This window comes from Prionailurus bengalensis, chromosome B4 (assembly GCF_016509475.1).
Source record: "Prionailurus bengalensis isolate Pbe53 chromosome B4, Fcat_Pben_1.1_paternal_pri, whole genome shotgun sequence".
Lineage (NCBI taxonomy): Eukaryota > Metazoa > Chordata > Mammalia > Carnivora > Felidae > Prionailurus > Prionailurus bengalensis.
Window position 1 is genome coordinate 11,882,882 of NC_057358.1, and position 253,575 is coordinate 12,136,456.

General features: G+C 41.9%; 2 protein-coding genes and 2 long non-coding RNA genes across 12 annotated transcripts; 1 reads left to right on the forward strand and 3 right to left on the reverse strand.

The window, feature by feature from the left end:
- Positions 1–5,870: 5,870 nt before the first annotated feature.
- CCDC3 (coiled-coil domain containing 3) lies at positions 5,871–128,666 on the reverse strand. The gene is made up of 3 exons (XM_043562406.1): positions 128,062–128,666; positions 125,027–125,201; positions 5,871–8,448 (listed from the first exon to the last, which is right to left on the reverse strand). Exons 1-3 carry the CDS (start codon positions 128,433–128,435, stop codon positions 8,173–8,175), a joined length of 825 nt encoding a protein of 274 aa, XP_043418341.1. The 5' UTR covers positions 128,436–128,666; the 3' UTR covers positions 5,871–8,172.
- A 1,819-nt stretch (positions 128,667–130,485) lies between these two features.
- LOC122472643 lies at positions 130,486–155,158 on the reverse strand. Of its 2 annotated transcripts, none has more exons than XR_006294486.1 (3): positions 154,973–155,158; positions 152,583–152,714; positions 130,486–130,744 (listed from the first exon to the last, which is right to left on the reverse strand). It is a non-coding gene; the product is annotated as an uncharacterized LOC122472643 (long non-coding RNA). The 2 variants fall into 2 exon arrangements; XR_006294487.1 differs by lacking the exon at positions 154,973–155,158 and adding an exon at positions 153,322–153,657.
- A 6,352-nt stretch (positions 155,159–161,510) lies between these two features.
- On the reverse strand, positions 161,511–207,374 carry LOC122472644. Its single transcript, XR_006294488.1, has 6 exons — positions 207,192–207,374; positions 204,561–204,725; positions 197,023–197,139; positions 168,904–169,177; positions 168,191–168,373; positions 161,511–161,618 (listed from the first exon to the last, which is right to left on the reverse strand). It is a non-coding gene; the product is annotated as an uncharacterized LOC122472644 (long non-coding RNA).
- Positions 207,375–208,537: 1,163 nt separating this feature from the next.
- Positions 208,538–247,803, forward strand: OPTN (optineurin). Of its 8 annotated transcripts, none has more exons than XM_043562397.1 (14): positions 208,538–208,751; positions 216,593–216,769; positions 217,398–217,600; positions 222,122–222,304; positions 224,516–224,589; positions 226,987–227,121; positions 234,089–234,191; positions 235,722–235,837; positions 237,447–237,596; positions 237,970–238,063; positions 240,918–241,076; positions 242,696–242,826; positions 243,726–243,808; positions 247,621–247,803. In XM_043562397.1, the coding sequence occupies exons 2-14, from the start codon at positions 216,604–216,606 to the stop codon at positions 247,746–247,748; spliced, it is 1,725 nt and encodes a 574-aa protein (XP_043418332.1). In that variant the 5' UTR covers positions 208,538–208,751; positions 216,593–216,603; the 3' UTR covers positions 247,749–247,803. The 8 variants fall into 8 exon arrangements, with proteins under 8 accessions (XP_043418332.1, XP_043418336.1, XP_043418339.1 ...); XM_043562401.1 differs by having other exon boundaries at positions 208,545–208,751; positions 243,729–243,808; XM_043562404.1 differs by lacking the exon at positions 247,621–247,803 and adding an exon at positions 244,530–244,588 and having other exon boundaries at positions 208,545–208,751.
- The last annotated feature ends 5,772 nt before the right edge of the window (positions 247,804–253,575 follow it).

Genomic DNA, 253,575 nt, shown 5'->3' on the forward strand with positions numbered 1-253,575 from the left:
TGTTAAAGAGACTGTCTTTTTTCCACTGGATAGTCTTTCCTGCTTTGTCAAAGATTAGTTGGCCATATTTTTGTGGGTCCAAGTCTGGGTTCTCTATTCTATTCCATTGTTCTATGTGTCTGGTTTTGTGCCAATACCATACTGTCTTGGTGATTACAGCTTTGTAGTAGAGGATGAAGTCTGGGATTGTGATGCCTCCCGCTTTGGTCTTCTTCAAAATTACTTTGACTACTTGGGGTCTTTTGTGGCTCCATACAAATTTTAGGATTGCTTGTTCTAGCTTCGAGAAGAATGCTGGTGCAATTTTGATTGGGATTGCATTGAATGTGTAGATTGCTTTCGGTAGTATTGACATTTTAACAATATTTATTCTTCCAATCCATGAGCATGGAATGTTTTTCCATTTCTTTGTATCTTCTTCAATTTCCTTTATAAGCTTTCTATAGTTTTCAGCATACAGATCTTTTGCATCTTTGGTTAGGTTTATTCCTAGGTATTTTATGATTCTTGGTGCAATTGTGAATGGGATCAGTTTCTTTATTTCTCTTCCTGTTGCTTCATTATTGGCGTATAAGAATGCAACTGACTTCTGTACATTAGTTTTGTATCCTGCGACTTTGCTGAATTTATGTATCAGTTCTAGCAGACTTTTGGTGGAGACTGCCGGGTTTTCCACGTAGAGTATCATGTCGTCTGCAAAAAATGAAAGCTTGACTTCATCCTTGCCAATTTTGATCCTTTGGTTTCCTTTTGTTGTCTGATTGCTGATGCCAGGATTTCCAACACTATATTAAACAACAACGGTGAGAGTGGACTCCATGTTGTGTTCCTGATCTCAGGGGGAAAGCTCTCAGTTTTTCCCCATTGAGGATGATATTAGCTATGGGCTTTTCATAAATGGCTTTTATGATGTTTAAGTATGTTCCTTCTATCCTGACTTTCTCGAGGGTTTTTATTAAGAAAGGATGCTGTATTTTGTCAAATGTTTTTTCTGCATCGATTGACAGGATCATATGGTTCTTTTTTCTAATGTAATTTATTGTCAAATTGGTTTCCATACAACACCCAGTGTTCATCCCAACAGGTGCCTTCTTCAATGCCCATCACCCACTTTCCCCTCTCCCCCACCCCCCATCAACCCTCAGTTTGTTCTCAGTATTTGTCTCTTATGATTTGCCTCCCTCCCTCTCTGTAGCTTTGTTTCCCCCCCCCCATTCCCCTCCCCCCTGGTCTTCTGTTGAGTTTCTCAGTATCCACATATGAGTGAAAACATATGGTATCTTTTCTTTTATTAATGTGATGTATCACATTGATTTGCGAATGTTGAACTAGCCCAGCAGCCCAGGAATGAATCCCACTTGATCATGGTGAATAATTCTTTTTATATTCTGTTGAATTTGATTTGCTAGTATCTTGTTGAGAATTTTTGCATCCATATTCATCAGGGATATTGGTCTGTAGTTCCGTTTTTTGCTGGGTCTCTGTCTGGTTTGGGAATCAAAGTCATGCTGGCTTGATAGAATGAGTCTGGAAGTTTTCCTTCCCTTTCTATTTTTTGGAACAGCTTGAGAGGGTACGTATTACCTCTGCTTTAACTGTCTGGTAGAATTCCCCAGGGAAGCCACCTGGTCTAGGACTCTTATTTGTTGGGAAATTTTTGATAACTGATTCAAGTTCTTCACTAGTTATGGGTCTGTTCAAATTTTCTATTTCTTCCTGTTTGAGTTTTGGAAGCATGTGGGAGTTTAGGAATTTTTCCATTTCTTCCAGGTTGTCCATTTTGTTGGCATATAATTTTTCATAGTATTCCCTGATAATTGCTTGTATTTCTGAGGGATTGGTTGTAATAATTCCATTTTCATTTGTGATTTTATCTACTTGGGTCTGTTTTTTTTTTTGAGAAGTTTGTTTTGCTTCTTAAATTCCCCATATGAGTGAAAGCATATGGTATTTGTCTTTCTGTGACATATTTCATTTAGCATAATATTCTTTAGCTCCATCCACAACATTGCAAATGTATTTCATCTTTTATGGTTTGGTAATATTCCTCTGTATGTGTGTGTGTATCCACACACACCATATATATATACACAAGTATATATACTATATATATATATATATATATCCCCCACATATATACAAATACCCCACCCCCCAACACACTACATCTTCTTTATCCATTAGTTGATGGACATTTGTGTTCTTTCCATAATTTGGCTATTGTAGATAATGTTGCTCTAAATACTAGGGTGTATCCCTACAAATTAGTATTTTTGTATCATTTGAATAAATACCTAGTGGTGCAGTTGCTAGATCACAGGGTAGTCCTATTTTTAACTTTTTGAGGAAACTCCAGGCTGTTTTTCCAGAGTTGCTGCACCAGTTTGCATTCCCATGATTGGTACTCTTTTTTCTCTTTGTTGAAATTTTTACTGTGTTCATCCATTCTTCTAAATACAGGAAGTAGCTTAATGACCCTTACTTTGAAGTCTTTATCAGGTAGATTGCTGATCTCTGTCTCATTTAGTTCTTTTCTGAGGTTCTATCTTGTTATTTCATTTGGGATATTTTCTTATTTCCTCATTTTGCCTGAATCTCTGTTTCTATTTATTAGGTAGTTCAGCTAGTCTCCCCCTTGAAGGAGTCACCTAGTGTAGATGTCCTGTGGGACCCAGAAGCACAATATCCCCTGGCTACTAGAGCCAGGCAATGTAGGGGTGTTTCCTGTGTGTGCTGCATGTACTCTCCTGTTGTGGGGCTGCAACTACTTCAGAATCACTGGTGGGGTGGGGTAATCCCAGGCCCAGGTGGCTGTCATGCCTGATTGCATCTGTTGTGGCACATTTTTGGGTGGGGATGGCCCCCAACTGTAGCTACTTTTGGAACTTTGGTGGAGGGAGCTGTCAACCTGTTGACTCTGAGGCCCAGCCGAGGTGCTTGGGTGTGTGGGGTTCTCAGCAGGGCATGCTTCCTGGCATTAACAGTCTAGGGAAAGGACTCCTAAATGGTGACCACCAGCACTGAGATCAGGATGGCAGAATTAGCAAAGATGATTGCTGTCAATATCTCAGTCCCTGGTGTTAGGTCCTGCTCCCTCTTGTGTCTCTGGCAGCCATTTGAAGGTTAGTGACTCTCCTCTACCTATGGTCTACATACTCTTTGATCTAGTGTTTCTGCCCTGGTTTCTGGGTTGAATGTGTGCACAGGCCCTTTAAAAGTGGCTTTTCCTTTCCCTACAGTTCTGTAGTTTTCCTGGACGTATTCCCCATTCATTTTCAAAGCCATGTGTTTTGGGGTCTCATCCCTCCTGTATGAGACCTAAGGGCTAAGGTGCATAAGGTGGAGCTTGAATTTTTTGTTCCTCAAGGAAAAGTTCTGTACCTTTGAGATTCTTCCCAACCATGGAACTCCAAGCCTGGGGTGTGTCCCCTCCCCCCGACCTTGGTGAGACCATCTGTCTGCCTCTTCTACCTCAGTGCTGTCCCTTGCTGTGGAGGTTCTGTTCATCCAGTTTCTCAGACCCCTTCAGAGGACATTCTTCCATATGTAGTTGTGGACTTATTGTGTCAGTGGAAGGATATCAGAACAGGATCTTTTTCTATACTACCATCTTGAACCTCCTCCTCTGGGAAGCAATTTTTAAAGTAGCAAAATAGACCCCATTCAGGAAAAGACTAGTAGGTATTCTTTTCCTGCTCCCTCTGTGCTGATTTTGATGTGACAGCTGGAGTTGAGTGTACCTGTGCCCAATAGTAACTGCCTTTGTTTGCTATAGCCTTGTAGGGCTTGTGGACACAAATCCCGTTGGCTTTCAGAGCTATGTGTTTTGAGGGCTTGTCCCTCAGATGGGATTCTTAGAAGTTGGGGTTGTAGATGTGGCATCCAAAGTCTTCTCTCAAAGAAAAGCTGGTATTCGGAGATTCTCTCCCGATTGTATGGCACTGTGCAGTGTGTAGGCACCACTTATGGTAAGAGTGTGCCTAAACCTTTTCTACTCACTTTGATATGGATGCATTTAGTTCCTCCAGTGTGTAAGACTTGCTCAGCTAATTTAACGGTTTCTTTCAGATGGAATTGTTCCATGTGTCACTGTTCATTCAGTGTGTCTGTGGGAGGAGGGGAGTTCAGGAGCCTTCCATGTTGCCATCTTTAAAGTTGCCTCTATATTTTCTAAACTGTTTCTGAGGGTTTTTATCCCCTTAGGCTGGGGAGAATTGAGCATCGCTTGATAATAGGAGGAGTCCCCAATGAGGGAAGTATTTACAATAAAAAGAAAACATTGGAGGGGGGAGCTGGGTTTTGAGAGGAGAAATATGAATTCAAGATAACAGAAATGGGCTTGACACTGGATGTGGTCAATAGGGATGTGCCTTCCTTTGGGGTGAAAGGGAGGAGAGAAGGATGGCAGAACTACACGGTGTGAGTGATATTCAAAGAAATTGGGGAAACACATTGCTGATGTGCTGTGTTTTCTTGGCAAATTTGGAGGAACAGCTTCTGATTGTGAGAAAAAGGGAGGTGGCTCAGAAAGGAACATGAAAAAGAACTGGCGATGGTGTATGGTGAATGGAAAGGAGGGTAGAATTTAATATAGAATCCCACCAAATGTGCTCTTATTTCTGACATGCATTGGTCGGGCCTTTGTGGTGAATATTAGAAACAAAAATTATTCTTGTGGTGTCTATTGAGTGCTTGCAGTGTGTCAGGAGCCAAGCTAAGCATTTAAATGAAAATTTTTATTCAATCTTCTGAACAGCCTTTGAGGTAGTAGTGTTTATACTTGCTAACCTATAAAATCAGGATAATAGTGAAATCAAGATGGAGTTGAATCCTTGATTGGCTACCTATACTGACAGTGGTCACTGTGCAATTCACTTAATCTCTTGAAAGTCCAGATTCTTAAGAATGAGCAACAGGATCACTATTTTATAAAATTATTAGAGCTAGTAAATGAGATAATATAGGTAAAAAAGCTGAATACTCTGAGTACCTGATTTTTTACACCATTTTAGAACATGGACTGTTGCTGAATGAACAATTTGATTCAAAGTCATTGTGATCTGAGTTTGTGTTCTCTCTCCCCTAAGGGAGATGGGACCTTGCACCACAGAAGGGACATTCCCTGTTGTTTCTCTTACCAGGAAAAGGGTGACATAGCCTGGTGTATAAAAAAAAAAAAAAAAAAAGCAGTATCAGTAGAAACAGTGGTCTGGAGTCCAACAAGGGCATTCACAAACTTTGGAGACCTAAGGATCCACCCCACACTAGCTGTGGTTCACATGTTGCAGCTGTAACTCCTGGGTCTATAGTTGAAATATTCTAGATTGTGTCTGCCTCTCATTTATTTTGTGACTTTGGGGTTTGAGGAGGCCTATTGACTTTTCCAAAGTAGAACTAAACAGTGGTCTGCATCTCAGAGAGAAAGCTACAACAGGTTGGTTAAGCCTATACATTTTGGAGCAATTCTTGGATCCTTAGTGCATAAAAAATTTCTACTAGTACAATAAACAGTTGCAAGGGCCACAGTAGGATGACAAGGCAGCAGATAACTGGGGAGTTCCCTTTGGCAAGAGATTCAAATGTATTTTTGCAAACATTGATTAATGAAGCTACTTGTCCCCTAGGAGGAGCAGACCTGGATACCACTGCTTTTCTGCAGGTGTGTTGAGAGAAGGGAACCCTGGGGAAGGGGGGGGGGGGGGCAGGCCATATTCCCAGGAGAGCATCAAAGGCGATTTGAGCTCAGTCTCCTATGTGCCCCAGGTGTTACTCATAGATGCTTCCCCAAAAGGATCTAAAGTACTTCTCCAGGCCAAAGCTGGAAATACCAAAATCTCCCTGACCCACAAGAAACACACATCGCCTTACCGTTGTGGCTGAAATACTGCTCATATTTATTAAAAAGGTAGAACATAATGCATCTGTAGGGATCCAGTTCCACAGTTCTCAAAACACTAGCTGTAAATCACCCTTAGGCTTGTCATTCCCTTGGGTGGAAGCAAAAGTGCTTTAATGAAATGGCCCCAGGAAGAATTAACCATTGTATCATGCTATGAAGAATACAGCTATAAAGGAGCAGCAGAAGCTTGAAAATGAAGCAAAAGCTGCCATTCCATCCAGTCCAGGGTGTAGACTTCTCCCCTTGAGCATCAGCTTGCCCCTCAAGTGGCACAAGTCCATCCTCCCAACCAGCTGCCAGAGCAAGAACTTGGTTTTCCTACAAGCAGTGGAAGGGAGATCTGACAGTATAATTGCATTTCTAATGGAAAGGACAACATCATCAAGCACTGAAGTGTCTGGGGTGGTCTAGGGGGAGATTTCCTGATGAGTAACCTGCAGGTTCCATCTGGAACAGCACAGAAAGGAGACTTGTAGATTTGGAGGTCCATCAGAAGACAATCACAAGACGGCCACTCAGCTACCTTCTGAGTAACACAACTGGGACTAGATCAAATGCTACTAAAGTAAGGGCTCAGATGTTAGACCTAGTGGATACCCTTTTTACTTGCACTGTCTTTGAAGCTGTCTTTCCAAAGAGGGTGAAGAGTTCTGACTATGTACAAAACTGGATGCACTGACATGTGGACTCATGTGAAAACATTGCTCCCAGGATTGGACAGTCCAGGGAGGTGGAAAGTGCTTGGAATGCCTGGAACCATGTCCGGTATTTTCACTGTAAGCATCTCTGCCACAAGCATTTTCACTGCATAACACATTGGCCAGAAGGCAATGTGGCCATAAAAGATAAACTAACAAAAAATAAAAGAGGAGCCTTAAAAAGGACATAAGAAATAATTTTTTCATGTTACATTGAGAGGTATTAGTTTTCCAAATACTAGGATGCACATTTGTAACTAAGCTTTGTATCGTACGATGAAGGCCTTCTAGATAGATGTTGTAATGCTTTTCTAGCCGAGTTATTTCAACTCATGAATTACCATTTTGCATGATAGTATGGTATGCAATCTGACCTTACAGTCTTATTTCACACTTCTATTTAGCTTTGTTGCTGTATTTTCTATCAAGTCCATATATGTAGTTATCATGCACCATTTTAAGGCCACCATGTGTACTGGTCACTGTATAGCCCATTAGGAGGCCTAAGATTCATGCAATATAAAAATGGGAACTCTGTCAGTGGAGAAATTAAACCTAACTATCAACTAGTTATTTCACCTCTGACAGCAACGTTACCTTACAGCTAATGTGTTACGTGGCAAAAATGTTTGCCGTGAAAATGCTTGCAGCAAGACTCTGTAGAACTGCCTGGATGGGAAACTTGACTCCATTAGGTAAGGAGGTGTCTTTGCAGAATGGAAGTTAATAGTGTACTGGGTCAACTCACCTCAAAATCAGAGCAGCTAGATGGAGTTAATGAGCAAGCCATTTTAGTGGTCAGACTCTTCCAGCTCAGGAACATGGTTTGCTAAAACATGGCCAGTCCATAAAGGCAATTCCCCTTTAGATTGACCCATAGGTGTTCTCTTTAGCTCTGGGTAACTGGTGTTAGAAATCAGGTATAATTCATATTACTCGATTACCTGATCCTCACCCTCACCCCCTGCCGCAACTCAGTATGCTACCTGTTAAGACCTCATATGAAGTCTTACAATGCTTCAGCTGTGAGGAAATGCTGGCAGGGGTAGGGACACCATGCACAGGTTTATTTACAGGTATCCTTGGGTGCTTTGCAAGACTGCCATCCTCCTTCCAAAAATGTAGCAAATAAGACATCAGAAGGTTCCATGATTTGCTATAGATCCCTCCTCAGAACTAATGGTGGTCCTGGAGCTCTGAGCTGAGATCATACTGCTTCTCCTCTGAAATAAGGCTGAACCCCTGGGTTCTTGTGCAGCTAGAGATTCTAAAATGTTCTTTCCACAGTAAGTACACTTTCCAGGGTGGACAAGCCCTAGGCAAGCACGTGACACTCTAGGATCTTCCTGGCTCTGGACTGGCAAGCACCAGGCCTGGGAGCAAGACAGGGAGGGAAGGGAGCCCAGCAGCCAAGGAAATAAGCAAGACGTGCCCCTTTAAGCAACGACGCTCGACCAAATTCATATTTAGAATTCATCTACAAGAGTGCACAGACAAACCTGCTATCCCTTCACATTCCCTGGTAAGAGGCAGCATGCTCCAGCAGGGCCAGGCAAGGCCACCGCTCAGTCTCTGCTACCCCCGCAGGTAGGTGGCAGCGGGTGGCTCCTGCCCCAGGGCATTAATGTGTGGGACGGCACCTGCTGCAGCCGCTAACTTCTCACTGAGCTTCTGGTTCACTAGCTCCAGGTGGCGCCCATTCTTCCGGGCCTGCCTCAGCGACCTCTTGACCTTCTTCACCCGATCCCGAAGCTGCTTGTTCCGCTTCTCAAGGGTGGCCACCTTCTGCTGCAGTTTCTTGACATGGTCCTCCTCCTCAAACAGGGCCTTCTGCACTGATGAACACATGAGCTGGGAAAGCAAAGGCCATGGGAGAGGCAGGTGAGTTTCATTATAACCTCCCCAGGGCAATTTTCCTGGGTGCTGCCAAGTACCCAACAACACAGACCCTGACCTAGCCAACAGCCCCAACCCCAGGATGAGGACTACCTTCAAGGCCCCTTCTCCATCTCACCCTGTGAACCTCATGGCAAATATAAAGCCCCTCTTTTGCTTTCTGTTTTTGGGTACCTTCAACAATTTAATTTTTAAGCACAAGGGCGGTTTTGTCTTTTTAAATGCTTACCAACGTGTATACTATTGATTTCCTGAGGGTGCTTGTGATCTTTCGCTTTTTGTGCTGATTCAGCAACTTTGTCTATTCAATTCTAACCTGGATTTAAAACATTTTCCAGTCAAGTCAATGTTTGAGGATCGTCCATAGAGGGCTTTCAGGGCATTTCTACTGAATGGGTGTTGTGTACAGTAAGCATCAGATACCCCCACTCTGGAAATTGTTCTGGTCATGGCAGAGACCATGAGAAAGAAAGAAACAGAGCACGAGCGAGGGAAGGGTAGAGAGAGAGGGAGACCCAGAATCTGAAGCAGGCTCCAGGCTCCAAGCTGTCAGCACAGAGCCCGACAAGGGGCTCAAACTCACTAACCATGAGATCATGACCTGAGCAGAAGTCAGAAGCTTAACCAACTGAGCCACCTAGGTGTAAAACTGAGTTTTTGTTTCTTACCTAAGCCACCCTGGTTCTTTTTTTTTTTTTTAAACAGAAAAGATATTCTAAGTTTTGTTACTCCAATCAAAAAAGAGCTGTAGTAAATCAACAAGTTAAAGATCAAAACCCCAGACACAAAAATACAAAAAGTGGGGCACCTGGTTGGCTCAGTCGGTAGAGCATGTGACTCTTGATCTTGGGATTGTGGGTTCAAGCCCCATGTAGATGTAGAGAGTACTTTAAAAAATAAAATTTTTAAAATACACAAAGAATATAAATAAGATTCATGCAAATTAGAGCTATAATGAATTGCTCTTTTTCAGACTGGTAAAATCAAAAAGTCAGTGTTTGCAGGAATAGGCACTTCTGTACTATGAGTATAAAACTCTAGAAAAAGTGATTTGGCTATATGTACCAAAATGAAAACTGCATGTAGCCTGTGACCTAGTCATTTTGGAACTTCATCTCATAGAAATACTCCCCCATAAGAGACTCTTAAATAGAACACACCGAGGGTTGATGGGGGTGGGGAGGAGAGGGAAAAATGGGTGATGGGCATTGAGCAGTGGGGCGCTTGTTGGGATGAGCACTGGGTGTTGTACGTAAGTGATGGGGGACTCCACCCCCAAAACCAAGAGCACACTGTATGTTAGCTAACCTGACAATAAATTTTATTTAAAAAAATACTCCCCCCCCCCCCCCGGGGGCACCTGGGTGGCTTGTTTGGGCAACTGACTTCGGCTCAGGTCATCATCTTGCAATTTGTGGGTTGGAGCCCTGTGTCGGGCTCTGTGCTGACAGCTCAGAGCCTGGAGCCTACTTCGGATTCTGTGTCTGTCTCTCAATAATAAATAAACATTAAAAAATGAAAAAAAAATACTCCCCCCTGTACAAATATATATGCAAAAACAAATAATACTGTCTGAAGACATCTCTCATTTTTGTCCCCTCATCCCACAACAAAAATTGACCATCCATCCGTAAGCAATAGTGCCTTTGAGAGAGCTATGGGATCCAGCATAATATGCCAAAGGACCCAGGAGAAGCATTGGCGACCCCATGTATCAGGTAACAGGCAGAAAGACCTCTTTCTTACCTAGGGACCCTGCCGTGATCCATGAGACAGTTCCAGCCTCTCTCACTCAGAGGACCTCAATATATTTCTCTAAGAATACCTAAGTAGGGCTGATAGGTATATGAAAAGGTGCTAGACAGTACGAATCATTAGAGAAACGAAAATACAAACCACAGACATCACCGCCTACCTATTAGAATGGTTATGAAAAAAAACAGGAGACAGGGCACCAGTTCAAGACAGTGACGTAAGAGGATCCTGAACTCCTCTCCTCCCATGGACACACCGAAGATACAGCCACCTAAAGAACACTTTCCTCTGAAAGACATCCACGAACTAGTTGAGTGACTCCGGCATATTATAGAAACAAGCAAAGATCCCACATGGAAATATGTACAAGAGGCTGACACACTTGTCATCAACCCCAACCCTAGTGCCACCCCCACAATTGGGAGGGAACTCACAGCTCTGAGCTTCTCCTTGAGGAGCAAAGTGTTTGAACCCCCTATCTGGCACTCAAACTTTTAAGATGTGTACCTGAGAGATGAGCCCCTGCAACAGGTAGCTTTGAAAGTCACCAGGGCTTGTGTCCATGATACTCACAGGCTATACAAAACTAAAACCATTCTTAAAGGCCTAATGGCTACCACCCTCCAGGGCCTAGTACAGAGGCAGCAGATTGAAAAGCACCCAATCCGAGTTGCGGCAAGATGGCGGCTTAGGAGGACGCTGGGCTCACCGCACGTCCTGCTGATCACTTAGATTCCATCTACACCTGCCTAAATAACCCAGAAAACCGCCAGAGGATTAGCAGAACAGAGTCGCCGGAGCCAAACGCAGACGAGAGGCCCACGGAAGAGGGTAGGAAGGGCGGCGAGGCGGTGCGCGCTCCACGGACTGGCGGGAGGGAGCCGGGGCGGAGGGGCGGCTCGCCGGCCAAGCAGAGCCCCCGAGTCGGGCTTGCAAAAGCGGAGGGGCCGGGCGGACTGTGTTCCGACAGCAAGCGCGACTTAGCGTCTGGGAGGTCAGAAATTAACAGCTCTGCTCGGAAAGCGGGAAGGCTGGAGGACAAAGGGAGGGAGAGCTGCTGAGCCCCCTGACAACAGAGCTCAGTTTGGTGGGGAACAAAGGCGCTCGCCAGCGCCATTTCCCCCGCCCATCCCCCAGCCAAAATCCCAAAGGGAACCGGTTCCTGCCAGGGAACTTGCTCGCTCCGCGCAAACACCCAACTCTGCGCTTCTGCGGAGCCAAACCTCCGGCAGCGGATCTGACTCCCTCCCGCTGCCACAGGGCCCCTCCTGAAGTGGATCACCTAAGGAGAAGCGATCTAAGCCTGCCCCTCCTGCCCCCGAGCACCTTGCCTACCCACCCCAGCTAATACGCCAGATCCCCAGCATCACAAGCCTGGCAGGGTGCAAGTAGCCCAGACGAGCCACAACACCCCACAGTGAATCCCGCCCCTAGGAGAGGGGAAGAGAAGGCACACACCAGTCTGACTGTGGCCCCAGCGGTGGGCTGGGGGCAGACATCAGGTCTGACTGCGGCCCCGCCCACCAACTCCAGGTATACACCACAGCACAGGGGAAGTGCCCTGCAGGTCCTCACCACGCCAGGGACTATCCAAAATGACCAAGCGGAAGAACTCCCCTCAGAAGAATCTCCAGGAAATAACAACAGCTAATGAGCTGATCAAAAAGGATTTAAATAATATAACAGAAAGTGAATTTAGAATAATAGTCATAAAATTAATCGCTGGGCTTGAAAACAGTATACAGGACAGCAGAGAATCTCTTGCTACAGAGATCAAGGGACTAAGGAACAGTCACGAGGAGCTGAAAAACGCTTTAAACGAAATGCATAACAAAATGGAAACCACCACAGCTCGGCTTGAAGAGGCAGAGGAGAGAATAGGTGAACTAGAAGATAAAGTTATGGAAAAAGAGGAAGCTGAGAAAAAGAGAGATAAAAAAATCCAGGAGTATGAGGGGAAAATTAGAGAACTAAGTGATACACTAAAAAGAAATAATATACGCATAATTGGTATCCCAGAGGAGGAAGAGAGAGGGAAAGGTGCTGAAGGGGTACTTGAAGAAATCATAGCTGAGAACTTCCCTGAACTGGGGAAGGAAAAAGGCATTGAAATCCAAGAGGCACAGAGAACTCCCTTCAGACGTCACTTGAATCGATCTTCTGCACGACATATCATAGTGAAACTGGCAAAATACAAGGATAAAGAGAAAATTCTGAAAGCAGCAAGGGGTAAACGTGCCCTCACATATAAAGGGAGACCTATAAGACTCGTGACTGATCTCTCTTTTGAAACTTGGCAGGCCAGAAAGAATTGGCACGAGATTTTCAGGGTGCTAGACAGAAAAAATATGCAGCCAAGAATCCTTTATCCAGCAAGTCTGTCATTTAGAATAGAAGGAGAGATAAAGGTCTTCCCAAACAAACAAAAACTGAAGGAATTTGTCACCACTAAACCAGCCCTACAAGAGATCCTAAGGGGGACCCTGTGAGACAAAGTCCCAGAGACATCACTATAAGCATAAAACATACAGACATCACAATGACTCTAAACCCGTATCTTTCTATAATAACACTGAATGTAAATGGATTAAATGCGCCAACCAAAAGACATAGGGTATCAGAATGGATAAAAAAACAAGACCCATCTATTTGCTGTCTACAAGAGACTCATTTTAGACCTGAGGACACCTTTCGATTGAGAGTGAGGGGATGGAGAACTATTTATCATGCGACTGGAAGCCAAAAGAAAGCTGGAGTAGCCATACTTATATCAGACAAACTAGACTTTAAATTAAAGGCTGTAACAAGAGATGAAGAAGGACATTATATAATAGTTACAGGGTCTATCCATCAGGAAGAGCTAACAATTATCAATGTCTATGCACCGAATACAGGAGCCCCCAAATATATAAAACAATTACTCATAAACATAAGCAACCTTATTGATAAGAATGTGGTAATTGCAGGGGACTTTAATACACCACTTACAACAATGGATAGATCATCTAGACACACGGTCAATAAAGAAACAAGGGCCCTGAATGAGACATTGGATGAGATGGACTTGACAGATATATTTAGAACTCTGCATCCCAAAGCAACAGAATATACTTTCTTCTCGAGTGCACATGGAACATTCTCCAAGATAGATCATATACTGGGTCACAAAACAGCCCTTCATAAGTTTACAAGAATTGAAATTATACCATGCTTACTTTCAGACCACAATGCCATGAAGCTTGAAATCAACCACAGGAAAAAGTCTGGAAAACCTCCAAAAGCATGGAGGTTAAAGAACACCCTACTAACGAATGAGTGGGTCAACCAGGCAATTAGAGAAGAAATTAAAAAATATATGGAAACAAACGAAAATGAAAATACAACAATCCAAACGCTTTGGGACGCAGCAAAGGCAGTCCTGAGAGGAAAATACATTGCAATCCAGGCCTATCTCAAGAAACAAGAAAAATCCCAAATACAAAATCTAACAGCACACCTAAAGGAACTAGAAGCAGAACAGCAAAGGCAGCCTAAGCCCAGCAGAAGAAGAGAAATAATAAAGATCAGAGCAGAAATAAACAATATAGAAACTAAAAAAACTGTAGAGCAGATCAACGAAACCAAGAGTTGGTTTTTTGAAAAAATAAACAAAATTGACAAACCTCTAGCCAGGCTTCTCAAAAAGAAAAGGGAGATGACCCAAATAGATAAAATCATGAATGAAAATGGAATGATTACAACCAATCCCTCAGAGATACAAACAATTATCAGGGAATACTATGAAAACTTATATGCCAACAAATTGGACAACCTGGAAGAAATGGACGAATTCCTGAACACCCACACGCTTCCAAAACTCAATCAGGAGGAAATAGAAAGCTTGAGCAGACCCATAACCAGCGAAGAAATTGAATCGGTTATCAAAAATCTCCCAACAAATAAGAGTCCAGGACCAGATGGCTTCCCAGGGGAGTTCTACCAGACGTTTAAAGCAGAGATAATACCTATCCTTCTCAAGCTATTCCAAGAAATAGAAAGGGAAGGAAAACTTCCAGACTCATTCTATGAAGCCAGTATTACTTTGATTCCTAAACCAGACAGAGACCCAGTAAAAAAAGAGAACTACAGGCCAATATCCCTGATGAATATGGATGCAAAAATTCTCAGTAAGATACTAGCAAATCGAATTCAACGGCATATAAAAAGAATTATTCACCATGATCAAGTGGGATTCATTCCTGGGATGCAGGGCTGGTTCAACATTCGCAAATCAATCAACGTGATACATCACATTAATAAAAGAAAAGAGAAGAACCATATGATCCTGTCAATCGATGCAGAAAAGGCCTTCGACAAAATCCAGCACCCTTTCTTAATAAAAACCCTTGAGAAAGTCGGGATAGAAGGAACATACTTAAAGATCATAAAAGCCATTTATGAAAAGCCCACAGCTAACATCATCCTCAACGGGGAAAAACTGAAAGCTTTTTCCCTGAGATCAGGAACACGACAAGGATGCCCACTCTCACCGCTGCTGTTTAACATAGTGCTGGAAGTTCTAGCATCAGCAATCAGACAACAAAAGGAAATCAAAGGCATCCAAATTGGCAAAGATGAAGTCAAGCTTTCGCTTTTTGCAGATGACATGATATTATACATGGAAAATCCGATAGACTCCACCAAAAGTCTGCTAGAACTGATACAGGAATTCAGCAAAGTTGCAGGATACAAAATCAATGTACAGAAATCAGTTGCATTCTTATACACTAACAATGAAGCAACAGAAAGACAAATAAAGAAACGGATCCCATTCACAATTGCACCAAGAAGCATAAAATACCTAGGAATAAATCTAACCAAAGATGTAAAGGATCTGTATGCTGAAAACTATAGAAAGCTTCTGAAGGAAATTGAAGAAGATTTAAAGAAATGGAAAGACATTCCCTGCTCATGGATTGGAAAAATAAATATTGTCAAAATGTCAATACTACCCAAAGCTATCTACACATTCAATGCAATCCCAATCAAAATTGCACCAGCATTCTTCTTGAAACTAGAACAAGCAATCCTAAAATTCATATGGAACCACAAAAGGCCCCGAATAGCCAAAGGAATTTTGAAGAAGAAGACCAAAGCAGGAGGCATCACAATCCCAGACTTTAGCCTCTACTACAAAGCTGTCATCATCAAGACAGCATGGTATTGGCACCAAAACAGACACATAGACCAATGGAATAGAATAGAAACCCCAGAACTAGACCCACAAACGTATGGCCAACTCATCTTTGACAAAGCAGGAAAGAACATCCAATGGAAAAAAGACAGCCTCTTTAACAAATGGTGCTGGGAGAACTGGACAGCAACATGCAGAAGGTTGAAACTAGACCACTTTCTCACACCATTCACAAAAATAAACTCAAAATGGATAAAGGACCTAAATGTGAGACAGGAAACCATCAAAACCTTAGAGGAGAAAGCAGGAAAAGACCTCTCTGACCTCAGCCGTAGCAATCTCTTACTCGACACATCGAGTGAGAGATTGCCTCACTCGAAGGCAAGGGAATTAAAAGCAAAAGTGAATTACTGGGACCTTATGAAGATAAAAAGCTTCTGCACAGCAAAGGAAACAACCAACAAAACTAAAAGGCAACCAACGGAATGGGAAAAGATATTCGCAAATGACATATCGGACAAAGGGCTAGTATCCAAAATCTATAAAGAGCTCACCAAACTCCACACCCGAAAAACAAATAACCCAGTGAAGAAATGGGCAGAAAACATGAATAGACACTTCTCTAAAGAAGACATCCGGATGGCCAACAGGCACATGAAAAGATGTTCAGCGTCGCTCCTTATCAGGGAAATACAAATCAAAACCACACTCAGGTATCACCTCACGCCAGTCAGAGTGGCCAAAATGAACAAATCAGGAGACTATAGATGCTGGAGAGGATGTGGAGAAACGGGAACCCTCTTGCACTGTTGGTGGGAATGCAAATTGGTGCAGCCGCTCTGGAAAGCAGTGTGGAGGTTCCTCAGAAAATTAAAAATAGACCTACCCTATGACCCAGCAATAGCACTGCTAGGAATTTACCCAAGGGATACAGGAGCACTGATGCATAGGGCCATTTGTACCCCAATGTTCATAGCAGCACTCTCAACAATAGCCAAATTATGGAAAGAGCCTAAATGTCCATCAACTGATGAATGGATAAAGAAATTGTGGTTTATATACACAATGGAATATTACGTGGCAATGAGAAAAAATGAAATATGGCCTTTTGTAGCAACGTGGATGGAACTGGAGAGTGTGATGCTAAGTGAAATAAGCCATACAGAGAAAGACAGATACCATATGGTCTCACTCTTATGTGGATCCTGAGAAACTTAACAGGAACCCATGGGGGAGGGGAAGGAAAAAAAAAAAAGAGGTTAGAATGGGAGAGAGCCAAAGCATAAGAGACTGTTAAAAACTGAGAACAAACTGAGGGTTGATGGGGGGTGGGAGGGAGGAGAGGGTGGGTGATGGGTATTGAGGAGGGCACCTTTTGGGATGAGCACTGGGTGTTGTATGGAAACCAATTTGTCAATAAATTTCAGAAAAAAAAAAAAAATAAAATAAATGTAAAAGAAAAAAAAAAAAAAAAAAGAAAAGCACCCAATCCTTCTGTGTAAGAGGCATATTTGTTTATCTCAAAGTTTTGACCTAATAAGCAGGCTTCTAATTTCACACACAACAAAATGCCTACTGATAAGACTCTCCCAAGAGAGTGGAGGCCAGTGGGAGTCATCTTCACGTTCTCCCTCCATCACCAGCGTCCCCAAGAAAGGAGTTGGTGTACACATCTGGCACCCTGGCTTTTGTGTCTGACACACAGGACATATCCCTTGAGAGCATGGCATATGTTCAGGGGTTCATCATGACCACAACAACCAAAGAAACACTTCTTAACTGTCTATCACCACAGAGCTCAGCACAGAGTGAGCAGACAAAAATGCCCATCTCTCCCCTGAAAGAAATGTATCTATAAACTTTAAAAGTTGATACCGGAAGGTCTGACTTCCAATTTGGCATGAATCCAGATGCTGACTGAGATCTGCCCCTTTGAGACACTAAAAGGTCTTGGCATAGCCTCCACCACTGGGAGCTACTAAGAATAAATTAAGCTGCTTGGACAATCACAAATGCTGACAGACAATCAAGAGCTAAGCCAGAGGAGAATAATATGGTTTATCTCCAACATGAGGCCATTCCTTCAAGACTGGGAGACTTGGTTATTTTATCTAATACATAGAAACCAGTACAGAGATCAAATGAAGAAATGGAGTAATATGTTCCAAACAAAAGAACAAGATAAAACCCCAGAAAAAGACCTTAATGAGGGTGATTTACCTGACAATAAATTCAAAGAACAGTGATAAAAGATGTCCACAGAGTTCCCGAGAATAATGCATGAACCAGGTGAGAATTTTAACAAAAAGAAAATATAAGAAAGTACTTAATGGAAGTGACAGAGCTGAAGAATACAACACCTGAACAGAAAAATACTACAGAGGAGTTAAACAGTAGACTTGAAGAAACAGGAAAAGGATCCATGCACTCAAAGGTCAGTGGAACTTATCCAATTAGAACAGCAAAAAGAGAAGAGATTGAAAAAGAGTGAAAATAGCTTAAGGGACTTACGGGACAACATCAAGCAGACCAACATTCACATTATGGGGTCCAAAAGAGGAAGAGAGAGAGGCAGAGAACGTACTTAAAGAATAATGGCTGAAAGCTTCCCTAACCTTTGGGAAGGCAACAGGTGTGCAACTGCAGGAAGCGCAGAATATTAAATAAGATGAACCCAAAGAGATTAGCACTGAGATACATTAAAATTAAAGCATCAAATTTAAAGACAAGGAGGAAATCTTAAAAACAGCAAAAATAACAAAAAAAAATTATTATGTATAATGGACTCCCCCAAACATAGGACTATCAGCAGATTTTTCAGCAGAAGTTTTGCAAGCCCATAGAAACTTGCATGGTATATTTGCTGTGCTTTACAAATACTGCATTTTCTACCAGGTGAAGATATGTGGCAATTTGTTGTATACGTCTATTGGTGCCATTTTCCCAACATTTGTTCACTTTGTGTCTCTGTGTCACATTTTGGCAATTCTTGAAATATTTTAAACTTTTTCATTATTATATGCCATGGTGATCAATGATCTCTGATGTTACTCTTGTTCTGGGGTGCCATCAACCACATAAGAAGGTGAACTTTGTGTGTTCTGACTGCTCCACCAACTAGCCATTCCCATTCTCTTTCCCTCACTTTGGGCCTCCCTATTCCAAGACACAACAATAGAGAAATTAGGCCAATTTATAACCCTACAGTGGCCTCTAAGTGTTCAAGAGATATGTGAACATATCCCTCAGTTTATATAAAAAGCTAGACATAATTAAGCTTAGTGAGGAAGGAGTGGCAAAATCTGAGACAAGCCTCAAGCCAAACCTCTTACACCAGTTAACTGAGTTGTGAATGCAAAGTAAAATTTCTTGAAGGAAATTAAAGGTGCTAATCCAGTGGATACACAAATGATAAGAAAGCTAAACAGCCTTATGACTGATGAAGAGAAAGTTTTAGTGGTCTGGAGAGAGGATCAAACCAGCTATAAGATCACAGAAAGGTCCTAACTCTCTTTAATTCTTTGAAGACTGAGAGAGGTGAGGAAGCTACAGAAGAAAAGTGTGAAGCTAGCAGAGGTTGGTTCTTGAGGTTTAAGGAAGACACTATCTCCATAACATCAAAGCACAAGGTGAAGCAGCAAGTTCGGATGTAGAAGCTGCAGCAAGTTATCCAGAATATCTACCTAAAATAATTAATGAAGGCGGCCACATAAAAGATTTTCAATGTAGATGAAACAGCACTCTATTGGAAGAAGGTGCCATCTAGGACTTTCATAGCTAAGTAGAAGAAGTTAATACCTGGCTTCAAAACTTCAAAGGACTGATTGTTTTGCTAAAGACTAATGAAGCTGGTGACCTTAAGTTGAAGCCAATGCTTATTTACCATTCTGAAAATCTTAGGGCCCTCAGGCATTATGCTACACCTACTGTGTTTTATAAATAGAACTAAAAAGCAGGGTGAACACACATTTATTTACATGGTTTACTGAATATTTTAAGCCCAGTGTTGAGACCTGCTCTCAAAGAACAGACAATGTCTTCAAAAATACTATTGCTCATTGACAATGCAACTGGTCACCCCATAGCTCTGATGGAGATGTACAATGAGATTAATGTTTTCATGCCTGCTAACACAAGAGCCATTCTGCAGCCCATGGATCAAGGAATCATTTTTTTTGAAAGTTTTACTTATTTGAGAGAGAGAGAGCGCGTGCAAAGAAGGGGCAGAGAGGGACAGAATCCCAAGCAGGGATTCTGCTGTTGACAGCACAGAGCCCAATGAGGGGTTCCATCTCATGAACCGCAAAATCATGACATGAGCTGAAATCGAGAGTCAGATGCTTAGCCAACTGAACCACCCAGGTGCCTCTCAAGAAGGCACTTTATACTTCAATCTAATTGCTAAAAATACACTTTATAAAGATTTAGCTGCCACAGATAGTGATTCCTCCAATGAATCTGGGTAAAATCAATGGAAAACCTTCTGGAAAGGATTCATTATTCTGATCTTTTTTTTAACATTTATTCATTTTTGAGAGACAGAGTATGAGTCAGGGAGGGGTGTAGGGAGAGGGAGACAGAATCTGAAGCAGGCTCCAGGCTCTGGGATGCCAGCACAGAGCCCAAAACAGGGCTTGAACTCACAGACTGCAAGATCATGACCTGAGCTGAAGTTGGATGCTTAACCAACTGAGCCATCCAAGTGCCCCAGGATTCACTATTCTAGATCCCATTAAGCACATTCATGATTCATGGGAAGAGGTTAAAACATCAACATAAACAGAAGTTTGGAAAAAGTCGATTCCTACCCTCATGGATGATTTTAAGGGTTCAAAACTTCAGTGGAGGAAGCAACTGCAGATGAGGTGGAAATAGAAAGAAAACCAGAATTAGAAGTGGACCCTGAAGATGGGACTGAATTGCTGCAATCTCATAATAAAACTTGGATAAGGAGTTGCTTCTTATGGGTGAGCAAGGAAAGTGGCTTTTTGAGATGGAATCTAATCCTGGTGAAGATGCTGTGAAGATTGCTGAAATGACAATAAAGGATTTAGAATTCGACATAAATTTAGTTGAGAAAGCAGCAGAGCAGGATTTGAGAGGATTGACTCCAATTTTGAAAAGGAAGTTCTACTACTGGGAAAATACTATCAAGCAACATCATATGCTACAGAGAAATCCTTCATGAAAAGAAGTCAATCATTATGGCAAACTTCATTGTTGTCTTAAGGGAATTTTGCCAGTTACCTCTACCTTTTGTAGCCACTCTCCTGATCAGTCAGCAGCCATCAATGATTACTACTCACTGAAAGCTAAGATGATGCTTAGTCATTTTTAGCAAAGTGTTTTACAATTAATGTATACTCATTGTTTTTAAGATATAATACTACTGTGCACTTAACAGACCACAGTACAATGTAAACATAACTTTTATATGCACTAGAAAACCAAATGCTTCATTTTACTTGCTTTATTGAAATATTCACCTTATTTTGGTGGTCTGGAACAGAGTCCACAATATCCCAGAGGTACGCCTATAGATACAAAGAGAAGAAAAAAAACCCTGCCAACCAAGAGTACCCTACCTAGCAAAACTGTCCTTTAGAATTGAAACAGAGAGTCTTCCAGACAAGTAAAAGAAGAGTTCATCACTACTAGACCCACCTTTCAAGCAATATTAAAGACTGTTCTTCAAGGTGAAAGGGTAACAATATATGAAAATCATATCATCAAATCAAATAAGAGAGTAAGAGAAAGGAATGGAGGAATTATAAAACAACCAGCAAACAATGAACAAAATGGCAATTCATACATATAATGGTCCACATGTTCCAATCAAAAGACAAAGAGTGGTTTAATGGATAAAATACATGACCCATCTATATGGTGCCTACAAAAGAGTCACTTGTGCTTTAAGAACACACAGACTGAGGGTGAAAAGATGGAAAGATATCTATGCAAATGGAAATTAAAGCAAATCTGGGGTAACCACACTGTTATTAGAAAGAATAGAGTTTAGGGTAAAGGCTGTAATAAACACAGATAAAGGAATCAATTCATCAAAAGGATATAACATTTGCAAATATTTACTTACCCTATACAGGAGCACCTAAATATACTGAGGAAATATTAACATACCTAAAGTCCAAAATACACAGTAATACAATAATGGGGGACTTTACAATCCCCCCCCCCATCAAAAATGAATAGATTATGCAGAGGAAACAATAAGGAAAATTCTACTTAAAGTACATGTGAAACCAGATAGACCTAACAGATATATATAGACCATTTCATGCAGAAACAGAACATACATTCTTCTGAAATGCTCATGGAACATTCTCCCTGATCAATCCTATATTTGGCATCACATCATACATCTTAATAAATTAAAAGACTGAAACCCAAATATCAAGCTGCTTTTCAAACCAAAATAGCATTAATTATAAGAAAATTGGAAAATTCACAAATATGTGAGATTAAACATACTCCTGACCCATAGGTCAAACAAGTAATCAAAACCAAAACACAACACCAGGGGCCCCTGGGTGGCTCAGTTGGTTAAGAGTCAGACTTCAGCTCAGGTCATGATCTCATGGTTCCTGAGTTTCGGCCCCACCTCAGGCTCTGTGTTGACAGCTCTGAGCCTGCTTTGGATTCTGTGTCTCCCTCGCTCTCTGCCCCCCCCTCTGCTCGTGCTGTCTCTCAAAAATTAATAAACATTGAAAACAACAACATACCAAAACTTACAGAAATACAGTAAAATCTGAGAAACAAGAAATCTCAGATAAACAACCTAACTTTACATCTCCAGAAACTAGGAAAGGAAAAAAATACAAAGTCTAAAGATCAGACCAGAAATAAATGAAATAGAGAATAAAAAGGCAACAAAAAAGATTAGTGAAACTAAGAAGTGATTTTCTGAAAAGATAAGCAGAATATGCTAGAAATCAAAGCGATATTACAACCGTTACCACAGAAATACAAAGGTTTTTAAGAGACTACTGCGAGCAATTATATACTAAAATTGGACACTGGGAAGAAATGGATAAATTACTAGAAACATACAACCTACCAAGATGAATTTATGAAGGAATAGAAAAAAACAAATTACTAGTAAGTACATTAAATCTGTGATCCATACTCAAAACACCTGCCAAAAAAAGTCCAGAACTAAATAGTTCAATAGTGAATTCTACCATCAAAAAAAATTTTTTTTAATGTTCATTTATTTTGGAGAGAGACAGAGGGGCAGGGAGGGGCAGAGAGAGAAGGAGGCACAGAATCTGAAGCACACTCCAGGCTCTGAGCTGTCAGCACAGAGTCTGATGCAGGGCTCAACCCATGAACCGTGAGATCATGACCTGAGCTGAAGTTGGACACTTAACCAACTAAGCCACCCCGGCGACCCTCTACCAAACTTTTAAGGAAATATCAATACCACTCCGTGTGCAAAACTTCCAAACTCATTTTATAAGGCCAGTAATTACCTTGACACCAAAATCTGACAAGAACACTACAGAAAACAAATTATTAGCAAATGAAATTCAATAATACATTCATAAGATCATACACCACAATTAAATAGGATTTATTCCAAGGATGCAAGTGTGGCTCAACATCTGTAATTCCATCAATGTGATGTATCGCGTTAATAAAATGAAGGGTAAAAACCATACGATCATCTCAATCAATCCAGAACAATCAGTTGACAAAATTTAACATCACTTCATGATAAAAACTCTCAGAGTGTTATAAAGGAAACGTACCTCAACACAATAAAGGCCATATATGAAAAGCCCACAGCTAAAATCATACTCAGCGGTGAAATGCTAAAAGCTTTTCCCCTAAAATCAAGAACAAAATAGGGATTCCCAGTCTCACCACTTTTAAGTCCTAGCTACAGCAATTAAGCCAAAAAAAAAAAAAAGGCATTCAAATTGGAATAGAAGTAAAGCTGTCACTAGTTGCAGTTGACAGGATATTACATATAGAAAACCCTAAAATTCCACAAAAAAAACTATTAGGATACACAAGTTCAGCAAAATTGCAGGAGACAAAAATATATAAAAATCAGCTGTGTATACACTGTTATTAGTGTATACACTTATAACTACCAGAAATAGAAATTTCAAAACCCATTTACAACTGCATCAAAAGGTATATGAAACCTAGGAATAAATTTAACGAAAGAGGTTAAAGACCTATACACTGAAAACTTTAAGATTCAATTCAATCCCTATCTAAATTCCAATGGAATTTTCCACAGGAAAAGAATAACCATTAAGTTTTTATGTAACCACAAAAGACCCTGAATAACCAAAGCAATTTTGAGCAACAAAGATGAGACAACACACTTCCTAATTTCAAACTATATCACAAAGCTATCGTAATCAAATAGTATGATACTGGCACAAAAACAGATATATAGATCAACAGAATAGAGTCCAGAACCAAACCTGTGCACACATAATCAATTAGTTTACAACAAGGGAGGCAAGAATATATGAGGGAGAAAACACAGTTTCTTCAATAAAGGGTGCTGGGAAAACTAGACCCTTATCTTACACTGTACACAAAAATTAATTCAAAATGAATTAAAGACTTAAATGCAAGACCTGAAAATATTAAATTCCTAAAAGAACACATAAAGGATAAGCTCCTAGACATCAGTCTTGGAAATGAATTTTTGGATTTTATGCCAAAACAAAAAAGCAACAAAACCAAAAGTAAACAAGTGAGGCTCCATCAAACTAAAAGCTTCAGCACAGCAAAGGAACCTTGAACAAAATGAAAAAAACAACCAGGGGTAAACTGGGAAGATGGTGGAGGATCCTGACCTCAACCTGTCCCACAGACACAATGAGACAACAACTACATGTATTGCAACTCTCCCTGAAACAACCCAAAGACTGGTAGAGCAGGTCCTTCCACAGCTAGGGGTAGAGATAAGGCCCCACTGAAAGGGGTAATAAGGGAGAGAAATGTAGTCAGGCACCAAACCCTCTGACACAACCAATCACAAAAGTGAGGGATATCACAAATATAGAAAAGAGAGGGGATCAGACCCCACACAGGGCACCACCCCCTGCCCTAGGGACTCACACTAGGAAAACAAGTCCCCGTAACGCCTGGCATTGAAAATCTGTGGTTCTTAATTCCAGAAGACCCTAAGAGTGATAGGAAATGAAGTTTCCACCCTTAAAGACCCAGCATTCCAAATAACTCTGTCCAAACATAGTTTGAAAAGCACCTCGGACACATGTGAAAGAGATCTGTTGACTAATTTTAAGACAAGTGCCAGAAAGGCAGCAATCTGCAAGAGACTTCTCTAAGAACAAAAGTGCTGACAGGTAACATCTTTCTTGCCCTCTCCCAGACTAGACAATACTTAGAGTATTAGCAATGGATGTCACATCTACCTTACTAGCAGAGCATACCCCACCCTGGCAGGCAGTCCTCAAAAGTGACTCCCACCACACCACACCCAGCAAGCAGGCCCAGGATGGGACTGACACCTCTCAGAAGTGACTTCTACCCTGGGGTAGGAGGTAGCTAACCCCACACACCAGTACACCCACTGCTCCTGCAGCCAAGGCTTTCATTGGCTGTCCAGGGAGAAAGCGCTACTCATCAGCACACCCAGAGTAGTCCTAGTAGTAAGTGCAGACACCCAGGCTGAGTGCCAACCCTGCCTACCTGCCAGCCCAACCTCTAAATTGGTCACATATGGAGCAAGATCTATACACCAGTGTGCCCATGGCATGTAAAGTGCGTCATTGCAGCCAGCTGAGCTGAGGGCCACGTCCACTAACAGCATTCCCACATCAGTCATGGTTCAGCCACAAGAAGGCATACACAGCCCACACAGAGGACAACCCTGGAGCACCTGGTTCTAGTGACCAGAGGGGATTAAACTACAGGGAACTACAGGATCCCATCTACGTAAAGCCACTACTTTCAAAACTTGGAGATAGAGTTGGTCTACCTAATACATAGAAACAAGCAGAGCGAGTTAGACAAAATGAGGAGACAGAGGCATGTATCTCGAATGAAAAAAAAAAAAAGACAAAAGCACAGTAAAAGAGATAAATGAAACAGATAAGCCATATAGTTGGTAAAGAGTTCAAAGTGATGGTCATAAAGGTAGTGGACTTGAAGGAAAAATAAACTCAGTGAAAACTTCAACAAAGAGACAAAAATATATAAAGGTAGTTGAAGAATACACTAACTGAAATGAAAAATACACTAGAGGGAATCAACAGAAGATTACAGGATGCAGAAAAATGGATTAACTAGCTGGAAGACAGAGTAATGGAAAGTAACCACGCTGAGCAGCCAAAAGACAAAAGTATATTAAAGAAGAGGTGAAGATGGCAGCAGAGTAAGAGGACCCCTAAGGTCACCTTGTCCCACAAATAGAACTAGGTAATTATCAAATCATCCTAAATACCCCAGAAATCAACCTGAAGATGGTCAGAACAAACTCCCCAAGTAAAGGTTGAAGAGACTACATTGAAGAAGGTATAAAGTGTGGAGACATGGTTTGGGAGAGAAACATCATGCTCAGTGAGGTCATGGAGAAGGATGAAAGACAGACGGGTGTCTGGGAATACCCAGAAAGACAGGGGAATGCACAGGGGGAATGAATCCCTGTAGTAATTAGCTTAAAAAGTAAGAGAGGACAAATTTCATGACTTTTGGCAATCAGTGGGGCCTAAAGCCTGAAGTTAAAGGTCAGTGGGCTTGGCTTGGAGAGAGCCCAGGGGGCAATGGGACTGCTCTTGGAAAGAAGGCAGGGCAGAAAGCCCCTGACATACAGCATGGAAATAGTGATCCAAAGAGTGCCTGGGGCACACAGTGGGGAGGTTATTTGTTCATCTCAGAGCATGTCCCAGAGAGACAGTGTTCATGGAGAGACCCCTTCAGGCACAGAGGAACTGGCAGGTGCCATTTCCCTCCCCCACCCTTTTGCACAACCACAGGATCACCTGCAGGGACCAGTGCAGAGCAGACACTGGCTACCTAACTTGCTTACAACAAGCCCTCTGTCCTCGCCTTGGTGGAAGTGCCCTTCCCATTCATGATTGATTTAGTCCCATCGTGGCAATCCCCATTCCCCAGAAGACCAGTCCAAAGCCTTACCCACACTGCCTCACCTGACCCAGGAGTTTTGCAGAGCCTCTGTTCTGACAGTGGTGATGATAGGTCTCATTTCACAAGCACAACAGAACACACCTAGTTCACATTCAGGTCAGGGGCCAAACACTCCCCACAACAGGCAAAGAGACCCTCTGCAGAGGACTGGCCTGAAAGATAAAAGGGCCAGGGCTAAACAGTAGAGTGGAGACAGCACACATTGGAGACACTCCCTGAAGTTCCACACCCTGGGGAACAGAGAACATTACATGGTAGGGCCTATAGGACTTCTTCTTCATAAAGCAATTACCCTCAGGAACAGGAAACAGCTGACTTTCCTAACAAAGAAGCAGGCACAGAGACTTAGACAAAATGAGAAGACAGAGGAAGCTGTCCCAAATGAAAGAACAGGACAAGGCCATGGCCAGAGACCTAAGTGAAACAGATATAAGTTACATGCCTGATAGAGAACTTAAATTAATGATCATGAAGATACTGACTGGGCTTAAGAAAAGAGTGGAAGGCATCACTGAAATCCTTAACACAGAGATAAGGATTAACATAGAGAAAAAGAGCTTAATTAACAAAATGAGGAACATGCTTGATGGAATGAACAGCAGGCTGGAAGAAGCAGAAAAATAAGTGAATGACTTATAAGACAGAGTAAGGGAAAGCAACCAAGGTGAATAAAAGAGAGAAAAAAAGAATTATACAAAATGAGAACACCTAGGGAACTCAGTGACTGACTCAATCAAATGTATTATCATTTGTATTATAGGAGTCCCTGAAGAAGAAGAGAGAGAAAATGAGCCAAAGACTTTATTTCAAGAAACAACATCTGAACACTTACTTAATCTGGGCAAGGAAATAGATATCTAGATCCAGGATACAAACAGAACCCCAACAAACTCAACAAAAGCAGATCTATACCAAAATGTATAGTAATTAATATGGCAAAATATAGTGGTAAAAAAATATTAAAAGCATGAAAAGAAGACAGTAACATATAAGGGAAGCCCCACAAGGCTAGCAAGGGATTTTGCAGCAGAAACTTTAAAAGCAAAAGGAAGTGGCATGATAAATTCAAAGTGCTGAAGGGGAAAAATCTATAGGCAAGAATGCTCTTTCCAGCAAGACTATCACTCAGAATAGAAGGAGAGATAGAGTTTCCCAAACAAAAACTAAAGGAGTTCATGAATATTAAATCAGCCCTGCAAAAAATACTAAAGGGGACTCTGAGTGGAAAGGAAAAACAAAAGCAGAAAAAATGAGTATTTTTGTAAAAAATCACTCAAGGAACTCACAAAATAAAGGGATGTAAAATATGATACTATATGCCAAAAATGTGGAAAGGAGTAAAGAATAGGTTCAAATTTTAAAAACCTTAATATAGACTGCTATATACAAAAGATGTTATATAAAAACCTAATGGCAGCCACAAATTAAAAACCACTAATAAATATGCAAAGAATAAAGAAAAAGAAATCCAAATATATCACTAAAGAAAACAAGCAAACCATGAAAGGGAGAAAGAAAGGATCAGAGAAAATCCTCAGAAACAACCACAAAACAAGTAATAAAATGGCTGTACATATATATCTATCAATAATTACTTTGAATGTAAAAGGACTAAATGCTACAATCAAAAGACATAGGTTGACAGAATACATAAAAAAATAAAAGACCCATCTTGGGGCACCTGGGTGGCTCAGTTGTTAAGCGTCCAACACTTTATTTCTACTCAGGTCATGATCTCACAGTCATGAAATTAAGCCCCACATGGGGCTCCACACTGAGCTGGAGGTTAAGATTCTCTCTCTCTCTCCCTCTGCCCTTCTCCCATTCATGCTCGCTCTCTCAAAAAAAAAAAATTGAAAACTAAAATATTAATTTAAAAATTTAAAAATAAATAAAAGACCCATCTATATGCTGACTATAAGAGACTCATTTTAGACCTAAAGATACCTGCAGATTGAAAGTGAGGGGATGGAGAAAATCTATCACACAAATGGATATCAAAGCCAGAGCAGCAATACTATATCAGACAAAATGGACTTTGAAACAAAGACTGTAACAAGAAACAAAGGACACTACATAATAATAAAGGGTACACTCCAACAAGAAGATATAACAATTGTAAGTGATCACGCACCCAGCATGAAAGCACCCAAATACATGAAACAGTTAATAAAAAACATAAAGGAATTAATAAAATACAGTAACATTAGGGGAACTTAACAGCACACCTAAATCAATAGATCATCTAAACAGAAAATCAGTAAGGACACAAAGGCTTTGAATGACACACTGGACCAGATGGGCTTAACAGATATATTTAGAATATTCCATCCTAAAACAGCAGAATATATATTCTATTCAAGTGCACATGGAACATTCTCCAGAACAGATCAAATATTAGCCCACAAAACAACCCTCAACAAATTCAAGAAGACTGAAGTCATACCATGCATCTTTTCTGACCACAATGTTATGAAACTACAAGCCAACCACATGAAAAACTCTGGAAAGACCACAAATAAATGATACTAAACAATGAATAAGCCAGCTGGTAAATAATAGAAGAAATAAAAAAGTACATGGAAACAAATGAAAATGAAAACAAAATGGTTCAAACCTTTGAGATGCAGCCAAAGTAGCACAGAGAGAAATTTTTGGCAATACAAGCCTACCTCAAGAAGCAAGAAAAATCTCAACCTAACCTTACACCTAAAGAAGCTAGAGAAAGAACAACAAAGCCTAAAGTGAACAGAAGGAAGGAAGTAATAAAGATTAGAGCAGAAATAAATTAGATAGAAACTTAAAACACACACACACGCACACGCACACACACACACACACACACACACACACAATAAAACAGATCAATGAAACCAGGAGACATTTCTTTGAAAAAAAATCAATAAAATTCATAAATCTTCAGCCAGATTTAGCAGGAAAAAAGGAGAAAGGATTCAAAATTACAAAAGAGAGAGGGGAAATAACACCACAGAAATACAAACAGTTATAAGAGAATATTATGAAAAACCATATGCCAACAAATTGGACAACCTAGAAGAAATGGATAAATTCCTAGAAACATATAATCTATCCAAAACTAAAACAGGAAGAAATAGAAAGTTTGAACAGACTGATAACCAGCAAAGAAATTCAATCATTAATCAAAAAATGTCCAACGAAAGTCTAGAGCCAGATGTCTTCACAAGCAAATTCCACCAAACATTTAAAGAAGAGTTAATATCTAGTCTCCTCAAACTATTCTAAAAAATATAAATGGAAGTAAAACTTCCAAATTCCTTCTATGAGGCCAGCATTACCCCAATATCAAAACCAAATAGAGACCCCACCAAAAAAGAGAACTACAGGCCAACATGTCTGTTGAACATAGATCCAAAAATCTTCAACAAAATACTAGCAAACTGAATACAATACATTAATAAAATCATTCACCATGATCAAGTGGGATTCATCCCTGGGTTGCAAGGTTGGTTCAATATTCACAAATCAATCAACATGACACACTACATCAATAAGAAAAAGGATAAGATCATTTCAATAGATGCAGAAAAAGTACTTGACAAAGTACATCTATTCATGATAAAGCCCTCAACAAAGTAGGTTTAGAGGGAACATACCTCAACATAATAATGGCCATATAGCAAAATTCCCCAACTAATACCATCCTAAATGGGGAAGAAGTGAGAGCACTTCCCCTAAGGTCAGGAACAAGACAAGGATGTTGATTCTCATCACTTTTTTCCATAGTACTAGAAGTCCCAGCTACAGCAATCAAACAACATAAAGAAACAAAAAGTTATCCAAATGAGCAAGGATGAAGTCACACTTTCATTATTTGCAGATAACATGATGCTACATATAGAAAACCCAAAGACTCCACCAAAAAACTACTAGAACTGATAAATGAATTCAGTGAAGTTGCAGAATACAAAATGAATGTACAGAAATCTGTTGCATTTCTATACATCAATAATGAAACAGCAGAAAGAGCAATTAAGGAATCAATGTCAATTACAACTGCACCAAAACCAATAAGATACCTAGGAATAAACCTAACCAAAGAGGTTACAGACCTGTACTCTGAAAAATATAAAATACTGACGAAAGAAACTGAAGACACAAAGAAATGGAAAGATATTCCATGCTCATGGATTGGAAGAACAAATATTGTTAAGATGTCTATACTACCCAAAGCAATCTACACATTTAATGCAATCATATCAAAATACCACCAGCATTTTTAACAGAGCTAGAACAAACAATTCGAAAATGTGTGTGGAACCACAAAAGACCCTGAACAGCCAAAGCAACCTTGAAAAATAAAAGCAAAGCTAGAGACACGACAATTCCAGACTTCCGGTTCCAGTACAAAGCTGTAGTAAATAAAAACAGTGTGGTATGGCACAAAAATAGACACATAGATCAAGGGAACACAGTAGAAAACCAAAAATAAACCCACAATTACATGATCAATTGATCTTTGACAAAGTAGGAAAGAATATCCAAAGGAGAAAAAAACCTCTTCAAAAATGATGTCAGGAAAACTAGACAACAACATGCAAAAGAATGAGACTGGACCCCTTTCTTATACCATACTCAAAAATAAATTCAAAATGGATGAAAGACCTAAATGTGAGACCTGAAACCATAAAAATCTTAGAAAAGAGCGCAGGCAATAACTTCTCTGATATTGGCCATTGCAATTTTTTTCTAGATAGGTCTCCTGAGGCAAGGGAAACAAAAGCAAAAAAAACCTATTGGGACTACATCAAAATAAGAAGCTTCTAAGCAGCAAAGGAAACAACAATATCAAAAGGCAACCTGTAGAATTGGAGAAGATATTTGCAAATGACATATCCAATAAAGGGTTAATATCCAAGCAATATAAAGAACTGATACAATTTAACATCTCAAAAGCAAATAATTCAATTAAAAATGGGCAAGAGACATGAACAGACATTTCTCCAAAGAAGACATCCAGATAGCCAACAGATGCATGAAAAAATGTTCATCATCACTTATTAGGGAAATGCAAATCAAAACTACAATGAGATATCATCTCACAACTGTCAGAATGGCTAAAATTAACACAAGAAACAGCAGGTGTTGGTGAGAATGTGGGAAAAGGTACCCTCTTGCACTGTCGGTGAGAATGCAGACTGGTGCAACCACTGTGGAAAACAGTATGGAAGTTCCTCAACCTGTTAAAAATAGAACTACCTTATGATCCAATAATCACACTCCTGGGTATTTACCCAAAGAATACAAGAATGCTGGGGCACCTGGGGGGCTCAGTCAGTTGAGCATCCAACTTCTGCTCAGGTCATGATCTCACAGTTTATGAGTTTGAGCCCTGCACTGGGCTCACTGCTGTCAGTGCAGAGCCTGCTTCAGATCTTCTGTCCACCTTCCTCTCTACCCCTCCACTTGTGCTCTCCCTCTCTCAAAAACATTTAAAAAAAGAATATAAGAACACTAATTCAAAGGGATAGTGTTTACAGCAGTATTATTTACAATAGCCAAGATTCGGAAGCAGCCCATGTGTCCATCGATTAATTAATGAATAAAGTAGATGTGATATATATACATATACAATTGAATATTACTGAGCCATAAAAAGTAATGAAATATTGCCATCTGTAACAACATGCATGGAGCAAGAGAGTATTATGCTAATAATACTTATGCTAATAAGTCAGTCAGAAAAAGACAAATACCATATGATTTTACTCATGTGGAATTTAAGAAAAGAAAGCAAAAGGAAGAAAAAGAGTCAAACTAAGAAACAGACTCTTAACTACTGAGAACAAACTGATGATTACCAGAGGGATGGTGGGGATGGGTGGGGAATGTGTTAAACACATGATGTGCATCAAGAAGTGCACTTCTTGTAATAAGCACCAGAAGCTGAATCACCATATTGTATACAGAAACTAACATTACACTGTATGTTAACTAGAATTAAAAGGTTAAAAAACTATTAAAAATGAGGATACATTAAAGAGACCTCTTGTGACATCAGCAAGCATAATAACATTCCCATTCTAGGGAATTCTTCTCCCATGAGAAGAGTTAGACAAAGTAGCAGAAAACCTATTTGAATAAATAATAGCTACAAAGTTTCCTAATCTGGGGTAGGAAACAGACATCCAGGTCCAGGAAACACAGACTACCCCTAACAAGATGAACTCAGTGAGGTCCACACCAAGACAAATAATAATTAAAAGGACAAGGATTAAATATAAAGAGAGAAACTTAAATGCAAGAAGAAAAAAAATAGCAACATACAAGGGAAACTCCTTGAAGTTACCGTGTGATTTATCAGCAGAAACTTTACAGGCCAGAAAGGAGTGGCACAGTATATTCAATAAAAGCCAAAAACCTACAGTAAAGAATACTCTACTTGACAAGTTTATTTAAGTTGGAGGGAAAAGCACCATAACTAGAAAAAAGGTATGAAATGCAAAAATTACACAGGTAAAAGCAAACACATAGTAAAAATAATAGATTAATCACTTATAGAGGCAGTATGGAGGTTATCACACAAACCTATTGATGAAATGAAATCTATAATAATTAGTCAAGGATACATAAAGTAAAAAAATGTCAAGTGTGATGTATACATAAAATATGAAGCGGGCAGTAAAAATTGAGTGCTTTTAAAATGGGTTCAAACTTTAGTGACCAGCAATTTAAGTTTGCTATCCACATAAGATGTTATATATGAACTCCATGGTAACCACAAACAAAAACCTGTAGTAGACACACACAAAAATAATAATAAAGAGAAAGGAATCCAAGCATAACTCTAAAGAAAACCATCAAACCACAAGGCAAGAGAGAAGAGAGAGAAACAACCATAAACAACCAGAAAACAACAAACAAAATGACAAGTATATACCTATCAATAATTACTTCAAATGCTGGGGCCCCTGGGTGGTTCAGTTGGTTAAGCATCTGACTTTAGCTCAGGTCATGATGTGAGGGTTCGTGAATTTGAGCACCACATTGGGCTCTATGCTGTCAGCTCAGAGCCAGGAGCCTGCTTTGGATTCTGTGTCTCCCTCTCTCTCTGCCCCTCACCTGCTCCACTGTCTCTCAAAAATAAACATTAAAAAGAATTATTATTTTAAATGTAAATGGACTAAATGCTCCAATCAAGACATATGTGACCAAATGGATAAAAAAAAAAAACCAAGAAAAACAAAAAATCTATACGCTGCCTACCTGAAACTAACTTCACACCTAAAGACACATACAGATTGAAAGTAAAAGGATGAAAAAAAATACTTCATGTAAATGGAAGCAAAAAAAGAGAGACAGGGATAGCAATATTTATATCAGGGGGGGGGAGATTTTAAAACCAAAGCTAACAAAAGACAGAAAAGGTCATTACATAATGATAAAGAAATCTGTCCAACAAGAGGATATATCCCTTAGATATAAATATCTAAGGGCCCAACATAGGAGCACCTAAATATATAAAGCAAATAATAATAAACATGAAGGGAGAAATTGACAGTAATACAGTAATAGAACACTTGAATACCCCACTTACATCAATGGATAGATCATCCAGACAGAATATCAGTAAGAAATCAGTGGCTTTAAATGACACATTCAGATTTAACAGATCTATCCAGAATGTTCCACCTCCAAATGCCTGAAACACATTATTTCAAATGCACATGGAAGATTCTCCACGATAGAGCACATGTTAGGGCCACAAAACAAGTCTCAATAAATTTAAGAAGACAGAAATTGTATCAAACATCTTTTCTGACCACAACGGGACGAAACTCGAAATCATTTATGTATGAAAAAAAACTGGAAAAAAGCATGCACACATGGAGGCTAAACAACATGTTACTAAACAATCAGTGAGTCAATAAAAAAATTAAAGATGAAATCAAGACACACCTTGAAACAAAGTGAAAACCAATGGCCCCAAATCTTTGGGATATAGCAAAAGCGGTTCTAGGAAGGAAGTTTATAATGATACAAACCTATCTCAAAAAGCAAGAAAAATCTCAAAAAAAATCTAACCTTACACATATATGAGGAAAAAAATTAACAGAGCCAAAGTTAGTGGAGGGAAGAAAATAATAAAGATTAGAAGTAAATGAAAGAGACTAGAAATAAAATAGAAAATACCAGTGCGACTAAGAGCTGGTTCTGTGCAAAGACAAACTTGATAAACCTTTAGCCAGACTAATCAAGAAAAAAAAGAGTGGACTCAAAATCAGAAATGAAAAAGAAAGTATAAAAATTGTATGCAAACAAATTGGACAACTTAGAAAAAATGGATAAAATTCCAAGAAACATAAAATCTTCCAAGACTGAATCAGGAAGAAATAGAAAATCTGAACAGACTAATTAGTAGTAACAAAATTCAATGGGTAATCAAAAAATTCAACAAATTCCAGGCCAGCTGGCTTCACGTGTGAATTCTAGCAACATTTAAAGGATAGTTAATACCTATCCCTTGCAAACTGTTTCAGAAAGTAGAAGAGACAAAAAAGCTTCCAAATACATTCCATGAGGCCAGCGTTAGCCTGATACCCAAACAAGAGAGACACTACAAAAAAAAAAAAAAAAATACACACCAATATCCTGATGAACGTAGATGTAAAAATCCTCAATGAAATATCAGCAAACCACATTCAACAATACATTAAAATGATCATTCACTATAATCAAGTGATATTTATTTCAGGGATGTAAAGATGGTTCAATAAATCCAAATCCACCAATGTGATAGATCGCATTAACAAAATGCAGAATAAAAAGCCATATGATCATTTCAATACATGCAGAAAAAGTGTTTGACAAAATTCACAGCTCTTCATAATAAAAACTCTCAAGAAAATAGGTATAGAAAAAATATACCTCGATACAGTAAAGGCTATATATGACACACACATAACTAACATCAAACTCAATGGTGAAAGCTGAAAGTTTTCACCCTAAGATCAAGAACAAGACAAGGATGTCCACTCTCAACACACCAGTGGAACTTTAATTCAACATAGTACTGGAAATCCTAACCACAGCAGTCAGACAAGAAAAACAAAAGGTATCCAATTAGTAAAGAAGAAGTAAAATATCGCTATTTGCAGATGACATGATACTATATAGAGAGAATCTTAAAATTCCCCTAAAACCTGTATCTTATAAATCAGTAAAGTTGCAGGATACAAAATCAAAACACAGAAATTTGTGGTGTTCTGGTACACTAATAATGAAATAGCAGAAAGGGAAATAAGGAAAACAATCCCATTTATAACTGCATCAAAGAAAATAAAATACTTAGAAATAAATTTAACCAATGAGGTGAAGGACCTTCATTCTGAAAACTATGACAGTGATAAAAGAAATAAGTGACACAAATAAATAGATATGCCATACTCATGGACTGGAAGAATGTTGTGAAAAGGCCCATACTACCCAAAGCAGTTTACAAGTTCAGTGCAATACCTATCAAAATATAAATACTGTTTCTCACAGAACTATAACAAAAAAATACTAAAATTCATATGGAACCACAGAAGACGCCAAATAGGCAAAGCAATCTTGAGAACAAACCAGGAGGTTTCACAATACCAAATTTCCAGATATACTACAAAGCTCTAATAATCAAAACAGTATGGCACTGGCACAAAAACAGACACACAGATCAACAGAACAGAACTGAAAGCCCAGAAATACACCCACACATATATAGTCAATTAATATTTAACAAAAGAGATAATAATATACAATGGAGAAAAAAAGTCTCTTTATTGAATGGTGCTGGGAAAACTGGACAGCTATGTGCATAAGAAAAACTCTAAAAAGGGGCACCTGGGTGGCTCAGCCAGTTGAGCGTCTGACTTCAGCTCAGGTCATGATCTCACAGCTTGTGAGTTCGAGCCCCTCATTGGGCTCTGTGCTGACAGCTCAGAGCCTGGAGCCTGCTTCGAATTCTGTGTCTCCCTCTCTCTCTGCCCCTAACCCACTCACATTCTGTCTCTGTCTCTCTCAAAAATAAACATTAAAAAAATTTAAAAAAAATAAAAACTCTAAATGAATTAAAGACCTAAAAATATGAGACCTGAAACTTTAAAACTCGTTTAAAAAAATGCATAGGCAGTAGTCTTTTTAGACATCAACCTTAGCAATATTTTCCTGGATCTGTCTCCTCAGGCAAGGGAAACAAAAGCAGAAATAAACACTTAAGACTTTAACAAACTAAAAAGCTTTTGCACAGTGAAGGAAATCATGAATAAGATAAAAAGGCACCAAATGGATGAAAATATTTGCAAATGATATATCTGACAAGGGGTTAATATCCAAAATGTATAAGGAAATTACAACTCAACACCAAAAAGGAAAATAATCCAATTTAAAAATGGGTAGAGGATTTGAATAAATACAGAGAACCAGTGGTTGCCAAAGGGGAGGGAGTGGGGGGAGGCAGGCAAAACAGATGAAAAGGATTAAGAGGTACAAACTTCCAATTATAAAATAAATAAGTCACAGGGGTGAAAAGTACAGCATAGGAAATATAGTCCTATGTAATATAGTAATACACCTATCACGGTGTATCATGTATAGTCCTATGTAATATTGTAATACACCTATTACGGTGAGCATTTCATAATATATATAATTGTTCAATCACTATGTTGTACATGTGAAATATTACATGTCTACCATACTTCAGTTGAAACTTTTAAAAATTAAAAAAGGGGCACCTGGGTGGCTCTGTCAGTTAAGCATCCAACTTCGGCTCAGGTCATGATCTCACGGTTCTTGAGTTTGAGCCCCGCATCAAGCTTTGCGCTGACAGCCCAGAGCCTGGAGCCTGCTTTGGATTTGGTGTCTCCTTCTCTCTCAGCCCCTCTCCCACTCAGGCTCTGCCTCTCTCTCTCTCTCTCTCTCTCTCTCTCTGTCTCTCTCTCTCAAAAATAAACATTAAAAATTTTTTTAATTTAAAGAAATTTAAAAAAAAAGCAAAGTCAACCTCTAGGAGAAAATATTTCCAAATTGTATATCCAATAACAGGTTAATAACCAAAATATATAAAGAATCCTACAACTCAATAGCAAGAACACAAACAATCTGATTTTTAAATGGACAGAAGATCTGAACATTTTTCCAGAGGTATATAGTCAGCCAACAGGTACACAAAAAGGTGCTTGACATCACTGATCATCAGGGAAATGCAATTCAGTATCACATTGAGATATCCCCTCACACCTGTTAAAATCGTTATTATCAAAAAGAGATAACAAGTGTTGGTGAGGATGCAGAGAAAAGGGAACCCTTGTATACTTTTGGTGGGAATACAAATTGGTACAGCCACCATGGAAAACTGTATAGAGGTTACTTAAAAAATTAAAAATTCCCCTTCTGGGCATATACATACATAAGAAATAAAAACAGAATCTTGAAGAGATATTTGCACTCACACATTCACTGCATCATTCGTCAAAATAGCCAAATTATGAAATCAACCTAAGTGTCTATCAAAGGATGAATAAAGATGTGGTGTATATATACATTATATGCATATATAAATAATGTATATGCATATTATATGTGTGTATATATATATATATATATATATATAATGGGTTATTATTCCAGCTGTGAGAAAGAAGGAAAGCCAGCAATTTGTGACAATATGAATGGACCTTGAAGGCATTATCCTAAGTGAAATAAGTCAGAGAAAGACAAGTACTGTATGATATAATTTATATGTGGAATCTAAAAAAGCTAAACAGAAACAGACTAGAATAGTAGTTACCAGGGGCTGGGAGGTTGGAAAAATGGGGATGTTGTCAAAACTTACAAACTTCCAGTTATCAGATGATAAGTTATAGGAATCTAAGGTAAAGATGGTCATTTTAGTTAACAATACTGTACTATAAACTTGAAAGTTTCTAAGAGGGTAGATCTTAAATGATTTTACCACAAAAGAGAAGGGGTAATTATGTGGCATGACGGAAGTGTTACCTAAAGCTCAAGTGGTAATCATTTTGAATATGTAAATGTGTCCAACCAACACATGGCTCACCTCAAACTTACATAATGCTAGATGTCAATGATATCTCAGTAAAGCTGCGGGAAACAAGAAGATTGAAAGCAATCTAAAAATGTCCATCAAGAGAGGTCGGTTCAATAAATTATAGTAAATCCATACGATGGAAACATCTGCCATCTAAAAGAAAAAGGCAGCTGCCATGATGGGCACTATAACAGTATCAAAGTTATGTCCTTACTATAAAATCAAGGTGCTGAACAGTGTGGATCTTGTGATACAAGAGTATGAAAATATGGCATCCCCATCTATCTATACTCAAGTACACATATACTGTGTCTGGAAGAATACGCAAGAAACTGTTCAGGATGGCTGTGTCCAAGAGGACAGGGGTGCAGAGGAGATTTTCACCGTATATCCTTTTGTACTCTCAGAATTTTGTAAATTTGTTAGCATTACCTTCATTGTAAAAAATACCTCACCTCCCAAATCGTTCTCCCACCCATTTACATGTCACTATCAAGAGTTATGCCACCAGGGGAGCCTGGGTGGCTCAGTTAGTTAAGCATCAGACTCTTGGTTTCGGCTCAGGTCATGATCTCACAACTCATGAGTTGGAGCCCCGCGTCAGGCTCTGTGCTGACAGCGCGGAGCCTGCTTGGGATGCTCTCTCTCCCTCTCTCTGTCCCTCTCTGTCCCTCTCAAAAATAAATAAATAAACTTAAAAAGAAAAAAGAGTTATGCAACCAAAGTAAGGCTTGAGCTGCAATTTACCTCTGTTTAGAAACATCCATCAATCCCCACGTATACACCATGATGGTGAAACAGCCAGCCTCTGAGGCCAGGCTGCTCAAGTTTTGCCTCTTCCGCTGATGACTGGTACGACTTTGGGCAAGTTTCTTACACTCAGGGTGGTGGGATCTGTGCTACATCAGCCAACCCCACTGTGGGACTGAGGGAGCAATTCCTCCAGCTTCCCGGAGGGCTGCTGGTTCACAGCCTTCCACTGAGGCTCTCCAGAAACTGACCCTACCTTGAAAGCTACCACAGCTGAGGTCACACCTCCTTCCTGGGCACCCACATCCCATGACTGGTTGACACAGGGTATGAAGGCCAGGACCCACATCCCAACTTGGAAAACGTCTGAGGGAACCCAGCCGGCTTCCCTGGGTCTGAAGGACCCGGTCGGTTAAGCGTCCAACTTCGGCTCACGTCATGATCTTGCACTTTGTGGGTCCAAGCCCTGCGTCAGGCTCTGCACTGACAGCTCAGAGCCTGGAGCCTGCTTCAAGTTCTGTGTCTCCCTCTCTGTCTGCCTCTCCCCTACTTGTACTCTGTCTCTCTCTCTCTCAAAAATAATAAATAAACATTAAAAAAAAATAACAACAACAAAAGTCTTCTCTAAAAACACCTTCCCACCTACTACTCTCAGCTCAGAGTCTGTTTGCCACAGAGCCCAGCCTGCAATGCTTAGCATCCTCATGTGTGCAGTGGGAAGGTCGCGGTACCCAGTGCGGAGGGTTGTTTACAAGTAAAACTCCTTAAATCCTTGAAAGTGCTTAGAATCATACCCATGCTACAGTTTCAATGTTTGTATCCTCTCCAAAATTCATATTGAAATCCTAATGCCCAATGTGGTAGCACTAGCAGGTGGGGTCTTTGGGGGCAGGGCCCTCATGAATGGGATTGAGGTGGTTATAAAAGTGGCCTGAGAGCTCCCTCACCCCTTCTGCCTGAGGATATGACGAGCGTATGACTCCAAAGAGGCTCCTCACCCGGCTGTGCTGGCACCCTGATCTCCGACTTCAGCCTCCAGAACTGAGGGAGATACCCTGCTGTTGTTTATACGCCACCCAGTCTGTGGGATTTTGTCATGGCATTCTCAATAGACTAAGACCCCCTGGTCGACTAGATGCTAGCCGTTATTAAGAGAGAGTTCCATCTCTTAAAATCCTTAACCTCTGTGATTGGACCCAGCCTACATCTCCAATCTTTTTCATCCTTCTGTTCAGACACTTTATGCCCAAAGCAACCTGGCTCCTGGCTGTCTTGTTGGTTTGTTTCCTCATCTCTGAGCCTCTGCCATGTTCTTCCTTCCTCGTGGAGGCCTGGTCTCGACCCTATAATGTTCTGCAGGTCTGCCTCCATGCTCCCTTCCGCAGGCCTCCAATTGTACGTAACGTCTGCATAGCGCTCTAGAGGTACTCACACGGCACACAGCAAGTACCACACAGCCCTGGCAGCACGCTCACTGCGCAGCTCGTATCATAGACGCCTGAAGGCCTAATTCACCTTTGCCTGTGTAGCCTTCTTGCGCTGGCCATTTTAGCCATATACTGAAAGATCTGAATCAAGTTAGGCATTCCAAAAATACCTGTCATTTAGTCAAGAGCTTTGGCCCCCTGGGTGCCACTTCAACAGCCTGGAGACCACACATGCAACAGTGCCCTCTTCTGGCCAAAATGAGTCCCTCAAATAGAAAAGAAAGTGGGCATAGGTGACACCTGAGACCTCCTTATTTATGTTGCATATGACAAGATATTATCTGTATAACCTACTGAGGGTTTCCTGTGGGTTTCCTTATGCTAGCCTAAGCACTTTATATCCACTCTCTCATTAGGTCATGCTCTTTCTAGAAGGCATAGCAGATTCTGCAACCAAGAACAGGATCAAAGAGTCCAAGCAAATTCTATTAAACCAGAAGTACTGGGGTTTTAACATGTTTGTTCAAATTTTGGAAGGACAGAATCCAATATTGTGTTGGAACATAACATCAAAGAGAAAGTTAAGTTCTATTTTATGACATTCTTCAAAAGCTGCATTTTAAAATAAATAAAAGCAAACATACTAGGATACAATAAGATCCGTACTCTTGGTGGGACTTTAGTGATCACTTCTAAGGCGTCAACATTCTCCAAGGAGCCAGGTGCTACCTACTCCAGGGAGGCAGAGCAAGAGGAAGACCACTTGGACGATGGCCTAAAGAAACCAAGGTAGAAGAGTCACCCGGAAGTGTGTCTGTGTTGGCAGAGTGAGGGACAGGGGTAGTTAAGATGGGATGGACAGGGTGATGGCAGTTCCTTAGTGAATATGTCATTCTTGATCCCCCCAACCTCTCCCTGATCTGGATAGGATCTGAGTTGGAGAAAGACACAGAAGGAACTTGGCCAACGTCACCAATCCAAGTTGTGACCCAGGACCCCTTCCCAGGCAGAAAGTCTTTCTGTGTCAAGTGGGGTATGCCTGCAAGTAGAGAGACTCTCAACCCTACAGACAGAGGCTAACCCTATAAAATAAGGAAGCCCTTGTCAACAGTATCCCAAGGAAGTTGCGTGAATCCTGCCCATCACCTATTAAGGAAGCAAGAATTTCTACACAAGAGCTATGCTTTCAAATATACATGTTCTTTTAAGAAACTGTCCTTTCTCTGGAATGCTTTCCAAATGAAATTAATCTCTTTAGAAATCTGCTATATAGGGGCGTCTGGGTGGCTCAGTCGGTTGAGCATCCGACTTTGGCTCAGGTCATGATCTCGCGGTCTGTGAGTTTAAGCCCCGCGTCAGGCTCTGTGCTGACCGCTCAGAGCCTGGAGCCTGTTTCAGATTCTGTGTCTCCCTCTCTCTCTGACCCTCCCCCGTTCATGCTCTGTCTCTGTCTCAAAAATAAATGTTGAAAAAAAATATATATACATATCTATGTATATCTACATAGATATGTATATCTATACACATGTAGATATGTATATTTACTATATATCTAGGTATATAGATTGATATCTAGGTATATATAGATATGTCTATATAGGTATATCTATATATACCTAGATATCAATCTATATACCTAGATATCTATCTATATATCTATATATCTAGATATATAGAGAGAGATAAATAAAGATAAGGCACATCATTGCTCATTTAGCTTTCTGGTAGTTTTCAGTAAGCTAAGGAGGGGAAGGAACAAGTCAAGCTGAAATAGGTATTGCCACATTTTCTTTGAAGAACCAAAGAGAAACAAATGATCCTATAAGGTGACCCCAAAACAACAGACTCCTAATCATTGGTGATGATTGGCTGAGGAGGAAAAAGCCCTTGCCCAGCAGATGTCTGAACACCCCAGCATTTAGCCTATGTGCAGGGTTGTCCTTCTCTGGAAAGTTCTACATGACCAATGAATGGGGTGCCTGCTTCAGGGTGGATGGGCAGATTGTTGTAGGGGAGCCTACTCTTTTATTCTAAGCAAGACAAAAAGTGGGCTAGGATCTCCATTACCTTTTTTAAATAACACCTTTTTGAACTATAAAAGCAACACTTGTTTATTATAGAAAAACTTTTTAAAATTATGAGACCAAAAAGAGACCATTAAAATCATCTGTCTTTCTATTGTATAGAGATAGACACTGTTGAAATTTTAATATAGTTCTAACTAGGATCGTTTCTACAAGTATAAATATTTAAACAAAGTTGGGATCATGCCACGTTAGACTTAGATCAAGCCATTAGGATCATGCCATCAGTTCTAATTGTTTTTCCCTTTGGCATTTATCATAACTACTTTCTGGACATGCATGTATGCACTCCCATTGAGCATTTCAATGGGACTTTGGGGAGGGTGAGTCAGGTGGTTGTGCCTCACTATCATGAACTGTCAGACTGATTACTAATTGTTAATCCTCCTCTATCCTTAGGTCCACAGGCCAGCAGGGAAGCAGGCCAAGATGGGCCCCTTTGCATCCGTGAGGTTGAGTGATCATAGCGTGTGGTCTTCTGGGTGGTCATGTCTCCAATGACAGGAAAAACCAGAGAGCTTCTCACCTGTGCCTAAAACCATCCTATGTGTTCTCTGCTTTCCCTAGCAATCTCGGGTGCTTTGGGGAAGTTTCACAAGAATATGAAAGATTAAGAATCAATAGTCTTACCACACAGAATCACTATATAGGATCCATATACCATCAACTCACTTCTAAATAATTTCTAAAATTATTTCTTAACAGTCTCAGCTTCTGTATGTGCACTCATTTCAGCAAGAAGCATTTATTATACCATGCCTGGCATTATATGGTTTAAAGTTTTCCTGAATTATTCTGCAATATGCCAATAAACTCTGTACCTGGCTAAACCAGAGTATATTAAAAATTACTATTTCAATGGCAGCAGACATACCAAATACTCACTGAGAGGATTCTTGCCTTCCACAGCTGCTTTCAATTTAAATAACCACCTATAAAGACAAGACAAAGTGTACTTTCTGAAATGTTAAAAATGAGGAAAGGCAAGTCCAAAAGAAACAACACAGACCGACAGCTTGCCTTTTTAACACTTTGTTCCTCTTCTTGCGATTAAAAAAAGGGAAGAAAAAAAATGTGAGGATTAAAATCTAGAGCAGGGGGTCAGCAAACTATGGCTGGTGGACCAAATCGGGCTCACTGCCTACTTTTGTGAATAAAGTTTTATTGGAACAGAGCCACATTCATTTGTTTACATATTGTCTGCGGCTACTTCTGTTGCCACGGTGGCAGAGCTGAATGGTTGTGACACAGACTGTAGGGTCCAAAAAACCTAAACTATTTATTATCTGGCCCGTTGCAGGACAAATTCCCAAGCCTTACTCTTGAGAGTGTCCTGAGGCAAATGGAGATGCAAAGGCAACATCTGACAACTGGATGGGTTGTTGGCTGGGGAAATGGACGACAACTGAAGATTGAAAGGGGAGCAAAGGGACAGGAAAAACACCCGGTACCTGAGTGCCCCCAGATCCACCCTGCTGATACCTCAGCCTTGTCACACTACTTTCAAAGCACTGATTTGTGATCACTACTCTGGGCTGTCAGGTCATAGCCCAGGCTCTCTACTATCCCCGTCAAGGATCCTTTTCACTCCATCTACTGACTGTTGCCAATTTCAAACCTCCAGACGGAAATTAACAAAACAGCTCTTTCCGAAATGACTAGCCAACTGTTTCCCACATGCTTCCCGGGCAACACTGGAGAGAGAAGCTCTCTAGAGCCTACAAATGTTCACTGCTCAGGTACATCCACTGTCAGTATGGTGATGAGGGGATCTGTCGGTCATGCAATTTGTCCGTCAGTTCCGGAAGTTTATGTTGCACCACATTTTCTGACCCAGTCAAGGGCAGAGGTAGGGATTCCTTCATCCTCTGTGTGAGTCAGGACCTCTTTGGGGGGTCGATGGTAAGCCTCCAAGTTCTCCTTGCCCCTTGTCTTTGTGCCACCGTCGTTTTAAACCCGAGAGACAGAGAGGTGTGAGCAAGCAGGCAGGAGTGCCAAGGTGCATGCAGAATGGCTTCCTGAATGATTCAGCACTAACAGGCTGGATGATCCCCAGAGCTACCGAAAAAACTCCCAAGCCACGGAAATGACAACAGGGCAGTTCTTCTGAGGACTCTCTGGAGAAACAGCCTGAGATTCCTATGACTGTATTTGACTTGGCATCTGGTTCTTTGCTCCACCCAAAGTCAAAAGAGGAGTCTCCCTGTGCCAGGAACCCAATAGATGGGAAAGCAAATGCCCCAGAGAGGCTGTGGCTAGAAGGTGACGGGGTGAGGATAGGCAAGCAGGGTCTGGGGAGGGAGCTGGGGCAGGAGTGCTCCTTCCCCTGGGCAGCAGGCCTGGAGGCCGCCCCTCCATCTGCCTCTCTCCTCCCCTCCCCTCCCCTCCCACCAAGCCGGAGGCAGCTAGTATCCTGGGTAGGAAGGTGGGGATATTAACGTCTCCACCACAGACTTGCTTTGAAGATGAAATCAGGTAATACATGTCACACACTTGACAAAGCACCTAGCATAAAGTAAACAATAAATGGAACTTTTACTATTAGTTTTCACCTGAGCTTAAGCTTTTCCTGGTCAGAGTACTGCTCCCTAGCCACACTGGGCTCTCTCCCATAACTGTGCCTTTGCACATGTACCTCCTTCTGTTTAGAAAATCTCCACTGACCCACTCCTCACACTTTTATGCAACTGATAAAATTCTTCTGCTTCTCCAAGTGTCAGTTCAACAGTGACCTCCTCAGTGAAGCCTTCCCTGATTCCTCCAGGCAGAGCCGTGTCACCATTCCAATTCCCTGGTCAAGTTTATCACACTGTGGCCTGTTGGCAAGTCCAGCTTTTTCCTAAGACTGTGAGCCCCTGGAGTACAATAGTTCCACCTTTTTATCTTTGCAACGAGCACAGCACCACACAGCAAGCACTTCATAAAGGGTGGGAAGGAAGGATGCAGATGGAAACCCAAGCAAGCCCAAGGACTTAAAAGTGAGTAACTGACAGAGAAGCAGAAGCTACCTCTTGAAAGTGGGTGCTGAGTTCACTGTGATCCTTATGAAGTCCTCACTCTTAAAAGAAGAAGGTCAGTTTTGACTGCCTGTTCTGGGAAGATCAGGAACAGGCTTTGAGGTTCGTTGAAATTCATGCATTTTCCTTTTCTGATACTCTCCCCGTCCACCCACTGGCTGGGTTGTTTCCTATATCCCTGTACCAAATCCCACAAAAGTTGCAGAACAGTGAGGAGAGGAGAAAAGACAGTGAAAACTAAGGCGGAGATGCTGGGTTATGGGACACCCAGGTAAATGCAGGAGATGGGATCCCATTGCAGAGGCTGGCTCCAGAGAGCAGCGATGGCTGGGTGGGGACCGGAGGGGCCAGGGTCTCAGATAGCCAGGGCTTAAGTCCTCAACTGATTATAACCAGGAAAGTCTGTGGTGCCTTGGATTAGTGACAGCCATCATGAAAAAGGAAGTGTACTGGTTAAGTTCAGTTCTAGAGAAATAAAGTTCTATCTTGAGATGAATTCACTACAAAGTGTTGCAAAGAGCTGTTCATCTCATGAGACACTTGCATGGGGACAAAGGGATTTTTTTGGGCCACATAAAGTTCAGATATGCCGCATATTATGTCTCTCTCTTTGATGTAATACTCATTAACATATCTTCCCTGCACACTGATCCCACATTAAATAAACATCTATAACTGTTTTACTGCAAATCTCAGTTGACTAGAGCAGAGCCCGCTAACAGGCAGCGAGAATGGATGACTACAAGCGTGTGATACTGTGATCCTCTTGGCCAGGGAAGCGCTCAGAGCTGCTGGCCAGGCCACTGCAGCCTGCAGCATTTTCCCCAGAGAACTTCTGTCCAATGTCCACTGTGAAAATCCTTTGGTGTGGTTGAAAATGGCATAGGAGTTTAGTTACTTTTAAAATTAATTAATTTTAAAGAGGATCTTTTAATTAGTACTCATACATGAAATGAATGAATTTCCTATTAAATCCCTACTGTTCTCTCTATATAAAAATATTACTCAGGGGCACCTGGATGGCTCAGCTGGTTAAGTGCCGGACTTCAGCTCAGGTCATGATTTCATGGTTCGTGGTCGGGCTCTGTGCTGACAGCTCAGACCCTGGAACCTGCTTCAGATTCTGTGTCTCTCTCTCTCTCTCTCTCTCTCTGCCCCACCTCTGCTCACATGTGTGCTCTCTCTCAAAAATACACATACATGAATGAAGGAATGAATGAATGAATGAATAAAATTACTCAATTGTATTCAAGTGGTCCTCACTGATGGATAACAAACTTGTCCCATTCTGTGACAGGTCAGTCTAGGTTCTAAGCTTCTTGTGGGTGAATCTGCCTCTCCCTAAAGAGTTTTGCAAATATCATTCTCCACTGTCTATGATATAAAGACTGGAGAGCACTACACCATGGAATACAAATTCCAACCCCCAATGCTCGTCTAGACCTACCAAGGGGAGAAGAGAGTGAAACCACAGATCCCTGAGTAAGGCTGCTATCAGCTCTTGGCAAATGCTAAGCACTTTCCAAGGTGCAGTGGAGAAAAGACTCCCAGGTGAAGCAGGTCCACTGGAGACTTGCTGATGCCGGAATTCCCTTGGGAGGGATGGATGTCCTTGAAGGTCACTGGAATCTCAGGTTTTTGTAAAGATCTGACCACTTGGCTTCTGATGTGTATGTGCTCTGTGGCATCTCGGCCTCTGGGAGAGGAAAAATGAAAGGGCTTCATAATTCAACCTCCTCCCCAAACCCAGCAGATGACAGGTGTGCTACCATGGCGGGTGAGGGGCCAAGCTCATTCCTGCCTCAGCCCTGAGTGTGCTGACCCCTACAGAGTGAGGTGCACTGAACCACTTAATCTCCATGCCTTAGATCACTGCTGTTGCCCAAGGGAACAGTAGGTTATTAACCAAGTTCAAGCTTCCACCTTGCCCTGTAGGCCTCTGAACTCCATCCAGGGTGATCTAAAGATAGTCCCCTCTTGGGGCACCTGGGTGGCCCAGTCAGTTGAACGTCTGGTTCTTGATCTCCACTCAGGTCATGATCTCACATTCTGTGAGATCAAGCCCCATGTCAGGCTCTCTGCTGATGGTGTGGAGCCTGCTTAGGGTTCTGTCTCTCCTTCTCTCTGCCCCTCCCCAGCTTGTTCTCCCCCTCTCTCTCTCAAAATAAATTTTAAAAATTAAATAAATAAAGACAGTCCCCTCTGATCTCAGCCGGTGCCCGTGACAATGCTCCAAGTGAGGAGGCTGGACCATGGCCCCAGCAGCCTACTGAGGAGGGGACCCCCAGAGCCAGTCTGCTCTGCCCACGCTCTCTCCCCAGAGGCACCTTCAGCCTGACTCCCCTCCGATCTGACGCTCATTTCACTGGGGTCTCTTAAGGTCTTGCGTTCTGAGTACTTGGGGTTCAGTCTCCAAGCTCTTCCCTCTGAGAAGGGCAGCTAAGGACCAGGCTCTACTTTCCCTCCCAATGGCTAGTGTGTTTTCCTGGCATCATCCCTGGCTGAAAACGCCAAAGAGCTCCTGCCACCTGCCCTACTGGGAAATAGGATGGGAATTTATGAGCTGTGAGTGTGGTCCTGTTTACTTCTCAGCAACTGAAGACTTGTCCACGTAGCCACCTCCAGGGCCTGACTCAACCTAAAGTCTGTTCGCTTGGGAGAGTTTATCAAACCCAGAAACAGACTTTTCGGCTACTGAATCAAGACAGGTGGTCATGGTGCTGTCTCTTCGTGGAGACAGAGAAAGAGCTGGGGTAGGATTTGCTGGGACCTTCCTTCCAACCTGGCTCTGCCAGTCGCTGGCTATATAGACATTTTCCTTCTTTTGTCAAGTAGGGGTACTGAAAAGATTGGTGAGAATATGCCCAGATATATTTCGCCAGCCTTAAAGCCAGTAAATGCTGACTGTTATCCCTACATTTTGCCAACCTCAGTCAATCAACTCATGTCCCAGAATCAATTCACAGTTAATATTAGGTAAAAATATTATTGGAAAACCTTTAAAGAACAGATGACAAATGAATACTAAAGCAAACTGATGTGTATCTGCCAACTTTCAAGGGCTGTCCTTTCTGGCATGGTGTCTGGCTCAAGTGCTTGTGAGCTTGGAAGTTTCAATAACATGGTTCAGGCTACATTTCCATGTGTCTGTCATGAGATCATAGAATTCTACCCAGGGCAGTTACAGCCAGACTCTGTGACAAATGAAAAATAGATATTAGCTGTAAGGAGAAATTTTAAATATGCCTTCTTTATGGCTCCATTATATAAGCAATGCAAGATATTCCTAGCCACCTCTTTAACAATTTTCTGTTCCATCTTTCTGGAGTGCTGTTCCATGACTCTGCATGGCAAGCTTGTCTGCAGCTTTCTGGTTCCTGTGTCACCTCCTCGAATGAGTTTCCTTACCACCCTGTGTGTGACCTCCCTTAATGCCTATCTCAGTACCCTGCCTGTGCCCCGAACAGCATTATCAAGTCTACTTATTCTTTGTTTCTTTTTTAATGTTTATTTTATTTTTGAGAGAGAGACAGAGCATGAACGGGAAAGGGTCAGAGGGAGAGGGAGACACAGAATCTGAAACAGGGTCCAGGCTCTGAGCTGTCAGCACAGAGCCCAACGCAGGGCTTGGAATCACGAACTATAAGATCCTGACCTGAGCCAGTCAGACACCTGACTGACTGAGCCACTCAGGTGCCCCTTAATAAGGTTTTTTTAAATTTACTTATCCATATATCCTTTTACTGGTGATACACACTGTGTCTAAATGTTGTACTATTTTAAATAATGTTAAAGAGAAAAATATACCACATTTTTCTTTAACAGGATCGTTTCTTTAGGGGTAATGCTTGGAAGTGAAATTATTAGATTACCAGATTAGAAGCAAATAAGTATTTCTAAGAATTTTGCTTTAGCTTGCCAAATTGTTTTCTTAAAGTACTGTGCTTGTTTAAGGTTTAATATTTCATGTGTCTTTCTTGAATTTACCTAGAACTTATTTGGGTAAATGTGATGTGACTACATAAATTTTTTGGCCACATTTTTTAGATCTACAAGGATTCTAGAAAAACCTTAAAATGGACCTATGCAGCTCTATACATATTTTAAATAGATGAAAAACTACAGACTAATATTTGATGATTACATAACTTTAAAAATTAGCTCCTAGTATAGGCTTTTCTGATCTATCTCCCTGCCCATTATTTTCCCTTAAATACACTCTTGATTCTATCCCTGTCTTGTTCCTCTTCAAGGAATACAGACAGGAAATTTTCTGTTTCATACTGGGTTTAACCTATAAAAGTTGCATTATCTTCTCTGCTCATTCCCTCTCTAGAAAACCACGCACAGATGTTCCTACACGTTATGTTCCTAATGGCATAAACACGGAGGGTCACCGCAGAATTCTTTATAAGACTGAAAAATTGGGAACCACTTCCATGCCCATCGGGAAGGGAACAGCTAAATAAACTACAGCCCATCCACCCTATGAAATATTATAGGAAATTCAAACTTGAAAGAGGACAGAGCTCCAACATGTATTATCAAGTGAAAAAATAAAAAATAAAACCCACCAACTTTTAGAGCCATTCATGTTGTAGGATACAAAAGCGTTTTATTTTTAAGGTCCACATATCTGCATGTAAAGCCCTGCTCAAAGATCTGGAAGGATCTTTACCGTTAGCATGGTTGGTGCCAGGAGGGGCTTGGGTCTGAGCACACGTGTCAAGGAAGCTGTGCTTTTATTTGTAACACATTTTTACACAGATAATGTATGCACGCATGTTTCACAGGGACAATTAGAAATGATGAAGTATGTATAGGTCATACTCTCTGAACGGATTATCTGCTCTTGGGTTGCATTTTTGTCACATATGCCTTGGTGGCCTAGCACCATGCAGTTCCTTCTGTGGCTGCTCAGCACAGTGAGCTCCCCGAGCACCCAGGGCACGAAGACACTGCAGTGGAGGTGGGCATTCGGCCCCAGGGAGATGTGTTATGATGAAGTCCTCACCCTGCAGGAATCACTCTGCAAAGGTCATTTTAGGTGAGAAAACCTGTGCTCGGGAAAGAGGAGGACTGGCCCAGGGACTGGCAGTGACTCAGAGCCCAGCACACGTGGCATCTAGGCTTCCCAACCACGAGTCACCAAGAGGCAGTTGCTAAGCATGCGAACTGTCTCAGTCCATCACTGACCAGTCAGAGCTGGTTAATGGCTCTGGGACTGAGTCACCGGGGATGGGGGTAGTTATTTACCCAAGGCACTAAGATTCCCTAGACTCAGGACCTCACCTTCACTATATTCTGATGCTAGAGTAAGAATAACAGTAACTGCCCTTTACTGAGCAGTGACTATGTGCCAGGCACTGTACTGGGTGTCTTGGATTCATTCCCTTATTAAATTCTGACATTCAACCCATATAGCAGGTTGTACTATTTCCCCCATTTTAGAGATTATAAAAATGATGCCCAGAGAGCTGAAGTAACTTACCTTGCCTAGGGCCCTGTGGTAATGTGATGGAGCTTGAACTGGACATCAGACCATCTATCTAAGTATTTATAGCAGCGCTAGCAACAATAGCCAAATTATAGAAAGAGCCCAAATATCCATCGACTGATAAATGGATTAAGAAGATGTGGTTTATATATACAATGGACTATTACTCAGCCATATAAAGAATGAAATCTAGGCATTTGCAATGTTGCGGGTGGAACCAGAGGGTATTATGCTAAGTGAAGTAAGTCAGAGAAAGACAAATACCATATGATTTCACTCATGTGGAATTTAAGAAACACAAAAGATGAACACAGGGGAAGAGAAGGAAAAATAAGATAAAAACAGAGGGAGGCAAACCATGAGAGACTCTTAAATCCAGAGAACAAACTGAGGGTCGCTGGAGGGGAGGTGAGTAGGGGGTTGGGCTAGATGGGGGATGGGTGTTAGGAGGGCACTTGGTGGGATGAATGTGGGGTGTCTTATGTGAGTGATGAATCACTGGGTCCTACTCCTGAAACCAATACTACAGTGTCCATTAACTAACTTGAATTTAAATAAATTTTTTTAAAAATAGGAAAACATTAAAAAACAACAACCAGACCATCTATCTTAAAAGTCAAGCTCCGAAGCTCTACTGATAGACTACTGAGGTTTTCAAAGGAGGTGATTTACTTTGCAAACCTGAAGCCCCAAGTGGAGTTTCCAGGGGGCTCAGCTTTCCGCTCTAGGGCTTTCCCTGACCCTCAACCCTCGGCAGCACAAACAAGGGCACTCTCCTTGCAGAAACACCACCTTCCAGCTGCTCCCATGAGAACACAGACACACTACGTATGATATTTATCCGGGATACGGGGATTCTAATTACTGAAAAATAAAACTCGAAACCACCATCCCAGAGGACTGTCTTCTCCTCCCTCTTCCATAATCCCACTTGTGAGCAGTCTGGATATTCAATTTTAAATGAATTAGAAAGGCAACTTAAGCGAGGAAGGACGTCAGCCCCGGCTTTAAAAAACTCCGTTAATGAACGTTGAATTCCGCTCCAGTCCCTGAGAAGGTGACCTTTTCACTCACAAACTTTAAGTGTCCTCTGTGGCCAGAGCGGCTTCTGTGCCATGATCCTGTCCCTAAGGCTGCTGGTGCACGTCTCCTGCGAGGTCAGCCCAAGCTCCCAGAGCAGGCAGCAGCCCCCCCTTCACCCCAACAGCGGTCCTCCCGATGAACTGGAAGCCAGGGAGTCCTACCCGGAGACAGACTTCACTGTCCAGTGGAAAACCCAGACCTTTATTTTTTTAATGCTTTTTTTTTTACTATGATGGTAACAGACAGAGAACATAAAACGAACCATTTTAAACATGTGGCATTAAGTACATTCACTCTGTTGTGCAGCCATCACCGCTGTCTTACCTCTGGACTCCCCAAGTGTTTCCACCCTGCCCTAACTTCTACCAGTGGGTCCGCTTCCGCCCTCACAGATGAATGGCCTTCGATTTTTACGGAGGTGCTTTGTCTGGGAATAAAGGCAGCATTGTGAACAGTCTACACGGCACAGGCTCCTGAGGGGCCCCGGCTTCCTGGGCCTCCTTCCAAACGGTCTAGACCTCCTTGCTGGGAGAGCTCAGGGTCTGCTGCCTGTGTGTGCCTCCTCCCAGCCTAGCCCTTTAACAGCCCCGCCCCCTCCCCCCCCCCCCCCCCCCCAGCCGTTCTGTGTCAGGAGCTCCAGGTTACTCTCTAGCGCCTCCTAGCAGCTGCATGGTCCTGGGCAGCTGACCCAACCTCCTGGACCCCATTCACCCCTCCACAAAATGAGGCCACCGTATCGAAAAGGTGGGGTGGCTGGCAAGGCCAGGCACCTGAGCAGATGTGTTGGACACTGAATTCGTGCCCTATCTGTCCAATGGCCCTGACCTGTTGCCCCCACTCCCATCCATCACTTTGCTCCCTGCTCTCCTCTTCCTCCTTCTCAGCTCTTTTTCCCACAACTGCCCTGCTCACTCCCCTTTCTGGGGGAGCCCAGGAGGTGGTAGAAAGTTAAGAGTCTCTCTGTTATCTGAACCCTAATGCGCCTGCCTTTCCAACCTCTTCCCTTCCGGTGGAGTCTGGCCAAAAATGCCCCCTTAGATGTCACATCTCATCCAGCAGAATGTGTAAAAAGAGACAATTCCCCAAAAGCCAATTTACAGCCTAGGAGGGGACCCTTCGAGTCTCTGGAAGACATACTCATGCTCTGATACTTACAAAATCTTCACTCTTCAGACTTACGTCGTCCTTTCTTTGCCTCCTCTCTTTGTGAGACAAGAAAGACAATTCCTTGACAGGTTTGAAGAATAAATCATTTCTTTTTAAAAGTCAGTCGGGGGAAGGAGACTATCTGGAGCCTCTCAAAGCCTCAGAACACAGGAAAGAAAATGAGCAGACAAAACCAGATTGGAAAGGCCTACTATAGACGTCCCATAGGCCCACTGTCTGTAACTTTAATCTTCTAGAAGGGAAAGTAATCTCTGGATGATGTTCCCCTGCTTGGGGAACACATGCTGGTCACTTACATTATGTCATTTCTCTGCTCAGAAACCTTCAAAGGCAATGAGAGCTGCCAAAAGATGGTCCACACTTAGCTTCCCAATTTAAAATTCCTCTTTCACAAGTACTAAGTTACCAGGCACACTGAACTATTCTTTTTTTAAAAAATATTTTAATGTTTGTTTATTTTTGAGAGAGAGACACCGAGCATGAGCTGGGGAGGGCAGAGAGAGAGAGAGGGAGACACAGAATCCAAAGCAGGCTCCAGGCTCTGAGCTGTTAGCACAGAGCCCGACGGGGGGGCTCAAACTCACAAACCGCAAGATCGTGACCTGAGCCAAAGTCAGACACTCAACCAACTGAGCCACTCAGGCGCCCCAACACACTGAACTATTCTTATTGTTCCCTAAACATGCCCCCAAAGATCGCTTCTGAGTCTGTCCCTGATGCTTCCTCCACCTGGGAGGTCTCTCCACCCCCATCCGCTTAGCCACACACTCCCCAAGGCCAGTCTCTGACATCACCTCTGCACAGTCTTTCCTGGATCCCTCCACTGCAAGTAATCCACCCACTTTGAACTTTGGGGCGCTTGGAACCTCTCTTGTTGCATTTATCTTGCAGAGGCAGCAATTAAAACCAATTATGTTATATTTTGTTATCAGATAGATGGGTCTAGCTTTGGGATACACATCACAGTCAAGCACACCTTGTCTTCATCTCTATACTCAATCGACAATCGGATCTTTAAAGGCAACATATGTGTCTGCGCAATCCCCTCCCGCCCCCTGCCATCTCCAACACTCACCACCTCACTCCATGCCCGGAACTTATTGGGTGCTCAATAAATGTGAGTTTATCGAGTTTGCTACTCTGAGCATACAGCTTCTGGACACAACCTTCTCTACCATGTGCATCATGGCCAACATTGATAAGGACATGTGAACTCAGCAGTGCACACATCCCCAAGGAATGGCTGCACTTTGCAGTGAAACCAAGAGGGATTAGAATTTCCTCCCTTTGGTGAACTGATTGAAACACCAGTTCTGGTGAGATTCATTTGCGACCTCAATTTTGTACCTTGGAGGAGACTGGTTTCAGATGCTATAGAATTGTCATGGCCTCAATTTCTGCTTTAATATCTGGCATCATTAGCTTAGGCTATACAACCTTCCAGATGAAGCTCTGAGTTTTTACAGCCCTTCCTAATCTCCCAGAAAGCTGCAAAGAAGTCAAAGAGCTAGACATTCTTTATTTCCAATTCTGTCTTTAAGCCACTTTGCCATACACAACCCATTGCACCAGGAGCCCGCAGAGACTTCTGAACAGAAGCAAGCATGTTATATTCTTCTGTTATGTTTTAGGAAATCCTATGCCTGTGGGTTGAAGAAGAAATCCTAGAATGCCTTCTGAAGTGGAAATCCGTTGCCAAAACAAAATTTATAACTCAGTTGCCATGGCAGCCAATCTGTCACATTTCACTCAGCCTAAGAATAGCTAAACTCTGATGATTCTGAGAATAGGCTAAGTGACACAGCCAGGTATGCTCACCATAAAGGGCCCAGGTTAACATCCATTTTCCTGCACCTAACCCATTTCCTGACTTCTTCCTCTGAATGTCACTGTTAAGACACAGGCTTTCAAACTGGATTATCCAGGCTCCAAATCCTACTCTTCTCTCACATTCTCTGTGTGTGTGCATGTGTGTGAGACTCTCCAAAATATGCAGGCAAGTCAGGTCTCAAGAGCATGGGGGACCATCGACAAGAATGGAAGAGAATAAAGTAAGAGTGGCTACACATTTCAAGGAAGACTTGCAGTTCTGGAAAGTGAGAACTGGATATGACAGTGGTAACACTGTCACAGGTGTAGAGGATGGAATTAGCCTAAGTTCTAGAAGCTTCTGTGTGCTGATGGAGAGGGAGCCACCCATATCATTCAGGGGCAAAAGCAGGTTTGGGAGGCAGAGATGGTTTGAATAAGCCACATGATCCCAGGAGAGCCCAATCAGAGAGCAACAACCTTGGGTGAGACCACTGGGTCTCCATCAGGAAGCTGGAGGTGGGGAAGCGGATCTCAGAAGGCATATAAGAAGCAAACCCCACACAGATGGTTCAAGGTGCCAAGATCTACAGCCAACAGGAGAACTGTTAATGTCCCCAGACTGGGGTGTACTCTCTGACTCTCTGGCTTATATTCAACAGGTAAGTCATCCTCATCAAAAGATCAAGATTTCCTTTTCCCACTTCAAAATCCTTTGTAACCCACTGTTAAGAATAATTTCAACATCCAGACCACTGAATCATATGTTTCAAGGTGTCAAAGGCAATCTCTTACCCAATGAAGGCAAATTCTTAGTATCTCCTCTGACAAGTGATCAGTTAGCGCCCTATGGCAACACAATCCAGCCATGCCTGGTATCCAAGCCACTATTTTTTTTTCTAGCACAACAACCTAACCCAAAGGTAATTATACCCATGTACCTTTTAACCAAATGTGCCATAAGTGGTTTTAACTCTTGTTTCTGGAGTCACACAGAAAAATGTTTGAATACACATCCTACCTTCTCTATGTGCTATCTATCCTTCTTGCAGCAAATACTTGGTGCCCTGGAAGAGACAAGCCACAAGCACTCAGGGAATCAGAAAAGACTGTTTATGTCACACCAGTGCTGGCCCAGTGGAGTCACCTCCAAAGGCTGAGCGTCTGGCTCAGGATTTACTAATCTTTTATACACATGAGCTTCCAGGTTGGGCGGGACTAGTATAGTCAAGCTTCTGGTTCCTGGCTACTGGCTGATGCCAGAGGCAAGAATATTTGCAGAAGCCAACAACATGCAATGGGAGTATCCGGCCTTGGACTCCTGGCTGGCCCTTTTTATCTGCATTTACCAGCTTTCCTTCTCATCCTGGGGTAAACATCCTTGGCTACCTGGACCATTTCTCACAGTGCATTATTCCAGACCCCTCATGGTCTGGTTCTACATCTCAAGAAATTCTTATCCCATCCTAATATGGTGCCCAGAGCTGAGTACTGTGCATAAGGATAGTCTGATCAAGGCTGTCAAAGCTCAAACCGTGTTTATGAGCCAAAGAAGAGCAGGGAGGGAAAAGCTGGCATCTCCTAGAAGGCCCAGGACTAAATGCTACTTAAAAGGACAGAGTAGATCAAATTGGACACAGATACAAAACCCAACTGTATGCTGTCTACAAGAAATGAACTCTAAATACAGACATGAATAGGTTCGAAGTAAAAAGATAGAAAACGTATACATACATACATACATACATACATACATACATATCGTGGAAACACTCTGCGTAAGAAAGCTGGTATGGCTATAACTGTTATCAGGAAAGTAGACTCCCACACGTGGAAATACTACTCAAGAAAATAGGTGCTATTTCATCAAGAGTCCACTGAATGTGAAGACATTATAATCAGAGATATTTATACTCCTAAAAATTAAAAAAAAAAAGAATACATGAAGTAAAGTCAGGGAACCCTGACTTACCAGTGAGGGCATTAGAAAGATTAGTGAAACATAGTCACTTCCCCAGAGAAACTGACATCTTGTAAAGACACAAAAACAAAAACAAGTACTTAAAGTTTTTTTAGAGTAGATATTAACAGCAAAAAAAAAAAAAGATACCCTAACATCCTATCTTCTTCTTATCAGCTGATGTGATTTTTGCCACTCCTGTTTTCCATTTCCACCCAGAAAAGGAATCCTTTTTTAAAAAAATCTTTTTGTTATGGAAATTTCCAGGCAAACATAAAAGTCAAAGGATTGGTGTAGTGAACTCCCATGTACCTATCATCACCCACCTTCAACACTTCCTAGTATTTGCATCTTCTATTTCATCTACCCACTGGCCCTTCCCCTACTATTGTCTGAAAAAGTGTTTTAAAGAAAATCTCAGATATCCCATTATCTAACCTGTCAATACTTTTGTAGGCTTCTCTAGCTGATAAAGGTATTTTTTAAAGAGCATAACAGCCATAATTTAACAGAACTCATAACAATTCCTTAATATTAGCGAATACCCCGTACAAATGCCTCACAGATGTCCTTGTTTTTTCTTTTGGTTTGTTCAAATTATGATCCAAATAAAGCTCCTATATTGCATTTGGTTGTTCCTGAGTCTCTTTTATGCTATAATAATCCTCTTTCCTGTTCTTAGTTTAAGGCCATTGATTTAAGAGAAACTGGGTCGTTTATGCCAAAAAATGACAAAAAGAGCTCTTTTTGATTCAAAGATCTCATCCAGAGATGATTAGTACCACCACATAAATAAAGAGCAATAATAGCAAAGTTTTAAGAGTGAATTCTTTAATTCACATTCTTTGTTCCAAAACACTCCAAAGAGATTGCTTCTCATTGTCCAAGGAATTCGCTGAAACTACTTAACTCAATTTGAACCGCATTAGAATCCCTTAGACCCCGCTAGAATCATCAAGGGCAGAGCCATTTTTTCAATTCAATTTCAAGTGAAATTCCATCTGCATTTCAAAAGCACTAATGTTAGGTTCTATACATCACAGACTGTGAGCGAATTCCAGAAAATTAGCAAAAATGGAGAAAGGTCTTCAGAGAGGCCCCTAGGCCTGAAGGAGATGAACACTGCCAAGTCATAAGTAAGTTTCTTCTAACCTCAAGGCCTGCTGGGGCATATGGGAGCCATCAAGGAATGCAGGTGTGCACACCCAGGGCTTCAGCGTGTTCAAACACAGCCCAGCAAATGGCATCTCGATGCTATTCAAATACAGCTTAATAAAGACATACTCAAAGCTTGGAGGAGATGTCTAAGAAAACCAGGGCCCAAGGCATAGGATGTAAGCCAGCCGGTACCACAGGAACTATTTCCAACACTTGCCACAGCAAACCCAAACTTTACTCTCTCTCAGAGAGCTGGGAAAGCCAAAATCTTGCGAAGAAAACATTCAAAAGACCCTGGCCCCAGAAGAGAAGAATGTAAGAAAGAAAACAAAAGGAAAGAAAGACAAAACATGAATTGACTCCCTTTTCTCAGCTGTTCCCTGCTAAGTCTCTCTCCAGTTTTTTCAGGAATTGTAATGCTTAATATCCTCAGTGAGTTAAAGAAGTGAACTAAGAGCAGTGTAGCATTAGGGACCCATCCTTCTGACCCTTGGCAGGACTGCACTCAGGACTGCACCAAACAAAGTTGTCTCTTAAATAAAGGATGTTGCATAACTTTAGTAAGCTCCCCTAGAACTCCTCTTAGGTGTGAATAATTTATACCAGCGGTCTTTTTTTTTTTTTTTTTTTACATTTATTTATTTTTGAGAGAGAGAGCGCGCGCATGCGAGCTGGGGAGGGGAAGAGAGAGTGAGACACAGAACCTAAAGCAGGTTCCAGGCTCTAAGCTGTCAGCACAGAGCCCGATGCAGGGCTCAAACTCAAGAACCTCGAGATCATGACCTAAGCCGAAGTCAGACACTTAACTGACTGATCCACCCAGGTGGCCCCAACAGCCAAATCTTAACCCTGACCCACGTCACCTGATCTGTCATTTTGTCTGCACTGGCACGCAAAGTGATTCTGCAGACAGGAGCCCCTGCTGGAGTTGAGTGTGAGGTATGTAAGTAGTCTGTTCCCTGACCCCCATTCCATTCCCAACTGTGAAGTGTCAGCCTCCCTGCAGAGCTGCTTCTGACGTGGCAAGGGGCTCTTGTTCCACTAAGGACATTCCTAGTCCTCCAGCACCCAAGAGAAGGGATAGGCATGTCCCCATCTCTGGATCATCACTGTTAAAGGAACCGCTTTGATACCCACCCCAGAGGGAGCAAGATGTTTACAGGTACCAGGTTGACCTCAACTGGAAGTACGATGGGTAATTTTTTTATTATTTACCTTAGAGAGAACACACATGAGAGAGAGAGGCAGAGAGAGAATTACAATCAGACCCCCGCACTATCATCACAGAGCCTGACACTGGGCTCAATCTCAGGAACCATGAGAGAGATGATGGGCAATTTTATGTGTCAACTTGGTTGGGCTGAGGGACCCTAGGAAAGTTAGTGGAACATTTGTGGGTGTGACTTTCAGGGAGTTTCTGAAAGAGATTAGCATTTAAATTGGTAGACTGAGTAAAGATCACCCTCCCCAATGTGGGTGGGCATCATCCTATCTTTTGAGGCCTAAACAGAACAAAAGGGTAGAGGAAGGGCAAATTCTTGCTTTTTGCTTGAGCGGGGATGTCCATCTTCTCTGGTCCCCTGACACCAGCCCTCCTCATTCCGGGCTGTTGGTCTCAGACTGGGGCTCATTCCACTGGCTCCCCAGGTTCTTGGGTCTTCAGGTTTGGACTGGAACTCTACCACTGGCTCTCCTGGGCCCCCAGCTTGCAAAAAGCAGATCCTGTGAACCAATTCCTTCCAAGAGGTTTTCCCAGATTCCTATTTTATCTTCTTGGTTCAGTTTCTCTGAAGATCCCTGATTAACACATGGAGGATCCAGGCCAACTGGGATCATCAGACTAAAAGAGAATTCTGAAGTTCTACAGGGGGAATGTTGCCGAAACAGGACCCCTGTCCCATTCTGAGTTTTATTTCTGCACCATGTCCTGTTAGACGACCTATTCAAGCTGCCTCTGCCTTTTCTTAAGGTCATGAACATTGAGGTAGCAAGGCCACAAGGGGCTCTGAGGAGGCTGTTTTATGAAGCAGAGCTTGGGAGCACTAAGTGGGACAGTTGCTCTACTCCAGTGGCTCTATGGTTTCCCTGTGAGGATACCGACATCCACAGATGCTGGTAGAGTCCATGGGGCACAAAGCCCATTCTACCTCTTTCTGCCACAGCTTTTCTCCACTACTATCAGCCACTGACCCTCACAGTGATGCTCTTAGCCTTCATGGAGCCCCAGTACTGGTTCACCCTTTCTCCACTGGTGAATAAGACTGACATGCCTCTGACCTCATTCAGACAATCCAAGACCATGATCCTGAGCTGGTAAGCTCTACCTCTTGAGGTAGTTTCTTTATACTTAAAATGGAAGTAATGATGCCTATCTGACAGAATTTGGGGGAGTATCCAACATGGAAATATATATGGAAGGTCTCTGAAAACTGTACAATGCTATACAAAAGCAGGCTAAGAAATCAAAGAGGGAGAGGTAAGGTAATCTGTAGAATCTCCTATTCTTCAGGACACAATAGGAGAAATGTTAGAGTGAAGAACAATGTTCTGTTCTGTACCTGGCCCGTGAAATGTCTTTTTGTAATGAAGACATGGAAATTTGAATTGAAGACTGTTAGAAAGTGGTTTGCAAACACAAAATGAGAAATGATGGTTAAAAGATCCATTTTCAAATAAAACCACTGCACACATATGAATGTGTGTATGTATGTATGTATGTATGTATGTATGTATGTATGTAATGATAAGAGATGCTAACTTGGGAGCAGGTTATGATGATGATTTTTGTAGTGTTCCATAACTGAACAGTTAGAAGAACAGAATTCCAGATGTCATCAAGCTCCTTCCTGCTCCTGGAAAAACCTCAGCCAAATCCTTTTCATCAAATACGTCTCTAATCTTTTTTAAAAAGCTGTCCAGGAAAGAAGATTGTCAAGTGTTCTAGGAAATGGTTCAACATTTTTCAGTTTCTTTTCTTTTCAGTGACAACAGGTCACCTACTTGCCATGTGCCCTCAAAAAACACATGTCACAAAAGCAATGTGCAAACATTTCACAGAGTGAAAAGTATAATCATCTATTATTCTGAGGGAAAGCATTAATTTCCGGTGATGAATATTGGGAACAGTGGGAAATGTTCTCACGATCGCAATGACAAGTCCCCCTCAATTTGTGAATGTTCTCCCCTGTTATTAAGAGGTTAACATGACATAAAGGGGATGGGATGCCATTCTGATACTGCACAACTGTCTTCCTGTGCAATTGACAACTGCCATATCAGATAGGGGCTGTAATGATCGGGGTTAACAGCTGAAACCATGTTCTAGAGCAATTTCTCAGTCAGGGATGAGTTCAACCCATAAGGGACATTAGGTAGTATTTGGAGATAATTTGGGGTGTCATGACTTGAGAGATAATGCTACTGCCATTAGTGGCCAGGGATGTTGCCAAACATCCCCAGTACACAGCACAGCCCCCACGACAAAGAATTATCCATCCCCCAATGTCACCAGTGCTAAGGGTGAAAACCCACATCCTAGACAGAGGGCTACAGCACAGAGCAAAGGAGATGCTTGTAAGGATGGAGTTTCAATGACATGGGGCTGTCCCAGGCTCTGGTCCCACTATGAATTAACGCAGTGAGGGGCACAAATCACTCTAAAGCTCAGATAATGACACTGTGTTCCCAAAACTTTATGAATGAGGTCCATCCAGAAATGCAACAATTATGAACTATAGGAGTTTCTAAGTAGCTATTCACCATGTATGGCAGATAGAATGGAATGGGAAAATCCAGAAATCCTCCAATGTCCACATTTCAAGACTATGGGTCCTACATGTGTGCTTCCTCTACACTGGGTTCTGAATCTGGGGTTCCCACCACCCAAAGGTGCTGTGTGGATTTGGGCGGGAAACTATTACAATATTTTTTTCACTAATTCTTACTGAAATGTAGCATTTCCCTCTATCATGCATGTGGTCAACAGACCACAGTAGTATTATCATTACCTGACATTTTGTGAGCAATAAAAATCACAGGAATCTTCACCTCAAGGTTGTATCTTAATATATTATTTACAATCATCATTACTTTGAAATTATAATTGTTATTAGACCTGCTGCTAGTTCTTATTTTATAATGTGTCAATAGAGCATGTATATTTTTATAGCACAAATTCATTTTTCATAATCTGATAACATATGTACATTTAATTGGTTACCTTTGTAATCCTGGGCATCTTATTTGATGCATTTAAAAATATTAGTCTGAAAAGGGATCCATTAGTGCCACCAGACTTTCAAAGAGCTCAGTGGTACAGTAAAGGTTAAAAATCTATCAGCTAGGGTTAGAGTAGAGCTCAGAGTAAGCCCATTCACCGCTCGTTGCTGTGGCTAAGGGAAAGCTGACAGTCTCATGTAAAGTGTGTTCATTGGCCTGGCTCAGATGGATGGTCTACCTTGTCCCCTTGCATGACAGCCACTATGGGAATCATGACTGAGGTCCATGCAACTTCATACAGGGCCCTATATGGAACCTTGAAGGCAAACAATCAGCCATGTCTCAGTTATTACCCTGAATGTGAGCCCCTTCAATCTCTCACCCTTTGCCCTACTTCTATTCTAACTTTTTTGTGTTCTTATACCCTTGTGAACCAGGCTGCCTAAACTCTCCTCCCTCCCCAATTCCTGGAATCCTGCAGTTTAGAAAATAAATCCCTAAACATCTTCACCTCACACCAAGGACACTCCTTCCATCTGTCTGCTTAGCTGAAGTCTGGCTCCTTCCCAAGAACACAGCTTCCCAATCCCTCAGGCTCAGGGTTGGGAGGAGGATTAGTTTCTTCCTCCCTCAACAATGGCATTTCCCAACTGTTACTCCTCCACCCACACGTAATAACCCTTGAACTTTTGGACTCAGGCCATCTGACTGTATCACAATCACCACATCTACTGGCCTTCTAATCACCTGCCATATTTGTGACTGCTTTTAGCTTCAATCCCCTAGCCCTGTCAGCATTCTAGAGGACATCAGCAATCCCATGGAAAAGGCACTCAGCCTTCTTGTCTACAGTGATCCTTGCCCACACTTGGCTTTAGTCACTTTCTCCTACTGTGTGATCATTTGGAACCTTCCACCTTTAACACCCTGCATCCTATTCTGACCATAAGCTCCTAGAGGCAGTAAAGCACACTGTGGAAAGCTTGAGTTTTGATGCCAAACTGCTTGGGTTCAAATCGCAGCTCTGCCACATTCACTAATTGAAAGACCTTGGACAGATTACTTGATCTTTCCACATGGGTAATGTAGTTCTAACTCATGAGGTTGCTGAGATTGAAAAGAGTTAATGTGTGCAAAGCACCCATAATAGTGCCTAGCACATATACGGAACTACTGAAACACTGGCTTCCATTATCATCCTTCCAGATTTCTCATGCCCTCACTTCCTTGGTTGTTCCTCAACCTCCTGAGGCTTCTAGTCTCCTGACTCTCCAATTTCTTCAATAGTATCCATTTACTCCTATCTTGACCTCCTTCCCTACCCAGTCACACGGTCTCCAATGGTTGCTTAATAAATATTTAATGAATGAGTTAATCATTGAACTAGGACTTCAACATATTTTTGTGTTGAGAGAGAGCGTGCCAGCAAGGGAGCGGGGACACAGAGATGGAGAGAGAGAATCCCAAGCAGGGTCTGCACTGTCAGCACAGAGCCCAATGCGGGGCTTGAACCCATGAACCACAAGATTATGGACTCTTGACTTCAACTACATTCTTAACCACATCTTCAATTCCCCTTTGTCCTTTCTAATAAACACCCTGACAATACACCAGCCCCAGATATAACAAAAAAATCTATCTTCCCTCCTTCTACCACTGTGACTGAATCCACAACTTCAGCTCTACCTAGTCATTCCTTTGTGTGTATCCAGCCAAATCTCATTCTTGGTCCTAACAACGTCTAACCTGTAACACATTTCTCAAATCCCTCCTCTCTACAGACTCTTTCTTCCCTCTTAGAAGATGACTTTGTTTCCTACTTTATAGAGAAATAAAGGCATACACACACACACAGAAATAAAGGCCCCTCAACTTTCTTCCCCAATCATTACATGTATCTACACCCTCTAATCTTCTACTAGAATTTCTAATTCTAGTAGAAAAGATGTCCTCTTTTTGAGTAAGATCAGTTTGTACTCCAGTGCTCAACCTCTGTCCAACCCACTGGACCTGTAGCTTTTTCTTTTAATTTTTTTATATTAAGTTTTTCGTTTTAATTCCCATATAGTTAACCTATAGTGTTATGTTAGTTTCAGGTATACTGAAATATAGTGATTCAACAATTCTATACATTACTCAGTAAGCATCATGATAAGTGTGCTCTTAATCCCCATCACCTATTTCACCCAACCCTCCACCCACCTCCCCTCTGGTAACCATCAGTTTGTTCTCTCTAGTTAAGGGTCTGTTTCTCAGTTTGTTTATATCTCCTTTCTCCCCTGCCCTTTGCTCATTTGTTTTGTCTCTTAAATGCCACGAGTGAAATCATATGGTATTGGTCTTTCTTAGACATATTTCACTTAGCATTATACTTTCTAGCTCCATCCATGTTGCAATTGGCAACATTTCATTCTTTTTATGACTAATATTCCGTTGTATATAGATACCATCTCTTCTTTATCCATTCATCTATTGACACAGGGGCTAGTTCCATAATTTGGCTATTATAAATAATGCTGCAATAAATGTAAAGGTGCATGTATCCCTTTGGATTAACATTTTTTTATTTGGGGGGTAAATACTCAGTAATTTACCAAATCATAGGGTAGTTCCATTTTTAACTTTTTGAGGAACCTTCACACTGTTTTCCACAGTGGCTCCACCAGTTTGCATTTCCACCAACAGTACAGGAGAGTTCCTTTTTCTTCACATCCTCACCAATACCTGTCATTTCTTGTGTTGTTTATTTTAGCCATTCTGACAGGTATAAGATGATATCTCATCGTAAGTTTGATTTGCATTTCTCTGGTAAGTGATGATGAGGATCTTTTCATGTGTCTGTTGGCCATCTGGATGTCTTCTTTGGAGGAATGTCTGTTCTTGTCTTCTGTCCATTTTTAGTAGGATTATTTTGTTTTGGGGTGTTGAGTTTTAGAAGTTCTGTATATATTTTGGACACTAACCCTTTATTAGAGATGCCATTTGCAATTATCTTTTCCCATTCAGTAGGTTGTCTTTTAGTTTTGTTGACTGTTCCCTCTGCTATGCAAAAACTTTTTATTTTGATGTAGTCCCAATAATTTATTTTTGCTTTTGTTTCTCTTTGGACCTGTAGCTTTTAAGCTGCCTGAGAAGGAAGTTTTATATTTTATAATGAAGATTATTGGTAGGCAATAAATGATAAGAGTGGATCAATTCTGTCCGGATATCAGCTGACCTCTAAGAATAAATCAGACACTCTGTGAAGGTTAGTCTCTCTCACATGAAGGCCATGCAAAATAGTATTGCGTGACTTAAAAGAGACTCTGACCAAATTCTAATAATTACTTAAAAGGGTAATGAAAATCAAGGGCTTAGTCAATTGCATTAAGATTGACCAAAAAATAACTCTTCTTACAGAGAATGATTTAATAAAAATATTCACTAATCGGCTAATCCTACGAATTTCCAGAACATAAAGATTGTTCAGTACCAGCATAGTTCATCAAAGGAGGCTGGGGGCCCTTAAAAGGAGGATAGAGCTGGCCAGGGTGGATTAAATGCCTGTCCTAGGGCCTTCACCATCTCTAATTTTTCTTCTTCATGAACACAGCAGACCTAAATGTCTGAAAACGCACTGATTTTTCTGAAAAGGACAGGACCCTGCTGGCAGATGTTTTACACAGAAAAGAAAACAGCTCAAAATATATCAGACTATTTCAGTTACAGAAGCAACAACACAAAAAGAAAACTAAGGCATCTGGAAAAAGAGTCATTGAAATAGTTTTTTTCCCTAAGCCACAGCCTGGTTCACGGTTCCTCCTGGGAGCGAGGCTGTACCACCACGTCACGTGATATGGACAGAGCTGCCGCCTTTCCGATGTGTGGCCGGCACACGGGAGACCGCAATGACAGGGTCTGCAGGACCTTCACTCTACATGACCCTTGGAGGGCTTCCTGTCTGTAGAAATCACCTGGGGGTCAGGGTCAACGTTCTCTAGCCCAAAGGAGAAGGCAGAGCAGAAATAGCCCAAGTCTTCAGTCAGATACATCCGAGTTCGAATCCTAATAGTTGCCTAACTTCTACTCACTTAACCTCTCAGATCCTTATCTGAACATATAAGCTCATTTCCTTCCTACACTGGTGGTGAGGATTAAGCTAATAATGTAAGTCAAATGTACACAGAAGGTAGACAATTGACCCTTCTGCCTTGTCTTCTGCCCCTAATTCTAAACAGGGCAGCACTGAACATGAAAGCCTGCAGCCTAACCCTTGGTGTTCCTAGTTCTGAAGAAAGAACTGATCAAAGACAGGGAGCAGCCTGGGGGAGTGGAGGGGAGGGGTCTGGACGTCACTGCAGCCCCTCCCGCACACAGATAAGGGAGTTCAGAAGCCACAGGAAGGAGTCAAATTCACAGAAAACCAAACAAAAAAGAAACTAAGGGCCAGCCCTCTTATTCCTGGCTTTTCCTCCTGCTTCTATCCCCAGATAGAAAACATATAGAATAAATAGAAATATCTTCTACTTCTGTCAAAAACTGCTCCCTTCCCCAGAGTTTCCAAAGGGAAAGCCCAGCCTTGCCTCCTGCCCAGATTCTGGTGTGCCTGATATAGCCTTAAAGCAACCGCCACCTTCCTTCTCTGAGGCCAACTCAGAAGGATACATCAGGTGGCAAAGGGGCTCCTGACGAGGGGTTTAGCTTGTCAAGGGCCTCGCATATCAAGCGTTTGTAAGTATGATCTGGATTTGAGTTTCTAGTAATCCAGAGGATAGGACACTCTTCCTCAAGTCTATGCCAGAGATGGCCAGAGATTCTACACTCATGATCTTCTGCTTAGTTCTCTACAGCAAACATTTCTTGAGCCTCTAACCCTATGCCTGGCTGCTGGGTGCCCAAAATAGCTTAAGCAATCCCAGCTGAGTTTACTTTCCCCCTCCACAGTATGGCACACCACCTCAGCTATAAGCTCTCATATCGCCTCTGGTGTCATGAAACAAGAACAAGGTTCTTGGTGGGCAAGAACCCAGATCTTCTAGTTATTCTGTGTGTGTGTGTGTGTGTGTGTGTGTGTGTGTGTGTGTGTGTACAACAGGAGGAGGCAAACAGAAGGTTATCAGGGCTTGACTAGGTAGAATGCATTATCATGAGTTCATAAAGAACGTGCCTCTTGCATGAAGACATGAGTGGCTTGTAAATTTCCTTTAATACAATAATAATGGCTGAGATTTGTGGAGGCCTTACCAAGGGCCAGCGGCAGTACTAAGCTCAGTTTCCTGACAATCCTGGGGGATGCTTTCTATAACAGGCATCATCCCCAATTTATAGTTGAGGAGGTTGGGGCCTACAGGACTGACCAGAGATATCCCAGCCATCAGCAAGAGAGCCAGGCTTTGAACCCATGCAGTCCACCTCCAGAGCCCAGCTCTTAGCCACCACACTATCCTGAATGGGGAGAGCACGGCTTCACAGGCATGGACGTCAGGGATAAGCATCTGATGTGGTGGAAGGAAGGAAGGTAGCACACATGCATGGCACAGGTAAAGGTCTACCCTCACCTTGCACCTCTCTTCTTTTTTCTTCTTTCTCTGTACTTGCAGGACTTTTCCTGTGATAGCTGATCTCTCCAACTCTAATGTGAAGGTCGCTGTCAGACAGGATTTGCCCTTCCTTGACTCAAGGTCCAATGCCTTTGATCTCTAGCCACACTGAATAAAGATCTGGGGACCAACTGAAGACCAACCAGTCTGGTCACAACTCACAACTGCTCATAAGCCAATTCGCTTTTATCTTGTGACATTACGAGGATCCCCGGCTATGAGTGAATTGCAACAACACAGAAGATTTTCAGGTTCCTGGGAGGGAAGACTTTGGATTAGCTAAATGGCAAAAGAGGCAGACACCACTGCCAGTGGCCTCTCAATTTGGTTCTCCCTTTTTCTCAGCCATCAGAGCTCCTACAAGGACTGTATATAACTGGGCACACAGCTGCCCAGAATAAAGCCCATGTATGTCTGCCTGCCTTGAGCCAAATGTGGTCAAATGAGTAAGTTCTGGCATGTGATGTTAGATAGGTGAACACAATTCCTGGGAAGTGCTTCATAAAGGAAAAAACCATGTCCTTCTTGTCCCCTTTTCTCCTTCACTCTGGCTGGAATGCAGACATGACGACTGGAGCTGGCATGGACACCTGGAACCATGAGGCTGTGCACAGTGCCACAACTAGATGGAAGGCCTTGACCCCTTGGAGTTCCATTCCAGCACAGACTGTCCAGTGACTACTGCATGGGAGAAGAACAAACTTCTACTTCAGCCTCCTCGGTTTTCTGGTCCTTGAGCTGAACCTACTCCTATAGAATATATACCAATGTACCTAACACAACATGGCTGGCTTGCTTACTGAGAGAGAAGTTACAACTGGCTCATTATTCTAAATCAGTGGAAGTAACAGCCTGGCCTGTCTCTTCGAGGTCATATTAGGTTCTTGAATACAAGACTATTCTGTTAATACCACTATGTCTGGGTTTTCTGACAAGAGTAACCATGGACTCCTCTGAAACCTGATCACAATGGGTGCAGACTGTCAAGAAATGAGATGCTCACATCAGGTTGAGGGTATGCATGTTTGGTGACTGTAGAGGCCCAGAGACATATGCATCAAAATGGTGGCAAGAATGGACTGGGGATCGCACTGTACCTGTCTCTCTGAGCATGCTTCAGGTGCACACACACCTGACTTCTCACCTAGAGCACCAACATTTCCTGTCCCTTTGGCTTTCCCTTCTTGCATCTGCTATTCTCTTTAAGACATAGATCCAGCCCTGGAAGTGGATCCTTTTCTCATCCATCCTTCCAGAAGCTCTCATTATGCACTGAACCCAAGGGCTCCCTCTGACAGGCTGAAGCTCAATAAATACTTAGCAAATGAATAAATAAACTAAGCATGATCAACAGGGTTTCAGACCTGATAAATTCAAGCTAACAGAAAACTCTCTCCAAAGCACCTCCCAGAAGCCTGAAAGCGTGTATATATTTGAGAGAGGTGTTTGCACCAAAATGGTCATAATGACCAAAAAAGGAGGAAAGTGCCAAACAGAAAATGACTTCCTGTGGCCACACTGAGAACAAAGCCAAAATGATTGGGCCAAATCAGATAGGACCAAAAAACAGGCCTGTGTGGTTCTCTCCAAACCTTCTATGTAGCCAAACAACGAAGGGCCACAAACAGCTAGTGGGCATCAGTTAGTACATGAGCTCCACGAGGGAAAAAGTCTGTTCAGCTCACTGCTTGCCCTCAGTTCCTAGAGCAGTCCCTGGCACAAAGTAGATCATAAGTAAATATTAGTTGGATGAATAATTTAACAAATGAGTCAGGACAATCCTGAAACCCCACAATAATTATTTACCAATGTGAACATTTACCTTAACCTACAAAGAAATCGTGTTTCACTGAGGTGTAACAAGGATGCTCAGCTAGATTTAGAGAACTAGTTAGTCAACAGTATTGGTCTCCAGCTTGATATATTCAGTTGGCATCCTCTAAACTCAACACTAAACTGGCCCATGACACCTCTTCCCCTTCCTATCCAAGTTCCTTCCTCCCTTCCTAACAACACCTTCTTCTTCCCTCTCCATCTTGAAACTCTTTCTTTAGCAATAATGAACTAATTTGAATTCTCCAAACACAGGAGATTGTTTTAGGACTTGGTGCCATGGCACATTTGGTGTCCTCTGTCTGAAATACCAGCCTCCTTTGAGAGCCCTAACAGACCCATTCTCCCTGAAGTTCCAGGTCAGGTATGACTTCTTCAAAGTTGCTCCTGACCATGTGCCCTTAAGCCCAACCTCTGAAGAAGCAGCAGCCAAGTTCTCAGCCATGCTATGTCTGTAATGTGTGCACAACCACTGCTATATTTCTAACATGCTGTTGCAATTTATCTGATTATGTGTTTTATTTCCCCATGGGATTTTGAGCTCCCTGAGGGTAACAGGAGATCTTATTCAATAAGCATTTACAGGAGATAGGAATGAAATAATCCAATCAGTCCTCCTGGACCCCTCTGCCCACCCTTAGCGCATCTCAGCATATCCACACACATTATTTATGTAGGGGAATGCTGAGGGAATTAGAAAAAATGACTAAAATATACACATGCAAATAGAATACTGATATGGCCCGAAGCAAAAGGAAAATAGGAAGTAAATGATTAATCATGTTTTCATAGGGATACCATGGAGATGTTATTCCTCTGCTACTCAGGGACCAACTAAATTTAAATGTGGGCAAGGAAAATTCTTCCTGAGTCCCCTTCTTAATTTGCTGAGGGACAGTGAGCCAAGAGGAGGGCTCACCCAGGTTTCAACCCTGTGTATCTGTGATTGAGGAAGAGGCCCAGGGAGTTCATGGGCACTCAGCACTAGGGAACACTCAGACAGCTTGACCCCAAGAGAAAGGACCTTCTGTGTGGGAAGAAGAGAATTAACAAGTCATTGAAAGGCTCTAAAGCAGGGGTAAGCAAACTATTTTGGTAAAGGGCCAGTTAATAACTTCACTTTTATAGGCCACATGGCCTGACAATTACTGATCTTGGCCATTGTAACATAGAAGCAGCCTTACACAATATGTAAAGGGTTGACCAAAGCAGTGAACCAATAAAACTTTATTTCAACACACTAAATTTTGAATTTATACAATTTTCATGCATCGCATGATTTTTTTTTACATTAAAAAACATAAAAGGGCCCCTGGGGTGGCTCAGTCACTTAAGCACCCAATACTTGATTTTTGCTCCGGTCATGATCTCATAGTTGGGGAGATCGAGCCCCATGTCAGGCTCTGCTCTGAGCTTGGAGCCTGCTTGAGATGCTCTCTCTCTCTCTCTGCCTCTATCTCTCTCAAATAAATAAACATTGTTTAATGTAAAAACCATACTTAGCTGAGGGCCATACACAAATAGGCAGTGGGCTGGATATAACCAGCTGGCCAGGTATGGCCTATGCACTGAAGTTCGCCCACCTCTGGTGTAGCGTGGAGAAGTCATGCTATGTAATAACATCTGAAAATCCTCAGTCTGAAAACAAATATTGTAGTAGTTTACCCAGAATGCTCATTATCTTACCTATTCTAAATTATCAGTATTTCTAGAATTTGGATATTTTAAATTCTGACAAACATAATGTTCATGAAAGGCTTCAGACAATCCCATTTTTTTTTTATTTTGAGTGGTCTTACACCTCCTTCAAGGGTACAGATTATTGAATAGGATATATATTTGCCCGATTATAATTCAACACTCCAAAATGATTGTTATCCATGAAAACTTACAGGACCCATACAGTCACGATGCATTCGTCACCTGTGAGACTGCCATGATAGCCCTGCCAACATCCATTACCATCTGCCTCTCAATTTTTAGCCTGTGGACTAGCCCACCTAGACATCACCAGCTGTCTGTCACTGACAGCCCAGTACTTCACACAATCACCACACGCCGCCCATGATAGCAGACTGTTTTTCATTTTGGGGGCATAAATTATCACTTATTTTTTAAATGTTTAGGAAAACTCTATTATTGTTGAGATGTGTCCGCCGTTAGACTTTTTGATATAACAGAGTTAGGAGTCACTAAAATTGTTTACTTCCATTTCTATAGAGTCACTCTAAGATTTAACTACTAAGCTCTCCTAATTCAAATAAAATCTAATTAACTTTTTGAGGACACATTTGTTAGGCAACCTGTAGTCTTTTGCTTAAGAAAATGCTACACCTGTTCTCAAGTAGGATTCCACTCCTCATGCTACTCTATCACCTCAAATTCTGATCCCTGTCTTAAAGTACCATCTTTCTGAAGCAAAGCCCAGTTATTTCTAGGCCTGTACATAGTTGTCACAGAGCAGGGTGCTGCAAGTGAAGGGGTGGGGAGGAAAGTTCAAAGTGAGGCCTGTGGATCATCTGGTTTGTAACCAAGTCCCAGATTCAGTAACTTCATCCTTGTCTCAATGACTTGTGGCCACTATGTTGCTGTTTTGCCAAACCACCATCCCCATGGTCAAAAAGAGGAAAACACTCTGAACCCATCATTCCATGCCTTTCAAGATCTACTGTGCTGTCCCTGAGGGAGCAAAACAAATGAGACCTCAGACCAATTTTCCTCCCTCTAGAATTTCTATGGAGCAGGAATATGGTTAAGATGGACCATAATGGGCCCTCCACCCATTACAGCTGGGGAGTTGGCATAGAGACCCATTGGTAGACCCAAAAGCCACCCCTCATCCCCTTCTTCTTGCCCATGGAACCCTGATTTTGTTCACTGACTCAGAGAAAATGGCCTTTCCAGCTCCAGGAGATGAATCCTGATGAGCCTAAATAAAATCAAGCAGCTATGTGAGTAAGCAATTTCTAGAGCTGCAACGTTGCACCATGAAGGTACAACCTTAAAGGCCAAGCCAGCAGCTGCAGATACCAGGACCCTGAAAAACCTAAGCCTCTGATGATGCTAAATACCAATCCTGGACCCATGTTGCCTCGGGCTTCTCATTATAGGAGACTGATAAACACCCTACCTGTTTAAGCTGCTGTGGGTACAGTCTTGAAGTCAAATGTATCCCAACAGATTCAACCCATAGGGTAAAAAGCTGCCCAGAGGATGTGACAGAAAGGCAGTAGTGCTTTTCATGGAGACTGAACTGTAGGTGACAGAAGCTCAATCCAAAACTTGAGCAGGGAAAAAGGAATATATTGGCCTATATAACTGACTAGCCCAGGCCTTGCTTTACATTCTGGCAGGGCTGGACTCAAGTATGTGGACAATGGCTTCAGAAGCCCCCTCTTTTCCTCTGCTCTAGTTTCCCCAGCATCAACCTCACACTCAGTAGGTCCATCCCATATCGTGTTGAAGATGGCCATCAGCATCAGACACACATTCCTCCTGCCTGGCAACCCCAGTGGGAATAGAGAGCCTCTGTCCCTGTAGTTCTAGCAAATCTCACTGACGTGGCTTAGATTTCTGCCCATTTCTTAACCACTTACCACGGCCAGGGAATATGGCTTCTAAATGGCCAGATCTAGATCACAGAGATTCTATGAAGCCAATGGCAAGTAAGATGTATGAACCCAATGGCAAAAGACAGTCAATGAAAGTTAGGGTACCACTGCCCAAAACAAGGCAGGCAAAAACAGCTGATGTCCACAAGCGGTGGGGAGGAGGTGATGAAGAATTCCATCTTAGATTCTAACCTATGGACTACTACAACTGCCCTAAATTCATCCTAAACTAGAGCAAGCCACCACTCCCTCCTCACCCACCCTCATTATTTTACAAGCTACAAAGACTAGAGGTATGCTTTATTATTCCTCAGCAAATACTAATTACCCAAGTGTTCTACATATACAGGGGCAAGGGTGAGCCAAGGATAAGTGCAGGGAGAATCATCTTTATGGACACAATGGACACAATTTCTCCTCCACTCAAACAACAAAATGTCGGAGCTGAAAAACACCTGGTGTATCATGTAGTGCAAATCCCTCGGTTTACAGTAAACAACCAAGAGTAAACATACAAACACCAGAGCCCCAGAGAAGGTAAGTGCTGTGCCAGGAACTCAAGGCTGGTCAGGGAAAAAGCCAGGGCTGGGTCCTCTTCCAGAACACCTGTGTCACAGGTCACCCAGAATATGAGACTTAAGGAAAGTTACAATTTTCCCTCCTAAGAGTTTTCTCAGCATAACTGTATGGTCCTTAAAGGGAAAGGCAATAAAAAGAACAGACCTAAGACTTTTGAAAAACTGTTGTGTTTTTATCCTTCAGCTCTACAGACCTTTGGTATCATTGTATGGTTTCTTCATGTTCCCATTGTGTGTGTTTGGGAAGAGGTGGGAAGAAAAGCCAGAGCGGAGGAAGGCTGGGCAAGACAGATCATGGGGAACTAGAACCCTGTGTCTGGGTCCTGGTGCCTCAGAGGATGGAAATTCCCCATCCCTCAGTTCAAGGCTTGTCTGTTTATTGACCTAGGGAAGGCAGCTGCCAGGCATGGGAGATTTATAATAGGTCATTCCAACCATGACCTATGTGGAATAAACAAATGGAAGCCCACAACACTCCATGTGCGTCCAGTGCTTTTGTTCGAGGCTCGAGAACTTTCCCACCACAATGACAAGGTACACAGAATCAAAATAGGAGGTGGGGCGGGGCAACCCAACGGTGGAAGAAACGTGGGAAATGACCAGGAGACCTGAGGATCTCTTCTGAGAAGAGATCAAGGCTGCACAACCCTGTCCTAGAGCCAAGGGTCTGGAAAAGTCAACACTGATCCAATTTGCTGCCCCAATTCTACCAGCCATATCACAAGCTTGGGATTTCTGCCCTGACCCCCAGAATGAATGAGCCCTACTGACCTCACCAAGCAGGATGGTAAATAGAAAAGTATTCGGTAGGATAAAAAGTGCTCGGCCCAAACAAAAGGGGTTTTTTAGTAACAATTAGACTTTCTCATCCTTTACAGTTTAGGTTGGTATTCTTAGAATATGGTAACTCAGTGGGAGGAAAGCAGGTAGGAGGGGGAACAGAAGTGCTTAACAGCAGGTGAAATACACCCTCCACTTAGCAATATGGGGATCTTTTAAGGTGTTGGCAAAAAGCACCACCATCCAGAAACCACTCTATGTGGTGCTGTGAATGAGCATGGGCTTGGAATCCCACTGATGCAAGCCCCAGCCCAGACTCTGCCCTCACTAGTTCAGTGGCTTCAGCAAGTGGCTGAACCCCACCACACCTCTGTTTCTACATCTATGACATGAGGGTAAGAGCAGTATACACATCCCAGGGCTTCTGTGAAAACCTAGCGTCACCAGAGCCTGACAAGTGATTGCTACCCACAAAATGTGCTGTTCCTAAGAACACATCAGGAAAGAAAAGAGCAGGTGGGGCAACTCCTTGCTTAAGACCCATATTTCCTTTAAAACCAAGTAACAAGATGGCGGGGATGTGGAGAAAGAGGATCTCTTTTGCACTGCTGATGGGAATGCAAACTGGTGCAGCCACTCTGGAAAACAGTATGGAGGTTCCTCAAAAAATTAAAAATAGAACTACCCTACGACCCAGCAATTGCACTACTAGGTGTCTATCCAAGGGATACAGGGATGCTGTTTCGAAGGGGCACATGTACCCCAATGTTCATAGCAGCATGATCGACAATAGCCAAAGTATGGAAAGAGCCCAAATGTCCATGGATAGATGAATGGATAAAGAAGATGTGGTGTATATGTATACACACACACACACACACACACACACACACACACACACACAATGGAGTATTACTCGGCAATCAAAAAGAATGAAATCTTGCCATTTGCAGCTACGTGGATGGAACTAGGGGGTATTATGCTAAGCAAAATTAGTGAGAGAAAGACAAATATCATATGAGTTCACTCACATGAGGACTTTAAGATACAAGAAACATGACCATAAGGGAAGGGAAGCCAAAATAATATAAAAACAGGGAGGGGAACAAAACATAAGAGACTTAAATATGGAGAACAAGCAGAGGGTTACTGGAGGGGTTGTGGAAGGGGGCATGGGCTAAATGGGTAAGGGGCATTAAGGAATCTACTCCTGAAATCATTGTTGCAGTATATGCTAACAAACTTGGATGTAAATTAAAAAAAAAGAAAGAAAAACATAACAAGAATAAAGCCAAGTAGCATGAAAATTAGAGAAAGGGGAAAAAGCTTTCATCTGTCTTAAATTATCCTAGCTACAGTCTATGTACCAAAACTATTAATAGAAATGGTCATTGTGAGCTGCTTGCAGAGATGTTGGCATGCATGATTTTGGTTGTTTTTCCTGTTGCTTCTTCCCCAAGGCTCTGGGACCACAGTATACATGTACCTCAGCTCTCCATCCATGTTTGCTCTTAAGCCTACAGCAACTCAGTACAGCTGGTCATGTCCATTAGGTTGATTTCCTAAGGAGGGCTTTGCGTTAAGTTAACGGAATTTAAGCTCCAAGCACAACAGATGGATAAAGGCTCCCAACCCCCAAGTCCTCAGCTGAAATCAGTACAGGTCCCATTTCAATCCTCTCCGGTGATCCAAGTTGGTTCTAACTACCCTCTTATACGGCTTCCAAATAGCTAACTGAAGTCTCAACTTCAAAGAAGAGATTCCAGAAATGTAGAGAAACATCTGACCCATTTTTAAGGGGTGTAAGTTGGAGGAAATGTAATTCTTTGATAAAGGATAATTACTTGGACTCATAGATGCTAAGTGCCAAACCAGATAGACTGGCAAACATCAAATTTCTTGCAAGTGATTATAAATAATGGGACATTACTTTCTGAGAAGATTCAAAGTAAAATTTTATAAAAGCCCAAAAAGCATGAAAACAGAAACTGATTTCCCACCACAGTAAGAGCTCCAAAATTTCTCCCTGCTTTCTTTGGCTTCCCTGCAGAAGGATTTGATATGACAACTTCTACTGTCAGATGGACACCTTTCAAGTCATTTGCTTTGCATTTAAAAAAAAACACCTAACAGTCAAAAACCCCCCAAATCTCTTCAAGGCTATCAGAATAAAACTTGATGCATTAACATGTGAAATGGGGTTTTACATTTAGAACTGCTTCTTCCTTTCTTCTTTTTAATTTTTTAAAAATGTTTATTTTTCAGAGAGAGGGAGAGAGAGACAGAGTGACAGCAGGGGAGGGGCAGAGAGAGAGGAAGACTCAGAAACCAAAGCAGGCTCCAGGCTCTGAGCTGTCAGCACAGAACTCGACACAGGCCTTGAATCCACAAACTGTGAGATCATGACCTGAGCCGAGGCCAGATGCCTAACCGACTGAGCCACACAGGCGCCCCCCTTTCTTCTTTTAAAGAAATGAAAAGTAGGTTTATACTTATCCCATTATGTTTTAAATGCCATATCATGAAAGAAAGAAACGAAAGGAAGGAAGGAAGGAAGGAAGGAAGGAAGGAAGGAAGGAAGGAAGGAAGGAAGGAAGGGAAAGAAAGAAAGAAAGAAAGAAAGAAAGAAAGAAAGAAAGAAAGAAAGAAAGAAAGAAAGAAAGAAAGAAAGGCGCCTGAGTGGCTCAGTCGGGTAAGTGTCAGACTTTGACTCAGGTAATGATCTCATGGTCTGAGTTCGAGCCCTGTATAGGGCTCTGTGCTGACAGCTCAGAGCCTGGAGCCTGCTTTGGATTCTGTGTCTCCATCTCTCTCTGCCCCTGCCCAGCATATGCTCTGTCTGTCTGTCTCTCTCTCTCTCAAAAATAAATAAATATTTTTAAAATTAAAAAAAAAAAAATAAGATGCCAGAACAAAAGCCTAAGTCCCAAATGGCATCAAAGGCCATCAGATTGAACAGGGACCCTCTTTAAGTCACACAGCGTGAAAATGAACTCTAAAATCAGGATACACAAAGGAGATTTCTTGAGTAATGTATCAAACATGGAAGATTATTTTTAGTTATGGCTAAAAGCTTCAAGAGCCAATTTTTTTTTCTTTTCCTTTTTCTTGTCTAGGACTGTCAATTTTATATGGTTTCTTACAAGTGTATGTGTACGTCTCATAAAAAGATATTTACATTTACGTACACAGACACACAACACACGGGTTTCTAGCTCCATTCCTCCCTCATGAAAAGCAATAAAGTCTAAAGTTTTTATTTGGTTAAGAAACCTCTGACTGTTTTAAAATACTTCTGCTGTTAAATACCACTTTCAACCAGTGAAAGAAAATAGCTGTGGGAAAGAGGAGACTCCTGGGGCTGGAATTCATTAACACTTTGGGCAATAGCATTTTTCCTTTATTTAGAAGGCTGGACTAGCTCCTCCCAATGGAAAGAGGATGACCAAATATAGGCCAGCTACTTGCTTGGCCTCCTCTTTGCCTCCAAGTATCAACTGGATTTCCTCCCCTATTTCCCTTGAGCATCCCCCCTCCTTTTATCTTTAATAAAACACCAACACTCACAATGCTATTTTTATTGGTGAGTCACTCAAGCTCATCCAAAGCATAAATTTGTCACAATAAGCAAATGCATACTGAGTACTTCCCACATCCCAAGTAGTGTTTGAAGAGTTCTGTGTGTGTTCACTCATTAAGCCATAGGTTATGCCACATATTCTTCACAATAATCCTATAGGGTTTATGATGTTGGTTGGTTCAATCCTTTCCCCATCCTAATTAACCCTGCTGTTAAAGCTTCACCCTTTTTTTGACGGCCATTACTTCTGGAGGGGATGTCCTGGGAAGTGGGTCCTTATTGTTGTAAGCCAATTAAGGAGACCCCACTAGGCACAGGTATGTGACACACTTGTGGCTAGTGACATGAGAGAAAGCTTGCTGGTTGTGGGGGAGGGGGACCATTCAGGCGAATAATTTTTGTTTTCAATAAAAGCTACACAGGAAGAGAGAAGGTCTCCCTCTTTTGGATCTTGTTAGGTCTGGAGTTGATGCATAGAATGACTGTAGCTTTTTTGCAATGATAAGAGAAGCTAGGCTGAGGACAAAGGCACCACAGAGAGAACGCCAGCCAAGACAGTCACCCAGGGGGACACAGAGCCCTGATGACACTGGGTCTGCAGCTGCCATAGCTTTTGCTCTCTCGTCTCTGTGATAATATATTAGTTTTACTGTTTCATATCAGTTGAGCCCAGATTTCCCTTTTACATGCAACCAAAAGCATCCTTAGTGATGTAAGTTAACAGAAGAAAAAAGGAAAGCTTTGAGGGCAAAAGACTTACCAAAAATTACACTGGTCGTAGATGTGCTAAAAACACACCAGGCCTTCAGGACTGAGGTTTATCTATAAAAGTATTCTAAAAGGTGTTAAGAGAAGGACTTCCAAATACCAATATTTTGCAAACTGCATGTATGCATACTTTCACAATCACACACACTTCACATGTACACTAATCTTGAAATTATGGTTAGCAAGCTCATCACCTAGGGCTCAATATGTATTTCTGATTCCTACTCCTAAAGATTAGATTGGGATTTCGAGTGGTGTGTGTGTGTGTGTGTGTGTGTGTGTGTGTGTGTGTGATTATAGCTGTAAACCACTGAAGGTCTCATAAGGCACAGAGAGGCAAATATACTGTCAAAACCATCAGAGTTTAATAAAAAATGACTAACAGTTCATCTTAACAAGGATTAGCCATGATAGTCAAAATGTATACACAAGGCAGTAATCTTCCGTTAATCATTAATGCTTCTCTTCTCCTGCGATCATGAGTCATTAACTTCTGGAAGCTCATCTTTAAAGAGAAGGCTCCATTACTATATATGAACTATAAAATAACATGTGGAAAAAGGAGATCCCACTCAAGTGGCTAGCAAAAGGGATTCAGAATACAATTCACTTTGGATGATCAATCCTGGAGTTCTATGAAAATGAATATCAAATGCACATCATTAAGAGTCTCCAGCGTAGAAAGTCAATCTCCCATCCAGGCATCCTACTTATATGTCCTCTTTGCAAGCCTTTTCCCAGATGTTCCCAAAGTGATGTCTCAATATACCTGTCACGGTCTGTAGACAAGAGGCATCTGGAAGTGATATAAATAGTCTGCATTGAATTCAAAGCCCACAGCAACCATTCTTGGGCACTGAGTTACTTCCAAATGGTACTATCCATGGGAGTAATCTCCTCTCCCCTGATGTCTAGTTTCTCTGTAGAGGGTCCTTCGTTAGAGGTACATTCCCAGTCTCTACTGGGACCCTCACTCACATCACCCCATACACAGAGAGTGAATTCTCACTGGTGTATTCAGGACCAGGAAGTGAGTATGCCTTATTCCATCTTACCCTCACCCCTTATCCTCTTGAAAGCTGCCAGTCCAGCATTCTCATCAAAGCTGAAAATGTTAGATCATCAGGACCCACAGACATGGCTGTGGTTTTCTAGGGCTGCCTGTGCCCAGCTGGGTGGGCCAGTCCATAAACTCCTAAGTTTGGGAAACAGCCCACTCATCTACAGATAGGAACCAGATTTTCCAATACAATCTTGATCAGTTTAAAAAACAAAACAAAACAAAAAATCCTCCACACATTCAAATCAGAACAAAGGTGAGGAAGCCAAGGACTACTTAGTGAGCTCAAACCCCAACATTTTCCAGAAATGGAGAGGCTTCACCATACCATACTTTGTACAGTGCTTGATGGCAGTCAAAGCAATTTCCTATATTTTATCTTTGCATCATCTCAACAAACCTGGAAGGCAGGTTTTATGATCCCAGTTGGACCCCAGGGTGGAAATGGAGACCCAGAAATTTTAAGTGATCTGTCCAGGGTACACAGTTCCACACAAGGTTCCAAATCTCAACCTCCTGTGCTTTTGGTTTTTTCTAGAATACCTTTCTCTCCCAGCTTCTTCCAGGACCCTAAGAGTCTTAAGAGCTGAGTGATTTATCCAAGATGGGGCAGGACGTGGACGCAGGCCTGTCTTCACCTCCCTTTGAAACAGTAGTTCTGCCTTTCAAAAGCTGATCCAAGATACAACACAATGCACTGATCTTGGTGCCATTTAGTAAATAGCCTAATTTACCAGAAGCCCCAACTTGAATTTTTGTAAGCTCTGGAGTCTTCTCCCAAGCAAAGAAGATAATTAAATTAATTCTTTTGTCATTTTAAATGACCTATTTTTCTTTCTTAAACAGTGTGTCTCTACACAAATTAGAGAATCTTAAAAAGTTCTTTAAAAGTCACTCCACAAATTGACTAATAAAGTAAACAATTATAAAGCACTTTGCAAAGGCAGGCACGTCATTAAATCCTTTGACTTCTCAACTTCGCAGTGTTCATCATTTAAATGGGGAATCTATCCACTTACAGGTGTGGCGTCAAGGCTAATTTCTCTAATACAGAAATAGACAAAGTTAGTGTATTTTGAATGGAAGAAAAGTCCTTGACTGCTATGACATGGCATCAGACCTCAAGCCATCTACTACCCTCAGATGCCTGCCTCCCTGCCATCCCTGGAGGAGGCCTTGTAGACTATTTACATGATGGAATAAAACTACCTTGCTGAAGTAAGTGGGAAAGGGGCCACTGTGATCAGCTGCACCAATACCAGGGTAGAAAGCACAATGGCTAGTGTCCTTCCTAAAATGAACTAGGACATTTTCTTGTCTAAACAGATCCTACACAGTGAACACAACTTACTCTTTGAGGACCTCAGACCACTCCCTCAGAGCACAACTTCTCGTCATAGACCACTATAGGTGGAGCTATGGAAAAGTAGGAAACCATTCCCTGGAGTCCCCAAGGACTTCCTTCTCGCCAGATCCAGTGTCCTTTCCATGCCTTGAATTTCAGCTCTTGGCTAATGTCCTCTTCCTCCTGGCTGTCTCCATGTGTGCATCCCACCACACTGTGGACTTCTGTTCTCCCACCCATGGTTCCCATGGCTCTCCATCTGTCTGCTGGGCTGAGTCTTATCCCTATTCCCAGCCCCAACTGCAGCTAAGCCCTCAAGGCTGGACTCCTCAACCTTGGTTCTCTCCTGTGTCCTCCAGGATGGACTCACTCTTCCTCATGGCCTCACACATCCCCTCCCAGACTCCTCAACTCTCACCCCCACTGCCTGCAGGACAACAACCCTCAATGTCAAACCATCATCTCTCACACCATCCACAATCCAGACTAAGCTCACTGTTCCCATCCCAAGGCCCCCAAGGCAGCCCCTCTCCCCAACTTCACTTGTGATATTCTGGTTTTGTCATTTTACTCACAGCCATGCAGGCTTGAACTCCAAGAAAGCACAGCATATTCAGGCTTCACTTGCACCTTTTCCCCAATTTCCAAAGCCCAAACTTCAAATGCCCCCCAGCCTCTCCCTTAGGTCCAAACCACTTAGTTGGGCTTCTGCCTTACTCTCCAGATTGGCATTCTGGGTGCCCTATTGGACCGGACTCGCTACCCTAAGCCACACCCCATTCTTTGCTGGAGCCCTGTCTTAGTTCTTGCCAACTCCCCTCCCACCAGGAGGGGTGGGGAAACCTGTTCCATAGCCACTTAGAGAACCCAAGTGCCTTTAAAAATGAGGAACCCCAGAAATCAGCTTAGAGTGAACAGCACAGCAGGGGGAATTATGGTGGTACAGAAGAACCCCAACTTTGGATCTGGACTGACTTGGGTCTGAATCCCACTGCTGCAACTCCGTGTGTGACTGGGCAGGCTTCTCCTACAACCCTGGTTATTCATCTGTGAAATGGGGTCAACATCAACCTTGCTTTCAGAATTGTTGTGAGGAATAAAAAACATAAGAACCATTTATAGAGCCCTCACTATGTGCTCTGCTAGAGACCTAGAGAAGACAAATCAAAGCCCACAGCTTATTTTATTTCTTGAAGACCTGAGGTCTCTTGTGCTAATAGTCTGCTGGATCATGGTTGGGGGGATAGATTAGCTGAGCCCTGCCCTTAGGGATGTAAGAAACAGTATCAGTAGCATAGTGCAAGCCCTTACCCCAGCAGGAGTACTGGTTTGGCAGATCAACCCACAGGTTAAGTTAAAAGGCTGAACAAGGGGGCTCAACAGAAAGTCCAATGAAGGTGGGAGGCCTGAGCAATGGAAAAGGACAGGACAGCAAGCAATACATCCTGGCCTCATCCCCAACTCCTGAAGGAGATCCTTTGGGGAAGGAGTCCTTGCCTGTCTGGACCAACATAGTCTATTCAGGGAAAGGTAGGGGGAGACCAGCATACTCTTGCAATATGAAAGTCTCCTCCAAAAAGTCAAAGGAAGTGATTATCTGGTGGGCTCTCAGGGCTACTTAAAGCCTGTTGCTATCTCCATGTCAATGAGAAGGTATCCTCTCACACGTGGCCCAGGTTTCCCAATGTGTACTGGGCTTTGGGCTTCCAGATTAACCCAACCCAGGTCTCAAATGCCCAAGGTCTCTTGTGAATGACACTTCAGCTCTTCTCCAAGTAGCATTATGTACTACAAAAAGAAAAAGGGAGTGCCAAAAAAAACATTAAAGGACCTGAATTTTATTTTTCCTACCTGTTACTAACCTATAGGATCTTGAGTAGGTCACTTACCTCCTAGGTTCTCACCTATAATGCCATTTGTGGTTGTGAAGGTCAAATGAGAAGTGAAAATACCCAAGAACTAGGCAAACATCAAGAATTGTCCAAGATGGTAAAATGACATGGCCAGGAGCCCCTCAAATGATAAGGGATAAGGAGCAATGGCTAGAGCATCCCAAATCTGAAATAACCTAGGCCACTACAATGAAATGTTTTGGATAGGAAAAACCTATCAGGTACAGTGAAAAAAAATCTCACCCCATGCGGAAATCAGGGCCAGATTCTCAAACTTCCTGTCTGGAGTTTCCATTTATTAGACGGGCTGCTTTCTGTACTTGGCCAAGCCGGTTGGGGTGTTCCATGCAAGGCATCATCATCAACAGAACATAAGAACAGGGCAGTTCAGCACAGGCCAGAGGTTTCCACTGCCACCCAAATGACTATCCTGCTGGCAGGGACTGGCCACATTCCTTTCCTCCTATTTTTCAGTGAAATTGTTTTTACAGTTGTTATCTCTACCGGCAGAGGGAATGGAGCTGACTGATAGTGGATGGATATATTTAACTGACAGCAATCATAAGGAAAATGGAATACATACATGTGGCCATTGTATCCACTGAAACTTGGCTTTCTAATATCCTTCAGAAGCAGAAGGGCGTGGGCTGGGGTGGGAAGAAAAGAATGATGACCTGGCCCGAAGATAATGGCAAGTGGAGGGCATGGGGCAAAGATGGAGTAAGCTCTGGCTGTAAGTCAACAGCGGGGCTCAGAGCTGAGCTCATAGTCAAGAAGCCCAAAACTGAGCTATACCCTGCAGGCCAACAGACAACCCCCCCTCCCAGATTTTGAGGAGAAAAGGTGAGCCAGAAGGTCAACAAGAGGACTAGTTTTCCCTAGTGATAGGATCTCTCCCTTGAATCCCAAAAAGGCAACTGCATGTTGTTTTGTGAGTTCTTCCCACAGCCCAGAGAAGCCCCAGGTATACCCAAACCAATGGTCTGTTCATTTCCTCCTTGCCCTGGAGACCCATCCCTCAAGGTCTGATAAGGATACACTCTTGCCAGCTCCCGCAATGGCAGAACCAACGTTATGGAGAGCAAGATCTGATTTCTTTCAGGCACACAGGAGGAAAACTGGGCTAACTCAGTACATCAGGACAGAGATGGGGGGTGGGGGTGAGAGAAGGGGATGGGATACAAGATATAAGACAGCCAGTCCCAACAATCCCAACCCCTTCCTGGAAACTTCTTGAAACCCAAAATGAAAGTAGAGTATGGAAGGAGAAAATGGAGGTAGACGGGAGAAAATAGAAGATGATCACAGAAATAAAAATAGAGCCATTATTTATTGACCCCTTACTCTAAGTGCATCAAGTATATAAGCATGAGCTAACACATTTAACCCTGCTAACAACCCCCCATGAAGTAAGTTGTATTATCCCATCATTTACATGAGTAGACTGATCCCAGAGCTCATACAGTCATTCACATTCATGGTTCACCTTCACAGGTCTTGAAAAAAACATGCCCCCAAGGCCTCCAAGACATGATTTAATGGTCACTTTGAGTAGCCCAATAGAAAAAGGCATCATGTCTGGGAAATGCCATTCTGTATGGCAAAATTGGAGCATGGCATGCAGCTGTTGAAAGCTTCTGTAAGACTGTAGGAGACAGAGTAGATGCAGCCCTGAGCAGCCCTGGGGCATCCTTCAGTGCTGACCCACTGGCAGAGGAACCCACCATTCTGAGCAGTTGGGTCCTTGGGGCCCACTACATGGGCAGGCTTCCATCATCTCATATCACTGCCCAACTGGGAGGCTTGCTGTGGCCCTTTGGTGTCTCAATATCTTGGATTCCTCGATGAGTCTTAGTACAGTACAAACCACCACCATATTCTTGAATCCTATCCAGGGATGAAGGTTGATGACCAGATTTGCATCTTCTTAGGATTTCATTGGAGCTATAGCACAGTCTCCTCAGTAACAAGCCTGCTAACAGTCCTCCCTCAGCTTAATAATTGATAGGAGGTGTTTGAAAAATGGTAACTATGTATCAGAGACTTGGGTTTTGTATGCACTGCCTCATGAAATCATAACCCCGTCAAGTCAGGTATTGTTATGCCTACCTTGTATGCCCTGTGATAAATGAAGAATCTGAGGTTCCTGTGGTTAAGAGATTCAAAAAGCTAGCAAGGCCAGGAGTCAGGCCCATGCTAAGTGACTCATTATGTGGGCTTCTCTAGTCAGTCCCATTCTTAGGTTTAAACTATTGTAGTGCTGTGGGCTTCAATCCCACTGTTCACATCTTCCTCCCAAGCCCCTGACTCAGCAGAGAGCAGGGGCCATCTCCCTCTCAATAAATGTCCTCCACTCAGGTTCTCCTTTTCCCTGGCCCATCTCAGAGGGCTTAGTGAGAAAAGTGCTCACTGGCCCTCCCACCCACCCCCTACACACACATGCACACACCAGGCCTCTGAAAACCCTCCAATAGAAACACTAAGGTTTGTTGTGGGCATAGCCACTGGCCCAAGTTCTCAACACACAAAAACCTTCACATATTCTTCTCAGCTCCTACTCTACCTGCTGAGTGGACAAGAATTCGGCCTTATAAAGGAACACAGCCTTATAAAGGACACAATGGGTTTCAGCAGCCTTTGAAGAAAAAGACTTAAAGAGAAAGAAAATCCACCAAACCAACCCACCCCTGGTTGCCTTTCAATTAGAGGAAGGATGGGCCTATCAATACTGAACACCCCACCTGCGGTCTTGGGACTCAAAAGTCTTCCTTTGTGTAGAGGGCCAAACCTGCAGCAGAAGGCTCTGATCAAGCAGGGGCCCACCACCAGGCATCAGGTGGGCAAGTCCTGCTAACAGTAGTCCTTCTGTTGCCCACATCCTCTGCCACTCAAAGAGTTGCCCCTAGCAGTTGAGCAAAAAAAATGGATACATGGTACATTTTAACCAGCAACTTTCACAGAACAATCTCAAGGCATTGCACTCCTATCATTCTTTAACTGTGTTAATAAGGGTGACAGTTAACACAGTCCCAGTTTGCATATGCAAGATTTAACTTTGCCAGGTTTCAATGAGGTAGGCTAGAAATTCAGGACATGGTGCAATTGTGCAACCCTGGTCCCTAAGACATACCCTTCCACACTGCCTCCCACTGCCTTAAAGACAAATTAGAATCTGTTCAGGGTTAACATTGCCATGATTTACATCTAAGCTCTCAAGTCTCCCCAAATGAGGTCCAGACACTGGAGCAATGCCATCTTAACCAACTCACACCCTTGCTCTCTCTGCTCAAAGCCTCTGCCTTGGCTTGGTGAGAAGAAATCTATGCATGTCTCTGGTAACCCAGGTCTCTGCCCTGTTTATGTCAGATGGCTTGGTAGAAAGATGGGCAAGGGCAGCAGCATATGTGAGGGAAGGGCAGCCTGTGGTCAGCAGAAGATTATGGAAAGTCTTGAATGAAAGCAAGTGACAATTTAGGAACCGGTGAGTGAGCATTCATGCACTCATTCACTGAGCAATTGCTTTAACCTCCAGGAGACATAGATGGGGAAGACATGGTCCCTCCCCCCAGACTACCTAGTATAATGCAAAAGCAAGAAGAAGTAAATGATTAGGAGTGGTAGGGATGGGAGCAAGAGTGACCATGAATTTTAAGACAAAATTCCACCACATGAAGTTGAATTGTCAAGGCAAGAATCCAGGGCCACAGGGAAACAGGATATAGAATTTGTTTCTCTCACCTGGTCCATGAGCCTACTTTTATTCATAGTCTTATGATATAAATAGATAAAAGATAGATAGACCTCTAAATATTCCCTGTCCAATATGCAAAATAATTTAATTCTTTATGAAAATCCAGTAAGACTAGGGTGGGGACAAAGGAATAAATTGACAGAGTATATGGGAAAGTTAGGATGGTGAAACTACTCCATTTGATATTACAATGGTGGATGCATGTCGTTATACATTTGTCCAAATCTATTGAATCTGCAACATCAAAATTGAACCCTAATGTAACCTATGGACTTTAGGTAATGATGATCAGTCAATAAATATTCATCAATTGCAACAAATATATGACTCCGTGGGGACTGTTGACATTGGGGATATTGGGTATATTGATACTGCTTATTTGGAAGCAGAAGTTATATGGGAAATTTCTGTGCCTTCTAGTTGATTTCTCAGTGAATCTGAAACTGCTCTAAAAAAAAAAAAAAAGTATTTTGGGACACCTGGGTAACTCAGTCAGTTAAGCATCCAACTCTTGATTTTGGCTCAGGTCATGATCTCACAGGTTGTGAGTTTGAGCCCCATGTTGGGCTCCATACTGGCAGTACAAAGCCTGCCTGGGATTCTCTCCACCACCCCCACCTTTGCCTCTCCAGGGCTCTTACTCTCAAAAATAAATAAAACTCTTTTTTTAAGTATTTAAAAAAAAATCCAGTAAGACCACTGGATCATAATATTGACAGGTAGCTTAGTCTATTCAGCCTACTTTAAAAATTACTAAACAATGTATATCTATCAATAATTACTTTGGATGTAAATGGACTAAACACTCCAATCAAAAGACAATGGGTGACAGAGTGGATTAAAAAAAAAAAAAAGACCCATCCATATGTTTCCTACAGGAGATTCAATTTAGACCTAAAAACACCTACAGATTGAAAATGAGGGGATGGAGAAACATCTATCATGCAAATGTATCAAAAGAAAGCTGGGTACTTCTATCAAACAAAATGGATATTAAAACAAAGACCATTAACAAGAGACAAAGAAAAACACTATACAATAATAAAGGGGACAATCCAACAAAAAGATAGAACAATTGTCAATACTTAAGTACCCAACTTAAGAGCACCCAAATACATAAAACAGTTATTAACAAACATTTAAAAACTAATCAATAACAATAATAGTAGGGGACTTTAACACTCCACTTACATCAATGGACAGAGCATCTAAACAGAAAACAAATAAACAATGGCTTCAAATGACACACTGGAATAGATAGATTTAACAGATTTATTCAGAACATTCCATCCTAAAACAGAATACACATTCCTTTCAAGTGAACACAGAATATTCTCCAGAATAGATCACATAATAGCCCACAAAACCAGCCTGAACACATTCAAGAAGATCGAAGTCATACCATGCATCTTTTCCGACCACAATATTATGAAACTAGAAGTCAACCGCATGAAACAATCTGGAAAGACCACAAATACATAGAGGTTAAACATACCACTAAACAATGAATGGGTCAACCAGGAAATAAAAGAAGAAATTTAAAAATACATGGAAACAAAGGAAAATGAAAACACCAAGGTCCAAAACCTCTGGAGAAGCAGCAAAAGCAGTTCTAAGAGGGAAGTTTATAGCAATACAGGCCTTACTCAAGCAGGAACCATCACAAATAAACACCCTAACCCTACACCTAAAGGAACTAGAAAAACAGCAAGCCTAAAGCCAGCAAAGAAAGGAAATAATGAAGATTAGGGCAGAAACAAAGAATATAGAAACTAAGAAAAAAAAATTTTTGAACGGATCAATGAAATGAGGAGCTTGTTCTTTGAAAAAAATAAAACTGATAAACATCTAGTCATAGTTATCAAGAAAAAAAAGAGAAAAGACCCAAATAAATAAAAATCACAAATGAAAGAAGAGATGTAACAACCAAAAACACAGAAATCGAGTTATAAGACAGTATTATGAAAAACCTTATGCCAACAAATTAGAGGACGTAAAAGAAATGGATGCATGCCTAAAAACAGAAATTACCAAAACTGAAACAGGAATTGAAAATTTGAACAGACCATTAACCAGCAAAGAAATCAAATCAGTAATCTAAAAACTGCCAACAAATGCAAGTCCGGGATCAGATGGCTTCAGAGGAGAATCCTACCAAACTTTTAAAGAATATTGTGCTCTTCTTCTCAAACTGTTCTTCTCAAACTATTCCAAAAAATAGAAAAGGAAGGCAAACTTCCAGATTCCTTCTATGAGGCCAATATTACCCTGATACCAAAACCAGATAAAGATACCCCTATAAAGGAGAACTACAGGCCAATATCCCGGATGAACATAGATGCAAAAATTCTCAACAAAATATTAGGAAACTGAATTCAATACTACATTAAAAAATCATTCACCTCAATCAAGTGGTATTTATTCCTAGGTTACAAGGGTGTTTCAATATTCACAAATCTATCAACATGATACATCACAATAAATAAAAGCTCAAAATCAGATGATCATTTCAATAGATGCAGAGAAAGCATTTGACAAAGTACAACATCCATTCATGACAAAAAACCCCCAACAGAATGGGTTTAGAGAGAATATACCTCAACATAGTAAAGCCCTTATATGAAAAACCTAAAGCTAACATCATCCTCAATGGGAATAAAGTGAGAGCTTTTTCCCCTAAGGTCAGAAACAAGACAGGGATGTCCACTCTCACCACTTTTATTTCAACATAGTACTGGGAATCCTACCACAGCAATCAGACAACCAAAAGAATGAAAAGCATCCAAATTGATAAGGAAAAAGTAAAACTTTCATGATTTGCAGATGACATGATTCTATATATAGAAAACTCTTTAAAGACTCCACCAAAAAACTACTAGAACTGATGAATGGATTCAGTAAGGTTGCAGAATACAAAATCAACATACATAAGTCTGTTGCATTTTTATACACCAATAATGAAGCAGCAAAAAGAGAAATCAAGGAAACAATCCCATTTACAATTGCACCAAAAATAAAGATATCTAAGAATTCAACTAACCAAAGAGGTAGAAAGACCTGTACTCTGACAACTATAAAACACTGATGGAAGAAACTGAAGATGAGACAAAGAAATGGAAAGACATTCCATGCTCATGTACTTGACGAATATTGTTAAAATGTCCATCCTACCCAAAGCAATTTATATATTTAATGCAATCCCTATCAAAATACATCATTTTTCACAGAACTAGAATAATCCTAAAATGTGTATGGAACCACAAAAGACCCAGAATAGCCAAAGCAGTCTTGACAAAGAAAGGCAAAGCTGGAGGCATCACAATTCCAGACTTCAAGTTATTTTACAAAGCTATAGTAATCAAAGCAGTATGGTAGTAGCACAAAAATAGACACATAGGTCAAGGAACAGAATAGAAAACCCAGAATCAGGGGTGCCTGGATGGCTCTGTCAGTTAAGCATCTGACTCTTGACTTCAGCTCAGGTCATGACCTCACAGTTCAGGAGACTCAGCCCCACATCACATATCAGTGCAGAGCCTGCTTGGGATTCTCTCTCTGCCCCTCCCCCATTCTTTCAAAATAAATAAATGTTTTTTAAAAATAAAAAGAAAACCCAGAAATAAACCCACAACTATATAGTTGATTAATCTTTGACAAAGTAGGAAAGAATATCCAGTGGGAAAAAGACAGTCTCTTCAAAAAATGGTAATGGGAAAATTAGAGGGCCACATGCAAAATAATGAATCTGGGCCATTATCTTTCATCATATTCAAAAATAAATTCAAACTGGATGAAAGATGTAAATGTAAGACCTAACACCATAAAAATCCTAGGAGAGAACACAGGCAGTAACCTCTTTGACATCAGCCATAGTCAACTTCTTTCTTATCTTGTCTCCAGAGCAATGGAACCAAAAGCAAAAATAAACTATCCGGACTTCATCAAAATAAAAAGCTTCTGCATAGCAAAGGACAAAAAAAAAAAAAAAAAAAAAAAAAAGTCAACAAAACTAAAGGCAACCTACAAAATGGGAGAAGATATTTGTAAATGACATATCTGATAAAGGGTTAGTATTCAAAATATAGGGAAAAAAAACTTTAAAAACTCAACATCCAAAAACACCAAATAATTCATTTTAAAAATACAGAAGACACTAACATTGTATTTCTCCAAAGAAGACATACAAATGGCCAAGAGATACATGAAAAGATGCTCATCATCACTCATTAGGGAAATACAAATCAAAACTACAGTGAGATACCACACCTCACAACTGTTACAAGAGCTAAAATCGACACAAGAATTAACAAGTGTTGGCAAGGACATAGAGAAAAAGGAGCCCTCTTGCACAGTTGGCAGGAATATAAACTGTAGCAGCCACTCTGGACAACAGTACAGTTTCCTCAAAAAGTTAGAAACAGAACTACCCTATGATCAGAATGCAAGCTGGTACAGCCACTCTGGAAAACAGTATGGAGGTTCCTCAAAAAACTAAAAATAGAACTACCCTACGACCCAGAAATTGCACTACTAGGCATTTATCCACGGGATACAGGTGTGCTGTTTCGAAGGGGCACACGCACCCCTTTGTTTATAGCAGCACTATCAACAATAGCCAAAGTATGGAAAGAGATCAAATGTCCATCAATGGATGAATGAATAAAGAAGATGTGGTATATATATAAAATGGAGTATTACTCGGCAACCAAAAAGAATGAAATCTTGCCATTTGCAACCGTGTGGATGGAACCGGAGGGTATTATGCTAAGTGACGTTAGTCAGAGAAAGACAAATATTATAGGACTTCACTCATATGAGGACTTCAAGAGACAAGACAGATGAACATAAGGGAAGGGAAACAAAAATAATATAAAAACAGGGAGGGGGACAAAACAGAAGAGACTCCTAAATATGGAAAACAATATGAGGGTTACTGGAGGGGTTGTGGGAGGGGGATGGGCTAAATGGTTAAGGGGCACTAAGGAATCTACTCCTGAAATCATTGTTGCATTATATGCTATTTTTGATGTAAATTTTAAAAAATAAAAAAGAAAACGAAGAAAAAAAAATACAGAAACAATATTTCAAAGGGACACATGCACCCCTACGTCTATAGCAGAAGTATTGACAATAGCCAAGATAGGGAAGTAGCCCAAGTGCCCATCAATGGATAAATGGATAAAGAAGATGCGGTGTATATATAAATACATACAACAACGTATTATTCAGCCATTAAAAAGAAGAATGAAATCTTGCCATTTGCAACAACGTGGATGGAGCTGGAGTACACTGATAAGTGTAATAAGTCAGAGAAAGCTAAATGCCATATGATTTCACTCACATGTGGAATTTAAGACACAAAATGAATGAGTAAATTAAAAAAATAAAAGAGCTACAAGAGGGTATATCAAGAAATAGAGTCTTAACTGTAGAGAACTGCTGGTTACCAGAGGGGAAAGGGTAGGAGATAAACAGGTGATGGGGATTAAGGAGTGCACTTGTGATGAGCTCCAGGTGATGTGTGGAATTGTTCGGTCACTATATTATACATCTGAAACTAACATAACACTATGTTAGCTGGAATTAAAAACTTTTTAAAAAACTACTAAACAGGGTGGCTTATAAACAATAGAAATGTACTTCTCAGTTGTAGCGGCTAAGAATTCTAAGTTTAAGATGCCAGCAGATTTGCTGTCTGCATAGGACCGCTTATTGGTTCACTGATGGCCCTCTTCTCAGGGCAGAAGGGACAAGTGAGTTTGTTAAAGTCTCTCTTATAAGGGCACTAATCCCACCATGTGGTCTTCATGATCACCTCCCAATCATCACATTGGAGATTAGGATTTCAACATATGAATGTGGGCAAACACATTCAGTCGATGACAATAGGAGTCCTGAGCATCCAGCCAGCCTGCTTGCCCTGAGTACTCTCTCTGTACAGAACCCTCTCCGTGGCAGGCATCAAACACCTGCTCTCCCCAGAGAGAAAATCCCACATGCCAAAACAGGAGACATTTCACAGCATGCCAGGCTTTGGAGTCTCCTTGTCTAACCTCTGGGGTCTAAGATTGAGAGAGAAGAGATGTCCACTTGGAATCCACCATTTCTCGATTTGCAAGCTCTATACGTATACACACACAACATTCAAAGGTGGCGATTAAATGGGCCAAAAAGCAAGCCATTTGGGGATTTACCAAATTAGCTCCCATTCACCAGCTAAATGCTTCTTACTCTGTGCCAAGCTTGTTGAATAGCTCCTTTAATCTCAAAAAAAAAAAAAACCCACAAAAAAACAAAAAAAAAGATGAAAAATAAAAATTAAAAAAAATCTCAAAACAACCCTGTGAAACGTGATCCCAGTTTTGCAGATAAAGCAGCTGAGGCTCAGAGAAGCTGAGTGACCTTCCTATGGTCACAGGATCAGTTTGGAGCAGCACTAGGCTTCAACCACTGGGTCTGCCCTAGTCCAACACTCAAGATGGCGTCCATCACTTTTGGCGCATACAAAAAAGCATAAGTAGCACCTTCTACATTCCTGGCATCCCTATGTGCCTGGTGATATCAACACTGACAAAGTTTCTCAAAGAAAGAAAGTAAACCCACTGCCCCACAGAGTAGCTGATCACAATACTGACAATACGAACTAAACTCATCTCCTCAGCTCTCTCCAGAAAGCACAAAATTCTAGCCACAAGGGGTGCCTCAGTGGCTCAGTGGGTTGAAGGTCTGACTTCAGGTCAGGTCATGATCTCACAGTTCATGAGTTCAAGCCCCACATCGGGCTCTGTACTGACAGCTCAGAGCCTGGAGCCTACTTTGGATTCTGTGTGTGTGTGTGTGTGTGTGTGTGTGTGTGTGTGTGTCTGCCCCTCCTCTGCTCATGCTCGGTCTCTCTCTCTCTCTCAAAAATAAACATTAAAAAAAAATTCTAGCCACGAAATAAACCTATTTCCAACATGGGCTAGAGGGTAAACAAAGGACCTTCACTACAGGATTTTAATTCACTAGTGTCTCCTATAACACAAAATCCAAGCCCTCACAGGGTCTTTCCAATAAGGCTATTTTATAAGCAGTTTACACACACTAGGAAAGATTTAGTGCTGACTCCTTCAATCATATTAATATTTCATCATTAGTAGATACATATTGACTTCCTACTATCCACAAAAATGATCAGATTTAAAAACTAGGGTTCCTGTTCATTAGTAATTTATGACCTAATTATATACAGATAGATACTTAAAAAGACACGCCTAAATAAACATGGACTTAATCTTCCTTAGGGAAGACAGGGCAGAGGAACCAACTCAGACATAGGCTGTGCATGGCTGGAGTATGGACGGATCAGCCATGTGGCTTGAGTGACCCAGTATAGCATCAAGAAAAGCTAATTTCTGCCTCTTGTTCGAAAGGCCTGCTCCATTTTTTTTTTTTTTTTTTTAGAATTACGGGATCAAAAGCTTTCAAATGTACAAGTTTACAGAAAACATATGATGTCACTACTACCGTTTATCACTTTAACTTGACTTATTCTATGGGATCAGCTTCAACTTTCTAGCAAAGCCTTGGGGTTACAGGACATGGGTCAGCCAAGTACTGGTGGGGCCTGGACAATGGGACAGTAAGAAAGAGACCAGGCAAGAAGCCGTGGGCATCAGGCGGGCAGCCAACCTGGGTCTGCAGGGAGAACCCAGAGAGGAAAACCAGACAGACAGAGAGACCAGCCCTTGTCTCCACACACAACTACAACAAATTGCCTGGAACACTGAGAAGACCACTCTCCTCTCCATCCAGAGAACAAGGAACTGGAAAAGGATCCTCTTCTCAGAGGAAATAAACAGAAATAAAACAGAGAGCACCTATACAGTTACCATCTGATACTGTGCAAGAGTTTCCTTCCTTTACTTTTTTGTGCATGTGTGTGGCTGTGTGTACACGTGGGATTTCACCTCCTCTTTGGCTACGACTGTTTTCGCTTTACTCCAAAGCTGTGACAAAGGCTTGCAGACTTTTAGAACCCTATGCTAGCTTCTAATTCATTAGTAGTTGTATCATTCAAATGACGGTTATTCTATATAAAGTCAAAACAGCATCACTAGGCCACACGCCAAGAGATGTCGCTGTGGGTGGGTCTTTGTTTTCCTAGGAAATTCTTTTGTGATGTTGTATCAAGGGGTTGGACTAGGTGGCTTCTCAGCTCCTTCTAGCCCCAGATGTTCTTCATCCTGTGTCTGTGCAGAAATAATGGGCTGACCCTGAGTGCACTCCAGAGACCATGACCCCCACAACATGCTGGCAGCATCTGGATTTACCTAGGCCCTGTGGTGGGGGAGGTGCTGAGGGGGAAAGCATGGCTCTGCCATGCTTAAACTAAAAGACGAGAACCAGCCAGGGGCAATGAAGCTTGACAGTGTCTCTGAGCGTCTGTCCAGTGACAGCCAGCGCAATATGGGGGAGACAAGGGACACCTCCTATGGCCCAAGATTCACGGGCAGCATTTGTTCTAACCATGGAGATCAACCCTCAGTAATGTCCCCTCCTGTCTGCAAAACTACAGTGTGTGCACAGACAGGCAAGGGCCCAAGCTGCTGATCAGTTGCCAGGAAGGATAATGCAGAAGCAAAGGGCCTACAGCGAGGATTGGGGGGGGGGGGGATTAAGGCAAAGACACGTTTCAGCTTCGCAAGAAAAGCCTGCATGAGCTAAGATGCCCACAGGGAGAGCTCAGATGGTGGCAGATTTTCCGCTTCCAAGACAGAAGGGGAAAAGAATGATCACCATTTCTTATTTAAAACCACATCCTGATGGCCAGAGATCTTACAAAACCCTTGTGCCTCTTTGCAAAAGCCCCTGCGAGGACAGTCAACACATTCAGCCTCCATGTCCACATGGGGACAATGAAACATTAAGAAAGAATTTAATCAACAAAGCAACTGCAGGAGACTTGGGGAACACAAGTCAGAACTTTTATTTCCCAGCCTACCAAACTCTAGAAATGCTTCACTTCCTTCAAGTCCTGTCCTGGAGCACATTTCCATAGTCAACCTCCAGGACTGGGGTGCCTCATGCAGCCAGGTGGAGTCTGGCTGGAAGATTCTGTTCATAAAGGGCACATAAGACCCTTTATGAAGGACCAGACTCCTTACGATCGCCTCTCTTCCCATCTCAGTATATAGAGACCAAGGTACTATGGAAAGGCTTTGGGATTGAAGTGTGAACTCCATTATGCAAGAAATTAAAAATTAAGGAAGGAAGGAGGCCACTCAGTGAAACTTCCTAACAAACTAGGATGAGAACTTTGTCCTGCTGTCTTCTGACTTTCTGGAATAGGGGCTCATCTGTGAGGCAGTTCATAGGACTCGAGTACTAATTATCTACACAGTTCTGGGTTTAGTTACTCCCAAGTTCTGCACCATAATGACCTACTGTTACCCATTTTACTGATGGAGAAACAGAGTCATGCTGAGATTGTATGTTTATCAAGGAGCTCAACATGAGAAGTGACTGAGCACAGGTCAAAATCTGCAGCTATAGTCCTATGCTACAACATGGATGAAGCTTGAAGAGATCATGCCAAGTGAAATAAGCCAGTTCAGGAAGGACAAATATCGTATGACTCCAATTACATAAAGTATCTACAGTCGCCAAAATCTGGGGCGCCTGGGTGGCTCAGTTGGTTGAGCGTTTGACTTCATCTCAGGTGTGATCTTGCAGTCCGTGAGTTAGATCCCTGCATCGGGCTCTGTGCTGACAGCTCAGAGTCTGGAACCTGCTTCGATTTCTGTGTCTCCCTCTCTCTCTGCCCCTTCCCTGCTCACAGTCTCCCTCCCTCTCTCTCTCTCTCTGCCAAAAAAAAATTGTAATGTTTATTTAACTAGCCAAAACCCTAGAAACAAAAAGTAGAATGGCACTTGCCAAGGGCTGGGGGGTGGGGGTAATGGGGAACTGCTATTCAATGGATCTAGAGTTTCAGTCATGCAAAATGATAAAGGATTGGAGATCTGCTGTAGCACAAGATGCATATACTCAACACTGCACTATATGCCTATATGTGTTAACAGGGTAAATTTCACGTTATGTATTTTTACCACTATAAAAAAACCTATAGCTATGAGTGGCTTAACAGTTGTGTCTCTGATCCACTTTGGTGTTACTGCAAGGAAGCTTGAGGACGCTTAATTTATAAGGGGAAAGGTCGATAACCATAGGCACAGGAGGAAATGACAAACATAGACAAAAGACATTTCACCCAAGAGGCCATACAGATGGTAAACATGGAGATGGAAAGATGGTCAACATCATTAGTCACTAGGGAAATACAAATCAACACACAGTGAGGGGGACCTGGGTGGCTCAGTCAGCTGAGCATTGGACTCTTAATTTGGGCTTGGGTCCTGATCCCAAGGTCATGGGATCAAGCCCTGCATCCAGCTCCTCGCTGATTGTGGAGCCTGCTAGCGATTCTCACTGTCTCTCCCTCTGTCTCTCCACCCGGCTCATGCTTGCTCTCTCTCCAAAATAAAAAAAAAAATTTTTTTTTTTTTTTAGAGACCACAGTGAAAAGACAGCCCACAGATTGAGAGAAAATGTTTGCAAATCGTGAATCTGATGATGGTCTACATAGTGGAAGTGTTTGACATTAAGTTTTTATTGTAAAATATACGATAAAGATTCTGATTGCCAAGGCATCTGTGTCAAAGACGTCCATCTGGAATAAACACACTGCCTGCTGGATAACACAGATACTAGCTAGACAACTAGGTAAGAAATCAGGCTACCCAATTATGAAATTTCCCTTTTATGAAGCCCTAGGTAACCTAGATACTCAGACCATGTGAGTAACCCCATTTTCCCATTCCTATGCTCCAATTCCTACTCTTTTCCATTCCACAATGAAGAATAAAACTCCAAAATGCTAGCCACTTGCCCTTGGACCCTAATAAAGGTGGGGCCCCAGGTATGTGCACCCCCCTCTATTTTTCTACCTGTAACCCTGCTTTCTGGCCTTCAGTGCATGTGTATTCTCCAGAACCTATAATGAGTCTTCGGTGTTTTTCCCGCAGCAAAGTTCCCTGAGGTCTATCTTGCAATCCTAGTAAGAGCCACAGGGGTCATTCCAGCCACACCATGGGCTCCAGCAGGGTCACATGTCTGTGGGCCTCACCACAAGCAGTACAGACCTGGCAAGCACCTCAGACATCTCTAGCCAACAGCATTACTATTGATAGGCTGTAATCTGATCCAACAGTCTACTATTCAAAATATATAAGGAACTATTACAACCCAGTGATAAAAAGACAAGACAAGCCATTAAAACTGGGCAAAAGACCTGAACAGACGTTTCTTCAAAGAAGATATATACTATTGACCAGCAAGCATATGAAAAGATGCTCAACATCAGTTATTAGGGAAATACATACAGAACAAAGAGATACTACTTCACTGCCACTAGGATGGCTAGAATCAGTAAGGCAAATAACAAGTGTTGAAAATGTGGAGAAATAGGATCCTTCATACACTGGAATGGATGTAAAATAGAGCAGCTGTTTTGGGAAACCGTCTGGAAGTTCCTCAAAAGGCTAAACAAAGAGATACCATATGACCTACTATTTCTACTCCTAGGCATAAACCCAAGAGAAATGAAAATATACGTCCACACAAAAGTTTGTACATGAATATTCACAGCAGCATTATTCATAACAGGCCAAAGTGGAAACTCAAATGTCTGTCCACTGATGAACAAACTATGGTATAACCACACAATGGAATATTATTCAGCCTTATAAAGGAATAAAGTACTGATTCATATTACAACACAGATCAATCCTAAAAACATTATGTGAAGTTACAGCAGCAAGATACAAGAGGCCGCCATAATACTTCATTTATATGAAGAGACCAACATAGGCAAAACCATACACACTGCAGACCAGTGGTTGCCAGAGGCTAGGAGGAGGGCAGAATTGGGAATGGCTGGTAGTGGGAACCAGGTTTCTTTTCGAAAAAATGAAAAGGCTTTGGAAATGGATGGTTGTAAACATCTGTGAATATACTAAAAACCAATGATGAATTGTACACTTTAAAAGGCGAATTTTATAGCATGTGAATAAATACACACTCAGCTCATTAAATAAAAAGTAGAAACCACAAAAAGATAGCACTACACACTTATCAGAATGGCTAAAACCAAGAACAGTGGTAATACCAAATGCTAGTAGTAATGCCAAAAACTATCACTCACCTATTGTTGGTGACAAAGTAAACGATTTTGCCACTTTGAAAAATAGTTTTCAAGTTTCTTTTAAAATGAAAAATGAGGGGCGCCTGGGTGACTCAGTCAGTTGAGCATCCGACTTCGGCTCAGGTCATGATCTCACGGTCCGTGAGTTCGAGCCCCGCGTCAGGCTCTGTGCTGACTGCTCAGAGCCTGGAGCCTGTTTCGGATTCTGTGCCTCCCTCTCTCTCTGACCCTCCCCCGTTCATGCTCTGGCTCTCTCTGTCTCAAAATAAATAAACGTTAAAAAAAATTAAAATAAATAAATAAAATGAAAAATGAACTTCCCATATGATCCAGCAATGATACTCTTGGGCATTTACTGCAGAGAAATGAAAACTTAGGTCCCCACAAAAACCTTACTTGATTATTCAGAGTAGATTTATAATAGCTAATAACCAGAAGCTACTTAAATATCCTTCAGTGAGTGCATGGTTGAACAATAATGGTATATCCATAACAGAGTATTACTCAGCAATAAAAAGAAATACAACTCAGATTACCTCAGAGAAATGATGCTGAATGAAGAAAGACAATCTCAAAAAGTTACGTAGGGTGTGGCACTCCTTACAGAACACCCAACGTAACAGAATTCTAGAGGGGGAGAAAACAGATTAGTAGTTGCCAGTGTTCAGGAATGGTCAAGAAAGAAGGTATCACTATAAAGAAGTAACACAAGGGAGCCTTGGGGTGACAGGATAGTCCTATACCTTAAATGTGGTAGTAAGGACAGGAAGCTATCCATGTGACAAAATTTCATAGAGTTGTATACGTATATGTGCAGTCTATAACTGGTAACATCCATATCAGCTCTGTGGACTTGACCAGTCATTACTTGATTTTGCTAATGCATCATAATTAACCAAGATGTTCCCGGGGCGGCGGGCGGTGGACAGGTAAGGGATACCAGATACCGCTCTCCATTTCTTTGCAACTGCCTGTGAGTCTGTATTTATTCTAAAATAACACGTTTTTTTAAAAAAAGTAACCCTATAGTGATGGCATTCACCAGTGTTTAAGAGCAATGGTTGTGTTTCGATGAAACACTTAGTTTGATGGTATCTTTTGCCAAGTGTGTAGTGCTATCCAAAGAATGGACAGCCTGCACAATACAACCACAAGGCATCACCTCTACGTGTCATAGGGAATCCTCCTCTTAGTGTGAACTCACCCTACTCAAAACCAAATGAAACGAACGGATAAAGAGGATACACATACACATACATACAATGGAATATTACTCTGCAATCAAAAAGAATGAAATCTTGCCATCTGCAACAATGTGGTTAGAACTAGAGTGTATTATGCTAAGTGAAATAAGTTAGAAAGAAAAATATAATAAACTCCACATGTGAGTGAGATCCTAAGAAACACAACAGATGAACACAGGGGAAGGGAAGGAAAAATAAGATAAAAACAGAGAGGGAGGAAAACCCTAAGAGACTCTTAAATACAGAGAACTGAGGGTTTATGAAGGGGGGCTGGGGGGGATGGGCTAAGTGGGTGATGGGCATTAAGAAGGGCACTTGTTGGGATGAGCACTGGGTGTTATATGTAAGTGATGCATCACTAAATTCTACTCCTGAAACCATTATTACACTATATGTTAACTAACTTGGATTTAAATTTTAAAAAATGAGTGAAGAATTTCTAGCATGGACCCATTCACTTGTGTATTCTCATTTTCCCCTCAGTTCCCTGCCTTGCAGCTCTACTGTGTTCTAATGCATGCTCAGTCTAAACTCTGGGCCTTCCTTCATTCGTGCTCTTCCTCCTTCCTCTACACCTATCCAAATCCCTCCCATCTCAAAAGACCCAGCAGCAGTATCCAGCCTTCCACATGGGTTAACTTGATCTAAGTAGACACTGGAGTTCTGACTCCAAGTTGTCTTCTGTACGCTCCATAATACACGACACAGTGCAAAGAACAGAGGGGGTACTCAAAAATTCTTGTGGATGGAATCAAAGCCTGTCTGCTTCAAGACTTTCTCTTCTTAGTCTTGTGTGCTATGTGATGAAGAAGAATGTATATAGGGGCATGAAAGCCGTGATACAACGTTTCACACATACCTGGTACTTTCAATGTTTACACAAGTCATCTCACTTATCACAGTGCCATGAATGAAGCATAGTAGGTATAATCAGACCCATTTTGTAGATAAGGGAATGGAGCTCAGAGTAGTTAAATGATATTCAAATCACAGTTGGTACTGAGGCAGAGTTAGAACCCAAGACTCATTCTAAAGCCCTATTAAGATGCAAACGGTCACCTTAAAACTTTTTTCACATTTAATTCACATACAGTGTTATACTAGTTTCAAGTGTACAATATAATGACAACAATTTTATAAATTTCTCAGTATTCATCATGTTAAGTGTACTTTTAATCCCCCATTCCCCCCCCTCCACCCATCTCCCCTCTGGCACCCACCAGAGTTTGTTGTCTGTATTTAAGAGTCTAGCTATCATTATTATTATTATTATTTGTTTTGTTCCTTAAATTCCACATATATGTGACATCACATGGTATTTATCTTAAAGTTCTTTTAAGGAGGCAAATCATTAGTTAATAGATGCAGATCTTAAAGGAAGTATAACATTTTGCTGCACAAAATAGAGTATTTAGCCAACTCTTGGGATTGGCCAAGGCCTTGTAGGAACAGGACACAGAGTAACTATCTTAAAGTAGGGACAGAGGAATGGACTGATGAAGGACAAATTGGAAGAACAAAAGAAATGCTCTACTTCCCAAGTACATCCAGAATCCAGCCATTTCTCTCCAGCCCCACTGCTATTCCCTAATCAAGCTTTTATCACTCAGATCAGATTGTTCCATTGAACGGCTCTCCCAAGTATAAAGGGCTATACACTTCCTATCTGTGTTTAGAAAATTCTAAGTAGTCTGGCCCCTGCTGACCCCTCCAAATCCACCTTGTTCCACTCGCTCACCAACAACTGTGCTCCCTTCACATTTTCATATCCCTCATGCATGCTAGGCATGTCAATGGCACTGGCCTTTTTTCCTACCTGAAATGCTTGTCTGCCTGATCTTTGTATGGCTAGCCCTGTGGGATTCAGATTTCAGTTTATCTTCTCAACCTGAAGTAGCTACCTGTTCCTCCCCATCATACCATCCTCTTACGTCTTTGCCAAACACCCAGGATTATCTGACATTTTTCATATTGACTGATGTATTGATTGATATATTGACTACCCCTCCCTTGCTCTGATGCAATGTAAGCCTCAAAAGGGCAGGGAGCTCTTTTTTTCTTGTTCTCTTTTGAACTCTCAGTGCCTGACGCAAAGTGGGTGTTTAATAAACATACATCAGATAAAGGTATGAATGAATGAAAAAGACCCACCACTCTACATACTTCACAGTTTGGGCTCATTCTAACCAAAGAAATGGCCTAGTAATGACATTCTGAGAGTAGGTTAATTATTTTCACCTAAAAAGTAAGTGAATCCTACATACCTCAAAAGCACTTTGAAAACCATCTATTACAGGGTGTCTTACAACATCCAGATCAAGCCCTCTCTCTTCTCTGAACTCTTCCTAGACCCCAAGGCCTTACTGGTCCCTTCTTTGTCTGACTTTCTAAAGCCTTTGTTGTCCTCATCCCTGATGTGATATTTAATAAGCCCCTCATTTATAATAGTATATAGGCCTACCATGGGAGGAAACCATGCTGGGTCCTGGGACTACAATGAGTAGTAATAGTCTATATGGAATTTACACTCTGGGTGGGGGACATAGATATTAAACAAATATTTGCACAAATAACTACCTGATTGTATTTGTTAAAATGCCACCCAGAAAATGAAGTTTGTCTAGTAGCATAACTGGAAGACCAAACCAGAGCAGCTGGATGAAGGAAGGAAAGTAAGTAGAAAGCAGGTCAGGGAAGTAATAGTTATTCTGTAAGCAGGTATGGGAGGCAGGAGACCACTGAGCAGAAAGGATGGAGAACATCAAGAGAATGGACCTGAAGTCAGGAGACCATGGTCTCACTTCCAGCTCTGTCACGGTCTTCCCACATTCCACTAGACTTATCTGGACTCAGTTGATTCAGTGGGGATATTAAGAACACAAATAACGTTTAGTGTTTATAGAACCCTTTGAAAAAAAAAACCTTCATTTTCTAGAGATGATATAATTTAATCCCAAAGAACAAAATATTAAGCATATAGTAATTATGTGCTAGGCATGAAGATCCATAAAGGTAAATGGATTTGCCCAGGATTAACATTACTTAGTTGGTAGTGTCTCAGAATCCCCAGCCCTGGATTCTTTCCAAAGGCATCTATGGCCTTCCACAAGGTGGTCCAACCCTAACCATGCATTTTCCCACTATTCTCAAATGCTGGGTGCCCAACTGCTGAAATCATCCCAAGATCAATGCATCCGCCAAGTCTTGTGAAATTCTGGGCCTCCATGTGAAGTCACATAACCCCTTTCACAGTTAGACTGTGACATGCCCCCCATCCTTGAACACTCAGCCCAAATACCACCTCCTCTTCCATTCTCCAGTCATCGAATTTATCTACAGCAGTGGTTCTGAAAGTATTAGGATTCCTGGGGGATCCCAAGATCCTTTCAGCGCATCCAAGGGAGCAAACCTTCTTCAGAGTAATACCGAGAGGTCTCTGTCAATGGACTGACATTTGCAATGTTGGTACAGAAACAAAACGAAGCAAGACTAGCATTGGCACCTGGTGCAAATCAAGGCACTAGCATCAAATTCTAACAGTCATTGTATCTCCAGTGCTCTGAGTAGGCAGAAAAGCAAGCTTAAATTAGCATCTTTGGTAAAGCAGTAAAAATCATTAATTAAATCCTGACCCTTGAATACACATTTTTAATACTCTGAAGAAATCAGAAGCACACATAAAGTGCTACTGCTACTCATCAAAGTACAAAGATGATCCTGAGGAAAGGCAGTCAGGTGATTGCGTTCTGAGCTGACCTAGTGGCTTTCTTCCCAAAACACTATTTTCACTTAAAAAAAAATTCAAACTATACTTACTCAGATTTGAGTATCTAATAGTCATTTCCTTTAAAATGGATAAAGTAAGCCTGTCGCTGCAAAGAAAAAAAAACTCATAGTATTTGTTTCCAGTGATAAAATTCAAATTTCAAGCAAAAATTGGAATTTTGGCCAACTTAACACTGTGTGCCTGACATTTTCCCAGGGCTAAAAGACTTTCTTCATGAGATCTATGGTGGTATTAGGATGTTTAAATACAATTAAAAGTCAATCTGCAAGATCTGTGTCACTCTGTGAACTGATTTTCCATATAGTCAATTCATCACATTACAAAATCACACATGGGTTTAAAAAAATTCATTTAAAGTGCAAGACAGAAAAAAAAATAAAAATAAAAAAATAAAAAAAATAAAGTGCAAGACAGGGGACGTATGGGTGGCTCAGTTGGTTAAGTGTCCAACTCTTGGTGTCAGCTCAAGTCACGATCTCGTGGTTCATGAGGTCAAGCCCTGCATCGGGCTCTGTGCTGACATCACAAAGCCTGCTTGGGATTCTGTCTCCCTCTCTCTCTGTCCCTCCCCTGCTCACTCTCTCTCTCAAAAATAAACATTTAAATAAATAAAGTACAAGACAGACTAAAGACAGACTTTCCTGTAGGTAGGAATGCAAACATTTCATTGGTAAGGTTTCAGATTCTGCATTGCAACTAACTTTATTTTTTTTTTTCTGAAATTTATTGACAAATTGGTTTCCATACAACACCCAGTGCTCATCCCTGCAACTAACTTTAAAGAGACTCACTTTTCGAGTTCTGATGTGGTATTGTCTTGATTTTATGATTTTCTTGATTCATTGCAGACTCAAAACTCAGTTTAAAAACTAAAGATCCTCTTTCCCATTTCTATTTGCTTTTGATCATGAGAAAATCAAATAAATGCTGTTCTCTCCCTCCCTGCAGTATGTCTACCCAAGCTTGACCAGATGTCCCTAATGGGCCCAAATAGAAACATCGACTTCTGGTGCCATTCAGGATAAAAGTAAGCTGAACGCAGCCTATGACTCCTAGTGATGACAATGAAAGTCTCTGCACAGAAGACAAAAAGCAACTACCTGATGACTCTAAAAACTAAGCAAGTAGAGACAATGAAACCTGAACCAAAGGAGGCCGAATCATGCAACGGGGCAGCACCAACTCCAGGACAAATTCCTTACTGCCATCCGGAAGACCCAGGAAAGGGGACACAGCATACCACAGAGGATGGAGTGAGTCTCTGGATTTCTTCTTTCTTTTTTCTCACCCACCTTGTCCTAAGGCCAACCAAGTCTCAGGTCTGCCTGGTCATTGTGATATAGGCAAGTAGAAATAGGTAACCTGAGCTGACCTATCAAAGAAATTTGATGAATAGTTTAAAGCCTTCCAACAAAAGAAAACTCCAGGACCAGATTATTCACTGAAAAATTCCTATTTTGAAGCCCTAACCCACACTCCCTCAGAATATGACTGTTTTTGGAGACGAGGCCTTTAAAGAAGTCATTAAGTTAAAACAAGGGCATTAGGGTGTGCCCGAATCCCACCTGACTAGTGTCTTATAAGTAGAGATCACAGATGCATGGAAAGACACTAGCGATGCTCACACACACACAGAGTAACATGTGAATAGGCAGCAAGAGTACAGCTATCTGCAAGCCAAGAAGGGATGCCTCAGAGAACCCCAACCCTGATGGCACCCTGATCTTGACTTCCAGCCTCCAGGGCTGCCAGAGAAAAAATTTGTTGTTTAAACCACCCCTTGTACAGCATTTTGTTATGGGACCCATAGTAAACTAATCAATATTTAACAACAACAACAAAAATCGCCAACTCTACACAATCTCATCCAAAACATCTTACCTAAAATCTCATTCAAGAAGAGGAGGGAACAAAACTCATTTTGTGAAGTTAGGATTACCCTGATACCCTTCCGTGGTTACAAGACAACTATAAATATTCCTCATAAAAAAGGTGTAGGGGAGCCTGGGTGGCTCAATCAGTTGAGCATCCGACTTCTACTCAGGTCATGATCTCATGGCTTGTGAGTTCAAGCCCTGTGTCAGGCTCTGTGCTAACAGCTCAGAGCCTGGAGTCTGCTTGGTATTCTGTGTCTCCCTCTCTGCCCCTGCCCCGCTTGCACGGGGTATCTCTCTGCCTCTCTCTCTCTCTCTCTCTCTTTCTCTCAAAAATAACAAAAAAAATTTTTTTAAGGTGTAAAAGCTCAACAAAATATTAGAAGAATCCACCAATATGTAAATAGATCTTATCCTGAAAATGTAAGTGTAGTTCAGAATTTGACTGTCAATGCAGTTCACTTTATTAACTAAAGAAAAATCTCATGATCATGTAAGGTGCAGAAAGCATACTAAACTTCCAACTCCTGGTTAAAATTCTTAGCTAACTAGAAATAGAAGCGAATGTCCTTAATCTGATAAAACCTGTCTACAAAACAAAAACAAAAAACAAAAATCAAAACCCACAGAACTGTACCTAACATACTTAAAATAGGCAGTCCACTCACCATTGCTACACAGCTCATATGTTAAACCCTAGACAGTAAGAACAAAAAGCATACAGACTAGAAAGGAAGAAATAAAACTCTTCATTGACAACATCATCTTTTACACAGAAAATGGAATCTACAAAAAGCTTTTAGAACTAGTGAGATTACCAAGATTGTGGGTTAGAAGGTTAATATGAAAAAAAATCAATTGTATTTCTATAGACAAGCAACAAGACAATTAGAAATAAAAACATTAAAAAGAGTACCATTGTTTATAACACCAAATAAATAGAATCATGAGGTATAAATCCAACAAAATATGTATAGGATCTGTATGCTACTATTTTAAATATTAAAGAAGTACCAAATAGGAATCCTCGAGCTAAAGAATACAGTAACTGAACTGAAAATTTCAATAGAGTGGTTCAATAGTAGAACATAAGGAGTGGAAGAAAGGATTAGTAAACTTGAATACAGGTGAGCAGAAATCATCTAATCAAAAGATCAACAATAAAAAATTAAGAAAAGCAAAGATAGCTTAAGAGACTATCAAGAAGACCAACTGATATATATTATGGGAGTCCCAAAAGGACAAGAGAGAGAGAAAGGGAGAATTCACTGAAAGAAATAATGGCTGAGAATTTCCCAAACCTGGGCAAAGAAACAGACACCTAGATCCAATAAGATAGGGGTGCCTGGGTCGTTCAGTGGGGTAAGCATTCAGTTTCAGCTCAGGTCATGATATCACAGTTGGTGGGTTCGAGCCCCTCATCAAGCTCTCTGCTCTCAGCACAGAATCTGCTTCAGATCCTCTGTCTCCTTCTCTCTCTATCCCTCCCCCGCTCACTCTCTCAAAAATAAATATTGAGAAACAAAGAAATTTAACAACACCAGTAAGATAAACCTAAAGAGACCCACACAAAGACACATTACTATCATACTGTCAAAAGTGAAAGGGAGAATTTTCAAAGTTGCAACAACAACAAAAGTGACTTGATATACCTCCTCCCCAAAAAGACTACCAGAGGACTTTTTAGCAGAAAACTTGCAGGCAAAAAAAAAAAAAAAAAAAAAAAAAAGAGCAGGATGATATATTCAAAGTACTGAAACAAACAAATGGCCAAGAGTATTAACTTTCAAAAATGAAAGTGAGATAAAGACTTCCTGAGACCAACAAGAGCTTCAAGAGTTCACCACCTGCCTTACAAAAAAAAAATTCTTCAAGCTGAAATAAAAGATACTTAACAGAAACCTAGGAGTACAAACAAGTATGAAACCCATGAAGGTAAATATATAGACAAAACCAGAACACTGCAGTAACTTAACAGTGATAAGCAAATTACATTGATTTCTATAAAAGCTAAAAAATAGAAGTATTAGAAACAACTAAAACTCAATTATATTAATGAATATATTTGTCAAAGTAAATGGTGATGTCAAGAACACAATGTGGGATTAAGATCAAGATGGCAGAATAGGTGGAGCCTGGGTGGCTCAGCTGGTTAAGCACCCAACTTTGGTTCAAGTTATGAACTCACAATTTGTGGGTTAGAGCCCCACAACGGGCTCCACGCTAACAGTGAGAAGTCTGCTTGGGATTCTCTCTCCCCACCGCTCACTCTCTCTATGCCCCTCCCTCCCTCTCTCCCAAAATAAATAAACTTTAAAAAAAAAAAAAGATGGCAGAATAGGAAGATCCTGAGTTCACCTCATTCCACAAACACACCAAGTCTACAACTACATGTAGAACAAGTCTAAGAATAACCTAAAGACTAGCAGAACAGCTCTTCCACAGCCAAAGATATAGAGAAAAGGCCACATCAAGAAGCGTAGAAGAGGCAGACAGTCTGATCAGGACCCACACCCCTAGCATGGCAACCCACAAGCAGAAGGACCAGTACAGGCATTGAAGTCCTCCATGAGAGGTGAGGGGTTCAAACCCCACTTGGGCCTGCACCAAGATGAGCTACCATAGTGTCTGGCTTTAGAAAAATCAGTAGAACTTAACTCCAGGAGAACAGAAAGGCTTTAGAAAACCAAGACTCCACTCTTAAAGGGCCCATGCACGAACTCACTTGCTCCAAGACCCACCACAGAGGCAACAGCTGGAAAAGCACCTGGGCCATATATGAAGGACAGGAACTGACCAATTTTAGGGCATGTGCCAGAGAGGCTCGGATCTGTAGGAATTTTATCCGGGAACATTAAGTGCTGGCATGTGCCATTCTTCTTGCCCTCCTTCGGCCTAGCTAGCCTGACATGGATGGACACCACTTCTGACACTTTCCATCTACCTTGCTAGTACTGCTTGTGTCACCCCTGCATTGCACCACAAACATGCCCTGTCCAACCCACCCACCCCACCCTCTAATGTGGCTCCTGCCACTCCATATCTGGCAGGTGGCCTTAGCAGAACCAGCTCCCACCCACCACACCCAGCCCACATCCTTGGCCAAAATCAGTACCCCCCCCCAATCAGCTCCTGCGGTGGCAGATATGCCCCCCCAATTCAGCTCCTACCCTGCCATACCTAGTAGGTAGTCTCAACTAGAACCAGCACCCCCACAAAGTGGCTCCTGTCTCCCCAGATGTGGGTAATGGCCTCAGAACCAGGGCTCCACCAAAGCGGCCCCTGCCTAGGGCTAGGGGATGAAGCCCTACTCAACAGTGCACACAGCAACCACAGGTGAAACTCTGAGCCAGCTTCACTCATCAGCCCCACCCACCAGCATGCCCACATGTCTCAGCCTAGCCACAACAGGATGGTGCATGTACCCACAAAGGGGACACCCCGGGACACCTGGTTCTGATGACCAGTAGAACTGCACTTCTGGGCTCCACAGGACTCTTTCTACATAAGGCCAACCCTTCGAGACCAGGAGATGTAGCTGATCTACACAGAAACACACACAGAGCCAGGCAAAATGAGGCAGCAGAGGAGAATGTTCCAAATGCAAGAAGACAACAAAACCTAAGAAAGAACCAAATGAAATGAAGATAAACAACGTACCTGATAGGGTAGCCAAAGTAATCATCACAAAGATGCTCACCAAGCTTGGAAGAAGAATGGATGAACGCAGTGAGAACTTCAACAAAGAGAAAATATAAAAAACAATCAGAGCTGAAGAATACAATAACTGAAATGAAAAACCTACTGGAAGGATTTAACTGCATATTAAAGGATACAGAAGAACTGAGCAGTGATCTGGAAGACAGGGTGGTGGAAATCATCCAAGAGGAACAGCAACAAGAAAAACAAATTTTAAAAAATGAAGATATTTTAAGGGACCTCTGAGATAACATCAAGCAGATTAACATTCCCTTTGTACAGTTCCCAGAAAGAAAAGAGAAATGGGCAGAAAACTTATTTGAAGAAATAACAGCTGAAAGCTTCTCTAACCTGGTGAAGGAAACAAACATCCAGGGCCAAGAATTATAGACAGCCACAAACGAGATGAATCCAGATATATTCACACCAAGACACATAATAATTATAAGGTCAAGAGTGAAAGATAAAAAGAGAACATTAAAGGCATCAAGAAAAAAGCAACTGGTCATGTACAAGAGAACACCCGTAAGACCATGAAATTTTTTCAGCAGAAACTTTATAGGCGAGAAGGGAGTAGAGCAAGGTATAATCTATGTGCTCAAAGAAGAAAACACTACAACCATGACTACTCTACCTGGCAAGGTTATCATTCAGAATCAGAGAGACAAAGAGTTTCCCAGACAGGCCAAAGATAAAGGAGTTCATCACCACTAAAGTGGCCTTACAGAAATGTTACAGGTACTTTAAGCAGAAAAGGCCATAAACAAACATAAGAAAACTGTGGGAGAAAAAACTCCCATTGATAAATGCAAACAAGAGTAAAGAGAGGGGCGCCTGGGTGTCTCAGTCAGTTCAATGTCCGACTCAGGCTAAAGTCATGATCTCATAGTTCATGAGTTTGAGCCCCGCATCAGGCTCTGTGCTGACAGCTCAGAGCCTGGAACCTGCTTCGAATTCTGTGTCTCCTTCTCTCTCCGTCCCTCCCCCGCTCACTTGCTCGCTCGCTCTCTCTCTCTCTCTCTCTCTCTCAAAAATAAACATTAAAAAAATGTTTTTAAATTAAAAAAAGGGTAAAGATATTATATTCACTACTTATAAAGTTAGCATAAAGGTTAAAAAAACAGCAAAATCAGGTAGATCTACAACAATTATTTAAGGGATACACAAAATAAAAACATGTAATATAGGACACAAATTACCTAAAACGTGGGGGGTTTTTAACATAGTGCTCTTAGAATGTGTTAGACCTTAAGGAACCAACAACCTAAAATAGACTGTTCTAGGGGCGCTTGGATGGCTCAGTTAAGCATCGAACTCTTTTTTTAAAATATCATTTATTGTCAGGTTAGCTAACATACAGCATATACAGTGTGCTCTTGGCTTTGGGAGTAGATTCCCATGATTCATCGCTTACATACAACACCCAGGGCTCATCCCAACAATTGCCCTCCTCAATGCCCATCACCCATTTTCCCCTCTCCCCCACCTGCCTCATTAACCCTCAGTTTTTGTATTTAGAATCTCTTATGGTTTGCCTCCCTCTCTGTTTGTAACTATGTTTTCCCTTCCCTTCACCCATAGTCTTCTGTGAAGTTTCTCAAATTCCACATATGAGTGAATACATATAAAATCTTTCTTTCTCTGACTGACTTAGCCTCACACCCTCCAGTTACATCCACGTTATTGTAAATGGAAGATTCCATTCTTTCTTATTGCCAAGTACTATTCCATTGTATATATAAACCTTCTTGATCCATTTGTCAGCTGATGGACAGTTAGGCTCTTTCCATAATTTGGCTATTGTTGAAAGCAGTGCTATAAACACTGGGGTACATGTGCCCCTATGAATCAGCACTCCTGTATCCTTTAGATAAATTCCTAGTAATGCTATTGCTGGGTTGTAGGGTAGTTCTATTTTTAATTTTTTGAGGAACCTCCACACTGTTTTCCAGAGCAGCTGCACCAGTTTGCATTCCCACCAACAAGCATCTAACTCTGGACTTCAGTCCGGGTCATGGTCTCAGTCTGTGGGTTTGAGCCCTGAATCAGGCTTCACCTGGTCTGTCACTCTCTCTCCCCCTCCCCCACTCTCTCTTGCATAAGTGCTTTCTCCCTCTCTCAAAAAATTTAAAAATTAAAAAAAAATAGACTGTTATATACATAGGATGTTATATATAAATCTCATGGTAACCACAAACCAAAAAACCTTCAAATAGATACACAAATAATAAAGAGAAAGCAATCCAAGCATAACAGTACAGTCATCAAAGCACAAAGGAAAAAAAAAAAGAGCAAGAGAAGAAAGCAACAGAGTAACTACAAAACACCATATAGAAAGACAAACTCAAACTGGGTTAAAGACCTAAACGTGAAACCTGAAACCAGGGGCGCCTGGGTGGCGCAGTCGGTTGGGCGTCCGACTTCGGCCAGGTCACGATCTCGCGGTCCGGGAGTTCGAGCCCCGCATCGGGCTCTGGACTGATGGTTCAGAGCCTGGAGCCTGTTTCCGATTCTGTGTCTCCCTCTCTCTCTGACCCTCCCCCGTTCATGCTCTGTCTCTCTCTGTCCCAAAAATAAATGAAAAAAGTTGGAAAAAAAAATTAAAAAAAAAGAAACCTGAAACCATAAAATTCCTAGAAGAAAATATAGGCAATCATTCCTCTGACATTGGCAAGAGAAACATCTTTCTAGATAGGTCTCCTCTGGCAAGAGAAACAAAAGCAAAATTAAACCACTGGGACTACATCAACACAAAAAACTTTTGCACAGCAAAGGAAACAACAAAATGGAAACCTACTGAATGAAATAGATGTCTGCTAATGATATATCCAAATAAGGGTTAGTATCCAAAATATATAAAGAACTTCCACAACTCAACACAAAAAAAGCAAATAATCCAACTTAAAAATGGGCAAAGAGGGGTACCTGGGTGGCTCAGTTGGTTAAGCGTCCGACTTCAGCCAGGTCACGATCTCGCGGTCTGTGAGTTCGAGCCCCGTGTCAGGCTCTGGGCTGATGGCTCGGAGCCTGGAACCTGTTTCCGATTCTGTGTCTCCCTCTCTCTCTCTGCCCCTCCCCCGTTCATGCTCTGTCTCTCTCTGTCCCAAAAATAAATAAAAACGTTGAAAAAAAATTTAAAAAAAAATGGGCAAAGACGGGGCACACCTAAGTGATTCAATTAAGCATCTGACTCTTGATCTCAGCTCAGGTCATGATCTCACAGAGATGGAGCCTGCATTGGGCTCTGCACTGATGGCATGGAGCCTGCTTAGAATCCTGTCACCCTCTCTAACTTTTTTTTTCTTTTTTTTCTTTCTTACTTTTTTTTTTTTCCTTCCCCTCCCTCCATGGTCTTCTGTTAAGTTTCTCAGGATCCACCTAAGAGTGAAAACATATCGTATCTATCTTTCTCTGTATGACTTATTTCACTTAGCATAACACTCTCCAGAGAGGGAGAGAGCCAAACCATAAGAGACTCTTAAAAACTGAGAATAAACTGACGGTCGATGGGGGGTGGGAGGGAGGGGAGGGTGGGTGATGGGCCTTGAGGAGGGCACCTGTTGGGATGAGCGCTGGGTGTTGTATGGAAACCAACTTGACAATAAATTTCATATTAAAAAAAAAAAAGAATCCTGTCTCTCCCTCTCTCTGCACCCCCCTCAAGTAAATAAATCAACTTAAATTTTTTTAATTAAAATTTTTTTAAATGGGCAAAGAACCTGAATAGACTTTTTTCCAAAGAAGATACACAAATGGTCACTAGACACATGAAAAGATGTTCAATATCATTCAGCATTAGGGTAATGCAAAGTAAAACCACAAAAGGCATCACTTTACACCTGTCAGAATAGCTAAAATCAACAAGACAAGAAATAACATGTATTGGCAAGGATGTGGAAGAAAAGGACCCCTGGTGCACTGTTAGAAGGACTGCAAATTGATGCGGCCATTGTGGAACATAGTAAAGAGGTGAGGTTTCTCCAAAAAGTAAAAATAGAATTACCATATGATCCAGTACTTCCACTACTGAGTATTTACCCAAAGAAAACAAAAACACTAATTTGAAAAGATATATAGGTTTACTGCAGCATTATTTATAATAGTCAAGATACAGAAGCAATGCAAGTGTCCATCCATAGACAAATGGATAAAGAAGATGTGGGGTAGGGGCACCTGGGTGGCTCAGTTGGTTAAGTGTCCAACTTCGGCTCAGGTCATGATCTCCTGGTTTGTGGGTTTAAGCCCCACATCAGGCTCTGTGCTGACAGTATGGAGTCTCCTTGGCATTCTCTCTCTCCCTCTCTCTCTGACCCTCTCCTGCTCCAACTCTGTCTCTCTCAAAAATAAATAAAAACATTTAAAAAAAAAAAAAAAAGAAGATGATGTGGCGGTATATATATTCAAAGGAGTATTCCTCAGTCATAAAAAGGATATCTTGCCATTTACAACAACGTCGATGGATCTAGAGAGTGTAATGCTAAATGAAATTAATCAGTCCAAGAAAAACAAATACCATACAATTTCACGCATATATGGAATTTAAGAAACAAAACCACCAAACAAAAACAGAGAAAAAAAAAAGTCTCTTAAATACAGATACCAAACCAGTTGCTGTCAAAGAAAGTAGGGTGAGGGACTGCGTGTATTAAAGACAATTAAGGGTACACTTATCGTGATGAGTACTGAGGAATGTATAGAATTGCTGAATCATATTGCGCACCTAAAACAAATATCACACTACAGGTTGATTATACTTGAAAAAATAAAATTCTACAAAAAAAAAACCCACTAATCAACAAAATGGAAGTGCATAGCTACTAAGAATTACTTTAAATGTAAGTCATCTAAATGCTCCTATAAAAAGACATAAGGTGACAGAATGGTTCAAAAAGTAAGACTCATCTATATGCTGCCTATAAGAGATGCACTTCATAGCTAAAGACATCTACAGACTGAAAGTGGAGGAATGGAAAAAAGATATTCCATGCAAATGGAAATTAAAAAAAAAAGTCAAGGTAGCAATACTTAGTAGACAAAACAGACTTTGAAACAAAGACTGTCACAAGAGGCAAAGATGGGCATTACATAATGATAAAGAAATCAATCCAATAAAAGGACATAACAATTATAAATACCTATACACCTAACATAGGAGCACATAAATACATCAAATATTAATAGACATAAAAGAAATTGACAGTAATACACTGAGAGTCTTCAACACCCCATGCACAGTATTGATACATCAACCAGACAGAAAACCAATAGGGAAACAGTGGCTTTGAAGGACATGTTTGACCAGATGGACTCAACAGACATATATAGAACATTTCATCCAACAAAAGAATATACAATCTCTTCAAGTGCACATGGAACATTCTCCAGTATAGATCACAAGTTAGGCCACAAAATAAGTCTCAATAAATTTAAGAGGACTAAATTCCTATCAAGCATCTTTTCTGACATCAAAAGTATGAAACTAGAAATTGTAAGAAAAAATTGGAAAAAAACAAATACATGAAGGCATAACAATATGCTACTAACCCGCCCATGGGTCAGGAAAGAAATCAAAAAGGAAATCAAAAAACACCTAGAGACAGATGAAATTACAGACACAATGTTCCAAAATCTAGGAAACATAGCAAAAGCATTTCCAAGGGAGATGTTTATATCAATACAGGCCTATGTCAAAAGAAAAGAAAATAAAAATCTCGAACAATCTAACTTTATACCTAAAGCAACTAGAAAAAGAAGAACAAAGCCCTAAGTTGGTAGATGGAAGGAAATAAAGATCAGAGGAGTAATAAATGATATGGAGACTAAAATTACAATAGAAAAGATCAATCAAACTAAGAACTGGTTCTTTGAAAACATAAACAAAACTAATAAATCTTTAACCAAATCAAGGAAAAAAGAAGACTTACATTCAGAAATGAAACAAAAGTTGCAACAATACAAACATACAAAGGGTAAGAAAACTACCAACGATAATATACCAACAAATTGGAAAACCTAAAACAAACAGAAGTTCCTAAAAACATACAAACTTCCAAGACTGAATCAGGAAGAAACAGAAAATCCGAACAGACTCAGTTATGAAACTAACTCAGTAATAAAAAAATTCCCAAACAAAAGTCCGGGGCCAGACACTTTCACAGGTGAATTTTACCAAACATTTAAAGTTAGGGGCACCTGGGTGGCTCATTCAGTTACATGTCCGACTTCGGCTCAAGTCATGATTTCACGGTTGGTGAGTTAGAACCCTGCATCGGGCTTTGTGTTGACAGCTCGGAGCCCGGAGCCTGGAGCCTGCTTCAGAATCTATCTCCCTCTCTCTCTGTTCCACCCCCACTCATTCTATCTCTCAAAGTAATAAATAAAACATTTAGAATAATCTTAAAAAAAAAGAGTTAATACCTATCCTTCTCAAACTATTCAAAAAAACTGAAGGAAGTTTTCCAAATGCATTCTATAAGACCACCATTGCTCTGATATCAAACCAAAGACACTACAAACAACAACAACAACAACAACAACAAATAAATTAAAAAACAATAGGCCAATATCCCTGATGAACACAGATGCAAAAATCCTCAACAAATTATTAGTAAACTCAATTCAAAAATTAATTAGAAGGACCATTCACCACAATCAAGTGGGATTTATTCCAGGGATGATCCAATACCCACAAAACTGAACATGATACACCACGTTAACAAAAAGAATAAAAACAAGATTATCTCAATAGATGCAGAGAAAGCATTTGACAAAATTCAACATCCATTTATGATAAAGAATTTCAACAAACTGAGTAAAGGAACATACCTCAACATAATAAAGGCCATGTATGAAAAACCACAGCTAACATCATATTCAACAACGTAAAATTGAAAGCTTTTCCCCTATAATCAGGAACAAGACAAGGATACCCACTCTTGTCACTTTTATTCAACATAGTACTGGAAGTCCTAGTCAGAGAAATTAGACAAGAAACAAAAGGCATCCAAATTGGTAAGGAAGAAGTACAACTTTCCCTATTTGCAAATGATAGGACATTAAATATAGGAAACCCTAATATGCAAAATTAATATACAGGCATCTGTTGTATTTCTACACACTAATAATGAACAATAAGAAAAATTAAGAAAACAACCCCACTTATAGTCACACCAAAAACAGTAAAATGCCTAGGAATAAATTTAACCAAGAAGTTGAAACGTCTATACTGTGAAAATTATAAGGCACTGACGAAATAAGTTGAACACAAATTAATGGAAAGACATACCATGCTCATGGATTGGAAAAGTAAGTATTGTTAAAATGTCCATAGTATCCAAAGAAATTTACACATTTAATCTAATTCATATCAAAACACCAACAGCACTTTTTCACAGAAACAGAACAATCCCAAAATTTGTATGGAACCACAAAAGACCATGAATAGCCAAAGCCATCTTGATAAAGAATGACAAAGCTGGAGGTATCATCTTCCCACATCTCATACTAATCTATAGTAATCAAAACAGTATGGTACAAGCACAATAATAGACACACAGATCAAAAGAACAGAATAGACAGCCCAGAAATAAACACACACATATGTGGTTAATTAATCTACAAAAGAGAAGGCAAGAATACACTACAGAGAAAAGATGGTTTCTTCAATAAGTAGTGTTGGAAAAACTGAACAGTAACATGAAACAGGACTCCTTTCTTATACCATATACAAAAATAAACTCTAAATGGATTAAAAACTCTAAATGTAAGCCCTGAAACTATATAAGTCCTAAAAGAAAACATAAGCAGTAAACTCCTAGACATCAATCTGAACAGTATATTTTTCCATCAGTCTCCTCAGACAAAAGCAACAAAAGCAGAAATTTAAAAAATGAGACTAATAAAACTAAAGCCTTTTGCACAGTGAACCAAATCAAAAGGCAACCTACTGGATGAGAGAAAATATTTTCAAATGATCTATCCAATAGGGGGTTAATATCCAAAACATAAAGAACTCCCATAACAACAAAAAACAATCCAATTTAAAAATGGGCAAAGTACCTGACTAGACACTTTTCCAGAGACATACAGATGGCCAACACATATGGAAAGATGTTCAACATCACTCTCATCAGGGAAACGCAAACCAAAAGCACCATGAGGTTGCACCTCAAGCTTGTTAAGACAATTATCCAAAAACTAGAAGATACCATGTGTTGGCAAGGTGTGGAGAAGAAGTAGGTCCCTCATACGCTGTTGATATGAATGTAAACTGGTGCAGCCACTAAGGAAAACAATGTAGAACTTCCAGGAAATTAAAAATAGAACTACCATGAGGTCCAGTAATCCCATCTCTGGGTATAAACCCAAACTGGATGAACTCAGTACCTCAAAGAGCTATCTGCACTCACAAAATTCAGTGCAACAGTTTTCACAAGAGCCAAGATACAGAAACAACCTACATGTCCATTGACAGATAAAGGGATAAAGAAACTGGTGTATATATACAACAAAGGATTATTTAGACCTGCCATTTGCAACAATGGACGAAGGATGGACCTTAAGAGCATTATGCGGGGCGCCTGGGTGGCGCAGTCGGTTAAGCGTCCGACTTCAGCCAGGTCACGATCTCGCGGTCCGGTAGTTCGAGCCCCGCGTCGGGCTCTGGGCTGATGGCTCAGAGCCTGGAGCCTGTTTCCAATTCTGTGTCTCCCTCTCTCTCTGCCCCTCCCCCGTTCATACTCTGTCTCTCTCTGTCCCAAAAATAAATAAACGTTGAAAAAAAAATTAAAAAAAAGAAAGAGCATTATGCTAAGCGAAATAAGTTAGAGTAGGACAAATACCATGATCTCATTTACATGTGGAATCTAAAACAAACAAACAAAAAGCATACAACGAGATACCACCACACACCGATTAGAATGTCTATATTTTCTGACCATACGAAGTACTGAGAAGAACAGTTGGAGCTCTCATATATTGCTAATGCAAATAAACATCACAGCCACTCTCAAAAACAATTTTGTAGTTTCTTACCAAGTTAAACATACACCTACCTTCTAGCCCAGTGAACCTATCCTAGGTATTTACCCAAAACGTACTGAAATTTACGTTCATACAAAAACTTGTACATGGATCTTTATGGATGCTCCGATAGCCTAAAATCGTAAACTTAAAGTCTCTTCTCAACTGAGGACTAGATCACTAAAACCGTGGTACCTCCCTACAATGGAATACTCAGCAATTAAAAAAAATGAATAAATACAAAACAAACAAATTTCAAGTGCATTATGCTAAGTAAAAGCAACCAAACTAAAAAAAAAAAAAAAAAAGCAACGTACTGTATGATTCCACTCATACAGCATTCTGGAAAATGCACAACTAGTGTTGGAGGACAATTCAGTGGTTCCCACAAGTTCAGGTTAGGGAAGGGTCTGACCAAAAAAGGGCAGAAGTGAGGCTCTTTGCAGTGATGGCACTTTTTGGCACTGTGGCTGTAGTTGTCATTATACAACCATGGGCACTTATCAAAATTTGTAACAGCATATAAAGAGAGCAAATTTTACTGTGTATGGATTTTAGATAGTTTAGAAAATCAAAAAGAGACAGAGATCTCTCTGGACATTAGATACCTCTGGATGAAAAACAGTTTTCATTTAACAAATGTTTAAGACCCATAAAAAATGGACCAAATATACAACAGTAAATAAAATAGATCTCCCTACCCTTGGATAGTTTAGTCTACTTGAGCAGGCAATGTCTCCAGAGTGGGAAAACAAAGACCAAGTGGTGTGAACAGAATGGCCACCATCTTTAAATACAACAAGACACCTCCCCTCAACTACTTTGCCCTGTCATCTGCAGCCTTATATGTATTAAGCCATCCACAGGCCAACTTCATCAAAGAGTTGTCCACCCTCACTCATCCCCCATAACCCTACTCCCTCTTTTAGGGAAGTTTAGGTTCTCATTTAGATCACCAAAGAGAGGTTGCTCTTCAGTCATCAATTTACTTGACTTCTCAACAGATTTTGGCTCTGTCAATCACTCATAGTTATGCAAATACCCTGTATCCTAGACTCTCCTAGTTTTCCCTTTCCCTCTCTGACTGCTCCTTCTCAACCAGGTTTAGCATCCCACAAGGCTTAGTCCTACCCTAGGGCCCATGCTCTGCTCTTCCTATGTACTCTCCCTTGAGAGTTTCATTCATATTCAGTCTCAACGGACACCCAATTATTGTTAAGTCCCAAAGGTCTATCCTCCACTCAGAGCTCTTCTCAAAGCTCCAAACCACCTATTCCTGATCTCACTTGGCTCAAAATGACTCAGATGGTTCAAATACACTGCAACTCAGTATGTCCAACATCTGCCATATGAATTCCTCCACCAAACCTTTCCTGCCTACATTTCTCAGTGTTGGTCCTGGCATGCGGTTTACCTGCCAGAAACACAGGAGTTATCTTTGACCCTCGCCCACCTCCTTTCCCACCAAACCATCAGCAATACCTACTAATTTCATCTCCCAAATCACTCTCCAATTTGCCTCCTTTATTCCATCCCTACTGCCTCTACCCTAGTCCAGCAACTACCTGGTAGCTTTATAACCACTACCTGTTCTCACCACATCATTTGGATTTCCTCCAATCCAGTTGGTTTTTTCCAAATGTAAATTTGATCCCATCACCCCTCCTTTCAGAACACAAAAGGCTTCCCATTCACAGAACAAAACCCAAATCTTCACTAGGTCTAGCACTGCCTCAAGCTCTTGCCTCATCCTTCTTACTCCCTTTGCTCCAGACACTAGAGCTTTCTTTCATGCCCTCAAATGCACGATGTACTATGCTACCACAGGGCCTCTCTCCACAGACTGTCCTCCTTTGGATTACACTCCTCTCTCCCTGATCCCAACATTAACTAGGAGGTCACTTCATCCATCACATTTTAGCTCCAGTATCAATTCAGGAGAGAAGACTTTCTTAACCCTTAAGTCGAGGTCAGATTCTCTCTTTTTATTTATTTTTTGGATCATTTGCTTCCGTTAAAAATTATGAAGTCACTAATGGGGTCTTTTGATTGTGTCAATCACCAACAATAGGACTATAAGCTTTAGGAGATCAGGGACTTTGTATTTTGCTCAACGTTGAAAGTCTAGCACCTAACACAGCAGCTGCTTTATACTAGGTACACAGTATTTGCTAAAAATTGAACTCAGCAATCCTACAAAATGAGGTATGTATAATATCATACATGTCTGCATTCTGTAATAGCAATGTCCTATTAACCACCTATTAACCCAACCACCTATTAACAGAGAGCTTGATTAAATATATTATGACACTAAAGAAACTGATCCCATTCACAACTGCACCAAGAACCATAAAATACCTAGGAATAAACCTAACCAAAGATGTAAAAGATCTGTATGCTGAAAACTATAGAAAGCTTATGAAGGAAATTGAAGATACAAAGAAATGGAAAAACATTCCATGCTCATGGATTGGAAGAATAAATATTGTTAAAATGTCAATACTACCCAAAGCAATCTACACATTCAACGCAATCCCAATCTAAATTGCACCAGCATTCTTCTCGAAGCTAGAACAAGCAATCCTAAAAGTTGTATGGAACCACAAAAGACCCCAAATAGCCAAAGTAATATTGAAGAAGAAGACCAAGGTGGGAGGCATCACAATTCCAGATTTTAGCCTCTACTACAAAAACACACACATAGATCAATGGAATAGAGAACCCAGACTTGGACCCACAAAAATATGGCCAACTCATCTTTGACAAAGCAGGAAAGAATATCCAATGGAAAAAAGACAAGTCTCTTTAACAAATGGTGCTGGGAGAACTGGATGGCAACATGAATAATGAAACTAGACCACTTTCTTACACCATACACAAAGATAAACTCAAAATGGATTAAGGACCTGAATGTGAGACAGGAAACCATCAAAACCCTAGAGGAAAAATCAGGAAAAAAACCTCTTTGACCTCAGCCAGCGTAATTTCTTACTTGACACATCTCAAAGGCAAGGGAATTAAAAGCAAAAATAAACTATTGGGACCTCATGAAGAGAAAAAGCTTCTGCACTGCAAAGTAAACAATCAACAAAACTAAAAGGCAAACTACAGAATGGGAAAAGATATTTCCAAATGACATATCAGACAAAGGGCTAGTATCCAAAATCTATCAAGAACTCACCAAACTCCACACCCAAAAAACAAATAATCCAGGGAAGAAATGGGCATAAGACATGAATAGACACTTCTCTAAAGAAGACATCCAGATGGCCAACACACGCACGAAAATATGTTCAACGTCACTCCTCATTAGGGAAATACAAATCAAAACCACAATGAGATACCACCTCATGCCAGAGTGGCTAAAATGAACAAATCAGGAGACTATATAGATGCTGGAGAGGATGTGGAGAAATGGGAACCCTCTTGCACTGTTGGTGGGAATGAAAACTGGTGCAGCCACTCTGGAAAACAGTGTGGAGTTTCCTCAAAAAATTAAAAATAGAACTACCCTATGATCCAGCAATAGCACTGCTAGGAATTTACCCAAGGGATACAGGAGTGCTGATGCATAGGGGCACATGTACTCCAAAGTTTATAGCACCACTTTCAACAATAGCCAAATTATGCAAAAAGCCTAAATGTCCATCAACTGACAAATGGATAAAGAAGATGTGGTTTATATACACAATGGAATACTACTTGGCAATGAGAAGGAATGAAATCTGGCCATTTGCAGCAACATGGATGGAACTGGAGGGTATCATGCTAAGTGAAATAAGTCAGGCAGAGAAAGACAGATACCATATGTTCTCACTCATATGTGGATCTTGAGAAACTTAACAGAAGACCATGGGGGAGGGGAAGGGAAAAAAAAAAGTTACAGAGAGGGAGGGAGGCAAACCATAAGAGACTCTTAAATACAGAGAACAAACTAGGGTTTGATGGGGGTGGGGGAGAGGGGGAAATGGGTGATGGGCATTGAGGAGGGCACCTGTTGGGCTGAGCACTGGGTGTTGTATGGAAACAAATTTGACAATAAATTATATTTAATAAATAAATATATATATATATATATATATATATACACACACACACACACACACACATGGTGACATGCATACAATGGAATACACTATGCAGCTCTTTAAGGCAACTTGATCTGCATTGATATGGAAAGATCCTCAAGATCTATTTGTGAATAAAGTCAAAGTATAGCAAAGTGTATATAGTGGGCTGCCATTTGCATAAAAGAACACAGTCAATATACAAGTGCGAATTCTTTCTTGGATGAAAATACTCATTAAACATTTATAAGAAACTAGTAACAGTAGCTACTTGGAGGGTAGGTGGGAAATGGGTGGGTGGGTGTCAGAGATGAGAGAGAAACTACTGACTACCATTTTATACTTCTAGATTTGGGGACCCTCGTGAGCCACTCAACATGTGCAAATTAGGTTATTAACTCAAAAAATATGAGTCCTTGTCCCATGGGATACCCAAAACCCCACATCAGAACACTCCCAGAAGTCAGTCTATCACACTGCCTTAAAAACATCTCGGATGTTTTTAAGATACTGGGACTGGCCACCTCCTCTACTGAGCCAGCCCCACAATCATCCCAGCTCAAATATGCCAACGCTATTTGGGAAAGGGACAGTCTTCAAAATCTCCCCCCAACTCTGGCATCTGTCCCAGATGGACAGATCCCTTTTATATTTTCATACCCCAAATTACTGTTTTTAAGTTTATTTTTAGACAGAGAGAGCACATGTGCACACACACGTGCTCACATGGCGGGTGGGAAGGGGGCGAGACAAAAGGAGAGAGAGAATCCCAAGCAGGCTGTGCGCCATCTTGGCACAGCCCAAAGCAGGGCTCAGTCTCGCAAAGCGTGAGATCATGACCTGAGCCAAAATCAAGAGTTGGACACTTAACCAACTGAGCCACCCAGGTGCCCCTTTACCCAAAACTATCTTAACCTTTACATTCCACAACCAGTTTGGCCACCCTGTATCTCTACGTCTTAACAAATAGAGTTAACCATCAAAGAAGTGTTAGCTATAAGCAATCATTTCCTTGAGGACTTTTTCCTCTCCTTTAAAAGACTGCCTAGAGCCTTATGCTATTAATAACATTAATGATATAATAGTCATAACAGCTCTCATGTATTGAGTACATACTCCATCAGGCACTATGCTAAGGGCTTTACATATTTTCATTTCTTTTACATAGCTAAATCATATTGCATCAACCCTATGATGTAGATTGTTTCCATTTTACAGGAGAGGAAACTGAGGCACTGTGCCCACCTTCACTCCATCTTGTTCTCTCACTTTATGAGGATCCCGATACCAAGTAGTAAAGCCTCAGGAAGCTACAGTTTATGAACAGTGTTCTGTTTTGTTTTGTTTTTTTTTTAACTGCCAGAGGAGTGGGAGGGATAATACTCTTTGGTCTGGGCTTCTGGAAGAGTATTCTTGCCTCATTTGGTCACAAAATACAGACAAGATGCAGCTTTTCTATTACTTTGCTGTGACGTAGGGCACAGCCATTTCTTACCCTATTGTCTTCCTGGATCTCCCAGTCGCTGGAAAAAGTTGCCAGGTGCTGCCCTTGAGAACAATTCGAAAACTGGAAAAGGCTGGAAAACATCCTTCTGTTCTCTTGAGTGTCTGGAAAGATGGCATCTTGGAAATTGACTCCGTGAGGCAAGAGGTTATAATTTTCATCCATCCTAATGGGGGGGGAAAAAAAGCAGAACTGCAGACTGGACAGCCATAGGGTACACCAGCTTTAATCAACAGTTGTCAAGACCGTGACAATCTTGCCTTTACACCACCATGTCTCTCATGGCTCTCATTAGAGGACTTACTATTTCTAATGGTTTCTCTGCCTCACATTGCACGAATCTATCCTTAAGGTTTTCCAACAGATGAGTTTGGGTGAAGGGTTGGGGAGAGGGGATGCAGATGTGTTGGTCTATTTGTATATCGCCCAAGTGGCCTTTCTCACAGGGTGTCCCTTGCTTCTTGATGAAAGGAAAGCCAGTTATAAGGACCAGTTATAAGCCAGTTGTAAGGTTCGAATCCTGCCATTGCTACTTGTCTTCTGACAGGAGACACAAATTTCCTAAATTCTCTAAGCTTCACTGTGCCAGTCTGTAAAAAGAGGAGAATAGCACCTTCTTGGTGGTAGTGTAAGAACTGCATTGTGGGGCGCCTGGGTGGCGCAGTCGGTTAAGCGTCCGACTTCAGCCAGGTCACGATCTCACCGTCCGTGAGTTCGAGCCCCACGTCAGGCTCTGGGCTGCTGGCTCGGAGCCTGGAGCCTGTTTCCGATTCTGTGTCTCCCTCTCTCTCTGCCCCTCACCCGTTCATGCTCTGTCTCTCTCTGTCCCAAAAATAAATAAAAACGTTGAAAAAAAATAAAAAAAAAAAAAAGCACTGCATTGTAAAGTGAAGAGGCGCCTAGGGGGCTCAGTCGGCTGAGCATCGGACTTCGGCTCAGGTCATGATCTCCAGGTTTGTGGGTTCGAGCCCCGCGTCGGGCTCCGTGCTGACGGCTCAGAGCCTGGAGCCTGCTTCAGATTCTGTGTCTCCCTCTCTCTCTCTGCCCCTCCCCTGCTCAAGCTCTGTCTCTCTCTCTCTCTCAAAAATAAACATTTAAAAAAAAAGTTTTAAAAAAGAGAGAAAAAGTATCTGGCATGGATTGAGTGCAGTTCAGATGTTAATATTTTTACAAAGGACAAATTGCCTGTTGCAAAGATAAATCACGCAGAGACAGGGCAGGTAGAAGTTAACCTCCAGCACAAAAAGGTGGTGCAGGGCGGACCAGGGAGCGGCCACTGCCGCTTTCCCCAGTGACAGTGCCCAGAATCTGTTGTTGCCTCACTGGATCCGGAGTAACAGCGGAGGAATGATTTGTATGCAGTTGTTAGGACACTTCGGGGCAACACAGCTCTGTGAAATGGAAATCTGTCAGACTACCAGTTGACTCTGTATTTCTGCCCTAAGTTTTTGTAAATATGTCAAAGAGAAAGAAGAAAGAGCTGGCTGACCACCACAGAGCCCGTGGACAAAACTCTTTCATGATAAAATCAGAAAATAAATCATGTCTGCTCAAGTTCTCCAGCTCTTACTTCTTTGGAAAATAAAGTTTCAATGATTAATAGCTTTATAGCTGGGTTCTCGGTGTCCTTCCTAAAGAAAAATATGAAAAATCCAAGTTTCTTTGTATCAAGAAGAATATGGTCTCACTCCTTGCTGCCTTTATTTAGAAACTATATTTCAACAGCAATTAAAAGAAGAAAAACAACTTAATCTAGCTAAACCACGGCAGCAAACACAAAGCACGCCATGTATTCTAAACTTAGAGATCTGGCTTCGATACAGAAAACATGTGTTGCCACGAGCTTATGAACGCCCCTCGGTGGATCTTAAGGTTTTCTTTCCCAGAGTGGTGGGAAATCTCAAGAGCTACAAGTGATCTGCAGACTGAGGTCATAGTCATTCCAAATGTTCTTAGTGCTACTTTATGGACTGAGAAGACTGGAACCATCACTAGTGTTAACTGTGGATCAATTCACTCACTCGCTTGACATGTAGGTTAGATTCCAGGTCCGTGTTCCTCTCAGCTGCTCTGTGTCACTCTCATTCAATTGGAGACAGCCAATGCATTTAGGGTTGCACCTGCCAGTCTCTATTTCAAACTTGAAGCCCATTGACTGAATTCTTACACACATGAATTCCATCGTGACTGCAGGCCAATCTTCACCGAACTTCACAAGATTCCAGGAGTCTCCAGTCAGAGAGGGACTTCCAGCCCGATTCATTTATTCTCTTCCAAGCACTGGGAGACAGTCTTCCCCCCACCCCCCAGCAGGCCCCCACACAAACCTCTGCTATTCTGAAAAGCCCAGCACTGAGGTCTGCGGGTGGTGGACAAGGGGGGGAAACAAAGGGACAGCTGGGCTGCATTCCGCATGATTCCTATCTTGGCATTTAAGCAGGGAGGGGGGGGGGCGGGATGGCAGAGGGACTATTTGTTCTGCCTCTAACCTGTACCAGGTGTTCTGCATGATTACTGTGTGTTAGTCTCCACCAACCTTGTTTCTCACATTATGAAAGGGAGAGTATGGAGGTTCTTCAGAAGGCAACTTGCTCAAAAATCACACGAAGAGCAGAGCCAGAACTCCAACAGTCTGATTTCAAAGTTTGTTTCTTTTTTTACCCCTCAGCATCTCAACCTACTCCCAGTGAATCCAATTAAAATAATAAAAATTAAAAAAAAAAAAAGGAGTCAAATGGATTTTGGAAACCACCCTGAGCTTTTGCTGGAAACACTCCTCTGTGCATTCAGCAGTGAAACCACTCCTGTTTTTTCGACAGCTTTAGCCAAAGGCCCCCAGGCCCCCATGTCTAGACGTGGGACAGAGCAGGAGAGAATAAAGAGCAAGGAAAGGAGCCCAAGGGATATTCTAACAGGGCCTGGACAGCTTTCCCTGGAGGTGCTGACCCGGCTCCAGATAACGGTGCCCTCGGGAGGCCAGGCCAACGGGCGGAGGAGGTGGTGTGGGCGGGAGGGGCCGCGCTCACCTGAGGAAGAAGAAATAGGAGTAGTCCTGGACCACGGTGTGCGAGTGACACGAGAAGTAGCCCAGGCCGGTGAGGTTGAGCCTGGAGCCCGCGGGCACCTCCAGCATGCTGCCCCACGCCTGGTCGCACAGCATCTCGATCTCGGCGGAGTAGAAGAGCCCCGCGTCGCTGGGCTCGTACTGCCACGGCAGGTAGTTGTACAGGCCGTGCACCTCCTGGTGCAGCGCCAGCACCTTGGCGTACACGATGATCTCGGCCAGCTCGGCGCGGCAGCCCTCGCTCAGGGGTCTCCACTCCGAGGGCAGCTGGCAGCCGCGGGCGGCCCCGAGCCGGCCGGCCACGCAGAGCGCGGCGAGCAGCAGCGGGCGCAGCATGCCGGCGGCGGGAGCGGACGGCGGGCGCGGCCCGGGTCGGCGCTGCGCCCCGGGCGCACTAGCCAGGGCGCATGGCGGGGACGCCCGGGACCAGCAGGGCAGAGCGGGGGCGCGCGGCCGCCGGGCACGGGAGGCGTCGGGGAGCCGGGAGCGCCCGCCCCGCCGGCCCGCGAAGGGCAGCCCTGCGCGCTGGGCTCGGCGCGCCGCTACTGTCCGCCGCCGGGCTCGCGGCGCCCGGCCCGCGTCCGCGTCGCTTTAAAGGGTCTCGGGGCGGGCCGGCCGCCCGCCTCTTGCCCTGCCCCCCGCGACGGGGCGTGGGCTGCGGCGGGAGAGGGCGGAGAGGCGGCCGGGGCGGAGGTGGGCGGCCGGCCAGGGGCGCTCGGGAGCTGCGGCGCGCAGGGCCGGTCCCCCCGAGGCCCCGCGCGCCGTTGGGGGAGTGCGGGGCCTGCGGGAGACGGTCACTGACTGCTGGGAGCCGCGGCCCGGCCCTCCTCCCGCGCCCCACCGATGAGCTGTGTCGGAGCTCTCCAGGCGGAAAGCCTGTTCCAAACCAACAATCGCTGTTCCTTTGCGTGAGTACCGTGTAGACGTGTTGACATTTTCTGGGTCGTTCTTTTAGAGTCAACACGCGTCGAGATCAAATCTGACTTTTGCTTCGCAGCGGCGAATTGGGAAACCCAGCGCGGGCCAATAAACTTTTGCCGATCTGGCTCGCTCGCTCGCTCTCATGTTGCTTATGACTTAATGGTAATCTCAGGAAAGCCTTCATAAAAGATTCGAAAAGCCATGCTGTCCTGATTTTCCTAAAGCTGCACGATTTACATAATTCCTATTTACAGCTTCTGAACACCCTACACCTGAGAAATAAATGCAGTAAATTCCACCCAGCTTCTCACAGGTCCGTGCGTCAGTGCATGAGTCTGAGGGAGATCCAGGCTCAACAGTCTCTTTCTCTCTAAACTCACCAGCGCCTTTTATCTCTGAACTACCATTAAGTGTTCCCAGTGCGGTACGAAGAAAAAAGAGGATGATCACTTATAAATACTTCTATATTTTTATATGTGTGTTACATCATACATATAATCATGCATGTAATGTGCATCCCATGGTACTTATATCATAGGTATTATATGTATGATATATTTGTAATAAATTTATAAGCAGAACTGCCTTAAAACAGAAGCCTCTTTTCCTTAAGCATCTTATTTCTACAAGTCTGAGCCTTGGCACACAGCTAAATTCTTCTATGCGTTGAAGGGAAAACTCAGGGAATTCTGGAAGGAAAGGTGAGAAGAGAGGACAAAGCTGCAGGAGACAAGGTTTCAAGCCTGGGCCTCACCTCCCCCTGGCTCCCTGTGGCCCCTAAATCTTCAGCCCGGGGAATTTAATTCATGATCGCTTGCCACCCAGCAAGGGCAGTCTTTGAAGGCAACTCTTCCGTGCAGGTCCCTCCCCTGCAGGACAGGGACTCAGGAGGAAGAGGCCAGGAGAGAGGCCGTCTCAGGCAGGAGAGGGACATCCAAGGGAGGGCTTTGGGCATCCCCGGAAGTGGGATCACCAGGACTCCAGGCAGCCCTGCGCTGTTAAGAGAATGGGAAACCGCAGCTAACATTCTGTCACACTAGCCCAGAATCTGCTCAGTGACTCAATCAACCAAATTCTTATTCTTACAAAACCCTCTGTGATGCGCCTAAAAATAGACAGATGTGTCTGCGCCTATCAGACAGTCGGTTAGGCATCCAGCTTCGGCTCAGATCATGACCTCACTGCTTGTGGGTTCCAGCCCTGCACTGGGCTGTGGGCCAACAGCTCAGAGCCTGGAACCTGCTTCAGATTCTTTCTCTCGGCCCCTGCCCCACTTGTGCATGCTTTCTCTCTCTCTCTCTCAAAAATAAATAAACATAAAAAAAATCTTTAAAAAAATAAAAGAGTGGGGCTCAAGATAACAGTAGCCCTCATGGTATATGACCCCTACCCCCAAACCCCCTGGTAGATACCAGACTTTCACACAATGGGTAAATGGTGTTCAAGGATAACATCAGACACCGTATATCAGCACTGCTGGCTTGTCTCTCGCTGAATATGTAAATTAGGAAATTTCATAATGTCGTGGTCTCCGACTGCTAGGGCTACCATAGCAAAATCCACCGACAGGTGGCTCAAAGCACAGACAGTTCTTTTGTTACTGTTCTAGAAGCCAAAAGCCCAAGGTCAAGACGTCATCAGGGTCAGTTTCTGGTGTAGTCTCTCTTCCAGGCTTGTAGATGGCTGCCTCCCCTCTGTGTCTTCACACGGCCTTTCCACCTTTCCTTTTGTGCATGTAGGGAGAGAGAGAGAGAGAGAGAGAGAGAGAGATCTGATGTCTCTTCCTCCTCATATAACGACGTCCATCCTATCCGAATAGCCCCACTCTTGTGACCTCATTGATCTTAATTACTTCTCTAAAGTCTTTACCTCCAAATACAGTCTCCTTGTGGGTTAGTGTTTCAACGTGTGAATTTGGGAGGAGAAGGAAGGAGAGACAATTTAGTCCGTAACAGCTAGTTAGTAGGTATTCTGCAGGTCTGCTAGAGAAAGAGAGAGAGGGGATATACAATGGCTTATACTCCTGGCAAGCCAACTTAGAGCAAGTGTTGCCAAATTACAATATTAATAATTGCTAACATGTACTTATTGCTTACTGTGGACCAAGCACAGTTGTAAGGAGTTTGACTGTGTTATCTGAATTAATTCTCCAAACAACACTCCTAAGTAGATACTACTACCATCCTCTTTTTGCAGATAAAGAAACTTTGGCACAGAGAGGTTAACTGACTTACCCAAGATCACAGAGCTAGACAGTGACTGAGCCAGGATTCAAACCCCAGCATCAGACTCCAGAATATATGCGTTTAACTACATTATGAGAATATGGACAAAATAGGCAGTGTTTTAAAGGTACAAGTGGGCCGTTCATCTAGAAGTAAATATATGCAGAGTAATAACCTTAGCATAATCACCAGTGATGGCTAAATCAGTATGTAATTGGACTAACATGAAATTTGAATTAACCGGTGACCCTGCTCTGTGTTTGTCATATGCTGCAATTTATACAGACAAGATGGTAAGAAAGTTTTTCAAATGCATCTTCAGGCGTCTCCAAGGCCTGGAAAAGATCTGTCCACTTCAACAGGCCTTAAAACCCTGACTTTTCTTTCCATTTAGACAAGCAAAAAAAAAAAAAAAAGTCAGTATGTATGGCTGATTTCTCTCTTCTTGTATAAACCGGACAGAATCAAATCTCTTCCAACTACCCAGAATGGATTTTCCAGAAACAAGCACCTTTGAGAGATTGTCTTTCTCCTGGACTCCTCACCGGGAACATCATTCATGCTTCTCTTCTTTGTCATGTCTGGCAGAGTGCCTCACTGATGGGGGGTTCATTACCTGGGGCCATGGGCGTGTCCTCCGGCAAGCACTTCTCTTTGGGGACTAAGTTCTGCACAAGCAGAGCTCAAGGTAGCCCGGAGGGGAAGCAACAATTCTACCAATGAAAGATCGGGCTTAAAAGTGAACGAAGCATTTCCACTTACACCATTAGGTCCCCGGGTTCTTGGACCCCTGGACTCAGGCTGAATCACACCACCGGCTTTCCTGGGTGTCCAGCTTGCAGATGGCAGATCATGGGGACTGTTCAGCCTCCACAATCATGTGAACCAATTCATCTCCTTTTATGTATATGCATATAGATAGATACACACATCTATATTCTAAGTATATGTAACTATAGATATCCTTATACATATTTTTTTAATGTTTTTTTTTTTTTTTGAGAGAGAGAGAAAGAGACAGAGTATGAGCAGGGGAGAGGCAGAGAGAGGGAGACCCAGAATCTGAAGCAGACTCCAGGCTCTGAGCTGTCAGCACAGAGCCTGACATGGAGCTCGAACTCATGGACCACAAGATCATGACCTGAGCCGAAGTCAGATGCTTAACTGACTGAGCCACCCAGGTGCCCCTATCCATATCCATATCCACACATATATATATGGCTCAGATTATATATTATATATAAGGCTTACATATATATATAAGGCTGAGATTATATATTACATATAAGCCATATATAGATATATGTGTGTGTGTGTGTATATATATATATATATATATATATTCATATATAAAAAGCCTATGGCTTCTGTTTCTCTGGTTGAACCCTGACTAGTAATATACTATCCAACCAACTCACCACAACCATCCAGAAGTTAGTGTCTTTCCATACTACCTGCCATCTCTGAGTCTGGACACAGTGTACAACTAAACATGCTGCTTGAAGCTCTACCCACTGGGAGTAGTTTCCTTCACCAGCGTCCTTCATGTTCGGGCCTGAGCAGCACTGAGTGATACCCATTTGAAATACAAAACAATCTGTAAACCAGGCTTAAGTTATTTCTTCCTGAGTCAACTGGTCATCAGAAACATGGCCAAGAGGCCACAGATGAAGGAAAAGGAAGGGGCAATGCACCTTCAGAGTCAAAGGAATCTAAGGGGCGCCTGGGTGGCTCAGTGAGTTAAGCATCTGACTCTTGATTTTTGGCTCAGGTCATGATCCCATGGTCAGTGGGTTCGAGCCCCACATCAGGCTCCACAATGACACGGGGCCTACTTGGGATGTTCTCTCTCCCTATCTCTCTGCCCCTCTCCTATGTTCTCTCTCTCTTTCTCCCTCTCTCTCTCTTTCAATATAAATAAATAAGGGACACTGACAGCATGGGGCCTGCTTGGGATTCTCTCTCTCCCTCTCTCTCTCTGCGCCTCCCCTACATGCTCTCTCTCTCTCGCTTTCAGAATAAATAAATAAGGGACACCTGGGTGGGTCAGTTGGTTAAGCGTCCAACTTCGGCTCAAGTCATGATCTTGTGGTCCATGAGTTCAAGCCCCACATCGAACTCTGTACTGATAGCTCAGAGCCTGGAGCCTGCTTTGAATTCTGTGCTTCCTTCTCTCTCTGCCCTTCCCCTACTCATGCACGCTCTCTCTCTCTCTCTCTCTCTCTCAAAAATAAATAAACATTAGGGGCGTCTGGGTGGCGCAGTCAGTTAAGCGTCCGACTTCAGCCAGGTCACGATCTCGCGGTCTGTGAGTTCGAGCCCCGTGTCGGGCTCTGGGCTGATGGCTCAGAGCCTGGAGCCTGTTTCCGATTCTGTGTCTCCCTCTCTCTCTGCCCCTCCCCCGTTCATGCTCTGTCTCTCTCTGTCCCAAAAATAAATAAACGTTGAAAAAAAAATTAAAAAAAAAAATAAACATTAAAATTTGTTTAAATAAATAAATTTTTAAAAAAGGAATCTAAGCCACTTGTTATTCAACTTACTTGTATTTTGGACCTTCCTTGTTCAATCTTTCACAAACCATTCCCATTTGACCATAGATTGCTACACACACACACACACACACACACACACAATTTATGGCTGGTGGGTCAGACAATACCTAGTTCATGATGGGAAACTCAGATCACATGGTCACCCAATACACCATGGTGAGGCATTCTCTACCAGGGCCTGATAGCAAGATAGAAGCTATTTTTCAAAAGGAAAATACTCATATTCAGCACAAGGCATAGATTTGCTCCAAAATCCTACAGCTTGGTGCTGTGACTAGCCTGTTGGTCTTCACCCAGAGGCTCCTTACAACATGCCCATTTGCCACAGACATTTTAACTATCATTGAACCTGATGGGTAAAAAGGCCCAAGTGATACGGTGGCTTAGGCTACAGCCTGAACTCATGGCAGGGCATCCCTTTGCTCGTCTCTACTTAAAACTGGTAGCCTTACAGTTGATTCTGCAGATGACCCAAGTAACACAGTCAAGTAAGTACTCCCCAAATACAAAAAGGCTCACCAAGCATTTTTCCTCTTTTTTCATTGTAGGTGGTCCAAAGAACACTAACTTTACTTTCACTTCGGAAAAGTGACATTAAACCACCAGAAACTTCAGGGCACCTGGGTGGCTCAGTCAGTTGAGCCTCCGACTTCAGCTCAGGTCATGATCTCAGGGTTGGTGGGTTGGAGCCCCATGTCAGGCTCTCTATGCTGACAGCTCAGACCCTGGGACCTGCTTCAGATTCTGTGTCTCCCTCTCTTTCTGCTTTACCCCGCTCAAACTCTGTCTCTGTCTCTCTCAAAAATAAATAAACATTAAAAAAAAATTAAAGCTCCAGAAACTTCAATGAGGTCACAGGCCCCTGAATTTTTGTGGGATCGCCCACCTTCCAGTTCACATTAGAAGCTCCCTGAAGTATTTGCCACTTTATGAACATCAAATCCAATCATCATCATGTCCATCAGCAAGGTAGAGTATGATGTTTTGTGGAATGTCAAGACAATCAAGATCTTGCAGAATAAATGTAACAACAGAATTGGTTTACCCTGAGGCAAGTCTGTGAAAGTGTACTGTCAGCCCTGACAAGTAAAAGCAAACTATTTCTGGTGGTATTTACAAATTGATATGGAGGAAAGGACATATACCAGGTCAGGAGCTGTGAAGCAAATGCCAAGGAACATGTCAATGTGCCCCAGGAAAGATACTACATCTCAAACAGCATCTGAAACTTTAGTTATCATCTCATTAGTTTATAGTAGACTTCACTCATTCTTCAAGATCCATGTGACTTTTGCAAAGGCGAAACTGATGAGTTCAATGGAGATGCGTAGTATCATGTTTTGCATCGGTCTCAGCCTATTGATAACCAATGCTGTGGCTGGACCAGCCCTTGTGGTTCTTATTATGATTGCAAGACACCATCAGCAATAGCCATCAGGAAACTTTGAAAAACAAGTATATTTCTTACAAGTCCTGCAAATTACATGGCACACCTGAGGCCACAGAGCAAAGTGATGGGTAGGAAGAGCGAGCAGGAGGCTGGAATTCTTTTATTGGGATTGAGGGTGGGATGCCTAGGGTTTAGCAGACTCATTCTTTATTGATGAGTTTAAAACATAAAAGCAGAAAATTAAGGCCTGGGAAGAGAAAAACCAGCAGCCCAAATGCTCAGTTATCAAAATCAACTAAGATCTCTAAAAGAAAGGAGACTCGGGGCAGCTTGACTCTTCATCCAGTCCTGTGGCTGGCACTGTGTTCATTCAAGATAGCTGTCTTTGAAGTGCATGCTTCTTTGAAGTGCTTGCCTCAGCAATCAAAGCTTAAATCAAGAGGGGCGCCTGGGTGGCGCAGTCGGTTAAGCGTCCAACTTCAGCCAGGTCACGATCTCGCGGTCCATGAGTTCGAGCCCCGCGTCAGGCTCTGGGCTGATGGCTCGGAGCCTGGAACCTGTTTCCGATTCTGTGTCTCCCTCTCTCTCTGCCCCTCCCCCGTTCATGCTCTGTCTCTCTCTGTCCCAAAAAAAAAACAAAAAAAAAAAAAACCAAAAAAAAAAAAAAAAAACGTTGAAGAAAGCTTAAATCAAGAATTTGCATCACAAAAAGGAAAAAAGAAAAAAATAACCAACTATCCGGGCTTACACTACATACCACTATCTACACTTCTTTCAAGCCTTCAGTGGCAGCATTAGTTTTTGCAATCCCCCCAGGGATACTGTCTTACTTCTGATTTACTGTCTCGGTATGAATGGAAGTCCTAGGGGGCTTCCACTTACCCCTTCCTACCACGGTGGCCATCACCCACGGGTCAGAGAGCAAATGTGGGGATTCTGCCAGTTGTCAACCGTGTCTCTTCCATTTATACCTTCAGAAACTGGGGAAATAACCACTAGCTGAGTCTCTGGACCAAACCGGCCCAATATGGGTCTGATTTGACCTAAACTTCATCTACAATCTGAACATGGTAAAATTTCACTTTGATTTTGGGACCCTCTGGGATTTCAAAGCCGTTTCAGAGCCAGGGTCTAGTAATCCCCCAAAAGGTCTTGGTATTTCCTTTTTCCAGTGCACATTCTAGTAAATTGCCTTTGGTCCTTTTAAAGAAATCTTAGAAGAATATTTACAATGTATACTTGTGGCAATGGTGTCGAGTCCTTCCTTAAGGGTACCTGGTCTATCTTGCAATCCAGGGGCTCTGTCTCTGTGAATTTACTTATGTCTGGAAACTGAGTAAGAAGCTTCAGCTCTCCTCTGTGACAACTTAAGTCTGGTTTTCTGCTATGAGGCCTACAGTTTTTCCTGTTCTACAGACCAAGCAATACTCTAGCGGACTCTATATATTTAGTTCTAAGGGACACCATGATCAACTAGCCACTGCCAAAGATCTCTGCCATTCAAAACATTCTGATTACTATTATGTCCTTCCTGCCCTTTACCTTGGATATCCTCACCTTGTCTTAGGCAGTTAAATGCTACCACTTGTCCCCTGCTACTTCAAAATCCCATCATCCCGTTTAAAATCGGGAACCCAACTAAACAACAGCATCTATAGTCATACCTTGCCTAGAAAGGTGAGCAACCACAGAGATTTTTTAAGGATGCAGGTGCTCCCCTCACTAACATATATCTCATTGCCTTTGGGAAGGGAGTATCTTTGGGTCATCTTGTGGAATGTAGTTGTGAGCTGGCTGTGCAGGTAATGCATAAAACATTTAGTTCGATATCCCTAACCCCCTAAGCCTCTGGATTCCCTCCTGCACATTATGCCTTGGAAGCTATGACATCTCAATCTCATTAAATACGTGCTATCATTGAATCCAAATTTTAGTCAACCAATCAAGTAACCTATTGAGCCATCTCTGGAAGTACTTAAATCTACACTCTCTAGTAAATGCATCAATATCAATAAATTTGGCCAAAACTAGTGTTATACTCTACTCACTTCAGTACCCTGAAGCATGCTGAGCTTTGACCTTAATTATAGTGCTAGCTGACCTTAACTGTGGCTACAATTGCCTTATGGAGACTCTTCTGCAGTGATGAAACATGACAGTTCCGTTAGTGATGGAATCTTCTAAAGATGGAGAGAGCCAGTACTGTCAATATGCCTTTCCTTCTAAAATAAGTTTAACAAAATCTCATTCAAAAACACAATGGAACTTTTTTGAGTTTGATTTTAAAAAATTATTCTAAGTTAATCGCAAAAAGCAAATGAGTGAGTTCTTCCTCTTCTTCCTCTTCTTCATATTATTTCCTGAAAAACTCAGTCCTAAACCCTTTGGTTTGGACCAAGCATATTACATCTCCAAGCTGGGATGGGAGGAGGGATATAGGAGACCAAATAAAGGAAGTAGATTTCAGAATACAACTGCCCACCACAGGAATGAGCCACGAAGGGTAAAGAGGGATCCATGCAAAAGAGTGGCCCAGTGTAGGATATCAGAGCTCCAGCAGGGCTGGGGGGTGTCTCTGCATATGAACAGCATGTCATGGGCTTTGGAGCCCAAGAAGGTGAGGAAGATAACCATGGGGGAGAGCAATTTTTTCAGAGATTCATGTCTAAGTAGGGCAAAGAGGGGGCCTCATATGGGTACAGCCCAACATGAGCTTCAGAAGCCAACAGGGGTAAGGAGGACATTCACATAGTTGTACAGTACAGGATGTCAGTGCATAAGCCAGGGGAAAGGGCTTCCATGTGGAAGGTGATAACAAGTGCAGAGTGTCAGAGGATGGTTAGAGTAAGGTGGTGTCCATGCAGAAGGGCAGCTCAGGGCATGGAGTCAGAGTCTTAGCAAGGTAAAGAGAGTGTCCATTTCAGGAAGGTACCAGCAGCGAGTGTCAGAGGCCAAGTGCATCTGCAGGAGATATGCGATGGTGGCAGTGATGGGAGAATGGATACACACAGGAAGTTGACCAAATAAACAAATATATTAAGGATAATGGAAGCCAGTTTTCTACTGTCAGAGAAAGGAGTTAAAAATATGGAAAGGAAGAAAAACGGAATAAACCCTGTGGTTCACTGTTTTCAATACAATATAAATTATTTTTAAATAATATAGAAATAAATGTAACTGTATGTGACTATCTGTATATGAATATACATCTTTGTCCCAAAAGTCTTAGTGCTATTTCAAGCTTTTATGAACTCAGAAATATACATGTTACATGATTACAAAAAGAAAAAAGAGAGAACAAGAGAGAATTCTTAACTAAAAACTCTCAGCAAACTAGCAATAGGAAGGAATTTCCTCAACCTGATACAGAGCATCTGTGAAAAATCCGCTAACATTAATGTGAAAGACTGAATATTTCCACCTGACACCACTCTCACCACTTCTATTTAACAAATTACTGAAGGTTCTAGCCAGGGTTAGGCAATAAAAAGAAGTAAAATGCATTGAAAAGGGAATATGTAAATTCTACTTATTTATAGCTTACATGATCATCTATCTAGAAAATACAAGTGAATCTATAGCAAAGCTACTAGGACTAATAGGCAAGTTTAACAAGGTGCAGAATACATGATCAATATACAAAAATCAGTTGTATTCTATGTACTAACAATGAACAATTGGAAATTGAAATTTAAAAAATACCTATTTATAGTTGCATCAAAATACATGAAATACCTAAGAATACATCTCATTAAAAAATATGTGAGGGGCGCCTGGGTGGCGCAGTCGGTTAAGCGTCCGACTTCAGCCAGGTCACGATCTCGCGGTCCGGGAGTTCGAGCCCTGCGTCAGGCTCTGGGCTGATGGCTCAGAGCCTGGAGCCTGTTTCCAATTCTGTGTCTCCCTCTCTCTCTGCCCCTCCCCCGTTCATGCTCTGTCTCTCTCTGTCTCAAAAAGAAATAAACGTTGAAAAAAAATTTTTTTAATAAAAAAAAATATGTGAAAGAATGTACACTGAAAACTATAAAATATTTACTGAGAGAAATTGAAGAACTTTGAAAAATCAAGATATATGCTTTACCAATAGGTCAGGAAACTCAATATTGTTAAGGTGTCAATTTTAAGCAAACTGATCTGGAAATTCAATGTAATCCCAATCAAAATCCCAGTGGACTATTCAGTAGAAACTCAGTAGAAAGGCCATGTTTTGAACAAATGGTGCTAGAACAATTGGATATCTCTATGCCAAAAAACAAAATAAAAACCTACAATCCATACCTTGCATCACATGCAAAAATTATCTCTAAAGCTTTTAAGAGAAAACCTCTCCTAACTTGGGTTAGACAAAAATTGGGCTTTATCAAAATTTAAAACTTCTGCTTTTCAAAAGACACTGTGAAGAGAATGAAACATCAAGCTATAGACTGAAAGAAAATATCTGCAAAGCATATATGTTTTAAAGGATGCATATCTGGACACAAAAGAATTCTCAAAACCCAATTTAAAAAAAAAGACAAGTGACCCAATATAAAAAATGGGTAAAATACTTGAACAGACACTTTACTTGCAGTTAGGTTGGCAACCAATTGAATGGAAAAATACTTAACATTGTTAGTCATTAGAGAAATGCAAATTAAAACCATTGCAAGATATCCCTACAAATTTACCAGAAGAGCAAAAATTAAAGAGACTGACCATACCAAGTACTGCTGAGAATGTGAAGGAATTGGAACTCTCATGCATTGCTGGTGGGAATATAAACAATACAACCACTTTGGAAAACAATTTGACAGTTTTTTTTTAAATGTTTTTAATGCTTATTTATTTTTGAGCAAGAGAGAGAGAGAGAGAGAGAGAGGGAGGGGCAGAGAGAGAGGGAGGCAGAATCTGAAGCAGGCTCCAGGTTCTGAGCTGTCAGCACAGAGCCAGACACAGGGCTTGAAGCCACGAGCCATGAGATCATGACCTGAGCTGAAGTTGGACACTCAATCGACTGAGTCACCCAGGCACCCCGACAGTTTCTTAAAAAGCTAAAAATATGATCAGGCCATTCTACTCCAGGTATTTACCCAAGACAATTAAAGCATATTCCATACAAGGACTTGTATATCAATGTCCATAGCAGCTTTATTTGAAATAGCTAAAAACTAGAAACAACCCAAACATCCTTCCACAGGTAAATGGGTAAACTAACTGACAGACAACGAAATATTACTCAGCAGAAAAGGAATGAACTATTAACACACACAAAACATGGAAGAATCTCAAAATAATTATGCCAAGTGAAAGATGCCAGACTCTTAAAAAAAGGAGTACATCATATGGTTTCTTTTATACAAAATTCCAAGAAATGCAAACTGATATATAGTATCAGAAATAAGATTAGGGGGTGCCTAGAGCCCAGGGAGAGATTGTGAGAAGGTAGAATTACAGAGAGATATAAAGAAACCGTTGGGGATAATGAATATGCTAGTTATTTTTACTGTGGTCATGTTCTCTTTAGTGTATTCATGTGTCAAAACTTACCCACCAAAATGTACATTTTAACATATGCAGTTTAGTGTATGTCAATGGTATACAAAGAAAACTATGTTTTAGGGACACCTGGGTGACTCAGTCAGTTGAGCGTTCAACTCTTGATTTTGGCTTAGGTCGTGATCCCAGGATCATGGGATCAAGCCCCACATCTGGCTCCACACTCAACCTGGAGCCTGCTTTAAGATTCTCTCTCTCTCTCTCTCTCTCTCTTTCTCTAAAATAAGATATAAAAAAACAAAGAAAACTGTTTTAAATTTATTTAATTACTATATTGTGCCATACATGATTCTAGTCAATTTTTAAACTTTGTAAAACTTTCATCAGTTACTCCCCAGTGACATAAAAGATTTCCTTTAAAATTCTAGCTTTCAGGTCATACAAAAAATGAGGGTTTTCTTTTGAGACTCTCATTTGTTTTGCTTTTTTTATTGAGACCTAACTGACATTCCATAAAATTCACCCCTTTAAAGTGTACAATTCGGTGGTTTTTAGTATATTCCAAGGTTGCATAACCATCACTGCTATGTAATTCCAGAATATTTTCATCACCCCAAAAGGATACACCATACCCATAAACAGTCACTGCCAATTTCCTCTCCCCTCAATCTTTTTTTTAATTTCATTTAATAGTTTTTTATGAATATGACAAATATTCCACCTGAGCTTTTCACAGGTGACCTTTATCACATTGAGGATGTTCCCTCCTTTTTCGAATTTCTAATTTGTTGAATGTTTTTTCATTAGAGTATTGGGTTTGCCAAATGTTTTTCCTTTGTCTATTTATGATCATGTGATTTTTATCTTCTAATTTTAGTAAGATGGTGTATTAATTTTCATGTGTTGAACCAACCTTGCATTCCTGGGACAGATTCCACTTGGTTATGGTGTACAATCCATTTTATATGTTGCTAGAGTCAGTTTGCTAGGTTATTTTTTTTGAGGATTTTTGCATCTATATTCATAAGAGATAGTGGTCTATATTTTTCATTTCTTGTGATGATAGTGGTCTATATTTTTCATTTCTTGTGATGATGTTTGTTTTGTTTTGGTATCAAGGTAAGACTGGTCTCATTGAATGAATGAGAGTTTCCTCTCATCTTTTTTTTTTTCTGGAAGATTTTATGATGCATTGGTATTAGCACTTTAAATGTTTCATAGAATATACCAGTGAAACCATGTGTTCCTGAGCTTTTCTTTGTCAAAAGTGTTTTGATTACTGATTCGATCTCTTTACCTGTTATAAATCCATTCAGATTTTCTGTTTCTTTTTGAGTCAGTTTTGGCAACTTGTGCCTTTTAGGAATTTGTCCATTTCACCTAGGTTATCTAGTTTGTTGGAAGAAAGTTGATTTTATGCATACATGCCAGTTTGATGTGATCTCACAAGAAAAAAATCTAATGGAGATACATCCAATGACAGATCTGACCAAGCCAGGAAACTTCCCCTAATGGGAACCAAGCCACTGGTCTCAGAAATTCTCATCCATAAAACTGTTCAAACAAACCTTAAAATAAAAATTTATTACTCAAAATTCAAAAAGCTAAGTGTAAACAATTATAAATAACGAAACTTCCCAATGACATTTTTTTGTTAATTTATAGCACTTGTACTTCTGAAGTTGTTAAAGCCTAAGACTGCACTAAGACTATGGGGACATCCTCACACACACACACACACACACACACACACACACACACACACAGCCTAGCCTGAAGAAGCTTCAGTGATCAATTAAAATTAATAATGATAATAATGGATTATAACCTATAGTTTACTATGCATGATAATTGTAATTATAAATACAGTAAAACCTTGGTCTGTAAGCATAATTTGTTCCAGAAACATGCATGTAATCCAAAGCACTTGTATATCAAACTGAATTTCAAGAACCAATGGCTCACTTGTGATCATGTGACGTTCGGCATCAAATATTACTCATATTGCAAGACATCGCTCATCTATCAAGTTAAAATTGTTAGAAATGTTTGCTCATGGGGGCACCTGGATGACTCAGTCAATTAGGCAGCTGACTTCAGCTCAGGTCATGATCTCATGGTTTGTGGGTTCGAGCCCTGCATCGGGCTCTGTGCTGACAGTTCAGAGCCTGGAGCCTGCTTCGGATTCTGTGTCTCCCTCTCTCTCTGCCCCTCCCCCATCTGTGCTCTGTCTCTTTCTCTCAAAAATAAATAAACATTAAAAAATTAAAAAGAAAAAATGAATGTTGTTCATCTTGTGGAACACTCGCAGAACAAGTTGCTCACAACACAAGGTTTTACTGTAGTTTACTATTTACAATCGTAAATCCACGAATAAAAAACATTTCAGGAATATTTACCTAGTTACAAATAGCTCCCAATAACATATTTATTTATTACAAAGGACAAAAAGGATAACTTTATAGTTGGAGCAGTCTGGCAGAAACCACCTGAGTAATGGGACATATTGAAATCACGTGACACTTGATAAAACGTAGTGAGAACAACATCACTTCTATCATGTTCCTGCTAAAGGTGTGTAACATAAATATAATAGGGAAGAAATATCAGACAAACCAAACTGAGGAATATTCTACAGAATAATTGGCCTATGGTCTTTGAAAGTGTCAAATTCACAAAAATCAAAGAAAGACCCAGCAGCTGTCCCAGATTGAAGGGGATGGAAAAGACATGCAAAAGAGTAAAAGCAAAGTATGATTCTGAACTGGGTCCTTTTGCTATAAAGGACAATATTGGGACAAGTGGCAAATCTTGAATAGGGCCTGACATTTCAATGATGGTAATCTATCAATGCTAATTTTCTATTTCTATGCCCTTGATTGTAGGAAATGCACGCTAATTAATTTGCAGATAATGGGGCATCATGGACCGATTTATTCTCAAATGGTTCAGGAAAAAAAATTGTTGGTACTTAATCTGCAACTTTTGTGTCCATTTGAGGATGCTTCAAAATAAAAAAAAAGGAAAATTAATAAGTGGAATAGTTAAGATGTGTTTAAAAGAGGATTAGCACGAATAATTTTGCCCTTCCAGATATTAAAGTATATTGTACAGCTACAATTCTTGAAATGGTAGTAACTATGCAAGGAGCAACTTGCATATCAGGAGAACAAAACAGGGGCACCTGGGTGGCTCAGTTGGATAAGCATCCAACTCTTGATTTTGGCTCAGGTCATGATCTCAGAGTCATGGAATCAAGCACTGCATCAGGCTCTGCACTGAGTGTGGAGTCTGCTTAAGATTCTTTCTCTATCCCTCTGCCCATCTTCTCCACTCAAATACCCTCTCTCTCCCTCTCTAAAATAAAAAATAAAACAATTTTCAAAAATAAAATATTTCAAAAAGGGGAACAAAACAGATCTGTGTTTATAAGGACTTAATATAGTATATGGGAACCACCCTATCAACAGAGACTGCCTCACAAATTGTCGCACATTTATGTACTCCAGTAGGTTATCACAATTAAACATAAATTTTATAAATTCCAAAGGACGTGCACATGATATAATGTTAAATGAGAGAAGAGTAGAAATGATCTGTGTGCACATGATAGGTTCTTGGGGTGCTGGCAATGTTCCATGTCTTGACCTTGGTGGTAGCCATACAGTCATTAACTCTGTTTCATAAATATGTTCCATGTATTTTCTTGATGTATGTTACAACAAAAGATCTTTAAAAGGACACCAGACCCTTTGTTATACTGGACTAGAGTGTAGATATTGAGCTGCTAAGCGGATCAAATTTTAGAGCCCTCTTACACAGATGAGGAACCAAGTTTCAAAAAGTTAAACCATTACTCTCTGGGAACTGATAGGTATCAAGGTCAGGATGTAGACCCCTCTGTGCTTTGGCCACAGCACTACCCTGTGTCCCCAACATTAGTGGTGAGAGAGACAACAGTTATTGTGATTATGTGTCCCAAAAGTGTGTCAGACAGTGCGCTGGGCACTTTACACATATCAGTCATCTAACCCTCACAGTAGCCTGCAAAGAGGGTATCATTACTCCCAATTTGCAATTCAGGAAGAAGGACACAATACAGGCAAAGAGTGAGGCTACACTTCAGATCCTAGTGCACTCACTAGACAAACACTAACTACTTAGCAGCTCTATGTCAGGCTCTGGAAAGATATGGGAGACATAAAGATGCAAGACAGAATCCCTACCCTCTGGGAGCTTACCATCTTGATAAACTCCAAAGTTCAACCAGTCCATATATGCCAACTGCTCTTCTCCAATAGGAGTGCCTACTGATTTGCCTAAATACAGTCCCGAGTCAAACGCTTCTCCTGATAGCAAGTTACCTCACCCCAAAGTTAACAAATGAACAAAACACCCCAGCAGCTATCATTCAGAGTGATCCTCCCTGAATTAGGTTCAGAGCTTTCTTTTACACTTGCCTGTTCTTTTGTTATTATACATAGAGATTAGACCCAGAAGGATTGACCAAAGACCAACTTAAAAATAAAAGACATTCTTTCTATTATATCACATTTCCTACTTATGCATTGCCTTTCTTGGAGTCTCCCAACGCAGCTATGTAAATGTTAACTCATTCTTCCTTCTGGTATCCTTGGGAGGCAGGAAGCCAATGTTATTTCACAGATAAAGAAGCTAGAGTCCCAAGAGGTGAAATGCCTTCCCCGGGGTCACATAACTACAGGCAGTTGGGGGTGCTGGGAATGGGGTATGGGGTTAAGAATCCCTGCCTGGGGTCCCCTGGCTCCCAAATGGGGTCTCTTTCTTATAAGATAACTTGGTATGGTAAAACAGTTGGAATCTTGCTCTATAACAGGAATGTTATGGGACTGCTGAGAAAAAAACATTAATGCATGGTACATTTTCAGGAGGAAGGTTTAGAACATGTGGCCATCGCCTACAGTAGTTGAAACTGCATCCAATTTGGGGACTAATATTTAGACTAAATGACCCTTCCAGTGACTATGAGTCTATGACAGTTTTGTCCTGTCAGGAGAGGACAGAAACAGGGGCCTAACCTCTTGATAGACATCTTAATCTGTGCCATTTTAAGTATATGCATTTCAGTAAGAAAAACGAGCTAAGTTTGGGGTGGACAAGCACCCCATAACAATGCGCTATGCTTGCTTCCTCACTCTACTGCTTGACGAAGTCACTGCCAACGGCCGTGGTTGGCAAAACAGAAACAGGGAGACTAGTTCATTTTTCAGGTAATCAAGAATTCCTGTTGTAATTTTAAGTCTATCAAATCAAGTTCCCAACATCCTCCTGTGTAAATTTTTAGATACTAAATGGAAATGTGAGGCATGGGTTGAGCATTTTATACTCTATACTCTATAGTAATCACTCTATATTTGTTTCAACAAATAACTATCAACATTTACCTTTCAACTACTGTGCATCAGGCACTTTTCAGTCCCTGAGAGTATAGAAATGAATAAAGCAGAGACTATGTGCCCTTGTATACATCCACCAAAAGTCAAACTGGTACCATCGATAAGTTGGGGAAAGAAAAAAAAAAGTGTCTTTGAAGACATAACCTTATCTGAGAAAGAACAACCTTTATCTGAGAAAGCAACTTGAAAATCTTCTAGTTCAACATCCTCTGGAACGCCTTCATTTAAATGTTTAAACGTCCTTGTAACTGACAAGGTTAAGGTTAAGCATGCCAGGCCAGTCTCTGAAAGAAAATCTTCCTTTTTCATGTTAGAGTACAACTAACCCTCAGACTGAAAGCAAGGTGGTTTTCATTGACCTTCCTTTCACATCAATGTCCCTGGAATGAAAGGGAAAAAAAAACCAAAAACAAGCCAACGTTAAGGAGGGTGGAAAGAGGGTATATGTGTGATTATCACAAAGCTGCCATGAGTTTCCCTGAGACAGTGTCAACAGTGGCTCTTTCCCATAGGAAGTGAAATCTCCTGGGGAAGTGTTGGAAGCCACGGAGGCTGAAGTAGAGCAAAGTTCTTAAAAGGGAAGCGCCCCCCTGCTGCAGGGGAGGCCCGCAGCTGGGCCCACTCAATAGACTGCAAATGCAAAACTGCATAGACCGGTTTTCACCTCTGAGCAGTTGCATGATATCTCAGCTCATCAGTATCTGTCAGTATCTGCTGGGGGGGGGGGGGGGGGGGGGGCATGTGCAAAGCCAATGGCATTGCATGCATGGGAAAGTTTACAAAGACTCCAAATATACACACCGCTGTGTGTTTTCAATCTGCTGGCTCAATGTTTTTGCCAGCTGACAGAAGAATTAAAATCCTGTTGAAAAGTTTGCTGGAGAAATGGACTCTTATTCTGGGGGAAGAGTCTCACAGGCGTTTTGGCTTGGTAGGACATTGTGAGGACTGTTTAGAAATGAATAGAAAGTGTAGAAGTTTGGGTGTTCTTATGTTTACTATGAAAGCATCACATTAAAGGGGTTAACAAATACTGCTCTGAAACATAATTGAAAGTAGATAGCACTGATTATGGCCTTTTTTGGTATCCAACTGATGCATTTTTAACAAAACCCTAAAGGCATTACAATTAGTGGTTTTTCCCTAAGTGATTCTTCACCTGCACTCTGCATTTATTAACCTTTCTATCCCTGTTCTTATTGCCAAGGAATAAGTGGTCAGTATTCTAGCAACTTCTACACCTAAGGTAAAGTACTTTGTACAAGAATATCTGCTTTTTCCAAATTTTCCATTACTGACTTTGTTCCACTTAAAACATTTGTTCCATTTAAAAACATTAAGACTTAGTGCCAGTGACCCCACTTTATACATTACAGCTTTTAAAAATAAGTTTCCAGGGGCACCTGGGTGGCTCAGTTGGTTAAGTGTCCAACTCTTGATTTTGGTTCAGGTCATGATCTCACAGTTCATGGGTTTAAGCCCTGTGTCAGGCTCCATGAGGGATTCTCTCTCCCTCTCTCTCTCTGCCCCTCTCTGCTCCCTCTCTCCCACACGTGCGCTCACTCTCTCTTTCTCTCTTTCTCTCTCTCAAAATAAATGAACTTAAAAAAAAATAAGTTTCCTGAATCCGCTTTAATAATACGAACACTAGATATAGTGACTGGCACTCATCAGGTACTCCAAATTTGTTGAATGAATTAATGAATGCACATGTTCTGTAGCTATAAATGTACAACATCAGCTTTCTGAAGTTTGTTCAACACTTAAACTGGTTATTTCATTTAAATGTTCCTGTGTATTGAATTTGTGTGTTTAAAGGGATAGATTATAGCTATGCTATAAAATAACTATAAATATCCTGCTAATTATTTATAAAAATGAGTTTTGTAGACATAACTAAGCTTAACATTTACCAATAAAAAGTAGATCTAACTCTTCTGGAACAACCCTTTAAAGTAAACCAACTCAGAGGCGCCCGAGTGGCTCAGTCGGTTAAGCATCTGACTTCAGCTCAGGTCATGATCTCACAGTTCATGGGTTTGAGCCCCACGTTGGGCTCTGTGCTGACAGCTCAGAACCTGGAGCCTGCTTTGGATTCTGTTTCCCTCTCTCTCTGCCCCTCCCCCACTAGCGCTCTGTCTCCCTCTGTCTCAAAAATAAATAAACATAAAAAAAAAGGTTAAGTAAACCAATTCAAAGTACACCCGTTCCTTCCCGTCTTTGTGCTCCTCCATTACAACTTGATCTTGTCCCCACCTCCAGATCTTCTCTCAAGACCTGCTCCCTCCGCTTCAAGCATCCCTTGGAGTCAATACCCTTCTAGCTCTAGTGCCAGCCTTTAGGAAAACTTGGCTTTAAAAAATTATGCAACTTTTTTCAACAACAAGTAATGAGAACTTCCACTCAGACAAGCTCATGTCCTGGGAGCACCATCTCTTAGTCCATTGCTAAAATGGTTCTGCCCAGAGGCGCAATTCTTTTGCTTGGTTCTCTCTCCTCTTTTCCACGGGGGAGAATGAAGAAAAAATTACAGAGTGATCTGCCCTCAGAGTGGAAGAACTCCCCCATTCCTCAACTTTGTGACTTCCCCACATCTCATCCCTCAATGGGTAGATTCTCCTCCAATAAGATGGATATTGAAGAGGGATGGGATTCTTCCATCCTTTCTACTTTTCTATTTCTCTACCCCCTCCTTCCTCCACCCTCCCACAAGAGATGAAGAGTTGCTAATTTTATTGATAAGAGCATAGGACATTCACTAGGTCCCATCTACCAGTAAGTAGGTTCTTGGTGCCTTTAAGGGCCACCAAGAACTTCTTTCTCTTCAGCCTCCTCCTGTGCAGGCTGTGCGAAAGATCAATTCTCAGGGCATTCATCTCTTTGTTTCCCACCTCTTTCACATCTATAATGGCATGCTAAGACAGGTGTGGGGACCCAGACTTCTTTCTAGCTCTCTCCCTCCCCAAAGTTTGACCTGAGTGGGTTGTGCCAAGATTTAGATTCAGGGTGAAAAGTAGGAAACTCCTCTTAGACCATAAGCCAAACACACATGCTTCAACTCAGCTTTCACCAGAAAGTGCAGCATTGTCTGGTACCAGGGCCTGCCCAGCTATATTTATGGCAGTACAGGGGACCTCTTAGTATATGAGTGTACAATATCTGAATTGTTTAAGAGCAACAAAGTCATCATAAAGCAAACCTATGTATTAATAAACTGACTTCTGATGAAATTAATCTCTAACCAAAGCCCCTCCCTTTCAAGATATCAATATCTTCCTCACCATTATAGCAGATAGTAAAGTCAAATACAGTAGAGGCCTACTGTGAAAAGAAATTGTAAATACTGCAAAAGATGCAAAATTTCATTAGTTGATTAAAGAAATATTATACAGCTATTTGAAATATATGCAAAGCCAGAAATAAATGATATAGCATAGTTTGCCAGTTAACAAAGAGAAAATAAACAAGAATGATAACATAAAAGATACTTTCAAAATAAAGATATTCAGGGGGCACCTGGGTGGCTCAGTCTGTTGAGCGTCCAACTCTTGATTTCAGCTCAGGTCATGATCTCACAGTCATGGGATTGAGCCCCACACTGGGATCCACACTGAACATGGAGCCTGCTTGGGAGTCTCTCCCTCTCTCTCTGCCCCTCCTGGCTCAGTCTCCCTCCCACCCCACCTCTTAAATAAATAAGCATTTAAAAAATAAATAAAGATATTCAACTGTCAACGGATTCACAAAGTGCTTGGGAAAAAGTAAATACAACTTTTGACTATTTTTACAAAAATAGCTCTTTTGTGATAATATGGCAAAAGTTCAACATAATGTAAAAGATATTCTATCCTGCTACTGCACAATTTTATCCAAAAATTATTAGCCTCCCAGGGCACCTGGGTGATTCAGTTGGTTGAGCATCCAACTCTTGATTTCAGCTCAGGTCATGATCTCATGGTTCTTGGAATCAAATGACAATGCAGAGACTGCTTGGGATTTTCTCTCTCCCTCTCTCTGCCTCTTCCCTACTCACACTCTTTCTATCTTTCAATATAAGTAAACATTAAATAAATAAATAAGTAAATGAAATAAAAATTATTACCTTCATGATTGGTTTATCTATTGCTGCATAACAAACCAGCCACATATTTAATAATTTAAAAGAATGAGAACATAACATTTCTCACAATTCTATTAGTTAATCTGGTAGCTCTTCCACTTCATATGATATTGTCTAGGATGCTGGATTGATAAGAAAATCCAACATGGCATTATTCACATGGCTGAAAGTTGGTGCTAGACATTGGCTGGGAGTTTAGCTTCAAGTGTTTTCTGGGACCTCAGTTCTCCTCCATATGGTTTCTTGGGCTTTTCATAGTTTGGTGTCTAGGTTTCAGGAAGTATTGCTTCAAGAGAGCAACTCCCAAAGTACAAGTGCTTATCAAGTCCTCAGTTGCATCAAATTTGCCAAATTCCCATTTTCTAAAACTTGCCATGTGGCCAAGCCCAGAGTCAATAAGGAAGGGAATACCAGAAGGTAAGTTTCACTAAGGACCACCAAAGTACAGTCCACAAAGCACCCTCTGGCCTCTAATGTGTCCTGCCCTTCCCACGTTCAAAATACACCCACCCTCTCCAAAGCTCTCAAGGTCTTATCTCATCAAGTATAGAATCTCGTCATCTAAGTCAGGTCTAGATGCGATCAAGGTCTCCTGAGTGGAGTTCTTTTTGATCTGAAGACGTGTCAACTAAAGACACAAGTTTTCTGATCCTCACACAGTCAACATGCAATGAAGAGGCAAGGAAAACTTCATTAGGTACTTCTACTCAAAAAGGTTGAAAATGGGAAAAACACAGCAGTTACTGGTCCATAGCAATTTTTAAATCCAGCCAGACACATATAGGCAGTGTTGTTTTTTTTTTTTTATCATGACCTAGTTCAATTTCCTGCGAGTGATTTTCTGTGGCTCTTACCTCCACCCTCTGTGCTCTAGACTTTTTTCTGAGCTATCCTTATTTTTCCAAGAGAAATGACCCAGGCTTGCATCTAAGCTTCTTTCCTTGGCTTGCTTCCTCCTCCCCAGAGGAGTTTGAGGATCTTAAGTCACCTTCTTATTTTGAATTTGTCTCTGTCCTTTTAATCTAGGCCAGTATAATTTCAGTACATACTTTGCATTTTTATGTATCAAATTATAACTCACCCTAATAAACAAAATCACACACACAAATCTCTTCAAGACAATCCTTTCTCTGTTTAGGGAGTGCAAATCAGAATCCCATGGGAAAATACTCTTTAGCTTCTTAGAAATATCTTTGTCTGAGAGGATCTTTGAGATACTCCTTATGTCTTTCAGATCCCATAACACAGACCTGAACCCTGAAGACATATTTCACTACCAACACCTTGGATTTCATCTTCAAATGAAGGTCATTTCATACTTTGAGAAATTTTTTTGTAGAGACTGAGGGTGAAAAACAATTTTATTAACAAACCCACATGTTTAGAGCCTCTTTAGTTCTAAGTTCTGCTTGAAATCTGAACAGTTCCTTCTTTGGTTCAGCTTGTTCCCCCTGTACTTTACCACAGGAGCAAAAAGAAGCCAGTGGCACTTTCCACATCCTTCCCAGAAATCTCCTTAGTCAGATCCACAAGTTCAGTAGGTACTCTCTCTGTTTCCCGGAATACCACAAGCAAACAGTTTTGATCATTGTTCTGCCAACATATAACTCAGGTTCTCTGTTCTTCAGCTTCCAATAGGAATTTCCTCACTGCCCTTCCAGACTCCACTAGCAGTCTTTTTGTAGTTCCTCCAAATTTCTCCTTTCCTTCTACCAGACTCAAAATCAATGCCAGGTCATAGTTTCTGTTTTAGTTATCTGTTGCTGCATAACAAACGACCCCCCACTTACCACAATTTATTACTTCCTTTTTTTAATGTTTATTTTTGATATAGAGAGAGAGTAAACAGGGGAGGGACAGAGAGAGAGGGAGACAGAGAATCCAAAGCAGGCTCCAGGCTCTGAGCTGTCAGCACAGAGCCCAATGGGTAGCTCAAACCCACAAACTGCGAGATCATGACCTGAGCTAAAGTCAGACACTTAACCGACTGAGCCACCCAAGTACCCCACAATTTATTACTTCTTACATCTCTGTGGGTTGACCCAGAAGTTATTATGCTCCACATGTTATAGGCTTGAAGTCAGAATGTCTAGAAAACCTAAAATGGACTCACCTAGGGGCACCTGGGTGGCTCAGTCGGTTGAGCATCCGACTTCGGCTCAGGTCATGATCTCACAGCTTGTGAGTTCGAGCCCCACGTCGGGCTCTGTGCTGACAGCTCAGAGCCTGGAGACTGCTTCTGCTTCTGTGTCTCCCTCTCTCTCTGCCCCTAACCCACTCACATTCTGTCTCTGTCTCTCTCAAAAATAAATTTTAAAACTTTAAAAAATAATTAAAAATAAAATAAAAAATAAAATGGACTCACCTCCGTGGCTAGAAATCAGTACTGGCTATTGACTAGGAGCTCACTTGGAGTTGGCTAGAGGGCCTCAGTTCTCCTCCACGTGGGCTTCTCTCATGATTGCTCATGTTTTCTCATAGCATGGTGGATGGGTTCCTAGAAGCATCCCAAGATAATAAGGCCCAGTGTGCAAGGACTTACCAGCCTTTTACTTGCATCACCCTCGCTAATGTTCTATTGGCCAAAACTAGTAACATGGCCAAGCCCAAAATCAGTATGTAAGGAACTAATAAGAGTACAAATACAAAGAAGCTTGGTTCGTTGAGCACCACCAAAGTTAACACAGCCCTAAAATTAACACGTTTTTGTTTGAGCAAATGATTAGTGCATAACTGTCATTATAAAACTATGTGGTTGGGGCGCCTGGGTAGCTCAGTCAGTTAAGCGTCTGACTTCGGCTCAAGTCATGATCTCACGGTCCGTGGGTTTGAGCCCCGCGTTGGGCTCTGTGCTGGCAGCTCAGAGCCTGGAGCCTGCTTCAGATTCTGTGTCTCCCTCTCTCTCTGGCCCTCCCCCGTTCATGCTCTGTCTCTCTCTGTCTCAAAAATAAATAAACATTAAAAAAAATAATAATAATAAATAAAACTATGTTGTTAATTATAAGGCAAAATAAATTTGTTTTTATAAATTTTGATTTTAGTTTTCCAAAATCATACCTATCAACCCTGTTTTACTTTGTCTACTATGACATTTTGGTCCTTACTTTAAGTGGATTCCATTTAAGTGGACTTTTTCTGGTTATTTTGTTTCCCCTTTAGTTTTTGTGCCTTAGTTTCACTGTCAGGTCAAGAACCCTTTGCAGAGGAGGAGTGAGTCATAAAATGGAATTTGGGCATCATTGGTCCTTGGAAATAATACCATCATAATAGCACCCACACATCAACCCTCATGATGAGATATTTTTTTTTTAACTTTACTCATGAAGAAGAATTAAATAGTCATTCTCCCAGAAGCTTACTAGGCACCAATAACCATTTGCCTTGAAATTACATGCAATAGTACCTTCCTCATCAAGTCTTAATGACCTACAGCTTTTACAAACTGCTTCTGTATGAGAGTTCTACAGAAATTAGATCTGAAAGGCCTATAGATGTTACAAAGAACATGTGAACAAAGGTATACTTTTTAAGTAGAGGTTTAATTTTGATCTCTGCTACATGTTTAAGTTTTAAATGAAACTTTAGTAAGAGTACATTGTGTTTTATAATACTGTGCAGTCTACACTTAGCATTGGATAGCTGGGATATGACTTCTTTACATAATGATAGAAAAAATCTGAAGTGCTTGAATTCACTGAGACTTAGGAAACAGTCTTTTCCATTCTTATTTAATCCTTGATGAAATTACATAATTTGTTTTAAAAAGGAGGGGTGGCTGCAAGTCTAACCAAAAAGTATACATGCTGATCATTTTGTTTTTCTTCCATGAGATTCTTAGTTTAATCATATAATAGTCAATGTAACATAAGCTTCCTTTTTTTTTTTTTTTTACACCAGCATAAATCTGACAGGTAGTGTAACTGAAACTAATCAAAATGCTTCCACAGAGTCAATGATTTCAACAGTGCTGTTTTGGGCCTCCCAAGGGTGTTGTTACCTATTTTTTCATTTCCTTTTCTTGAACAGATCTATCATTTTACCAGGCCCAGACTTTCCGTTCATCTATCTTCATAAGCAATTAACAAAGGATGCCTCCTCTTGGCACTTTGTCATTTTGACTTCAGTTTCCATGGCAATCTCAAGTCATTTTTAAAGGACCTGTAAATGTTGCTTCAATATGAGCTCTGTTTCTGGAAACTTGAAAACAAAACTGCCAAAGGCAAACCAGCTGGCCTGTCACCAAGGGGGAAGGTAGGACCTTTATTAGGGATGAGTTTGTGAGAAGCATCAGCTCCTGGGTTCACAGGTGAATCTCACTAGTGATTCCTCTTGCTAAAAGACATTTCCCAGAACCCAAAATACACCTCAGGAGGTAATATGCTCTACAGCAAACTCTTTCAACAAATGGATACTGTCTTATTTTAAGGAACCTAACGAGAAAGAGATTGGATAGCTTCCTTCAGAAAATGTTTCCCATTAGTCATGATTTATCAGGAATTTCTTCACATCCCTTAATATTATGAAGTCTTCCCCTTTGTCTCTTTTCTCTCTGAATTCTCACTACAGTAAAACACTGACTATTCATTCATTCACAGCCACCATTCATTGGGTAGCCACCATGTGCCCTTATTATATATCAACACTCTACTGGGTAGTTCATCATTCATCGCTATGACCTTACAAAGTAAATATTATTAGCCCTGTTTCATTGATAATGAATTAAAGCAATAGTTCAGAAAGGCAATATTAACTCACCCAAGTTCTAGTCATACAGCCAGTAAATGCTGGAGCCAGCATTTAAACCTCATGTTCTATCTTCTCAATTAGTGATGGAAGCCAAGGTCAACACTCCTCTTAGGGAGATATTATTATTCTGCAGGAGAATGTTTATCACATGTTTGACTAGGACCCCTTGGCTTACATGGCCAGGTTGATGCACTAGATGGTGTCACAATGCCACTAAGTCAGTGGACTAGCTCAGAACAGAATTTAGAACACATGTGACCCAGACCACCCAGACACTTGAAGAACCTTATTGGGATTTCAAGTTCATTTTTTTCTAATGTGAGTACTCAGTTCTTAGTTAATACAGCACTCACAGATGATAGAAACAAACCAAACCTCTAGGGATTTAAATGGCTTGTCCAATTTCACACACACACACACACACACACACACACACACACACACACAGGGTATATTGGAGTGAATTTGTAGATTATTGCCAATCCCTTGGCTCCATCCACTAAATAACTGATTTGGGTTGAAGTCTTAGGAAGATGAATTGATGATATACAAATACACACATACAGGAAATAGAAGGATAGTAAAATCCAAAGGGCACTGTCTCTCCAATAGTCAAATCTACAAAAACCAAGATGCTGCCTTTTTACAAATAAGGTATTGTTCCAGATATTTCTGGACTATAAATGACTTGAGGACAGAAAACACGGTGTCTCAGTCCCCACCACACAATATCACCCTGAAAAATGGCAGCCATACTGTCAACTCTCAACAGATATTGATGGGATAATTGTATAATGTATGCGATTTCCCTCTGATTTAGAATGACCTGTTCTACAACTAAACCAGGTGTGCAGGTGTGTGATCAAGGATGAAAGTGGAGGCAGATGAGTTACCAGCCTCTCCCCCTGTACTGCTGTGGTGTTCTCTGACGCCACTGCCTCTACCACAGATTCCACCTCTAACTTTCAAAGTTCTGGAAATTTCCATGGCATGAGAAATCTGTTTTGACACTGCCTCAAAAATCATTTTCATTTTGTTCATTTGGATTCAAAACAAGAAGGAGTAAAAGAAATACTACAAAACCCAGTCTTCTCATCACTTGAGGATGCCCAAGTAGAGAGCACCACTGCTCTCTCGATTTCTGGGTGGTAACCTTACAGACAGAGCCTTTACTAGGTGGAAGTGGCCTCTGCATGTCTTCAGTGTATTTTGCTCCTGTTTTTGCTCTAGCTTGTCCCACATTATTTTTTCTTCTAACTTCCTGAAAGCTAGACAAAGGAAACTCACTTTTTGGCATGACTGCTATCATGGTCTAGTAACTTGGTTCTGGATTGAATGACCATGTGTTTCAAAAAACACTTTGCTAGCTTCCTGCATTATGTGACCCTTTCAAAAAGTATCAATTTTTCTGTGGTTCCACATTGTCCCTCTGGTTAGACCTGTGATCTTCTCAAGGACAGAAGATATCATGCTTATATATGTTCCATTAAACCAAGATTATTCTGCTTGTTTTATTCATATTAAGAAATGGCCAGGAGTGCCTGGGTGACTCAGGTGGTTGAACACCCTACTCTTGATTTCAGCTCAGGTTGTGATCTCCTGGTTCATGGGATCAAGCTCCACATCGGGCTCTGTGTTGACAGCATGGAGTCTGCTTGGGATTCACTCTGTCCTTCTCTCTATGCCTTTCCCCAGCTCACACTCTCTCTGTCGCTCTCTCTCAAGATAAAAAAAAAATTTAAGGGCCATCCTGGGGCGCCTGGGTGGCTCAGTCAGTGGAGCATCCATCTCTTGATTTCAGCTCAGGTTATGATCCCAGGGTTGTGGGATCAAGCCCCACATCAGGCTCCATGAGTATGGAGCCTGCTTAAGATATTCTCTCTCTCTCTCTCTCTCTCTCTCTCTCTCTCTCTCCCCCCCCCACCTCTGCCCCTCTCCTCCTCCCTTTCTCTAAAAAATATTTTTTTAGGGGCGCCTGGGTGGCGCAGTCGGTTAAGCGTCCGACTTCAGCCAGGTCACGATCTTGCGGTCCATGAGTTCGAGCCCCGTGTCAGGCTCTGGGCTGATGGCTCAGAGCCTGGAGCCTGTTTCCGATTCTGTGTCTCCCTCTCTCTCTGCCCTTCCCCCGTTCATGCTCTGTCTCTCTCTGTCCCAAAAATAAATAAACGTTGAAAAAAAAATTTTTTTTTAAATAAAAAATAAAAATAAAATATTTTTTTAATTTAAAAAAGAAAGGGCTTAGGGCACCTGGGTGGCTCAGTCAGTTAAGCATCCAACTTCAGCTCAGGTCATGATCTCATGATTCATGAGTTTGAGCCCCACATCAGGCTCTGTGCTGACAGCTCAGAGCCTGGTGCCTGCTTCAGATTCTGTGTCTCCCTCCCTCTCCCCCTCCCCCACTCTCTCTCTCTCTCTCTCCCTCTCTTTCTCTCTCACTCTCGCTCTCTCTCTCTCAAAGAAATAAACTTAAAAAAAAGAGGGTGATGTCTATAAAGCTTCATTAAAAAGGGGGGGGGGGTATATTACCCAAAAGCATTCTTTTAAATATCAAGAATACAAAGGAGCTCCTAAATATATAAAGCAAATATTAACAGACCTAAAGGAAAAAGCAGATAGCAAAATAATAATAGTAGAGGACTTCAATACCCCATTCTCATCAACAGATAGACCATCCAGACAAAATCAGTAGGAAACATTAGACTTGAACGACACATTAAACCAGATGGACTAACAGACATTTATAGAACCTTTCATCCATCCAACAGCAGCAGAATACACACTCTTCTCAAGCACACATGAAACATGCTCCAGGATAAATCATATGTTAAGCCACAAAAAAGTCTTAATAAATTTGAGATTGAAATTATATCAAACATCTTTTCCAACCACAGTGGTATGTAACTACAAATTAATTAAAAGAAGAAAACTAGAAATTTAACAAATATATGGAGATCAAATTACATGCTATTGAAAAACCAATGGGTCAAATAAGAAATCAAAAGACAAACCAAAAAATACCTTGAAACAAATAAAATGAATCACACCATAGCAAAACTTACGGGATACAACACCTACATTAAGAAGAAAGACCTCAAGGGGCGCCTGGGTGGCGCAGTCGGTTGAGCGTCCGACTTCAGCCAGGTCACGATCTCGCGGTCTGTGAGTTCGAGCCCCGCGTCGGGCTCTGGGCTGATGGCTCAGAGCCTGGAGCCTGTTTCTGATTCTGTGTCTCCCTCACTCTCTGCCCCTCCCCCGTTCATGCTCTGTCTCTCTCTGTCCCAAAAATAAATAAACGTTGGGAAAAAAAAAAATTTAAAAAAAAAAAAAAAAGAAGAAAGACCTCAAATAAATAACCTAACAAGGAACTAGAATAATATTTTAGAAACCAAGCCCAAAGTTAGTAGAAGAAAAGAAATAAAGATCAGAGTGAAACTAAATGAAATAGAAATGAAAAAGACAATAGAAAAAATAAAACCAAAAGCAGGGTTTTTTTTGAAAATGTGAACAATATAGATGAATCTTTAGCTAGACTAACCAAGAAAAAGAGAGGACTCAAGTAAATAAAATGATAAATGAAGGGGAGACATTACAAGTAATACCATACAAATAAAGGATTGTATGAGATACTGTAAACACCTACAGTAAAACTTTGGATTGCAAGTAACCTGTTCTGCGAGTGTTCCATAAAACGAGCAAACATTTCTAATAAATTTTAACTTGACGAGTGATGTCTTGCAATGTAAGTAGTACCTGACACCAAATATCACATGATCACTGCCGAGCCAATCGTTCTTGAAATTCACTTTTATATATAAGTGCTTTGGATTACAAGCATGTTTCTGAAACAAATTATGCTCACAAACCAAGGTTGTGCTATATAGACTATATATCTCAACAACTTTGACAACCTAGAAAAAATTAATAAATTCCTATGAATATACAACCAACCAAGACTGAATCATGAAGAAATAGAAAATCTGAACAAACCCATTCCTAATAAAAAGATTGAATCATCAATCAAAAACTTCCAATGAAGAAAAGTCCAAAATAATATGACTTTATGGAAGAATTCTACCACAAATTTAAATAAAAATTAATACCAATCCCTCTCAAATTCTTTTAAAAATAGAAGGGAATATTTTCAAACTCATTTTATGAGGCCAGCAATACAAGGACAGTACAAGAAAATTATAGGCCAATATCCTTGATGAACTTAGATGCAAAAAATACTCAACAAAATGTTAGCAAACCAAATTCAGCAATACATTATCAGGATTATACACCACAATCAAGTGGTATTTATTTCAGGGATGTAAGAATGGTTCAATATCCACAAATTAATCAATATGATACAACACTTTAACAAAATGAAGGTTAAAAATTATATGGTCATCTCAATGCATTTGATAAAAGTCAACATCTATTCATGATAAAAACTTCCAATGAAGTGAGTGTAGAGGGACTAATTCAATATAATATAGGCCATATATGACAAACCCATAGCTTGTACTCATGCTCAAAATCATATTCAATGGTGGAAAATTGAAATCTTTTTTTCTAAGACCAGGAACAAAACAAGGATGTCCATTTTCACTATTTTTATTCAACATAGTACTGTAAGTGCCAGCCATAGCAATCAGACAAGAAAAAGAAATGAAAGGCATCCAAATTGGAAAAGACATGGTATAACTGTCTCTATTGAAGAAGAGAAAAATAAATGGAAAGATATTCAGTGTTGATGGATTGGAAAAATTAATATTGCTAAAATGCCCAACTACCCAAAGCAACCTACAGATCCAGCACCAATTGTACAATGGCATTTTTCAGAGAAAGAGCAAACAATCCTAACATTTGTAGGGAAGAGAACTGTGTGGAATAGAGTAGCCAAAGCAATCTTGAGCAAAAAGAACAAAGCTAAAGGCATCACACTTCTTGATTTCAAACTATATTACAAAACCTTAGTAAGCAAAACAGTATAGTACTGGCATAAAAACAGGCACATAGATGAATGGAATAGAATAGAGAGTCAGGAAAAAAACCCACCCATGTATGGTCGATTAGTTTATGACCAAGAATACACAACAGGAAAAGGACCATTTCCTCAATAAATAGTGTTAGGAAAACTGGACAGCCACATACAAAAGAATAAAATTGGACCACTTTCTTATACTGTACACAAAAATAAACTCAAAATGGTCTAAATAGTTGTATATAAGGCCTAAAACCATAAAATTCCTAAAAGAAAGCATACGAGGTAATCTCCTTGACATCAGTCTTGGAAATGGTATTTTTTATTTGACACCAAAAGCAAAAGCAACAAAAGCAAAAACAAACAAGTGGGACGACATCAAACTAAGCTCAGCAAAGGAAACCATCGATAAAATGAAAAGGCAACCTACCAAATGGTAGAGAATATTTGCAAATCATACAAATGATTAGAGGTTAATATCCAAAATAAATAAAGAATTCATACAACTCAATACAAAAAAAAAGCTATCAAATTAAAAAATGGGCAGAGAATACGAACATTTTTCCAAAAACATACAAATGGCTAATAGATACATGAAAAAATGTTCAGCATCACTAATCATCAAGAGAACGCAAATCAAAAACACAATGAAATATCACCTCAGACCTGTTAAAATGGCAATTATCAAAAATATAACAAATAAGTGTTAGTGAAGATATAGAGAACAGGAAATCCTTGTACACTGCTGGCAGGAATGTAAATTGGGCAACCACTATGGAAAACAATATGGACGTTCCTCAAAAAAATTAAAAATAGCACTACCATATCATCTAGCAATTCCATCTCTGGGTATTTATTCAAAGGAAACAAAATTGATATCTCAAAAACATATATGCACCCCCATGTTCACTGTAGCATCAGTTGCAATAGCCTAAACACAGAAATCACCTAATGGTGCATTGATGGATGAATGGGTGAAGAAAATGTGAACTATAAATATTATAATTTTTGTATATGGAATAATGGAAAATTACTTAGCCATAAAAAAGGACATCTTGCCATTTGGGACAACATGCATGGACCTCAAGGACATTATGCTAAGTGAAATAAATCAGACAGGGAAAGAAAATACTGTTGTGATCACTTATACATGGAATCAAAAAACAAAAACCAAACTCATAGAGAAGAGATTGTGGTTGCCAACGGCAGTGGGTAGAGGGATTGGTGAAATGGGTGAAGGTCATCAAAAGATACAAACTGCCATTTATGAGATAAATTAAGTCCTGAGGATTTAAGGTACAACATGGTGACCACAGCTCACAATACTGTATCATGTATTTGAAAGTTGCTGAGAGTGTAGATCTTAAAAATTCTCATCACACGAAAAAAAGTGCTTTTAACTATGTGTAGTGATAGGTGTTAACTAAACTTATTGTGGCAACCCCTTAGCAATACATACATATAGTGAAATCATTACCATGTAATGAACACAATGTATATGCCACTTATATCTCAATAAAATATATATATTTTTTTTTAAAAAAGAAAACAACAACAACTATGGTCACCATTCACATACCATTCATGGTTCCTTGATTTCAGGTGCGCTGGAATTGGAACCAATTGGGAATACAGTTCAGAAAATGGACTTGAATGGAAATACATATGCAAACAAAACCTTTTCCCCTAGGGAGAAGAGAAAAAGGAGCTGAAGTGTCTAACAGCTACTAGGAAGTGCCCCTCAACCAGCGTGAATAAGAAAAAGGAGAACAAGGGAAATAGATTGCCCTCGGGAAGAGAGGTATTATCATGAACCCTACTTTATCTCTTTTGAACTGTGGACATCCATGAACTTAGCAGTATTTCCAAAACATTTTTAAAAACCCATAAAATTGGGGCGCCTGGGTGGCGCAGTCGGTTAAGCGTCCGGCTTCAGCCAGGTCACGATCTCGCAGTCCGTGAGTTCGAGCCCCGCGTCAGGCTCTGGGCTGATGGCTCGGAGCCTGGAGCCTGTTTCCGATTCTGTGTCTCCCTCTCTCTCTGCCCCTCCCCCGTTCATGCTCTGTCTCTCTCTGTCCCAAAAATAAATAAACGTTGAAAAAAAAATTAAAAAAAAAACCCATAAAATAAATAAATTTCAGGTAAACTATACCAAACTTGGTAAACAGAAACCTCCTTGCCAAAGGGTTTAAATTGGACAATTTCTAGAAAACCATGCTCCCTCTAAGCTAGACAGAAAGTAAAGGACTCACATATGTTGAGAACCTTTATCACACAAGGAATGCCCATATGTTTATATGATACTTAATTTTTCCTTTGTTAAATTATTTTCACAAAAAATTTCAAATGTACCCCCCCAAAAAAACTCCCAGCTGCCAGTCATCCAGCTTCAATAATCAATGACATTCTGCCATACTGTTTAACAACAGTAACTTTTTTCTTAAGCTAGAATAGATTAAAACAAGTCCCTGTGTTCAAGCTATTTTGCCACTAAATACTGCAATAGGCATGTAAAAAGAAAAGAATATTCTGGCACGTAACCATAACGCTGTTAGCACACCCAACAAATTAATCATCTGATACCCAACTTCATAAAAGTTCCTCAAATATCTAAAGCAATCTTTTTTCCATAAGTTTAGTTGAAACAGTGTATAAGGTATTATGCGTCTTAGGTCTCTCTTGTATTTCTTTCACGCTACAACATTCTCCCTTTGCCCTGTTCATCCCATGCCATTGGGTAGTTGAAGACACTGGATCCATAGTCTTGAAGAAATTGCCACACTCTGAATTTGGCTGCAAAGCCATTTCTTAAGCTTCGAACACTCTGGCCAGCTGAGATATCCCAGAGGAGTGTACCTTGGTCTTGTGGGCACTGTCTTTCCATTTGTTTAGAGAAACTGGCAAGTGTATAACCTGAGTGTCCACATGACCCTGTTCCCGTAGATCCAGGTGGAGGGATGAAACTGATCACTTAGAACCCAGAGACACAGCTTTTCCTGGAGAGGTCTCTCTCTAACAGATTTCACAGGCAAGCCAGAGGACCAGAGGAGTGTCCCCACAATTCAGTTATGGGAAAGAGCAGCCTGGGCCTGTGTAGGGGCTCTGCTAGGAAAGAACAAATTTGATTGTTGAAGGGCGGTGGTGGTGGGGGGACTATTTATTTCCAGAAGAGGAAGCTCCTATCACAGACAAATATACAGGACTTGCTGAGGCTTAGAAGTAGGGGCTTAACATCTCTTGTTGGAAAGACACGTAGCAAGGGGCAGCCTGGGGTGTGCTCAGATGCATTTGTTTCTGTCCACCCGGCCCCATTCCTTTCTTTGTATTTGCAGACACACAGCCCAGGATCTGCAGATTAGAAACACTAAGCAGGATGATGTTTGTACAGCATCTTGTTCCAGGCGGCTTGGAGCATTTGGCAGGTGGCATCTTGCTCAAGACAGTAGAACTCCCAGGTGGGAGGGATTTATGGACTGGCAAGGGGGCCTGCTCTATGCACCTCGCCCAGTAGCTCAGTAGCCCCTATGGCCCGTTTGGGCCACCCTTTGCACACCTGTTCTCAAGGTGACTCCTTTAGTTTCAACCTGGGCTACTTGTGAGGGTCCAGTTCCCTCACCACAATCTAAGTGAGACAGAACCAGAGCCCCTTGGAGTAATGAGAAATGAAACTCTAAGATACACCGTTTGATGAACTGTCTGGGAGAACAGCTCAAACGCAAATATGCCTGCGCCTCAGGTGCAGTGAGCAAACACTGGCTCACTGTCAGCTTCATGCCAGGCTTCGAGCTTAGCACGGGGGCGTAAAGAGCATATTCCAGACCTGGCCTCTGGCAGCTGTTAGTCTGGGCACAGCTGTGTTCTATCTATCTCTGATCTGTTTCTAAAAAGTACTTCCCTAATGGATTACAATGTAAATTTTTAGTCTGTAAATTATGCTCTTGTTCATAGTGCCTTGTGCTATAAATAGATGATAAATAATTTGGGATAGTTATGTGGTATCTTTTGCCTAGGACTTTAAAGCATTTCACAAACACTGTCCATGAATAGTAAATTAATTAGTATATTAATCCCTTGTTTACAAAAGGATGATAGCCACATGGGGATTAGAGTCAACTGATGGATGTCAGAGTAAAAACCTGACTTCACTACTGATTTGCATTATGACCTCAGGCAAGCCACTCCCCATCCCTGAACCCTGGTTTCCTCCCTGTATACAGCATTGTCAGCTAAAAGTCCTTTGACCCTCTCCTCCTCTCCCCCAGTGTTTGGAAATGCTGTCACGGGAACCGCGGCAGAAGAATTATTGATATGTAGGGACGGGAGCAGGATGCTCTTTCTCCTTCACTGCAATGATTCACAGAAAAAGACTTTCCTGCCCCAAACACCTATAGACCCAAATGGCCCTGGGTAGTCATTTACACTCTACATTTACCTCTAACCTCCTTCCCAGGGTGACAGTCAACGTACATCCATCTCTGAAAGTTTAGCCACAAAGGGATTAAGTTCTACGTTCAGGTAAGTCTGTCCTGTGCTCAGTGACATTTCAGAGGGCGTATCAGAACCAGAGATGAGCAGAGAGAACCAGCAAGGGACAACCATCTGCAAGTTCTTCGGGTCACCCAGGATTTGCTGAAAGGCCCCACCCACTGTTTCACCCAGATCTGCTTTTAAGTTCCATGCACGAATTTAATATTTGTAAGCGGGTCAGCTTGTGTTAACACATTCACCAGCCCTAGATCAACTCTGACAAAAGCAAGCAGATCCCAGCTATCAGTGGAACCTGAGTAACCATCCAGTTGAGCTTACTCAGAAGTAAACATCTGGAGCCAACCAATGAGAACAGGTGTAGTAAGTTCCAGGTGGCTCACCTCTTAGCCATCTGCACACTGGAACTTGCAGGTGGTCACTGAGTCTGATCCCAGGCTGTTTACAATGCTGCAGTCCTTTCTTTAGTAAATTATTTCTGTGTGTGCTAAGAGGCCTAAAATTATTTACCATACATTTTAGCTACATATTTACTCCTTTACAACCTAGAGAATCCATCCCTTTTAGAAATCCCAATTAACTTTATATTGTTCTTGAGGGCTCAGCCTCAGTGAAATACCTCACACAGAGGAATCAAAAATCGAGCCTCCAAAATGGTATATTTTATTTTTCTAATACATAGGTCTGGCAGCCTGAATGCACTTTAAAAAAAAAAAAAGAAAAGTTCCCCCCAAAAGTTTTCAAAAGTAACACATGAAACAGTGAAAGTCAACTTGTTCCAGCCAGAAATACCTATTAATTTAGGCTTCTTGAGTTAAGTTGAAACAGATTTAGCACTTCTTCTCTCGCTTTCTAAAAGTCTTTGTCTTTGATTAAAAATAAAAACTGAAGCTAGATGATTGGTATTTTGACTTCCAACCAAGTGTTATTTCTGGTACAACTACACAGACTAAAACACCACTCGCGGCAAATCTTGTGCATTTTTATGTGAATGTTTGTTTATAGTCATCTCGTCTTGGCTCCACACCATCATATCTTGCTCTGCATCAAGTATGTGTATGTGTTGATCTCCCTGTCGCTGTCCGTAAGTCTATTCCAAGGTTCTGGTGGAGAATCTTGATGGAGAACCCAGGGAGGGGCCAGCAGACAAGGACACTGTGCTGACACCCACCACCATCTCCAGGGGGCAGGCTCACTAAGGGCACTGAGAAGTGGGCCACTCCAGACTCAGGAGATCCCAATTGGTTTGCCTTGACCTTGAGCTAAAAAGACTCTCCAGAGGCACTGCGCATTGTGGATAAAGCATAGAGTTTGAAGACAGATGACCCAGATCCAAATATTAACTCCACCATTTCTTACAAATCAATTAAATCCTCTGAGCGCCAGTTTCTTTCTCTAATGCGGCAGATTGTGGTAAAGAGTAAATGAGGGAATACAAAGAGGGAAAGGCTTTGAAAACTGCAAACCTACAGATTAATGCTCATTATTGAGATGGTGACAGGTGGACTGGGGCTCAGAGGTCAGAACCAGCTGTGGGCTTCCTACCGTCTGAGGGTTTCTGGGATTGTGGCAAGAATGAGTTGGGGAGTGTGAGGCAGCAGACCAGGAGGTGTCCCAAGGCCAAGTTAGTATGGCTGGTTATCAAGTCTAAAGGGAATGAGTGTTGGGGCTAGGTGATGTGGACAGGAGAAGGAGGGGGAGGAGAAGGAGGGGGAGGAGTAGGGGGAGGAGGAGGTTAGAGGTAAGGTGGGACTTTAGGTTGGGAGGTGAAGGACCTAGAGCTGGATGAATGGATGTGGGTGCCAGACTAGAGAGAGGGCTCCATAGATGGAGGGAGTGTGATATGGGCCAAATATTGCCATCTCTGGACCTGCCTCTTCCTTCTCCTTATGGGCTGTTGGACACAGAGACTTCAACTTCCTGCTTTGTCACCCATGAAAATAATTTTTAAAAGCTACATGTCTTCTCATACCCTTTGAAGTTAACATCTAAAATATTTCTTCATTGTTTAAATAGTTACCAAGGATATAACTGCTGCTGAATGGACACTGAACACTAAAAAATAAAACTCATATGACCTCCAAAAATGTTTCCAGTGCAATCTAATACCATAGCGATTTGATATCCACCATAATTCTTTGTTTTTAATGCTTATTTACTTATTTTGAGAGAGAGAGAGAGAGAGAGAGAGAGAGAGAGAATCCCAATAAGGCTCCATTCTGTCAGCCCAGAGCCCAACCTGGGGCACAATCTCCCCAACTTTGAGATCATGACCTGAGCTGAAACCAAGAGTCCATCGCTTAATCGGTAGAGCCCCCAGGTGCCCCCATAATTCATTTTAAGTATATGCCAACAAGCAAAAAATTACTTCATTTACTCCTGAGGTTATATCTCCATTCCACACATGAATGTATGATAATGTGATTTTTACGTCTGAAACACTTTTATTGATCAAGCATAACTATCTGAAGCAAGAATACGTATATAACTTGAAATTAATCTTTCACATTTTAATTAATTTCAAATTAGTGTCTAAAATTTCCTGTGACTATATAGCTCTAGGTATCAAAGAAATATTTCTAAACTGAATTGTCACTATGGGTATTACTAATACACAATTTATTAAAATAACAATTTTTATAAATACAATTTTTATAAATAATTATTCACCATAAAAGGTAAAATTTTATTGGAAAAACTACTCTTCATCAGACTTCTTGCTAAAATAGATGGGGTCTGTCATCAACATTATTCCCATCTTGTAATTATTGTTGTTACAGTTATTGTAAGCACTATGATAGAATTTTTATAGAAGCAAAATTAGAATGGAAGGAATTTTATCATAGCTATGACAATTACCAAGCCCCTTCTGATATGGTGATCTATCAGTGAAACTGATCTAATTCTCTTACAGTTCAATTAGGTCTTCCCTCAATTTGCATGAAAGCAAAGAAGTAGAAATCATCTGAGTTGTAAAAAGATTACTCAGTCAATAGACTCATTCACTGTCTTTTAAAAACAGCATTTGCCGGGCACCCCAGAGATTTGCCCACCTTGGGGCAATGCAGCATCACAAGTAGGGGGGAGGCAGAGGACCCCCACCCCCCGTTTTATAAAACAGCCTCTGTGCAAGAACCAAAAGGAGGCACTGTATCCTGCAGGAACAGCTCACAGGAATGGGCAGAGCAGTTGCAGGAAAGTGATGAACCTAGAATTTGGACTCTTTGCAAGCCTTTGTGCATCTCCAAGGATGTGGATACCCAAATGTGAAGCCCACTGGGCTAGAACCTGAGTCTCAGGGGAGCTGGTGACCTGGGACAGCTGGGGCTTCTCTGACTTCTCCAAATGGCATTCTCCAAACTGGGTGGTGTGGGATTTTAGGGCCCTTTGAAATGTTAGAGATTCCCAGTGAAGAGGAACTTCTAGGTCAAAAAAGTTTGGGAACAGCTTTCTGGTATTTTCCCCACTTAAGACTTTCACAATAAAACCTGAGTTTTTAAAGGCTGACAAAACCCATTTAAATTTATTTAACGCAGAATTTCCCAAACGAACTTGATCCAGTCCCATCTTCTCCTCCAAAGAATATTTGGTTATATATAAAGAGACATTAGTAATCTGCTTTGGTCCCAAGAGCTCCAAGCTGAATCTCCTGTGTCTTGTCTACATGGCCTGACTTATTCATGACAACCATAGATCTCTCAAAAACCCTCCAGAGGGACCAAGACCCAAGACTGGTTTGTTCCACTGACTGATACCTACTAAGGAAGCATTACCTTTTGCTGTTGCTTTCCTATTGAGTCAATCCATTTTTAGATAGAGGTTCTGATATAGCAGGAAGGTTTCTGTGCTGTTGACTTTGGGTAGCAGCCACCGCAGCCATGAACTTGAAAGTCATTCCCAAAGGACAACGCGTAGATGGTCATCTTGCTGCTTTCCCAGCTGTCCTTCTGGGTCCCCTGGTTATTGGCAGTATGGAACAAGCCAAAAGAGGATTATAATCAGATGCAAAGTAAAAACCCAAACATAGATGAGTGGGATGTGTGTATGTGTGTAAAGAGAGACACTGTGTCTCAGTACATGACTGTTTTTCATTATATCTAGAGCCATGTGGATTTTAACCATCTCATTTGAATTTTCCATCTTTTCATTGCAAAACATGAAGAGTCAGCTATATAATAATGATTATGAGTAGACAAAGTTCGTGTGTCACAGCTGGAGAGAGAAGCATGGGAATGAGGGCCAGGTCACCTGACGTGGCCCATTGTTTGGGGCATCTTAGGCATCTGACCCCTCTAAAGATCACCACTAAAGATACACAAAAATGTGCCCGGTTACCCTTTCCCTTTATTCACCAGAAAGACTACAAGATGACAAGTTAGAAATTAGTATTCTATATACAAGCTCTGAACATTTTGGTTAGTGTGGAGATCCAATTAGACTCTCCATTCTTGACTAGAGCTCAAAGTACAAACAAATTGGTCAGTACCTGCTGGAAAAGAAGGCTGGAGAGTGAGCCTGTGGGGCATCTTTCTTCCTGGAATATAGGAACCATGACACATTTTCTGTGTGTACATTCACTCTACACACCTCCTCAGAGCAAGCAAATTGGGTAGAGTCAAAGGCCAACAAAGCTGATTACTGACTCAGCTTCAGCCAGAATCCACTTTGCTCTTTGGAGACCTCGGCTCTCACCTGTGAAGCTGGAAACTAATGCATTTTTAGAACCCTCCGCAAACCAAGGAGAACAAAACTCAAAATAGCTGCAAGAAAAAAGATGAAGAATCAAAAGTAGTTTTTGATTAAAAGCACTTGAGATTTCTCGAAGAATTATGCCCCCAAATCCCTTTTATGGGAGGACAAAGGCAGCAGAAATCAAACGGTTGGCCTGCAATTTAAGAGGGAGTGTGGAAGTGTGATCCAAAGAAGAGCCTCAACCCTCCAGGTCTTGGGTTCTAGAAGCTAAAGTTCAGAGGAAACCACCCTGAAGTGCTTGGAAATAAGCAACACGCAGCAGGACTATCAGCTGGATCCTCATTTGAGGGAAAGAACTTTCCCAAACCCTCAATCACCCATCTGTCCCCATCCTGTGGGGGGCGAATGTACTAGCAGCCAGGGGCTGTTCCGTTTCCCTTGGCAAGGAAGGGACTCCCACCCTGTTTTTGGGCAGCAGGTGCATTATGTTCTGATTAAATGTATCCCAGGTATGGAGGACAGCTGTAGCAGATTTTCAGCATGCCTCTGCCTATTTTCCAAGAAAGTCGGTTTTCCTCTCCGTGGGTTCTTCCAGGTAGTAGCTAAGGGTGAGGGAGAGAAGCATAGAATAAACATGTTGCTCAAGGACGCTTTCTGGTCCAAACCCACAGTGTTTTGTATAAATCTGTTGTTTTGATTCTGCTGGAGAGGCAACCACAAACCTGAAAGGTGGAAAAGTGAAATCAGGAAATCAGCCCAGGTGTGAAGCTGGGTGTGAGGTAGAGTAGAAAGAAACATTCTGTCGTGGCCCCAGATGCTCATGAAGGGGCAGGGCGGGGGGAGTGGATGTGGCTGTGCCTGCAAGTCCTATCACAGAGGGAAGTGCATCTGGCAGGACTGGCTGGGTGGGGCTAGGCTCCTGCACCCAGGGGGGCTATCTGTAGGAGGAAGGAGCCCATGGGTCATTTCTGGGCCCGGGGCAACATGTGCACTACCCAAAGCTCTAGACGTTAGAATTCCTTTCTGCCCCAGATGTACCTCAAGTATTTCCAACCATTGTATTTATTTATCTATTTTTATCACAGCCTGCAAATTAGATTGTTTGCTTGGAGAAGCAGGGGACACTTCTCACCCAGCAAGGCCATTTCAGCACTGATCTGATGTTAATGGAACTACCCTCCCCACCCTGCCCCACTATGCTGGGTACTGGCGAGAATGGCCCTGGAGTGTGGCAGAAAGATCCAGAGTTTGGTAGCAGACAGGTCATTTGTCTACAAATCCCAGCTCAGATATTTGGACTTACAGTCTCAGCTTCCATTGTGTTGCCCCAAAAGTGAGAATGACAGTCCACCCCTTACAAAGCCATCAGCATTGGAGATGATCATGTAAAGCACAAGGCACTAGTGGGCATACAAATGGCAGTTGTCACTACTATTATTATTGTATTATCACTATTCCTTCAAAATCACAGAAACACTCACTAGGAGCAGCACTAGTCCTTTAAGATATTGCCAAGGCAGGACTAGTGTAAAGGCAGGCAGCTGGCTGCTGGAGATCGTGGGCAGGAGGTCAGGAGGTGATGTGCCTGAGACAGGTAAGGCTCAGTGGTTCCACCCAAGGGAGAAAGGAGGGCTGGGGACCATAGCCGAGGTAACAGTGGAGTCACCACACAGGAGGGAAAGTACTCTACTGGGCAGGAGCAGACTTCAGTACCAAAAGTCCTGCCAGGACAAGACAAAGCAGAAATGGACCAGAGCCAAGGAATGTGCTTCTGGGGAGGAGACAGGAGGGACTCACTTCCCTGAGTTCCTCCCACAGAAGGTATTTGGCTGCTCACCTGAGGGTAAGGATAGGAGGGCCCCTCCTGCGGGATTTTAGGAGGAACCAGGAACATGCAGACTACCAGCATGAAATTCTCCAAATTTTGTTGATTGCTTACCTGATTTCATCAGGTACCTTCCATATACATATTTTTATTTACAAATTATTTGTCTGCATTGATTATATATTAAGTATGGTTATATTTAAAAAACACACAATATCTGTACAATATTGTACCCATAGGTCACAATACCTAGGAATTGTGACCTTCAAAACTGGTCAAGAGGGGAGATCTCTTACATGTAAATGTTCTTACATAATTTTTTTCAAAAAAATAGAAGTTCCAGTGGTTTTTTTCCCCTGCCCCTCAATGGATCTTCTTGCACACGCAATTTTGGATACTCTTTGCCCCCCAAATGGGAGTTGGAGTCAGGGGGAAGGGTGTTTACCTCCACTCTCAGAAAGATAAAACCTCACTTTTCTTTAATACCAGTGGTCTGAAAGTGGAGTTATTTGTTTTTGTTTTTGTCTCTGTTTCTGTAGGTCAGAGGGTTAAAATCAGACAGAGAAAAACTTGGACGGTTGACTTTTGTAATAAAAGCACATGGAGCCCACCTTAATGCTTTTTAGAAAAATAGGAGATGATAGAAACAGAAGGATTACCACGTCTACAAATGAAGGATGTTGACTCGTCATTATGTCACTTACGAACCCAAATCTGACGCTCCGTTTCTACACCACTCAGATCAAAGTAGGAGCTGCCTCTTTTGCTCCTCATAAGGGTGCCCCAAAGTCACAGCCCTCACGGTGTCATCTGGCACAGCGTGGCGCCTACCACAGCCAGGTAGCCGTGTTAAGAACACAGGACTCAGCCAGGGCGAGCCTCACCTGGTTTGCCTGCTCTCAACTCAGCTATCACAGAGTGCTCTCGTTCCTCCTATTTACGCTCCTGATTCCCCACTCCTGTCTTTGTGCACACTCTCCCCTGCCTGGAATGCTTTGGCTCCTCCCCCTGTGGTCCCCTCCAGCTACTGATTAAATCTACTCAGCTTATAAACTCAGTTTACGCTTTGAAAAATGGATTGCTCCCACTGTTTTTCCCCCACTCAATATCAATGCCAATAACTAGTTAATCGTTTGTGTTTCTGTCTCTTGCTTTGCCGTAAGATCCATGAGGACAGGGAGTGGGTCCCCCTGCCTAACAGACTCAAGTATAGAGGACTTCAGTAATTCATACTCATGTAGCACCCCAATGTGGGCCCAAATCAGAGAGGGTACTCAGCTCCGTGCAGTCATAAAGGGACCCAGGCTGATGCCAACTCTGCTACCTCCATCCTATGGTTTCCAGGGTCATCCTAGGCATTAACACCCAGCTAGAAGAGGGGGAAAGTACAGGAGACTTTCACAGGCCGGGCCTGGAAATGGAAAGATCACTTTCTCCCACAATGCACTGGCCGCAGCTCAGTCACTACAACAGAAACCAAGAAATATAGTCCAGTTGTGCGCCCAGGAGGTGAGGAAGCGAGCTCAGTCACGAACCAGCTTCTGCCCCAACATTTCAAACCAGCTCACACTCAGCTGTGAGCACTCTTAAGCCGGGAAGGTGAGCCTGCCTATGCATCTAAGGGAGGGTTTTGCAGGAAGCTTGAGTGCATCTTCCCTCAACATCTTTCAAGACTTGGGCACAGTGCCATCTGCTGCTCAGAATAAAAAGCAGGAAGGTTTGGGGACCCCAGGAACCATGTTCGAAGAGCCAGAATTTAGCACTCTGGAATTTTCACTGGCTTGGTAACCAGAGGAGATTAGAGGAAATTCATACAGCAGCCATTTTCATCCAACAGACACCAATCAATAACTGTGAGGACAGGGGAGACGAGTTGCTTAGTGGGTTTTGGCTGACTTTATTTTTCAGTGACATCAAACTAGGAGGTAAACACAGGGATGAAAATCAAGAGGAACATGTGAATGTTCTTATGTAGGAAGACATTAATGACAATGGGGCATTTGATTGGAGTCAAAAGACCTAGATTCGAGTCCCAGCTTTGTCATCAGCAGGGCTATGGTTTCCTCAGTTTTAAAATGAGGGAAGAAGAAGACTTGACTAGATCCCTTCCAGCTGGGAGTTCTAATCCAGTCATATAAGACCCTTTTTTTCTCTTCCAAGTTTTTCTCTCAATTACAGTTAGTTGAGTTAAATTTCCATGTAATATTAGTTTCAGGTGTAGAATTTAGTGATTCAACACTTCCACACATCATCGTGTGCTCGTCACAACAAGGGCCCTCCTTAATCCCCATCCCCTATTTCACCCATCCCCCAACTTACCTCCTCTCTAGCAACCATCAGTGTGTTCTCTATGGTTAAGAGTATATTTCCTGGTTTTCTTCCCTTTCTCTTTTTTTTCCCCTTTTGCTCATTCGTTTTGTTTCTTAAATTCCACATATGAGTGAAATCAGATGGCATTTGTCTTTCTCTGACTGACTTATTTCACTTAGCATAATACTCTCTAGCTCCATCCATGTTGTTGTAAATGTCAAGATTTCATTCTTTTGATGACTGAGTAATATTCCACTGTGTGTGTGTGTGTACCACATCTTCTTTACGCATCAATGGACACTTGGGCTGTTTTCATAATTTGGCTATTGTAGACAATGCTGCTATAAACATCAGGGTGCATATATCCCTTTGAATTAGTATTTTTGTATTCTTTGGGCAAATACCGAGTAGTGCAATTATTCAGTCCTAAGGTAGTTTTATTTTTAACTTTTTGAAGAAATACCAAACTCCATACTCCATACACAGAGGCTGCACCAGTTTGCATTCCCAACACAAATGCAACACATTTCTCCACATCCTCACCAACACCTGTTGTCCTTGTATTGTCGATTTTAGCCATTCTGACAGGTGTGAAGCAACATTTCATTGAATTCAACTTGAATTATTTTATTAATGTATTGTTGGATTTGGTTTGCTAGTATTTTGCTGAGAATTTTTGCATCTATGTTCATCAGGAATACTGGCCTGTAGTTCTCTATTTTAGCGGTGTCTTTATTTGGTTTTGGTATCAGGGTAATGCTGGCCTCAAAGAAGGAATTTGGAAATTTTCTTTCCATTTCTATTTTTTGGAATAGTTTGAGAAGAATATGCATTAAATCTTCTTTAAATGTTTGGTAGAATTCACCTTTGAAGCTATCTGGTCCTAGACTTTTGTTTTTTGGGAGTTTTTTGATTACTGATTTGATTTCTTTGCTGGCTATTGGTCTGTTCAAATTTTCTATTTCTTTCTACTTCAGTTTTGGTAGTTGATATGTTTCTAGGAATTTATCTATTTCTCCTAGGTCTAATTTGCTGGTATATGGTTTTTCATAATATTCTCTTATAACTGTTTGTATTTCTGTGTTGTTGGTTGTTATCCTCTCTCATTTGTGATTTTATTTATTTGAAATCCTTTCTCTTTTCTTTTTCTAAGTCTGGCTTATCAATTTTATTAATTTTTTCAAAGAACAAGCTCCTCATTTCACTGATCTATTGGTTTTTAGTTTCTATATCATTTATTTCTGCTCTAGTCTTTATTATTTCCTTCTTCTGCTGGTTTTAGGTTTTGTGTGTTCTTCTTTTTCTAGCTCCTTTAAGTGTAAAGTTAGCATATTTGTGATTTTTCTTGCTTCCTGAGGTAGGCCTGTATTGCCATATACTGCCATCTTATGACCACTTTTGCTGCATCCCAAAGGTTTTGGACCACTGTGTTTTCATTGTCATTTGTTTCTGTGTATTTTTTATTTCTTCTTCTATTTCCTGGCTGACCCATTCATTGTCTATTAGCATGTTACATAACCTCCACTTGTGCTCTTTCCAGATGTGTGTGTGTGTGTGTGTGTGTGTGTGTGTGTGGTCAACTTCTAGTTTCTTAGCATTGTGGTCATAAAAGGTGCATTGTATGTCTTCGATCTTCTTAAATTTGCTAAGGATTGTTTTGTGGCCTAATACATGATCTATTCTGGAGAATGTCCCATGTGTACTTGAAAAAAGCATATAGTCTTCTGTTTTAGTATGTAATGTTCTGAACATATCTGTTAAGTCCATCTGGCATATAGGACCCATTTTCAAGATGGCAGTTGAAGCCATATAAATACATTGGATCCGCCAAGGAGAGTGGCTTTTGTTTTCTTTTTAAAAAATATCCAAATCTGTATGTTTCAATTTTCTTATCAGAAACATGTTTCTTGCATTTAAAGACATAAATATGTATGTATTTTTTAATTAGGTATGTAGGACTCACCAACTTATTGGTGGTTCTGATGAGGGAAGAGAGTTTCTAGGTTGGTGTAATGGGCTACTGATGAAATTCTGCAACTAATTAATAACAATACTAGTTAACCCACTTGTGAGCATCAACTGGAAGTCAGACACATTCTAATTGCTTTACACAGGTTTTCTCACTTTTCACAAAAACCCTTTGAAGAGCACAATTGTTGGTGCTTTTTAACAAAAGTGAAAATTAAGACTCAGAAAATATTGAAGAACAAATTTCGAATGGGGAGGAAGGAGAATGACAGATGGAGACCTCTCCATCAAAATGCAGTACTATGCTCCCTCCCATGGTGCAGATTTAGTGTTGGGATGTAAACTCTTCCCCTGGTGTCTAGGTGGCCCAGTGGACTGGGAACAGAAGTGGTGTAATACTAAAACGTAGATGTGCCCTTGTCATGCTCTCTTCTGCCCCCTCTCCTGACTGCACGCTGACACCAAGGCAATCTTGGAAGCTACCTAGAAGATGGCAGAACCTTCTTGAGTCTGGACCCCTGAACCTTGTAGAGGGGACCGCCTGTGCCCCATTTCACCCGCCACCTCCTGACTTACCTTGGAATGTTACACGGATAAGAAATAAATTTGTATTGATTAAGCACTAAAATTTGGGAGTATCTTTATAACAGGACCACTACAGAGCAGGTATATTGCTATATCTAAGTAAAACTGAGTGTAAAATAAAGATGAGAAATATTGGATGTATTGAGTTTGGAATCCTGTGGGACAACCACATGAAGATATTCAGTGAACAGGCAGTGGAGACACATGGAATCATTGTTAATGCACACAAATTCACCTGTGTGTGCTTGGTCTTAAATAAATAATAGGGGCACCTGGGTGGCTCAGTCAGTTAAACATTTGGCTCTTGATTTTGGCTCAGGCCATGATCTCATAGCTCGTGGGATCAAGCCTCACATCAGGCTCTGCACTGACAGTGCATTGCCTGTTTGGGATTCTTCTCTCTCTCTCTCTCTCTCTCTCTCTCTCTCTCTCTTCCCCTCCTCCATTCTCTCTCTCAAAATAAACATAAATAAATAAAGGAAGAACTACTTAATTTCCTCTTTCTGCCATTTCCCCCCAAAGTTGTAGGCTCTAAACAGGTTGTGAAATGGGAGATAGGAGCATAGGAGCCTCTCCTCCTCCCTTGTATATCCTCACCACATGAACACCTCACTACTCCAAGCGTCATTCCCGTCTGTAAGGAAACGTCCTTTTCTACATAATAGCTCCAAATTCAAGCCAGCTGTTTTGTCTCTTATTCAACTGAAAAAAACAATGAACCAGTCTCATGTTGAAGAAACGTTATTTTTCCACAGATCCTGATCTTAGAACTCAGCCTCATACAGGATGTGACTTCACTCTGTAAGTTTGGGAATTGCTGTTTTCAGGATGGCAGCTGATTTGTCAGACAGGATTGGCTCTTTTAGGGAGTGTGAAGAGAGGGCCAAAGGTGGCACCCTGGGGACCCCAACATGTGGGAGGCGGGTGGAGAAGCTGCTCATAAGGGCTAATGAGCAGAAGCAGTAGGGAAGTAGGAGGAGGTCCAGGAGTATCTAGTTCTCCCCAAACCAAAGGAAGACAAAATGCCACAGAGTGAATAACTGATTAAAAATTAAAAAAATTAAAAAAAAAAAGCAAACTGAGAAAAAGGTCACTGAATTTGATGACAAAAATATCATCTGTGACTTTTGCCAGACCAATCTCAATGGAGTTGCAGGCATAACAATCAGAGGTTGGTGGATAAAAAGATGTGGCAGAGGGAGCAGGGCTCTGAGATGTCCGGTCCTGGGTCAGGGCTGATGGTCCAGATGAGCTCAGGGAGCCAGCACCTCAATCCACTCCCACCATGTTCTAGCTGTCCAACCACTCCTGGACTCAGTTTCTTTATCTATAAAAAGGGTTTAATGATCCCTGTTTCAGAAGCTGAGGCTTCAATGAGAAAATAGTTGCAAATGGCTTTTAAGAAACCAAACATGGGGCACCTGGGTGGCTCAGTCGGTTAAGCATCTGACTTGGACTCAGGTCATGATCTCGCAGTTCGTGGGTTCAAGCCCCGCATTGGGCTCTGTGCTGACATCTTGGAGCCTGAAGCCTACTTTGGATCCTGTGTCTCCCTCTCACTCTGCCCCTCCCCTGATCATGCTCTGTCTCTGTCTCTCTCTTTCAAAATAAACATTTAAAAAAAAAAAAAAAGAAAGAAAGAAACCGAACAACTCAGAATGAAAAGTTACAGGTGTTGCAGGTATCGTAAAATCTTCTTCTCGATGAAGCAAGACAGATAGGCAGCCAAGCACCTGGGCCCCACAATCCATCTCCCCCTAGAACTGCTTTACCGAAATGCCCTTGGGGTTCTGATTTGAGGAAGGTCATCAGAGCAGCCCTGAGAAACCCTGTAGCTCCTTTGCCAAAAAGCTGCTGAAGACGTTGTGTATCGCGCTACACAGCCTCACCCTAAGCTGACCTGGCGAGTGTCCTCGGGTCACAACAGTGTGAGTAATTGTGTAAACAACCGTGTTTCTTCCGAATAATTGGACTGTTTTTATCTTGCTGCTCATCACGTTCCCCTTTTCTGCAGTGATTTCCAGAATGCTTGAAGACAAATGTGTGGTTCACCCATTGCACGTACCTAAGTTGCCATGTATGCATTGTTGTACTAGACTCTTCTCCAGTACTTTCATATCCCTAGTCTTGCTATTCTCATAATTTAAATGTGTTACATGATTTCATATTACACATTCTTATAAATAGGCTAAATGTTTTGTTATAAAAGAAGATATGATTTTCTTGGGTTGGGGTTGAATAATTTTTAGCCCCATATTATAGCTGGTTTTCAAATATATATTAATACCTCTCCAGTTTGCCTATATATCCCAGTAAACTTGTCCCTGTGAACCTTCCTTTGCACCAGAGCTCATGACAATAGCTAACACTGACTGAGCTGTTGCTATGGGCTCTTCTAAATGCTTTTATATGTATGGATTCATTAATCATAAGAATCCTATTTATGTCTGCTTTACAGACGAGGAAACTGAGGCCCCTAAAGGTTAAGTAACTTTGCCAAAGCTACCCAGAAGGGAAGTGATGGATCTTAAGATTAAAAATCCAGTTATCTGGCTCCAGAGTCAGTGTCCTTTCCCATCAAGTATGGCGGGGTAGCAATGCCACTCCTCTACATGCCCAGTGAGAAGATACTTTAAATGTTTGCTTTCCAATCCTTTGTAGGATACTGGTAAGAAGAGCTGGGGAAGGAGAATGAGGTAGCTGGATCAAAATTTTTTTTGCCTAAAGAAATAGGCAAAATATAGCTAAGAAAAATACCATGCCTAAACAAAAGTGTTAGGAATACAGATTGCTTTGTTAAATACATGATTTTTGATTTAAGTCATCTTCCTTCCGTGGCTTCAAACAGTCCTACTCTTCTTCTTAGGATGTTAATTGCCTATACTTGTCGTGTGTCTTATCATAATGTTAACTTTTTGAAGGCAGCTGGATGAAATAGATATGAATCTGTGCGAAAAGCAAGTTATACATAATAAACATGTCATGTCAAGCATTTCTACTATTTATTAACTTAGCAAAGTAGAGAATGGTTCCGTTGGCAACAGAATATTGAAAAAAACAAGGAGATGATGTTGCTGATTGAAGAGCTTTTGCTTTCTCCTCCTTTATTTCTTCTCTGAAGGCAGTTAATGAGATTATAGTTTAATCCCTGGCCGTACTTTGCCACTCTGCTATCTTTAGTATAGGCTTATGGATGATAATAGTATACTTGCTTAATAAGCAGGATATGAAGTGAATGCTGTTCCAACATCTCAAGTATCCTGCTCACTTGTCATCATTCAGGCCCCAGGCAATGTCCTACCCCCTCCACAGAGCCCTTCCTGCTGTCCCGAGCATGCCAGCTCACATGGACATGACTTCCTTCTCAATCCCTACAATGATCTTGGACTTCCACATCATTTCTACAAATGCAATGCTTACCACCTGACATTGTCATTCACATGTAAATGCATATATGTATCAGGCATTAGATATAAGTTCCTCTAAGGAAGGAACTGAGTCTCCTCATATTTACTATGTCCCACAGCACCAAGTACAAAGGAAGGGCACTATGCAGTATGTGTTCAGTGCTCGGTGCATTATGTGCTCGGTGCATTACGTGCTCAGAAGAAAGGGAGGAAGTGAATGAATGAATGAATGGAAGTAAATTTAGAGGTTTCTCTGATTGACTAATTCTGCCTTTGCTTCGGGTAATATTTCTCTGAGGAAGGTCTTTCCATCTTCTGCATCTAAATTACTCGAAATGACGAAATTATCTCTAAAATGCAAATTCCTAAACTCTACCCCCAGTCTCTACAATCGGAATATCTGGAGTTGGGGTAGGAATTTATACCTTAATAACCTACCCTAGGTAATCCTTTAGCACACAAAATTGAGAGCTACTGGCCTGTCAGAGTATGCTTACATTATTTGAATGGTGAATTGGAATAATGTAGATTAAATACTGTTCCTCTCCATAGATTTCGTAATCAAGCCCCAGTTTGTACCAACCTGGGTATCATACTCCTTCTGTAAGAAATCAACTCTCCTGGAAGAAAGGGTTATTTATTTATTCATTTATTTATTGCAAGCAATGTTGTAAATCCGTTGAAATTGAGGTATTGCAAAGCCCATAATCATATACTATTGTGCCTCAATGACACTTCTGCCTCTAGCATCACTTCACTTAGGAGTTTTAGAACTTGCACAATTCCTGAGAGAAGCCACATCCTCCTGGTCAAGACTGGGCAAGACTCCTAGAGTCTTAGTCTGGTCTCCAGGGGTCACCTGTGTACGATCATTGGAATATGTCACGAATGCTCTCCTTTTGTCTTCCTTTTTGAAGGGTCTCCAGGTAGGGGACACAGGACACAGAGAACCATTTTCAAACTAAGTCAATGGCCCTGCTCTGGAAGCAGCTTCTAACCTGGGCAATAGATGCCCCAACTGCAGCAGGAAAACACACACACACAAAACCAAACAACTTCTTATCTTCCACCTTATCAGATGCAGACTTCATTTCAGTGGGAGATTTTTAAAGCTTCAATAGAAAGTGAACCCAATAGGTCTACCAGGACAATTCAACTCTGCTTTTTGCTTTTCTCCTTTTCTGCAGGACAGAACATCCTCCTTCAGAACCTGAAGCTATGACTCCCCCTTCCCTAACAGGTACTGTGTGTGGTATGGATCTTCCTGGTCTTTGTGAGTACAGGAAGACTCCCTTGAAAGGAATTCCATTAAATTGGCTCTGGATGACTTGGTGTCATTTTTCCTAATCCTGTACTCACGTGATATTCATTGATATTCAAGTCGCCTTTTATTAGGACCGCCAGAAATAGAGGAATAGGACCCTTTCTTCTGGAGTTTCCATATTAATACTCTCAAAACTAAGCTCCCTAGTCTGATGCTTACTTGAGCACACTCTTTCATCTCCACCTTTTTTAATCCCTTTATAGGTTCTTCTACAATATTTTCTCTTTACCTTTTTTTTAAGTATTTTTCATCACAAGCACATGTACACACACACACACACACACACACACACACGTTCCCCATGTCAGCTCCATATTCCATATTTGGGGGCTACTTTACTAGGCTATCTCTTGTGTTTCACTTACATTTCCATTATTCCACCATATTACCACATTCCAGGACTGGCAACCATTTCTGTGGCCACTGCTCATTAAATTCACAGGTCACACTAAAATGGAGCAAAAGAAAGGGTTTCAGGGGGCACCTGGCTGGCTCAGTCAATAGAGCATAAGACTCTTGATCTTAGGGTTGTAAGTTTGAGCCTCACGTTGAGTGCAGAGATTACTTAAAAATAAAATCTTAAAAAAGAGAAAGAAAGAATGAAAGAAAGAAAAAGAAAGAAAGGGCCTCAGACAGATAATATGAGTGCTTTAAGATGCTGGCTTTATAGGGGCTTCTGGGTGGCTCAGTCAGCTGGGTGTCCAACTCTTGATCTGGCTCAGGGCATGATCTCATAGTTCCTGGGTTCGAGCCCCACATTGGGCTCCACACTGATAATGCAGAGCCTGCTTGGGATTCTCTACCGTTCTCTCTGCTTCTCTCCCTCCCTCTCTCAAAATACATATACTTTTTTTTTTTTTTTTAAGATGCTGGCTTTATAGAAATATATTTCATGTTTTGCAGAGGAGCCCGTGCGTCCTAGCTAGAACCAGCCGTTTGGCGCCACCTGCTGGACACAAGCAGTCACAGGTTGGGGGAAATTCGGTCATGCTTAAGGAATCAGGTGCCCACTGATGCTCATCCCTGGGACGGTTCTGAAGAAGTGTTCCCACTGGATTGATGCTCTATATCCCTTTATGACAAATCTCCCCAACCTTTAATAAATATCTCAAAAGCGAAGGGTCTTTCCTACTACATCCTATTCCCTCTGCAGTTTCATAAAGCGCCGTTGTTTTATTTAGTCAAGCAAGTCACGAGAACGAAGGAGCCCCACAACAAAACCATCAACAAATAAATAGAGGGCAGAAGCCACATTTCCTCTGTCACTGTATCCTTAGAACTGGCACGTGGTAGCAGCTCTGGAATTTATTTTGTTTTGTTTTCGTGGCTTTTGAATAAGACAGTAAGTAAGTATCATCTGAGGTGGGTAAATCTGACATACAGAAGTCTTTCTTTGAAGACAGAGTTTTCTAGACTACTCTGCCTGGGTGGCTCCTAAAAAGCTCCTAACCAGGAACCCTCTCCCCACCTCTTATGTGTTGAATCTTTGTTAAGGGAAGAAACACCAAAATTTAAAAAACCAATAACAGGGGCGCCTGGGTGGCGCAGTCGGTTGAGCGTCCGACTTCAGCCAGGTCATGATCTCGCGGCCCATGAGTTCGAGCCCCGCGTCAGGCTCTGTGCTGACAGCTCATAGCCTGGAGCCTGTTTCCGATTCTGTGTCTCCCTCTCTCTCTGCCCCTCCCCTGTTCATGCTCTGTCTCTCTCTGTCCCAAAAATAAATAAAAAACGTTGAAAAAAAATTTAAAAAATCAATAACAAACTCCTGGGTGGGAGGCATGAGGGAATAGGGTTTTGCATTATAGTGACTCCATGAAACCTAGCCTAAAACTGGAGAAATAGTAGATGCTTAATACATTTTTTAAAATTATAATTAAAATATTTGCTCAATATGATAGTTAATTTTGTGTGTCAACTTGGCTAGGACTTGAGGCCCCACTGTTTGGTCAAGCACCAGTCTAGATGTTTCTCTGAAGGTATATTTTAGCTATAATTAATATTTAAACCAGTAACCTTGAGTAAAGCTGATTATGCCCTCCCCCTAATGTGGGTGGGCTTCGTCCAATCAGTTGAGGAACTGAAGATGAAAGACTGAAGCTAGCCAAAGTGGAAAGGCTTGTGGTCAAGACTGCGGCCTAGAAACCCTGCCTGAGTTTCCAGCCTCCTGTCCCGTGGAATTTGAACTCAAGACTGCAACATCGAATCTACCCAAATGTCCAGCCTGCTGGCCCATCCTGTGGATCCCAGCCCTCTTTCAGTCTCGCTCTTTCTCTCCATATATTTAAAACCTCTTTTTTTTCCATCTGGAGAACCCTAATACGCCCAATACCATACTTCAACCTATATTCTGTATCACTGGTTCTCAAACTGATAGGCATCAGGATACACACTATTTAGATCAGTGTCTCTGGAGTACAGCCCAGGCACCTGTATATGTAATAAGTTCTACAGTTGTGCATGTAATAAGTTTAGCGATGCACATTTTACCATATTTGATTAAGACCTTCTGGATGCAGAAGGTCTTTATAGCCCACACGCATTTTTATGTGCTTAAAGAATATATTCTTTATAACTTGTATAGCTTCTTTTTTTATTCTTTTTTTAATGTTTATTTTTGAGAGATAGAGCACAAATGGCGGAGGGGCAGAGAGAGATGGAGGGAGACATAGGATCCAAAGCAGGCTCCAGGCTCCGAGCTGTTTGTTAGCACAGAGCCCGACGCGGGGCCTGAACCCACAAACAGAGAGATCATGACCTGAGCCAAAGTCGGCCGCCCAATCGACTGAGCCATCCAAGCGCCCCAATTTTTAATTCGTTATAGGAAGGGGAACTAACATTAAATACCTGCTATGTGCCACGTCCTGGTTTAGGCTCTTCTCAGTGTATTATCTCATATCTCACCCAATTCCCTTAATGTTAGAGAACAGACCTAATTATCACAAGGTTAGTAACCTGCTCAGGACACACATTCATTTGTTCATCAGATATTTGCCGAGCAGCTGCTATGGGTCAAGAGCTTCACATGGCCCTGGGGCTGGAGAAGTGAACGAGAATCACAGTCCCCTCGTGGAACTAAAATTCTAGAAAGGATAACCAGTAACAGTCAAGTGAACAAGAAATGAACGCAGCCTTAGGGCACGTGAGGCATGCTGCACAGGAAACGAGAGTGGACAAGACAGAGTCACTGAAACAGTTCTGCCCCGAGTTAAGGCGATTGCAGATGGGGAACCCCAAGCTCATGGAGATGTGGAGGAGGCCACATGAAGAACACAGGGGGGGGGGACTGGAGTGGGGATGGCATCCCAGGCACTGCTGGATAGGACGCAGTCAGGGCTGCTTTTGCCCAGCACCAGAATGGAGGCGTCTCAAGAAGGCAGGAACTCAAAGAAAAGGTGTGACAGGGGGCTATAAATTTGGGAGTCACCGCGGAGAGATAGGATTTAAGGCCATGGCAATGACGAGATGCCCCAGAGGGAGTTCACACACAGAGGGTAGAGCCCAGGAGCAAGACCTGAGGACGGCAGCCATCAGAGGTCAACGGGAGGAGTACCTGCTGAGGAGCAGCGACCTGCAAACAGGAAGCAGGAGAAGCAGGAGAGAGAAGCGTCACCGAAGCCCAGCTAGTGCGTGACCGGTCCAATGTTCAGATCTGAGGTCTGTGTCCACTGCCCTTGCTCAGCTCACCACGTTCTCCTGGTTCATCTGGAGGGCGGAGTGTTACATTCATATCATGCGCTGTCAGCCACGCTGGCATATGTTAGCTCAGCTGATCCTTGTGGTTTTAGAAGGCGAGTGAGGCAGGTGTTACTGTTTTACAAATGAGGACACAGGTGCCCAAAGTGAGATAACTATTGAGTGGGGGAGCCGGGATCTAGCCAAGCATCTTTCCTGTTGAGTTCACATCTCAAAGAGGACTTTTTTTTTTTAATTTTTTTTTTTTTTAACATTTATTTATTTTTGAGACAGAGAGAGACAGAGCATGAACGGGGGAGGGGCAGAGAGAGAGGGAGACACAGAATCAGAAACAGGCTCCAGGCTCTGAGCCATCAGCCCAGAGCCCGACGCGGGGCTCGAACTCACGGACCGCGAGATCGTGACCTGGCTGAAGTCGGACGCTTAACCGACTGCGCCACCCAGGCGCCCCTCAAAGAGGACTTTTTAAAGCTTATTTATTTATTTATTTTGAGACAGAACACACACACACACATGCATGGGGGAGGGGCACAGAGAGAGGGAGTGAGAATCCCAAGCAGGCTCCACACTGTCAGTGCGGAGCCTAATGCGTAGGTCAAACTCACCAACCATGAGATCATGACCTGAGCCCAAATCAAGAGTCAGATGCTCAAATGACTGAGCCACCCAGGTGCCCATACTGATCAATTCCAATAAGAAAGCCACTGCTCCATATATATAAGCTAGAAGGTAAAAAACAAAACAAAACAAAAAACAAAACAACAAAAAAACCAAACACACGATTTCTCCCTGAAGAAGTTTACAGACTCACAAGAAAAAAAAAAAGACCAAAATCAAGGTAAAACCCCATCAATACAAGGTTATAAGTGCAGTAACCCAAGCCACCTCAGATGGGGCACCTGACCCAACCCGAAAAATGGAGAAAAGGTTTCGGCTGAGCTGAACCTTGAAGAAAAAAAAGATAGGAGCCAAGATGACCCTGGAGAGGCAGGCAGGGTTGTGTCTCCAAGAGCTCAATAAACTGGAAAGGGGCATGGACTGAATCATCCAGGAGGCCATCAATGGCATTTCTGCAGGAGAGCCGGTGTGGTCAGAACTGAGTTTAGCAGCTGGCTACAGAATGGCTTGAGTGGGGAGAAGCTTGAAGAGAGAGGGGCTGAGAAGCACCAAGGGGGTTGGGGCCATTGTCAACTGGAGCTGGCTTGTACCATCTTGCAAAAGCCAGTGAGGTTTTTAGGAGTTTGGGGGACAGACTATTAAACCTTGGGTGGCTTGAAATCAGCCGTGGTGAAAGTACGGATGCAACAGACACCATCAAATGCTACAAATCAAGGCTTCCCCCCCAGAGCTGTTTGTTAATTACTTTCCAGCCCACTACTGAGGGAAGCAGAGACGCGAGTACATTCCAGAAAAGCTCAAGAAGTTGTTGTTTTTAAAGGGTCAGGTCTTGATGACTAACTCAATGTGGGGGGAAGAGTCAGAGGTACTGCTAAATTTCTAACTCCTAAAACTGGGTGAATGTCCGTGACATGAGTCGAGACGGAGAACCGAGAGGAAAGACCGGCTTGGCCAAGATGATGAACTCAGGGGTCGAATGTGTTGATTTTTAGATGTTTAAAGGGTTGCAGCCAGCAACTGGTTACGGAGGATCTGAAGACCAGAGGACAGCAAGAGCGGGACCAGGACAGGGAGACTTTCCAGGGCGAGGGAGGAGAGAGCTGAGCACTAAGCATCGAGGCATGCTGCGGAGGAGCATTGGAAACACGAACTTCAGCTGTGAGGGAGGCCAGAAGGAGCACTCAGGGCAGCAGGAAAAGGACACAGAAGCCAAGTACATGATCACAGGTGTCCATTGTGGCAGAGGAATCAACAAAATAACACAGAGGGAAGTCTCTACAAGCCATGCATCCCATGGCACCATCTTTTTAAAATTTTTATGTTTTATTTATTTTAATGTTTTTTAATGTGTTGTTTATTTCTGAGAGAGACGGCACGAGCAGGGGAGGGGCAGGGAGAGAGAGGGAGAGAGGATCTAAGTAGGCTCTTTGCTGACAGCAGCGAGCTCAGTGTGGGGCTTGAACTCATGAACCGTGAGATCACAACCTGAGCCGAAGTTGGACGCTCAGCTGACTGAGCCACCCAGGTTCCCCCCACCGTTGCACCATCTTGAGGTACAAAAAGGTAGCATTTCTATAATATTCAAGCCACAGTGACAGGATAGTCCCAGTCCTCCAAATGCCAGCAGACCATTCTGACATTCTTAGGGTTCCTACCTCATGTAGAGTCTAAGAACCCCACACACGGCTATACCAATGAAGATATGGATCCCAATAAGACTCATTTAACAGAGAAGGGGCAGAAGGGGTGGCCGGTCCCCCAACGTGTCTCTGCTAACAGCCACCAGTTCTCTGCCAGAAGTACTTGAAATCAAGGATTTCTGAGGCTGCGGCCAACAATGTGAGATATGGGGGGTAGAGTTGCCTCCATCTATCCCCAAGGTTACTACATGCTAACGTAGGCCATAGCTCCAAGGTGCTGCTCTGTGTACACACACACACACACACACACACACACACACACACACCACAGCCATCTCCCCTATGATTCTGGTGTGCCTGGGAAAGAAGCAATGACAGCATCAATTACCTGCTGGGTGTGGAAAGCCCCTCCCCTCCCGTCAGGTACCCCAAGGTACCAGCTGGCCTTGGTCTAGTTCTGCCTATCTCATTAGTCATGCTAATCTATTTCAAGGGGACCCAGTTTCCCTATTTCAGGTGTTTCCTCTAGGAAGGGAGCCAGGAAGGTACTTACTGAGGTCACCCTCCTGGATCTTTCTGTCCATTCATTTACTTCAACCCAGGTGCAGTGGGGTGACTCATCTGAGTGAAAAATTTGGGAAGAATCAATCACACATATTTATTTCTTCCCTTCTCTTTCTCCTCTTCAGAGGGAGTTGCTTGTCCGCCAGAGCATGGGCTCTGCTTTGCTCCTCCAGGGCCCCAGGGGTGTGGTAGCCAGGGCTGCCCCAGTGGACATGTCCATAAAAACTTAGCAAGTCAAGTTTCCCAGTAGAAGAGCCACACCCTGCAGCCAAGCCTTCATCAGTCATAAAGGAAAATGTTAATTTTCCATGTGCCCTTCTCCCTTGCCTGATTTCTCAATTTGTTCAGAAGCCAGGCAGGGAGGAAGATCTTAGACACAGCCGACGGAGTCTCAGTCAAAAGCATTCAGAAGGGGCAGCTGGGAGGCTCAGTCGGTTAAGCGTCTGACTTTGGCTGTCATGATCTCATGGTTTGTGAGTTTGAGCCTCACATCAGGCTCTGTACTGTCAGAGCAGAACCTGCTTCAGATCCTCTGTCCCCCCCTCTCTTCCCCTCCCCCACTCATTCTCTCTCTCTCTCTCTCTCTCTCTCTCTCAAAAATAAATAAACATTTTTAAAAAGTATTCAGGGGCGCCTGGGTGGCGCAGTCGGTTAAGCGTCTGACTTCAGCCAGGTCACGATCTCGCGGTCCGTGAGTTCGAGCCACGCGTCGGGCTCTGGGCTGATGGCTCGGAGCCTGGAGCCTGTTTCCGATTCTGTGTCTCCCTCTCTCTCTGCCCCTCCCCCGTTCATGCTCTGTCTCTCTCTGTCCCAAAAATAAATAAATGTTGAAAAAAAAAATTTTTTTAAAAAGTATTCAGGATGGGGCACCTGGGTGGCGCAGTCGGTTGAGCGTCCGACTTCAGCCAGGTCACGATCTCACGGTCCGTGAGTTCGAGCCCCGCGTCAGGCTCTGGGCTGATGGCTCAGAGCCTGGAGCCTGTTTCCGATTCTGTGTCTCCCTCTCTCTCTGCCCCTCCCCCGTTCATGCTCTGTCTCTCTCTGTCCCAAAAATAAATAAACGTTGAAAAAAAAATTTTTTTAAGTATTCAGGAAATACTGAATCTGTGTGAATAATGCATGTCAGCATGTTCTATTTTCTGAGCCCCCTCAAAGACCCTGGGTGCCTGGGTGCCTCAATCAGTTGAGCATCCAACTCTTGATTTCAGCCCAGGTCCTGATCCCAGGATCAAGGGATCAAGCCCTGCATTGGGCTCTGTGCTGAGCCTGAAGCCTTCTTAAGATTCTCTCTCTCTCCCTCTGCCCCCTCTCCCCCACTTGAGTGCTCTCTCTCTGTCTCTCTCTAAAATAGAGACAGAGAGAGAAAGAAGTCTCTAGTGTCAATATCAGTTCTTCCTGAAATTGTTCCTGCAACCTTCAGCTATGGGTCAAGGTGTGGGGTCTACCTCAAGCCAGGGCCCCCCGACCCTTGCCCAAGGAAAAATTAATAAGTAAGCATGTTAGTGCACACTCTGCCCAGAAATGCTGTCGCTCAGGAACTAAAAGGGGGAACTCCTGTGGCTCTTCCCAGAAGAAAGAAGGTCTGCTGCAAGATCTCTGGGGTGTCCCCAAGCCAGAAATAGCAAGGGCTAACATTTTGAAATGTCAGCGTCTGCTAAAAACAATCATCCTACATCCTGTTACACATCCATTGAATTTAGCGATAGGAGGTCCTCAGTGATCTTGGACAGAGCAAAAGGGTTCTCACCCAGAAACATTTAGGAAATACTGAACTCCATGTGAATAATGCGCATCAGCAAGGTAAAGGCCACGGATAGAATAGTGTCCTAAATTTTGCTTAACAGAGACTTTGTAACTCATAATCTCTCCTTCGAGGCCAAAAACCTATGAAAATCCCAAAAAAACATTGGAAATTCAGGGAGTCCGATATCACGTAAGACATCAGGGTACAGGAAATTAATTAGAAAAGGTGGTTGATGGTTGTAAAGAGAAAAGCAGAACTAAGAGAGGCCTTGCTTACTAAGTGATGGAGTTATTTTTAGAATGGTAGGGACTGCCTTATGTTTCTAAGCCAAGGGAGGAAGGCCCAAGAAAGGAAAAGATGGCCAATAGGATAAACAGAACAATCTTAGTCCCTCAAGGTGTTTATAATCAGGCAGCTTTTACTTGGTAAATCCATCCTATATCAATGACCAATGAAAGGAAGCCCCAAACTTATAAGGTGTAAATGCAAAATACATGGGTCATCATTCTTTCCAGATATTTCCAAAGATGGCATAATGATTTCAAGCCAGTCTTATCGATATTTAAATGTGAGGCAGTTGTTCTTTTTTTTTTAAGTTTATTTATTTATTTTGAGAGAGAGACAGAGACAGTGAGCAGGGGAAAGGCAGAGAGAGAGGGAGAGAGAGAATCCCCAGCAGGCTCTGTGCTGTCAGTGTGGAGCTCAATGTAGGGCTCGATCCCAGAAACTGTGAGATCATGATCTGAGCTGAAACCAAGAATCAGAGGCCTAACCATCTGAGCTACCCAGGCACCCCAGGGCAGTTGTTGTTAATATTTGGGGAGTTACGGATAAAACTCTAATTCCCTACAAAGGCACCTACAAGGGTATCAGGGGTTTCACCCCTAATTTCCAGGTTTGTCCCCAGAGCTATGGTCCAGAAGTCAGGAAGTTGAAGGTCCCACCCAGAGGTCAGCAAAATGCAGAAAAGGACTGTCAGTGGTCACAGATGTCCACAACCTGGGGACTGAGAGCCATCAGAGGAATATGAAAGGGGCTGCAAATCCATGTGTTGAAGCCCACACACTGTGTGGCCACAATTCTCCCAGTCTGGCACAGATGTACCTTCGAAGTCCTGTCCTAAGCCTAATGGCAAGAGAGTCTCAGAAATAGAGTTCCCAGGGGCACCTGGGTGGCTCAGTCAGTCAAGAATCTGACTCTTGAGGGGTCAAGATGGCAGAACAGCATGGAAGGTTTTTTTTTTTTGCATCTCTTGTCCCTGAAATGCAGCCAGATCAACACATAACCATCTTGCACACCTAGAAAATTGATTTGAGGATTAACACAACAATCTGCACAACCTGAACCACAGACCTCGGCAGGTACACAGCGCAGAGAGGTGAACTGGAGGAGAGAGAAGCTGTGGAAGGCAGGGAGCTGTTTTTGCTTGTGGAGAGAGGACAGAGATGGCGGGGACGGGGGGGTGGTTTGGAGAGTATGGGAAAAGCACCCCCCCCCCCAAAATCAGCTGTAGAGAAAGTGGAAAAGTGGAAACAGCCACAGGGACTGAACAAGAAAAGGGAGAAAGGAGAAAGGAGAGAATTTAAATTCCATTAAGACTCTATAAACAGGGGGAGTGCAGAGTCTGAAACTCTGTAGCTCAATACCTGGCAGTGCTCTGGTGGGAAGGGAAAATCCCCAGGAACAGAGTGAAGTCTGGGCAGTCCTTGGGCCACCCAGGGAGCGGTGGTTTCCCTGCTGGGAGGACATTTGGTAGAGGCTGTGCGGCCACCCCACAAGCAAAGGTCCCAGTGGACCCTGGAGAACAACCACATTCACTGGTGCTGGAACAAGGACATTAAGGGGGAAGCCTGGTACCAGATGTGTGTTGTAATTTTCCATAAACTCTGAAACTCTGCTGCTACACAACCACGTGAACCTTTTCTGGGGCGGGCTGGCACCCAGCCACAGTCTCTGGGCATTGGCAGCAGCACGGTCTCCCAAATGTTCCTGGGGGTGGGTGGGCACCCAGCCATTGCTGAGTGACACCCTCCCCAAGACGGTCTGAGCAGGTCAAAGCCACAGTCCCTCAGAAGTGAGGGGTCAGGAAACACAGCCACATCTGAGATAAAACTCAGGAGTGAGGTGCTGCCTGGCAGCCTGATGGCATGGTCATGGACAGTGTAGAAGCAGGGAGTAGATGGAAGCCGGAGACAAAGGAGGGGTGCTCGACTGCCAGTCAGGGAGAGCACAGAGTTCTGATACTAGAGACTGGGTAGCTGGATAACACCATTTTCACCCCTCTCACGCATACACGCCTGTAAGCGCTACAGCAATCCATCCCAGTAAGCTGAGCAGCACCATCTAGTGGAAAACGGAGCCGTTACACTAAACCCTGACCAACTGGGCCAACAGCACTCTTGACAAACACAAGTCTCTCCACTTGCTTAGTTTACAGACTATGAAGTGCTTCACAGTTTGACTTCTAGGGGAAACAGATTTAATTTCAATCATGTCTCATTCTGTTTGCTTGTCCTTTTATTCAATTTTTTTCTCTTTCTTTTCTTATTCTTGAATACAGAAAGAGAAAAAATTTATTTTATTTTCCATTTTTATTAAAAAGATTTTTTCCTTAATTTTTTCTACTATATCTTACACTTTTTTGTAAATTTTTAAAATTCTATTTTACTTTCATCATTTCATTTTATTCTATTTTATTGTACTCATTTTTCAAATTTTCAAACATTTCTTTTTTTCCTTCTTTTTTTTTCTTATCTTTCCCTTTTTTCTCTAATCTATCAAGCTTCTTTCAACAACCAGATCAAAACATACCTAGGATCTAGCATCCTTTATTTGATTTCTTTGTGTTGTTTTTAATTTTTATTTTTTTTTACTTTATTAATTCCTTTTCTTCCTTCAAAATGCTAAAATGAGAAATTTACCCCAAAAGAAAGAACAGGAAGAAATGACAGCCAGGGACTTAATCAACACAGATACAAGCAAGATGTCTGAACTAGAGTTTAGTATCACAATAATAACAATACTAGCTGGGGTTGAAAACAGATTAGAATCCCTTTCTAGGAAGATAAAGGAAGTAAAAGGTAGTCAGGATGAAATAAAAAAAAATGCTATAACTGAGCTACAATCTTGAATGTATGCCATGGTGGCAAGGATGGATGGGGCAGAGCAAAGAATAAGCGACATAAAGGACAAACTTATGGAGAATAATGAAGCAGAAAAAAAAGAGGGAGACTAAGGCAAAAGAGCACGATTTAAGAATTAGAGAAATCAGTGACTCATTAAAAAGGAACAACATCAGAATCAAAGGGGTCCCAGAAGATGAAGAGAGTGAAAACGGCATAGAAGGGTTATGTGAGCAAATAATAGTAGAAAACTTTCCTAACCTGGGGAAAGACACAGACATCAAAATCCAGGAAGCACACAGGACTCCCATTAGATTCAACAAAAACTGACCATCAACAAGGCATGTCATAGTCAAATTCACAAAATACTCAGGCAAGGAAAGAATCGTGAAAGCAGCAAGGGGAAAAAAGTCCTTAACCTACAAGGGAAGACAGATCACATTCGCAGCAGACCTATCCACAGAAACTTGATAGGCCAGAAAGGAGTGACAGGATATATTCAGTGTGCTGAATTGGAAAAATATGCAGCCAAGAATTCTTTATCCAGCAAGGCTGTCATTCAAAATAGAAGGAGAGATTCAAAGTTTCCCAGACAAACAAAAATGAAAGGAGTTTGTGACCACTAAACCAGCCCTGTAAGAAATTTTAAGGGGGACTCTCTGAGGGGAGAAAAGACAAAACAAAAACAAAAACAAAAACAAAAACAAAAAGACCAAAAGCAACAAAAAGACTAGAAAGGACCAGAGAACACTGCCAGAAACTCTGACTCTACAGGCAACATAATGGCAATAAATTTGTATCTTTCAGTACTCACTCTAAACGTCAATGGTCTAAATGCTCCAATCAAAAGACATAGGGTAACAGAATGGATAAGAAAACAAGATCTATCTATATGCTGTTTACAAGAGACCCATTTTAGACCTAAAGACACCTTCAGATTGAAAATAAGGGGATGGAGAACCATCTATCATGCTAATGGTCACCAAAAGAAAGCCTTAGTAGCCATACTTATATCAGACAATCTAAATTTTAAAATAAAGACTGTAACAAGAGATGAAGAAGGGCATTATATCATAATTAAGCGGTCTATCCACCAAGAAGACCTAACAACTGTAAACATTTATGTGCCAAATGTGGAAGCACCCAAACATATAAATTAATTATCACAAACATAAAGAAACTCATTGATAATGATACCATAACAATAGGGGACATCAACACCTCACTTACAACAATGGACTGATCATCTAAACAGAAAATCAACAAGGAAACTATGGCTTTGAATGACATACTGGACCGGATGGACTTAACATACATATTCACAACATTTTATCCTAAAGCAGCAGAATACACATTCTTCTCAAGTGCACATGGAACATTCTCCAGACTAGATCACATACTGGGACACAAATCAGCCCTCAACGAGTAAATAAAGATCGAGATCATACTGTGCATATTTTCAGACCACAACACTATGAAATTTGAAATCAACTACAAGAAAAAACTTGGAAAGATAACAAATACTTGGAGACAAAAGAATGAATGAATTTCTAACCAAGAAATTAAATAGGAAATTAAAAAGTACATGGAAGCCAATGAAAATGATAACACCACAACCCAAAACCTCTGGCACACAGCAAAGGCGGTCATAAGAGGGAAGTATATAGCAATCCAGGCCTTCCTATAGAAGGAAGAAAGGTCTCAGATACACAACCTAACCTTATACCTCAAAGAGCTGGAAAAAGAACAACAAATAAAACCCAAAACTAGCAGAAGACAGGAAATAATACAGATCAGAGCAGAAATCAATGCTATCGAAACCGAAAAACAGTAGAACAGATCAATGAAACCAGGAGCTGGTTCTTTGAAAGAATTACCAAAATTGATAAACCCCTAGCGAGTTTGACCAAAAGGAAAAAGGAAAGGACCCAAATAAATAGAATCAAGCATGAAGGAGGAGAGATCACAACCAACACTACAGAAATACAAACAATAATAAGAGAATATTATGAGCAATTATATACCAATAAAATGGGAAATCTGGAAGAAATGGACAAATTCCTAGAAACATATAAACTACCAAAACTCAAACAGAAAGAAATAGAAAATTTGAACAGTCCCATTACCAGTAAAGAAATCCAAAATATAGAAATGGAAGGAAAACTTCCAAACTGTATGAAGCCAGGATTAACTTGATTCTAAAACCAGACAAAGACCCCACTAAAAAGGAGAACTATAGACCAATTTCCCTAAATGAACGTGGATGCAAAATTCTCAGTAAGTTACTAACCAACCGGATCTAACAATACATTAAAAGAATTATTCACCATGACCAAGTGGAATTATACCTGGGATGCAGGGCTGATTCAATATCTGCAGAACAATCAGTGTGATTCCTCACATGAATGAAAGAAAGGAAAAGAACCACATGATCCTCTCAATAGATGCAGAGAAAGCATTTAACAAAATACAGCATCTTTCTTGGTAAAAACCCTCAAGAAAGTAGGGATAGAAGGACCATACCTCAAGATCATAAAAGCTGTATATGAAAGGCCCACTGCTTATACATCCACAATGGGGAAAAACAGAGCTTTCCCCCAAAGGTCAGGAACACAACAGGGATGTCCACTCTCACCACTGTTATTCAACATAGTACTGGAAGTCTTAGCCTTGGAAGTCAGACAACACAAAGGAATAAAAGGCATCCAAATAGGCCAGGAGGAAGTCAAACTTTCATTCTTCGCAGATGACATGATACTCAATATGGAAAACTCAAAAGACTCCACCAAAAAAAAACTGTTAAAAACTGATCCATGAATTCAGCAAAGTTGCAGGATATAAAATCAATGCACACAAATCGTTTGCATTCCTATACACCAATAATGAAGCAACAGAAAGAGGAATCAAGGAATTGATCCCATTTACAATTGCACCCAAAACCATAAAATACCTAGGAATAAACATAACCAAAGAGGTGAAAAATCTATACACTGAAAACTATACAAAGCTGTGAAAGAAAATGAAGAAGACACAAAAAAATATTCCATGCTCCTGGATTGGAAGAACAAACATTGTTAAAATGTCAATACTACCCAAAGCAATCTACATAGTCAATGCAATACCTAGTGAAATAATGCCAGCATTCTTCAGAGATAGAACAAAAAATCCTAAAATTTGTATGGAACCAGAGAAGACCCGGAATAGCCAAAGCAATCTTGAAAAAGAAAACCAAAACTGGAGGCATCACACTCCCAGACATCAAGACGTATTACAAAGCTGTAATCATCAAGATAGTATGGTACTGGCACAAGAACAGACACTCAGATCAATGGAACAGAATAGAGAACCCAGAAATGGACCCATAAATGTATGCCCAACTCATCTTGGACAAAGCAGGAAAGAACATCCAATGGAATAAAGACAGTCTCTTCAGCAAGTGGTGCTGGGAAAACTGGACGGCAAAATGCAGAAAAATGAACCTGGGCCACTTTCTTACACCATACACAAAAATAAACTCAAAATGGATGAAAGACCTCAATGTAAGACAGGAAGTCATCAAAATCCTAGAGAAGAAAGCAGGCAAAAACCTCTTTGACCTCGGCCACAGCAACTTCTTACTCAACACATCTCCAGTGGCAAGGGAAACAAAAGCAAAAATAAACTATTGGGACCTCATCAAAATAAAAAGCTTCTGCACATCAAAGGAAACAATCCACAAAACTAAAAGGCAACCGATGGGATGGGAGGAGATATTTGCAAATGATGTATCAGATAAAGGGTTACTATCCAAAATCTATAAAGAACTTCTCAAACTCAACACCCAAAAAACAAATAATCCAGTGAAGAAATGGGCAAAAGACATGAATAGACACTTCTCCAAAGAAGACATCCAGATGGCCAACAGACACATGAAAACATGCTCTACATCACTCATCATCTAGGAAATACAAATCAAAACCACAATGAGATACCACCTCACACCCACCAAAATGGCTCACATTAACAACTCAGGCAACAACAGATGTTGGCGAGGATGCAGAGAAAGAGGATCTCTTTTGCACTGCTGGTGGGAATGCGAACTGGTGTAGCCACTCTGGAAAAAAGTATGGAGGTTCCTCAAAAAAATGAAAAATAGAACTACCCTATGCCCCAGCAATTGCACTAATAGGTATTTATCCAAGGAATGCAGGGATGCTGTTTTGAAGGGACACATGCACCTCAATGTTTATAGCAGCACGATCAACAATAGCCAAAGTATGGAAAGAGCCCAAATGTCCACTGACAGATGAATGGATAAAGAAGATGTAGTGTATATATACAATTGAGTATTACCCGACAATCAAAAAGAATGAAATCTTGCCATTTGCAACTACATGGATGGAACCAGAGGGTATTATGCTAAGAGAAATTAGTCAGTCAGAGAAAGACAAATATAATATGACTTCACTCATATGCGGACTTTAAGATACAAAACAGATGAGCATAAGAGGAAGGAAACAAAAATAATATAAAAATAAGGAGGGGAACAAAATGTAAAAGAGTCTTCAAGAACAAACAAAGGGGTGCTGTAGGGGTTGTGGGAGGGAGGATAGTCTAAATGTAAGGGGCATTAAGGAATCTACCCCTGAAACCATTGTTGCACCATATGCTAACTAACTTAGATGTAAATTAAACAATAAATAAATTAAAAAAAAAAAAGAATCTGACTCTTGGTTTCAGCTCAGGCCATTATCTTACAGTTCATGGGATCAAGCCCCACATAAGACTCTGTGCCTGCTTGGGATTCTCACAGAGCCTGCTTGGGATTCTCTCTCTCTCCCTCTCTCTCTGCCCCTCCCCTGCTCATACGCTCTCTCTCTCAAAATAAAGAAACTTCAAAAAAAGAAATAGAGTTCCCAGACTTCTAGCCTCTCTGGTATAAGGGAGAAGGCAATTGGGATATGCTGTCCCTGTCCCTTCTCTGTGCTCAGCCCTGCATTTCCCCCCATGAGGAATCAACAACAGGGCACTCAGTGACAAGACCAGATGGCAGATGGGGCGGGTGAGAGAAAAGCACAGAAGGGTTATGTGTGATGAGAGGGGGGACAGGAAGTCTGAATGGGAAGGGGCTTACCTCCTTAGATGGCCATGTTGGAGCAAGTATGGTCTGGCACCAGTGGAGAAGAGGAGCAGGGAGCCAGTCACATAGCAGAGCACCCGTGGCTACACCCCCTTGTGGGCTCTGTAGGAGCTGGAACATATAGGTGGAAGCAGAAGGTCAGATTTATGTTCTTCCAGACTTTCTGGGTGTACTCACACTAAGACAAGGTCTATTCTGCTTCCTGTCTTTGGTGATAGTATCATAGGCTGAGGAGCTACCTAAAATGATCAAATTCAGGACTCCACGGATCAATGCAGTGCCTTTGTATAAATTAGAAAAAGGAGGGGCGCCTGGATGGCTACATGGGTTAAGCATCTGACTCTTGTTTTGGGCTCAGGTCATGACCTTGTGGTTCCTGAGATCAAGCCCCCATCGGGGTCTGTGCTGACAGCGTGGAGCCTGCTTGGGAGTGTCTCTCTCCCTTTCTCTCTGCCTCACCCCTGCTCTCTCTCTCTCTCTCTCTCTCTCTCCCTCTCTCTCAAAATAAATAAATAAATGTTAGTGGGGGAGGGGCAGAGAGAGAGTGAAACAGAATCCGAAGCAGGCTCCAGGCTCTGAGCTGTCAGCACAGAGCCCGATGTGGGGCCCAAACCCATGAACCATGAGATCATGACCTGAGACGGACGCTTAACCGACTGAGCCACCCAGGGGCCCCAACAAACAATCATTTTTAAAAAATAGAAAAAGGAATTGATTCCCTGAGGAGATGCAGCCACACACCAAGGTGGGTGGCTTGGTGAGGACAGTGCTGGGTGCCCGCAGCCTGCATTCGTCCCTGTGGCCAAACACCCCGGTGCCACGAGTAGCCTGCACAACTGCGCACGGCAGCCTCACCCACAGCCTGGCAAGACTAAACTGCAGTGAATTTATATATCCAGAAAGGTTGGGCAGTCTTAATCATGATTTAGTCATTTTCACTGGCTTTTTTAACACTGGTTCTTAATTATCATAAAAAGATTCAACAGTTTAGAAACAGCGTTGAGAAGGGATAGAAAGGATTTGCATGCCGTTCCAAAGATAGAAGGATTCCAATTCCGCGGCGGAGATATCAATCTTGGAATAAACGAAGGGGAAATATGAAATGAGCAAGCCAGTGTTTACAAACACAAGAGAGGAACATGGTAAGATGACATCCTCTGAAATGCAGCGGAAGCAAGCCATCTCAACTGTAATTAGCACGAGCCACTAAGTAGGATGAATCGCATTGAGAAATGAGTTCTTGATCTTGAAAGGTAAAATGAGCACCAAGGATGGAAACCAAGCTGCAGATCTCCCAGAGATGACACTTGAGAAATAACCAAAGCCACCAAGTGAATAAAAAGAGACACGTTGTCTCTCATCTACCTGCGCTTGTCTCCAAAAAATTAGCCAAAGGAAGCCAATGAGGCATCAAGCAGCATCAAGGAGACAGGAATGGGAAGGAAGAAAGCATTTCTTTATTAACTAAGCATTGAGATACGTGTAGAATTAGGTTTAGAACAAATGCTCTCTCCAAATTCTCCAGGGTCTGATTAAGGTCCAAGAAATACATAGCTGACCATATAAACTGTATCATGCAGCTTACATATAATGGCCAAATCTGTAGAGAGTCATTGTTACATAATGAGTTTATGATTTGGCTTTTAATTTGATGTTTAATCAAATAAAGAACACATCCCAACAGTTGAGTATTATTGCTTTATTCTGTTGAAGTCAATGGGAATAGATTGGCTAAAGTCTCCAAATTTCAAACTTACTTCTCGGCTCCCAATCTTGGGATGGTTCTGCGGCTTTGGACACTAATCTCTCTCCTGAGGTTCATTTTCCCAAATGTTCACTCCCTGAACCACAGGGACTTCACACACCTACCTATAGGTACTTGACTCACCTGCCCCACACATTTTTCAAATTCCTCAGACAGGACTAACCATCTTCCCACCAATGCTGCCCATCTGTGTTTCCCATCTCAGCTAATGATTCCACCATCTATCCAATCACCCAGGGCAGAGATCCCATTTTTATTATTATTTATTTCGAGAGAGAGAGAGAGAGAGAGTGGGGAAGGGGCAGAGAAAGAGAGAGAATCCCAAGTAGGCTGTGCCACCAGTGGAGAGCCCAACATGGGGCTCGATCTCACAAACTGTGAGATCATGACCTGAGATGAAACCAAGAATTGGACGCTTAACTGACTGAGCCACCCAGGTGCCCCCCACTCAAGGCAGAAATTCTTTATTGTTTTAACTACTCTCTTCTTCTTACCACAGTCATATCTCACCATCCTGAAATTCTGTCCACTTCACGTATAAAAGCTCCCAAATGTGTCCCCCATTTTATGAGTCACATATATGACTTTTTTGTAGCTGAGATCGAGGTCCCCTATGTGTCCAATTTCAGGCTTACTGGGAAGGGCCCAACCTTAAAAAAAGTCCTCCCTGCCAGTGGATCCCTGAAATTCCTCTAATAGACAAAAATTTTATTACCATGTTAGAAATGATCTTAAATGCAAAAGGCTCTGTAAAGGTCACAACCGACACTGAAAGCACACCAAGGAGTCACTGCTATCACACAGCCTTCCAGTGGGAAAGGCTGGTGGCACAGACAGTGAGGGTGGGACAAACAAGGTATGCTTCAGAATCAACTGAAATATACTTTTGCACTGAAGGTGAATAAAAAAATTCATGAAGACGTGAGCCAAGGTAGACAGGAAATTGTTTTCTAAAAAGACTCACACAGACTCCTTCCCTTTTTTCTATGATAAACAGAAAGAAGCAGTTCTCCAGAATTTCAGTGAGATCCAGTGAATGGAAAGCTCTAAATTTATGTGAGATCTATGAAATCACTGCATTAGGAAATAATGCCTCAGCACTTCCAAGTTCACAAATAGACCTTCCTATTAGAGTTTTTGCAGTCAGCTTTCAAAGCTGGCCACCAATGCCATAATAGTCCATGAATATCCAATTGTTCTCTGCAAGAAGTATATTTTGGCTGGGACTTTTTCCCATCTTCCTGGGGTCAGGTCATATTAACTTGGTGAGAACTGCTTTACGTGAATTGCTTTATGTGACTTCCACAGTGGAATGACTCCCTGTGTAATCAAAGTCATTTCCCGCCCCCCGAGTTTCCAATGGAACCGGTAAGAGGAATGAATGAGGTCAGAAATATCAATGGAGTAACTGGTGGTGAAATTTAAAGCTCTGTTAGGTGGAGAATTGACCCATGGACCTTAGGAAAGAAAGAACTGGGCTCCTGGCATCCAGCTGTGAAGACCTGAGGAGACCAACCTCAGAGAAAGCTGATTTACTGCTCAGCAGGACATTGTATCTATAAACTTAGTAACTGTCTACTGGCCTATGACAAGGGGATCAGGACCTCCAGCCACAAAACCAGAAAAGGGTTAATGTAGTCTGGTGAGGGCAATGCTGAGGTTTTGTGGGTACAAAAGGTCATGGGCAATCCAGCTAAGGTTTTGTAACCAGGTTTATCATTATCTATTTGAAAGCCATGCATGAATGTACTTTCTCATGAAAACAGGGGACTTGTGACTTTTCCAATTGCAAAATCATTTATGATCACTTAACTAACCAGGCATTAAACCAGCCTCTACAGAAATAAGACAGTTAATTTATGTGTCAACTTTACTGGGCCATGGGGTACCCAGATGTTTGGAAAAACACTATGTTGGGTATCTCCATAAGGGAATTTGGGGATGAGTTTATTTGAATTGATAAGACAGAATAAAACAGATTGCCCTCCTTAGTGTGGGTGGGTCTCATCCAGTCAGTTGAAGGCCTGAATAGAACTGAAGACTGACCTTCACCCGAATAAGAAGGAATTCTTCCTTCTTGACTGCCTTGAGCTGAGACATCGTTTTTTTCCTGCCTTCAGGCTCAAACTGAAACAACAACTTCATGGATCTCAAGCCTGCCAGCTTTTGGACTGGAACTACACCATCAACTCTCCTGGATCTCAGCTTGCCAACTGCAGATCTAGAAACTTATCAGGCTCTATAAATGCATGAGCCAATTTTCCTTATAATGAATATATTATTACATCTATAATTGACATTACAGAATCAAAATAAAATTGTATAAACACATACACACATATATCCAATTGGTTGTTTCTCTAGAGAACTGTGATTAACATAAGAAAGTAGTCTATCAAAAAATTAAAAATAGAACTACCCTACAACCCAGCATTTGCACTACAAGGTATTTATCCAAGGGATACGGGTGTGCTGTTTCAAAGGGGCACATGTACCCCCATGTTTACAGCAGCACTATCGACAATAGCCAAAGTATGGGAAGAGCCCAAATGTCCATCGATGGATGAATGGATAAAGGAGATGTGGTATATACATACAATGGAGTATTACTCGGCAATCAAAAACAATGAAATCTTGCCATTTGCAACTACATGGATGGAACTGGAGGGTATTATGCTAAGTGAAATTAGTCAATCAGAGAAAGACAAATATCTTATGACTTCACTCATACGAGGAACTTAAGATACAAAACAGATGAACATAAGGGGAGGGAAGCAAAAATAATATAAAAATAGGGAGGAGGATAATACATAAGAGACTCTTAAATATGGAGAACAGTTACTGGAGGGGTTGTGGGAGGGGAGATGGGCTAAATGGGTAAGGGGCATTAGGGAATCTACCCCTGAAATCATTGTTGCACTATATGCTAACTAACTTGGATGTAAATTTAAAAAATAAATTTTAAATAAATAAATAGATAAGTAAATAGAAAGAAGTCTAAACTGAAATTAAGTTGCTTTGGCATCTACTAAGCTAGAATGCCAAATATAATGAACCAGAAAGAATGCCACATTTCAGTGGAAGGAAGAAGCTAAGAGATCACCTGTCCCGGCCTCTCTACCTCACTTCATGTGTTCTCAGGTCAGGCCTAGGTAGCCTGTTGCTTAGGGCTGTGTCCCCTTCTCCACCATGCACATCTGAGAAGTAAGAAATTTCATTTTGGAAAACAAAAAGTGAGAAGGTGAAAGGGCGGGCCTACGCCAGTCGACTCCATCTTGTTCTGTGTCCTTCACCTTGACCACACCTCCTCCCCTCGACTCCATCTTGTTCTGTGTCCTTCACCTTGACCACACCTCCTCCCCTTGAGTAAACCCTCCCTCACCTGCCAGACCCTTCCCCAGGACCCCTCCCCAGCCAATCGGCTGAGGCCATAGCCATTACCTCACCAACTGCCCCCAGGCCCCAATAAAACCTTTGTCCTTTTGAAACTCGCTCTTTCCCTGGTATCTCACCGCTGCGTCGGTGCAGGTAGGGGATTGAGCTCAAGCTAGCTCGAATAAAGGCTCTTTGCTTTTGCATCAGACTCGGCTCCCTAGTGGTCTTTGGGGATCACGAATTCTGGGCATAACAAAGGAAAAAAGACAAAATCATATGGGCTTCATCAGAAGCAAGAAACTACTAGAAAATGAGACCCCCGGGGCGCCTAGGTGGCTTGGTCAGTTAAGCGTCCGACTTTGGCTCAGGTCATGATCTCACGGTCCGTGAGTTCAAGCCCCGCGTCGGGCTCTGTGCTGACAGCTCAGAGCCTGGAGCCTGTTTCAGATTCTGTGTCTCCCTCTCTCTCTGCTCCTCCCCTGTTCATGCTCTGTCTCTCTCTGTCTCAAAAATAAATAAACGTTAAAAAAAAAAATTAAAAAAAAAAAAGGAAAATGAGACCCCCCCCCCCCAGGCCATTTCTCCCTCCTTCACACACACAACTAAGACAATGGCAATGCTCTTCAGACCCTGACAAAGAGCTGTGGTGTCTTACTGTTCCCAAATCACTGGCTCAAATAAGTACTTTAATAGAAAATTTTATTCCGGGAATTCTTAACAGTTCTAAAGCAAAACATGAAATAAGAACTTAATGTTTAATCTGTGCTCTTAATGTTTAATCTTGATAGGAACGGTGACAGGGTCTAAGATGGCTTCTGTGTAGACATAACGGATTGGGACAGGAAGTAATTAATAAGTAGTAGTGTTACTATGGTATTCTTATTAAATACTCACAGAGGGCCGATGAGCACCTAAAACATAAACAATGACTCCTTCCCAAAGTCTGCAGTTTCAAGATTTAGAGACATGGGACAAAGGAGAGGAATTAAAAACAGACCACACACGCTGCGCTCTGGCTTTTCCTAAAGCAAAGTCACGGCTCCTGGCACGCGGGGTACTTGGCTCACAACCCGGTGGCAGGTTAGACTCTGATTCCAGAGCCTCATTCTGATGGAAGCCTTGACTACCCACCTCACTCCCACCGGCAGGTGCTGCAATGGCAGATATCTGTAAGAGGAAATACATGCCCTTTGCCTGAGCCCCTGTCTGCAATGCTTTGGGGTGTTTCTAGGCCTTAAATTGCTGGGTCACGCGGTCATGCTGTTGAACTTCACTGAGGAAGCCATCCCCGGAATATTTGGAGCCAATGGTGAGCCGAATCTAACTGGAGTTTAAACAAAGCCCAGATCCGGCTCAGCTACGGAGTAGTTGACTGCCACGGTCACTACACAGCAGGCCCAACAGAGGAAGGGGTGTAACCCTTTTATCAGACATCATGCTTATTTATTTCAGGCTCCAGTGTGCTTTCTGGTGTTGCTTTGCAGCCCTACTGAGGTATAATTTACACGCTATAAAATTCACCCATTGTAAGTTCAGTGATTTTAATTATGCTGGGTGCCTGGGTGGCTCAGTCGGTTAAGCGTCCGACTTCAGCTCAGGTCATGATCTCACACGGTTTGTGGGTTCGAGCCCTACGTAGGGCTCTGTGCTGACAGCTCAGAGCCTGGAGCCTGCTTCGGATTCTGTGTCTCCCTCTGACCCTCTCCTGCTTGTGCTCTGTTTTTCTCTGTCTCGCAAAAATAAATAAACGTTAAAAAATTATTAAAAAATGATTTCAATTATGCCAATAGAGTGTGTGATAATCGTTACAATCCAGTTTTAGAATATTTTCATCACCCCCCAAAATCCCTTTGAACTCACTGGCAGTCAAAGCCATTCCCAACCCCAGGCAACCACAGGCCCGCTTTCTGCATTCTGGACGTTTCATATAGATGGAATCATAGTACAGGCAGGTCTATAGTATAGTTGGGGGTTTTTTTTCTTAGATTTTTCTTTTTTGTTAAGCTGCAACATCCATGGTTTAGCACAAAAACATTTCATCAAGTGAACAATAATAAACTGAAAATTAAAGAAATAAACACTCAAAATACTTTCCACTGGAAACACATTATGATGATAGAGGGTTTTGTTTACTATCTTACTGCAATTTTCTTACATGTTACTAGCCCACCTACCCTATGTTTCCCATAAGCACGCAGATGTGAATGGAAGTTTTTATGATGAAATAAATGAAAAGTTTGTTTACTGCAGAGAATCATTTCACAAGGCAGCCAAACTGGGTTCAGAGAACAAAATTATTCAAGAAATTCTTAACTTTAGAATCAGTGAAGCTGTTTCTCTGTGACACCGCCAGCCTCCAAGAGAAACTGACAAATGCTTTTCCTTTCGTCACCTTAAAGCAGAATAACTTCTCCGTATTCAGGATGTTCAATCACAGTATCATCAACAGGCAAAGGGTCTGAGCCTTGAGCCTGATGCCCCTGAGGCCACCAACCTCTACACTTCTTCCACTTTGGGGGAGTCACACTTTGGTCCAACTGCTGTGAAAGCCTCCCACCTGATAAAGAAAATTTCAACTCTTCATGCTGTGGGCTCTGCTCCTGGGCTCTCAGGGAAGTTATATTTTTTTGTTGTTAATTTATTTATATTCAAGTTAGTTAACATATAGTGTAATAATGGTTTCAGGAGTAGAATTCAGTGATTCCTCACTTGCATATAACCCCATGCTTATCCCGACAAGTGCCCTCCTTAATGCCCATCACCCATTTAGCCCATCCCCCACCCACCTCCCCTCCAGCAGCCCTCAGTTTGTTCTCTGTAGTTAAGAGTCTCTTATGGTTTGCCTTCCTGTTTTTAACTCTCACCAAAGTGAGAATGATTTAACCAAACTTCAAAACAGGGGCACTATTTCTGCTGCGATCACACACTATGCGTCTGCTTCATTAGTAAATAACCTAAAAGAAACATTTCTAGAGATAAGAATAAGAATCCCCCTGAGTTCCCATGCCTCTGATGCCCACAACCTTGTACATACTAAAACATAAGATAAAGTTTGTAATTTTCTGAAATGTCTTAGGTCATGGTGAATTGCAACCCTTGATGTAAACAACATATATAACTCTGCATCAAACATTCTCATTCTTTCTCCAGAGCACTCTCCTCTTTGTGAGGACTATTTATCCAGAGCAGCTGTCCTCACTTGCGCTCACATAAAACTCTTTTCCTTTTTTTTTTTTAATTTTTTTTTCAACGTTTTTTATTTATTTTTGGGACAGAGAGAGACAGAGCATGAATGGGGGAGGGGCAGAGAGAGAGGGAGACACAGAATCGGAAACAGGCTCCAGGCTCCGAGCCATCAGCCCAGAGCCTGACGAGGGGCTCGAACTCACGGACCGCGAGATCGTGACCTGGCTGAAGTCGGACGCTTAACCGACTGCGCCACCCAGGCGCCCCTCTTTTCCTTTTTTTAAAAAACTATTTTTTATGTATTTTTGAGGGGGGAGAGAGAGACTCCCAAGCAGGCTCCGCACTGTCAGTACAGAGCCCAATGTGGGACTCGATCTCACAACTGTGAGATCATGAGCTGGCTCAGTCAGATGCTTAACCAACTGAGCCACCCAGGCACCCCTCTTCTTCTTCTTCTTCCCCTTCTTCTTCTTCTTCTTCTTCTTCTTCTTCTTCGAAACTAAAAGTTTTGTTCATTTTGCTTTAACACACACCACCTGGCCTCTCTCCCCTCCCCTCCAGGACACCTGGGGTCGATCATGTATTTACTGACATTGGGCTTTCTCAAAAGACAAGAAGAAAGGCTGTTTATCCAAGAATCCTGCAAATGTCCTCGAGGTAGGAACCAGGAACCACAAAGGGATGAGCTGCCTTCTACAAACAGAGTGGGGGCAGGGGTGGGGGGGTGGAGGGAACACAGAAAGCATGAAACAAATGAATATCTCACTAAATATCCTGCCCCAGTGCTTTGCGCTCACCTACCACAAGACCACATCAGTGAACAGCTAAAAGCGTGTCATAATTTTAGTCTTCTTATCTACACTTAGATTCTATCTACTCACGGAAGGGTGAGAGGAAGGAAGCACCACCCTGGACTCGGGCTCAGAAACAGAGAGGGCTCTAACACCAGCAACACCAGCAACATAACAGCAGCTGGCATTGTGCACCAGGGTTAGTTTCACACGTTTTAGCCTTTAATCCTCACAACGGCCTTAGGCAGTCGTCGCTGTAGATCTAAAGTCCTTACGCAAAGCCTCTGGAGCAAGCCCCGGTTTCAGAATTCAGAGATTTTTGGATTTCAGAAAGATGATACAGTTAATGTATTACAAAGTGTGTAATTTCTGCCACATAACTCCCCAAGAAGGTCTGAAGCAGGGCGCCTGGGTGGCTCAGTCGGTTAAGTGTACAACTCTTGATTTCAACTCAGGTGATGACCTCACAGTTTGTGAGTTCTAGCCCAGCATCTGGCTCTGCACTGGCAGCGTGGAGCTTGCTTGGGATTTTCCCTCTTCCTCTCTCTGCCCCTCCTCCCCTTGTGTTCTCTCTCTCTCTCTCTCTCTCTCTCTCTCAAAATTAAATAAACATGAAGAAGGAGAAGGAGGAGGGGGAGGAGGAGGGGGAGGAGGGGGAGGAGGAGGCGGAGGAGGAGGAAGAGAAGGTGGTGTGAACGCGGATCTCCTGCAAACTGAAAGGCTTTTGCTCCTCAGAACTTTCTGGATTTTACAGATAAAGAGAATGTGGCACAGCAAGATGAAGTAACTTGTCCAAGGTCACACAGCTAAGAAGTAGTAGGGGTGCTCAATGCTTCAAAGGCCCCTTTCTTCATTGCTGAGAAAACCACCTCGACCACTTTCTCTACCAGAAACTCAACTCTAACCTTCCTACTCCCCAGCCGAGTGCAGCCTGTGTACGACCTTCCTCCCGCACCTCCCCGCCCCCAAATTCTCGAATACTCCTTTTATCTCACCTTAATATGGTTTAAAATAGTAGAAAGAAACCCAAAGGGAGTGTGACTCACCCCAGGCACCCCTAACAGACGCAGGAGGGACACGCGGGAATTGCGTGTGGGGGCGGGTACTGACACGCTACCCCCCTCTGCCCAGTTCTGGAGGTTAACTCAAGGGTGATTGATGTCAAAGATCCGGCAGGCGGAGCCTGACGAGCCGGCGGTCTAGAAAGTGAAACAGAATTCTTCCGAGATGCCAGGAGAGGGCGCGTCTGCCTTTTCCCGTTAGGATCAGGATTCCCCGCCCCCATTTCCTTCCAACCAGTAGGCAGTTTGGACTCACAACCACATGCTGCCGTATTCCTGTTGGGCAGCGTCAGCCTTTTCATTGCTACTTGCTCTTCCCCCGTATGAGCTCTTCCCCCGTTTTGTTTTGTTTTGTTTTGTTTTGTTTTGTTTTGTTTTGTTTTGTTTTTGTCTTGGTTAGGGGGTAGGGTTAGGGTTAGTGCCTGATATTTTGCAGTTCAGAGAATAAAACCTCAGACTTCTTCTGGGGTCAAGAGTTACAGATTAGGGTATATGTCTGGTATTTTAAGTCCTTTCTGATCTTTGGCACAAACCTGCTCTCAGACCCTCCCCTTTCCCTTCCTCCCCCTCTCCCATTTCTGTTTTCTTGTCTTGCATAGGGGTCCCGTTGCGGGGTCACCGGCTGCACCACCTTGACCTCGCTGTCAGCTGCCTTCGGGGTCTTGCGTCTGCGTCCTTGCTCAACCCTTCTTTCGGTGCTTAGGTTGCAAATTATTGTGGTCCTTCCTCCTTCCTCGTCTTGTTTCCTCCCTTTTAATTCTATCTAATCCGGAGGTATCTTCCCTCCTCCGGTACAGTAAATCAATACTTCTACTTCCCCAAACAGTCCAGGTCATCCAGTAATCCCACCTGCCTTGGCACACCTGATTCATCCAGGCGTCAACAGTTGGCCTCTTCCCTGGGAACAAAGGGCCCAAGAAGCACCCTGCAGGCTTTGTGTCTTTAATTAAAGGTCTATTTTAAGGGCAAAGCCGGATGGAAAGTCAAGCATGCTCAGTTAACTATATCTAGATGTAAAGCTTTTAAATAGAGATCGAGACTTCCATCCAAGGATGCCTGGGATCGTCCTCCTTTTTCGGTCGAGCCCCTGCGACTCCAGCGCAGAAGACTGCCCCCACACACTTCCTTTAATTTGTTTAAATGAGCGCCGCGGGTCACGGCAGTCCCCTGACGAGGGTAACCCTCATTTCCCGGGGCGGGGGCCTCGACCTACGCGAGCTGCTGGGCTCGGAGTCTGCCCACCCGGGACGCGCGCAGAGGAGGGGAGGGGCGTGGCCTGTGGGGGGGGCGCGGCGGCGGGGGGCGGGGATTCGGGGGCGGGGCCCGGGAAATTCCCGGCGGAGGCGAGGAGGCCGGCGCGCGGTCAGCTGAGCGGCGCTGGGCGGTGTCGCGAGGCAGCAAGTCGGCCTGAGGCTCCCCGAGCGCCCGCCGCCGCCCCCGGCCGGTGCCCCGGTCGGCGTCTGCATCCGGGTCCGGAGCCCTCCCCCTGCGGGCACGATGCCGAGGAAGGAGTGACCCCGAGAGAGTCCGGAGCGCCGGCGCTGGGTGAGTGGGGGCAGGGGGCGGGCAGGGGCTCGGCGAGGCGGCGACCCCCTTTCCGCCCTGGAAGCTGTTTCCGCGGCCCCCTTCCGTGCGACCCCGAGCCTGTGGGGGTGTGGGTGGCGAGGGGTGGGGCGTCCCCTCTCCTGGGAGGGTTTCCAGGCCTGGGCGGAACCTGACCTGGTGGGAAAGGGCTGCGGGGCGGCCATCGCAAAGCGCCCTCCCCTTTTTTTACCGGCCCTGCTGGCCGCAGGTGACTTCCTCTGTAGGTCACGGAGATGGTTTAAGGATGACATCCTCCCGCAGGTTGGGAATGATCAGCCAGCCAGTTCCTCAATATATGGGAAGCGGTTAAAGGTACACCTTTGAGAAACAAAAACTAACCTAGCTTTATGAGATAGCCCAGGAACACTAAGGAACAAGTGACCTGTCTCTAAGGCAGTGGGACTCCTGAACAGCCGTTGTGTCCAGGAGAGCATGTGTGTATGTTATGCGTTTGTGTGTATAAACACACATAGCTATGAATACTAGTTGAGGCTGAGAACCCCAAAGAATAGTTCTTACCGTCGGAAAAGCATAAGCTGGAGGAGGAGTAAAACACCGCAAAGAGAAAACGAAACCCAGATTCTGGTCTGGCGTCCTTTCCCGGGAAAACTGTTGTATGGAAATGTATGCCACAGAACTTGTTGAAGGATGAAATGGAAAACAGAGCCGTAGACCAGTAAGGTGGTGCTAGGACCTGAAAAGCCTCAGATCTGGTTAAGCAAGGCAGCACTATTAACAGGAGAACCACCCCCCCCCCTCCCTCCCCCTGCTCTTTGGGGAGGGAGAGAAGAGCTAGGGAATCCTGGCTACTTCCCAGGAGATGCCTGGTTTGTACTGAGGAGGAGAGATCTTGGAGCAGAGGCTAAGGCTAGGAACTGCCCTGAAATGAACAAGGTAAGTGAACTTTAAATATGGCCTGGAGAGACAGGACAGTGACTGGAATCTTCCGGTTGAATGTTTTCTGTTTTTCTCCTGGGCCAGTTTTAGTGGTTCTTTGTATATTATGTGCAACATTATAAAAATAGCCCTTTTTCTTTTCTTTTCTTTTTTTTTTTTTTTTTGGTAACCGATCTCAGGTTGTACATTGTGCTATGGAATCCAATTAATCCTTCCAAAAAAAACAAAAACTTTATTCTTGAAGGGAAGGGAATCAAAAATAATATAAAAACAGTGAGGGGGACAAGCCAGAAGAGACTCTTAAATACAGAGAACAAACTGAGGGTTGCTGGAGGGGTTTTGGGTGGGGGGTGGGTTAGATGGGTCATGGGCATCCAGTAGGGCACTCGTTGGGAGGAGCACTGGGTGTTATATGTAGGGGATGAATCACTGGATTCTACTCCTGAAATCATTATTGCACTATATGCTGACTCACTTGGATGTAAATTAAATAATAATAAATAAATAAATACTAAAAAAAAAGGGAAAAAAAGGAAACTTACTTTAAGTACCAAAAAAAGCAACAACAAAAAAAAAAAACACCCAACTTAACTCTTGAAAAGAACTGGCTTTTGTATTACTTTCCTACAGAACCCTCTCTCTTAAGTAGGGAAAATGGGTATTTTTTTCTCCAAGCCCAGCTTTTTCTGTATTTTATAGAGACTTGAACTATTTGAGATGTTGTTTGGCATCTATGGGATTAGTGAATCCAAATGAAAATGAAGAAACTGCAGTCTGTTTTTAAAAAGTGAAATGTATTTCGCTCAGAGGAAAATACTATTTTAAAGGTTTTCATTTTCACACGCATATGAGGGTTGAATAATAGAATGTATATTCCCAAATGATATCCAGATACCTTTGGGGATGATAGAAGAAACAGTACTAATTTTCAAAACGAGTTTTAAAAGTCAAGTTCAAGAATCTGGAAATGAGTGCCACGGAACTGTAGAAAAAGTCATAGTACTCACATGCTGGGTTTGTCACCTACATAGCAGAAAGTGTCTTGTAAGTGTTAGTCCTTAAAATACTTCGTTACACTGTATTTTCATTTCATTTCAACAAACATTTGCTGAGCGCCTGCTGTGTGCTGCTCCCAAGGAAGAATAACATGGAGACCTTCGCGGAAGTTTGATGGAAGATAGACTGGCGAGGGATGATTATAGGATTTTGCAGGCCAAGGCCAGGGCCAAGTGCTACTGAGTACTTAGAGGAAAGAAAAGTTTGTTTTTCACAGGACGTCTATTTCAACTGGACATCGAACTGTCTGGTGGGTATTTGCCAGGGCAAAAGTGGGACCACACATTTTGTGGAGAGGGGAGAACAGAGATAAGGGCAGAGAAGCAGAAGAAGGCAGGGAACTGTGAGCTGTTCAGTGTGCCTTGGGTGCGAGTGGCATGGTGACAGGAGATGATACCGGTGGGTGAGTGAGGGCCAGACTCTGGAAGGCCGAGTTTTTCCCACTTGGGAGCTGGAACTCTGTGTTGAATGGGAAGGGTTTTAAGCAGGACGGTGGCTTCATGCGGGGTAAGAAACTGGGGAGGTGGCGGACCTGCGGTGGAAAGACAGAAGTCAGACCATGTAGGAGACTCTTCAGCAGGTTTTCTAGGTGCTGGGGACACAGTGGTGGACCCAATAGACAAAAATCCCATACTCTGTGGAGCACACCATTGCTGTAATTGAGACAAGCAAGAAGGGCTGGACCTAAGCTAGCAGGGACGGGGAGGAGGTAACAAGTGCCAGGACTTGGTGACCCATTAGACTCGGGATAAGAGGGAATGGAGAAACAAGAATGACTCCCACGGCCCTGCCTTACGTGATGAGGTTATTTCCATTTTCTGTATGTCAGCAAATTCCAAAATCAGAATACCATTTCTGGCAGAAAATGTGAAGCTTCTTTTTCCCCCTTGATAGGATACATACTTTGAATTCTTTTCCCAGGATGATGATGGTTCTGGTTGATGCAGTCGTGGGTTCTTAGTCCTTTGTGATCCCAAACCAGAATTTGCCGATAGCCACCTATTGTCTCTGGTCAAGAAATAAGATTTTCACTGTTTTAAAATTAATTTATCCATGTAGGGGTTGAACCTATGAATGCTTATTAAGCAACTTTGGAACATCAGACATACCGGGGTAAGGGCCTGGACTTATTCTGTATTATGCTCACTGGCCCAACGTCCAGTGGGTGGACAGTACAAGGCAGATTTGTGCCCGATACAAAATGAGTTTCTGATGATACAAACCATCCTGTAATAGAACAGGCAGTTGCCTGCTAAAGTCATTGCACGTATTTTCTGTCATTGAAGTCTTTCAAGATTGCTCTATATGACCGTCTTCCATGGAAATCAAACAAGACATTCTTGCATTGAATGTCTGGACTGGATCATTTGTAAAGCCAACTCGTAAATGAAATTTAAGCTCGTGCCCATCATGCCCACAAAGTCAAGTCATTGCTATAATTACTTGACCTCTGGAATTAAAAATGATAATATATTTAAGAATTCAAATACCAGATCTTGGAAAATCTAGGAGATTTTGCCTTTGAACTTCCACCGTCCAGGTAGTTCGCCTTCTTCCTCATGGGTGGAATCTTGACAGATCCCATGCTAAATTCATTTGCCCTTCTGTCGTTAAATACCACCTTTGCTTAGAAATGACACATTTCAGAAAATAGTTACAAACTGAGAGGGATGGAGGCAAACCATAGGAGACTCTTAAATACAGAAAACAAACTGAGAATTGATGGGGGTGCCAGGGAGAGGGAAAAATGGGTGATGGGCATTGAAGAGGGCACTTGTTGGGATGAGCACTGGGTGTCGTATGTAAATGATGAATCATGGGAATCTACCCCCAGAGCCAAGAGCACACTGTATCCACTGTATGTTAGCCAACTTGACAATAAGTTATATTAAAAAAAAAAGAAAAGAAAAGAAAAGAAATGACCCCTGGATGGTTCAGTCGGTTAAGCATCTGACTCTTGATTTCAGCTCAGGTCATGATCTCAGGATCATGAGATTGAGCCCCGTGTTGAGCTCTGCACTAGGCCTGGAGCCAATTAGGATTCTCTCTCTCTCTCTCTCTCTCTCTCTCTCTCTCTCTCTCTCTCTCTCTCTCCCCCTCTCCCCATCCCTCTCCCTCTCCCTCTCTCCCTCAACTCCTCCCATCACCCCCACTCACAGAAAGAAAGAAAGAAAGAAAGAAAGAAAGAAAGAAGGAAAAAGACACATGTTTCAGTGGTGTCTGGCTGGCCCATTTGGTAGAAAATGCAACTCTTGACCTTGGGGTCACAAGTTCAAGGCCCATTGTTGGACATAGAAGTTACATTCAAAATGAAAAAGAGGGGCGCCTGGGTGGCTCAGTTGGTTAAGCAGTCTACTTCGGCTCAGGTCATGATCTCGAGGTCCGTGAGTTCGAGCCCCGCGTCGGGCTGTGCTGACAGCTCAGAGCCTGGAGCCTGTTTTGGATTCTGTGTCTCCCTCTCTCTGACCCTCCCCTGTTCGTGCTCTGTCTCTCTCTGTCTCAAAAATAAATAAACGTTAAATTTTTTTTAAAACAAAATGAAAAAGAAAAATAGAAATGACACCTTTTAGATCCAGATTATTTGGATTTTTATGGGAAATTCTGTTAAAAAAAAAACAGAAAGAAAATCTGTTACTAGATAGAAACTTGGAACAAATGGCTTAGTTCCAATTTCTATAACCTTTGAAGATGTGTGCAAGAAGTTATAATGCGTCTCTGTGTTCAATTGAATGCAGCATCAGGTGGTGTTAAAGACTTAGAAAATTCAGATTTCTCTAACAGGTATTCTAGCAATAGACATTTCACATAGGCAGTGTACTTCTAAACTCATAACAATGCTCCCAAAATACTCTAAAATCATAGGGTACTCTTTGAATCCCTGAAAAGCGATTAAATTGCTTTTAGTAAAAATTTGGTAACGAGTATGTACATGCTTATGTTTGGCATATATGCTAACTTATTTACCATGACATTTGAATGACCAAGTCTCTCCTACAACGCTGGATAATGAAGAGCTTGCTGTGATTAGGACAGGCCTATGTATCAGTGAAAGAGGGTGGCATGGCCGCGAGGGTGCTGGGGTATTGGATGGTAGGGTTGGATTCCGATCTTCATAGAAACTCAAGAGTACTTTTCCTGGTGTTTGACGGCTGAAAGCAACTGAAATGACCATCATTTGCCAGACAGGTCAGTAAATCATCATAAGAGGTCACACATCTGTTTCAGGTACCCAGTGTTTTTTCTGCCGTCCTCCTTAGCATGAGCCTGCTTTTTCCCTTCATGTCCTTAGAAAATCTGGGCAACCTGAAAAAGTTAGACGAGCCACAACCAGTTTTAACTTTATAAGAGCTGTGTTTAAAGCCTTGGGAGGGGTGTAAAGAAAGTCGAGGAGGAAAAATACCTGAATAATTTTCAAGGGAAAATCTTTCTCTTCTCCTCTCCCCTGCCTGCCCTTCCCCTCTTCACTCCTTTTCTCTCCCCTTTCCTCTCTCTTGGAAAAACCATGAAGGAGAAATGTGTATACAGTAAAATGAAACCAAGCACATCTCTAGAGAACTGCCTGGGGGCTTCTTAAAAAACATCCGTGAAATGTTTCCATTTACTTTTTTTTTTTCTCAAGTGTTTATTTATTTTTGAGAGAGAGCATGCACACACACGAGGCGGGAGGGGCAGAGAGAGAGAGAGAGGGAGACGGGATCCTAAGTGGGCTCTTTGCTGACAGCAGACAGCCCGATTGTGGGGCTCGAACTCACGAGCCGTGAGATCATGACCTGAGCTGAAGTCAAAAGCTGGCTGAGCTGCCCAGGCGCCCCTCATTTACTTTTGCAAAGTATAATCACTGAAGAGCTGAGCAAATTGAACATTGGCAACTAGATGGTACACATTGTGAGGATTGTATCTTTAGGTCTCTTACCTAGAATTTTAGTATTCCTCGGCTATTTGGGAAAATCCATGTTTATTAAGCGTTAGCTCTGACCTCATACTGTGCAACAATGAATGCTATGGAAAGCCAGAAACTGACATTCTCCAAATTGTTTTTGTCCAAATTATTGGGGAAAACGAAAGCAGTCTGTTCCAGTCACCGAAGGCCAAGGGCACACCTCTCTTGTAAATGTATTAGGCTACATGAACCATAGATACCTTCTAAAGGCTCACGGTTGAGCAGCCTGCTTCGTCAGTGTTTTTCACTTCATAAATCCCTATCCTCATTAAAGCGTTTCATGAGAAGGCCTCTCCTCAAGCTGGCCGCACAGGGGAGGAGTCAGGGCCTGCTGTCCTGCGTGCGGCTTCCTTCAGACCAAAAACAAGTCGCCAGGCTCTCGGGTTCAGGGGGCCCCCAGAGAGTCCCAGGCCTTGCCTCCTGTTGGGATGGGGAAGAGGCACCTGTGTCTGGTTGCATTTTAACATGTGGTCACCGTGAGCATACGTAGATGTCCTGAGCCAGTGATGTATCAGAGGGAGCACGCGTAGCCTTCTGCGCCTTCCACTGACCAGCTTGGTGACTCTGTGGTTGTCGTGAAAAGACTTATCATCATCTTCACGAAGCCCCAAAAAGAAAACATTTGCCTATAGCATGTAGCCAGTTGTTAGAAGAGATTCTTCTGTTTGCCCAGGTGGCAGGACATGTATAAATGGACTTGGGATACACTCGTCTGTCTTATTTATGACCACATTGACCCCTCTACAAAATAAAGTGGTGTGCTTAAAATATTCTCAGAACATGCCGTCAGTAAGCAGGATCTCTTCATCTTGTAAGTGTGCTTTGCAGAACTGTTGAACACTGAAGCCTAAATATTCAGTAGCATCTTTATTGTATTCCAGGGCTGGGTTTTGGAATCATCACTAACGCCCGGTCACACCTCTTCTTACGTGACCTTGGACGAGCTATAAATCCTCTGCAAACTCAGCTCTGTCTCCTGCAAAATAGCCATCTAGCTGAGTTTGAGTGAGGATTAGAAACTGACGTGTCTGGTGCAGTGATTCAGCATGTAGGAAGCATCTAGAATGCATTAGTTCTTCCTTTTCTCTTAGCCAAAAATATAAGAGCTGAAATACAGAGATTTAAAAAAAAAATTTTTTTTTAACGTTTACTTATTATTGAGAGACAGAGAGACAGGCGCCCCTAGAGATTTTTTAAACAGCTTTATTGACATATAATTCACTTTCTGTGCAGTTCACCCACAGCAGAGAGATTTGAACTTCAAAGATTTGCTTGGGAAAACCAATTTAATGATACTTTACCCATGTCTACAAATACATGTTTAAAGCCTTCATGAATCCCTCCGTCCTAATTATCACATTGTCATGCTTTTCTTTTCTTCCTCATGTCGCAGCTCCTCGCTGCCCCCACTCACATGGACGCACATGTACATGCATACATACTGAAGCTAGCACAGACATGTTTTGTTTAAAAAGAAAAATCAGGGGCGCCTGGATGGCTCAGTCAGTTGAGTGTCCTACTTCGGCTCAGGTCATGATCTCACGGTTCGTGAGTTCAAGCCCCATGTTGGGCTCTGTGCCGACAGCTCAGAGCCTGGAGCCTGCTTCGGATTCTGTGTCTCCCTCTCTCTCTGCCTCTCCCCCACTTGTTCTCTCTCTCTCTCTCTCTCTCCCTCCCTCTCCCTCCCTCTCCCTCTCCCCCTTTCCCTCTCCCCCCCTTGTCTCTCTCAAAAATAAACATTAAAAAAAATTTTTTTAAAGGAAGAATCAAAAATGTCCAAAATCCAATTGGAGGGGAAGTAGGCACCTTTTGGAAAACTCACCAGCAATTGCCGGTGGATTTGCGGGGCTCATGGGGACCCCTCGCAGAGGGAAGACAGCTCTGTTTTCAGCCTGTGACTTTTCCGTAGGTCCTTCTGCCATGTCCCACCAACCACTTAGCTGCCTGACTGAAAAGGGGGACAGCCCCAGTGAGACCACAGGAAATGGACCCCCCAACCTGGCCCACCCAAATCTGGACACGTTCACACCAGAGGAACTGCTACAGCAGATGAAGGAGCTCCTGACCGAGAACCATCAGCTCAAAGGTGAGCGGCCGCCGGCCCCCGTGTTCTCCATCCACCCTGGGCCTTCGTGAACCGCCTCTCTTTGCGAAAAGCCTTGATGGTGAGCTCCCTTCTCTCCGTTGCACTACCTGGAGAGAGAGCCCAGAGTTTAGCTTTTGGTAAGGCTAACATTGCTGCCAATGTTTACCTCGGGATGCAGGTAAGAATAAAAAGCACTTACGTACCTCAGGGAAACGGCACAGTGACATTTAGCCCGTTTAGAAGGAAACAGGGAGAAACGCTGCTATTATTCCAGAGTTAGTCCTAAACATGGCCTTGTTCACAGAGAGCATCCCAGTGTCTCAGGCCGTGGCTTCTGGCAGGACCGGTGTTGGAGGCTGTGCCCTACCACGTGGGCTGTAGCAGAGGCACCCAAACCAGCTTTGTTTTCTGGAGTCTTTGGAGGACGAGAAACAACATTAGACCCCCTCGTCCTATCTGGAAACAAAACCCACTCACCTTGCTGCAGTCTTTTTGCTGCTGAGCCTGGGGCCCAGGCCAAGTACGGCTTCTTTGGATTCCGAGCTACAGGGTGAGGGCAGTCCAGAGGGAGGTGGGATTCATCCAGTCAAGTCTGATGCGCGACACTCTCACTCTGAACCCCCTACAGAAGCCATGAAGCTGAATAATCAGGCTATGAAAGGGCGATTTGAAGAGCTTTCAGCCTGGACAGAGAAACAGAAGGAAGAACGCCTATTTTTTGAGATACAGAGCAAGGAAGCCAAAGAGCGTCTCGTGGCTTTGAGTCATGAAAATGAAAAATTGAAGGAAGAACTCAGAAAACTAAAAGGGAAAACAGAAAGGCCCCTTGAGGTGAGTGAGCAGACTGATCTGTTACGATTTTATTTTCTTTTAGTTACATTTAGAGTGGAATCTTACTCATCTAGACTTCTAGATCAAACTTTTTACGGTTTAGGCTAGACAAGTTCTGTTTTGTTTTTAATTTTTTAAAAATGTTTATTTATTTTTGACAGAGAGAGACAGACAGACAGAGCATGAGCGGGGGAGGGGCAGAGAGAGAGGGAGACACAGAATCCGAAGCAGGCTCCAGGCTCCAAGCTGTCAGCACAGAGCCCGACGTGGGGCTCGAAATCACAGCGAGATCATGACCTGAGTCAAAGTTGGACCCTCAACCGACTGAGCCACCCAGGCGTCCCATCTAGACAAGTGTTTTGTATCATCTTGAAAAAATTGGGGCACCTGGATGGCTCAGGCAGTTGGGCATACAACTCTTGATTCAGCTCAGGTCATGATCCCAGGAATCATGGGGTTGAGCCCCACGTCAGGTTCCACGCTGACGGTGTGGAGCCTGCTTGGGACTCTCTCTCTCAAAATAAATAAACATTTGAAAAAAATAAATAAAAAGAAAGAAAATACTGTTCTTGCTGAGAAGGTTGGTTGCAACTTCAAGGGTCGTGTATGATTTCTGTTGGGGCAAGGAAGTTTGTACAGCTTTGACCATAGTGATTATAGTCAAAAGAAGGTTGTAGTTATAAATCAGTATTTTGTATTCATTGTAGACGGTGCAGATAACCTCTGCCTAGAACCACCCAAGGGGTAGCTTTTAGTTTCTGTCTTTGATATAAAATTGCATTTAAAAAAATCTATGATTCGGGGGGTACCTGGGTGGCACAGTTGGTTAAGCGTCCGACTTTGGCTCACGTCATGATCTCATGGTTTGTGAGTTCAAGCCCTGCATCTGTGCTGACAGCTCGGAGCCTGGAGCCGCCTTCAGGTTCTGTGTCTCCCTCTCTCTCTCTGCCCCTCCCCTGCGCACGTTCGGCGTTCTCCCTCTCTCTCTCAAAAATAAATAAGCATTAAAAAAACAAAATCTATGACTGGGAAGTTTTGCTTACCGATCTTGTCCTTCCCCCCAGTCTACCATAGAGATTCCTCAATTTACATTTTACATTTACTTTTGGAAAATGGTGCGACACATCATGTTGTGGCAGGAGGCTGTAGGGTTGCTACATTTTCATCGACCCAGAGAACCGGAGAAAAGTGCCCACAGCTAGGAGTGGATGTTAAAGATGCAAGTGGAAGAAAACAGGTTGTGTCAGAACACACTTGAAGCGTCTGCCCGTATTCTAAGGCTCACTGGACATTGTTCATTAGGATGGACATCTGCTCGTCACTTTCTCCCCAACCTTGAACTTAGCAGCCCTCAGAAGGATGGAGCACTGGTTTGGCTCAGGGAGGATGGAATTGAGGCATCAGTGATTTCCTTGAGATACCTTGAGCTCCATTGACCTCTGATTTCTTGGGTAAAGAGTGCAAAGAAAGAAAGATAAAGGAAAGAAAGTAATGAGAAGAGGACAAGCTGGATAATCTAAAGAATGAAGAGCTGTTGAGAGAAATATTGTGGTTTAGGTCAGTGCTTTACTCCTCAATCCCTGCTCATGGGACAGCGTGGACATTCTGCTTTCATAAACTTATGTGTGTATGGGAAACGATTCATTGCTGATAAGACTCTTCACATCTGATGCTTGAACTTGTCTTACAGTTCAAAGAGCATTAAGTCACTACTTTGGGGGAAGTCTCTCAGTGTCAAAATATTTTCGAGGTAGAATGCTCTGAAGACATGATCACCTGGTGGGATATATGAATGTATTTTCTACTCTCTGGAAGAAAACATCTTGCACTGTTTTCCTCCTTGGTCTTTGGGATGTGAGCTGACAGCTGGCATCAGCCTGCTGGGGACTATTGCACTGGAGCTCAGGAAGAAGCTTCCAGAAGCACTTGGCTTGAAATAGTCTGCCTATGGGTTTTCCTAAAACGTCCCACTATTGGAAGAAGTTGAGAACAGAGCTGGAGCTCTGGACAGCTTCTTGCAATGCAGAAGATCAGATAAAACAAGCTATAAGCAAGACTCAGAAGTGAGTCCTTGGGACACAGGACTTGGGTGCTTGGACAGAGATACTTACAGCTCTTTAAAACCCTTGGTCATCAGCTTTTCCCCCCAAAATACGCCTCCCAGGCCTGCCTATTGCTTCCCTGCCTCCTCTTTGCTGTTTTTTTTTTCATGGACCAGTTGAGGTGATTTGTAAAATTTAGGCTCTCATTTTCCTGACTTAAAGCCCTCAAAGCCTCTGACTTTTCTCACTCTTGCTGACCCATCCTCGCTGCTGGTTCTCCAGGGAGTCCCCTCTAGCCACCAGAGCCTCTCACGTGTTCTATACCACACAAGGAAAGGGGAGTAGGGAATTTCCTTTGGAGATCTGCCTTCTGATTGTCAGGGTGAGGCTGAGGTATTAATTATTCTGTCCAATTTCATGGAATCATAAATTATAGTCATCGGTACAGAGAACTTTTTAACTTTTAATTCTACAGATTGTGAGGCAGAGGTCATTAGATGGATGTTTCTTCTAGGATTATGAAATGGCATGTTCACCTGGGCAGATTTCCAGGACAGCGTGATGGAGACGTGATACAAGCACACAAGATGTAGAGTCATTGTGTTGCGTGAAAGTCAATGGCAGGCACTCAACAGTAATAAAAGACGTTAACAAATGATGGAGTTGGGGTTGATCAGAGAGAATAAAATGTGCACATTCTAGTCCAGGAAGGGAATGGAAAGGGTCTCATTAGTAAAATGAAGAGATTTAACATGTTATTTTACAAGGTTTTACAGCCAAATAAGTAGATTCCGAATTGCCCAAGGATAGTGAAGAGATCCTCACCGTTGCAAAAAAGGAAATTAACCTGACAGTCTGAGATTCCAGAATTGTGGCTTTATATCCCTTGTCCTCAGACACTTGGTTAAAACTCTGTTTCCTACCCTTTATGCCAAGATTGTTTTAAAAATCCATTTAGAAGATGTCCTCAGACGGGTCCAACAGGAAAATGCGAAGATTCCGAATAGGGCGTGGCCTCACCCTCACCTGCTTACCTCCTGGTCCCAGGCCAAGAGTGCCTCTCCTTTGATTGTTTCTGTCCCTGCACATTTATGTTTCTTTGGGACGGGTCATGACCGAGACAGGATGCACAGGCTGGTAACCATTCCTTGCATGCCTGACTCCTCAGGTTCACCATGAGTTCTTTTCTCTCGGGCCTGTGGTGGTTTCATGGCAAGGGAAGGCCCCTGGGGAAGGAACAGCATGATCTCACTGGTGTGAGGGGCACTCTCTTGTTGCATATTAATCCATTTCCTTCCACTTTCTACTATTTCTTGGACCAGCTGGTTTATCATCCGTACGTATTCTTTCTGGTGCTTTCTTGGTTCCACTCAGAGCCTCTGGGTCGGTTTACAGTTCCTTAGGAAATCTATTAGAGACATGGGGTGTGTGTGTGTGTGTGTGTGTGTGAGAGAGAGAGAGAACTTTCTGATGTGTTGTAAATCTCTGATGATCTCAGGTATGTATTTCTGGTGGTCCCATGTGTATAGAAGCAATGAAGGTTTCCTGAGGAGGAAACCAGAGAGGTCTACAAGGTCACAGCTGGAAGAGACCAACGAAACCATTTGGTGCCACCATCTTCCTTTCTAACCCAAGAAAAAGAAAACCAAAAGAGGCCAAAAGAGGCCAAGACATTAAGTGAATGCACTCATGGCCACACACACAGCGATTAGCAGGGTGTGAACTGAAATCTGTTTTCCTTACTCCCAAGTGCAAGCATTGCATCTAAACAGGGTCTCTCTCTTATGCCACGTGCAATAATTACAACAAGAGGAAAGCAGCACATACTTGATATTAGTGAAAGGTGAATATGTATTACTAATGTGTATATAGGCCAGAAGTTAATTTTTTTTACCTTTGGTAGCAGCCTCTGAATTTTCAAGTTTTTATTTCTCACCAGGCTTACTTTTAGCAACCTGAAAACACCAATGTAGTGTATTATAGCAGCCGGCCTGCATGCCCCGGAGAATTTTGGAACTTTTGTTGTCTTTGGCCATTTATGTGTCAAGTAATGAAACGTCTTGATGCTTTGGCTTCTAACTATACATGACAAGTATGGGGGCGTGGGGGGTTCTGCATTTGTAGGAAGAAAAAAAGATAAGAGGTTGATGCCCTTATTTCCTGAGATTTTTGGACTACAACTTACAAGTTTACCATCGTCGAAGTCTGACTGGTTATCTTCATATCAGATTATTTATTCCAGTATGCTGAGGAAGTCTTTCCTTTTTGTCATGAGGTTATTTTAATTTTCTATTTGAATGTAATAAAATCATGTAAATTTTTCTTTTTTAAAATTTACGTAAAAATACATCTCCAAGAAAAGGCTACAATTTTCTACCATAAAGCATAATTGTCTTGCCGTGGGGTGTGGGGACACTTGAGTTTGACGACCAGGTGTTCGTTTGATTCACTGACTCACTTGGCTTCTCGTCATTTCCAGGACCCCACTGGGGACCCCAAAGTCCCCAAGGCAGAAGCAGACCAGGAAATGGAACAGCTGAAGACCCAGGTGGCCCGTCTTCAAGCTGAAAAGGCAGATCTGCTGGGCATCGTGTCTGAACTACAGCTCAAGCTGAACTCAGGCGGCCCCTCAGAAGACTCCTTTGTTGAAATCAGGATGGCTGTAAGTGTCCTGGTTTTGATTTTGTTTTAAGCAAATTACAAAAAACCTCACGTAGACACCTAGATGGTGGGGGAATTTCAGCATCGCCATCGCCAAGATAAATTGGCTCCTGTTTATAAGCATAACATAATGCTCGTGAGATTTATCGTAGCTGCAATGGAAGAATGTTGATTACCTTTTATGACAAAAGAGGTAGTTTTTTTTTCTTTCCATGTGTCCTGACAAATCAGACATTTTGTGACAGATCTAAAAAAACAAAACAACTTTTTCAAGCCAGGTCCTTAGGGGTGGTCAGCATTGGCCTTGGGTGAGTAGAATCATGATCCGATGCAGGAAACTGATGTCTTTAAAATAATAGAACCTTCCTTTTCCAACGAGTCTTACAAGGAACTGTGGTTTGTTAAAAACAAGAAGTGGAGAAAAGAGCAGAGCCACTGGAGTTATGGGTGAGGGTCGACCTTGACTTCGCCCCCACTTCTAATAGCAGCTGCCCGGGTGCCTCCAAGAGCAGAGTTGAAAGCCCACAGTGTCTGACACATTTCTGTGGAACCGAAAATGCAGTGAGCTCAGTAACACAGTGAAGTGGCAGGTGCCAGCCTGTTCCTGAGCACATGAGTGGCATCTGTTGTGGCCACATCTGGGTATGCACGTGGTCTGGCCGAAGAGCAGCGCAGGTAGATGAACCACGGAAGGGCCTCCCCTTCATCGTTGCTAAAAAAGATGGATTAATGAGGGAGAAGAACACCTAAGGACGAGGCCCTCTGTGATACACACTGGCATTTGAGCTTCGCCAAACCGTACATCTGATAAAGAGATCGTGTCTCTGAGAGAGAAAAATGTACCTTGGAAATAAGTAGTGGGGAACTCGTAAAGGGCTAAACTTCTGGGCGTGTCGGAATTACTAGTGCAATGCACGGCTATCTCTGATTTCCAACTCATTTGCTGCCCTAAAGAGTAATAGGATGGGGAGATGACTCTCAATAACCTTGCCAAACATGCTCCCAAATAAATCTTTGGGTGCACTAATGGCAGCTGAAATCAGGAGAATTCAAATACCAAATGGAGGGGTGTCTGGGTGGCTCAAGTTGGTTAAGCATCCGGCTTCGGCTCAGGTCATGATCTCACAGTTCGTGGGTTCAAGCCCCACGTTGGGCTCCATGCCGACACCTTGGAGCCTGGAGCCTGCTTCGGACCATGTGACTCCCTTTCTCTCTCTGCCCCTCCCTGCTCACGCTTTGTGTCTGTCTGTCTGTCTTGTCTGTCTCTCTCTAGGAAATAAATAAACATTAAAAAAATAATAAAATACCAAGTGGAAAGCACGCTCTGCCAGAGTAGAGTGCCCTTTCTGCAGATGACCAAAGATTATGAAACAAATTTGATCAAACAGCTTTCACCTTCTGCAAATAACTGGCAAAATTCAGGAAGTCCCAAGAGCATATCAGAAGTTTCCAAATGAGGCTTCTTCCTTTAGGGCACGTGGTTAGCATAATATGCTCCTTCACTGATCTGATAGTGACAGTTATTTTTAGCATAAATGTGCTTTTCTTGCCTTGTTTCTGTGAACCAGAAAACGCTGCCTAAGATTTAGGAAGAATGCACACAATCAGAATTAACTATCTTTGTGCATTTTCGGAAGATTTTTCCTGCAAGTTCATTGGAATATACGTGTCTTTCAAATCATTTAACGGGCCTTAGACTTCTTCTTCCCTTAAACGGCCCACGGTGTGTATGAATTTCTAATAGGAGCCAACCTTGTGCTTTGTGTGAGCCTTGTCCACAGAAAGCAGCCTCTTTCTCAACGTGGCTTCAGCAAGTTCCGACATCGTGCATTTTAAAGGCCTGTATAGGGAAGGTGTGTGGAGTCGTCACTAGCTCCGTGTGACCTTTATTTGGGAAAGAAGGGAACTGCCAAGGAGAAGGAGGAGATAAGCTTTCATGTGTTTGGGGTCAGGTTGACTGCTCGGGATGAGAGACCAACCTTCACGCCGTGGCCCTAGATATTTATAATCCTGACAGGGTGTGCAGGGTGAGGGAAGGGTAAAGTTCCGTTCCATTTCAGTGACCTAATTTAACCATCTCACATTCAAATGTTGGTAGATTCCTTGGGTGGCATGCCATCAAAATTCTTGACCTATTGCCTTTTTCTCTTCTGGGAAAGCATTTTTCTCGCAGACATATCACGTCAAATCCCTTTCATTTCTGCCTTGACAGGAAGGAGAAGCAGATGTGGCACTGAAAGAAATCAAGACAAGTCCTGGGCCCACAAGAACTGATTCCGTTGACACGTAGGTGAAGAAGGGCTAAGGCCGTCGGAGACACCCTTGCTGGGAGGTCAAACATGATGGGCTGCAAAAGTCAATTCTTACTAATTTATACCAGGACCTTTGGAGAATGTTCGGTTTGAATGATACTTAATATGTTGCAGCCCAAACTGACTGATAATCAAAACAACGTTGGGTGCCTTTGTAAGCTAACTCCCCCTCACCTCTCTGTTTAGATGTGCTTCAACTCCCATCAGATGAGAAGTGAAAACAAACTCGCTCTTAATCAAGACTTCTGTTTCCCAATTTATCAGTATAGTTTGACCTGGACCAGGCTGTCCAGCTTGATAAAGGGGGTTGTTAGCATTTTCTCTTCCCTGATCAGTCCCAAATATAAGCCAGGGTGACTGATAGGGAGTAACCTTCTCTAGGGATGACTGTTAGTGCCCTGAGTCGCTGTCCTACCCACTTTCCGGAGGTCTTACATGTGGAGTCTCAAATTGACCTGTTGCAAGTAGATAACCAGGAAGCAGACATCTTAAATGGTGGCGGGGGGGTGGGGTGGGGTGGGGTGGGGAGCTCGGAGGAAGAGATGGGAGAGGACTTAGGCAATCGGGGCTCTTGCGCCTTGCATTCACATGGAGTGGGCTGTTGGCTCATCCTCTGTGAGCGGATTACTGCCGTGTTAGTCTATTTGAAAGAGACAGTTACCTGAAAATTTCTCTAGGAATCTCTTCTCTCATAGGCTTTTAATACCTTTTGTTTCTAGAACTTAATGAGTGTATTTATAAAACGTCAAAATGGGTGGTGGTTTTTTTTTTTTCCAATTATGTTACCAAGCCCTTGCACAAGGAAGAAAATAAATGTTAGATGATATTCTTACATCCAACAGGGCAGTTGGCATCAATGAAAGTTATCCCTTTTTTACTTAACAATTCCTTGGCTTTCTCCCATGTTGCTTTTTTAGTATCGGAGGACTTTCCTGAACGTGGTGGGAAGGAAAAAAGCCCTGTTTGAAATTTCCAAGCCACTTCCTCCTCATTTATATCCACCTGCCAAAACCACTTCCCCTTTTAAGCCACAGGTTTTTTTTTTTTTTTTTTAAGATTTTATTTTTAAGTAATCTCTACACCCAATGTGGGGCTCAAACTTAAAACCCTGAGATCAAGAGCCACAGGCTCCTGATTGAGTCAGCCAGGTGCCCCCAGGCCACAGTTCTTGTCAATAACAGCTTCCTTGCCTTGTTTGAAGGTGTATTAAGGGAGCATCTGGGGGGCTCAGTCGGTTAAGCATCGGACTCTTGATTTCCGCTCAGGTCATGATCTCGCAGTTTGTGAATTCAAGCCCCACACCGGACTCTGTGCTGTTAGCCCAGAGCCCACTTAGGCATCTCTCTTCTCCTCTCTCTGTGCCCTTCCCCAACTCATTCTTTTTTTTCTCTCTCTCTCTCAAAAATAAATAAATGAACATTTAAAAAAAAGAAAGTGGGGCACCTGGGTAGCTCAGTGGGTTAAGCATCCAACTTCAGCTCAGGTCGTGATTTCATGGTTTGTGGATTCAAGCTCTGCATCAGGCTCTGGGCTGACAGCTCAGAGCCTGGAGCCTGTTCTGGAGTCTGTGTCTCCCTCTCTCTCTGCCCCTCCCCCTCACACTCTCTCCCTTTTTCTCAAAAATAAACATTAAATAAACATTATTATTATTATTATTATTATTATTATTATTATTATATCAAGGAGTCATAGATTGATTTCTGGGTTTGGAGTTTGAGCTTTGGAGTCAGGAACTGGCATTTAATCCTGACTGTTTATGAGATACGTGAACTTGGTTAGATGCCATGAGCATCGGCACAGTCACCCGGGGGGTGTAGTTACCACAGCGGTGGTCCTGGTTTTATTTGTGGATGAACTGCTTCTTGATTTCATCAGAGTTGAAATCAAGAAAAATATTTGACATGCCAACAGTGCCTACATTTCTCTGCTCTAATGATTTGAAATCAGAAACAAAAATGATTTTTTTCTCTTAACTTGAGAACGTCAAGCAGGAGAAAGGCCGGTGGTCTGCGTGTCACAGGCAGCAGGCCTGCTTGTGTCCTTTGTATGACTGTGGTCCTCTCTGAGGCTGGTTCTCTAGGAAGGCCAGGCACTGGAAATCAGGGCCACCTCTGGTCCCGTGGGCCCCGTGGTCTGATGTTGTGGGCACACCGGCCATTTGGAGGAAGCGAGTGTGTGCTTCCCAGAAAGCATGGAGGAGTGGGGCCCTGGTGGGCGCAGGGCCAGCTGCGTTTGGTCTGTAAATGAGAGTTATTTGGAAAGTGTTCTGGGAAGCAGTTCCTTTAAGTTGGTTCCAGTTATACTCACAGATACTTTGACATTTTTGTTTTCTGATGAAAACCTTTTAATCTGTATGCTGTTTTTGATCTAGGAGCAAATTTGCAGAAGGTGCCAGGAATTATTTGGAATTTGAAGAATTAACTGTGAGCCAGCTCCTGCTTTGTCTAAGGGAAGGAAACCAGAAGGTGGAGAGACTTGAAATTGCCCTCAAGGAAGCCAAAGAAAGGTATGAAATAGGTAATTTGAAATATTCATGCCCTGGCACGGCTTTAGAGAGATGTAATTAAGATACCAGATAATCCATCCACGTAAGGAATACATTTCAGTGTCGTCTAGAATATTCAGTTATGGAACCATTTCCACATTATAATTTTAGAACATTTTTTTCCACCAAATAGGAAACCACTTCCCACTGACACGGATTCCTCATTCCCCACCCCCGGTAATCGGTTTTCTGTCTCCACAGATTCGCTTTTTCTGGACATTTCGTATAAATGGAATCATGTAACATGTGCACCTTAGTGATTGACTTATGTAGCATGTTTTCCAGGTTCATCCATGTTGTGGCGTGTGTCAGTTCTTCACTTCCTTTTTGTTGCCAAGAAAGAGTCCACCATGGGGCTGGACAACATTTTGTTTATTTATCAGCTGGTGAACGTTTTGCTTCCCAGTTTATGCCTATTGTGAATAATATTTGCTTTAAACATTCATGCACAATTTTTTGTGTGGAGGTATATATACATATATTTTTTTAATTCTCTGGGGTTATATACCCAGGAGTGGGATTGCTGGGTCATTGGTAACTCTGTGGTTAATAGTTTGAGGAAATACCAAACTGTTATCCACATTGGCTGCTCCATTTTATGTTTCCACCAGCAATATATGAGCGTTCTACTTTCTCCCACATCCTCACTGTGATTTTGATTTCATTTTCTTAACAACTAATATCTTTTCATGTTGCTCATTTGTATACCTTCCTTGAAGAAACATCCCTTGAAATGCTTTGCCCATTTAAAAAAATTGGATTGCCTTTTTATTACTGAGTTATAAGAGTTCATTATATATTCAAGATGCAAATTCCTTATGAGGTATATGACTTGCAAATATATTCTCCCATTCTGTAGATTATCTCTTCAGTTCCTGGGTGCTATCATTAGCAGCACAAATTTTTTTTTTATTTTTATGTAGTCCAGTTTATCTATTTTTCTTATGTCATTTATGCTTTTGGTGTTGTATCTAAGGAGGCATTGACTAATCCAGGGTCATGAGGATTCACTCCTATGTTTTCTCCTAAAAGGTTTATAGTTCTAGCTCCTACATTTAGGTGTCTGATCCATTTTCAGTTCATTTGTGTATATGGTGTGAGGTAGGGGACCAACTTCATTCTTTCGTGTGTAGATTTCCATTCATCCTAACACCATTTGTTGACCATTCTTTCCCTCACTGAACTGTCTTGCCCCCCCTTGGAATAAATCAGTTGGCCATACCTGTAAAGATTAATTTCTAGACCCTCAATTTCATTCCTTTGATTTATATGCCTATTCTTTGCTAATACTACACTGTCTTGATTACTATAGTTTTGTAGTAAATTTTGGAATCAGGAATAATCAGGACGATTATTTTGGCTACTGTGGATTTCATGTTTTTCTGTATAAATCTTAGGATACGTTTTTCAGTTTCTGTCGGGGGTGGAGTGGGGGGCGGTGGTGTGGAAAGCCACCTGGGATTTTGTTAAGGATTGCATTGACCCTGGAGTTCAGTTTGGAGAGTTATGCCCTCTTAACATTGTTAAATGTTCTGATCCATGAAAGATAATCCATGGATTTATTTAGGTCAGCTGTGATGTATTTCAGTGATGTTTTGTTGTTTTCAACATATAGGTCATACACTGCTTTTCAAAATTTGTTCCTATGTGTTCTGGTCTTTTTAGAACTGTATACATGAAATTGTTTTCTTAATTTCGTTTTTGGAGTATTCTTTGGTAGTATGCAGGAATATCACTGGCTTTTTTTTTTTTTTTTTGTATATTATGTATCGATCTTGTAGCTTGCAACCTTGTTAGAACTCACGTATTCGCACTATTAGTTTTTTAGTGGATTCCTTAGGATTTTCTTTATACAAGATCACATCATCTACAAAGAGATAGTGTTACTTCTTCCTTACCAACAAGAAATACTTTGTATTTCTTTTTCTTCCATTATTCCACTGGCTAGAATCTCTAGCACAATGTGAAATATAAGTTGAAAAAGCAGACATGCTTGTCTGTTCCTAACCTTAGAGGGAAGGCCTTCAGCGTTTTACCATCAAGTACAATGTTAGCTGTAAGGTTTCATAGATGCTGTGTCAAGTTGAGAAACTCCATTCTAGTTATAGATTGTTACAATTTTTATCATGAAGGGTTTTGGATTTTGTGAAATGCTTTCCATGTCTATGGGGATGATTATATGGGTTTTTAAAGCTTCTGTTAATATGATGTATTATACTGATTGATTTTCACATGTTAAACCTTTCATTCCTGGGTAAATCCCATTGGTCATGATGTATAATCCTTTCTATATGTTGCTAGTTTGGATTGCTCAAATTTTATTTAGGATTTTTGCATCTTTATTCATAAGGGGTATTAGTCTGTAATTTTCTTTTCTTGTGATGCCTGTGTCTGTTTTTGGTATAAGGGAGATACCAGCCTCATAGAATGTGGTAGACGTGTAAACACACACAAATACTTTGGGGTAAAATTCATCTACGGTATAGAGTTGTGAAGTCAATAAATTTCTATGTGCAAATGTACTTTTTAGAAGTGCAAAATGCTAAACCACGTAAGACATGGAAGAGGTTACACAGTAGTTTTAGGACTCCAGCGATTGCAACATTTAATCATAAATATACTACAATATAATTAATTCTCTCAGAAGTTACAGATGCCTTATTGCTCTTAAAATTCTAGCACTATAAGAAGCACTTCCTGGGGTCCCTGGGTGGCTCAGTCAGCTCAGCATTCCACTGTTGATCTCAGCTCAGGTCATGATCTCACGGTTTATGAGTTCAAGCCCCACGTCAGGCACTGCTAACAGCTCACTCCCCTGCTCACTCTATCTCTCTCTCTCAAAATAAACTTAAAAAAAAAAAAAGCACTTTCTAACTGAAGCAGTTAAAATTTTTAACTATAGAAAGATCTTAAAATGTGAAACCTATGTTATTTATTCAGATGAGGTTAATCTGGAAAACACATTGGCCTTTGTCTGGTGACTTATCTGATAGCTTTTCAAAGGTGCTAAGGGCATGCTGGCTCTAAATCCTAGGATTTTACACCATATGCTACTGCTGTCCCTTAGAAAATTTCAAAGGTTGACTTCTAGGAGACTAGCACCATGTATTCTCATGGAGCAAAATATTTGTCCTATCTTTTAGACAAATCCCAAAAGCATAGTTAACAGTGCACAGATAAATGAACAAAGGAATGGATGGATGAATGCCCTCCTTTTATACCTTAGGTATCACAGCTGGTTTTTGAAGGGAAGGAGTTACGTGTTGAAGAAGGCCCCCAGTAGCCTGAGTAATCCGTGTGTTTGTATTTTATAGTCATGTTTACCCCTCCCATGTTCCATACATCATTCTCAGAAGTCAGGTGTAGCCAGTAATTCATCCTTATTTAGCATGATCAGCTTTCATGGTGGAAGTGGAAACTTAGGAATTTGCTAATTATACATCCTGATCGTTCATATGAGATATATATAATTCCTGCTTCCAAAATAATTACAGCCCTCTGTCTGCAGCCACAGCCCTTCAGCCTGCCCTAGGAAGTCCGGCCTGCCTTTGAGATGGCTGTTTTTAGTCTCTCCCCTTGAACACCTGTGAAGGGTCCCATTCCCAGTCGCATTGAATTTCTACTTTGTGCGCCAGCCTTCTTTCTGTATATAACAACCGGGAAGTCAGTGATAGTTACCAAGACTAATGTTCTCTAGGTGAGTGTCGGGATGATGATTTTCTCCTAGCTAAGGCAGGACTGAAACTGAGAAACCTGGTTAGCCTGCTTTGGTTTCATGCTCTATAGGAAATGATGAAAACACATTCCAAGACCTAACATGTGTTTTTCTCAAACAAGTGAGTCTTCAACTCTCTTCATTAATCATGAGAAATAAGGGTATAAACAGTCTAAAATTTATTCTGAAAATTTTTAGATTTGTGGGGAGAGAAGCCAATAGGTTTGTCTTTTTTTTCCCCATTGTTTTCCAGGATTAGTATTTCATGCAATTTTTGTTTTCTAAACAAACTTAAACTGACAGCAAGTAAGTGGGGGAAGTGTGTAGAAAGTGTAGCCCAAGAGAATCGAGAGGTAGCACAGAAATTCAGTCCAAGATGAAAATTTTCCTTGGAGAAGAATTTTCCCATGGAGCCCTGTGTCGGATGTGAATAGTGTAATGAAGGCTCATCCATCAACCCTGCATCAGCTGGCCCTTAACCCATTTATTTGGCTTGGCCTGAAAAAGTGCCCGTGCAGCCCCTTAGGTTTGGCAATTTGCATGGGTTCCAACCATTTTGATGTTTCCCTCCATGTACCCGGCTCAAATTGCTGCTGAATTTTCCCCCTGTTGTGAACACAATCTATTGACCTCCGACACTGAACGATGGAGATTTAACTGTCTTTCACCCCCCTCGTTGTCATCGCACACAGATGCTTCCGGACCTGGCTTGCCCGCTCCACCTCCAAAATTGGCTATGTTGAAATGTAGTGAGATAAGTACTCAGTGTTGATGTTATTAGACATGCACATGGAGCTCTGAGTTGAGCTCTGCTCTGTGCCTTGAACATTCTTTTTTTATACAACTTATTTTTTTTGTTTGCCTCTATGCATAATTACATTTTTAAAACTTGCTTAGTTTCCCCATGCTCTTCCCCAGCAAGGAAACCTCTCAGATGTGTTAGTAGTCTAAGAGTATTCTTGCTGCAATCTGGCCTGCTTGCTTCCCAGGTCCTGCTACATTGAACTCATCTTGGCACCTCCCTTTACTTTTGCCCTGGGGAACTCCTTCATCTCTCCTGTGTTCCATCACCTGTTTCCTGAATCTAATGCCTTTCCTATGCTTTTTTTTTTTTTTTAATTTCTTTTCAAGTCAAGCCCACCATATCTCCACTGACTTACTGAAAAAAGAATTTATCGGCAGTATATTTTCTGACACGTTCATATCTGAAAATCTCTCCTCCTGCCTTTATAATTCATGGATAGTTTGGCTAGGTATAGAATTCTGTAATCGGATATAATTTTCCGTCCACTTTTCGAAAACGTGGCTTCCTTGTGCCCTCGGTTTTGGTGTTACTGCTGAGAAACCCAGTGCCATTGTGATTCTTCATGTTTGTGGTGATGAGACTTCTCACATGCTTTGGTGGTGAACCTGTTTTTCATCTGTCTGTTCTGGACAGTCTTGGGCTCTTTCATTCTGCAGACTCATGTCCTTCAGTTCTTTAAAAATGATCTTGAGGGGCACCTGGGTGGCTCAGCCGGTTAAGCGTCCAGCTTTGGCTCAGGTCACGATCTCACGGTCCGTGGGTTCGGGCCCTGAGTCGGGCTCTGTGCTGACAGCTCAGAGCCTGGAGCCTGCTTCAGATTCTGTGTCTCCCTCTCTCTCTGCCCTTCCCCCATTCATGCTCTGTCTCTCTCTGTCTCAAAAATAAACAAACATTAAAAAAATTTTTTTAAATGATCTTGAATTCATTTAGTAATTATCTCTAACCCTCAGTTTTCTTTGTTCTCTCTTTCTAGCATCACTGTTCTTTTTGAATTGGATCTCCTGTGGTTTAACTCCTTGTTCCCTTTTTCTAGCTCTCCTTTTTTCTTCTTTCTCCTTTCTGATAGATTTGATCAACTTTCATCTTCCTTTTTTGCAGGAGAGAATCTTTTTTATTGTGTTCCATTTTTTTGGTGGTTGTAGTATTTATGTGTCTAAGGATCCTTCATCAGTGCTGTTTTTTTACTTTTTTTTTTCCCCACTGGCATATTCTGTTTTCAGTAAATTACTCTTTTCAGTTTCATATTAAGATTTCCCTTAAATGTCCAGCAGTCTTGCCTGTTTGCTCAGATTCAGCAGGATAATAGGGTATTAGAAGCTGATTGCAGCTCTGGGTCCACATCTCAGGAGATCTGGCTGGGAGGTTTTCTCGGGGAAGCCCTGTGTCAGAAACTTTAAATCTTTTCCCTTATGCTGGAGTATCCTTATGTACTCCAAGGGAGACTCTTCCAGCGTCCTACCTGGAAGGTACTTTTCTAGATGTCAAAGTCCTTGAGTAGGAAGAGGTGGCTGAGGGTCTTAGTGTTCTGTGTGTAAGTTCCCCTTACAGAAGAACCCACTTCTCTTCTCTTACTAATGTCTGAGTCCAGAAACCCTTTATTTTGTGATCTTGCAGTCCCTCTTAAGCAGGCCCCATCTTTGTCTCCAGATCCCGAGGTACCTGGTGTCGATGACTCCTGAGCCTTTTGGTTCCCACAGTGTCGATGACCTCACACTGGCTCTCCCTACTGTTGGCTTCAGACCCAGCTCTATTGGCTCAGTTCCCACTTGTAGCCGTGCCCCCCAAATCTTCTTGCTGTTATTTCCTTTCCCTTTCTCTTTGTTCTTGTACATACGTGGCTTTTTAAAAGTCATTTTGGTGGGGTTCAGGGTGGGACAAGAATTACATACATGTATTCAGTATACCATCTTTAACCAGAAATCTCTTCTTGTTTTATTTGCGCTGGGCTGGCTTTCATGTGGTTATGATTCAGTGGAGGAAGGTTGGTCCATTTGTGTGTTTTTAGGGACTTGCGACCTTTGATGGGTCCTAAAAAGGCATCCTCTCTCTGGTGAATCCTTATAAAGGGACACACACTCTTGTAACACACATGCATGACCTACGTACACACAAAAACACAGATTTTAAAAATATTTCTGCATATTACTGTTACATGAAAAGTGGCAGTGTTTTTCAGTGTTTGGGATGATTTATGCCTTTTACCCTGCCTAAACCCATCCCTTCAATCAATTCTAGCCAATTTTAGGATGAGAGCAAAACCCAAAAAAGTTAACGTAGCAAGTGCAGAGAGATTTTGAAGCCCCAGATCTCTTATCGATTTCAAACGGTGTTCTTTTAGTGCTTCTGCAACTGTTTCTCTTCTTGAAGCCACAGAGAAAGTAACTTTTCCATATTCTGCACTTTTTCAGAGTTTCATATTTTGAAAAGAAAGCCAGTGATCATGCAGAAGTTGAGACCCAGACAGAGACGAGTAAAGAAAAAGAGAAAGAAGAGGAGAAAGGCCCAGAAACCGTGGGTACTCAGGTTCTCACACTCTGTCACCCGCCCCCCGCCTCCCGAGGGCCCAAAGCATGGTATCTGAAGTCGAGTCTTGTATCGGGTTCTTCGCGTTGGAAATAGAAATAATTTTAATGTTGGATATATTCTATTTCTCTCCTATTCCATGTCCCGATTTGAAATTCATCCATAGTAAATTGTAGGGAGATGTGTTCCCATCCCAGTGATTCTAGGGAATCACGCCTCTGTCTCTTCTTGGCTGATTTCTCTCCTAACTTACTGAGTGAACAGGTCTGCTAATGGAGAAAGGAATGTTGTCCACTTTGTAATAAGATCGTTTGAGAACATGACCCGGAAACTCGAGATCGAATTAAAAGCTTTGGGTCCTACCCTCCTACTGGTTTGAATGACATAGTTTGAATGAAAAGCTTGTACAGCCAGTGTTCCGTGGCAGCTCAGAGATGTGCCCTTGGAGCCTGCCACATGGTCTTCAGCTTAGGGAAGGCTGGCGAAGCCAGGAAGTTGTGAGGGCTGCAGTTGCCCACGTGACAAGCATGGACATAAGATGCTCACCTCAGCAGATTCATTTATTCAGCAAATGTATGCGGAGTGCCTACCGTAGGCCATGGCCGGGGCTGAGTCTCCTACTTCAAGAGACTGACGACCACTTAAAACACAGAGATGAAGAGGCAGCCTGGGCGTAATCGTACTTGGTTGACCAAAATCATTTGTCAGTAATAGAGAAGTACCAAGACTTCCAAGGCAACGTAAAACTCATTGCCAGCAATTCTGCCAGAGCTGCTGAGAAAAAGGCGGTTCAGTGAAAAAAGTGAAGTAAACTGGAGACATAAATCAGCCAGGGAATATGGATGGGCCTGGGTTGCTGTCTAGATAAATTAGATTGTGCTCTGACACCACTATATTCTGTGATCCCCTGGACTGTGATCAGTATTAACTTAGTTATGATAAAGGACGAGCAGAAATTAGCAAAACCTAAAATGCCTGCGGCCTCTCTCTATGTAAAAGTCAAAACCTTAACATCTGGGAACGTTTGTGTGAATTTTGGCCCCTACAAGTCTTAAGAAGGGAGGTTCTTGGGTTGCCAAGTATCAAAGAGGAGACATTTTTCTTCCATTTAAATAAACTCCACCGATTTCTATAAGAAAAAAAATTAATTATGATAAAGTCATTATCACAAGTGCATCCGAATTGATCATTTATGTAAGAAAAACAGCATTTTGTGTATACATATATATATTTATTTATATTTATCTATTTATATTTATTAGTGCTTATACATATAAATTACACATTGTGAAATATAAACTGTTATAACTAGTAAATACAGACATATCAGGTGACAGAGTTGTATCTAAAACGTTTCTTTTCATGTACAGTATTTGGGGTGTTCATTGTCCAAAGTTTAATCAATTGACCCATCAGTCTTAGTTGGACACTAATGCTTCACACTGTTTTCTCACAAAGAGGTTCATTTGATCTCTGATATGAATTGCATGTGCGTGCTTGGGATTTTCTGTGTGACAGGTTGGAAGCGAAGTGGAGACGTTGAACCTTCAGGTGACCACCCTATTTAAGGAACTTCAAGAGGCTCATACAAAACTCAGTGAAGCTGAGCTAATGAAGAAGAGACTTCAAGAGAAGTAAGAGCGAGGGATGAATTTTTTCTTCTTCTTCGGAAAGTGTACATTTTTACAAAATACCGTGTAAAAACATGGTTTCGCTACTGTGTTACTGAAAGAAAAATAGAAACCTAATTAAAATCTGAATTTGGAAAACACGAATGTTGAGGTGAATGCACAGGTTCACGTGAAATACTTGTACTAAAATGTGGGGGGCGGGGGGCCGGGGAAATCTGATGCAGCTGTTTGCGGGTGTCAGTGAAATGCACTAGCCTCTGTGAGGACCTGTAAAAAAGCAGTAAGCCAGATGTCCCGTGACCTTCCTGAGTCAACAGCGTTGATGCAAGGACACATAAATGAAAGCTGCAAAGAGCAAAAAGAACTGGAATGAGATTTATTGAGGAAAAGAAAATCATTTTCAATCAGTTATGAAGGCTACTATTTACACTGAGAACTTTGCATGTGCTTGTTTTTCTTGATGTAACGAGTTACCCAGAATTTAGAAGAGCGAAGGTTATGTGGTTCTTTGGGGTTGGCTGGCAAGCATATTCCCGGCACGGTGTAGGAGCGTATGTTGCCTGGGAGTTAAATTTACCGAGGCTAAACAGTATTCTGGTAATCTGGCTCAGCATGGTAGCGAAAGCTAGGGACTTTGGACGAACTGACCTCGTTGCAATGTGGATCTACAATTCATTTGTGGTATTAGCTTGGGCAAGTTGGTTATTTAACCTCTCTGAGCCCTAGTTTTATCATTTGTAAAATGTGTGTCATTATCCCTACTTCGTAACGTGTTGAGATGTTTGACACGCTTGGCGTTAATGCCTTGCATATGGCCACTGTAGTTTCATATTTACTATGATTATACTGAAATTCTCTTTCTGATCTTTAAGAGGGCTTAGGACATTTTCTCTTCCCTTATTAAATCTTTGTCATGGGGCCCCTGGGTGGCTCAGTCAATTAAGGATCCAAATTCAGCTCAGGTCATGACCTCACAGTTCGTGAGTTCAAGCCCCATGTCAGGCTCTGTGCTCACAGCTCAGAGCCTGGAGCCTGCTTCTGATTCTGTGTCTCCCCCTCTCTCTGCCCCTCCCCCACTCATGCTCTGTCTCTCTCTGTCTCAAAAATAAACACTAAAAAAAAAAAAAAAAACTTTGTCAGAAGTCATAGTCTTTGTGCTTAACAAAACCCATAACTTTTTAAAATATTGACAATATCCATGGATCAGTATGCGAAAAGTACCTTTAGCCAATTACTATTTTGGTCTGTGTCTGAAGAACAAAAATATGTTTTTACATGACTACATAAGGCAGTTTTTACATGACTGCATAAGGCTCGTGTGGTCTTAGATCTGTACTTTTTTACATTAGGCATACGGATTCTGAAATATGTAAATTTATTTTCCAAGAAAAGATCTGTAATTTTTTTAATGTTTAGTCATGAGGGTTTAGAAATACTGCCTGTTTCTAGTAAAGAAGCAAGGAGGATAAAGTATTTTAGTTTGCATTGCTAAATACTCCTTGAAAAATGCAATCCTAAATTTCTTTGTATTTGCTACATAGTCTTGGGATTTAAGAGCCACTGAGAAATGAGGGAGCGTCGTTCATCCTCATGAAATATCGATCTTTCTTAGATGTCAGGCCCTTGAAAGGAAGAATTCTGCAACCCCATCAGAGCTGAATGAAAAGCAGGAGCTTGTTTATAACAACAAAAAGTTGGAACTACAAGTGGAAAGCATGCGATCAGAAATCAAAATGGAGCAAGCTAAAACTGAAGATGAAAAGTGAGTAGCCACGACCAAATGACTACTTGCTGGAAGAAAATAGGAGAGCACTTTTATCAGATTGGAAATAGGATTTGAGAATACATTAAAAGATTTTCTCTTTTATGTATCTGAAGGAGCACAGGAGATGTTTCTGAGGAGATAACATTTGTTTTATTATAACAGAATTATTAACGTGACTTGTAATCAATCTCGATTTTTTTTTTTTAAAGATTGTTTTATTTGAGAGTAAGAAAATGCTAGCAGGTGGTGGGATGGCAAAGGTAGGAGAGAAGAATTTGCTAGTTGAGTGTTCAGAAGGGGGTTGGAAAGCAAGACTAAGTTTTTCTGATATCTCCCCCAAGATACCATTTCTTACTGTCTTTTTCAATAGGTCCAAGGTAGCCACTCTCCAGGTGACACATAACAAGCTTCTTCAAGAATACAATAATTCATTGAAAACGATCGAGGAACTAAAAAGGAAAGAGGTACTCATAGAAGAAAATTACTTCCGTAGCCTCATAATAAAAAGAAACTGTTAAACATTTTTATATGTAAAGTAGTTGTCAATCCTTAACTAAGTCTGGTTTCAAAGGGTGCCCTTCATTTTATCATTGATTTCTCGTGTCCGAGTGCATGTGAGTTCCGGTGTTCTACCTATGTGTAACGTGCTTCGCGTGCAGGGATGGTGCTGATTCCTACAGTCGGGGAGTAAGCTTTTAGGATTTCTAACAGCGGGTGGGTCTGTAGGACAGCTACCAGCATGGGCTCCCACGTGAGCAGGGCGCGGTGAGACCACTGGCTGCCCCTGGAGGGGTCGTGCCCGTTGAGCTATCATGGGGCTAGCTTGCTACTGTCAGTGACCTTGAGACCCTGGACTCACCAGACTGCAACTTCCATTAGTATAATGCCACCATGATATGGCAGTTTAAACATGGGTAGATATGTGAGGTGATGGATGTTAATTAACCTGGTTGGGGGAACCCTGTCATGCTGTATACATCTGTCAAATTGCCACATTCTTCACTTTAAATATCTTACAGTTTTATTTGTCAGTTTTACTTGAAGAAAGCTGGGATAAATAAGTAAAGATCATGGAAGCTCTGAATTTGAGTTTATATGCTTATAAATGTACTCTTTGTTTTTCATTTTTCTTAAGAGAATATTGTTCCTAAGACTTAGTAAATTTTTTTTGATTATTTATTTTTTAATGTTTGTTAATTTATTTTTTGAGAGAGAGATAGTGAGCAGTGGGGGGCCAGAGAAAGAAGGAGACAGAATCCCAAGCAGGCTTCATGCTGTCAGTGCAGAGCCCAACGTAGGGCTCAAACTCACGAACCGTGAGATCATGACCTGAGCCGAAATCGAGAGCGAATACTTAGCTGACTGAGCCACCCAGGTGCCCCTATGTATTTATTTTTAATTAAAGTATAGTTGCAATATTATGTCAGATCAGTTTTCATAGTGATTTGATATTTACACACATTTTGAAATGCTCATAATTGTAGTTACCATCTGTCACCATACAAAGTTATCATGATAGTATTGACCGTACAGTTGACCCTTGAACAAAAGGGGTTTGCGCGGGTCCACTTAATGTGCAGCTTTTTTATTTCTTTTTAAAATTTTTTAAAAAATGTTTATTTTTGAGAGAGCGCAAGCAGGGGAGGGACAAAGAAAGAGGGACAGAGGATCTGAAGCGGGCTCTGTGCTGACAGCAGCAAGCCCGATGTGGGGCTCAGACTCACAAACCACGAGATCGTGACCTGAGCTGAAGTTGGACACTCAACCAACTGAGCCACCCAGGTGCCCCCTAATATGCAGATTTTTTGAAGTATAGTACTATAAATGTATTTTTTTCTTTATGACTTTCCTAATAACGTTTTCTTTTCTCTAGCTCACTTTATTGTCAGAATATAGCATATAACTCATATAACACACAAAGTATGTGTTAACCAACTAAATTATCAGTAAGGCTTCCAGTCAACCATAGACTATTACTAATTAAATTTCTGGGGAGTCAAAAGTTATGTGTAAATTTGTGACTATGCAGGAGTAAGTACCTCTAACCCCCGTGTTGTTCTAACCCCAACTGTATCCCCTACGCTGTACTGTGCTTTCCCTTGGCTTATATTTTATAACTAGAAGTTTGTACCTCTTGACCCCCTTCACCTATCTCGCCCATCCCCCATCTCCCTCTCCTCTGGCAACCACCAGTTTGTTCTCTGTATTTATGAGTTTGTTTCTGTTTTGTTTGTGCATTTGTTTTGCTTTTTAGATGCCACACGTAAGTGAAATCATATGGTATTTGTTTCTCTGACTTACTTCACTTAGTGGAATACCCTCTTGGTCCATCCATATTGTCACAAATGGCAACATTTCAGTCTTTTTATGGCTGACTAATACTCCATTGTGTATATACATATATACACATCACTTCTTTGATGGACCCTTGGGTTGCTTCCGTATCTTGGCTACTGTAAATAATGCTGTAGTAAACATAGGAGTAGATATATCTTTTTGAATTAGTATTTTCATTTTCTTTGGATATATACACAGAAGTGGAATTGCTGAATCATACAGTAGTTCTATTTTTAATTTTTTGAGGAAACTCCCTACTGTTTTCCAAAGTGGCTGCACCAGTTTACGTTTCCACCAACAGCGCACAAGGGTTCCCCTTTGTCCACATCCTCACCAACATTTGTTCTTTCTTGTCTTTTTTGATACTGGCCATTCTGACAGGTGTGATGGGATAAATTTTTAACTTAAACAAGTTTCTTTTCCACTGACTTCACCAAGTAAGAGTAACATTAGTGGGAAAAATAACAGTAGCAGTGAGTTACAGCGTCACTGAGATCAAGGTTTGTTATTATTTCCCTTATTTTAGTGGGGGTTTTTTCATTGTTTTAAATTACGAAATTATAATTTGTGGGGTGCCTCGGTGGCTCAGCTGGTTAAGCATCTGACTCTTGATTTCGGCTCAGGTCATGATCTCACGGTTCGTGAGTTCAAGCTCCACATCAAGTTCTGTGCTGACAGTGTGGACCGTGCTTGGGATTCTGTCTCTCTCTCTCTCTCTGCCCCTCCCCTGCTCACGCTGTGTGTATGTGTGTGTGTGTGTGTGTGTGTGTGTGTGTGTCTCTCAAAAAAAAAAAAAAGAAAGAAATTATCATTTGCAAGCTGTGAGTTAAATGAATACAACTTTCTGAGCACGTTACCGTTGCCAATGAACAGAACAGTTCAGAGCCTGTCATTTAAAAACAGACAAAACTTCCTTTAATATTTTACTACAGCAGGTTGGATTATATCACAACCATTCTAGAATACACTTGTCTCTTGCAGTCAGAAAAAGTGGATAAGGTGGTACTACAAGAACTAAGTGAGAAACTGGCGCTGGCAGAGAAGGCGCTGGCTTCCAAGCAGCTTCAGATGGACGAGATGAAGCAGACCATCGCGAAGCAGGAGGAGGACCTGGAGACCATGACTGTCCTGAGGGCTCAGGTGAGCCGCGTCGCGACGGAGCTCAGTGGCGCCAACCCCGGTTGTGGTCTCAAATGGGAAGGCGATGGTGTTTCAGATATATTTTTGGATTTTATATTCCTTCCACCGACATATTTTGTTTAAATTTTACTGAAGCACATCACGTGTGGAAAATGCACCAGACCGTCCAGTGAAACCATAAAATGTGAGGGGGAAAAACCTGCTTTTATTAGAGTAATGGGCATTTCTCTATTAAGTAGCCCATTTTTACTTTGTAACTTTGTAACAGTGAAGAGATTGCTATCGTGGCATAATGTTTACGTTTCTAAGTAAGAAATTACTCTCCGATTTAGCGGCTAAAACAATGACAGGCATTCGTTACTTCGCAGCATTTCTGTGGGTCGGGCCTCCAGGAATAGGTTAGCAGGGTGATTCCGGCTCAGGGCCCCTCGTGAGGCTACGCTCAGGATGGACTAGAAGACCCGTTTCCAAGCCGGCTCGCTCCCATGGCTGTGGGCGAGAGGCCTCAGTGCCTCACCCCTCGGGCCTCTCCACGGGCTGGCTTGCGCACCCCCGTGACATGGGAGCTGGCTTCCCCCACTGCAGGTCACCCCGGAGAGAATGAGGCGGAAGCCACAGTGTCTTTCGTGACCTAGGCTCAGAGGCCACGCGCCGTCCTTCCTGCGCTACCCTAGTGCTTACGTGGGTTGGCCCTGTTCATTGTGGGAGGGCACCACGTAAGGGTGTGAATACCAACAGTTGAGGGTCCCTGGAGCCATGGTGGAGGCTGGCTACTACCGTGGGAAGCGGCGTTGGGGCTTCAGTCTCGGTTCAAGTGCTGGTATGACACTTACCAAGATTAAGAGCTATTAAACTTGTAGAATGAGCATAGCAAGGCTACATTCCCAGGATTTTTGAGAAGGTGCAATAAGAGAGGAATGTAGGCACCCAACAGAGGACTTTGTGCATGTTTGGCCTCAATAAATACCAGCTATTTACTATTACCATTTAGAATTTAACTTAAGGAAAGCCTTCATAAACATACCTGACAGAGTAAATAAACCATGTGCTGTATTAAGCTAACCCTGAATATTATTTTTTTCAAAAGATCAGAGAATTTTGGGGTGCCTGGGTGGCTCAGTCGGTTAAGCATCTGACTTCAGCTCAGGTCTAGATCTCGTGGTTCATGGGTTCGAGCCCCATACAGGCTGTGGGCTGACAGCTCAGAGCCTAAAAGCCTGCTTCGGATTCTGTGTCTCCCTCTCTGTCTCTGCTCCTCCCCCGCGCTCGCTCACTCTCTCTCTCTCTCTCTCTCTCTCTCAAAAGTAAAAATTTAAAAAATTAAAAAAAAAAATCAGAGAATTTTACTGAATGAATGGTACGTGCGGTGTTTAAACCACCTACCTTGGTGTCATTGCCGAGTTCTAATTGTCTAAAGTGCACACACACACAGCTTGTCTTCTGTCAGAAGGTGGTTGGAAGGTCACGGTCACCACCCTGGTTTCTAGCAGGAAGATGCACCTTTGACTTACAAGGTGCATCCCAGGAGGCAGCACCCATTCTGCGCCCTGTCCCCAGGTGACTGTGGAGCATCCAAATCCATCCAGGCAGTAACTTCTGTGTCTTTTACCTTCTTCCAGATGGAAGTTTACTGTTCTGACTTTCATGCTGAAAGAGCAGCAAGAGAGAAAATACACGAAGAAAAGGAGCAGCTGGCATTGCAGCTGGCAATTCTGCTGAAAGAGAATAACGTTTTTGAAGATGGAGGCAGGTGAGGGGAGGGAGGGCTCAGGCCACACACCCGGAGCCCGGGGCGCGGGTGGAGGGCAGGCGGTGGTCAGAGGTGCTTCTTCAGTCGAGCTGCAGGAAGTACTCTGGGCTCACTTCACTTGGTTGCATCCCCGACACTCAGCCTGACTTACACAAGGCCTGGTTGCGTCTCGCGGGAACCTGAGGTGTTCTTTGCTTTCAGGCCTTGTGTGTTCCCAGGTTCTAGCCTGCTGCTGTCGGGGGTCAATATTCTTAACGCTTTAAACAATTCTGTAATATGTTTGCAGGGCGCCTGGGTGGCCAGTCCGTTAAGCGTCCAGCTCTTGATTTCTGCTCAGGTCATGATCTCACGGTTGTGAGATCGAGCCCCATGTTGGGCTTGCACTGGGCATGGAACCTACCCGGGATTCTCTCTCTGCCTCTACCCTGCCCTATTGCGCTCACTCGTGCTCTCTCTCTCTCTCTCTCTCTCTCTGTTTCTCTCTAAAAAGGAAAAAAAAATCACTAGGTCTCGTTCTGCAGCTTGTTTTATGAAACACTGTGATTTTGGACTCTGGGTGTGTGTGTGTGTGTGTGTGCGCGCGCGCAGATTTATTTCAATCTCTTGAATTGCCCTATAGTGTCTTCTTTTAGAAATATGCCCCTTTTTTCTAATCCATTTCCTTATCCAGAGACAGTTTGGTTATTTACTGATTTTTTTATCTTAATTGTTATTTTCTTTTACTACACTGTGCTACTACCAATAATATTTCAAACTCAAGTTAACCCTTAAGTTCTGGTTTTTATGAAACTTGCATTTTTTTTCAGCTCTCTCCCCCCCATATTGCTCTTGAATGTCTGCTTAATGTTGTCATATTTCAGGGCTTTAAAACATCACTATAGTGTCGCTTTTCATCCCAGTAGGCAGTCCTTGATGGAGATGCAGAGCCGTCATGGGGCAAGAACAAGTGACCCTGACCAGCAGGCCTACCTCGCTCAGAGAGGTGAGTCCCGTGTGATTGTTGGTTTTCAGGGCTCCAGGGGATAACTATTCTATGAAGAGAACACTTGAAGACAATTTCACTACATTCTACAAAATGAATTTCAGATCAGACTGTGAAAAATGTAGCACCCCGCAGTCTTATTTTCACAGTACCCTAATTCTCCATCCATTACAGACTGACTCCAGACACCAGACTCTCTTCGTGCTGGCAGTTAAGGCCTGGCATAGCCTAACTTTTAACCTTCTCCCCCTCCAATTCCCTACAGCTGTTAGCCAACAGAATCGCTCCCTGTTCCTTGAACTCGTCATAGGCTTGCATACCCGCATATACTTCCCTATGTGGCATCCTTCCCTCACACACGTCCCTGTCCCCCTCCTGTCTCTTCCCAGTGACCCCTACCCCGTCTGCAAAACCCATTTCAAATACTAGCCCTGTGATTCTAGCAGAATGTAACCTCTCCCTCCTGAATTTCCAAAGTACTCTGTTCCTCTTATAGGACTCATCTGCTATGTTATAATTATCGATGTGTTCTAAATATGCATCTAGGCGTTGTATTAAATAAGCTGTCCCAGAACTTGAATCTTCGCCCATTACTTGGTGTTATGCACATAATAATGTTAGCATCTACTGAGTTTACTGTGCGTAGACACTGTCCTGATCACTTCATACACGTTATTTCCTGTGATCCTCACAAAATTTCATGAGTTATATATTTTCACAGTTCTCCAGAAGACAAGGTTAAACAACCCAGGATCACAAGGTTAGTTAGGGGCTGAACTGGACACGGAAAACCCAAGATTATCTGACTCTTAACCACTACACGCTACCGCATGTAATAAGTTGTCATCTAATTATGTGCCACATCCAGATTTTAGTTGCCTGAGTGAAATCAGTCTTGACACTTACTAACAGTGCTGTGTTTATTACCTGGTTTTAATACACTGTAGTAATGTTTTGTAATGTATAATAAATCCCTGTGTTGTAGTACATCACTGAAAGGGAAGTAGTATCCTGGAGTCTAGATAAGAAAAAAAAAGAATTCAAAGGATTGAAGACTGACAGAGCTGCCACTAAAAAGAATCTGGGTTTAGGATGCCATCCCAAATTTCACATAAAACTGGCTTTTTAACATTTTTTTAATGGTGGACCAGTCTGAGTCCCTTCCGTATACCAACCGATTACTGAAACATCACAGTGTCAGCAGCAGCAAGGAAGCAAGCAGGATGTATCGTCACCTGTTCAATCTTGGGGAAATTTCTCTGAGTATCCCTTTCGCCTTCCTTCTTCCCCTGTCCCCCCACCAAAGTTCTTTCATAGGAAAAAAATAAGTTAAAGTAATGTTAGGGGCACCTGGGTGGCTCTGTCAGTTAAGCCTCCGACTTCGGCTCAGGTCACGATCTCGTGGTTTGTGAATTTGAGCCCCGCGTCGGGCTCTGTGCTGACAGCTCCCAGCCTGGAGCCTGCTTCGGATTCTGTGTCTCCCCGTCTCTCGGCCCCTCCCCTGCTCATGCTCTGTCTCTCTCTGTCTCTCAATAATAAATAAATGTTAAAAAAAATTTTTTTTAAGTAACGTTAGAGGTAGTAACTCAGGTTAAAAATCAACCGCATTCATTGGGCATACGTGGAGGTAGCACACAGACTGACATGAACACTAGCCTCAGGCATGTTGAGCGTTGTAGGGTAAAGCTGTGTTCTTCTGTCAGACCTGCGTCTACACTTGAGCACCACCAGACATTTTCTCTAACCTGATTTAAATATCCCAGGAACACCCATCTACCTCTGATATCAAAAGTGCGACATTGTCTTGGGTCCAAAAGGACAGTCTCTTGCGTCTGGATTTCTTAGAGGAAGATTTTCCTTGGTCATAATTAAATAAGGCAAATGCCTGTTTATGTTAAAAAAAAAATAACAAAAACAGACATTCTTTGACTTACAATCCAAAACTCATCACAAAGTACATGTTTGTTCATGATTTTCCTACTAAGCTTCTTGTCTTTCACAAAGTAATATTCCACAGACTGTCTTCAGATTTTGATCTTAGTTTTTTAGCTTCGTAACAAAGCTGCCTTAGACAGTAGCCCCTGTTCACTCTCTTTCATCATTGTGGTCACCCGTGGCCAGCAAAGCATCTGCCCTGGTCTGGGACACTCAGCTGAGCACGAGGGAAGAAATAGGTACAGGCATGGTCAGGTCTGAAGCAGCTGATGGTCTGGTTGGAGAGACAGGATGTGCGCATAAGAAGATGGACTCATAAAACCAGATACGATTTAAGTAATAGAGATAATGCTACTTAAGGTCAGAGGGAAGGATGATCCCTGAGGGCCAGGGCAGCTGAGAAAGGCCTTGAAAAGGCCCGACTTTAAGCTTGACCTTAAAGCTAGGATTTCAGTCAGTACGGTATGAGAATAAAAGGTCAAAGACAAAGGAGTGTGATGGGTTAACAATGAAAAACAAAGTTTACTTTATAGCAAAGAGCAGGAAGGTAGAGGGAACCCGTTAACCACCTCATACGACGGCTCAAGTCTGAGTCTCGAAACCTAGACCAGGACGAAAGGAAAGACAAAGATGGATGAAATAAAGTTTAAGATGAAGAATCAACAGTCCCCGATAAGTGGCCTATTGCCCTCCAGAGCAGGGTTTAGCAAACTGCAGCCCACACAAAAAGTTTACTGACTCCTGATCTAGGACCGTGAGATCACTGGAAAGATCCATGCTTCTAGAAATCACAGCTTGCGATCAGTATTTCTGTGCAATGGTGTTTCTGAAGTTCACTGAACACAGACTGTCTACCATAGTCTCCATTATTCAGTTCAAATAATTGAATTGAATTGAATTGAATTGAAGGTTAAAGGTTACCTCCATGATCAGCCTCCAAAGCAAACACTGGGCGCCGACTGCAAGTTCTGAGACCAAAATGGTTTGCACTGGTCCAGAAAGGTCAGATCAAGGAGATGCCCTGGTAGCCAAAAGTCGTTTCCAACATCGATTAGTTTGCATGTGGGACCTTCTTAGAGTCAAGGCTTATTTCAAGCATTCTTTAATTTAGACTTGAACCTTGGGCCAGCTCTAAAATTGGACAGAATGACACAACGCATACTTCCCTTCTTTCTCCCCACTCACTTTGCCTGGGCAGCCCTTACATATCCGTAAAACTCCTCCCGGGTGCTGTGGGTCTCATGAGGCGGCCTTTCTGCACAGAGCAGTCTGAGCCTGGTGCCTTTCCCATCCTCCCGCTAACCTGCCTCACGTGGCACAGTGTGGCCCTTCCCTCACACACACCCACTGTCGCTTTTCTCTCCTGAAGTCCCCTTCGTCTCTGTACCCCTCTCTTCCACCTCCCAGGTGCTCAGATGCATGGGCGGAATGAACATGGTTATTATCTCTGCTTCTGAGAGGGTTCATACTGTTCTAGGAAACCTCTCTGTGTGCCACTCGCTATTTTCTCCATCTTCTCTCCTCTTGAGCTCATATCCTTATGTATCCTGTTTCTTTTCTCAAATATTCCTGTTTGTATTAGAACTTGTCTTGTTCTGTACCTAGAACTGAAACCACGTATTTTCACATACTAAAAACCTGGACTAGAGCCCAAAACCTACAGCAGTGGGATAGCAGGTACCATGTGGGCACATTTTCTGTGTGTGTGTAGATTGCTTAAGTTAAAGACCCCCCAAAAAACCTGTATTCCCTCCCCATTGGGTACCAATTGCCAAGTTTAATGGATGTTAAAATTAATTGTTATTAAAATCAAACAAACAAAGCCACCTGCAACATGGAAGAAATGGAATAGCGTTTCATTCAATGCTTGTTCTCAGGAGATGAGGATACCAACTGGAGGCAGCAGCAACAGCGGAATATTCCAATTCATTCGTGCCCCAAATGTGGAGAAGTTCTGCCTGACATAGACACGCTACAGATCCATGTTATGGACTGCATCATTTAAGTGTTCACACCCACTTCCCCCAAACTGTTGGTAAATATCAGATTTTTTCCTCCAAGAGTTGTGCTTCTGTGTTGTTTGTTTTCACTCAGACATTTTGCCTCATTGTGCTTATTTTAGGAGGAAGAAAATCAATATGCCCTAAGTAGGACATTTTTTTTGTGGATTTCCTTAGAATCCTTAACGTGCCACTCTTGTGATAGATTCTTTATTTTTGAGGGGGTTCCGTGTATGTGAGCTGAACTGTTCATGCAGTTAATAAGTGTGTGACATCATGGGACAGGGTAAATATAACCAATGGAAGAGGCCTCACAGATGAACATTGAGAACCTTTTAAGGAGGCAGGAAAAATGAAGTGGCTACAGATTTCATCAAGAAAAGTCATCTTTGGAGGTTTTTTAAAATAAATTGTTATTTTTCTTGATTTAAGACACATTTATATGGGGTTGTGTGTATGTTGTAGTTTTATTGCAGCCACAGTAATTGTACCAAAGGTGATATGGCTCTTTTCATATGAGCACTGTGGGCTCTTACTTGATCATCCAGACAAGTGACAATATATCAGTATATGTGAGATACATACATCAGGTTCACTGGTTTCATTGTGCTGCAGGTATATGGATGTGTACAGTAGTTTATTAATTTCTAAAATAGAACAGCTGTCTTTTGATTTTCCTGGATCAAGCTGTATACTCAATATCACAAAAATAGGTATTGTAAAATACAATTTTGCTTTTGAATCTTTCACATCGTTCATATATGATTGGCCAATTTCATAGGCTGTATTTTTCCATATTCAGCTTCATAGAGGCTTAATACTTATTCATATCTGTTTTGCTAAGTCTATGAATATATACAAATCCCTTTACTAGAGGCTAGTATTTGTTGTTTGAATTTAAAATTATTCTTGCTAAGGAGGTGAAAAAATAGAGATTTGCCATATTTTGTAAATCTACAGTTTAGTGAGATTAGCTAATACTGGGCCAGTCATAAAAGTACACAGTGTCCTTGTGTGTCTATATCCTAGAAGATTTAGAAGAAAATTAGGCAAACTTGATTTAATACACACACACGTGTGTGTGTATATGTGTGTGTGTGTGTGTGTGTGTGTGTGTGTATACATCTGTGTTTTTTAAACCAGGAATCAAAACTGCTAATTCTGTCTTCATGCCAAGAGACCACACTGCACAGATTCACTAATAACTGAGATTCCTCCATGTCAGTCCACAGAGAATGCTTCTTAAAGACATTTCTAAAATAACCATGAAATTCTCATTTTTAATTTCTTATTTATCGTTTCTAGTTTAAACTTTTTTCCTTACTATTTTATATTAGAGGAAATAGATTTCAACAGTATCTTAAATAGAAAAGCAACCCAAATGGTTTCACATTTAAGTTAAGAGACTATCCTTTTATGTTGTTCAAGTAAACATATTAAGCTGATCCCAACCCTGAAGTAACAGTGTGAGTGGGCTTATTAAGCCTGTGATCAAATTGTCTGCTGGATAATTAAAAGGATTGCAAAAGAAGACTAGTTCAAAAAATCACCTTAAATTAAAGCTCCTCTACTGAGGGAATCAAACAGTTTGGTAAACAGTTTGTAAACTCTGTTCATGCCTTCTCTAAATAATTAGTCTCTTCAGAGGCCTGGTTCCATGTAACCAGGTAATGACACCTCATCAGGATGTTGGCCCCTCTTCTGGGGCCAGCTCTACCGTGTTCTCGAAGTGTGGCTGACTGGGAGCAATAGAAAAATGGAAACTGGAAAGAGATAGGAACAAGCCAATGAAAATTTTATACCTAACTAATTTCATAATATTGATCCTTCAAATATTGTATTTTAAAGTCATTTTGATCTAGTCTGGCCTATAAGGAGCTTAAAAGTCATCACTTCCATCCTTGTAACAAGAAAAAGACTGGACAAACTCAAAATCATCAACTCTCTTTAAATCCCTCAGAGAACTGAAGTCACAAGGCAAACCACTGCCCAGAAATTAGAGAGACAGTCAGGTACAAAGAGTCTCAGATTTTACCAGATCAGGGTCTCAGGAGCAGAAAGCACTCAGTCAGCATCTGAGTAGGAGAACTTAAACTAATTGAAGAATTGCCAAAGGCTTGGTGTGGACAAACTTGAGAATTAAAAACGCTAGCAGGAGTCCATTCTTAAGAGGCCCCCACACTTGTGTGAGTTTTAGCTCCAGGAGCCCTAGGAGCTCCTCATAGTGAATATTTCTGAAAATTCTCCCCTGCTTTTTAGCAGGAGGAGGGGGAAAGTAGCCATTTTGAAATACACCGCGCTCTCTGTTCTTCTTAGGAAGGCCTTCCCTCAGGGGAAACTGTTTTACCAGAGTCTAACCTTGCTGGGATATTATCAGAGCCTCACTGACCTGGGGGAAAGGAAATACCCAACTCCAGCCCCCTCTACTTTTACTCCTCTCACCTAAAGAGGAGAAAAAAGTCTGAGAAGCACTTGTAAAGGTCACCCCCTAGAGGCAGAGCTCAGTAAAAGACCGAAACCTTATCACAGGACTGCGGAACTCTTCTCCCCCACACATACCTTACCACATCAACAAGGTGCCTGCATAATAACGAGATTACAACTGGAAGAACTCATATTTGGCTTTACTTAAGAAAAAGTATATAGGGAAATCCGAAGACAACAAAGGAGACAAAACAAGAACAGCAGAGGAAATTTCAGCCTGTGACATCTACAGCTGCAGCAGGCAGTAAACACAGTCCAGCTCTTAGCCAGGTAAACATAAAACCTCACACTATAGACTCACTTACCTCAGTTCCTTTTACTTGCTACAGCACTTCCATTTTTCAAAAATAAATTATACTGCATACTAAAAAAAACACAGTTTGAAAAGATGGAACAAGCATCAGAACCAGACTCAGATAGGATGATTATAAGACTGGAAATTGAAAACAACTATGATTACTACCCTAAAGGCTCTAATGAAAAGAGTGACAACATGTAGGAACAGAAGGGTACTATAAGCAGAGAGATGGAAACCCTAAGAAAAAATCAAATGGAAATACTAGAAATCAAAGAAACTGTAACAGAAATGAAGAATTCCTTTGATGGGCTCATCAATAGACTGAACATGGCTGAGAAAAAATAAATCTGTGTACTTGAAGCAATGTCAACAGAAACTTTCAAAACTGAAATGCAAAGAGAAAAAAGAATGCAAAACAACAGAATATCTGAGAACTGTGGGGAAAAAATTTTAAATGTAATATATGTGCAATGAGAATATCAGAATGAAAATAAAGAAGCTGGGTGAAGTAATTATGGCTGAGAATTTTGAAGAATTAATGACACAAAACTACTGATCATGAAGATCAGAGATCATCAAGCAGGTTAAATGCCAGAAAAAAAATCTTCACCTAGGTACACCATATTCAAATTACAGAAAATCAAAAGCAAAGAGAAAGTCTTGAAAGAAGCCAGAAAGAAAGAAAATCTTATCTGTAGAGGAACTAGGATAAGAAATATATCAGACCTTTAGAAACCATGAAAGCAGGAAGAAAGGAATGAAATATTTCGAATGTTGAGAGAGAAAACCCACCAACATATAGTTCTGTGTCCATGGAAATTTTCTTCAAAAGTGAAGGAGAAATAGACTTTCGTAATAGACAAAAGTTTATGGAATTTTTTTTGCCAATTTATGCTTCATAAGAAATGTTAAAAGTTCTGCAGAGAAAATGAAAGTCACATGGGTCAGAAACTGAGGTCTATGTAAAGAAAGGACAATCATTAGAGAAACAATAAATGAAGATAAAATCTTTTGTTTCCTGTATTCTTAATTGATCTAACAGATTAACAGTTTGTTCAAAATAAAAGTAGCCACGTGTATTCAGTGATTATAGCTAATGGATCAATGAAATGAATAACAGCAATGTTATAAGGGATGGGAGCAGAGGAAGTGGGATACTCTGTTACAAAGTATTTCCACTCCCCATGAAGTGGTACAGTGTTCCATGAAAGCGCACTTGGATTTGTAGTTAATGTACATTGCAAACTCCAGTGCAACCACTGAAAAAAAAATATTAAAGAAGTATAATTGATACACCAAGAAAGGAGAGAAATGGAATAACATAAAATGTTAAGTTAAAAGCAGAAAATCCAGAAATAGAGTGAAAGACAATAGAAGAAACAAAAAACAAGGGTAAGAATAGAAAACAGTAACAAATATGGTAGATATTAATCCAGTTATAGCAATACTCACTTTAGACATCCTCTAATATATACTCTAAATATACCAATGAAAAGACAGAAATTGTCAGAGAGGATTTAAAAAAAACAAAAACAAAAACAAGATTCACCTATATGCTGTCTATAAGAAACCCACTTTAAATATAAAGACACATATAGATTAAAAATAAAAAGAGGGAGAAAGAAATAGTATGCTAACACTAATTAAAAGAAAGTGGGATAACTGTTAATTTAAAGAAGTATTCAAAGAAAGGAGAGTTGTCAGGGATGAAAAAGGGACATTACAAAATGATAACGAGGTCAATTCTCTAAGAAACATAACAATCCTTAACATATATGCACCTAACAACAGAGCACCATAATACATAAGGCAAAAAGTGATAGAAGTGCAAGGAAAAAAAATAGATGAATAGTTAAAGAATTCAAAATCTGTCCATCAGCAATTAATAGACCCACTGCAGAATATGCATTTTTCTCAAGTTCATGGAGAACATTCACCATGATAGACCACATTCTGAACCATAAAACACAGCTTAACAAATTGAAAACAACAAAAATTATACACAGTATGCTCTCATACTACAATGAAATTAAACTAGAAATCAAAAACAGAAAGATAACTAGAAACCCTCAAAGAATATTTGGAGATTAAACACACTTGTAAATAATACATGGGTCAAGGAATACTCAAGAGAGCTTTAAATACACTTTAAATGAAATGAAAATATAACACAAAGTTTGTGGAATGAAATGAAAGCCATGCTTACCAGGAAGTGTACAGCATTGAATGGAAGATCTAAAATCAGTAATCAAAGCTTCCACAGTAAAAAAACTAGAAAAGGAATGGCAAATTAAACACAAAAGAAGCAGAAGAAAATAAATAATAAAAATGAGAACATAAATCAATGAAATTCAAACCAGGAAATCAACAGAGAAAATTAATGAAACTGAAAGGTGGTTCTTTGAAATGATCAACAAAATCAACAAAAAGCCTCTAGCTAGTTAAGAAAACAGAAGACACAAATTACCAATATCAGTATAACAGCAATGAGCAGTTGGAACTTTAAAAACATAAATAACACTTATGTTAGTACAAAAAAATTAAATACTTAGGTATAAATCTAATAAAATATGTATAAGATCTGATGAAAGAAATCAAAGAACTAAATAAATGGAGAGATCATGTTCATGTATTGTCAAGATGTCATTTTTTCCCAACTTGATCTACAGATTCAATACAATCCCAATTAAAATCCCAAGAAGTTATTTTGTGGTTATTGAAAAAGTGATTCTAAAAGTCTATATGGAGACACAAGAGGCCCAGAATAGCCAACATAATACTGAAGAAGAACAAAGTTGGAGGACAGTTATTACCCACCTTTAAGACTTACTCTCGAGCTACAGGAATCAAGATTGTGGTATTGGTGAAAGAATAAACAATTATATCAATGGAGCAGAATAGACAGCCCAGAAATAGACCCAGATAGTCAACTGGTCTTTGATAAAGGAAAAAAGGCAATTCAATGGAGAAAGGGTAGTATTTTTAACAAGTGAGGCTGGAACAAAAAGTGGACATCCACATGCAACAAAATGAATCTAGACACAGACCTT

Coding starts and splice junctions, on each gene's coding strand:
- OPTN (XM_043562397.1), top strand. CDS start 216,604: ATGTCCCACCAACCACTTAGCTGCCTGACTGAAAAGGGGGACAGCCCC. Junction 224,590..226,986: donor AGAACTGATTCCGTTGACAC/GTAGGTGAAGAA, acceptor TTTTTGATCTAG/GAGCAAATTTGCAGAAGGTG. Junction 241,077..242,695: donor TGACTGTCCTGAGGGCTCAG/GTGAGCCGCGTC, acceptor ACCTTCTTCCAG/ATGGAAGTTTACTGTTCTGA.
- CCDC3 (XM_043562406.1), bottom strand. CDS start 128,435: ATGCTGCGCCCGCTGCTGCTCGCCGCGCTCTGCGTGGCCGGCCGGCTC. Junction 125,202..128,061: donor TCCTATTTCTTCTTCCTCAG/GTGAGCGCGGCC, acceptor CCCCCCCATTAG/GATGGATGAAAATTATAACC. Junction 8,449..125,026: donor AGATCCAGGAAGACAATAGG/GTAAGAAATGGC, acceptor TTGCTTTCCCAG/CTCATGTGTTCATCAGTGCA.